The sequence below is a fragment of the Rhamphochromis longiceps genome, linkage group LG9 (assembly GCF_057381845.1).
Source record: "Rhamphochromis longiceps isolate RC_006_pf linkage group LG9, R_longiceps_female_GT1.1, whole genome shotgun sequence".
In the NCBI taxonomy this organism is placed as follows: Eukaryota; Metazoa; Chordata; class Actinopteri; order Cichliformes; family Cichlidae; genus Rhamphochromis; species Rhamphochromis longiceps.
Genome location: NC_140565.1, coordinates 5967171 through 6255528, shown reverse-complemented (window position 1 = coordinate 6255528; position 288358 = coordinate 5967171). Strand labels below are relative to the sequence as shown.

The 288358-nt window shown below is 40.2% G+C and overlaps 8 protein-coding genes across 16 annotated transcripts in view; 3 read left to right on the top strand and 5 right to left on the bottom strand.

Annotated features, from left to right (window-relative positions):
- The window catches only part of c1ql3a (complement component 1, q subcomponent-like 3a), a 21561-nt gene extending 1539 nt beyond the window's left edge, over positions 1-20022 (bottom strand). The window contains exons 1-2 of the mRNA XM_085418074.1: positions 19023-20022; positions 1-1545 (exon numbers count right to left, since the gene is read on the bottom strand). The exon at positions 1-1545 is cut by the window's left edge and continues 1539 nt beyond it. Coding sequence (XP_085274200.1) covers positions 1366-1545; positions 19023-19613 — 771 coding nt within the window. The 5' untranslated portion in view covers positions 19614-20022 and the 3' untranslated portion in view covers positions 1-1365. The remainder of the gene's footprint in view (positions 1546-19022) is intronic.
- Positions 20023-32831: 12809 nt separating this feature from the next.
- On the bottom strand, positions 32832-72330 carry rsu1 (Ras suppressor protein 1). The gene is made up of 9 exons (XM_085418073.1): positions 72199-72330; positions 71934-72048; positions 70555-70605; positions 65471-65591; positions 60261-60379; positions 59358-59440; positions 59115-59229; positions 58392-58524; positions 32832-34169 (listed from the first exon to the last, which is right to left on the bottom strand). The coding sequence occupies exons 2-9, from the start codon at positions 72040-72042 to the stop codon at positions 34067-34069; spliced, it is 834 nt and encodes a 277-aa protein (XP_085274199.1). The 5' UTR covers positions 72043-72048; positions 72199-72330; the 3' UTR covers positions 32832-34066.
- A 923-nt stretch (positions 72331-73253) lies between these two features.
- On the top strand, positions 73254-89649 carry trdmt1 (tRNA aspartic acid methyltransferase 1). Its single transcript, XM_085418072.1, has 11 exons — positions 73254-73373; positions 76316-76425; positions 76505-76581; positions 77814-77885; positions 78781-78846; positions 80306-80375; positions 80478-80561; positions 82107-82423; positions 83522-83579; positions 85735-85864; positions 89294-89649. The coding sequence occupies exons 1-11, from the start codon at positions 73310-73312 to the stop codon at positions 89392-89394; spliced, it is 1149 nt and encodes a 382-aa protein (XP_085274198.1). The 5' UTR covers positions 73254-73309; the 3' UTR covers positions 89395-89649.
- Positions 89650-95271: 5622 nt separating this feature from the next.
- Positions 95272-177377, top strand: cubn (cubilin (intrinsic factor-cobalamin receptor)). Its single transcript, XM_085419442.1, has 65 exons — positions 95272-95373; positions 95588-95626; positions 95729-95830; positions 96350-96453; positions 96974-97100; positions 97322-97490; positions 98782-98913; positions 100673-100768; positions 101023-101147; positions 102993-103185; positions 103596-103714; positions 103922-104156; positions 105017-105198; positions 105504-105666; positions 108695-108885; positions 113325-113481; positions 113803-113978; positions 115201-115366; positions 116034-116259; positions 117871-118001; positions 119513-119702; positions 119811-119971; positions 134812-134993; positions 136059-136215; positions 136784-136974; positions 138735-138894; positions 140116-140297; positions 140889-141057; positions 141353-141534; positions 142567-142720; positions 142935-143051; positions 143167-143280; positions 143800-143928; positions 144070-144202; positions 145551-145756; positions 146182-146363; positions 147556-147748; positions 148798-148995; positions 150124-150270; positions 150958-151148; positions 152507-152675; positions 153719-153893; positions 154227-154405; positions 154833-155042; positions 156721-156861; positions 157957-158141; positions 158401-158572; positions 159961-160164; positions 160967-161116; positions 161253-161374; positions 161930-162155; positions 162548-162735; positions 164543-164699; positions 167454-167603; positions 169040-169225; positions 169672-169801; positions 170169-170386; positions 171750-171949; positions 172207-172369; positions 173225-173433; positions 174190-174334; positions 174522-174703; positions 175113-175278; positions 175561-175796; positions 176958-177377. The coding sequence occupies exons 1-65, from the start codon at positions 95272-95274 to the stop codon at positions 177063-177065; spliced, it is 10644 nt and encodes a 3547-aa protein (XP_085275568.1). The 3' UTR covers positions 177066-177377.
- A 3430-nt stretch (positions 177378-180807) lies between these two features.
- On the top strand, positions 180808-214473 carry lama1 (laminin, alpha 1). 2 transcript variants are annotated; one of them, XM_085418071.1, is made up of 64 exons: positions 180808-181011; positions 183028-183198; positions 183405-183517; positions 184412-184463; positions 184571-184761; positions 184912-185091; positions 185176-185265; positions 185410-185527; positions 185605-185783; positions 185943-186036; positions 186162-186319; positions 186404-186544; positions 186634-186792; positions 186877-186978; positions 187149-187363; positions 187574-187685; positions 188157-188267; positions 188402-188529; positions 188613-188699; positions 188776-188987; positions 190716-190822; positions 190913-191093; positions 191175-191311; positions 191383-191616; positions 191952-192095; positions 192193-192378; positions 192634-192819; positions 192903-193030; positions 194162-194279; positions 197423-197563; positions 197689-197807; positions 198499-198588; positions 198710-198903; positions 198992-199134; positions 199211-199309; positions 199593-199704; positions 199840-199996; positions 200075-200285; positions 200985-201101; positions 201181-201341; positions 201419-201557; positions 201654-201756; positions 201871-201987; positions 202075-202257; positions 205139-205293; positions 205566-205709; positions 205789-205922; positions 206042-206195; positions 206262-206386; positions 206523-206673; positions 206757-206901; positions 206989-207130; positions 207212-207326; positions 209421-209573; positions 209676-209827; positions 209907-210101; positions 210904-211087; positions 211202-211308; positions 211455-211644; positions 211777-211926; positions 212245-212398; positions 213480-213613; positions 213871-214084; positions 214171-214473. In XM_085418071.1, the coding sequence occupies exons 1-64, from the start codon at positions 180957-180959 to the stop codon at positions 214323-214325; spliced, it is 9228 nt and encodes a 3075-aa protein (XP_085274197.1). In that variant the 5' UTR covers positions 180808-180956; the 3' UTR covers positions 214326-214473. The 2 variants fall into 2 exon arrangements, with proteins under 2 accessions (XP_085274197.1, XP_085274196.1); XM_085418070.1 differs by having other exon boundaries at positions 201178-201341.
- Positions 214474-220525: 6052 nt separating this feature from the next.
- Positions 220526-247722, bottom strand: LOC146661589 (band 4.1-like protein 3). Of its 6 annotated transcripts, none has more exons than XM_085418075.1 (23): positions 247617-247722; positions 243877-243967; positions 243625-243798; positions 243357-243461; positions 243243-243285; positions 243093-243168; positions 242880-243001; positions 242692-242788; positions 242521-242608; positions 239101-239145; positions 238206-238358; positions 236396-236493; positions 236019-236194; positions 233802-233906; positions 233573-233700; positions 232142-232189; positions 232022-232051; positions 231724-231900; positions 226261-226356; positions 224287-224364; positions 222659-222757; positions 222253-222333; positions 220526-221222 (listed from the first exon to the last, which is right to left on the bottom strand). In XM_085418075.1, exons 2-23 carry the CDS (start codon positions 243955-243957, stop codon positions 221217-221219), a joined length of 2106 nt encoding a protein of 701 aa, XP_085274201.1. In that variant the 5' UTR covers positions 243958-243967; positions 247617-247722; the 3' UTR covers positions 220526-221216. The 6 variants fall into 6 exon arrangements, with proteins under 6 accessions (XP_085274201.1, XP_085274204.1, XP_085274203.1 ...); XM_085418078.1 differs by lacking the exon at positions 247617-247722 and adding an exon at positions 247463-247605; XM_085418077.1 differs by lacking the exon at positions 247617-247722 and adding an exon at positions 247386-247512.
- A 9450-nt stretch (positions 247723-257172) lies between these two features.
- On the bottom strand, positions 257173-262583 carry LOC146661588 (uncharacterized). 2 transcript variants are annotated; one of them, XM_085417742.1, is made up of 5 exons: positions 262482-262583; positions 261351-261532; positions 261002-261221; positions 260712-260851; positions 257173-259407 (listed from the first exon to the last, which is right to left on the bottom strand). In XM_085417742.1, the coding sequence occupies exons 2-5, from the start codon at positions 261449-261451 to the stop codon at positions 258246-258248; spliced, it is 1623 nt and encodes a 540-aa protein (XP_085273868.1). In that variant the 5' UTR covers positions 261452-261532; positions 262482-262583; the 3' UTR covers positions 257173-258245. The 2 variants fall into 2 exon arrangements, with proteins under 2 accessions (XP_085273868.1, XP_085273867.1); XM_085417741.1 differs by having other exon boundaries at positions 260712-261221.
- A 1971-nt stretch (positions 262584-264554) lies between these two features.
- Positions 264555-286351, bottom strand: l3mbtl4 (L3MBTL histone methyl-lysine binding protein 4). Of its 2 annotated transcripts, XM_085418069.1 has the most exons (19): positions 286261-286323; positions 284219-284306; positions 284044-284097; positions 281805-281890; positions 279069-279173; positions 278860-278995; positions 278692-278783; positions 278453-278595; positions 278235-278311; positions 277335-277420; positions 277134-277244; positions 276375-276489; positions 276154-276253; positions 275104-275232; positions 274787-274864; positions 268303-268385; positions 266911-267071; positions 266696-266758; positions 264555-266607 (listed from the first exon to the last, which is right to left on the bottom strand). In XM_085418069.1, exons 3-19 carry the CDS (start codon positions 284069-284071, stop codon positions 266425-266427), a joined length of 1776 nt encoding a protein of 591 aa, XP_085274195.1. In that variant the 5' UTR covers positions 284072-284097; positions 284219-284306; positions 286261-286323; the 3' UTR covers positions 264555-266424. The 2 variants fall into 2 exon arrangements, with proteins under 2 accessions (XP_085274195.1, XP_085274193.1); XM_085418067.1 differs by lacking the exon at positions 284219-284306 and having other exon boundaries at positions 286261-286351.
- Positions 286352-288358: the final 2007 nt, after the last annotated feature.

Here is a 288358-nt window from a genome sequence, read left to right as displayed (position 1 = left end):
GATAAGATTACGGTTGTCAAGCAATTATTTCTGCTGGTACAAACACAAGTCCATATGTCAGCCAACAACCCATTAAAATATGTTGTAGTCTACATGCTTTTTAAAGTGACTTATACTGTGAAATATGGTGTATCGAGATCATGTATGACATTTTACCATCTGTTATTTGACTAATCAGTACCAGCATCTCTTTGAAAAAGACAAAATGCATAAACATAAAATTGTGAACATTTGTCTGCGCTGTCTCGGTCATCTTCATTTGTAGACTAATCAGTTGTACACTGTTAAAACTGTTCAGAAATTGCAAAACCTTTCAGAGTTTGTGCATAGTCACTGCACCTACACCAGACAAGCAATAGCAGCCATACAAACTGCTGTTAAAATTACAAAAAACAAAAAACAATTTCCACTGGCTTTTAGCTTGTGTATAGACTGTAAGGACAGAACTGATCTATGCTAGATGCAGAGACATCAAACTGACCTCCTCATTAGACTGGAGAGACTGGGACATGACATGAAGTTTTGAGTCAAACGTCTTCCAGTAAATGCAATCCTACATTTATACATCAACATTCCCATCGCCAGGTATATCAGATAGTATATATTTAACTGAGTGTTGCATTATATTGGGTCCAAAAATGGGAAATAACATGACAAACATGAGTTTTAAGGTGACTAGGAGTGAAACACAAACTACTATTCTTCTGTATATGGAGCAAAAACATTTGCATTCATATTTGTTCTGATTGTGCTGTATATACCATTTCATTTTTCCATTAAATTGCTTTAATTTTTTTAGATATAAACAATTAAATGGTTCCAACTTGTAAAACCAAAAACACTAACAATCAAATCAAAATTTTTTGCATCAGCAGACTTAACTGGCCTTAGTTGTTGTTTTCACAAACAACTTTCTTAATGTCATGTTTATATTTGATTTCCTCTTTTCCACATTTACTTTGTTGATTTAAATGTTTGCTGGATTTGTTGACATGCTGCCTGTGATGATGTCAGATTCATGACAGAATTGTCTTCAAACCTCCAACCCCTGAAACGCCCTCCACCCCCGAGCTAACCACCATTACCCCACAAGTTCTACTATTGGAACAAGCATGTCAGTGTTAATTATGACATGATAGTATACAGACAGGAAATGTTTACAAAAAAAGTTAAACAATTAATTTTCCTGTCGAGAGATACTTTCAACAAGTATCATGAGAATAGCAAAACATAGGAAATACATTATGCAGCTTTCTCTTGGTTTCTCCACAAAAGTTTTAAAAAAATGACATTTGAAGAAGATGATTTGTGGAAGCGCTGAGCCAGAAGGCCAATAATTGAAAGCCAAAATGTAGTAATTATAGTTTAATCAGCGTAGATAATGAATCCAGAGAATGTGCTGTACTTGTTGTTGTTGCCTCCGTGAGCTTTTCCTCCATCTAGTTTAATGTAGACCTCATCTCCTGGCTCTAGATGCAGAACAGCACTGTTACTGGCATAGTCGTAGTTCTGGTCTGCATCCTGGGCTATGGCACTGGCACGTACCTACAGAAATACGTGAAATGCAGATACACACACAAACAGACAGAGTTGTGTTTCATCATGAGGACATTAAAAGGACTTACATTATATTTCATAGAGACTTACTGCTATTTGTCTACCCCTGATTTTAATCAAGTCTTATTTCAAAATGTAATGTGTAAATGTAATGATTTGCATTAAGAGGAATTTTAGTTTGGCCCCAAAAGGGATGCAGGTCCCCTGTAATGTGATTGTGTAAAAAGATGTATGTCAACAACATGAGTAATAAGAAAAAGAAAAAATAGAGAAGCATACATATTAAGTGAGCATAAAAGCTCAAAAGAATTAGAGGGGAGCTACTGGCTTTAAAACAATAGAACAGTCAACCCCATGTGTTGTGGTACCTGTGGATAATTTGAGGATAAGCCCTAGCTATTCCAAGAAATCATGTCATTATAAAATAGTGTAATATAGTACATATAGTATGGCATACAGCTGGGCTCATCTATTCAATTCAATTCAATTCAGTTCAATTCAATTTTATTTATATAGTGCCAAATCACAACAACAGCCGCCTCAGTACAGGGCGGAGGTAGAGAACTTGTCCCACTGGTGCTCAGAAAATAACCTGACGCTGAGCATCCATAAAAGAAAAGAACTCATAATGGACTTCAGGAGACACTCCCACTCCCCTCTTATTATATATGGAATCTGTCTACACCTCCAGGTTTCTGCCGATCTTACCTGGACCCACAACACCTCATTAGATATCCACTTTGCTCTAACAGTTAGCAGTTAGACCAGTAAATACAATTATGATCAAAAGTTTAAGACCACTTAAAAAATGGCCAAAAAAACCCCATATTTTGCATGGTTGGATCTTAACAAGCTTCCAAGTAGAGCTTCGACATGGAAGAGGAAGAAATGGGAGTGAGACAAAACATTTTTTGAGCATGCAATTTATTGAAAACAACACTTAAACTGAAACAGGCTCTGCTCATCAAAAAGATCAGTAGAACCTCTCCTATGAATTTTTTCCCCCAATTTTGTGGTATAATCACGACCACTAACCCTAACTGAAAAAAGTGCAGGCCTTACAGTTAGTAACCCTAACTGTAAGGCCTGCACTTTTTAGATCTTGTTTTCAACTGATGGTTTTAAAATCAAAACAGAAATCCAAATCTGACTGATGGCATGTTATAGCTTATACACAATGGAGAAAACCGGGAACAGTAGTTAACTTTCTCGGGAGTGGCAGCCTACCAAGATTACTCCAAGAACATATCAACAACTAATTCAGATCACAAAAGAACCCAGAACAACATCTGAATTGTATGAAGGTATGGTCTACATTAAGGTCAGGACAGGTTCCAAGGGGAAAACCACTGCTGACCGAGAAGTTTTTGGATGGCATTTTGGATAAAATGAGGAATCATCAGGGATGATCTTTTATGAATTTCTGAAATCTGGTGTCTGCATTTTCTGGGAGATTTTGCAGTGGTTTGAGATTAAACTGCACACATGTAGAGCAGAGTCAGAAGAGGAATCTGGGCAGAATCTCATGTTAACTATCAAGGATGATTCGTAATAAATTTTTTATTTTTGATATGGGTGTTATTATACTTCATTAACTTTGTTCAGTTTGAGCGGAATTGTCCGTTTTACCTCAACGAAAAGTGCAGAAGCTTGAGATGAAACTCAGCACACAGTGTATAGGAATGTGAGAATTTCATGTCAACTATCAAGGATGATTTTTTTTAGTCTAGTCTTATTTAACCTCCTGGACCTGGCATCCACATATGTGGACATCACATTTTGGGTTATTTAGACCAAATTACTCAATTTTGCTCTACAAGGACCTGATATCCACTTACGAGGACATTATACTGCCACTGTTCTATTGAAATTTTAAACGAATATCCTCATATGTGGCTCTCATTTTTCTTAGAAAACAAAATTAGGTTAAAAAAAAAAGTCATTCTATGCCCAAATATCACAGAGAAACTAAAAATGCATGCCCTGGAAGAGTTCGGGTCTCAGGAGGTTAATTCACTTTGTTCAGTACAATTAGAATTGAAATAAATTGAAATAATCGTTTATAATATTTTCCAGGAACATTCAACGGATATCAAGTGAAATTCACCACAAACGTAATGCAGATTACATTGAGGATTTGAATTTATTTCTAACGGAAGCTGATCATGAACAAAAAAAAGTTCATTACCAGGAAAATTCAGAAGAAAAATTTAAAAAAGCACATCTTGCTACTGAAATGTAATTTCTCTTAATTTCCTCAAAATAACACGAGCCATGTCTCACCCTCTCCCTCCTCCCCCTATACACACACTTTCCCCTATCTCTCTCTCTCTTTCACCCACACACACCCTGATTTTTGTCTTTAAATACACAACAACAATATATCTAATTTTCTGTCTGTTAAAGAAGTAATCAGCAACAAAAGAGAAGCTTTAGCTTTTAAATGACTGGTGCCCTGAGGCCAAAATGCTGCAAGCCTGACTGCTCATCATTGCAAGTCAAGTTCATGGTCTGGCTGCTGCAATGGGGTCTAATTCACTCAGCTTTAACATCATTTTGGGTTCTTGACTACCTTTGCATGAGCTTGCTGTCTGTACACATGCTTCCAAAGAGTTCGAGTTGTGTTAGCAGTATTATGCAGTTCCTATTGTCCTATACACACTTTGCATTCCACAATACAACCTTTGGAATAAAACTACAATATCCAATCAAAAACTGTTCTGCTATTTTCCTCTTCTTGGCACGTGAACTGACATTAGCTGATTGTAGCCCAACCAGGCAGAAAGAAAAAAACAAGAGTCAGTTTGAGTTCTTTTTTCCCCTTCCTATCCACCATGTGTGCTTGTAACTAAAGAGCCTTTGAAACGCAGGTAATGATATAATTGTACCTTTAATGTAATTACTGGGTTTAGTCCCTGTATAACTGAAAAATGTAGTAACACATTACTTTGGAAGGCCTTAAACCCAACACTGACTGTGGATTAATGAACTCCAGTGGACATTTAAAGACAATACATAGAATTCTTTGTGTGAAATAAATTAAATGGTAAATGGCCTGTATTTGTATAGCACTTTACTTAGTCCCTAAGGACCCCAAAGCGCTTTACACTACATTCAGTCATCCACCCATTCACACACTAAATATTAAATATTAAAATGTAGTCACAATAACAGTGGAAGAAGAATAATTACTCCAAAACAGTATACTGAAAAGTGAAAAGGAAAATATAAATTTACAAAAACAGAGGTGATTGTCATGGAAAATTTATTTTACCTAATGTATATTTTGTACAAATTGTCTTTTGTATGAAGACTCTAAGCTTTGCTCAAGGCCATGACACACTTCGTTACCAAGCTGGTGCCGACATGACAGTGAGCACTTCACTCACTGTCGAATAGCGAATAGACAAAGATTGCATCGACACGACAGAAGCTTTTACAATTTTGCCTTTTTGTCAATGCTGGTACGAACACTGTTCATGCTGTATTGATCCCATTGCAAAGGTTTTAACTTTCTTTCAATAAATCTCAGAAAATCAGTTGGGTTTCAATGCTCAAATTATTTTTCTACAACAGCGATGTGGCTGTGAAGGCAGATGTCGTTAAATATCTCATCATCACATCACATATAATTAATTGGCACATGACTACTGCATTGTTTTTATACCCAGGAAAGGAGAGAGAAGGGGATGAGAGAGCAGTGAAGATTAAAATTGCAGCAGATTGATACCAAAAGAGCAGGAAAGGTGAAGAAAAGATAAACATTCAAAAGACAAGACAGAGATGGCCACATTTAAAAGGTCCCATTATGACACCATAGAAGCAGAAGCTCTGGTAAAGTTGGCAAACAATGCTGAAGAATTTAAATCGCACTGATTGTATTATTTCAGTAGAATTCTGCAAGAGACAGCCTAATACTTACAGTGTTTGATATTTTATTTTAATTTTGCTCAAAAATATCGTGAATAACTTTAGAAGAGGTGCTGTTAATGCTTTCAGGGCTATGCTCAGCCCCAAGTGTTTCAAGTCAAACCTTGAAACACAAGTAATACATGCATGGTGTCAGCCTCTCGGTTCTGAGTTCTTCTTATGCTTTGTGTTGTTTTTGTTATTTGTTTTATTTTGTTAGTCTTTTGTCTCGTGTGAGCTGGGTTTACTTTTTTTTCTTGTCCAATCTTCTGAGAGGAAGAGAAGGAGTAAAAAATCTGATTTCAGCCATAAACTGAACCCCCAGCTCAGAAATTGTAAACTGCCAGTGTTTCTTCAGACTTTAGTCATTCAGCCTAATAAATGATACCCAACGAGAGTCAATAGGGGAACAAGCTGTTTGTTTGGCATTGGCAAAGAAGAACTGGCAAGTTTTCCATGGGTACAACCCACCCATGCTCAACTCAACTCATGCTCAACCCAGAAATGCATTTTAGTTACAGAAAACAAAGGCTTTCCTAGATTTGTTGCCAAGAAGCATTGTTACAATAAAGAAATATTTAATCAAACACCAATTTCCTTACCTTTTGTGCTAAATTTAGTTCATTATTATTATTAGTAGACGTAGCATACATTTTATTTGTTGGAGCTTTAGGTGATGCCGTTATAAGGCATCACCTTATAACAAAAAGCAACACGAACAATATTAAAAGTAGAGATGGACAGATCGGTCCGATACTGACCTAAATTACTGGATCGGATATCGGAGAGAAATAAAAAATGTAATCCGATCCATTAAATATCAAAAAAGCACCTCACAAAACTTGCGACACGGCGTAACTCGGCTCGTCGGAGCAGTGTGCTCACGTGATAGAGCGGCTTTGTGTATTTCAAGGTTCAAGGTTCTTTATTTGTCACATGCATAGTTATACAAGCATAACACACAGTGAAATGTAGCCTGACACGCACCTCGACAAGTGCAAAAATGTGGGGTGGGGGGGGGGGGGGGGTAGAGGAAGAACATTATATATATATATATATATATGTAGTATATTCATTGGGTGAATGTGCAGTAGTAGCAGCAAGCAGGTGAATTCTGTACATTAATATGAATAGACATCTGACTATTTTACAGAATAGACAATATAAACATATTTAAAATTAAAGGAATTTGGAATGTACATTGTGCCTGGGTTTAGAGTGTTTGGAAGAGAGTCCTGTCTCAGTCAATTATAGATGATGTGAGAGGGCGGGTGTGTGTGTTTAGGGCCCGGATGGCTTGGGGATAGAAGTTCCTCTTGAGTTTTTGTAGCCTCTAGCAAACCAGCATTTCATCTCCGAGGAAGTTATCCCAGAGAGAAGTAAAGCAAGTGTGTAAGTTCATCTCTGAATGTTTGTAAAGCATTCCCACATTAAGCTTAACAACCGATATATGGAGCCAGTGCCTCTTCTTGCTGCTACTTCAATCGTGAAACTGATCAATGATCAGCTGATCGGCTTTTCTGTCGCAAATCTGTCTCTCTTGTTTGTTTTTACCCCACTTCGAGCCAGAAAGAGGACACCAGCGGCTGAACAACAGCAGCACTTTTAAGCTTGATAAGCTGTTGTTAGAATTTATTTAATATTACTTTCTACACCAGGATCTTTTTCTACGTAGCTGACGGCTGGTAACTGTGCAGGGGCGGATCTAGCAAAGTTTAGCCAGGGGGGCCGATAGGGCATGAACAGGGAAAAGGGGGCACAAAGACATACTTTTCTTTTTTATTCTCATTTAAAATGTCTAGCTTTTAATAAATAATTATCTGAATCTTACACCCAAAGTTTTAATCTTATGTAAAATATAGGGACATAAAAAAGTGGTATCGTGCAAACTCTAATTAAAAGATGGGGAAAATAAAAATATAAAACATACAGAACATATAAAACAGGGTGATTATTGATGATATGCTAACTGATATTAATTGTGTCAAAGTGCTGTGTCCTTGATTCCAATGTTAGTCAGACATTTTAACAGAAGAACTGTGAAAGAAAAACACATAGGGCAAAGTACCAAATTAAACCAAAAAAAACAATGCAAACTATAAACTCTCTAGGTAACTAGTGGGCACAAAGACCAGAAAGCAGAGTAACACTAGGTAACTGAACATTATGAAGGACAAGGAGAGACTGGGACAACATATACACAGTAGGGTGATTACGGAAAGGGGAAACAAATGGAAAACATGCCAGGAGAAAATCAAGAATAACAAGACAAGGGAAGTTAGACTCAACACAAATAAATTAATGCCAATACTGCAACTAGGACATGCAAACCTGACAGCGTGATAGACACGGAGACAAAACAGAGAGACCAGACAGACAAGGTGAAGGAATTACAAACACAAAGCACTGGGTCCAAAACACAGGATCCTAACAAATTAATTAGTAACCGTATTTTTCGGACTTAAAATCCTTTAATTTTCTCAAAAATCGACAGTGCCCCTTAAAATCCGTATCATGTATAAATTCTGGTTGTGCTTACCAACCTTGAACCGATTTTATGTGGTACACAGCGCTCAAATATCTGTCAAAAAATGTTTTAGTACTACTTTAGTAAGCTATGAAGCCGCAGCACTTGATGGATTGTTGGAGCATTACGGCTACCGTAGTCAGGAGTCTTGTGGAGTAATCTGGGTCCAAACTCCGCTTCAGGTCCCAAAGTCAAACGAACACTGCAGCATCACAGAGAGTTAAAAACTGTCTAAATTCTTTCATCTTTAATAAAATGATCAATGTTGCTGCTTTACCAGGTGTAACAATTACGTTTAACATCCAGGCATCCATGAAATCAGAATTTATTACATTTAATAGAGTTAGAAGTTAGCAGGAAGTTAGCGTGCTAGTTTCCACCTAAACATCATATAGCATGTTCTGACTGAGAAATTTCTGAAAAAATTAAAACGCACAGCTCTGCTATCACTTCCAACATAAATGAAGACAGAAAACTAAACAACAGTGACTTTTGTAGGGTTACTGAAGTTGGGTTAGCTGGTTTATAATAATGTGCTACGTGACTGCTAGCGACACAGCTATGTTAGCATAATATAAACACAGTGAAGCTGGAGGATGAACGCTAACTTTTTTCCACTCGATGAAAGTTAACGTGAGGGTTCCTGATGGTTAGGGACAAATGCAATCGCGTGGCAGGATGCTTTAAAGGGAACAAACTTCAGTCAGGAGAACAACTGAGATAATCCATCCACAATACGAGGTTAGTCATTAATGGGAACATGGGAATAGAGTAGCTCTATTCAACATTACTGAATCAATGGTACAGAAGTGGAGGAAGCAAAAAGAATGAGTTGAGCAAAGTTTGACTTATCTGACTGTTTTGTTTCGCTTAATACACCTTATAATCTGGTGCGCCTTATGTATGAAAACAGATCGGTTTATCGACAATGTACCTTATAATCCGGTTATTATAATCCTTATAATCCGATAAACAATACGGTAACTGTGTAGGTTCTCAGTCAGCCAGGTCATTGTAATCTAAGGAGCTTCGAAAGATTTAAGATTTAAGTTTCTCGAAGACTACCTCTTGTCCGAGAAGCTTTTTCACACCTTGGCTTATCTGATGAGGCACATGATCAACAACCCTCTTAAGGGACAACTCCCACTAGGGCTTAAATATCTGGGAATCCCCGATTTGGTCTTAGAACTGAAGCTTCTGAAATGAGAGGTGAAACGTTTTCAAGAAACTTAAATAAGTCAAGTCGCTTTTCTTTCCAAGCTCCTTGGATTAGTTAACTTTTTGAAAACTGTTCTTTTAAGAGTTTCTGAAATAAATATATGTGTATGTGACTTTGTCACAAAATGTACTTGAAAATGAGGATAGGAAGCCGCAGTCTATGTGGATCTGGATCCTGGATCTAGGAGTTCCAGGCCATCCGCAGACCACCAAGAGTAAGAGAAAGTCTTCTCAGTAAGTAATTGATTAGTAATTATAGCACTTTCTGAAAGACATACTGTTATGAAATGTGTGCCTGTCACCCTCTCCGTCCCTCACTCTCTCACCCTCTCTGTCCCTCACTCTCTCACCCTCTCTGTCCCTCACTCTCTTGCTCTCTTCATCCCTAGCTCTCTAGTCCTCTCTGTTTCTTCCCTCTGTTCCCTGTATTTATTCAGTCTGCCCTTTAGTGTGTTTTTCCTGTTTTAGTCTGGCAGTCTCCTGTCCGGTGTGTTGTCCTGTGGACAAGCAGTTAAGTCAGTGGGTAATAGATGGCATAATAGAACATTTGCCTGTGCCACAGCTCGTGTCTAAGCTCATTTCGATCCTTTAGCCTGCATTTTTTAATCAAAATAAATTTTGTCCATTCATAACTCCATCGTCACTGACTACTCGTGTTCAAATAGGTATCCACAAAGACAGTAGAAGAAGATTTACTGATAGAGAAGCAAAAAACAGAGGAGTAACTCTAGTTAAACTCCTTTTCTCTGTGTCTGTGTGGTTCTTGGTTATCTGGGTCATGGTAGTCCTGAGAACTTGAAAAGAAGGCAGCTGGTTTTCTTTAGGTTTTTTGAACACTTTCTACCTCTCTCACCTCTCCACGAAGCTTCTTTGGTTATAGAAGAACTGGTGGAGAGCGCCAGGTAGTAAACCACTTGTCTGGACTGTCCCATTCGAGGTATTCCTGAGGGTTGTTAACCATTTACTTGGTAACCTACAACTTGACCATGTCCTCACATGAGGCATGTGTGAAAAAAAGATGTCATTCCCATCACCTGAGCCAACAGGTTAATATTCTGTGAGACATTACCCCACCCCACCATTGTTTGAGCTATTGAGGTCACCTGAGGCTACTAGTAAGTGAGAGTTGAGATTCCTGGGAAGGGATCTCGGGATTCAATTGTTGGTGACTGACAGCTGGTGCTGTAAACCATGACCTCACTTCAACCATGGTCATACACAGTGGACATAGATAGCCTCCTTTACTCCTCTCTGGTTTGATCCCTCCAGTCTGCATGCCAAATATCCTTGGGTAAGATGCTAACCCAAGTTCCTCTCCAATGAATCCATCAGAATGTGTGTGAATGTTACACAGAAAGCACTTACATAGAAAGAGCATAGAAAAAAGAAGTGCTTGTGTCAATGGGCAACTAAGGCAAGTTGTATAAAACCGCTTTGAGTCCTCAGTGTAGAAAAGCGCAATATAAGATCCTGTCTTCTTAGTCCAAAATGTGAGCAATGGCACAAAACAGAGAAGGATATGACAGAACAGACGTTCATGGTGTGTGGTGGATGTTGTTATATTGTATGGCTATAGAGTGAAAAGTAAAGTATATAAGGGCGTAGAATAAAGGGTAACACTTTATATAACATAACATTATATAATATTGTCACACTATTAAGCATTAGTAAGATATTAGCAAGTACTCAATCAATTATATATATCATTTCTTCTCCCTAGTACAGTGGGGCAAAAAAGTATTTAGTCAGCCACCGATTGTGCAAGTTCCCCCACTTAAAATGATGACAGAGGTCAGTAATTTGCACCAGAGGTACACTTCAACTGTGAGAGACAGAATGTGAAAAATAAAATCCATGAATTCACATGGTAGGATTTGTAAAGAATTTATTCGTAAATCAGGGTGGAAAATAAGTATTTGGTCACCTCAAACATTGAAAATCTCTGGCTCTCACAGACCTGTAACGTCTTCTGTAAGAAGCTTTTCTGTCCCCCACTCGTTACCTGTATGAATGGCACCTGTTTGAACTCATCATCTGTATAAAAGACACCTGTCCACAGCCTCAAACAGTCAGACTCCAAACTCCGCCATGGCCAAGACCAAAGAGCTTTCGAAGGACACCAGGAAAAGTATTGTAGACCTGCACCAGACTGGGAAGAGTGAATCTACAATAGGCAAGCAGCTTGGCATGAAAAAATCAACTGTGGGAGCAATCATCAGAAAATGGAAGACATACAAGACCACTGATAATCTCCCTCGATCTGGGGCTCCACGCAAGATCTCATCCCGTGGGGTCAAAATGATCATGAGAACGGTGAGCAAAGATCCCAGAACCACACGGGGGGACCTGGTGAATGACCTGCAGAGAGCTGGGACCAAAGTAACAAAGGTCACCATCAGTAACACACTACAACGGCAGGGAATCAAATCCCGCAGTGCCAGACGTGTTCCGCTGCTGAAGCCAGTGCATGTCCAGGCCCGTCTGAAGTTTGCCAGAGAGCACATGGATGATACAGCAGAGGATTGGGAGAATGTCATGTGGTCAGATGAAACCAAAGTAGAACTTTTTGGTATAAACTCAACTCGTCGTGTTTGGAGGAAGAAGAATACTGAGTTGCATCCCAAGAACACCATACCTACTGTGAAGCATGGGGGTGGAAACATCATGCTATAGGGCTGTTTTTCTGCCAAGGGGACAGGACGACTGATCCGTGTTAAGGACAGAATGAATGGGGCCATGTATCGTGAGATTTTGAGTCAAAACCTCCTTCCATCAGTGAGAACTTTGAAGATGAAACGAGGCTGGGTCTTCCAACATGACAATGATCCAAAACACACCGCCCGGGCAACAAAGGAGTGGCTCCGTAAGAAGCATTTGAAAGTCCTGGAGTGGCCTAGCCAGTCTCCAGACCTCAACCCCATAGAAAATCTGTGGCGGGAGTTGAAAGTCCGTGTTGCTCGGCGACAGCCCCAAAACATCACTGCTCTCGAGAAGATCTGCATGGAGGAATGGGCCAAAATACCAGCTACTGTGTGTGCAAACCTGGTAAAGACCTATAGTAAACGTTTGACCTCTGTTATTGCCAACAAAGGTTATGTTACAAAGTATTGAGTTGTATTTTTGTTATTGACCAAATACTTATTTTCCACCCTGATTTACGAATAAATTCTTTAAAAATCCTACCATGTGGATTCATGGATTTTTTTTTCACATTCTGTCTCTCACAGTTGCAGTGTACCTCTGGTGCAAATTACTGACCTCTGTCATCATTTTAGGTGGGGGAACTTGCACAATCGGTGGCTGACTAAATACTTTTTTGCCCCACTGTATGTCATTTATAAAAACAGACATATGTTACTCTTAACCACTGCTATAACTGCTACTACATCACGTCTACATGATCATAGTTAGATTTCATATAACTGTATTTATAAATGGCATACTACAGAGGAGTAATGCTATATAAATGAAGTAAGCACTTGCTAATACCTGAATAATACTTAATAGTAGGGATGGGTATCGTTTAGGTTTTATCCGATACCGGTGCCGGTGCCGGTGCTTAAACGGTGCTCAAACCGGTGCTTAAAGAATGGAGAACACCAACTTTGTCCAAAAACCTCTCATGTTCAGCTGTTTTTTTTGTAAAAATATAACAATGTTAGCCTTTTCTGCAGCTATAGAGCATATATGGTATCACTCTTGGCTGGAAGCAGTGCTTAATCAATGGAAAAAACACAAACTTTGTCCAAAAACCTCTCATGTTTAACTGTTTTCCACTTTTTCTTTGGTCATTTTAGCCTTTTTGGCCAGGGTGAAGGGAGTATCTGCCATCAAACAAGAAGACAGCCGCATGTAGCTACGATGATGTTTGCTAGTTCACCTTACATGCATTAATTTAATAACGTGGTTAGTGTACTCAACGTAAATTACACACGAACAACATTAAGCTACTCACGCAGAGAAGAACGGCTGCTGCTGCATCATCATCCTCATCATTTCTGCTACACTGGCAGGGCTAGGGGCCTCTTCGGGTTTTTGGGGGATGTTGCTAACTCCGGGTCCGATAACAGGCACCACACCCGCAGTAGATGTGCACGGTGTGAGGTCTCGCAGCAAGCTATCAAATACGGTGCATTTCTCGGCTTTAAAAAAAAACGCTATGAGTCGCCAGGTGGTTCATCGGATTTTGAGGTGTTACCTCCTTTGACAGTATCACAGTATCAGCTTAAAGCACTTGTTGCAGGCTGCTGAGTTTGCATATTTTGCTCTGAAGTACAGCCAGACTTTGACCGCTTCGCCTTGGGCATTTTTAATCTGTAGCTCTGCTCTAAAAGAACGTACGTACCTGGCCCGCCTACTATCCTCGGAAACGTAAAATGATTGGCTAGAATCTAAAGTGTATCACAGCTCAGGAAAAAAAAGCACCGAAATAAAGCACCGAAATGTGCGCTGCTTTTCGGTCTGGTTACTACTGTTTATGTCAGAACCGGTGCCATGATACTGGTACCCATCCCTACTTAATAGTGTGCCATTATTATAAAGTGCTGCCAAATAAAGTGATATTTAAATGTGTGACTAGACACTTAAACACTCTTACTGCTTTACAAATATGCTGGGTTACCTGTGCAGTGTACATTGTAATACTAGAAAAAGCAGTAAATAAATGTATATAAGTCTGTATGCACTGCATATACTTTAATTGTTCCAAAATAATATTCCACAACTTTACAGCCCTAATTTTAATATACACAGTTAGTCTAGTCCATGCTGATTCTATTTTGCAGATAGTCCAGCTATTTCCATCCAGAATAGAGCAGGTCACATTTAAATATTTCTCGAGGCTCCACATGCACAATTAGAAGTTCCTTTTGCTGAAAACATGGAGCTCAGCTTTTCAGCTGAATTCACTGGACTCTTACTTTGAATTGCAATCACATTAGAGATAAATTCTACAGTAATGATCAAAAGTGAACATTTTGTCCAAGTATGCCAACAATATTGCTTTAATCATTCCTTAAAGCTTTTTCAGCTGTGGTGGAGGTTCAGCATAACAAATAGTCACAAATGTTTTGTGAATAGTTAATATTAAAACAGTACTTCTGAAGTACGACAGAGGTGTGTTTTCTGCAAATTGTTTGCATCCTCTTTATATGTTGTGGTCACCAATATTAGGCCAGTTTGTTTTTTCTTCTTAGCTCTTACTTTTAGACATATTTTTGGACAAACAAACGTGTCCCACTGGAGTGTGCAGTATGTAACATATGCATGGAGCCACCAGAGAGTGATTAAAAGCTGTGTCCATTTGAATACCCAGAGGAACGCGCCTCTCATTTCAAAATAAAATTCTGATTGCATCTGAGAGAAAATGAGGTAAGTGGATAAATTCCTGATTAAGAAGTATCTGTTGTTGAATACAAAATAATACAAAATAAAGTACAATTTGTAAATTATGGTTCCAATCAAATTAAAATACTACAATTAAATTGTGCTTTAGGCAACTTTGTGAGTGACAACTCATTACAGTATGAATGCAGAGTCCACCAGCTAGTCAAACCTCTGCTTGTTTAGCCTGCAGTTATAGTACAAGATGCAAAATGTTCTTCACTAACTTTGACTAGATTTTTAATTAATTGCATAGAGATTAATGAATGCACCTTAATAACACAGCTATCTCCTGTTAGCATTAACTTACTGACTTCACATCTCTCATTTGAATAAATATGTCACAGTTTCAAAAGACCAGGATGGTGAAGGGCAAAAGGCCACACTAGTGGAGTCGTTGTAGAGTGTACATCGAAATTTTATTGTTTTGCATAACTTTGAAAACCGAGGGAGTGTGGCTAAAGGAGGAATCCATTAAAATGTTAATCTCTATGAGATGGCTGTGGTTAGAGCAGATTTAGATAGTATTAAGATAGTATGAAAGCGCATCACAAAACCCTTCAGTGAAACATATTTTTTATGTACTTGAAAACAGCAAAAAATTTCAACTTCAACGCAGCATGGCGTAGTGCAGTTCCAGCAAGAAGTATTTATTTTTATTTATTTATTTATTTTGTATGCGTTAGTCTAGAAAACTACTAGAAGATGAGATTATTTCCACATGCATATGAACTCAATGCTGACATCCTGTCTTCTATGAGTCAGCGTGGTTTCCTTTAATCATTATTGTTATTGTTATGAATATAAAATGAGTGGATTTAGTTCCTTTGATATTACCTTAACCATACAGGTTTACTGTATTTGTTGGCTGTTCAGCATTACAATAGGTAAAGTATGTTTGTGTTATTTGAGAAGAATAAAAGGTTTTGTATATATATATTGCATAACGTCATCGTTACCGTTACAAGTAGTGTGGGCAGCAAGATGCTACAGTGGTTATTGCTTATCACCTTATGGCAAAACGGTCCTGTATTCTAAGCTGGTGGACAGCTGGCTAGTTTATTCTGCTTGTCACAGGGCCCCAAATTGCTCCCACTGGATTCACTGCTGTCGCATAATAATTAATCCCTTAAATGCATAGAGTACAGAACTGTTTGAAGGTGTGTGTCTGAATATTACTTTTAAAAAAATCCCTTTGAGCGTTCATATAAAGTAAAAAGTTTAGAACATTTAAAATATCTATCTAAACTCAGAAGGCGGTACAGTGGTTAGCACTGCGAAGGTTGTGGGATCGAAATGTTCTTTCTGGGTACTCCACCTTTCTCACACAGTCCAAACACATGGATAGATCTGTAATATAGAATAATTCTGTTCAATTTTATCTGTGTACCAAATCACACAATAGTCACCTCAAGGTGCTTTATATTGGATAAGGTAAAGATCCTACAATAATACATACAGAGAAGAACCCAACAATCATATGACTCCCTTTGAGCAAGCACTTTGGTGACAGTGGGAAGAAAAACTCCCTTTTAACAGGAAGAAACCTCCAGCAAAACCAGGCTCAGGGAGGGGCGGCCATCTGCCACAACCAGTTGGGGGTGATGGGAGACAGGACAGACATGCTGTGGAAGAGAGCCAGAGATTAATAATAACTTATGATTAAATGCAGAGAGGTGTACAAAAACATAGTGAGTGATAAAGTTCAGTGAAGAGGAAACACTCAGTACCTCACGAGAAGCCCCCAGTAGGATAGACTTATTGCAGTGTAACTAAGGGGGGATTCAGGCCCTAACTATATGCTTTAGCAAAAAGGAAAGTTTTAAGCCTAATCTTTAAAATAAAGAAGGTGTCTGAGAGCTGGAAGCTCGATGCCTCCCATCCTACTTTTAAATACCTTATGAACCACAATTAAACCAGCAGTCTGAAAGCGGGTTCTTTTGGGGTGATACGTATGAGGTCTTTATGATAAGATGAGCCTGATTATTATTGTATGGAATACCTAATGTACTATAAAACAGCATGGAATTAAAGAAAAGTACATAAATATTTATAATTGGTTTACGACTATCACTGTAACATCTTGTTTATTTGTGGTTACTGTTAGGTGTCAATTTACATTTTTAAAGCTTGTTTTATTATTCGGTCATATAAAAGTCATATTGAGAAAAGGCAACAACAGAAAATTTAAAAATAATAATTTAATCTTACAGAGTCAACAATGAAATGCACTCACAGTTTAATTCTGCTTCTCATACTGTTGCACCCAGACTGTGGACTATTTCTACGGTGGACTCGGTGGAGACCTTCAAAAAGCAGCTAAAGAAATTTTATTTCAAAAAGCATTTAATTAGACCAGGGTTTTTATGATGTATTTATGACTGTATTGTATTGTGTATTGTGTTTTTTTACCTTTCTTGTGAAGCACTTTGTGACATATGTCTGTGAAAAGTACTATATAAATAAACTGTGCTTACTTACTTTTCTTCTAAATTAACTGACTTAGTGGGATGACACATATGCAGTGAACTTAAATTGTCTCAAAACATAAATGTAAAAGAACAAACTTGAAACTCAGACCAGGATTAGTGCACAGAATGCCACAGAACTTAGGATATGATAAATCTTAACTCTATCTTTTTTTTAATAAGTTGGCTTAAAATATGGAGTGGTTTCATCAGTATTTAGCAAATGATATCTAAGAATTTTTTTCATAGCCTGATAGAGTCTGCATATGGAGGAAGAGGCAAAGACGGATGCATCTTTCTTTGCAGAATCTGAGAAAATCAAGAACCGGAGAGCTTCACCTTTACTTGACAGTCACACTATGCAGTCCACATTTAACACACATATGTAAGATGTAAGGCCACTTTACATTTTGAAGATAAATCATGTTTGAGTTTTTGAACAGTCTCCTCAGAATTTCCTTTTCAATCTAAAATATGTCTCAAAGAGTTGTAGTACCTTCCAAAGACAAAATTACTTGATAAGGCTGATTTAAATTTTTTCACAAGTATATTTGTTTTTGACAACATTTTAGGAATAATCGTAACAATCACTTCAGCAGGTCTTGCTTATTTTCCTCCATGACACTCTGAATATATGGTCAAAAATCCCAATACCAGTAACCCTAATTGAAATATGTATTTCAGCATCTGATTTGTCATGGTGTGCAGTTCTACTGCATTAATCCCAAAGATGTTTGCTGTATTCCTTGTGCTTTGCAGCAGTATTACAGTAGTCGGCTGACAGGCAGAAGAGATGTGCTTGGTGGAGCGGTGCTGCAACACTGGTTTGCCCCACAGATTAGATCTATCGCTGACAGCCTGATCACTACAGAGACGCACAGAGAGCAGGACACCGTGATGGAACAAACACATACCAGATGAAACAGAGGCAGTAAATGGCTTCTGTAGTTCACTCGGTCTGTAATTATTATTATTGTTATCGTCATTATTAGTTTTTTACTTTTATTATTATTGTTGTTGTATCATAAAATACCTTTATGTGATGTACTTTTGGGGTAAATTATTGTCGTATATTTCATTTTTCTTTCTTATTTCCTTTATTCAGGCCGTGGATTTGGAATCCATATTACTTGAGATGTTGGACAGTGAGTGCAAAATCTATTGTTATGTATATTCTTTAGTGATTTATTTTGCTAACATGTAGAGGTTTAAACAAACTACGGTTACATATCTTACTACCTAAACAGCTAAAATTAATCAAATGCACAAATACCATGGCACTCTATTGTTTGGAATAGAACTCACTAGCCAGTTTGAAGATTAGACTTGTCTAAATATCATTATAAAGTACACTGGTAAAGTTGTGTGGGTTTGTTTGTACTCCTAAATATATGTGGCTACTGGATGATAAAAAACACTCTTGTTCTCATTTAATCAGTCAAAAAGCATTTCAAAGAGAAGCTGTACAAAGATCCTGTCGGATTCTTTATTGTTTCTCTAACCATTGCACTTAGTATAAATATTACTTAGTGTCATCTTCTCTTCTGTCCTATTAGGTGGCCAACACTGTATTTTGCCTCTCGTAGAAATGCATTGCTCAGTCTAAGCATCACTGCCTTGCGGTTTCACCAAAAACCACAGACTCCACTTCGTTTAGTTCCACTGTTTCTCTGTTAGATTGGCTGACAGCACGCTTGTTCACCTCTTATTTGCATACTGCAGGTCTATCAATAGGCTTTTACATTAGTTCAGTTGCTGTCGAGAACTTTTAAATGTTTTTATATTAGGATATATATGGCTGCTAACTTGTAGATAGTCCAGAGATGTATCAAATGTACCTAACAAAATGTGACGTGTTAAATTAAAGTCAGATACTGTGGACACGCACGCCTAACAATGGAAACCTCGTGGAACTGCAGAGTTTGCTTTAAATCTTTGCTTCTACGTGCCGTTTGTTTTACCTGATTGTTTTTGCACAGATCAGCCCACATGCTTGTGCCGTCCCCTCCGCGCATCAGGACGTGGTAAGCGAAGAAATAAATCCCAGGGATGGAACACGTGAACTTTCCGGTGGTCGGGTCATAGTGGTTTCCCAGGTTGGTCACCACGTCGTCAAACTTGAGTACTTCGTAACCCTCGTGCTGTTTTTTCAGCCCTGCGTAAAACGCAATCTTGGGTACGGTGCTGTAGGTGGCCGCGCTAATAGCACTGGCAGCACCGCTCGGTCCCGGAGGTCCCGGTAAACCGGGTCTGCCGGGTTCACCTCTTTCACCAGGTGGGCCGGCTGGACCGGGTGGTCCCTGTTCACCTGGCAATCCCTTTGGCCCTACCTTACCCGGACGGCCCGGTTCTCCTTTCGGACCTTGGATAAAAGTGGGTAAAGACTGCATTAAGCTGTTGTCGCGCACGGTATCGGCTGTGGCAGTGCTGGTTGGAGATTTGGTGCCGTATGGGTCACACACCATCCTACAAGTACCGAGCATCTCGTAGTGTGCAGCTGTCCCCGCTGAGCTGACTAGAACAGGGATGAGAATGACCAAAACCAGTACCATAACGACCCCCAGGACCCCCGCCGCCACCAGCCGCTTCCTGCCGACCAGCCGCGTCAGCGCAGGACGATCCTGTTGTCTGCTTTTAGGTGAAATTTTGCTGGCTAGGTAGCAGACCCTTATAAAGAAAAAAAATGTAGCACAGCTACACTTTTTTGCTAATGTTAATTAACTTTTAAAGTACAGCCCCCCTCCCCTCTGTATCCTCACCTCTCCCCTCTCCACACTTTTCCTGCTGATGCACTGATTATTCAAGTCTCTCAGAAAGTTGGTCCGTTTAGAAGTCTGCGATTTCCCAAACCGTTTGATTTAGCATCTCCGACACGCTGTCCAAGAGAGATACGCGGTCTGCTCCTTTTTGATCCACAGACCTCAAACTGAAGGTGAATCAGGATCAGTTAAAGCGTCTGCAGGGTGCTCCAAGAGTCCACGCAGAAGCGCCGGGGAGGGGGGGAGATGTTCTGTTATCCAATAGGAATAGGGAAGGTTGTTTAAAGAAAAGAAATGTCCGTTTTTTTTCTTTCTAGATCAAATGTAATCCAGAGATTTGTCATTTGCCTTCTGTTTAGTCTGCTCTGAAAATTTCATGAATTTTATCAAGTCATTAATCGTCCTCCATAACCCAGAGAATGAAACAGCAGCTGTACAAGCTTGAGAAGAAATAGTCTATATTTGCCATCTTAATAAACATTTAATTTAAGCTGCTGAACACAAAATTCATATAAATTCCTTCATATGGATAACAGAATGTAATAAATCGAAGTTTGGGGAGATCTTAATGTCAGAAACATTTCATCATGATTTAAAATCAAAAGAAGTTATTTTGTAGACTTATTTAACCTACCTTATAGCAGATTTATATCATGTGAATATTTTGTACATTTTCATATTTTTATACGTTTACGTTTATGATATTTAGTAGTCAACTATAATGTAATCATTTAAACATGTAAGCAATTTAAACAAATTAACTTCTTAAGTAAAACTGATAATTGCATTGATACATTTATTATAACAATAATTCAGTAGAATTTTTTTTTCTACACTCATGTTGTCACATACAGAATCAAGTGTATCACATACACTCACAAGCCACGTCTGTTTACCTGCTTGTTAACACAAATAACTAATCAGCCTATCACATGGCAGCAACTCAGTGCATTTAGAGACAACCTGCTGAAGTGCAAACTGAGCATCAAAATGAGGAAGAAAGGGGATTTAAGTGACTTTGAACATGGCATGGTTGTTGGTGCCAGAGGGCTGAGTATTTCACAAATTGTTGATCTACTGGGATTTTCCCGCACAGTCATCTGTAGGGTTTACAGAAAATGGTCTGAAAAAGAGAAAATATCCAGCAGGCTGCAGTCTGAGCGAAAATGCCTTGTTGGTGCAAGAGGTCAGAGGAGAATGGACAGACTGCATCAAGCTGATGGGAAGGCAAAAGTTACTGAAATAATGACTTGTTACAACCAAGGTATGTAGAAAAGCATCTGTGAATGCATAACACATCAAACCTTTAAGCAGATGAGTCATAAAAGTCCACACTAGGTGCCACTTCAGTCATCTAAGAACAGTGAACTTCAATTTGGACAGGCTCAACAAACCACATTAATTAAGCTGGTCCCACATTTAGACGCTAGGGTCAAAATTTGGAGTAAATAAGCACTAGCCTTGGTGAGCATTCCAATCAAAGTCTAAAATGCAAAACATGGTTTGTAGATTATAGCCAACATAGTGGTACAGCACAAGGAGATCCTGGGTTCAAATCATGCTCTCTCCAATTACCTCTGGGTAGATGGCGATTCTAGCTGCGTCAGACTGGCAACCTGTCCAGAGTCAACTCCAGATACTGAACACCTTCATTAAAGAAACTGCGCTTTGTGTTCACCTGTGTTATCGTTGCCGAATATTTGCATTTATTTGATGATTTAAAACATTTAAGGTGTGACAAACATACAAAAAATAAGAAATCAGGATGGGGGCAAATATTTTTTCACACCACTGTATGTTATCTGCTGCAGTGCAATGTTAGATTAAATAAATATGTGCAATGGCATTTAAAAATTAATAGTGAAACTGGACTGATTGTAAAATGATTAAACAATCTAATGATGTTTTCCATGATTTGCACCATTTGTGCCTGTTGCTTTGAGTGTCTGTAGGCCAGCTTGTGAATCCTACAGAACTGCCTTGCCACTCTGCCCTGCCTCCTGTAAATTCTGCTTCCACATAGTTTTAGCCATTTCTCACACCTCTCAATTCTTTTTCACTTCTGGACTGCCTTCCCCAATGATTCTGTTGCTCAATTCCTCCTTCTGAACAGTCTTGCCCACTGAGCTTTTCAACTTCCCCTTGATTACAGAACTGTGCAGCCAAGAGATCTACAGATATTTGCAGCAGCAACTCAGAAGCTTCAGCCTCTTCACACGTTTCTACTATTCACACCCAAATGTACAGGGAGTGCAGAATTATTAGGCAAGTTGTATTTTTGAGGAATAATTTTATTATTGAACAACAACCATGTTCTCAATGAACCCAAAAAACTCATTAATATCAAAGCTGAATGTTTTTGGAAGTAGTTTTTAGTTTGTTTTTAGTTTTAGCTATTTTAGGGGGATATCTGTGTGTGCAGGTGACTATTACTGTGCATAATTATTAGGCAACTTAACAAAAAACAAATATATACCCATTTCAATTATTTATTTTTACCAGTGAAACCAATATAACATCTCCACATTCACAAATATACATTTCTGACATTCAAAAACAAAACAAAAACAAATCAGCGACCAATATAGCCACCTTTCTTTGCAAGGACACTCAAAAGCCTGCCATCCATGGATTCTGTCAGTGTTTTGATCTGTTCACCATCAACATTGCGTGCAGCAGCAACCACAGCCACTGACACTGTTCAGAGAGGTGTACTGTTTTCCCTCCTTGTAAATCTCACATTTGATGATGGACCACAGGTTCTCAATGGGGTTCAGATCAGGTGAACAAGGTGGCCATGTCATTAGTTTTTCTTCTTTTATACCCTTTCTTGCCAGCCACGCTGTGGAGTACTTGGACGCGTGTGATGGAGCATTGTCCTGCATGAAAATCATGTTTTTCTTGAAGGATGCAGACTTCTTCCTGTACCACTGCTTGAAGAAGGTGTCTTCCAGAAACTGGCAGTAGGACTGGGAGTTGAGCTTGACTCCATCCTCAACCCGAAAAGGCCCCACAAGCTCATCTTTGATGATACCAGCCCAAACCAGTACTCCACCTCCACCTTGCTGGCGTCTGAGTCGCCCTGGAGCTAGGCCTGAGCCCAAGGGCAAGCGTCTGGTGGCTAGGCCTTTGTCCATGGGGCCCGGTCGGGCACAGCCCGAAAAGGTGACATGGGCCCATCCTCCTGCAGGAGGAGTTCCTGGCAGACCAATCCTCAGCTACCAAGATTGGCAATCTGGAATGGATAAAAATAATACTATTATGAACAGTGGTTAACACAAGCACTGTCCTTGGTACAGAAGAGTGGTCACTCAGTATGTGTGCCAGCACAGTGGCACAATAATTAAGATACTGGTTTCAAATCCCTGGCTTATTTCCACAGCCCACAAAACTGTCCAGGTAATGTGGTTCAAAGATATGACCACATCAAGACCAAATCTTTGACTAAGCTCTGTTTCAAGTCCAGGATTTCATTCTCCACCTTGAGACAGATTTGGGTATTAAAATTAATTATTGCTTTAATAACTTCAAAATAACCTTAATTTGTTCCAGTGATTGTTTTTTACTGGCCACCATTTTATGAGGAATGTAAAAGTGGTGGCCTCACAGTATTGTGTTCAGCTTCTCTGCAGTCAAGCCAGATAAGTGGCTTCTCACTGCAGAAGGCCATTGGTCTAAGCACAAAAACCAAATTCAAAGCTTTAGTTCATAATTTCAGTTGCTTTAAATATTTTCCCTATAGTGATGTTAAGGCAAACAATAAATCTTCTTGCAAGTCATCTTGATGCACTACACATAGACAAGGAAGCCTAATTTCCGCATCTGTGAACACATAAACATAAATTGTATATCATAAGGATGGACCTAGTAAAAACATTTTCAGCTGCCTTATCAGTTTGCACCTTGCCCAGCTTTAGCAGCTGCAGCTTCCAGGCATATGTCCTTTATTTCTCTCCAATATCTAATGGCATTTCCACCCCTTGGTAATAGTATTAGCTACTAGATATGAAGCCTTCAAGGCAGAAAGTTTAACCGAGTTAAGGGCTTGCATTTGTGGACACCATTCCTTAAGCAAAAAGAAGAGTTATTTCTGGCCAACATATAAACAAGAATCTTGGGATACTGGAGTAAGGGCATAACTTACTGTCCTTTTGTGTGATGGAGATGTGTTGAGAAAGTACCACAGAAAACAATGTGAAGTTTCAAATAGGATAGGCTCAATTTTCAGCTGTTAGCCTCTGTTATAATAGATAGGTGGCAGACTACTACCTACTGGGATTCTGCAATTTCTATTTCTATTCCTGGATAAAGACAAAGGAGAAGTTGGGCGTCAACTGCCAACTTTTTTCTTTTTTGTTAATATGATATTACTTTGATATTGATAAGTTATTACTTTGGTAATTGAGTTCTAATAACTTGTACATTATATAAATATATTTAAATTACCACATTATTAGATCTTATTTCTTAGTTTAGAATACATCTGTTGACAGAAACATACAAAGATGGATTTGCTGGTATGTTTCTGACCATTGTCTTCCTGCATAACTGAAGTGCACTTGAGCTTCAGAGCCAGAACATTCAGGATTTTTTGGTAGAGAGCATAATAATTAACTTAGGGATTAATGAAGTATTCTGATAGTGATTGAAATTGTGATTCATCATTCACTTGCGAATATGGGAAAAACCTTTGTGTTATTTTGGTCACCAGTGGTTTTTGCCTTAGAACTTTTCCATGGATGCCCTTTTTGCCCAGTGTCTTTCTTACTGTTGAATGTTGAACATTGACCTAAACAGAAAAAAAGTGAGGCCAGTAGTTGTGTAAATGTTGTTCTGGGTTCTTTTGTGACGTCCTGAACGAGTTGTTAATGCACTCTGAATAAGATTTGGTACCACTCCTGAAAAGGTTCTCCACAGTTTCAGGTTTCCTCTATTTGTAGATAATAGGTCTCGGCCTGGTTTGCTGAAGTCCCAAAGTTTTAGAGATGGCATCGTAACTTGCTACACTGGTGCTAAATGCCTCCCACAAGGCTGTCAGACCCACAGCCTGTACAGCTGGTGCCAACCTTGGTTTAAATGATGGAAGATCTGGCAGCTATGCATCAGAAGCAGGCAGTGGCGGACTTGAGGCAGCAGGACCTATTGCAGCCTCAGGCTAGCAGCACACTGAAGGCAATATTTAACTGGCTCCTCTTCCCATGGATGCAAGGCTCAAGGTACGTGAGGCCCGTGGAAACAGACGAGAAATTTTTCACTGGAGTTTGCCCTCAAGCAAATGTTGACATTGAGATGATGGCCAAATGGTATTTTGCAATGAGTGGGACAGAATTTTTCAATTGAGTTGTGACACTTCCAATGGGGAAGAAAACACCCAGCTGTTGGTTCCAAAGAGCTGTCAGGAATAATTTTCCAGGCAACTCATTATACCATTGTCTCATTACCTGATGGCTGTGACTGTTACAGGTCATCACTTGAGTTGACAAACTGTTTTCAGACAGTGCTCCTGGGCCCTTGCAGTGATTTCTTTGACAGAGTCATGCCTGTTTTTAAGGGCCTGAAGATGACAGCCATCCAACACCGATTTTCTGCCTTGTCCCTTGAACACAGATTTCAGCAGATTCTCAAAATCTTTTGACGATACAATCTTATGCTGAACGTTCATTTTAAATTGTTCCACAATCTGTAGACAGCTTTTTGCAAATTAACGAATCTCTACTCAAATTTATTTCTAAGAAACACAGTCTCCCTAAGATGCTCTTTTTATACCAGTTATGCCGACCAGTTTTCAGTTAGCCTGATTAGTTGCCAAATGTTCCTCCAGCTGTTTCTTTTAAGTATCACTTACTTTTTCAGGCTTGTTGCCTCTATCCCAACTTTTGGAGAAATGTTGCTGGTATCAAATTCAAAATGAGCTAATATTTTATAAAATGGACATGTCCAAGTTTGTGAATATGATTGTTGAATTGAATTAAGTTGAAGTGTCTTAAGTGTTGCGGCTCAACCAACCAATGGCCGCGGCAGGCTAAACATGAGGACACAGATGACGCGCAACAATAAACGCATAAAATACACTTCTGTATCATTTGCTCCTTTTATTCCACATGCAACTGTCCACTATACAAATCGAGGACATGGGATTAACAAATGCACAGACTGCACAAACAAATAACTGCAACTCAATAATAACTGCACTAACTACTAAATCAAATTACAACTTGGTCTATGGTATCAATTAGTGCACAAATATACAAAACCATCAAGTTACAGTTAAAATACATCAAATCATTCAAGCTGCGCTCAAGCTGCGATCAACAGAAAGTTTTGCCTCCTGCTCACCCTACCTTTCTGCTCATCAACATCAGGTGAAGTGAACAGGTGAGTGCAACCACATTTATTATCTACCACACCCATGAGACACGCCCAACACCCATGCACCAATATAGTGAGTCCATTTAAACCAACCCACTTAGTCAGACGGGAACCACTCATATGGCTCCTACATTAAGAATAAATGACCTAATGATCATTAGTTGAGAGTTCCAAGTCTTCTTTAATATGGCAAATTGCTGACATGTAAACATTGGTATAATGAAAATTTAATTGAAGTCCCAAGTTTCAGCTTTAATTTAAGGGGGGGGGGGTAATAAAAAAATTGAATTAACTTTTCAGGAATCTTTACTGTAACCACTTGGTTACACTGGTCAGTGTATTTTTCCTTTTTAAAAATCCACCAGGTTGTTGATTTGACCATTATAATTTTTCGTTTTTCTTTGATAGGTTTTTTTGCTTTATAATGACATTCGTTTTGGATCTTATATTGAAAGTTCCAGTGAGCAAAGGGACAGTTCTAAGTCTTTTATCTGTTTAATGTGGAATGGCATAGCAAGGTGAAACACCTCACCTGGCCATGATATGTCTTCTTAGTCAATTGTCCAATTATTTTTCACTCCCTATAAACTGGGGACCATATAATTCAGAAAATGTCTGTAATTTCAAAACAATTGCAATCCTTTTGTTAAAGCTCATTAAGTCTGCAATTCAATCACGTCTTGATCAGTGTTCCCTCTTGTGAAGTAGTCAGATTCGAACGTCAAGGAAGGTGGTAGGGAAGCAGACTACGCAAACATTTCAGGTTTCAAGAGGTGAGCAATTTATTTACAGTGAACTTAATTTAATGTGTAACTTAACAAAACTTCCCCCAAATTAACTCAGTTAACAAAACTCAACAGACCATGGCTCTGGTAACACAGCTCACCTCTCCTCTCTCTTGAATCTGGTAGAGACTGGCTTTAAATAGGGCCATCAATTTCCCTTCACTTAGCCCAGCCAGTACCACTCTCTCAAACTGAGGGATCTAAAGCTCTACAAAGATGATTAAAAAGACACAAAATCTCTTCACACTTTTAATATGCACATTTACACAACTAAATAGCAGTATTAATGAAAAGAAAAACATTCAACAAATCCCTTTAAACCTTAACACAAACAAAAGGAAGCGTTTCTATTGACAAAGAAACCCCTCCACTTGGTTTGACCTGATGATGTCATGTGTGACATGATCAGGACTTTAAAATGAGGAAATGCTAGGCAGGCGTTTCCCCACACCTGACCCTCATGAAAAATGAAAAGACAGAACAAAGTAAGTATGAACAAATGACTTAATCTGTAACATAATAAAATATAAAGAAACATCTACCTGAGTATTTGCCTTAATTTGCAGAATGTTTGATTTGCCGGCAACAGAACGCTTACACAAACAAACCCGGGATAGTGAGTGCAGCAATGTTACTTGACAAATAGCAAATCATAGCAAATAAATAGAAACAGAATAATGTGCATAATGTGCAAAAAAAAGGTCAACACATATGGGACAAATGGAGAGTATTGCAACTGCTCATCCCCTTTGTCACACCTCTAATTTTTCATGTGTCTGAGCGAACACACAAACTCCCTGAGCGTCCCTTGGACCACTGTGAGCGACATCAGACGTGTGCACTGTGGTCACGCCAGCATCGAATCATCCAAGTTACATGGTTTATTAAAATAATCAAATTACAGCATTTATGTTAGACTACTTTTAATTAACTGCTTTAGCCCACTTACAATGAAAATTAAAAAAAATCTTGTTCATGACCTGTGTAGTATGTTAACACTACTGGAAGTAAAAAATAACTTGAACTCCAATTTTGAAAACACAAATTTCTTTTCTTTTTTTTTTTGTATAAAGCTCTGACTTGTATTATGAGTCTGTGGTCTGGGAGAGAGTCCTGTAACTCTCTGTTTGCAAAATACAGTATATAATGACCAATGTTGGGCAATTAATTATATAGTTACTTCTTCAAAAAAGAAACCGAGTTTTGCAAACGACAAAGTTTTTTGCAGCTGTTTACCTAAAAATGCATCCAAGCCATTTTTAAAAAATAAACATTTCAAACTATTTACAGAACAATCAGCTGTTCTGCATCAAATCTGATGTCACACAAATTATTTGTGGCACAACTACACAAGATTTGCGCTAAACGTCGCAAATCTCTCACATCTCAAAACACCACCGTCACTCCTAAAACCTCCCCCTTCCTAAACAACTAAATGCCATTTTGCCATATCATTTTTTGATTGGTGACATGTTACATTTTTCGACCAATAGGAAAGGGTGGGGGTTTTTTTGGTTTTGTTTTTGCTCACAGGTGGAGAGTGCTGTCGAGCACTTTCCTTATAAAACACCGTTTTTACTGTTTAAATATAAACAACGTCAGTATTCAGGAAGAAAACCAAACATTGCAGATATTTTTATCATAACTCTGGTTTCACGTGGCCGATCAACACAATTTAAAAACTGGTATAAAGTCCACACTTTTTCCGTCAATTGTTCCGTCTGTCCTGCTCCTGCTATTAATGGTTGTACACGTTGTCATTAACGTGGCTTCACTCCACATCAGTCACGCCGCTTTGCTAGCTAAAACACTGGTGTCGGCACATAAGGACGAATAAGGACGTATATACGAATGTGAATCGCATCACTGGCTGGACTATGGGATACGGTGGCATTGTTCTAATCCCATACGGGAGCAGCCAGTCACTTACTGACTGCAAAACAGAATTGTTGAAGTATTTATTTTAATTTTAATTTAGGTTCGATTTTTTTTTTTTGTGCGCTGCGATGATGTACAGAGGAAGCAATGCAAAAAGTGTGTCACTGTCCAAATATTTATGAACCTAACTGTGTTAGAACATGCTTTGTACCTTTGGTTGTTAAGCTAAAGAAAAACAGCAGCTATATAATCGTGGTTCATCCTGTGGTAAGCTGGGTGCTTACTTCTCAACCCTGTGTCACCATCCTCATTAAAGTGGCACTCTGCAGCCTCCCTTATACAATCAAGTCTGCCCTAACGTGCACGCCACCTATAAATCACCTTGTGAAAATCAATGGGCTTTAGTAAGCCTGGGACTATTGTATCCTTGGAAAAGTGTGAGATGAATTGAGATGAAGTAAGGGCAAAACTGGTACAACATCCACCAAATGAGATGCAGGAGAAATGACTGTAAATAGAGTGGGCTTAAGGATATATGTTTGTAACACATCCTTAGTAACAAATCTTCAGTTTTACAAATTATATATATATATATATATATATATATATATATATATATATATATATATATATATATATATATGACTAGTGATCGATGTAGCGGTTCCGAATGACAGCAATATCAGGAAGAAGGAACACGAGAAGCTGGAGAAATACCAAGGGCTCAGAGAAGAGCTCGAGAGGATGTGGAGGGTGAAGGTAACGGTGGTCCCCGTAGTAATCGGAGCACTAGGTGCGGTGACTCCCAAGCTAGGCGAGTGGCTCCAGCAGATCCCGGGAACAACATCGGAGATCTCTGTCCAGAAGAGCGCAGTCCTGGGAACAGCTAAGATACTGCGCAGGACCCTCAAGCTCCCAGGCCTCTGGTAGAGGACCCGAGCTTGAAGGATAAACCGCCTGCAGGGGCGTGCTGGGTGTTATATATATGTAAATCACATTGCTCATTCCTACTCATACAGCTGGATGTCATACATGTACAGTGTTGTGGTCATTAATCAACAAAAGAAATACATTACTTTCAAAGTAATACTAAATTACTTCGGTCCCCAAACTTCCTGTAGAAAGTAGATCATTAGAGCGGTCCCCAAACTTTTTTGCGCCACGGACCGGTTTATGCCCGACAATATTTTCACGGACCGGCCTTTAAGGTGTCGCGGATAAATAGAACAAAATAAAACTAGTACCGGTACCGAAAAAAAGAAGATTTATTCATAACACACGTGGAAAGGCCCAGGAAAACGTTTTTATCGTTAACTCTGCAGAGTTAATGATAAAAACGATAACAAAATAACGCTAAAAACCGATAAAAACCCTGAAAACCACACATTTCACACCTGAACCTCAACTCTCGCAGCCCGGTACCAAACGACTCACGGACCGGTAACGGTCCGAGGCCCGGGGGTTGGGGACCGCTGCATTAGACCATTCAATACATTACTTTTTCTTTACTTCATAAACTGACCTGAAATGCATTGTCAAATAATTACCAGTTAACAAATTTAAATCATAGGCTACAGTTACACGCACCAGCACAAATCCCTATTCTAGTGAGGACACACATGCAAACTTTCTCTTGTACTGACAAAGTACTTTATGACAATACTTCCCTTCTTAGGTTGAGTCCTTGGGCCCACCTGAGTCATCAGATTTTTGGACAGTCCCCGCGGTTTTTATATAGCACATTTCATTGTACTTCAAAGACAAGATAAAAACAGAAACAACCTGTGTAGGTTTAGAATGAAAACAAAAAAAGGTAAAACACAAATGATCATGAATGCACACTTATTAATTGTAAGGCTGTGAGAACAAAACGGTAATTTTATTATCCCACCCAGGAAGAGCATTTAAAGTTAAAGAGTAGTGAACCAAGGACAGATTCAGGAGGAACCCCTAAATTCTAGCTTCTGTAATTTAAAGCTACCCACTGAAACATAAAAACTTTTACACTGACCTATAAAATTCCACTGGCTTCCATGCTAGGGCCAATTCTATTTACATACATACACACATACATATATACATATATATACATGCTTCCTTAGGCGGTATTATTATAAGCCGTAGTATGCATTTTCATTATTGTGCAGATGATACCCATGAAAATCAGGTGACACGTCAATAATGAATGCCTTAATGCTTGGATTACCTCTAATTTCCATGCTTCTAAAGTTAGATAAAAAAAATTTTGGGTTATTGTAGTTAGAAACATGTTGTCTATTTAGATACTTAGTGTGGATGGCATTACCTTCCCCTCCAGTAACAGTGTGAAGAATCTTGGAGTCCCCATTCTTAATACATAGGGGTTTGCACCTATACCAATTTCCAATTTACCAATTTAAAGCTGTCTAACATGCTTGCAGTTACTGCAACCTCTAAACCCAGACTAGCTCATCAGATTGCTGGACAGAAGAGTGTAACTCTGGAGAACACATCTCCACTGCTTTAACGTTCAGACACAGTGTGCTCTACAGCACTGCATCTGATGCTTTGAATTGCACTCGGTGAAGTAAGGCTTGGATGCAACTACTTCGCCTTGGAAGCTGTTGTTGAGCTTATCTTAAGGCAACATTGCTTCCACTTTGTTTTATTACTAACAGGTGACTGTAGAATCTATAATAGTGAGGAAACTTCACGACTGGACTTCTTGCACAAGTGGCATCCTATCAAAGTACCAAGTTCGAACTCCCTGAGCTCCTCAGAGTGAGCCATTTTTTGACAAATGTTTGTAGCTGTCTTCATGCCTAGGTGACTTCCATGACCAGCTGCAAGATGTCTAAATTTACAAACTTCTGTCTCAGAGTCATGCTAAAAACCTACTTCATGCAGTTATTACCTCTTGGCATGACTAGTGTAATTCATTATTATTGTTATCAGGTTGTTCTAAAAACTCCATGAAAAGCCTTCAGTTGATCCAAAATTCTGCAACAAGAGTAAAGAAATGGCACATTTGTCTCATACTGGCTTCTTTTTATTGGATTTCTGTTCATTCCAGAATCAAATTTAAAATCTCCTCACATACAAAGTCTTCAGTAATTAGGCACCACTTTACCTTAAAGGCCTCAAGTTACCATATCACCTCAATAGAGCATTTCACTCTCAGACTGCAGGATTACTTGAGGTTCCTACAGTATTTAAAAGTAGAATGAGAAGCAGAACCTTCAGCTTTCAAGGCCCTTTTCTGTGGAACCAGGTCGCTGTTTGGATTTGGGAGACAGACACTATTTCTACCTTTAGATTAGGCTGAAAATTTCCTTAAGTTAGGGCTGGATATGATGATGCTGAACCCTTAGGCTGCAATAAGCCTAGGCTGCTGGGGGATTCCCACCCAGCATTTCTTCTTTACTTACCTTTACTTTAGAGGCAGGGTACACCTTGGACAGGTTGCCAGTCTGTCGCAGGGCTAACATATAGAAACAGATAACCATTTGCACTCACATTCACACCTATGGGCAATTTAGAGTTTCCAATTAACCTTTCCCCACTAAACCGCATGTCTTTGGAGTGTGGGAGGAAGCCGGAGTAGCCGGCGAGATTTCAGGTCTCGGCCTGATTTGCTGGAGTCCCAAAGTTTTTAACAGAATTCTTCCTGTTAAAAGGGTGTTTTTACTTCCCACTGTAGCTCCTAGACTGTAGCTCTGTAGCTCTCTATTATAGTAGGGTCTTTACCTTTCAATATAAAGCATTTTGAGGCAACTGCTGTTGTGATTTGGCGCTATATAAATAAATGAAATTAAATGAAAACAATTCAAAAGATCACATTCAGAAGACAGGCAAAAAGATTTTACTTTTGCATCAAAAACACTGATTCTTTTTCAGCTGGTTTCCTTTATCTCAATTGCCGTTGCTGTTTCTAGAAAGAAATACATGCAAAGAAATCTGCACCTCCACTGTATTTTGTAGGAAGTAGAGTACTCAAATCTAAAATGAAAAATACAAAAGTACCCTTTTTTATTTGCAAATGCTGAAATGCAGTGAGTACAATTAATGACCAGCATGTTTTGAACTGGCATAAAAGCTTAACATGGATTACATTCACACATTCAGAAAGATCGTGAAATATTTGGCATTGAAAAACAGAATGTGAGAGAAAACGTGAAACGGAAAGCACAGAGGGATTCAAACATAATATTTCATGTTCATTTGAAATTCTTCTCATTAGTGGAATGAATACAGTTAATGGCAGATTTCACCATAGGTGGACGGACGATAATTCCAAGGCTAAAGCTAGTGTATACCTTAAATCTGTATTCCTTCTAATGGACATCAGGTCCTCAGATTGCAGCCAGATCATAAACATGATCATTCTGATCACTTGATAGATATCCTCAGCCAACATTTCCTTTAACACTAATAATTGTTAATTTCAAGTCTTATAACATGGTGTTAATTTTGTACATTATGGTCCCTAATACTGTAAAAAGCATGATAAATCAGGGGGTGATTTTGGGCTGGCATGCATGATTGCAGTGTCTCTCAGTTTCATAGTTAGATCTCCTTTGCAGGTTGTGTAATTTTTCCAAAGATGAAGATGGCTACAGAAAAAAAATTGATGCTTCATTACAAGGCATTGGTAAACAACAGGCAACATGATAGATATACTGACAATGGCTTAACCGGTTTCCGTAGTTTAGGCACGAATAAAAACAAATGTATCGAAATGTATGACAACATCTAAATAAGCTGTTAATGCATTTTTTTATATGCACCATAATATTACGCTAGATTATAATAATTAAATAGGAAAGTTTGAAAGTAACAGAACATGTGTATCTGAACTCTCCTAACAATGTTTCTGAAATACCTAAAAGCTCTTTTCACACAAAAGTAGAATCATCCTAATTCAGTTTTTTCCTTTGGTATATAGAAAATCCTTTTTTCCTAAAAGATAAAATTATAGTAATTTGTTTTGTACTTAAATCAATTTGCGCTTTTTTGCAATCTTTATCAATTGTAACATGTCAAGTTCCTGTAAGTAACAAATCATAAATACAGAGACTCTGAGAGTTAACAAGCCCAAATGACACATTGTAGGCAGAAACACTCTTCATATATTTAACTGCAATACAGGGTTTTAACAAAAAAGGAGCACAAAAGGCACATGCAGTGAATCTGGCTGCTAAATAAGTGTTGATTTTCCATCCTCTTATTTCTTCTTCACTTGTTTTTGGCAGCCAGTGGTTTGCGGCTGATTTTCTTACTCTTATCGTTGTTCTTTTTGGGTGGTTCTGGGTTGGCCTGCATGTGTCTGCCATAAAGACTGAGGAGAGGAAAAGAGGAAGGAAGACACATTCAATATCAACGTACATGTTTATGATTACATACAAAAAACTGCACAAATGTTTTTCAGAAAAGATCATGTAAAACTCAACCAAAAAATGTGAATTTTACTGGCCCCGGATAGTGCTCTGTTACACATGAGTCAGAATAAATTACAGGTACAAGGAAATTTTTTATGCATCACTAGGACTTGTGAATTAACTTCCATTAAAAAGTAGCCTTGTCTTCCTACAAATACAATTAGAGATAATTTGACTAAGCTGAGCAATAACTCAAAGACATCTGTACTATGAAAGCTCTGTGAAAATGACTTCTCAAAATGCTACATGGTGTAAAACAAGTCTCCAGACACAGGTGGATGTTTACTTATAAAAAAGGGGAAATGATGAAGCAAACTAAAATAGATGTACGGCCGTTACACCCTTTTTAGCAAGGCCAAAAACAAGCTATGAGTGGATCAGTGGAAATATCCAGTGATATGGTGAACTGAATTAATTTTAACTAATTCACATGAGATACGAGTACTCTCTCTGCCAAGAACCCTAATAACCTGTGTGTTTTAAAGTCTTTGCTTACAAACATGAGAGGGGTATGCACAAAAGAAAAGGTATGAAAACTCGTACTGATATACTGCCTTTCTACTGAATTTGAGATTCACCCAATCATACAAACATTCAGGTGGTGCATTTATCTGTACCTTTTAAGCCTTTTTATCTAACATTCAAACATACTCTAGGGTTAGGACCTGCAAAAGACCTGCAACTGACAAATAAAGGCCATCTCATCTCATCTCTCATACTCTGACAGATGGATCAGGGAAACTCAGGGTTCAGTATCTTGCCTAAGGATACTTTGATACATAAAGAGGAGGGGTCAGGGGTCAAACAACAAATTGCCTGAGTGGTAGATCTGAACCACACCCAGCCCGACAATTTAAGTGTAACACGAAAATCAAGAAAATCATCAACAGTGAACACACAGTTGTTGTGTTCAGTATTGATTGTCCATATTATTACAGTATACCTTTTAGTGTAAGTTACACACACCACCACATACATGCTCCTCTCACCCCACTGCCACCTTTGCCGTCCCATGGGTCTCATCTTTGCACAGAAGCAAGAGAGCTCATCGGACTGGAAAAGAGTTCTCTGCTCCTCACTGCAGGATGTTTCCACAGATAAACGTGTTGTTTTTCTCTCTTCTAGGCTTAACATTTTAAATAGTATTCAAAATATAATAATAATGATAGAGGCTGCCATATCGCTGCCAACACCAGTAGGGGGTAGGGTAAAGTGTCTAGCCCAAGGACACAACAACCAGGACAGAGAGCAGGGGAATCGAACCGGCAACCTTCCGGTTACAGATGAGCTTGGCTCTGTGGCAACCATGGTTATATTTTATTGTAAATAACAGTACAAGTAGGAAAAGGAATCCAGGGTTGAAATTCTGCCTTCAACAGCAGAGATAATCATGTGCACACAGGCCAGCAATGGCTATAAAGCTACAGCCAAACAAAAATGTTGTAATTATTCAATTATCTGTGTTTAGACATTGTTTCAGGTAAGAGTATAAACTGTTCATTGCCTCATTCCTTCTGAAATGAGACAAGGAATTCACCCTTTATCCTCTTCTATGATTAGACAATGCTTAGATTAGGGAACCATGTACAATTGAATCGGGTATGGGGCATGGAAATTGGGGTGAAGGGTGTACATAATGAGTATATCCCTTTGTGGAAAAATGAATTATGCAAAGGACTTCTTAAAAATGCGTTAGTATTCCAACTAGTAACTGTCCTATGCTAAATATCAACTATTTCTATTTTCCTTTATCTGGTGTCAGTTGTTTTATTCCAGCTGTAGCTGTTACGATGCCTCAGTAAATTTCTCCCTTTTCCAGCCAACTGGTATCTAATGCTCTTCTACTTGTATCTCCTGACCCAAGGCAACCTTGCACACATGTGCATTTCAACACTGCCAAATAGATGAATAGCTTTAGTTAAGAGGACCTGGAGTGACTTATGGGATGTAATGGAATTTCTAGATGCACCAGGTCAAAGTGCCACCAAAGTCACAGTGTGTCTGTTCTCTCTGCGATTGATATCAAGACAACAGTTTCTTTCCTTAGCTGTTGTTATTTTGGATAAACAATTAAAGCGATGTACAGTGTAGTGCACATAAATCTGGTTTCTTTTAAACTGTTTTGTATCTCTAAATTGAATTAGTACATTTAGTACAAAATATATTTTAACAATAATGTGTTTCCAAAAGTGAACAATTTCTATCATGCATGGATATACCAGAAAAAGCGTAATAAAACAATAATGTGTTACAAATATGGCCAAATGCCATTTTTAGACAGCAGAAACATAAATTGTGTATCTATAAGAGCTTGTCTCACTATCAGATCGCATTTCCCAACAGTTTCTGCAATAGCCATTATTTACACTGTCCTTTGTTGGCATCGACAAAGGGAGATGTCACCGTCATCTGAGGTTTATATAAAAACTTCCAAACTGCTGAGATTTTAATGAGGTCACAGAGGAGCGCAATATCCACACACTTCTTTCGTCTTTAGTAACACACCTTTGAAGTCTGAATAGAATTGAATGAACGGTTGTAGTGATAGGCTACACAGATAGGCTAGACAGATGTCAGACAGACATACAGAGATCCCTTCATTTGTTAGTTTGGTTTGAATGAGATGAGTCTATGCAACTGTCAGGCTTTTCTCTTGAGTGGTCCGTGGACGGGGTGACTGTAGGCATTCAAACTTCATAAACTGGAGGGTCAATGCTGAAGTGTTTGCTTGCATACACTGAGATGCGGTTATGAAAGCAGATGACCTGAACATTTAAAAGGAGCCACCCATGATTTCCTTCTATACGTATAAATGCAAGTCATTTTAAATACAAATCCCTGAATACTAATTAAAAACTCACACCACAAGAAATTACCTAGAATAATCATAGTTAAATAACGGACATTTGTAATCCTCTTTTAGCCAAAGTTCTCTGTGAATGATTTAAGATCAAGCTTAATGGGCTAGGCACCGCTATCCACTGTTTTTGTCCGTTAATCATCCCAGGGACCATGTCAATAGACATTAAGGGCCCACCCATGGTCTTCTGTAATATGGCCTCACCATAAGTCCTGATACAAAACTTGTAAATTAACCACAAAGTTAATGTTTCTAAAATCAGATTACATAGAAATGGAGCATGGGGGAATACCTGCACGCAAGAATGTAACAAGACTGGGACTAGGAAGTCATCAAAGCTAAATTTCACCATTTTTATTTGGTTATTAGATAACATTCAGAATTTCAGCTAAATTAAGGCTGGTATTGTGCCAACAAGCAATTTATTGTGGTCTACCAAGCAATACAGAGTTCTTGTGGCAAGACTTAATTTGAAGAACAGGAATGGTGTGTTTTAGGGTGTTTCCAGGTCATGCTGGGAGCAATTTTCTATCATTGTATTGATATCGCAATATTGCTGTCATCGGTCAGAAGTCTTATAGCCTAAACAGAACTTGGTGCTTCTCACCCGGCATTGATAGCTGAGGTAAACAGTGAGTAAACAGCTTTCTACGGATAGGGGAAAAACTCCAGGAGGATCCAAACAGTAATGGAAACCTGGTGGCTGCAGCCATTGTGGGGCACAGTGGTACAATGTTGATTACACTGTTTTTCCTCTCACTAGGCTGCAATCTACTGATCTAGTGGTGAAGTGATCTAGTGGTGAACCCTTTAAAGTTCAACTTTAAAGGGTTCAACTTTAAATTTGGTCAGGCTGAACTACAGACCTCAGCCATGCTAAATTGTGTAGCTTTTGTTGTAGTGCACCACAGCAAATTTTAAAAATTCAAATCATAAAATTTTAAATTAGGTGTCACGCATACATTTTCTAATTGACACCCATGTGAATGGGTACATAAAGCCCTGAACCCTGGGGTGCAAGGGCCCCATCATTATTATAATTATTATTATTATTATATTTTTTAAGAACAGATTGCTAGAACAGATAGCTGTTATTTATGGCCCTAAAAAGACAATGCACGCAGAAAACTAAAATACATACTTCAAAACATCGCTTTCAAAACAAGACACTGAAGATACTAGAAAAGCTTAAGCATGTCACTGAATTTCTACAGCTAATGCTGCACATGCACACGCACACACATACACACCCTAAGAATGTGCGTACACAAATCCACAATAGTGAAAACTGTCAGTCTATGATTGAAGTGTCTCGTTTTCTTCACCCTGCCTCCATCCCATGTCAAACCTCTCATCTGGGAATTAAATATGCCAACCCCCTCCCATGCTGCCCATCAAAGCAACTGTAGCCCAGGGCAGAGAGACACACAGGCCAGAACAGAGAGGAGTGGGACAGACAGAGATACACCCAGTGGAGGAATAGCAGTAGGCAACTCTTTTTCATTTTAACATCAGTGTTTGCTTTCCATGGGCATTTTGCCTTAACTCACGCAAAACCCATTTACGTTTGGAAACAGTACAACAGCAACTCTCTAGCTAGATGTAGTATTACAAAACCAGCTGGGTTTTAGCCATGTGCAGCAACAGCTCAAAAGGAGTGAGTTGCTCACTAATTGGAAGGTCAGTATATTTACCCTTAAGTATCTCAGACGCACACAGTTGTGAGTGCGAGTATTTTTGATCAATAAAGTGCGGTGTAAGGCTAAAGAGATACCTATTTAACATTTCCCTGCTTTAAAAAGCCTGTCTGTTTGGAGAAACCACATCACCATTTAGGGTCTGCAGGGATACATATCAGACAGAGAGACAAGTTGAGACAAAGTAGGATCCTTGTGCTTTGCAGAGCTTTTGCCCACTAGGGCCATCCCAGAGGAGACAATGGGGCAGGGGCAGGTGCCAGGAACCTCCTGGGAGTGTCTGGAATCAGCCAGGCATAGGGGCAGTTGACAGTTTTTACCATGTAAACAGAGCTCTAGGGATGGTACTGTCTCACTATTGGTCCTCAGTTTTGTCCAGGCTGAATTATGTCAACATCAACAGGATGGATTACTGTTAAACATGGTCCACTCATGTTAACCTCAGGATGAATTCTAATCCCTCTATGATCCTTTAATAATTGTAATCTAGTCTGTAAACACAGCTATATATTGTGTATACTCTCTGGATTATGACCAAATATGAGGCGTGATCTCAAAGTTTCATGACTCTTCATTTATATGGCAAAAAAACAAAAAACAAATATATGTTGTGACCAACAGCTCAAAAGGTCAAGGTCATCAAGTCAAAAGCATGGGGATTAAAGCAATAACGATTTTGTTGCTTTAACAGAATTCATGGAATTGTGGACATAGTTCTACCTTTCAGTGGAAACAAGGTGAACTATGGGATAATACTTAGTGCTGCTGCATCACAGAAAGAAGGTTCCGGATGTAAATCTCTGATCTGTGTTTCCAATGTGTGCCCTGGCTTCCTTCCATAGTTCGATAGCATGCTTTGGTTAACTACTGATTCTAAACTGGTGATAGGTGTTGATGCAGGTTACAGATACTACTTAGGAGCGCAGAATAAAAGTATACCAAAATACCTCGGGTTTACACTGGCAATGTGAAATCAATTGGACATCATTAAAAAAGAAGACGTTTTATAGTAACATCAACAAAATTTCCTTGTTAACCACTCTAATTGCTACTTTGTCTGTCCATCAATCCTCTTAACCACTTGTTCGATGTGGGCGGCTTTAGGCTATCCAAGCTCTTAGTTGGAGAAAGGTATGGTACACTTTGACGTGGTTGTTGACAGAGTTTATCGTTATGGCCAAAAAGGAAAATGAAGTACAAAGGCTACTATTTTAAAATAGTGTAGTAATTCAGGCAATTCTTTAGCTGCCCATCTGCATCTGATGGTACCCCCACCCCCCATCCATCAGGGTCAGGGAGAGACTGGGTAAGAGGCTAGGTGCAAGCCGGACAGGTTGCCGGTCCATCAAATACACTTTCATTTCACTCATCACTGGGACGAATATCTTGGTTGTCTTTTGTAATGTTGTTTTGTAAGGCTCTTTGAGTAATTGATTTGCCCATACCCCCAACATAGGACGACCTCTAACTGGTGTGGAAAGGTGCTGTTAATAGGCCTCCTTTGCTCTTAAGCATTGCAATAATGTTAATAAGTCAGGAGATCAGAAGAACTATTAATATTTCATAACAATTAAGAAAACATGTGAATATTTTTGTCCATCCATCCATCCATTCGCTTCCGCTTATCCTTTTCAGGGTCGCGGGGGGCGCTGGAGCCTATCCCAGCTGTCATAGGGTGAAAGGCGGGGTACACCCTGGACAGGTCGCCAGTCTGTCGCAGGGCTAACACATAGGGACAGACAACCATTCACACTCACTCGCACATTCACACCTAGTTGTGTTATCTCAAATAGATGTCTCTTCTAAACTGATTTTAAGTTTTGTGCTTTTATGTCTTAATGTAAAAAAAGGTGTGTATCTATTTCATAAAATTAAATTGTATAATGTTTTAAAAAGATCTAAATCCTTTACAAAGATGATTACAATTTTGTCAGTATGTGAAAAAAGAAAGTGGAAACAGCTATTGTAATGAACACAATAGAGCTGCTTGAAAGAGCTCAGGACTGTGGTAACTGATTGAATATGCTCCTTTCAACAAAAGTGATTATTCATTAAGTCAATATGTGGACAGCCAATGCAGCACACTTGGTGTTGTCAAAACAAGCAGTATTCGCATAATTATGGGTACCAAGCATTGATGGATGAGAGGCTCATGGATAAAATGGAAGAGGGGGAGCGGGAGTAGAGAGAAATGATCAGTATGTCATAAAGGAAAAATTAAATGAGTGTTAAGACAGAATAATAATGCAGCCTTATTGATGCTAGGATCCAGTTCATTAATGCTTTTTAATTTCAATTTTAAGTCACACCTATGTTAAGTTAAATAGAAGTAGTGTGAGCGGCTGTAGTGACAATACTGCCAATGAGATACCACCTCAAATAAAAATGTGCATTGCTCCAAATATGCTGTCATATTAGAACAAACAGTTAATCTAATTTTCATGGCGCTACTGGCACACCCACCCTGACAGTATTAAATGCAATTAATTAACGCTAATTACTTTAATAATGCTTCCCTCTGATGCATATCTGAAAAGCATTATCCATGCCATTAAATAAAATACAATTTCAAATGCAAATCACTTTACTGTATTGTTTTGAATCATGCAAAAATAATAACAAAAAAAGTCCATCGCATGTCTTGAGGTTGTCAGCATCAAGCATGCTGCTACTGCTGAATATCCTGTAGCAGCCAGAAAATGATCTAAAATCTACATATAAAAACAAAACCAAAAACGACAGAAAACAGCCACAAAGACTGATCTGCGTTTTCTGCAACTGGAATAAAAACTTACTATTAAGGCACACCAATTAGCATGATAATACAAAAATGTGTAGGATTTATTAATGAAGATTTAACCTATAGGAAAAAAAACCTATATAAAGGTAATCTGTGCTTGTTCTAAAATGAAGAGTGTTTAAATGGTCTATAATTTTATTAACAATACTTGACAATCAGAAACCAAATATCTAACTACACCAACCAAAATTAACATGCTAGATAATCTGTTCTGATTATCTTTTTTGATATGCAGTTTGCCTTTGCTAAATATAGCAACACTTTATTTATTTATTTTTACTACATTTTATGCTATGCAGAGTGTAGCACAAACTCAGAACAGCTTTAATTTTTACTGTCACTATCACAGATACTAAATAACATCTCCACCACGTGGAGGTTGCAGAACCTTCTTCAGTTCTACCTCCATATCCATGTGGACCTGCAGGGGTCATGACTTCTCTACATGTCTAAGGATCACACAGACTAGCAGACATCTGAAGTGACAATCACACTGAGGGGAACTGCAGTCCTCACAAAATGGTGAGATCACAGTTAAAATTCTCCACATAGTGTAGCATACATGCTGTGGTGTGTGTATGATACCTGAAACACAGCAGACAACAGCAACTAGTACAAGTCATTTGCTAATTTGCATTTGACAATGCTGCTGTTCATCCTGTGTGGAGTGATGCGATATTTGTTTTATTACAAAAAAATGGTCAAAATTAATTCTGCATTCTGCATGTGTAATTTAATTTTGTGCATTTATTCCCTGTCATCACAGTTCTTTCAGATCGTGTTTTAGTGTGGGATGAAGGCCATGGGCGTAATCTCTTTTATGTTTTGGCCCTTTTATTTTCTCTGTCCTGAACCTGGAAACTCCCAGGAAGCTCAAAGACAACTTTCACATTTTAACGGTTTTTAAAAGTAAATTCTCTCATATGCAGCCCAGCAGTAAATTAAGCATTTATTGCTGCAATCTTGATGGAAACAAGATAGCAGCACATACAGATGTATGCAGCAGCACAGCGTCCCCAACTACTGTGCACCTAACGCTCTGATCACATACAGTCGTCGAACTAATACACATCAGCCTGAACCCTGACTTGGGATTGGACTGACAGTATCCTACCCAACTGGGTGCTTTGTGGGTTATTGTCTGGAACAGCAAGTGATGCAGATGGCAGAGAGAGAGGAAACAAAAACAGGGATGCAGAGCTGGCTATCGCTACCTTGCAGCATAACTATACAATGGTTTAAGTTCACCTGATCCATTCCTAAACCCATGTTGGTGAGGTTTAATACCTAATCTTCAAATCAGACAGAAAGACTGTCTCACAAATTCAAACTGGGACATGCCCCCAAAAAGTTGATTCTGTTCATCTGGACGTAGCATCTTCAGTCAGCTGATTGATTCTCAGCTGACTGCAGGTTTCGCCAACCTTATAGAGAAGACATTTGCACAATGACTGAAATGAACACCACTGTCAATCAATAGCCTGTGATGTGAGTTTCTTCATTAATTATTGAAGAAATGAGTGGCATAACATTTCTCCCACTGAAAATGCTACGTTCAGATGAAGGGAATCAACTTTTTGGGGGGGATTTCCGTACCTGGATGATTGCGCATACATCAAAACAAACTGGGACATGGTTCCACAGGACAGGGGCATGACAGCTGAAGGCTCTGCCTCCCATTCAACTTTTATAAAGAAAACAAATTCACAAGTAAGACTGCAATCTGAGAGCAAAGTGCTCAACTAGTACAGTGGTCCCTCGCTATAACGCGGTTCACCTTTCGCGGCCTCGCTGTTTCGCTGATTTTTTGTGTGCAATTTTACATGTTTTTTGTTTTCTACAGCGCATTGTTTTCTGCGTCCTGATCGGCTGTAGACGATTATCAATCAACCTCGTGCTGCGGTCTTGTACGGTACAGAATGTGTTCAAGCTTGTCAAATTTACATAAATCTTCGATCGCTAGCAGTGTGACTCTGAAGTGCTGTACTGTATGTTTGTAAGTTTTCTCCCCAACAAATACAACAATGTCGATTAAATGTTTTGCACCATCAAAGGCAACTGCGGGTGCCTTTGGTTTCAATCTATAATACTGGACTTATTTTTCTACGAAGGTTTGAACTTTGAAAGCGTTTAAACAAGAGAGAAAAATGTGAAAACATTCATGCCTGTCTGAGAAAAGTGTATAAAGTTTGTAGTTGGCTACTTTACGGATTTCACCTATCGCGGGTTATTTTTAGAACGTAACAACGAGGGACCACTGTAGTTCAATTCCATTAAAAGGAATTTTGTCAGCGATTCTGTTCATAATTTTCATGGAGAGAATTTCTAGGTGTAGCCAAGTGGTGGAAGGCTTCCACTTGGGTGGTCTGAGAATCTCATCTCTGCTTTTCACAGATGATGTGGCTCTGTTGGCTTCATCAGGTGACGGCCTACAGTTCGCACTGGAGGCATTCGCAGCTGAGTGTAAAGTGGTGGGAATGAGAATCAGCACCTCCAAATCTGAGGCCATGGTCCTCAGCCGGAAAAGGGTGGCGTGCCCACTCCAGATCAGGGATGAGTACGGGGGCAGACCCAGCACACACTGGAGAGATTAAATCTCTCCGCTGGCCTACGAACTCCTTGGTGTTCCTCTGGAAAGGCTAGAGGAGATGGCTGGGAAGAGGGGATTTCTTGGCTTCTCTGCTTATGCTGCTGGCCCCGCAACCCGGATCAGGATAAATAAATAATAATAATGTAAATAATGTCTACTTTATTGATCTCTGTGGGGAAATCCCTCTCTGCATTTAACCATTCACTCAGTGAAGCAGTGGGCAGCCACTGGGCGCCTGGGGAGCAGTATGTAGGAACGGTACCTTGCTCAGGGGTACCTGAGGGTAGCCGTTCAGTGGATTCAAACCCCTGACCTTCCGATCATGGGGCCACAGCGCTACCTACTGAGCTATCCCTGCCATAAGCGAAGAAAATGGATGGATTCATTCTTTCAATTTTTTTGCGACACTGTGCAACCTATAATGTCTTGGGGACAGTGTTTGCACAATGGATACACATGTTGTGTCCCATGCCCCTACATTCATTTGCTTGTCGTTTTAGATTGTTACCCCTATATCATTCTTATTACTATGCCATCTGATATTTGCAGAGTTACAAGAACTTCTTCCCGTTGTTTTTTTTTTTTTTAAATATTAAAATCTATGACATGTAAATACAAGCGGCAGACATGTAGTCTCAGCTCCCACCTATTCCTTTCCTATCTCTCTTGCTCTTGTGCTGAGCAGGCTGGAACCAGATATTAAACCAGTTGTAAAGGCACATGACCAATGCAAGCAATCAAGAGCAAAACAGTTCTAGCTAGAGGTCAAGATAAAGATTTCCTATTTATTTTAAGTGTGTGTATTTCTGTGTGTGCGTGCGTGTGTTTTCATGTATAGCTCCAGTGATGAACTGTTAGGGCCAATTAAAATCAGAAGAAAAGAGGCGAATGGATTCAGTTTCCTGATGATGTCTTTATAGAGTTCTGCTATTCCACACGGCTTAATTAATCACAGCAAAGTTCTGTATGTGTGTCTGCGTGTGCAAAGAGAATAAAAGTTGGTATTTGATTTTCTTTTTCGTACGTGTGTGTGTGTTAAAAAGTTAAAAATATCTATGTGAATATATGCGTGTATGATAAATGTGCATGAAGGCCAAAGGCCATTGATCTGATGGAGGCGTTCCTCTTGCAGCCTCCTCATCTTCAACAGAGTTGCCGAGCAATTACGTAGTATCATTTACAGTCAAGTAATGTTTGTAGAAAGGAGGAGCTGCAGTGAAAATAAGAAAAGGGAAATGCAGAGAGGGACTAAAGGCAGAGGAAAGGAGTAGAAAGTTCCTAACTAAGATTCATGAGAAACAACTAAGGTTTTTAGCCAATGGTGGAAAAGTTCTTTGCCTTTATCATTAGTTACATTTCCTGCTGACCCACCAGTCTTCTGACAGATATGTAGTGCATGTGAGTACTACTTTAATAACCATAAATTAAATAAGTAACAAATCTTTTACCTTCGTTACACAATCATAGTGGATATCTTCTGCTACCCTACACTCATCAGTTTTTAACCAGATTGGGCATGGGCCCATTTCTACTAAATTCCTCACATGTACAAAATGTGGAATTTACAAAATTAGGAATGAAATGAAATAGAACTACATAAAAATGTGCATCTATTCATATTTATACATTTTGCAGGTTAATTTGGATATTTGAATACATCTTTTTCTAAAATGAAAAATATATATGAGCTCACCCCTTCACTCTTAGCAGCATTTATTACAAATATGTCGGTTTTCTTTAATCCGACAAACTTAGAAACTTGTTCAGCAACTTCTTTTTCCATGAAAAAGTGTTTGGTGACAGTACTGACTTTACATTCACCTATACTACTTCTGCTACAGACATACTGTGACTACTCTGTAAGTGTTCTGTTCTACAGAAAGCAATGGGTATAACCTTTATTTCTGCTGCTTTTAAATTTCTTTCACTTTGAAGTTTTGAAGCTCTGACTGATTTCAGGACTGGACTTGTTGCAAAGTGGCATCCTATCATTGTACCACATTAGAGTTCAAATATTTGCATCAAAATAAAACTGCTCATCTTTATTCACCCAAATTCAGTGGCTCTCTTAGAAAAAAATTCAAAAATGTACCAAAACTTAACACAAAAATGAAATCAACATTGTACTACTTTACTCTGTGCTACAATTATGTAAAACAATCTTTACATATATATATATTTAAAATGAATCTGTTTAACGTAACAACGAAGGACCAGTGTTTATTCAAAGAGCTCAAGTCCAGAAGTGCAATTTTTGGAACTTTAGGTAAAATTGATTGCACTAGGCAATAACATATCTTTTGTTGAATATGTTTACCATTTTCCTGAAGCCATTCGATACACATCTTCGGCCAGATGGAATATGACTGCATTGGTCATTTCAATATGCCTTTGGGAGCTTGATGGATAAGCAGACATAGGCGGCTGTACAGGGTGACTTTTATGGATCAACCAGTTTCCAGAACAAATATGAGACAAAGGACTGAAAACTGTTTAGACTGTTGTGGTTAAATGCATCTATTGAGGGATGAAATAACAGCGTAAGAGAGCATAGAATGAGGTCTGTTTGGACACGGTAACAACCCTAATGGGAATTTAATTTGTTACTAATGATACTAAAGCTTAGGTCCCAATTTCTGCTAAGCCAGCTACTACATGTGGAGTAGGACAAACGCATCTGACACAGAAGAAGAGAATACATCTAAACAGGTATACATATAGAGTTGTGGTCAAAAGTCATAAAAGAACCAAACTTTGAGTCTTTTCCAATCACTCTATCAGAGAAAAATCAGAGTTGTAGAAATAACGAGACACTCAAGAGAGCCATATTATATTCTTTACAAGTGTATGTAAACTTTTGACCACAACTGTACTTTATTTAAATTAATCTATGTATAGTCTGCATTTTTAAAAATATTTCAGAGATTCAACTTTCAAGAAAACATTATTTTTGAGAATGACAGAAAGAAAGATATCCTGAAAAATATTTAAAATGACTTTTTCCCACCACAGCAATAAGATGATAACAGCCAGATATTCATTCTATTTTCATTAGACAGAAACTGGGGGTGTGGACAGATGTGTGTGTATGTGTGCGTGTGTGCGTGCGTGTGTGTGTATGTGTGAGTGTGTTGACACGATTTGAAGAGGAAGGACATTTAGTCAGGTGTAAATAAAGCTGTGAAGAAATTAACACCTGTCAAAAGAAAGACTGCTGCTAGATGTGAATGTGTGTGTATGTGTGTCCTTCTCTTTCCCTGTTGTGCTGTTTTACAGTAATACATATTTCTTATTTACTTATTTTCACAGTCTATTCATATTGTGTCTTTCACAGTTTGGGACAGCAAACTGAAAACCAGCCGTGAGTGGAGTTAAGCTTGTCCAGATGCTGAGACCAGCGTAAACCTTGTTCATCACATAAGGAGTAACTGAAGACTTAAATGAAAATAAACAGTTATCCATAATGTGGTATTTTTTCAAAGTTTAGTCACTTAGCCTCTGAATGTGGATACTGGATCAGCATGTTATATGAAATGAGCTAAATGTTCAGCATTTTTTATTATATTTTAATCCCCAATAAATCTATTTTCATACATTTTTCTCTGTTTTTGCTATCAGACCAATGGAAGGATTAGTTAACAATCACGCTCATAAAATCCTTATGTTAACACAATGACCTCTGACATAAACACCACTTACCAAAACTAACATAAGTTACGGCTTGAGCAGAATTTATTGTCACTGTACAAAGTATGTGGTATAACTGGTCTGTGGGTCACTCTTGCTTTGCTGTATATCCGCCAGCCAACCACACATAAGATTGAAGTTATAACAAAAGACCATTAAAAACAACAAAAGGTTTCTACTGCAGCAACAGTCTGTGTTTTTTTATACTGTAGTTTTTGATCTTTGAAGTTTTATCTTTTTTTTCCTCACAGTTTTCACATTTCTGGTGAACTCTGTCACCGTAACTCCCTTCCCTATTCCAGCTCACCAGTAAACCAATCAGCATTCGTCAAATGCACACTTTATCTGCTTCCAGCAGCATGTGGTTAGGATGTTGAACGACTCACGACAATAACGACAATACATACTTTGTGTTTTTGCAATAAGGGACTAATTGTATATTGCTTTTATTCATATACAAAAGCAAAGTGGCCTGTGAAAGAAATTCTGTTTCAAATCTTTGAGGTGATAGCTGAACTCAAATGTAAGTAGTTCTTATGAATTTCTGTTTAACTGACGTCAAACTTACAGCAGAATGACTGTCAGTTATTTCACGGTCTTTAGGTAACGAAATCTCTTTGAAGAAAAGCAACTGACTGCAAGTTGTCAAAGAAATGATCCCTGTTAGTCAAGCAACCATTTCAAAGACAAAGATTTATAGCAAAAGGTTGCAAAAATGTTGACTGTACTGTGACATCGAACCACTGTTTTCCTTAATGTGGCTGTAGTGTTAGTGCAATATTTGCTGTATTAAAAGTGATCAAAAAATTATGAAAATGATCCAATAAAATTAAAAATCCTTACATTAATTAAATTTGTCTATTTTCCCCCCTCCTATTAAAGGTCATCATATTATGTATCTAAGAACCATTTTCAGTGAAGATGGCTTTTTTAAAATCACTTTCTGCAAGTCCTATACATGCGCCAGTAGTTGCAACTCTGTGATGCCAACTGGATCTGTTACAGAGTATCAAAAATGTGATTTTTCACTTGGGATAAATCACGAGAGGTGAAACATCTTCACAAACATAAAGCCGTCTAATTGACGTATTTTTTCACCTTGACTTCAATTGAAAGGGACACAACTCAAGCCGAATTGCGTTGGTCTGGATTAATTACAAGGCACAACTTGCACGCCTTATGCAAGGCTCCCAGTTCCTTGCTTAAGCTTTTTTAAAGAAGAAATTTTTTGTTGTGGATAAGCTTTTGGTTTGTCTGCAGGTGTACAGATGGGAGTGATTATGCTTTTATGAATGCTGACTTCAGCAGTGACAGTGATTGATTGCATAGACAGAGTTGGAGTCGACTATATAGTGCAGGTAAATGCTCCATCATCCACCCTGACCGATACAAATAATCATGATGTGCAACTGTTTATCCTAAAATACAACCCGAGCGTTCTTGGCTGGCAGAGCTGAATTATAACGGCACACATTTTAGTTATAGTCCAGGAAAAATTGCAACAATGCAATCCACCACAAATGTTTTATGGTGGATATTTTAAAAAACTGAAATGTATGAATATTTTGTTGCTGTATTGAACCGCAAGCTGTGCTCTGTTATTAATGCTTGAGATGTTTTTAAAAGTTGGCTTGATGGACATATCTTTTTTATAAGGCCCAATTTACACTGCAGACCTTCACAAACAATCAAACAATACCCTATGAGCAGTGTTGGGGAGTAACGGAAAACACGTACCGCCGTTATGTATTTAAAATACAAAATATGAGTAACTGTATTCCGTTACAGTTACCATTTAAAAAGGTGGTATTTAGAATACAGTTACTTTGTTGAAATAAATGGATTACACGGCGGTATTTTTCTGTTTCATATTGTCGCGGGTCAGGACTGTTTGGGTTTTGTTTGACAGCTATGTTCTGTTGTTCCAAGCGGCAGCGTTATGGTTGCCATGCTTACAGGGTGATGCGCGCTCTCTCTGCGACTGTGTGTTTCCTGGGTGAGAGAGCGCCGTTTTGTTGTTGTGCTAAGCTAATAGGCAGAATGCTACAGGCATAGCCCTAAAGAATGTAGCATCATGGGCAGTGTAGTCCGTGCTGCAGGGAGAATGGACCGCCATACCCGTTATGTGTCTGTGAGCGCGAGGAGGGAGAAAAAGGAGAGTGGAAAAGTACGAGTTGTCATCGAGCAGAAACAGGAGCTGGAAGCATGTAAATATAATAATAACCACTGCAGCCAAGAAGAGTGCCTGACGAGCCCAGTTGTAAGTACGCTATTAAGACTCGACTGTACACTGTGTTTTTGTTTTCCTCCGAAACAATAAGTTCCGTTGGAGCAACCTTTCAACGCCTCTCTCTGTCTCTCGCTAGCAAACTTGACCCAGAGAACAAAGTAAAGCTATTTTTCGGCTACGAGCCCGACATGGAACCCAACGTATTAGCCAGAGGACCTTAAGTAATAGTAATAAATCACATTCATGTAGTTGTAAACAGCATGATAATATATTAAGTAATCCAAAGTATTCAGAGTACTTTACTCCCATTGAGTAACGTAACAGAATACGTTACAAAATACATTTTGGGGCATGTATTCTGTAATCTGTAGTGGAATACATTTTAAAAGTAACCTTCCCAACACTGCCTATGAGCAAGTGTTTGGCAATGGTGGGAAGGGAGAACTCCCTTTTAACAGGAAAAAACCTGGAGCAGGTTCATGGAGGGGCAACTGCATACCACAAATATTAAAGTAAATTCAGGTAGTAAGTGAAGAAAAGTCAAAATAGGATAAATATGATCTTTCTAGTGCCTATCATGCTTTTGCAGCGTGTTTTCAGTTCACATAAAAAATTACTATAATCTAGACTAGAAGTACCCCTCTGTGAATCACTACCTTATGGTGGTGGAGGGGTTTGTGTGTCCCAGGGATCCCAGGGGCTATGTTGTCTGGGGGCTTTTGGCTCCTGGTAGGGTCTCCCATGGCAAATATGTCCTGGGTGAGGGACCAGACAAAGAGCGATTCAGAAGACCTTTATGAGGAAAACATTGAGGGAACAGTTTACCCTGCCCAAGATAGGGTTACCAGGGCCCCACCCTGCAGCCAGGCCCGGGGAGGGTGCCTGAGGGCGAGCGCCTGGTGGCTGGGCCTTACTCCATGGGGCCCGGCCGGGCACAGCCCGAAAAGGGGACATGGGCCCATCCTCCCGCAGGCCCACCACCGACAGGAGGTGCCGTAGGGGCCGGGTGCATTGTGTGCCAGGTGGCGGCAGCCAGGAGCAGAGGCCCAGGCGGACTGATCCCTGGCTACCAAGGCTGGCAACACCTCTCTGGTGTGGAAGGAGCCTGAGTTAGTGCGTGAGGTTGAGAGGTACCGGCTAGATATAGTGGGGCTCACCTCTACGCATGGCTTGGTCTCCTGGAGAGGGGCTGGACTCTGTCTCAGTCTGGAGTTGCCCCTGGTGAGAGGCGGCGGGCTGGGGTGGGTATTCTAATATCCCCTCGGCTTGCTGCCTGTATGTTGGGGTTCTTCCCGGTGGATGAGAGGGTTTGTTCCCTGCGCCTTAGGGTCGGGGAACGGGTCCTCACTGTCATGTGTGCTTATGCGCCGAGTGGCGGTTCAGAGTACCCAGCCTTCTTAGAGTTCCTGGGTGGGGTTCTGGAAGGTGCTCCACCTGGAGACTCTGTTGTCCTACTGGGAGACTTCAATGCTCACGTGGGTAACGACAGCGAGACCTGGAGGGGCGTGATTCGGAGGAACGGCCTCCCTGATCTGAACCCAAGCGGTGTTTTGATATTGGACTTCTGTGCAAATCACAGTTTGGCCATAACAAACACCTTTTTCGAACATAAGAGTGTCCATAAGTGCACGTGGCACCAGAACGCTCTAGGCCGCAGGTCGATGATCGATTTTGTAATCGTATCACCACACCTGCGACCATATGTTCTTGACACTCGGGTAAAGAGAGGGGCTGAGCTGTCAACTGATCACCACCTGGTGGTGAGTTGGATCAGGTGGCGGGGGAGGATGCTGGACAGATCCGGTGCACCTAATCGCGTAATGAGGGTGTGCTGGGAACGCCTAGCAGAGGCCCCAGTCCGTGAGATTTTCAACGCACACCTCCGGCAGAGCTTCAACAGCATTCTGAGGAAGACTGGGGACATTGAGTCCGAATGGACTATGTTCAGCATCTCCATTGCCGAAGCTGCTGCATTGAGCTGCGGCTGCAAGGTGGTTGGTACCTGTCGTAGTGGTAACCCCCAAACCAAATGGTGGACACCAGAGGTGAAGGGAGCCACCAGGCTGAAGAAGGAGTCCTATCAGGCTTGGCTAGCCTGTGGGACTTCGGAGGCAGCTGACAGGTAGGAATGCGGAATGCGGCTCGGGCAGTGGCTGAAGCAAAAACTCGGGTGTGGGAGGAGTTCGGAGAGGTTATGGAAAAAGACTTTTGGACTGCCTCGAAGAGATTCTGGCAAACCGTCAGGCGTCTCAGGAGGGGAAAGCGGTGCTCTACCTGCACTGTGTAGCGCTGGCGGAGCGCTGCTGACTTCGACTGAGAAAATTGTTGGGCAGTGGAAGGAATACTTCGACGACCTCCTTAATCCCATTGACATGTCTTCCGAGGAGGAAGCAGAGTCTGGGGGTGAGGGGGATGACCCGCCAATTTCTGGGGACGAGGTCACTGAGGCAGTTAAACAACTCCTTGGTGGCAGAGCCCCTGGTGTGGATGAGGTCTGCCCCGAGTTCCTGAAGGCTCTGGACATTATAGGGCTGTCCTGGCTGACACGCCTCTACAATGTTGCGTGGAGATCAGGGGCAGTACCCCTGGACTGGCAGACCGGGGTGGTGGTCCCCATTTTTAAGAAGGGGGACCGGAGGGTGTGTTCCAACTACAGGGGGATCACACTCCTCAGCCTCCCTGGGAAAGTCTATGCCAGGGTGCTGGAAAGGAGAGTTCGTCCGCTAGTCGAACCTCAGATACAGGAGGAACAATGCAGTTTTCGTCCTGGTCGTGGAACACTGGACCAGCTCTTTATCCTCTCGAGGATACTTGAGGGTGCATGGGAGTTTGCCCAACCAGTCTACATGTGTTTTGTAGACTTGGAGAAGGCATTCAACTGTGTCCCTTGGGGTGTCCTGTGGGAGGTGCTACGGGAGTATGGGGTGTCTGGCCCATTGCTACGAGCCATTTGATCCTTATACAACCGTTGCAAGAGCTTGGTTCGCATTGCCGGCAATAAGTTGGACTCATTCCCGGTGGGTGATGGGCTCCGCCAGGGCTGCCCTTTGTCTCCGGTTCTGTTCATAATTTTTATGGACAGGATTTCTAGGCGCAGCCAAGTGGCGGAGGGCTTTTGCTTTGGTGGCCTCAGAATCTCATCTCTGATTTTTGCGGATGATGTGGTTCTGTTGGCTTCATCGGGTGAGGGCCTCCAGCTCGCACTGGAACGGTTTGCAGCCGAGTGTGAAGCAGCGGGAATGAGGATCAGCAGGAGCAGTTTGCAGATGTAAACTTTCTCGCACTGGATCCCTACCCTCACCTATGGCCATGAGCTGTGGGTAGTGACCAAAAGAACGAGATCGCGGATACAAGCGGCGGAAATGAGCTTCCTCCGAAGGGTAGCTGGCCTCTCCCTTAGAGATAGGGTGAGAAGTTCAACCATCCGGGAGGGGCTCAGAGTAGAGCCCGCTGCTCCTCCACATTGAAAGGAGCCAGCTCAGGTGGTTCGGGCATCTGACAAGGATGCCTCCTGGGCGAGGTGTTCCGGGCATGTCCCACCGGGAGGAGGCCCCGGGGCAGACCCAGGACACGCTGGAGAGATTATAAGATAAGATAAGATAAGATAAGATAACCTTTATTAGTCCCACACGTGGGAAATTTGTTGAATGGTTGCAGAGTCTAATTACTGATACGTTAGTTATAAAAAATTACGAGAAGAAAAGATAAGAAAGAAAGAAACTCAGAATGAGCAGAGCTGCTGTAACAGGCTGCCGCACACGGGGGGCGCCGGAAGTCGCATATATCTCTCAGCTGGCCTGGGAACGCCTTGGTGTTCCCCCAGATAAGCTAAAGGAGGTGGCTGGGGAGAGGGAGGTCTGGGCTTCTCTGCTTAGGCTGCTGCTCACACGACCCGGCCCCGGATAAAGCGAAAGAAGATGGATGGATGGATGGATGGATAGATAGACTAGAAGTAACCACCACACAAACCAGTTCCTCAGCATCACTCCAGAGACAGAATGTGTCAATGGAAAATTGTATGAGCAATACAGATAAAAGAAGGCAGTCCTTCACATTTGTTTAAAGTGTGAAGTGAAGAAAATATCCTTGTCAAAATCACACCAAGAATCCTCAGTGCTACTTTGCATCTTTATCTGATAGAAAGACTGATTTGTGTCATTTGTTTTTATGACAAATACAGTGGTATTCTTCAGGATACTAGAAGACGCACCTATGGTAACGTTTTAAAAATCTTCGATGCCATCTTTCTCAATTTATTGTATTCACAACATTTTCAGAAAACTTGGCCCCTGACCTGGACCTAAATGTCAAAGGATTGGAAAAAGAATTTTTTGTAGATGCACGCATGGTATCTTCTTCTGTAATTAATCGCATTCAAAAGACATTCTAAAAACTTAACCTCAGATTTTGACGTTGAGGCTGAACTCATCTGTACTTTTTAGTAGATGCACCTAGTATGAATTTCAAAATCCAAAGCCGCACAGTACATTACTTTTAATAGCAACAACATATTCTAATCTGTAAAGTTAAAATAGTATTAAATGTGAATAGTGTTGTCAAATGCTGCATTGAAGTCTTGGAGGACAAGCACAGAGATAAGATCACTCTGAAGCCACAAAAATATCATTATTATTACTTTACTAGTGCCATTTTGTGCCTTGATGAACTCCAAATAATTCCTAAAATCCTACAACAGCTTGACAATTTTGTTTTACATCTGATACTACAGTTACTTTTCAGCAATTATAACAGCCTATGTACCTTGTTAATTAAAGATAAACCGATCACATTTAGTTTTTTGTTTCCCAGGAATCCCAGGAGCTATGTTGTCTGGGGGCTTTCGACCACTCGTAGGGTCTCCCATAGCATATTGGTCCTGGGTGAGGGACCAGACAAAGAGCGATACAAAAATTGCTGTGAATGAAAGACCAAGGGAACAGTTCACCTTGCTTGGGATAGTTAACAGGGCCCCGCCTTGAAGCCAGGCCTGGGGAGGGTGCCTGTGTTGGAGCGTCTGGTGGCCGGGCCTTAGTCCAAGGGGCCTGACCGGGCAAAGCCAGAAAAAAGGACATAGGCCCACCACCTGCAGGAGGCACCGCAGGGATCGGGGTGTGTGTGTGCTGGGCAGCAGCCAGGGGAGGAGAACCTGGCGGACTGATCTCTGGCAGACGGAAGAAGCCTGAGCAAGTGTGTGGGGTTGAGGAGTACCAACTAGATGTAGGTATGGGATGTAGCATGGCTTGGGCTGCGGAACCAATCTCCTGGAGAGGGGCTGGAGTCTGTCTTATTCTGGAATTGGTCTTGGTGAGAGGCAGCGGGCTGGGATGGGTATCTTAGTAGATCTTCTGAGTTCTTCCGGTGAACAAGAAGGTTTGTTCCCTGCACCTTCAGGTCGGATGCTTATGCGCTGAATGACAGTTTAGAGTACCTGACCTTCTTGGAGTCCCAAGGTAGGGTGCTATACCTGGGGACCCTGTGGTCTTACACTCATATGGGGAACGACAGTGAGACCTGGAGGGGCATGATTGGGAGGAATGACCTGCCAGGGTGGCTGGCTCCTCCCTTACAGATCAGAGTAGAGTCGTTACTCCTCCATATCGAAATAAGCCAGTTGAGGTGGTTTGGGCATCTAACAAGGATGCCTCCTCGGTGAAGTGCTCCGTGCATGTCCCACTGGGAGGAGGCCCTGGGGTAGACCCAGGACACGCTGGAGGGAGTGGCCGGGCAAAGGGAGGTCTGGGCTCCTCAGCTTAGGCTGCTGCCCCTGTGACTTGGCCCCAGATAAGCAGAAGAAGATGGATGGATGCATAGATTTAAAATCACATCATTAAATAATGGTAAGACTTCTTTGAAGAGTTATGTAGGGATGGGGGTCAAATAGATGTTTGGTTTGGAACTATTAAAGTTAGTTCAGAGAGGGAAAAAGAAAAAGAGGGAAAAAGAAAAAATCTGAAACTACTGCAGTTGCTGTACTCCTGCTACATCGATGAGAATACTGTAATAACTTTTTTTAAAATATACACATTTTCTTTTTAAAGAATTTCATGAAGGCATTAGCCATGTATTCCTTTAGAACTAAATGAATCAAAGAAAGAGACAGAGGGAATGGCACTTCCATGCCTGAGAAACTATTATTATGCTGAACAATTGATCCCCGTACTGCACTGGTGTAACAGAGGCTATAAAGCCAAGTGGAAGGAACTAGAATTTAGAATGTCATCTAATGTCATTTAGAATGTCAACAGGGAAGCTGCTGTTGTGTTATCTGTTGTTATCTGTGTTCTGTTGTTATCTGCTGTGTTGTTTCACCCACTTTGTGATCCTGTCATTGATTTAATAATCAACTAGCTCTAAGACGGATCAACAAGCTCTAACGAAGAAAAGTTCACTTTGTTGATGCTCCCATCCACCACCGTTTGTTTTACACTGCGAAAATCAACAGTAAAGCTAAAGAACCAATGCTACATTAAAAAATGCATAAGAACTGTAAACTCAGCTTGATACGATGTTTAAATTAGACAGCTCGTTGAAGGCTGAAGGCAGCCATCCCACTTTCTGTCGCAGTGATAAATGGTTATAATGCATAATTTCCGTATAATGCAAATAATGGTCAAAAAAGGCTTAAAACCCACGTTTCTGTCTTTAGTTTATAAAAACTGAGGGATAATCATGATCTTGAACAGAAGGACTTTTCAGATGCAACCATGTATGTGGTATCCGAAAAAGATAAAACATATATCAAAATCATCAGTTAAGAAATATAATTACGGGCATTGTAAGGATGCAGCTCTGTGATTAAAGCAGAACTGTTACAGCCAACATTAGACTCAAAATGTTTTGTCATTTTAAATTAGGCTTTTGTTGCACCATAAATAATACCATCAAAAAATCTGTATGAAAAACTGACCCAAGCTAAGAATGATAGTGTCATATTAAAAAACATGGAAAAAAGGAGGAAAAGGACTATCCTCTGAGGACTAGAAGGAATTATGTAACTTTCAACACTGACTCAGTAACAATGAGTCTGTATGGAAGCTTATGTTGTCCCGATAGTGGAGCATTACATATCACGGTGTATTATGGTGAGTGGTCTGATCAGAGAAATGTATTCTACCAAATACAGAGAGATCCCTCAAGAAATTCGCCACAGAAAAAGTGTGTTCTAAGGCCATTTCCACATTAACATGAACACTATATGAGGCATTATATTTTATACTCTAGACTCCCACATTGCTGCCTTTTTAGAGTACCACATAGATCTGAGGCAAACTCAACATACCCATGATGTTTACTTATCTTGTCTAACACATTCCAACACACACCTTTGTTTGACTGCACCAAAAGAATAAAAAGCTGCTCAAAGGCCATAGAACTATGGATTAATTAAATCTAAAAACACAAAACAAAAACAAAAAAACAAACATTCCCTGAGTTCCCATTGATGCTTTTGAGGGAAAGATAACGCTTGATACATTATGTAAAACTATCTGCACACTGGAGCCTACATCTTGTACTGATGGGGAGATCATGGTCCAGTGAAATGATAGGTCAGTATGTTGATCAGATATTACAATGGATACAACATACTATGGCAACGGCAAAGCCTGACTTTACATTTTCAAGCCCTGCATCTTGCGCGTCTTCTTGTTTCATTTTTACTGGAGACCACAATGTTTGTATTTCCACCATCAGCCTTCTCGATTGGTCTTTTGGTAATTAGTTCACTAGTAATGACTTTAAAATGCATATTAAAAATAATTAAAATAATAAAATAATAAAAATCAAGACATTTAAGTGCTGAAGAAAAATATTTTGTGTGTGGGTCAAAAAAAAAGAAAAAAAGAGTTCAAATCAGACAAAGTGTGACATTTGTATGCACTACTCTATATCTTCACGGTGCTATAACAAATCTCACAGAAGTATGCAAACATATAGTGGAATGGAATTTGTTTGAGACATGGTCTTTTTGTCTCTCTCGCCCACAGCCACACAGTGCAGGGATCAGTTCCAGAGCATGCCTCAGAGCAGCAGTTTGAAGCATTCACACAGAGGATTTGCAGCATGTCCTGCTGCTTGGAACAAAGAATTAATAGCAGTCTTCTGCTTTCCAGTGCAGACTCTAACTTTCTTCTCCGCCAAAGTACCCTTTGCGTGTGTGTGTGTGTGTGTATATATATATATATATATTACTGCGACAAAGAATGCAAGCATTGCAGATAAACATATACATTTGTGTGTGTGTAACTTGTAATACTTACTATTTATAGGTCTCGGAACGAACATATTCAAAAACATGGGAGACTCCTAGCTGGAACTGGTCTGCAATGGGAGTAACCCAAGGATTATTCTCTGCTTTAAACACCTGTTTAGGGCCAGTCAGATCCAGATTACCTGTAGACAAGAGGACATACAAACATGCCATTGAAGCATTTTCTCATATGTCTGATGTTTATCTTGTATTCTGCAAACTAATCACATTTACAAAGTTAGATGCAGCTTGCTATACAGCTTCAGAGCCATCAGGTTGAGGGCTTTGATCATGGGAATTGCAGTGCTAATTAGGAAGAGTACAGTACTGCTCTAACAGTTCACCCACCCAGATTTATTCAGTTGGTAGAGAAACTCAGCTCTTGCCTTTATATATGCTTAAGACCCTTTAAAAAGGAAATGTGATGACAAAGAACACAGCTTTTCTCACCAGATTTCTATTTTAAACATAAACACTCAGTTTTAACAGATGAATGTATTTGGATCACAGTGATGATTTAATAATACGTTTTTAGGGCAAAGAGCCAGTCCCCATAATGTAAAGCATTCAGTTTTAGGAAAAAAGACTTTGATTAGGTCTGCGTTAAGTTTGGGTTAGGCTAAGAGATAGGTCCAGGATTTCAGCATCGGTCAGCAGGCAAACTCTCCAGGAAATACACATACAGTAAATCAATATGCTATTCTCTAAAGAGTTGTTTGTATGTGGGCAGTACCAAGTTCCGGGGGCAGAACAGTCAGTCTGTTGCCCTGGATGTGAAGCTCTTTGAGATGAGCTAAATCCCCAATCTCCTTAGGCAGCGAGATCAGATCATTATCTCTAAGACTCAACTAAAGAGAAAAAATACACAAAGCAAAAAGAGGATGCGTTCACTTATTAAACAAGATCACATGCTTACATTGATTTAAAATTCAAATAGGACTTGATTATTCCAAGACTTCTATTCATATTGACTTACTATTTGCAGCTTCGTCAGCTTCCCAATGTCAGCTGGAAGGACCTCAAAGTCATTGTCACTCAAATAAAGAGCTCGCAGAGTTGCTGGAAAACAGAGATCCCTGTTACTTTGTATCCGTGTGCAATGATGGTGGAGAACAACACAACAGCCTAATCAATCAAGAGCAAACTCAGCAACATCATCAACATAAGTTAGCAAGAGACAGGGTGAGTTTCCAAAGTTTCCAAATTAGGCACCTAGTTGTTTATGGAAGGCAAAATATTAAAAAGCTTAACTAAACAAGACCCCGTCCGTCCGTGCAATCTGCGACAGGTTCGCAATTTTGGCCCCATAGGCTGTATTATTGTAGGGTATACCTTAAAATATAAAACGCCTTGAGGCGACTGTTGTTGTGATTTGGCACTACATGAGTAACACTGAATTGAATTGAATATAGCTTCACTGCCACAAGAATGGGATAAACTAAAATAATTCTATAACTCTTTGAGACTTTGGAAATTATTTTGGGCAGACTCTATGATTTTGAACTTTTGTGTGTGTGTATGGACGGATATTAATGGGGACCAAAAATTAGTAGTTTACTATACTTGTGGGGACAAACAGCCCTCGTGGGGACCGAAATCCCAGTCCCCACGAGTTTGAAGAACTGTGGTTTTAGTGTCAGGGTTACAATTAGGTTATGGTTAGGTTTAGGGTAAGGGTCAGGGTTAGGCCTTCATTTTTGATGGTTAGGGTTAGGGTAAGGGGCTAGGGAAAGCATTATGTCAACGAGATGTCCCCACAAGGGTATAAATACACAGTGTGTGTGTGTGTGTGTGTGTGTGTGTGTGTGTGTGTGTGTGTGTGTGTGTGTGTGTGTGTGTGTGTGTGTGTGTGTGTGTGTGTGTCTTCATGCACACTAACTGAGGTAAAAGAAATTCCCTGGAAGACAGTTCTGGTTCAGGTTGTTATAGGTGAGGTCCAACACCTCCAGAGCAGGCAATGACCCAAATCCTCGGGGCAAGGTACTCAGGCGGTTCATCCTGTGCTCCAAAAAACACAAAACCCATATCATGCATTACATAAAAACAATACACCAACTTCAGCTGTTCGCAGTTTCTGTTTCGAATTTAGGCAATGACTAAATTACTTATTGTGCATCATAACACAATAACATCAACAGAATGTTGAAATCTGAAAAATGTCAAATCTGTGTGTGCAAGGGACAAGGCTGAAAATTAATATAGAATCCTCATCTTTGGGAAGGTTGGCGGTTCGATCCCTGGCTCCCCCAGTCTGCATGCCAATTATCCTCGGGCAAGATATTAACCCCATGTTGCTCACACACAGTATCAGGCAAAAGTATACATACCACCTACTAACATTTTGTTAAATGTCTCTTTGAAAGTTGCACCTTGACCAAGAGTCAGATACCCTCTCTATGTCCAAGAAACTTCTTAAAACTTTCCTTTTTGCTTAAGCATATAATTAGAGCTGGATCAGGTGACTGCTACAAAATGTAATAATTGGTTGCGGCATATGGCTGCTCCGCTCTAAGCCATGTTCTGCCAGAATTAAAGATTTTAAGCTTAAGTATTCCATTCATCAAGATCTGATGCATCACAGATCCCCAACCTAAATAGGACACACACTTCACAGCAATCACCATAGCTATTCTACTTTAGAAACGGGTACAGGTAGAAATGGAGGCTGCAATGCTACTGCTTTTGTTGGTTGTTGAAATTCAAACATTGGCCATTTGATTGGGATCAGCATACACTCTGATTTACCATTCTTCTGGATTCTTCACTGTTGGCAAACTGTTAACATGCTGTCTTTGAGTCCACGTTGAATCAGCAGCAGTGGATAGTTTTTTTAACCTGTAGTTTGCATTTTACTGTCATGTTCTTGTGTTTTCATGCAGCAATAATAAAAGCTCTTTCAAATCGTAACTCATCAATATTTATAGACTACTTCAAGATCTCTCTCCTCCCTGCACAAACTGAATCCAGCTGATCGTAGTCTATGTGAACAAAAGGGGCAGTTTTTTTTTCTCTTTACACTATGTGGACACAGTCTAAGGAGCTTGAAAAGAAAGATGACCGGACTTCTTTAAGTTTCTCTCATTTGAAGAGCTTCTTCAGTTCTACAAGAAATTAGCGGATGTTCCCAGATTTAAGCACTATTGGGAGCATCCCCAAGAAGGTCATGGACCCCCTTTTGATCCTCTACCTCATAGGTGTCAAACTCTGGCCCTACCAAATTACTATTAGAGCTGGCCTACTGGTATTATACAGCTAATATATACAGTATATTGTTTAGTACTAAGCTTTGCTTGTTCCATTTTCAGTTTTTCAGCAAAACGTGTTTGAGTCCATAAGAAAAGATTCATTCTTATATCTGGAGGAAGATTTTTTTTTTCAATAAATATTAATGTTAGCCCACGACTTTGTTCCAGTTTTGAATTTTGGCCCACTGTGCATTTGAGTTTGACACCCCTGCTCTACCTAATCACATGAACCCAGGTTTGAAAACAGGTGTGGGTCACAATAGGCCAAGGTTTTGGGTGAACCCATTGTGAAACCCATTGTGATTTCTTTCCTTAGTGACTGTAATATGATTTCTAAATTTACAGATGAGAAATCATCTCAAATGTGGCCATACATCTTGATCTTGCATTTCCACAATTACAGATTCCCATGGTACAAATTTGAATTTTTTGTTTGGGCCTTGTCCTTGATGATTATCATGAACATCGTAACCAAATAAATAGGAACAAAACAAACAAAAGGTGTGAACAGACAGATTAACAGAAAAGGAGGATTTGATAATGGAGGAGACACCAGCTGAGTTTATGCACATATATGCTTTCAGGTAGAAGGAGCTGACAGGTCACAGGGACAACCGTTCTATTTGAGTTCTATGTGTTTGGCAAATGAAATTACGAACCTACGAGGTCCAATCACATCAATGCAAGTCCAGCGACACACATACACATGCGCACACACGTACAGACGCACACTCACAAAACAAAAAAATAAACAGAAAATGAAAAGTGAATGCACAGCCTGAATAGTAGTTTGAGGCTTAGACTATCCAGATCATGTTTGTTTGTGGATCAATACACACCATGGCTCCTCTCCTAATCCTCCTGTCACTGACATCCTGCCTGTGTGAGGCTGCACCCATATCTAAACATACACATACATTCACTTCCAATTTGTGACACAGAAACTGCAGTTTTGATTAGATTAGTTTGTAGTTTTTCTGTAACACTAAAACAATAAATGAAAACTCTTGAGTATTATTTGTGTTGTAAATCACTGGAGATAACCCAGCAAAGAGTCACATAAAGGCTGTGTGTTTGAGCTGAGGTTTAAGCATAAAACACATGCTCTTTTACTCACTTGCTGCTCATCAAATAAACAAACCAATTTAGATAAATTGCTGTAATCAAATCGAAGCTGGAGCAACCTGAGGTTGCACAGACTTAAAAAGGTGGAAAGAGATAAATTTACTGTATACAGTAATGTGTACACACTGGTGTGAGAAAGTATTTCCCCGTTCAAACATGAATAGCCTGTCATACCAAAGCACTGAAATTAGATTCAAGTCCAAAACCTTAATTTAGTTTTGTTGAGCCATTCAGAAATAGACTTGCTTATGTCCTTTACATTATTGTCCTGCTACTTAACCAAAGTGTGCTTGAGCATCAGGGTACAAACTGATGGTTGGACATCCTATTTTCTGGTAGAGACCATAATTCGTGACAAGTTGTCCAGGTCCCAAAGCGGCAAAGCAGCCCTGGACCATCCACTATCACCGACGTGTTTGATTCTTGGTATGACAATGTTTTCGTGAAATGTTGTGTTAGCTTTAGGTTATATTTAGATGATATCGTGATTAAACAGACCTGGCAGTAGTTAGCCCTGGGTGCTGGCAAGTGAAATTGAACATGTAGTTAATCATATTATACTAGTAATATTATACTGCAGTTGTAAATGGAAGTTATCACAGTATAGTGGTGCAATAGATGAGCCTTTCTGCTAGTTGAAGAGTCTTCCACAATATTTTCATTTTTTTATTGTTCATTTATTTATTTTGATTCACTTATTAATATATTGATATTTAGTGTCTCTGGATCGCAATATCGCCATGCAAAATATCACAATACTGCGCCATATCAATTTTTCTCACTTACCTCTATTGCACAAGCAACCTTACCTCAAACGATTCAGTCTGACTTGGACTGAGTACAACTGCTCTCCGCAAAGTTGTCAAAGGTTTGAAAATGATTGCTGTCTAATTTAAAAATACAGATTGCCAACATGTTGTCATCAGTCTGACTGAGTCTTTTTGATTTGAAGCGACTCGCCTCAACTGGCTGCCAGCTAATTGCACTCTGGTGATAATGCTTTAGAATTGGAAGGTTGCAGAGCACAAATGTAAGAGTTTTATTCAAATTTTTGTTAAATGTAAACATCTAGAGATATTTGATTCTTGATGATTTATGACAGTTAATTGCTTTACAATCATAAAAAGATTTCATTTAATAGCCATCTTGACACCATTTAATCGCAGGCTAATGGACTGAAGACATAGTGTACATTTTCATTTTCACTGCTATACTGATGACACCCAGCTCTATCTATCTATGAAGCCAGATAACACACACCAATAGTTAAACTGCAAGAATGTATCAAAGACATAAAGACCTGGATGGCCGCTAACTTTCTGCTCCTTAATTCAGATAAAACTGAAGTTATTGTACTCGGCCCTGAAAATCTTAGAAATATGGTATCTAACCAGATTCTTACTCTGGATGGCATTACCTTGGCCTCCAGTAACACTGTGAGGAACCTTGGAGTGATTTTTGACCAGGATATGTCCTTCAACGCACATATTAAACAAATATGTAAGACTGCGTTCTTCCATTTGCGCAACATCTCTAAAATGAGAGAGCATATTTCTCCTGTTTTGACTTCCCTTCATTGGCTCCCTGTTAAATTCAGAATTGAATTCAAAATCCTGCTCCTCACATACAAGGTCTTAAATAATCAGGCCCCATCTTATCTTAATGACCTTGTAGTACCATATCACCCTATTAGAGCACTTCGCTCTCGCTCTGCAGGCCTACTTGTTGTTCCTAGAGTATTTAAAAGTAGAATGGGAGGGAGAGCCTTCAGTTTTCAGGCCCCTCTTCTGTGGAACCAGCTTCCAGTTTGGATTCGGGAGACAGACACTATCTCTACTTTCAAGATTAGGCTTAAAACTTTCCTTTTTGCTAAAGCATATAGTTAAGGCTGGACCAGGTGACCCTGAATCCTCCCTTAGTTATGCTGCAATAAGCATAGGCTCCTGGAGGACTCCATAATGCATTGAGTTTTTCCTTTTCAGTCACCTTTTTCACACACTATGTGTTAATAGACCTCTCTGCATTGAATCGTACCCGTTATTAATCTCTGTCTCTCTTGCACAGCATGTCTTTTATCCTGTCTTCCTTCTCTCTCCCCAACCGGTCGCAGCAGATGGCCCCGCCCCTCCCTGAGCCTGGTTCTGCCGGAGGTTTCTTCCTGTCAAAAGGGAGTTTTTCTTTCCCACTGTCGCCAAAGTGCTTGCACATAGGGGGTCATGATTGTTGGGTTTTTCTCTGTATGTATTACTGTAGGGTCTACCTTACAATATAAAGCACCTTGAGGCGACTGTTGTTGTGATTTGGTGCTGCATAAATAAAACTGAATTGAATTGAATTGAATTGAAAGCAGTCTGACTCCGTCTTACGGCAACATTTATGGTAAGTTTTAGTAACAGTGTTGGTATGCTTGACAATTTCCCTGTGTAGCAAATAAAATAACATAAAGCAAATAACTTTATTAGATAAAACAGATAATGAAAGATAATTATGAGGGCATAATTCACTGTTGAAAAAAATGTGACAAACTGCAATGTATCGTATTGCAGTACTTAACATATTTCAAAATATTAAAAATCCCAAAACACTGTATCATGAGCAAAGTATTGTGACAATATCATATTGTAGGGTTTCTGGCCATTCCCACCTATATCCAGCATGGACAGCTAGGGAACAATAAAGAGTAGGTGGCGATTGTAAACGAGGTAACAATAGCACATACCCAAGGTTGAGGTGTTTCAGCTTCTGAAGGCTGCTGATCTGAGTAGGAAGCTCTTCAATCTGGTTGTTGAACATGTTTAGAACTTCCAGGTTCTTCAGTTCTGAGATGTTAGCAGGGACAGCTGGAAAACACCAACACAGGGAAAATAAATGATAAGTATATCCAGCATACTGGGAACATTAGCACAAAAACACACTTCTCCTGGATGTCTGAAAATATTGATTGTGTGGTATCACACAGGTACCATCTCTACAGCGAGGATACCATCAGCAACTCGGGCCTTGTTCCGAGACAACTGACTTTTTAACTAACCCTACACACCCACCATTTACCAGGTTGTTTACAACAAAAACATACATACTGTGACAAGAACATCGCCTTCCCAACTCTGATCACCAGTTCATCATCATCAACTTGATTAAACACTGTGTTGACCAACCTTGATATAAGATTGAAGAGTATAAACGAGGCAGTTTTACTCTTCCCTACTATTTACAGTTCTACTGATGATCGGTGGACATTTGAACAGAGACAAGTTATTAGAAAGGATAAACCAACTAGGCCCTGACATGAATGCTGCCAGGAGGATGAGTGTTAAAGTGGTGAGGTCTGGGCATACTGATAGGCTTCGTAGGACTTGCGCGTGAACATGTGTGTGTGTGTGTGTATTTTTAACTTGTTAGTTGAAATGTGCAATATCTACTTTCTACATTTTAAAAATAATTGAAGATAAATCTGTGGAATTCAGATCAAGCCTTCCACAAAAACAACATTAACACAAAGTCTGTGTCTGTAAGGTAAATATTGTTTCAGTCCAATTTAAGATTATATGTGGTCAAAAGAGTTTGAAAGAAATTATATATTGTATTACCACTGTTTGTTAGATTGACCACATATAAGTAGCTTATCTTAATGGCATGCCCGTCTTGGGCTATGGTGGGCTAAAGACTGGGGTGGAATTGTGGGACTGGGTGGGGATGGTAGGTTCTTGGTTCAGCCTTTGCTCCCTGGTCTCTCATTGGGTGGGATTGGACTTCACCTTTCTTGCTTCTTTTAATGCACAGCATTAGCCTAGCACAAGCTCACCTATCAGATTTATAATAAGTGTATTAACTATAGTTGTTAAGAGCAGATTGGGATGATGGTGGGATGCTGCCCCACACAACACAGGACCCGAAGAGTTTCAGGGCGATTCAGAACAGCGTTCGGGACAGATCATCTCCTTGGTAAATTCCACACTTGATGGTGACTCGTGCAATCGGCTTTATGCTGGCATCTGGTGTTTTTTGCCACATCCTCATCGATTTTCTAATGAAAGCTGTTAGGGTCCTGAGTCATAGGCCTTTGTATAGACAATCTAGGTGATGGACAGGTTGGTCAGTGTGGTATTGCAGTCTTGAGTGATTACTCTTGCGCATCACAAGCTCACCCCTCTGGTGAATCTTCCAATTCCCTTCTGGACCCTGCTCATGTGTTGAGTCATGTGCCTGCTCATCTTAGCTGCTGTGACGCCTGAGGTCACTAGTTGGATAGGACCGCACCCTTTTGGGGATCCTTCAGGATCAGGACTGTCAGGCCTTCTGTTAGCCATTGCAGGTGTGTCTCATTCATTAGCATTTCATTCGTTTGTACTGCCAGACGGCCATATCTTCTTTAGCCAGTAGGTGTGAATGATGCCTTTGCTTTATATCATGAAGCGTGCCAGTGCCCTACGCTGAAAAACAGGCCGACACCATTATGTTAGCACCTCCAAACTTCACTGTTGGTATGGTGTTTATGGGGTGATATGCAGTGCCTTTTGACCACGGAACATGGTGTTTATTATGGCATCCAAAAAATTCAATTTTGGTCTTATCTGACCAGACTATATTCTCCTTATCTAAATATTGTTGAGCAAATTTTAAACGCCTTTCAATATGCTTTTCCTTCAACAATGTAGTCTTGCATGGTAAGCATGCATACAGTTTAGATATTCTTCTGTAACCAATGCCATCAGGAAGGTCTTGAGAGAGCTCTCATTGGTTTTACCCATCATGAGATGTTTCTTGTGTGACACCCGTTTACAGGCCATCAGTTTGGACTGAACCAGCTGACATTAATTTGCACTAAGTGGCAGGATTACGTTCTAATTACTGATGGATTTCAGCTGGTGTCGTGACTTTCCATGCCTTTTTGCGCCCCTCTTTCTTCATGTGCGCAATACATTCTCCCTGTGTCATTTCTTGATTTTACACATAATTTATGGACATCTATGATTTGATTTCTATGTATGTGTGGATTAGATGGGTTGTTACCGACATCTAGTAAGGATTTTAATGTCCCTAATGCCCAATTAGAAACATATTTAGTGACGCAATCAATACTTATTTTCCGTGCTGCGTGTATATCTTTTTATTATGTCCTCTACACTTGTCACCTTATTTAGTTTTTTAACTCATAAGCTAGTGTTTTACATGACTTGAGGACATACAAACTGAATAAACACAAGACCAGCGTGAAAGTGTGAGTATATGCTAGTGAAGGAGGACTCGGCAGGCTTGAAAACCACATATTAGTGCTTGTGATAATAATGACAGCAAACAGTAAGGTGTGTGTAAGTGTCAGTGAAGTCTCTTCTCATTCCTCCTGTGGGCCACTATCAATGAAATACCACAACCTCCTAACCATGTGAACAAACCTACAGTATTTATGAGGCTTTCTGTACAATATATGATATTGATTTCCATACAGGCTCTTTGGATGGTTGGAGAGCTACTGTATTATTAGTTTGCATGTTCGTGTATTTGAACAAGAAAACCTTTTCAGCCATGCTTGAAAACACTGATATAAAGAAAAGTTTGGTGCAGCAGGTCTTCAATACCTTCTTTATGCCAGTAGTATTCATCATTAATCATTTAAATGGTCTGAAAAATCACGAGAAAGATCAGGTGTGAGAATGGGATAGAATCAAACGTATAGAACAATATAAACCAGAATCCTGAAAATAAGAAAACATTTCTGTTAGGAGACAATCACCGTTTCCACTCCTTTGGAGTTCTAAGGTAATATGATCCAATATAATACTACAAACAGTATAGACTGTCCAGTTTTTAAGACAAGTGTTAAGACACTTGTCTTAAAAACTTGACAAGTGTCTTAACACTTGTCTTTCCTCTATTATTAGAGGAAAGATGATCCTCTAATAATAGAGGATCATCTTTCCTCTATTATTATAATACAGTCTTTACGTTGCAATAAAAACCACCTTGACATGACTTCTGTTGTGAATGGGTTTATAGTATTACAATTATAACAGTGCATTTATATTATAGTACTGCACTGTACTGTAACTGTTAGAGTAAAAAGTATTTCCGAAGTGCTGTGAAACAGAGCAAAGAAATTTTTCACACAGCTTCACCAAACATCCTAGTTTTATTTTGGATGCTTACACGATTTTACTTGTTTTAAAAAGAAACTAAATTCACCAGCAGCAATGCATTGTCTCCAGATTCAGTTTTGCTGCTGACTGCTTGAGGTGTTCTTCAAAGTGAACAAAAGATGTGCTTCCAGTATCTTTCTCCAGGTCATCTTTAGCATATTTGAGTCTATATCACAAGTTGAGTTCTTATTGGTCCGTAGCCTCCTAGCCCATTGATGTGCAAGGTCTAGTGATTGTCTTCTATGAAACTACAATTCACAACTTAGCCAAGTCATTCATTTGTATCTTTTGGGACTTTTAGACACATCTCTCACTAGTTTTTGAAATGTTTTGCTTACAGCTCAAGCCTTTGCTGAAGTTTTTATAATGTGTATAAATTGGAAGCTAACTCTCAGTTTTACCTTGATTTTACAAGCTTTAAGCTAAGGCATATCACTGCACAGCAGTGGTTTGTGCTATGGCTTAATAAAAAGGTCAGTTTTTTAGACGACTAATAATATTGATCCTGGTCTTATTTTCTCTGAAATAATTCAGTTACACACATCCTACTTCTTCATATAGTTTTACATTTAGTTTATATTTCTAATAATTAGCTTTTATGAAAAATGTAAATTATCCTTTTATTAACATCACATCAATCAGCAAGACACGATAACCAAAACCCAAGATGTAGTTTCATACCAGTATAAAAACAGCTTAGTGAATGTGTGTAGTAAGCCTGTGATGACCTCTGCTGGTGCAAAATACAATCACATGACTTCAATGCCATTAGATATTACAAAGTAGTCCCCTCCAGTTCCCTATTTATGATATAAACGGTGTCTTTGTTTCAGGTGTTAAACATCCTGCAGATCAAGTGTATTTATGTATGTATGGGGATTTTATGCAAACAGCTCTTAGAACAGAGCTAGTTAAACAAGGATGGGAAATGATAAATCAATATGAACACTACAAGTAGTCCAATGGAACTCCTTTATATGTCTACACCATCTGAAACTCCAACCAGGGTTTACCATTCACTCAATATACAGCAAGTATATACACAACATGACCTTGCTTCAAATTCATGCCATGCTTCACTTGCCCAGTGATGCTATCTAACAGGACTGAGAGATGGGCTCCTATCTCTGTCTGTTATACCACGAAGGGTGGACTGGTTCAGGGCACCATCAATTTATTTACAGTTGTGGTCAAAAGTTTGCAAAAACTCATCACTATACTCATGCCCAGTATATGTAATCTTTTGACCGCAACTGTATTTATAAACTACAAGTCTTCAATCTGTTACTGCTTGCCCTGTTGCACAAATGAATAGAATGCCTTTATTGTCATTATACAGATGTACAATGGGATACAAATGAGTTCAAATCCCAGCTTTAGTGATGAAAAGAGAACAGTATGAATGTGAATACACAGACTGGGCCTACCACTGACATAACAGGATATTATGGTTAGTTGATGCTGTCCAGATGTTTGACTTGAATAGGACTTTTTATTGATTCTAATATGCCAATGTTTTCCTTTTAACATAGCCTGCAGGCTAATTATTTTACAATATGCCTTACTCTAGATCTGACAATAGTTAAAATGATGGCAAGCTTCACAGGGTTGTTTGATATTAAACAGCTTAATATCTGAGAGAGCAGAGAAAGAGATAAGAAGTTACCTGTGAGCTTGTTGTGGCTGAGGACCAGCTGAGTGATATTAGACAGGGTGACTGAAACGACAAGGAATATCAAGTCAACAAAGCAAGGTGACAAAGTGATGACAAGGTACAAGTGTGTGTTATGTTGTTGCACTGTTACCACCAACACAGAGTAGAAGTAGTAAATATATAATACATTGTATAACCAAGAGTCAAAGTTGGAACAATCTGGAATGAGGTTGAGCTCATAAGCAGTTAAATCTGACAGGCAGTTAATACAAAATGTTACCGAGTTCATTTTTCATGGGTTGCAATGTCAGGAACCTGCATACAAAAGCTCCTTGATACAAAGTCTTTTCATGGGCCCGCATGTATGTATTCTTGCTCTCACGGTACTTTTGCATCTAGCCACTTGTAGGCAAATGTTTATATTATACATCCATTCATTCTCTTCTGCTTATCCTGTTCGTGTGGAGTGAGGGGTGTGAGGTGTTCTGCAGTCTCTCCCACCTATCATGGGATCACTGACTCTCACGCCTAGGCCCCATTTAGAATCATCATTAACTTAATCCCACTAACTGCATGTCTTTGAACTGTGGGAAGAAGCTGGAGAACCCGGAGAGAACCTATGCAGAACCTATGAAAAGTTATTGTTGAAGCAAAACAGAGTTATGTATAAGAACTCAGTTCAAAAAGTAAGGGAACATTTGTTTGGCCAATTTCTTTGTTGTAACAATTCTTTTTGCCAATAAATGTCAGGATACCATAAGAAAGCCTGTTTATTCCATAACTTCCTTCAGGATTAATAAAGTATTTCTGATTATTTGCCCTTAAATGGTGCCAAATTTAATCAACTAAGTAGAGTATGAGTATGTGGTTTCTGCCCATGAAAAACTTCCAAATCTTCTGCTACTGATACTTCTGCTAATTGGACTGAATGAATTAAGTCTGAAGAAAACTGACATACTGAAAACGTAATGATCTATTCATTTAACAAACGGCCTCAGCAGCATGAGGAAGAACCATACACAGTCCTCCCCGTCCTCCTCGTTCATCTTCAAGAAGCGTTATTACAACAAACACCTGACCAAAAACTATTTCGTTACTACTTATTTTAAGTGAATATATAATTCTGTTTTGGCCAGTAACAACAGCTTTTCACATCACATTATAGTCACTGTACAACGGTACACACGCTTTAAACATGACGCTATTAGAATACCACAGTTGGAAGTGACGGTCGCAGATGGCTTTCAACAATGTATATTAGTCAGGAGTGGGAACACCAAGCAGTCTTCTCTGTGTGTGTAACTTCTGTGTTATTTCTAGGGTACTTTGACTGTTACGTTAGCAGGCTTAAGAAAGTTTCGAGCTTAAATGGAAGACGGTCTTTTTCTTACATAGTCCTGGGATGTCGAGCATGTTCGAAATACCCCTATCGCACATCTCCACCTCCGGAAGGTTCTTATCTCGACACTCCTCCACAATCTTCTTCAAAGACTTGGACATTTTTTCCTGAAAATCCAAAAGATACAGACGTGTTTAGAAACTCGCAATCTGTAGCTACACTGCAACGCTGAAAGGGGAAGCTCCGCCTCTTCACAATTCTTCTATTTAGCAACGCAAAAAACGGAAGACAGTTGTGTTGATACGAGATGGGCTTACCGTTAAGAAAAGACCGACAAAAAAAGTAAAAAAGAAAAGAAGGAATTTTAGATTTTTAAAATCCTGACACAGCCGTCCTTACAAGCGCACGCCCTACCGGAAGTTTATGTGAGCACTACCATTCCATACTAGGATATTTCCTGTTCCTAGACGCGGTCAGCCACACCTCGGCTTCAGTGCAGCGGTGAACAACGTTGTTAGCAACATTGTTCAAAGTTTAAAAATAGTTAAAAAAAATAAATGATACTGGACACTACTACCGTTATAACTACTATTATTATTATTTAATAATAGTTATATACAGGTCTCCCTTGTAAATGAGACATCGAGTCTCTGGGACTACCTGTAGAAATAAAGATAATATAACTACCAGTTTGTGCTAGCAAAAATTTAAAAAAGTAAGCTAAAAATGTATATTTTCTATTTAATTCAATTTTATTTCACAAATGTTATTATTCTCCCATTTTGTTTTATTTTTCCATTTATGTTTCCAGTTTGTTTTCCATTTATTTATTTGAAGACGAAATCGCTAATAGATTTCTTTTTATTAAGATGGGACAAATTAATTTGACATCACTGCTATAAGGCAGAGGAAACAGGCCAAAGGAGGCATGCAAGGGGAGCTATAATCAAGGATTTGTAGATGTATGATTTTTTTTACCTGAAAATACATAAAGCTTGGACAGAAGGATTCTTTTTTTTTCTTCATTTGTCAGCTTTTTGAGAAGGTCAAATATTCTGCCCTCTCCTCTTTCTGTGTGGTTAAAAATATATTATATTGTCACATTGTGCTCTGTTGTGAATTCATACTGGGAAAATAGGAGCAAACACAATCAAACGTTTTGGATATTAACAGAGATTTGCTCTTTCAGAAAACGTCGATTTGGATTTGGTACATGTTGTCATTTCTGATTTATTTTGAGGAATATTTTGTATTTTGCATATGAGAAGCTCGAGGTTAATTAAACTAACGGGCCTGTCGCTACCTGTACCACATTCCACACCAGCAGGTGGCGGTAATGTTCCGTGTTCTTTAGTTGCCTGATAACCTTTATTGAATACGAAGAAGAAATATGCACCGCATCAGCACGCCGATGTAGTTTATTTTGCCATGGACAATCTACGAGTACTCGAGTTGTATAGTGGCATTGGTGGAATGCATTATGCGTTAAAGGGTAAGCGTATTTGTGGTGGATACAAAGATTTGCTTATTTTGATTTTACTGGTCTATCCAACATGAATCCGGAAACACTGTTGGACTGTCATGCCAGCGCCTTTACTGCCATGCAACGCTCAAAAGTCAGGCCCGTGTTTCGGTTGAGTTTACGTATTACTTGAAGACTTGTGCTGGCTGTGGCGTGACAGCCGAAAAAAGTAGTAAGAAAATGATGACTGAGTGAATCGGAATCCTGATAGGATGGGAAAACTGCCTTTACCGTAAAGAAGAGTGTGCAGTGGGAAACATCATGCTGTTACACGTGTAGAAGTCAGCTTTGAAATATATACATTTTTTTTGTCTAGGGCTCATTTCACAAACGACATTCTTCTCACAGGATTAAGTCACTCTTTATTTTTTCAGCTAAAAAGTGCCATCGACATTAAACAAAAGGCGTTTTTACTACAGCTCCGACCAAAAGGGCTGCATGAACTGCAACAAATATAGTAGAACATATATTAACTGTTCTATAAAGAGATTTAAAGTGGCCAAAAGAACTTTCTTGATTATCATGTAGGTACAATAATGCAGAATCTTAAAGATATATACAAAATAGGCAGTTCTTTATTTTATGTATAACCCCTTCATTGATCCTATTGACTAAAGTCTACATACCAAAATAAACAAATACATTGCACATTAAATATGACACATAGACAGAGATCGACAGAGACAAGACACTCTTGTCAGTCCTTAATATCAATTATTAGCCTTTCCAATGAGTTTCTTAATCACTGGACAGATTCTGTCCAGCTGTTGCAAGGTTCTGCTCTCCATAAGATCTGATGCTACCCCAAAACAGTGCCTGTATCAGCTGAAGAAGTTCGTTCATTAAGGCTCACAGAAACTGCAGAGGAAAAGGAGACTGTTGTTTAGTCAGCTTTTAACAGAATTTCTTTTCTGAAGAACGTCAAGTACTGTGCTTTACTATGCCAGTACTGTTTGAGCTTTCTTCAGGAAGCTGATCAGCAATGTGTCAACAAGACAAGGTAACATGACAAATGCAATACATCACTTTTGTGCCAGTCACAAACAATCGATTTGTTAGCAGTTGATATTTGCATTACATGTGCTGAGTTCAAACATCAATTTTTGTATCAAAGTGACCCAACCGTCCTCTCATCACCATGAAGGTCACCACAAGTCAAAGACTCAACAGCAGCTTTCAGTGGAAGAGCCTGGCCACATCCCATTAGGTCAGAAGCGTAGAAAGAGCATACCCTTTTTGGAAATCCACAGGGTTGCGTGTCCACAAGGGTCAAACTGTCAAAGAGTTCTACTGATAAAGATGTTTAGCACAAATGACATGGACTGTAGGACATCCATTATTTGACCTCTCTGTGAGGAAGAAAGGGTGAATATTTCATGTATGAGAAAGGTAGCATTAATCTCAATTTAATTGTTATTTTTCTAGCTTCTTAACAGGCAGGAATATATTTCTTAAATTGGTATTGATTAGTAAAATAATAAGCAACAGGCCCAAAATAAATAAAAACATATTTTGGTGTTTATTTGAACCTTGCAGTTCAAAGTAACAGGCTGCTGCATACTGCTGTCATTTATGGTTGAGCCTATTTTCTCCTTTTCTCCACCAGTTCACAGCAAAGGTGGAGCTGACAGGGACGGGTAAATGAAATGATACTAATCAAGTTAAATGCAACACATTATCTCATTTTAATAGTAACAAAGACTTATTTTACATCAAATTAACGTCCCTCCAACTTCTGCATTATATAAGCATGTTTCTCTGGCCAAACACAGATTGAGAGAAGGTAGGAGTCATCGCCAGAGCATTTTAGTTGTTTTAACTCACGTCGACCACAGTTTGTGGTTAAGTTAAAAACGTACATAAAAAAGTTGTTGGTTTTAGCAGGCGTGAACGGCCTCAAAACTGCTGACTGTTTACTGTGCCATTCTATTTTGGCTCTCTCACTAGCAGAGGGTGCACTGTTGCTGACGTGTGGCGTAGGAAGAACAGAATGACATAGAACTGAATTCTGTAGAAAAGTCTCATGGTCGAAATGTTGTCACCAACACCACATCCAGCTGTTTGACTCAGGGTTGAACTGATAATTGACCCGCAGCCTGTTACAAGTATGGCTCACCACATGGCCTGACCACCACACCATACCAGAGACAGTGGAAGTAAAATTTTCATGGAATTTGGGGAGGAGATGACATTGATGAGAATGTCAGCCATGCAGACAGAGTCACAGTCGTTTCTGATCACACCTCATTTAATGATCAGTCATTTGTTACAAAGGCTTTTGCAATCAAAAGTTTTGCAGTAGAGCACCTCACATTGAACATTGAATATAATGGGTCTCTACACACCTTTGCATGCATTCTTTCTCACACTCACCTGCCTAATATTATGTCACCATTGTGCTCCTGCTATTCCACTCTGTGCCTTTTTAGCACCCTGTGAACACCTAATAATTTAAATAGTCAGATTGCCAGTAGACAGTGGGCCTGATTGTGGGGTGTGATAGGGTCTGCTGAGGACCGGTAATCATGTTTCTGGTTTTCTTGTCACTGGTGGAATAATAAACCACATGGCTGTGTGGCATTAAGTTGAGTTGGTAATCTGGGACGTAAACAGCCATAACCAGGACTACACCATCTGTTGTCACCTGTCATTGCAATCCCTCCTGCTTTCTTTTTTTGCCTGCAGTATCTGTTGACCTGTAGAATGTAAAAAACAAAAAACAAAAAAACAAGCGTCTTCAAGATCCCAACTTTTTCCATCAGTGTGATTTTTTTATTTTATTTTTTTTAATAATCTGGTGAGAAATTAAACTGTGGAATGATAAACTAGAGCCTTAGGTAAACCCGAAAATAAAATGAAATAAGTAATACAATGCAACTCATTATTACTATTATTATTTATCCATTTTGCAGAGAGTGGCATACCTGCCCAAGTTGTAACTGCCATTGACATAAACACCACAGCAAATCAAGTCTACAAGCACAACTTCCCCGACACTCCCCTCTGGAACAAGACTATAGAGGTTAGTGATCATGGAGCGTTGGTCCATTGCTGATCAAACTATCAATCATATTTAAAATCCTTTTCTTTTCTTACTTTAGGGCATAACATTAGATGAATTCAACAAGTTGTCTTTTGATATGATATTGATGAGTCCTCCTTGCCAACCCTTTACCAGGTATGATTTCAGTGTTTTGTATGTACTAAAATCCAAAATTTTGCAATCGTGATGGTGACGTGATGAGAATGATCTCTTATTCAGAGTTAAACTATCGTGCAAAGCCTGCATCGTAAAAAAGGCAATTTTTAAGACTACAGTGGAACCCCGACTTACGAATACCCCATTTAACGAAAAATTCAAGTTACGAAGGCACTTAACGGCAAAATTTCTGCCTGTGTTACGGCAAAATGCCCGTGTAACAAAATCCGCTGGCTCTGATTGGCTGAGCCCACAATGCCTTCAGAATCATGTGACAACCCTCTTGGCTTTCGTACTTGCGCTTCGCTGTTCCACTTGAACGATGTATTGTTGTTGCAGTTAGCAATTAACCTATAGCCTATTGTTCACTCAAAAGGCGCGATGGGTGCTTCGACTTACGAAAATTTTCAACTTACAAAAGACCCTCGGGAACGAATGAATTTCTTAAGTCGGGGTTCCACTGTACTTAATTACGTAGATATAAATAAATCAATAAAAACAACCTTTTCACTAATCGTCAGATACAACAGACCATAATGAGTCTTTGTGAAGATAATATAATAAAATATTTAATATTAATATTTCTGTATGAACGGGTGACAAATTCCCTTATTTTGAGTTTTCATTGCATGTTTGTCACAGTGAAATGTGGCAGATCATCAAACAAACTTATATTTGACAAAGAAAACACAAGTGAACATAATCATCATCAGGCTGTTGTTGTGTATTATCGCTATGTAAATAAAACTGAAGCTGTATTTGGGCTTTGTCTGTAGTGTTCTTAGTGAGTTTTTCCATTTTTCAGAGAGCTGTTGATGACTTCCTATAAAAAGGAATTACACTTCCAGCCTGTAAATGACAAATGCATAGACTTTTTTTTAGTTACTATCACTACATGATGTTCAAAATTAAGACAACGTGCTTAACCCAAAAGTTTAGATTCGGGTCCCCTAACCTAAGTTCATGAGTATAAAATTAAATTTCATTTAGGGGGATAAAGGTTGACTAGTTGTATTTCACACATTTCTCCCTACCAGCAGATGCCCACTGTAAAACCCAGAAACTAGTTTCTCTCTAACAGGACTTTAACTGTCTTAGGTGCAGCGTAACACACTGAAACGGGGACCAGCTTGATATAGTCAGCCTAGAAAAAACACTTTTGTTGAGCAACTTAAAACTTGTTCCACCTTGTTTCGTTTGTTTCTCCGCAGGATAGGCCTTCAAGGGGACGTTACTGACCCCAGAACCAAGAGCTTCCTTTATGTCCTTGATCTTCTGCCAAGGTCTGAAAGATCCAAAATTTCAGTCAACTTCTGGAAACCTAAATGAAATGAAAAACTACACTAATTTTTTATTTTGCTTAACAGTCATAATACACAGCTACTTTGTTTGCTTGTAGTAGCCATTCAGATTATCAGATAGGTAGCTATCAATTTTAAGAAAATCAACCAAATTGATGTCAAACATTTGTGCTACATTTGTGCTGGCTCCTCGGTCTAGGTCGGGTTATGGGGGGCGTGGTTTGTGGCGTGGCTGCAGGGGAGGCTGACACACCTGAGTTCGATCAGCTCATCAAGCCTCCCCTGTATTAAACGTGAGGTGATTGTTGTTGTGTGTGCCTGTGGCTGAAAAGCGTGTGATGAGAGCAGCAACTGGAAATAAAGTGCGTTGGTCCGTCATTGCTGTCACACAATTGTTTCAAGCCTTGAACTCGTGCATGTTTAGGGCTGCTCTTACAGTATCCACTGATATTTTGTGAGTGTATGGCAGTTACGCACTTGTGCATGATGCTGCCGACTACACCTCTTTATTAGCCAGTTTCCCAGACATGAATTAAGCCTAGCTTAACCATTTCAAAAGTACTATAGGCTTCGGTTAATACATGACCATTTACCGGGAGCCAGCTGTTTCACAAAACACACTCAAGTCACTGTCATTGTGCTCTTTCCATCACACTGAACTTGTGCAGCAATGTAATTCTGTGTCCATGTTCATGGCTGACCATTTTGTTGGCTGCACTATTTATATATTTCATCAAATGGCAGTTCCAAACACAGATTAGCAAATGGTCCAAGGTCTCTTGATGCCAGCTGTGGTTGGATATGCAATAAGACTGATTTCTCTCAGCAAACTCTCCCATGCTTTGTTCCTAACGTGTATGTGCCATTGTGTTATTAGGCTGCAGAGGCTACCACGTTTCATCCTGCTGGAGAATGTGAAAGGCTTTGAGACCTCCTCTGCCAGGTAATTACTGGGCACACTAAGCACATGAAGGCCTGAAAGCTCAGCAAGTAACATGGAGAGTAAGCAGGGAGTCTAGAAATCTACCCATGTTTTCTCTATCTGCAAAAAAAAAAATCCAAAAGTAGTCTAGTAATTGTAATTGAGTAAATAGAATAATTGTATAATAATATAGTCATACTTCAGTTGTTGTGGGGGGTTTTTTCACCATATTGATTTCAGCAAACACATTTATATCCAAAATCAAAGTGCAGCATGAAAAGAACATCCACAGACATGCACTCATCTATTTAGACAACATGACGTGTTAAGAAATATTTATTTTCACCCTGTTTTTGATCAGTTTCTGACAAAGCCTGTGCTCTTTGAACTCTAAACATACTTATAGAAATGATCAAAAGAGGCCGGGCGGGATTGAAATGACATCATGTTTATGAGACATCATGATGACTTCTTGATAATCTAAAAGTCATAAAAAATGCCGACACGATTGATTGGTGTCGGTTGAATTTGGAAGTGTGCTTACTTACAAAGAAAGAACAGTCAATAATTTTTATGGTTCAGAGATTTTAATGGTGTAAGAGAGAGAATATTAACCAACAATTAAGAAAAAACATGAAAGTTACAAATTGATTTGCAAGTCGTTGAATGAAATAAATATTTGATCCCCTACAAGCCGGTTAGAATACTGGCTCCCACAAACTGGCTGTGTGCTCAATACACAGCTTAAAATCAATCAATCAATCAATCAATCAATTACAGATACATCTGATTTCAACGTATGTGTAGGTTGTTCTTCCATTCCAGCCACTCCAACACAATGGGCAAAAACAAAAAGCTGGTATATAATGTCAGGAACAAGATTATACATACCTGCACAGGCTGGAATGGTGTCACAAGTTAACAGCAAGAAGCTTGGTGACCAATGTTGGTGCGATTAATCTGAATTGCAAGAAATGCAAAACAATTGTTAAACATCCTCAGTCTGGAGCTCCATGCAAGATGTCAACTCCTGGGCTGCTGAGCATGAGATGTGTGTCGGATCGGTCCGAAACTACTTTAAAAACTTTAAAAATAAAGCTTCATTAAAAGAAAACAACTGTAAAACGACAGAATATTCTTTCTTTGTAAGTGAGCAAATTACAGATTCAGTTTTTTGATAACTTCTATAGAAATTAGAATTGTAATAAAAGTTAACATGATAAAAGGATCCTTATATGAACATCTTCAATAAACAACTTTAATGCAAAATCAATACTGTGAGAAATATTATTAAATGGAATAATGCTGTAAAGAATGTTATTAATGCAATTATAATGATGCAGGTTATATGGCAGCAATAAAAGAATTTCTGTATCTCCACAGTCTCTAATTCTAAAAATTACTTTAATGATTATACAAATGTGAAAACTATACACAATTGAAGACAATAAAGACATAACTATTTTACTCAATTCTGTAGGGCACGTTTGGTGAAAACGCTGACGGAGTGTGGATATACTTTCCAGGAAATCATGATCTCACCCATAAGTGTAAGAAAGACAAACTCTTACTGACTTGATTAGATTACTGAAGTTTGCTGATAATATAAAATGTTTCTTTGTGCCCATTTCACTGTTATATTCATTAATCAGGTTGGGATCCCAAATTCAAGACTTCGTTATTTTCTGATTGCAAAGATTTCCACAGAAGATTTAAACACCCAGGCACCTTCAAAGGTGAGGTATCGTGCAATGTGTAACAAAAAATTGTTATTTTGTATGTTTGTGGGGGGTTTTTTGAATATGAATATGTTCAAACAGCTGTTATGTAACAATTATATTCAGCACAATATTCCTCAATATTAATATTTTTCTCAAAAAGAGCACTTAGTAAAAATTGTTGATGTGCCAATTTACACAAGAGCTGGACTAGAAATCGTTGGCAGCAGATCTTATCGAATGATAATATGGTTATATGGACTTTCCCATATAACCAGAGGAAAAGTCAAACGGAGCTGGCGATGCAAATCAAGCATTTTGTATAAAATCAAAATGGCGTCATTTTTAAAATGCCACCAATTTGCTAGAACATTTAGAACACAGTCATATAATAATCACACAGCCAGATCATGTATGTTTGCTGCTATGGGGCCAGTAGGCATAGCAGTATTGTGTGTCACTTCTCAGACAAAACCTCTACATCAGTACTGATAAAGGAGCAGAAGAAGACAAAACTAGAAGCAAAGAAATTGCTTGTTTTTTTTGTTTTCTTTTCTTCATAGTTTTTTCCATTTTTTAAAAAAAAGCAGAGGGGACGTCAGTTTGGTGTCAGCTTTGTTGTATGGCGTGTTTGCCAGCACCGCACAGCAGATATAATGAGACCCGTAGTCTTCTTTGATGTCCACATGAAGTGTGCTGCCTGGGCCACATGTACAGTTGATGCATTGTTATGTAAATTGTCCCCAGAGGAGTCAGCAGAATCACAAGAACTTAAGAGCTATATGGACATTCGCAGTGACTCAATGACTTGAAGAAAATATTATTGTTAAGTAATCGCTGTGTTCATATATATAACCTCAGTCTTAGACACTGTTTCAAAGAGGCTGAAATGAGACAGATACTTTAAATAGCCAAGAACAACTTCACTTTTCACATGAATTTTCAACGTATTCCTTATTCGCACTGGGTCATTACAGCTGGTAGCTCGGCACATTTGATTTTTTAAACATACAGATTATTTGCCCTTCCTTGCAACCTTTCCTGTCCCCTAGCAGATTTGTTTCTCGTCCTAGAAACATCTTGAGATCTTTCGCTTGTTAACCAAATATGAAAACCCAGATTTAAAGTACATTTTCTGACAAGTTGATGATATCACCAACAAATGTCACAGGCTCATATGATTTGGAAAGCCTTGCATACTCAGCAGGATTCATAATTTTGATTATGTATGCATTGGTTAGCACATCAACAAGGTTTAGAGCTCCAGCTGGGTTCTCCCCAACTGTCTGGAGTTCTCCCTGTGCCTGGGTGGGTTTCTTCCATATACTCCAGCGTTTTCTCTCAGTCCAAACATATGTATGTTACTGGTGATTCTAAATTGGCCATGGATGTGAGGTAGATACAGTTTTTAAACTATGTAGAATAAAGTGTTATATGAACGTATGGTTAGATATGGTTATGAATTGTAATCTCAGGCAGTTTTAAGTGGCCACTAAGGACCCCACAGTGCTCATTTGTATATATTTATGTATGTAAGATTTTATAGAAAGTTTCTCATTTTAGATTTTAGACTTCTTCCCACATCTTGCTGAGAGTGATTCTTCTGAGCATCCTACATTTTTGAGTCCTGCCTGTCAAGGTGCCAGCCAGCCAGAGGAAGGAACTGATGTCCTGTTTAAGCTAGAGACAACAGCAGAAGCCCAGAGGAAGATTCGTCAGAACAGCAATTTGTCTGTTAAGCAGATCAAAGAATTCTTGGAACCACAAATGGAAGTAAACATGGAACCTTATCTCCTTCCTCCTAAAACACTGTTGCGATATGGTCTAGTCTTGGACATTGTTCAGCCCACATGCAGGAGGTCTGTCTGCTTCACTAAAGGGTGGGTTCATTAATTCTCTTCATCTTATCATCATTCCCTTCATTATTTTTAATGAACAATATGAATAGTAGGGGCGATCGTGGCTCAACAGTTGGCAGTTCGTCTTGTAATCGGAAGGTTGTCGGTTCGAGCCCCTGCTCCGTCAGTCTCGGTCGTTGTGCAAGACACTTCACCCGTTGCCTACTGGTGGTGGTCAGAGGGCCCGGTGGTGCCAGTGTCCGGCAGCCTCGCCTCTGTCAGTGCGCCCCAGGGCGGCCGTGGCTACAATGTAGCTGCCATCACCAGTGTGTGAATGTGTGTGTGAATGAGTGGATGACTGAATGTAGTGTAAAGCGCTTTGGGGTCCTTAGGGACTAGTAAAGCGCAATACAAATACAGGCCATTTACCATTTACCATGGTAAACAGGTTTAGCAAAGTGTGAAAAAAATTGATTGTGGAAAAAAATCTTGAGCCACTATTCACTTCTTTTTATTTCTCTAGGAAAATGGGAAAGCTGCAGCAATTTATTCAAACATGTGCGAGCATACATGGAAATACAGCATACAAAAACAGAGTTAGGCAGAAAAACATAGTTAGGACATTGCACACAGAGCGTGTTCGTAAAAAGTAATGTGAAATTCCTAATTTTTCCAAACTTATCACGTAACTCAAGACTAACATTCTGTTGGTAGGAAGAGAAGAGTAGATATGACTTTTGAATCTGCTGTTCACGATGTATCTCCTTTTTTAGGCCCTCTACTTCTTTTTTCTTCCACTTGTCCAATTTCTTTTTAAGAATACACTGAACACAATGCCAAGATATGGCCAGTGTTCAGCTTACCTTTCAAACTTGTACTTTTTTTTTTTTTTTTACAGAATTTGCAGTTTGCAGTATAGACTGCTAATAACGACTCGCCTAAAGATACAAAAGCTGGTTCTTTGTGTGTGTGTGTGTGTGTGTGTGTTACCGAAATAATTTTTTGTGTTTGTGCAATGGTTAATCCACCAGTATGCATAAAATCTTTAAAGTATTTTCGTTGCAGTGTCTATATGGTGTATAAATTAAATTAAAATGAGTAATTTTGTTATTTAACTTTGTTCATGTTGTTTCTCCATAGCTATGGCCGGTATGTGCAGGGAACAGGCTCAGTATTGCAGTGTTGCATGGAAACCAAGGTACGTTTGGGTTTTTGTAAAAGTGAACGATCTCTGTGAATGCTGCCTATTCCAGAGAAATCATAGATTAATGCTGCAGAAAAGCTAAAGAGTAAGCACACAGTTAGTTACTTTAGAGCCAAATGCACTCAGTGGGGCTATTTATTACTAAGCTGATGACTGCTCATTAGAGCTCTGAGACTCTAAACTGGATTCACTTAAACATTAAAACTTTTAGTGCCCCATAGCTTGAGATATGGAAAATGCTTTAGTTTGTTACAAAGAAGTGAAATGAATCTGATTGATTGAACAGGTATTCTTGGTGTTCTAGAAGCTGTAGTTCTCAGCAATAAGAAAAACTTGGTGAAAAGTTTGCTGTTCTAACAATATACTTTTTATTCAGAAATCAACCAAAGGCTTAATCTATATGCAAAGTGGATATGAGCTGAGCAAGTACAGTGTTGGTGTCCTGTTTTAGAATCATATATTAATGCACATAGAGCGATAAAACAGTTGTCAAATTGTTGAAAGAAAACAGATTTGGAATAAAGTTGCACCTAAAAATCGATATTTATTGCTGACTCTCATTTGGGAAACACATAGTCTTTAGACAGAACTTTCCTACTCTTCCTGCAGAGGTCCAAGGAATCTTCCAGGAATAGTGATGCTATTTTCTGGATTTTTGATTGGTCAGTAGGCAGTGATTTTATAGATGTTAATCTCTAGGGTAAATTGCCTTATACCTCGGTATAAATTGAATCACCTTCATAGTAAAGCAAACCCAGGGTAAAACCTAAAGTTACCTGCCTTCAGGCTTCTAACCCTCAGTGTCATCTAGGGATGGGTATCGTTTAGGTTTTATCTGATACCGGTGCCAAACCGGTACTTTTGAAACTGTACCGGTGCTTAAAGAATGAAGAACACAAACTTTGTCCAAAAACCTCTCATGTTTTCCACTTTTTCTTTGGTCATTTTAGCCTTTTTAGCCAGGGTGAAGGGAGTATCTGCCATCAAACAAGAAGACAGCTGCATGTAACTACGACAGTGTTTGCTAGTTCACCTTACATGCATTAATGTAATAACGTGGTTAGCCTACTCAACGTAAATTACACACGAACAACATGAAGCTACTCATGCAGTGAAGAACGGCTGCTGCTGCATCATCATCCTCATCATTTCTGCTACACTGGCAGGGCTAGGGGCCAGGACTCTCCTCTTCGTGTTTTTGGGGGATGTTGCTAACTCCGGGTCCGATAACAGGCACCACACCCGCAGTAGATGCGCTTGGTGTGAGGTCTCGCAGCAAGCTATCAAATACGGCGCATTTTTCGGCTTTTAAAAAAAACGCTATGCGTCGCCAGGTGTTTCATCAGATTTGAGGTGTTACCTCCTTTGACAGTATCACAGTATCAGCTTAAAGCACTTGTTGCAGGCTGCTGAGTTTGCATCTTTTGCTGTGAAGTACAGCCAGACTTTGACCGCTTCGCCTTGGGCATTTTTAATCTGTAGCTCTGCTCTAAAAGAACGGACGTACCTGGACCCGCCTACTATCCTCGGAAACGTAAAATGATTGGCTAGAATTCAAAGTGTATCACATCTCAGGAAAAAAAAGCACCAAAATAAAGCACCGAAATGTGCGCTGCTTTTCGGTCTGGTTACTACCGTTTATGTCAGAACTGGTGCCATCATGGCACTGGATACCGGTACCCATCCCTAGTGTCATCTGATGTTTTTTGTTTTTGTTTTGTTTTTTTTCACATTCCATTAATAACTCTATTTTTAAACTCAAAATTTAAGAGTAAGTCCTTGAGCAATTAAGCCCAGAAGCTTTTTACTATCTTTGAATGAGCAAAATTGAGCAAAACTCATATAAATTTATAAAGCTACATCCTAGATAGGACTCCAAAATGCACAACAGATTCGCTACTGTCATTGGTTTTGTGAATATCATCTTACTTTACAGTTACCAAAAAAATACTCGATGGCAGCCATGCCATGCTGATATTTGCATGATAAATCTGTGTATGCTAAATATAAAACCGGTCTTACCACTGTGGTGATCCTTCCCAGAAAGCTGTATGAATGGATTTAATTATTTTTTAAAAAAGAATTTTTGCATTTCCCGTGTAAGAAAGAAAAGAATCTTATGCTTGCTTTTGCTTTGTGTCCTGTGCAGATTGAAAGTGTCTTTATGGGTCTGGACCAGTGCTCTGAGGAGGAGAAACTTCAGCGGCTGTTAAAACTGAAGCTTCGTTATTTTAGTCCCAGAGAAGTAGCCAACCTCATGGGATTCCCTCAGCATTTAAGTAAGTCATAAGTCATAAATCTGTCCATTGTTGGAACTATGCGTCTTTAAGAATTCTTATGACCATTGTGCGCTATCAAAATCTACTTTCATAGATGGATAGATGTTACTCTTTGTAGGTGATCGTCTACAGTAGTACTTAATTTTTTAAACTATTTATTTAAAGGTCATGAAATGCTTAATATTTTGTTATATTGTCATTGTATAGGGGGGGCGACCGTGGCTCAGGGGGTTGGGAATCGCATCTGTAACCGGAAGGTCGCCGGTTCGATCCCTGGGCTCTCTGTTCTGGTCGTTGTGTCCTTGGGCAAGACACTTTACCCTACTTGCCTACTGGTGTTGGCCAGAGGGGCCGATGGCGCGATATGGCAGCCTCGCTTCTGTCAGTCTGCCCCAGGGCAGCTGTGGCTACAACTGTAGCCTCCACCAGTGTGTGAATGTGAGAGAGAATGAATAGTGGCATTGTAAAGCGCTTTGGGTGCCTTGAAAAGCGCTATATGAATCCAATCCATTATTATTATTATTATTATAGATGATGATCTAGGGGATTGACTGTGGTTTTCCCATTAATACAATAAATCAGTCATTGAGTAAAATAATAGGGGTGCAAAGATACTCGTATCAATAGTGATCCGTTCGATACGGTGCTTTCGGTTCAGTACGCATATGTATCAAACAATACAAAATTTTTAATTTATTTTATCAACTTTTCTTCTGACGATGCTGTCTGTGTTGAGAGCTCAGTGGATCTGCGCTCGACTACTTCGCCTAGGCTGCACTGTTGAGCGCAGATCCACTGAGTGCAGCGCAAGCTAGCGAGACAGAAGCTAAGCTCGTTGCAACATGGCAAATTGAACCTCCCCCACCCTCATTCAGATCTGGCCTTTGGAACTATTTTGGTCTTCATGTGAAGTGTGACCCTGAAGGTAAGCACGTATGTCGGATGTGCCACGCAATGCTCAATTACATGGGTGGGAACTAGTGCGTTAGCGCAGTTAGCTCATTAACGTGTTGGCCGTCCAGCCCCACGCACGGGGCGATCCACGGTAGCTCGTTAACGGAGATTTGCCGTGTTGTTGGGTTAACGTCATTTCAGATTAACGCTGACAGCACTAGTGGGAACACAACGAATATGACTGCACATTTACTCCGACATCATCCTAGTGCAAAGACAAGTGGAAGCAGACAAAAACAACAAGCAGGCATGCTACAAACTTTACCCGAGTCATTTAGACAGCCGTTAGCACATGATTCTCCTTATGGGGACCTGATATGTTTAATATGCTGCTGAGAATATAGCCCAGAAGAAGCGTATAGTATAGCTTTTATTTTGGAAAGAGCCATTTCTCTGTAATAAACTCTCTTTTCCAAAGATGAGTGATTTCTCGATCAGATAGATTTATTATTTTTATTACTTTGTTGTTTCAGCAACATTACATTTAAAAACTGTACGTTTGAGTTAAAATATATATTTATAATTTTAATAAATGACAAATTAAAAAAGCATGAACATTTTTTTTGTATCGAAAAAATATTGAACCGTGACACCAAAGTACCGAACCGAACCATGAATTTTGTGTATCGTTGCACCCCTATAAAATAAGCATTTAATTCTCAAGAATGACATGACTTAGTATTTTGTGGAGAAACCCTTGTTGGCAAGTACAGAGATGAGATGTTTCTTGTAGTTGGAAGAGGGATTTTGATCCAATCATCTTTACAGAAACTCTCTAAATCTTTTAGGTTTCTTGGCTCTAGCTTGGCATCTCAAAGCTTAAGCTCCCTACACAGATTTCCTATAGGCTTGAGGTCTGGAAACTGGCTAGGCCACTCCTTAATGTGGTTCTTCTTTCACCACTTCTTTGTTACCTTGGCAGTATATTTTGGGTGATTGTCGTGCTGGAAGACCCACCCATGACCCATCTTCAGTGTTCTGACTGACAGAAGCTGGTTCTCGACCCCGTCCAGAGCAGCAAAGGCATCCTGTACACTTAGAAAAAAACAGCCCGAAACCATAACGTTCACACGTCTGCGCTTGAGTTTGGTGATGGTGTTCATCATTTCTCTTCCTCCAAACACTCAAGATGATGCCAGAGCCTTTAGGTTTCATCTGACCATAGCAGTTTCTCCCAAGCCTTCTCTGAATAATTTAGATGTTAGCAAGCGGGCTTGTACATTTGCCTTCTTAAGCAGGGGGACCTTGCAGGCGCTGCAAGATTTCGGTCCATTACGGCATAGTGGGTTACCAGTGGTGTTCTTGGGGACTGTGGTTCTAATTGCCTTCAGATCATTAACAAGCTCCTTCTCTGTAGTTCAGCCACATACTTCATGATCATCCTCGTCCCATGGGCCAAAATATTGATTGGAACTCCAGACTGAGAGCAACTGATGGTCTTTTTATGTAACTTTCATTTCCATGTAATTGCAGTAAAATCAATTTTCATCTTCTCAGATGCCATTCAAGCTTTGTGCAGGTCTACAATCTTGTCCCCGGTGTTCTTTGACAACTGTTTGTTCTTGCACATAATGGTGGAGAGATTGAAATGGAAGAAACTGATTCAGTAGACAGGTGTGGTTTATATACATACACATGCTGGTCTGTCTCTCTCGATTAAAATGAAACTACCATTAAAGTTAGAGACTGCTCATTTCTTTGTAAGCAAACAAACTTCAAATACAGCAGGGGATCAGCAGATTTCTCTCACTGTATCTTAATATATTTTTATTCTCCTTCTAATGTAGAATATCAAACAATGTTAAGTCAGAAATATAATTATATACACAATACATGTATTGTGGCTTTATATTTTTGCCACCTATCATGGTACTACTGCTGTTAGGAAGAATACATCGTAGATGGTGTCTTTTGCAGAATTATCATTCGTTTAACAACAGACTCTGTTTTCAAGTGTAAAAGTATAAAACATAATTTACATCTAACATCTTACTTTTCTGTACAAGTTAAGAAGCCTTTTGTTACATCGAATTATTAAACATGTATTAAGCATCATATGCTTAACCTGACATACACTTGTAGGATTAGTTCCACACAACATAATTGAACTATGAAACAATGTTATTGTTTGGGCCCATACATACAGAAATGTGCTGCAATGGTTAGACACAGACTTGTAATTCATATGTTATTTTGCTGAAACATGAAGTGGATTGTATTCGTATTTGCTTGTTGTTTAATTATTTTTTTAAATACAGGTCCGTCGGCACATACACAAAGCGATTCACAAACGATTCTATGCTAGACAGTAACATGTGGTTTCCCATGTCTATTGGCTCTCTGTGTAGACAGATATATATATATTTCACTTTATTGATTTATTTTTTATCTGTTTCTTCTTTTTTTAGCCATGAATAATAACGTGGCCCAGTGTTTATATATTTTCTTTATCACTTTTTTCTGTTTTGTTTGCAGTCTTTCCAGAGAAGATCCCTACCATTCAGCAGTATAGACTACTGGGAAACAGCCTCAATGTTGTTGTGGTGGCAAAACTTCTGCAGCTGTTGGTCTCCTAGCACTTCTGGGGAAGACACCATTGTTGTACATGTTTGGATTATATTACAATGCCCCTGTATAGCTGAATGTATAGTTGAGATTTTGTATGAATGGTCATTCTTTTAATATTTCTAAAACACAAAAACAGTTTTTGTGATCACCATTAGCCAATTTAAAATGAATGCCTCTCACATGTGTGTATATCTTCTGTTTCAGTGTGATTTTTTTTTCTCATCACAATATATTTTCTAATAAAAATAAGTCTAAAAACTGTAGAGCACATTTTGTACAGTATTTACTCTAGAGTTATTCAACTATTCATTTATTTAACAATATTGTTATTTTTGTGAATATTGTTACATTTCTATAGTATATAAATTTATGCATTTGGTTTACTTAGTTTATTATATATACGGTTTAAACTTTAATTACTTTTTGCCTTTCTTTTTCCCCATACAGTATACTTCTGTCATTTCTGTGTATCAGTAAGTAGTATTAGTGAAATTTGGTTGCTCAAAGAAATGTAAACTTGGAATAGTTTTACGTTTATAACCTAAACGTAGTTTACATTTCTCATTGATCTCATTGGCACCCTGCTAGCTGAGCTCCATACACACTGATCCTAGCGCACAGCTTCCTGCCAAACAGGACAGCACGACAAACAGAAGTGTATATACATTTCTGTGCTGATGGGGTGCATTGTCATCTGTTGGTGTTGTTGGCGGTTCTTTGTGCGAGTCCAAAGTCAATTCAATTCACAGCAGACATTTCTATGTTGTCCTTTTTTTGGACTGGTTTTCAGATTTTTGCTTTAGCTGTAAGCCATAATCATCAAACTTGAAACAAAAAAAGGCTTAGATCAGGGGTGTCAAACTCAAATGCACAGTGGGCCAAAATTCAAAACTGGAACAAAGTCGCGGGCTGACGTTAATATTTATTGAAATATATTTATTCCTCCAGATATAAGAATGAATCTTTTCTTATGGACTCAAACACGTTTTGCTGAAAAACTGAATATGGAACAAGCAAAGCTTAGTACTAAACAATATATATATTAGCTGTATAATACCAGTAGGCCAGCTCTAATAATAATTTGGTATGGCTTCGTGGGCCAAATGTAATTAGGCTGCGGGCCAAATTTGCCCCGCGGGCCAGAGTTTGACACCTATGGCTTAGATGATCTGAAGCACCGACATTCTCTTAGGACAGTCAAATCTAAAAATGCACATCAACTAAAACATACAAAAGTAATTCTCCTTCAGTCTCCGACAGCCCTGTCATGAAGCGCCTCCCTTGCCAAATAACATCTGGACGTTACATTACCGCCATCTTGTGGCCGCAGTCGGCGGATTCAATCTCGTTGGAGTCTGTAGCTATCCCTTTAATGCCGTGTGTCCTTAGCAATGATCGGAGTCGAGCAAGCTGACAGGCCAGTAGCTTTTTTTCTAGTGGTTTGCGCAGGTAAACTGAAGGAAGAGCTGAGGCAGTAGCTCTCACTATGTCTGTTCTAATAAATCAGGCAAGTTGAACAGGTGCAATCTCAGCAGCATCTAATATGTTTAACCAGCTTTTCATTAGAGAGTGACGGTTAATTATGTCACTCACCGCTCAAGCCTTTTAATTCAGCGGATTTTGTTGTTACTTATATATTTTATTATTTAAATAAATCCAGGTGTAGGTCTGTGTTTCTGAGCTGATGATTTTTTCTGAGCTGACTTTTTCATAGATGTGGTTCTCTCAGGAAAGCCACTACAAACATTTGCTCTACAGAATATGATGCTGGACAATATAAATTACTTCAAATGAGCAAAATTTTTTAACATATACAGCAGAAATATTAATCACTTTAAAGTTCCTGCGCCCACAACAACAAGAACAACAGAATATTTTTTGGAAATATTAGATGGATGGATAGATAGAGGAAGGAATGAGTGCACAAAGTTGAAGCTGTCCAAATGTTTTAGTCACTCATGTCACACTCATGTGAGTTATCTTTTATGTAACTACCAATATTGGCTCATCATGTTTTGCGTTGTACTACTATTGTTACAGTATTGGAAAGCTATCATGAATCACAGCTAGATGAGCCTTTCAAAATGTAAAGGAGGCTTTTCATATGCAATTAACTGTTTTGAGCAGCCATCTATCACAATTACTCAATGATTTGTTGATTTGCAGGTACCCAGAATGCAGCCTTCGATATTTTGTCCAGTAAGTTACCAGAAATCTCTCCCCCCCCCCCCTTAACAATGTTGGAAAAAATGCACACATTAAAAAAAACCAACTCTTACACCCAATGTACTTCAGATGCCTGTAACTTTGACAATGTTCATATTATAAACATAAAGAAATGCATCTTTATGGCAAAATCAACCAAGGCTCTGAGACTTTCAGGTGGGAACATTTTTTCATAAACATGCAATATGAGTTTTAGAATTCTAAATTAATTTGCCATAATTTAATCATGGTCGAAGCATGGAAGGTTCATTAATAAAGATATAAAAATCTTGTATGAAAACAGTCTTTGTTTAACGTTAACCATGTCTGAGATCTGCAAATTTACGCTATGCACATAATGTCACCTGAAATGGGTTACTTATTTCTTAAAATCATGTGAGTGACATTCTTTTTAACAATAAACCATAGTTAAACCATAATAAACCACAATAAATAAACTATAGTTAACCATTTGGGGCAAATTGAGATGTACTTTATGGCTGTACTGTCAGGTCAAAGTCTTGGCAGTGAGCATTAGAGTGTGGCAGCATGTAAAACCCCAGTAGAGTTGCTGAGGGTGTCCATGCATCACATCCATTTTCCATGGCAGGGACACTGCGGCTATACTACGCACTTGTATTCCTTCTGGTGGGATTGCAAGGAGAGCTGAATGACCCAGCACAACAAGGAAGCCAAAGGAAGATTAGCAATGACCAGTGAGTTGGTGTTTATAAAAAATTTTTTTTTTTTACGCTTTTCTTTGAATATTTCATGTCATTAAGATGCCATGTTATGCATATGATCACATTTGTCTTAAGCTTTGATTCTAAGAGAATAAATGTATTTGTAATAGTATAAGTCGACCCCATTTTTTTAACCATCGCCTTTACTGACCTAAATATGAAATGGAATTTTGGACATTTGAATCTTTAGGCCTTCCATGGTGTCAGATAATGGTCACCTTGTCTTCACAACTGGTGACAATAAAGAAATCCGTTTCCAGACCTCAGCGTCAGGCCGGGTTAAAGTGGGAAATGAAGACCTCACCCAACTTTTGAGTCAAGTAAGCTTTCTTTTACCAGCAGCAAATATTCTTCTTTTGTTATTTTACAAGATCACTGCCTCCGTGCGATGGTCATTTCAATGATAGTAAGTGACTTAAGGCACAACGATTGTGATGGTTATGGTATATAACATCCACATTTTGAAACACCCAGGGACAGCCTCAAAAACAGAAGCAAAGGTCATGTCACATTATTAGTGAATGGCATCCTAACAAAGTGAATAAAAAATAACAAATTACTTAATTAAAATTAATAATGTTTATAATATGTAATTTTTTCCATTCCTAGCAGACACGTATGCTCCCACACAGATAACAGTTCACTGTCTTATCCAGTCACTAATTACTTTGGTTCTTTTGTTTCAATCTAGTAGTTAAAACAAATGTTTGTACTGCCACTCGTACTGGAACAATAAAGCAATTTTTCTGATTTCTCAGCCCAATAAATTCTCTCTGACTTTTGGAAGTATGTAATTATATCTCATCACCTTTTAATGACCAAACACTGCTGCTCATCATATGACACTGTGAATCATTAACAAGTTAGGAAGCCAACAAAGCAAGACCAAAGCTCAGGGCTAGATACATTTGAGTCAGTACGGCATTAAATTTTTCAACATTTTTATGATGAATAGTTTTATGAGTAGGTGCTAAGGCTAATATAGATAAAATGAATGTTTTTTTTGTTTATGTTTGGGGAGGAACATTTTTGAGTTATAGCTCAAAGATTTCTAAATTAAGATGCTGTATTATGACTACTGTAATTAGGGTGCAGATATGTTTGGTTCTTGGGCAGAAGGTGGGCTAGATGTCGTTGTTTATTTTCAATTTATTTCACTTCATCATTTTATATATGACATAAATAAACACAGACAGTCTGACAGACACACAGCTATAATCTCCATGCTTATCCTTATCAGGATTGCAGGAGGAACCCTATCTATACCTGGAAAACTAATACTCAAATACTATGATTTATAATTCTCCCCTTTCAGTTTGTGTGTAAAATGAAGACATGTTTATGTGAGCCTAAAAATATCAAATGGTAATCAAATTTCATACATTTTTGGCAATCATATTAATGTGTTGACACATATTATTATTAGAATAGAATAGAATAGAATAGAATAGAATAGAATAGAATAGAATAATCCTTTAATTGTCCCACAAGGGGAAATTTGGTTGTAACAGCAGCCAAAAAGACACATATACAAACAAACAGTACACAGGACACGGAACAGAAACATACACAATTTTTCTTACATATTTACATTAAGGACAATGGTTACTATAAACAGAGTACTGTACAGTTATTAAATGAAATAAAAATAACTACAGGTAAGAGGCAAACCAGGTTGTAGTGCGAATCGGTTAATTAACTTATTGCAGTTACAGCATTGATGTAAACATCTGTGTTTGTTGGGAGCAGTTGTGATTGTACAGTCTGACAGCCTCAGGGAGGAAGGACCTGCGGAAACGCTCCTTCATGCATCGAGGATGCAGCAGTCTGTCACCGAAGGAGCTCTGCAGTTCAGCAACATTTACATGCATGGGGTGGGAGACTCTGTCCATCAGAGATGTTATTTTGGCCAGAGTCCTTCTGTCTCACACCACCTGTACTGGGTCCAGGGTGCATCCCAGAACAGAGTTGGCCTTCCTGATGAGTTTATCCAACCTCTTCCTCTCAGCTGCCGATAAACTGCTGCTCCAACATACCACCATTACAACTTCTTTCAAAGTAATAAACATGTTCTGATAATTAGATGATGTTGCTTCCTGGAGAGTACTTTCACACATTTGCATGTCAACTGCAGCATGACTGCATGTCAAGCCTTTGTTACTCCTAAGGATTTTATAGTTGATAAAAATAAATATGGAAGTAAAACCTAAAAACAGGTGTAATAACCCTATAATATAGTTAAATTGGTAAAAGCTTTTTCTAAACAACAACAAACAACAACAGACAAATTTGCAAAGTGCTTTACAAGACAAGGTAGAAAACAAGCAGCCCGAAAACATTTGAGAAACGATAAAGGCAAAAGGGGACTAGCAGCATAAATTCAAAAACAGGCAAATTAAATGCATGTATAAAATAATTAAAAGAGCCTTGGCTAAGGACCTGACATTATGACAGGCCACAGAAGATCTGAAATATACTGAAGTATAAGTCCAGAGTAGGCCTTAAAAGGCTAAAAACACAAACACACATGATTATTGTAAACGTTTGCAACAAATGTTCATGCAGTATTTTTTTCATATGACCGTACATTAGGTGGATGGTGAAATCTTTTATTGCATAAATAAAAGCTTTAGCCTTTTTTAAATAATTTTCAGGATAGTGATGATGATGGGAAGTAAATTCTTAAGTTAACTTTTTATTTGAATGGCAGCCAGGTGAATGGAGACCAAAAATATTTAAAAATCTAAAATATATTTAGTTTATTAAGCTAATCTAAAAATGCAAACATATGAATAGTTTCTTTTTTTACCCCATTTACTTTATTCTTATCTGATAAATTTAATCACAAATGCAATATGACTAAAAAGAATCAAATCATGTTTTAGACCCCTCCTTTAAAGCTTTTTAACACTGAACCGTCTGTTATGGACTTTCTAAATGCAGATTAAAACCAACAAAGATGACATTGACGACATTAAATCTCACGGAGGAGCCGTCCCTCCTGATATCACCAACAAGCTAAACCAGCTTGATACCAAGGTAGGACAAAGATAGTTCCTGGTGGTAAATAAAATCATTTTTAATATTGCCATTAACTTATTTACTACTGGTCGTGTTACTTATGCTCACTTCATTCCTTTTATTTTACCCTAACCCATGAATAATTTTGATTCAGTAAAGTGAAGTGCTTATAATGAAAAATGTAGCCATTGTCATCAAACATATTTACACTGCCTCTTTTCTTTCTTGTCAGGTTTCAACACTTGAGAATAAAGTGGTCACACTTGAAGAGGTGAGTCAGAAAAAGTCAAGAACTTCTATTGAAGTTGATGGTCATGGCTTAATCTGTTTACCATACCTAAGATATCATGTCTTCCCTTGTTTCCCCTTGCAGACAGTGCAGAGGGTGTCTTGCAGCAGTAATCCCTGTCAGAATGGAGGAACATGTCTCAACTTATTAAACTCATATCACTGTATATGTCCCGGCAACTGGGGGGTGAGTTCAGTATTGTTCTTCATATTCTTCATAACTTTTACAGGTTGTTATTTATGGATTGTAGACATTTACCAAAGTCGGCGGTTAGGACTGTTGCCTCGCAGCAAAAAAAGTCCCTGGTTCGAGTCCACTGTGTGGATGGACCTTTCTGTGTAAAGTTTGCATGTTCTCCCTGTGTCTGCATGCCTGCACGCTCCAATGACATGCAGTAAGTGGGGTTAGGTTAAGTGATTATTCTAAATTGCTCTTAGGTGTGAATGTGAAGGGTGAATGGCTATCTGTCTGCAACCCTGATATGGATGTGCAGAAGAGAATGGATGGATTAATACGTGGGTGTGATATTACTAAATAAAATAATACCCAGAAACCTCGAACTTTTAATCCCAGTACTGTTTTAGTATAAGACTTTACTGCGTTCCTTTTCGTTGGGTCCTTGTTTTCCTGCATTATATTTTGATAAACCCATGTTTTCTCTTGTCTCTCTCTCTCTCTGTATGTGTTTGTGTGTCTGTGTGTTAGGGTCCTAACTGTGCAACAGATGTAAATGAATGTCAGGTCTATTCAGGAACGTCACAAGGCTGTCAGAATGGGGCAACCTGTGTTAACACTGCTGGATCATTCACGTAAGTCTTATGCCTTGCTCTTTTTACTTACTAATTCTATGAGTGCTTTACATTATGCTGGCTTATGTCACCTCGTGTCTTTTCTTATCTATCTTTTGATCCATAAGACTTTCTCCTCCACATCCTGAAGGATTTCCATTTTTTAAAGAAACCTTGATGCCATTATGATTCAATAAGAAAACAAAGTAATGTGTATTTATCAAGCAGTGTAAAGTATGAATGCCAGATGCACTCATGGTACCCACTTTGTATTAGTATTGTGTATATGTAAGATTAGACAGCAGAGGTCCAGTATAGTGTGTCCTTAGCTTGTAACACACAGCTAGCTTTACAAACAGTGGACAAAGAAAGTTTTTGTAATTCTACCTCTGTACACCTTGACAGTGCATTTTGGGTTGTCATTCTTTTGCACTGTAAGCATTTCTGATCAGTTTTGTGGAATCTGACCATTCAGGTTTTAGCCTGATGCCCAGTCAGGAGAACACATACCCCATATGATCATGCTCCTCTTTGTATGCAGTTGCAGCTGTCCTCCAGAATGGCATGGGACTCTCTGTATGATGCGTTACGATGACTGCAGGAACGCAGGCAGTGACTTGTGTGTACATGGCTTATGCATTGATGCAGATCGAGTCATAGCTGGACAGGTAACTACTCGCTTACCCTAAGATATCTATCTATCTATCTATCTATCTATCTATCTATCTATCTATCTATCTATCTATCTATCTATCTATCTATCTATCTATCTATCTATCTATCTATCTATCTATCTATCTATCTATCTATCTATCTATCTATCTATCTATCTATCAATCAATCAATCTGTTGTTGTTAAGTGTTCTCACTGACTTTTGCTAATTAACAGCCTAAATACCAGTGCATTTGTGAGAGTGGGTGGGAAGCTCCAGCTGGGAACCCAGCGTGTGTGGCTGATGTTGATGAATGTAACCTTCCCAACAAGCCTTGTTCAACCAACCCAGCTGTTCCTTGCTACAACACCCAGGGATCCTTCTATTGTGGAGCCTGTCCCTCTGGTAGTGCTTAATAACATAACAAGCCATAGTATAGCCAGTTCTAAATGAGCATTTGGAGACAGGAGAGACAATTGATGCTAAAACAATTAGTGTAACTCTTTGTTCAGAGCTTTAGCTTTTAATACTATTCTTTGCAGTGATGGCTTTATACCACACAAGTGTTAAGCACTAATTAAGCCATTTGATGTTTTTTTGTTGTTGTTGTCACTTACTATGGTTTATTTACAGTTGACACTTGTCAGGTTATTACAATCCTATATCAGAAATGGATGAATGGATGAAATGAAGACATTTTACTATTTCATGCAAAAATATGTAATTTGATGGCAGCAACACGTATCAAAAAGTTGAAACATTTTTACCACTGTGCAGCATTCCACTGTATTTTAACAACAGTTCATAAACTAATGGAAAATGGGAATAGCAGATACTGGACTGTTCTCTGGTTTGTGATTCTACCTGTCAAGAGGCCTAGATCTTCTTTGTTGGATTTTTTGTTTGTTTTGATGTATTGTTTGATTTAGCACAACAGAACAGTTTTCTACTTTAGCCAAGTCCATTGCAAATGAGCTTTGACTCAGAGAAGACGACTGCATTACAGGATTTCTTTTTTTGCATAACAGAGCTTTAACCTGCATCTATGGATGACAGAGCAAACTGTGTTCACAGACATTTGTTTCTGAAAGTGTTCCCGATCTCATACAGTGATTCCTGTGACAGACTCACGCCTGTTTTTAATGCAGTAAAACGTGATTCCCTGAAGAACCTTTTTAGCTCTGTCCCTTGCACAAAGAGATTTTTCCAGAAATATTTTGATGATAACATGTAATGTAGATGATGAGATGTTCAAAATCTTCACAAATTTCAGTTCAAGAGCAATCTGAAAATTTTGCACAATTCATAGACACCGTTTTGTTTTGTTTTTTGGCAGAGTGGTGTGCCTCTGCCCAGCTTTACTTCTGAGAAACTCTGCCTGTACACAGTCATATGACATCCTAACTTTTATGAGTTATGTGCCATTAAATTCAGACTTAGTTAATATTTTTCATGAAGTAGTAAAATGTCTCAGTTAAACATTTAATATGTTTATTATGTGCTATTATCAGTAAAATGTATTTTTTATGAGATTTTTACGAGTAATTAGAAATGATGTTCCAAGATTTGTTTTAAAACTTGTAAAGTTAAATAGCATTTTGCATCTTGTGCTATCCCAGTTTGCTAATGAGTTGTTGAGATTTGTGCATATAAATAGATTTAAGATTTTTCCTCTCATTTTCTCTGACATGGTTAGGCTGGCAAGGAAATGGTTATAGCTGTCAGGATGTGGATGAATGTTTGACCAATAATGGCGGCTGCTCCACTACTCCAATGGTTCAGTGCTTGAACACCATGGGCTCTTTTCACTGCGGTCCCTGTCCTCCAGGTAACTCAGCAGAGAACAATACTGAATGTCACACATATGTGCAGGAAGATTACCTATAGCTTCTACGGCTTGGCTCCACTTAATCCCTGAAATTGCTGGTGTACTTAACCCAAGTAAAAAGCTGCGCTTTTCAATAAAACATTTTGAATCACCACATAGCCTGACACCACCTGGTCCAAGATACTACATAACATACCATAGCACAAAGTACACAATACTGTAGCTGTGAGAGAAACATTTACAAGATATGTGGTGTAGAAAAAACTAATTTAGTTTCATTTTTAATGCAAAGTGCAATGGAACTCTGGATATTTAAACTAGTGATGTGTCGGTCGCGAACGAAATGGCTCTTAGAGCCGACTCTTGGAAGTAAACGACGCCAGCAGGCTCCTTATTGGCAGCCGTGGGTTGTTTTTTTGCTTTCTCTCTCTCTCTCGCACTTTCTTCCCCGCTTCACTCCGCGTGCGAGCCTTGTGCTTTGCGCTGGGAAGAGGGGGGAGTTAGTTACACTCACAGTAGCACAGGAACAGAGTGGAGGGAAAGAGAGAGAAAGAGAGCCAGGGACAACAAGGTCACATTAGAAAGGTATAGTAATCATCCACAACTATTTTCAGTTGCGAATGATAAAGGATTCAGAAAGTTTATTCATGCAGGTCCATATGACAGAGAATATGCATGTTCTTTTTGTTTTCATATTTTTTCATATTTATATTTAATTGTGTTGTGGTTTGCAGTGTTTTGTGTTGTTTCACTTTAAATTTGTTTAAAAGGAAAAAGCTGAAAATTTAAATAGTTAAAAGTTGAAATGTAAATAGTTGATTTTGTATTATATGATTTAAATGGACTGATTCTTATATAGCGCTTTTCTACTCTCACGGAGTACTCAAAGCGCTCTATTTACTTATTACATTTTATGTGGAGTGAATAAATAAAAGTATATTTATGGTGGCCGCTAGAGACAAAGCACGTACAAACCCCAAAACACGTACAAAACACAACAGAAGTGCTCCAGGATGCTAGGGGCAGTGTTGAGCTTTTGTTACCTAGTGGCTACACAAGCCAGGAAGTACCAACGATTGGACTTGGTGTGTGGTAGTAACAGGTAAATGAACATTTTTTTTAAATTATTTGACTATATATGAGTGCTTGTGTATAAATACACAAACAATACACATATGCTTTCATGCTTTCAATTGTGTAATTTAAGTGATCTAGTAGCTCTGCTTTTGAAGTTCAGTTAACGCTAGAAATGTGTTTTGGAGTTTGTACGTGCTTCGGGGTTTGTACGTGCAGGGATCACTGTATATTTTTATATATAAGCATATATAAATAAAACCACGTCTTTTTACATTAGTAATTCCTTTTGTGCATAATTTTATATTGTTGTTAATAATAAATTAATTAAAGCAACAAAACAACCTGAAGAGCCGGTTGGGAGCCAAAAGAGCCGGCACTTTTTAGCAAGTCGAGCCGAAAGAGCCGGTTCTCTAAAAAGAGCCGGAAATCCCATCACTAATTTAAACTCTAATTCTTTAAAATGTAAATATTATAGCTGTGAAAAATTGTTTATTACTGCATGTTGAGTATCTGGCTGTAAAAACTCTTTGTAACTCTTGTCTGTTAAAAATAGAAATATTTTTGTTACTTAGTCAAATAGCTGGGTGACTGACTGTGGCTCATCAGATGTGAAAGCCACAGTCTGAGGGCACAAAGTGTCATTTGCACTGATAACTCACAGATAACTCCTCTGTTTTTGCAGGCTATGAAGGAGATGGGAAAGCATGCACACAGTCTAACATCTGTGATACTAACAATGGAGGCTGTTACCCATTAGCCACCTGCAGTTCCAGCCCTGGTAAGAAAAGACAAGAAAAAAGAAGCTATTGCTTTGTATGTCAACCAAATAAGAATGAAGCATGAGCAAATAATACCTACTTACTACTGAAAGAATGAAATAAGTACTATTTATTTCTTCTTTCTGTACTTCTTCCTGAAATTTTGCTCAATTAAGAGTTATGTATGCATCTGCTCATCTGATTCCCCAAACATCATCAGTAGTCACCAAGTCTGATCAAACCCCTTTCTATTCAAATCTCTTGCATCCACCAGGATCAAGTCTCCCAGTCTGTACCTGCCCACCAGGCTACATAGGCAATGGATATGGACCAACTGGTTGCACCCAAACCAGCAACATCTGTCAGACAAACAACCCCTGTGTCAATGGACAGTGTGTGGTGAGTGTGTGCATGCGCATGTGTACTGGAGTAAAAATTAGGAAAAGAATTCTGTCTGTAAACAACACTTCTGTGGAGTCTTATATGACTCCCTGTAGCTTCACTCCTCCTGTCATCCCCAAACCCCCCATCTCCATAGAGACTGTTTGCTCCCAGACCCTCAAAAACAAACCAAAAATCAGCAAAAAACAAATTAAGTAGAACATTTCATAATAAAAGAATATTGTAATAATGCCCTTAACTACACCTAACAGTAAATCAACTAAATGTGAACTATTTAACAGTAAGTTTCTCACTTCTAAGTTCCTGTTAGTAAATTGTTTCATAAATGATTAACATAGTCACTCTGCTTTGCCCAGACCTAGTTACAGCAGGATTAATATGTTAGTTCAAATGAATCATCAGGCGATCTCTGGGACTACTGGGGTCTGTTGGCTCCCTGGAGGCTGGAGAACTGCGGTTGCCTTTTTGGAGTATCTGGGTCTCTGCCTCAGTTGGTGGCGGTGGGTGACTGGGGTGTGCCTGGGCTGCTTGTGGTGGTGGGTTCAGTCTCCTGACTGGGGAGCATGACTCTTCTGGGGTCTGGGGGTCTGTGCCCTCTTTGGCTGCCTTGCCATGTAGGGTGGCTGGGGCCCTGAGACCCTGATCTCAGCTTGCACCAGGGTGGCTGGGCTCTAGCGGGGTTCTCTGGGACTCCCACCCCCTTGCCGTGAGTGCCCAATCTATGGCCTCGCTTCTTCTCCTGCCGGGATGGGCATGCTGATATAGCCGAGATGTGTCTTGGAAAAGCAAAATATGTTTGGCACAACATGCATTCATATCATAATTCTGATTGTAGAAGCTGCCAGACAGGACAGGATTTAAATAAATAAATGAATCATGACCTTGAGTCTGAATCCTCAAAGCACATGCAGAGGAGAAGATGCAATCTTTCTCACTGGAAAATTAAAAAAGTGAAATAACTATTCTGGGTGATTTATCATCCATGGAGATGTTGAAAATGACAGTCTCAGCACTGCATTTTATTATACCCAGTTGGCTTCTTTCAAAACATAAATGATCCCATTCATTGTCCTAATCACACTCTGGATATTCACATATGGTATAGAAACTGAAACCCCTCTTTTGTCAGACCAGGTTCTGTTATTGATCAGGATTTATTTTTATAATAATAGACTATACAGCACTGCAGAATAAATTGTCTTTCTGAGAATGTAACTAAGTTTAAGGCAGTGATCTTGTTCAGGACCACATGCCACCACAGTGCAGAGCAGCTGCCTAAACTTTCATCGCACAGAGGTTGATTATTTTCTTAATAGCATTACGTCCTCTCTGGATACTGTGGCTCCTCTGAAAAAGGAGGCAACAAGTGAGAGATGCTCGACTGTCTAGTATTACTCACAAACACGCACCTTAAAACAGACAACCCATAATCTGGAGAGGAGAAGGTGTTGCACTTATTTAGAAAATCTTTGTTTAGCCTGGAAAACAGTTTTAAAAATATAAAAATAATAAATAGTATATAACAATAAATAAATTGAATCGATTTTGGAATAAGGCTGTGACATGACAAAACGTGTGAATGTTTTCCAGGTGCACTGTATTTTTGGTTCCTAGAGTTTTTAAAAGTAGAATGTGAGCCAGAGCCTTCAGATACCAGGCTCCTCTAGCTCTATAGTGAAATAAAATGTACCACGAGCGATTTTTTTTAATTTTTTTTGATGTGTCATATTTATTTGAAATGTGTTTTTATATTTACTGAATGAATCTTTGAATGCCTAATAAATCCTTGATATGAAAACAAAGACAAATCCGTTTGCAAACATAAAACCTGTGCTACCACAGGACATCACCTCAAATCCTGGCTACATCTGCAACTGCAACTCTGGCTGGGAAGGCGTGAACTGTGACCAGAATATCAATGAATGCTCAAGCAATCCCTGTCAGAATGGAGGAACGTGTACCGATGGCATTAATGGTTTCACGTGTACTTGCACCACCCAGTGGACTGGCGAGTTCTGTCAGACTCCTCAGCAAGGTAATGGGAAGGATGGGCTGAGAGGGTGTGGATAAACTGAAAACAGATGAGGAGAGGAGAGTGAATGTGACACGGAGAGGAAAACGCCGGGAGCATAGAAAATAAGCTGCAAAGTGCAGAAATACAATTATTCATCATCTGTCTGTGGCCGAGTGACTCAATAATCACTTTATATTACAGAAATAGAACTAGAGTGGATTATTTTGTTTTTTATTATTACACAGATAAATCGTAGCTTTACGCTTCAAACTACGTTAACATGACTTGTCCTTTAAAATGGTGTGTGGTTAAAGCTTAAGAAACATGATCGCAAACCAGTAAAGATGATTTCAAACTTCAGCAGCATGCAAGCTAGCTTCTCTCCCAAGGACGTTATCAAGGTTAAAAACCAGTGTGAATGTGTGTTGCAGTATGTGGAGGGTACCTGACTGGCCCTGCTGGTTCCTTCAGTTATCCTAACACCCCAGGTCACGATGAATATGATCACGAGGTCAGCTGTGCATGGGTGATCCACACTGATGCAAACAAGGTGTGTTCCTGTTCCTCTCAAATTGAAATTCTAGACAAAAAAAACTTTTTTTGTTTGTTTTGTTCTGTTTTATTTCGTATTTTCATGATTTGGGTTTGTGAGGTGGTAGTAAATATGGTGGTGCAATGAAATGTGTTAAATGCTTACACATCTTTGGCCCTTACTAATGTTTACTAATTAGTCATTTATTTCTGTCTTTTCTTCTAGATCCTGCGCATTACCTTTCCATTCTTTGATCTGGAGAACAGTGCCAACTGCAACTTTGACTTCCTTCAGATTCACGACGGGGAGAGTGCTTCAGCTTACATGATCGGAAAATACTGTGGCCAAAATAGCCCTGCAGAGCTCTTCAGCTCCCATAATTCTCTGTACTTTTGGTTTCGCTCTGACCACTCTGTCAGTGCCGGTGGCTTCACAGTTGCTTGGCAGTCTCAGGACCCAGGTCAGTACAGTTCAAGTGTTTTGGTTTTGAAATTTGAAATATTTTGAAGCTTGAAGCTGGAAAAAAAATTGGCATGAGGTTGCAATTGCAATTAAATGTGCCAACAAATGAAAAAACGAATTTATATATTTAAATAAATAAGTAACGATAACGAGCTCATTTCAGTAATGGCTAAGAACAGTGCAAATTTGTGGGTCATAAATGAGCAAAGTTGTTTGTGAGTGTTTTCGTTACACTTTTAATTAGTAGTTGATAACCAAAAGGCTAAGCATAGCATTTACATTCTGTGCTGTCTTTTAAAATGACATCCATATTGTAACTGAATGCCCATATGATGAAAAATGTATGTATGTGTCATATTTACATTACATCACCCCTCTTCTTGCAGTCCTTATCATTTCAAATAAATGAACGCACACAAAATTAGATTAGCTTTTTTCAGTGTCGTGACTTGTGTGCTGCAGGCCGTAGAAAATCATATTTATGTGATTCCTTTAAATTTTCTCCTAATAATATTTTGTGCTCTATAACTGAAATTCCAGTTGCAAAATTGACGCTATGCCTTTTTAGTAAATCCTGGCTGTAACTTTTTAAGACCCAGTGAGGTGTTTGATATGACACAGAGGGTTAATAGATCTGGTCCGTTACAGTTAGTAATGTCTCATTTATAATTTTGAGAGATCTTGGTTTCTATTACTGAGTTAGGCATGGGAGCTTGTGTTTTGTTTATTTGATCATACTTACATTTTATGACTCATATGCACATTGTGTGCAAATGAACAATGTTTTCCTGTTAAGTTAATAGAAAACAACAGTTGTATGAATAATTTTGATTTATTTAAATCCATTTCTAATCTCAGTGTGTGGAGAGGAACTAACTGCCCCCTATGGCAACATTAATTCACCTGGTTATCCTGGAAACTACCCACCTAGTCGGGACTGCTACTGGACAGTAACAGTGGACCCCGGCCTTCTCATTACCTTTGCATTCGGGACTCTAAGTCTTGAACATCATCCTAACTGCAACTTTGACTTTCTAGAGGTAAGAAATGGCACATTACCCACTTCACTTTGAAAGCACGTTTTTGTGTTGTGTGTCGATGTTTGCGGGGACAGTCCTCTTTTTGACCACTTTATCTCACTCAGACCTGACACATACCTATGTACTCTGTAAAGCGGGGTTAAATGCAGCCATACTGCTGAAATGAAAACAATGAAATTATTCCGTCTTACTCGTGTTTGCTACAGTTTGCTATTTTAGGAGGTAAGTGCATTGGCTGAAACTACTACTATGTTTTTCATCCTTACAGTTTTTCCTCTATTGTTTTGTGTCACCAAATGCTTTAGATTCGGGATGGCCTTCTATCTGAAGATCCAGTTTTAGGAAAGTACTGTAGTACTGCATCTCCACCCCCCATACAGACCACTGGCCCAGCAGCATGGATTCACTTCCACTCTGACTTCTCTGTCTCTGACCGAGGTTTCCACATTACATACACAACATCACCAAGTAAGAAACCAGTCATACTGAGTTTTGCTTGGTTAAGTGTATACAGTCATGGCCAAAATTATCGGCACCACTGGAATTTTTCCAGAAAATGCACCATTTCTTTGTTACAATATTGTTACAAGATTGTTACAATTACAAATGTTAGGTCACGGGTCTTCCAGCAGGACAATGACCCCAAATACACCTCTAAAAGCACCCAGAAATGGTAGAAGACAAAGCGGTGGGGAGTTCTAAAGTGGCCAGTAATGAGTCTGGATCTAAATATGACTGAACACTAATGGAGAGATCTCAAAATTGTTGTTGGGAGAAGGCGCCCTTCAAATCTCAGAAACCTTGAGCAGTTTGCAAAAGAAGAGTGGTCGAAAATTCCAGCTGAGGGGCGTAACCAGCTCGTTGATGGTTATAGAAAGCGATTGATTGCAGTTATCTTTTCCAAAGGGCATGCAATCGAATGTTGATTTGTCAACTTTGGCTTTTTCTTCTTTTTTTTGTGTTGATCCACTACACATAAAGGAAATAATCACGTGTATACCAAAGCATTTGTAATTTTAACAATTCTCTGGGAGAAATGGTACATTTTCTGGAAAAATTCCAGGGGTGCCGGTAATTTTGACCGTGACTGTAAGACAGATATATAGTTGTTTGTATTAAATGCTTTTCATTTAGCTTATGTAAACAGAGAAACAGTAAATTGTAGCCTGATGTTTGTCCCTAAGATCTTGAAGAAACTGTAAATATGCAGTGTTGGGAAGGTTACTTTTAAAATGTATTCCATTACAGAATACAGAATACATGCCCCAAAATGTATTCTGTAACGTATTCCGTTACGTTACTCAATGACAGTAACGTATTCTGAATACTTTGGATTACTTAATATATTATCATGCTGTTTACAACAACGTGAATGTACTATTGCTGTGTGATTTATTACTATTACTGAAGGTCCGCGACTCCGAACTGTAGTAAAGGGACCTCTGACTAATACGGCGGGGTCCCTGTCGGCTCGTAGCCGAAAAATAGCTTTACTTTGTTGTGTGGGTCAACTTTTCTTGCGAGAGACAGAGAGAGGCGTTGAAAGACTGCTCCAACGGAACTTATTGTTTTCGGAGGAAAACACGAACACGGTGTACAGTCGAGTCTTAATAGCTTGGCTGAAGTGGTTATTATTATATTTACATGCTTCCAGCTCCCGTTTTTCCTCGATGACAACTCCTACCTTTCCACTCCCCTTTTTCTCTCTCCCTCCTCGCGCTCACAGACCCATAACGTGCAACACGGACTACACTGCCCATGATGCTACATTCTTTAGAGCTATGCTTGTAGCATTCTGCCTGTTAGCTTAGCACAACAACAACAACAACAACAACGAAAAGGCGCTCTCTCACCCAGGAAACACACAGTCGCAGAGAGAGAGAGCGTCGCCCTGTAACCATGGCAACCGTAACGCTGCCGCCTGGAACAACAGAACGTAGCTGTCAAACAAAACCCAAACAGTCCTGACCCGCGACAAAATGAAACAGGAAAGTACCGCAGTGTAATCCATTTATTTCAACAAAGTAACTGTATTCTGAATACCACCTTTTTAAACGGTAACTGTAACGGAATACAGTTACTCATATTTTGTATTTTAAATACGTAACGGTGGTACATGTATTCCGTTACTCCCCAACACTGTAAATATGTACCTTTTACGTATTGCTTGCAACCATTTTTAGCACTTACGGTAAGGCCAGATTTGTTGACAAATTGTTGTGCAGAAAGACAGCATGTTTTATGTTTTGGGCTTCAGTTACTGCTGCATCACAGAGATTTAAGAGTGCATTCTTGAAGAGTGAGATTTCTTTGCAAGGCCAGATGAAGATGTGATAAAAATGTAACCTAATTCTAGATTTGCTCTGTAATACCAGCTGCAAAATAATTTGGTGTCTGTTTCTTTGCTATATAATGTGACAGTAGTTTCACATGCTGTGCAATGCGCTTCAAAGCGAAATGGCTGAAGAAGGTGAGAACAGAGGAATAGAGGAAAGACAACATTGAACTCTGGACCCTATCCGTGCATGATCAGTGCAATTATTTAGCAGTCCATGTCCGTGAAATTAGCAAATCCCCAGTTTTCTTTTTTTTCCCAAAAATTAACCAGCTGCAACCGTCCTGTTAGTAATTGTATTACTTCTCATACAGTAGTATAGCATAATTAACTGTCGTATGCTCTCCTGCTGTGCAGGAACTCCAGCAACACTTAAGGAAAGATGAACAACTTTAGTAATTGACCAACGCATTTCGGCTTGTGGCCTTCATCAGGGTCATGAAGCCACAAGCCGAAACGCGTTGATCAATTACTAAAGTTGTTCATCTTTCCTTAAGTGTTGCTGGAGTTCCTGCTTTGTGAATTCTTTCATCCTCTCCATGCACCTTGGAAGTTGGTGAAGTTGTGATGTATGCTCTCCTGCTGCCATCTCGTGTCCTTCATGCTGTAGTTCTGATCCATTTTTTTTTTATTATATTTGGTCAAAATTATTTGTTTCATGTTAAGCTAAGTTGTAGCTAAAAGTGGAAAAATAATGGAACTTAAAATGAAATGAAATATTTTAGTGTAGAGGGAACAGTTCTGGACTGAGAAACATCCTTACAGTTGTACTTTTTAGGGGATTTGAGACGCATTACTCCCATGGGTTTTTTGGCCCCCTTAGTTTCATATTGCACTTGCGTACAGTTAAGGATGCCATCTTTTATGTGATCTGGACCTGTTTGAGAAAAAAACAATAAGGGTGATTTTCCTAACACTTTGTTTTGTATATCCTAAAAAAAATATTCAATGTTTTTGCATTTTTGTGTGCCTACAATTTGTACAGAGTTTGGATAAATGCTGTAATTGTCAGTTGTCATTGTTATCATTGTCATATTTATTAACAGTATTATCTGTGCAATGCAATCCTTGGATGCTTGGTTTGATTATTCCTAGCAGTGTCAATATCCTGCTTTGTGAATTGTGTTGTGCTTCTAACTCTTTGTGCGTGTTTTTTCTTAGGCGACCCTGGTTGCGGTGGAACATTCACTGACAGTGAGGGCGTCATTATTTCCCCCAACTGGCCCAACAACTATAACCACAACCGCCAGTGTATCTATTTGATCAGGTTGCCAGAAGGTGGGCAGGTGGCCCTCAACTTCACTCACATGGATCTTGAGAGTCACAGTGGCTGTGCTTTTGACTACGTGGAGGTAAGACCTATTTATGTCTCCCAGACAAATATTTTGTCCCTCCTTTTTTCAGAATTTTATATGTGGAAAGAAATCTCACCATACTTAACAAATGCAGTGATTTTTTTAGACACCATTTTGAGAAAATGATTGATAGCCAAGACCCTTATGAAAAGGACACCGAGGGAACAGTTTACCCTGCCCGGGATAGGGTTACCGGGGCCCCGCCCTGGAGCCAGGCCCGGGGAGGGTGCCCGAGGGCGAGCGTCTGGTGGCCGGGCCTTAGTCCATGGGGTCCGGCCGGGCACAGCCCGAAGAGGAGACATGGGCCCATCCTCCCGCAGGCCCACCACCCGCAGGAGGCGCCATAGGGGTCGGATGCATTGTGTGCCGGGTGGCGGCCAGGAGCGGAGGCCCTGGCGGACTGACCCCCGGCTGCCAAGACTGGCAATAGGGACATGGAATGTCACCTCTCTGGTGGGGAAGGAGCCTGAGTTAGTGCGTGAGGTTGAGAGGTACCGGCTAGATATAGTCGGGCTCACCTCTACACATGGCTTGGGCTCTGGAACCAGTCTCCTGGAGAGGGGCTGGACTCTGTCTCAGTCTGGAGTTGCCCCTGGTGAGAGGCGGCGGGCTGGGGTGGGTATCCTAATATCCCCTCAGCTTGCTGCCGGTACGTTGGGGTTTTTCCCGGTGGACGAGAGGGTTTGTTCCCTGCGCCTTAGGGTCGGGGAACGGGTCCTGACTGTCATCTGCGCTTATGCGCCGAGTGGCAGTTCAGAGTACCCAGCCTTCTTAGAGTCCCTGGGGGGGGGGGTGCTGGAGGGTGCTCCACCTGGAGACTCTGTTGTCCTGCTGGGAGACTTCAATGCTCACGTGGGTAACGACAGCGAGACCTGGAGAGGCGTGATTGGGAGGAACGGCCTCCCTGATCTGAACCCGAGCGGTGCTCTGTTATTGGACTTCTGTGCTAACCACAGTTTGGCCATAACGAACACCCTGTTCGAACATAAGAGTGTCCATAAGTGCACGTGGCACCAGGACGCTCTAGGCCGTAGGTCGATGATCGATTTTGTAATCGTATCAGCAGACCTGCGACCATATGTTCTGGACACTCGGGTAAAGAGAGGGGCTGAGCTGTCAACTGATCACCACCTGGTGGTGAGTTGGATCAGGTGGCGGGGGAGGACGCTGGACAGACCTGGTGCACCTAAACGCGTAGTGAGGGTGTGCTGGGAACGTCTAGCAGAGGCCCCAGTCCGCGAGATCTTCAACGCACACCTCCGGCAGAGCTTCGACAGCATTCCGAGGGAGACTGGGGACATTGAGTCCGAATGGACCATGTTCAGAGTCTCCATTGCCGAAGCTGCTGCATTGAGCTGCGGCCGCAAGGTGGTGGGTGCCTGCCGTGGTGGTAATCCCCGAACCAAATGGTGGACACCAGAGGTGAAGGGAGCCACCAGGCTGAAGAAGGAGTCCTATCGGGCTTGGTTAGTCTGTGGGACTCCGGAGGCAGCCGACAGGTATCGATGAGAGCGGTGCTCTACCTGCACTGTGTATAGTGCTGGCGGAGCGCTGCTGACGTCGACTGAGAAAATTGTCAGGCGGTGGAAGGAATACTTCGAGGACCTCCTTAATCCCACTGACACGTCTTCCGAGGAGGAAGCAGAGTCTGGGGATGAGGGGAATGACCCGCCAATTTCCGGGGGCGAGGTCACTGAGGCAGTTAAACAACTCCTTGGTGGCAGAGCCCCTGGTGTTGATGAGGTCCGCCCCGAGTTCCTGAAGGCTCTGGACATTGTAGGGCTGTCCTGGTTGACACGCCTCTGCAATGTTGCGTGGAGATCAGGGGCAGTACCTGTGGACTGGCAGACCGGGGTGGTGGTCCCCATCTTTAAGAAAGGGGACCGGAGGGTGTGTTCCAACTACAGGGGGATCACACTCCTCAGCCTCCCTGGGAAAGTCTATGCCAGGGTGCTGGAAAGGAGAGTTCGTCCGTTAGTCGAACCTCGGATACAGGAGGAACAATGCGGTTTTCGTCCTGGTCGCGGAACACTGGACCAGCTCTTTATCCTCTCCAGGATACTTGAGGGTGCATGGGAGTTTGCCCAACCAGTCTACATGTGTTTTGTGGACTTGGAGAAGGCATTCGACCGTGTCCCTCGGGGTGTCCTGTGGGAGGTGTTGCGGGAATTTGGGGTGTCTGGCCCATTGCTACGGGCCATTCGATCCCTATACAACCGTTGCAAGAGCTTGGTTCGCATTGCCGGCAATAAGTCGGACTCGTTCCCGGTGGGTGATGGGCTTCGCCAGGGCTGCCCTTTGTCTCCGGTTCTGTTCATAATTTTTATGGACAGGATTTCTAGGCGCAGCCAAGTGGCGGAGGGCTTTCGCTTTGGTGGCCTCAGAATCTCATCTCTGATTTTTGCAGATGATGTGGTTCTGTTGGCTTCATCGGGTGAAGGCCTCCAGCTCGCACTGGAACGGTTCGCAGCCGAGTGTGAAGCAGCAGGAATGAGGATCAGCACCTCCAAATCTGAGGCCATGGTTCTCAGCCGGAAAAGGGTGGAGTGCCCACTCCGGGTCGGGGATGAGTTCCTGCCACAAGTGGAGGAGTTCAAGTATCTCGGGGTCTTGTTCGCGAGTGATGGGAGAAGGGAGCCGGAGATCGACAGACGGATTGGGGCTGCAGCTGCAGTAATGCGGACGCTGCACCGGTCCGTTGTGGTGAAGAGGGAGCTGAGTGTAAAAGCGAAGCTCTCAATTTACCGGTCGATCTACGTCCCTACCCTCACCTATGGCCACGAGCTGTGGGTAGTGACCGAAAGAACGAGATCGCGGATACAAGCGGCAGAAATGAGCTTCCTCCGAAGGGTGGCTGGCCTCTCCCTTAGAGATAGGGTGAGAAGTTCGGCCATCCAGGAGGGGCTCAGAGTAGAGCCGCTGCTGCTCCACATCGAAAGGAGCCAGCTGAGGTGGTTCGGGCATCTGACAAGGATGCCCCCTGGGCGCCTCCTGGGTGAGGTGTTCCAGGCATGTCCCACCGGGAGGAGGCCCCGGGGCAGACCCAGGACACGCTGGAGAGATTATATCTCTCGGCTGGCCTGGGAACGCCTTGGTATTCCCCCGGATAAGCTGGAGGAGGTGGCTGGGGAGAGGGAGGTCTGGGCCTCTTTGCTTAGGCTGCTGCCCCCGCGACCCGGCCCCGGACAAAGCGGATGAAGATGGATGGATGGATGGATGGATTGATAGCCACGATTAGCCTGGGAGCTTACTAATAATCCGACTTTTATTTACAAGTAAATCTGCACATACATGGTCTCTGTACTGGTCCATATGAACTTCAAATTATTTATTTAAATTCAGTTCAATTCAGTTTTATTTATACAGCACCAAATCACAACAACAGTCGCCTCAAGGCGCTTTATATTGTAAGGTACACCCTTCAATAATACATACAGAGAAAAACCCAACAATCAGAGGACCCCCTATGAGAAAGCACTTTGGCGACAGTGGGAAGGAAAAACTCCCCTTTTTTGTGTTGCCTGTCCTGTTTGGATCTTTAACCATCAGAATTGTTGTCTGAAGGCCAAGAAAGATGCCAAGCGGATTTACTTTACCAAGTGAATCATCATGGCCTTGCCATATTGGTCCATTTGATTGACCTTAATTATAATTATATTGTATTTATTTGATTTGATTTTTGGTTGTTACAGACGGGACAGACATTATTGGGGGATAGGACAGGTAGAAAGAATGAAAGAAAGAGAGGGAGAGAAAGAAAAATAGAGGGGAGAAGAGATGGTGAGAAAAGGGGGAGGAAAAAAAAGAAAAACAAACAAAACACCTTGATCACCTGTATGAAGATAAAAAAAAAACCAAAAAACAAAAAACAGGAAAAACTCCCTTTTAACAGGAAGAAACCTCTGGCAGAACCAGGCTCAGGGAGGGGCGGGGCCATCTCCCGCTAACGGTTGGGGTGAAAGAAAGAAGGCAGGATAAGAGACATGCTGTGCAAGAGAGACAGAGATTAATAACAACTATGATTCACTGCAGAGAGGTCTATTAACACATAGTGAGTGATGTGTGTCATGGGAAGCCCCCGGCAGTCTTCACCTATTGCATCATAACCAAGGGGGGATTCAGGGTCACCTGGTCCAGCCCTAACTACATGCTTTAGCAAAAAGGAAAGTTTGAAGCCTAATCTTAAAAGTAGAGATAGTGTCTGTCTCCTGAATCCAAAGTGGAAGCTGGATTCAGCAGTTTGCACTGTGCAATTGCCAGTTACTGCAAAAGCTTGACTGCACTTCTTGCTGAAACATGTAAATGTGAAAAATACACAACAGATAAGAAATCAGGGTGGGGTAAATACTCTCTCACAACACCATTGCTCGACAGAGAGTTGTTATCAGATTAACATTCCAGCTTCTGTCCTCTTGTTCCACCTCCTTTTTTTTCAGGTCCGTGATGGGAGAACAGAGACTGATCCTCTAATAGGGAAGTACTGTGGAAACACCCCGCCAGCTCCTGTTCTCTCATCCTCAAACGTCCTGTGGATTCGCTTCAAGTCTGACAGCTCAGTCAGTCGAGCTGGATTTAGGGCTGTCTATACTGTTGGTGAGATTTGTAGTGTGATATGTTTTATATTTGATGACATTTTATGCTATTTTTGTTTAAGAATATTCACTTACATTTCTCTTAGTTGGCAGTTAGAATTAAAGCTGCAGGGATAATACTAATTTGCTTTCCTTGTTGTCCCATTAGTTAACAGAAAATATTTTACAGTGACATGAAAATCATTTTTTTGAAGTTTTTTTTAAAGCATAGATTTTATGCAGACTTGCTCAATCAAATATTTGTGTGTGTAATTATGTATATTTACGTTCCAACGTTAACTCCACTTGCCACTGACTAAACATTACCTCTCCCTCTCTCCAGCTTGTGGAGGTACTTTATCTGGGAGTGGGCAGTTTCACTCTCCCTACCACCCCAATGCATATCCCCATAATAAGGTCTGTGAATGGGTGATTAACCAGCCAGAGGGTTATGTGGTCACCCTTGACTTCCTGTCATTTGACGTTGAGGGAGGCTCCTGTCGATATGATTATGTTGAGGTAAATTAATTTTATATTAGTTCTCACAGTTAGATATTTTAACAGTACTCTGAGTACGACACACAACAATCTCAAATAAAATAGAATAATAGCCTCATTATTTGTCCTCTTCTTCTTTATCTTCCTATTGTTCTTCTTCTTTTTTATTATTATGGTTATTTATATTATTTCACTGTGATAAAAACATTAAGGAAATGAAAATGTTGCAGACAATAAAAAGTGATAGATGAGTAACATTACTGATATTATTTTACATCAAATAAAACATATCCAGAGGAAACCACAAGAAACATTTTCATTCATTCACAAAACAAAAATATGAACAGATGAACATTTCAATAATTGCAATAATTATGAGGAAATCCTGGTTCAAATTCTGATTTATGGATTTGAAGGTGTGATTAATGTGATTAATGATTAACTGTTAAATACCTGGAATGGAATATAATCTAGGCTTAATAGGGATGACCTCTTAGGCTGTTTCTATGCTCACCGCGTCACTTTTGTTGTGGGTGTTGCATGACGATTTTCACATCAGTTCTTGTGTCATGGTGAGATGACGGTCCACCTGTGTACTGGAGCTTGTCCCTCAGGTTCTTACAATACATCAGGACCTGTTGCCTCCTGAATTCACACCTCACTTGGTTTAGTGTGAGGGACATGTTTAAGCGGGTGGAGGGGCAGCACATTGGGGAAGTTAGTGGAAGGGTGAAGACCTAAGCTGGGAGTGGGCCATTCCTCTGGGGGCCCATGTGGGGTGTCGTTCTCCATTCTCCAGGTGTAGGTGGGTTTTTTTTGTTTAAATGATTTCAGATATGGGTTAAGGATTAGTGAGTGACCACATCTAACTCCATACATCAATACTTTGTGGTCTGCTGAGACTGCCTACTCCATTACACCATCTTACCTTAATTTCCTTTCTCAAGTTTTAAGTTCCAAAACAGCTGTATTTAACTTAAATGTTAAAAATTCACATCTGGTTACAGCTATCACATGTGTAAAGCTCAGTACCATAAATTGCTTTGAATAATTTTATGTTTTGTGGGTGGGTTTTTGTTTTGTTTTGTTTTTTTTGATATATGTGAGTAGTTCTCTCTGGTGGCACTGATGCAGTAATGCTTTTATATTTCACCTATAAATGTAACAGTGCTTGTGCGTTATTCATACTTGAACTCGTGGCAGTGGATCAGTTATATGAGCACATGCTTTGTCCTGTTTCTAGGTCAGGGATGGAGCCACGTCAAGCTCTCCTCTGCTGGGGACATTTTGTGGTGCTGAGATTCCCCCCAGGCTTCAGTCTACTCAGCGATCTATGTACATCAAATTCACCACTGACTCTTCTGTCAGCAACCACGGCTTTGAAGCAGCCTATGACTCTGCCATAGAGGGTGAGAGAAGTATCAATGTTTCTCATTGAGTACTCTTATAAGTGACAAATATAAGTGACAAATATTTTGCAGATCACCAGATATGATGGCAATTTGCTAAGCAGGTTTTCATCTCTTGGCTTTTGTAGGATTAATTTTTTCTCAGTTTTTAAATTGATCTTTCTTAAAATGTATTGTTTGTTTTTTTGCTTAAAAAATGTATATTGTTTGTCTGGATGATATTTCTTTCCTTTTTGAAAAACCCCCCACTCAAAAACCCCACAAGAATTGACTGTGAGTAAACACAGATACTGACAGAAATGTGGAAATTTTGTAATCAAGTTCATTCACTGTAAATAAGATAAGATTTTATTAACTGTAATGTAAGCTCATGAATTTATTATAACCGAGTGTGTATTTGAAACTGCTGTTAACCAATTTAAGATAACTGATAAACTGACTTGTCCAGCATATGTATGTAAATACAGTCTGATATTTAGTAACAGCTAGCAGAAACCTTTAAACCTTTAAAGAAGGCACAGCAGCACACCTGCTCTTTTTAAACCTGCTTTTATTTTTTATTTTTACATGACATTAAGTTCCAATTGTTTCAGACCTGTCTTTAAGCTTTGAAAGCTCAAGCTCAAAAGTCTGTTGATCTCTAATTTGTTTTTTTTTCATATTCCAGGCTGTGGTGACACCTTGACCAGTCCTTCTGGCACCATTACAAGCCCTGGTCATCCCAGCAGCTACCCCCATGGTGCCAATTGCACCTGGTACATCAATGTTAGCCCAGGCAACCTGATTCGGCTGACATTTGAGTCATTCAACTTAGAGTACCATGCTAATTGTAACTTTGATTATCTGGAGGTCTACGACAACGGCACAGTGCAAACCGGAAACAAGATTGGAAGGTACACATGGACACCATGCACACACAACTGCACATATATGCACTCAACAACCACTTTGCATCAACATTTGTACACAAGTGTGCATGTTGATTTTATAATGATAATTATGATGATTGTATGATTCACACAGTTGCATATTTATACAGAAGAGGAATAAAATTATTAAAAATGTTAAAAGGTCATCTTGTCAAGCATATTCAACTAACTTGAGAACTCGCAAAAGTTGGTATTGGTCTTGGAAGTCATCCCAACTAAGCTAAATTGTTAGCTTCACAGTTAATTTAAAGAAGTAAGCCTGATTCATTCTTTGTTTTACATAGAGACAAATAAAAAGTCACAAAAAGGGGTACCATAAGTTGGGATGCTATGTAAAATGTGAATAAAAAGTTTTTTTGGGGGAAAAATCATTTTAGCAACAAAGGTCTGGGAAAGTTGCATGGTGGGACAGTCTCACCAGTATGGGTTGACTGAGTATAATGAAGAAAAAAAATGTATATAAAATACTGAGAGGCTTGTGTCAGTGGGAAAATTACTTCCCAAAACAATCTCAACCTTTTGTGCTTTAGTGTTATTCTAAATGCATGTCAGGCAGGAAAGGACCCAATCGCGGACTCAAACTCAAAGGAACAGCTTTATTGCTGAATAGCAAAACGATACAAAACTATACTGTTAAATGATAAACTGAACACACAGAGAGACACACAGGGAAACATAGCTGACACAAATAAACTAGACACACCGAACACGGGCACATGACTTTCACATTAAAACAGGAAGTGGGAGTGGAGGAGTGGCAGACTAGAGGGAGCGAGGGAACATGAGGGAGAGAGAGAAAGAGGGCAGACGTGATGGGCTGGGGAAACAGATAAACATGACGGAGTGAAACGAGGCACACGTACACGCATAAGCACAAACACAGAGAGGGAGACAGAGGGCAAAGACATGGGGGAAATCCAATAAACAAATCTAAATCGAACCACCAGTAGAATAACTCTAGACTAACACAGAGGACCAAAACACAAATAATAATACAAAATGACAAAAACACAGAAAAAGGTAAACCGCTGGGTCACCAACCCAGGACTGTGACAATTCGACCCTTAAATCATTTTGTTCTCAACAAATTACCCTTTGTAGAAGAGAAGGAGGAGAATTCAAGGAAATCTTTGTATAAAAGGAAAGTAAAACAAGATTTTTGATGAATATATATTTCTTTCTTTTTCAGTAAAGGCCTCATGTTTTCAGTAACACAATGCCACAAAAATCAAAATGAGGATGTCTTCTTCCAGAAGAAGAATAATAATTTGTTATGAACTTTAATTTCAAAGGATGCTTTGTATGATTTGTCACTCCATGCATTGTTATGGATGTGTTGATTATCCAGCTACTATAACAATGCTGTTTTGTTTTGGTATTTTTACTTTACAGCTTTAAAAGAGGCTTGTTACTTTAAAATACTTTTTTTTATCCTGCTCATTCTGATTTGTAGAATGATGCAAACTACATTTAAGTTACAAAGCAATTAGGTTTGTAAAGGTTTGGATTGTTTTGTACATGCTGGTACAAGGTACAAGTATAAATTTGTCTACATGTTGCATTTTGTATGTGCAGGTACTGTGGTCGCTCAGTGCCTCCATCCATCACGAGTACTGACAACCAGCTGACCCTGCTATTTGTGTCTGACTCAAGTTTAAACACAGAAGGATTCTCTGCTAGCTATATCTCCATCAATGCCACCACAGGTACATGGTTATCTTTCCCAAAACAGAGCATAGAATTTTTAACACAGCTTTTCCAGACATCCTAGTTTTTATTGACATATTAAAAGTTTTGCAAACAAATGAAAAAAATTTTTTTCCCCACAATCAAAAACTACCAGGTTCAAAATTATTAGCTTCCTAATGCAAATTGTACCCTTTTTTGTTGGATAAGTGCCTAAAGTCTTTTGACACACATCTCTTGAGCAATCCCAGTCCATTTTTGTTTTTTTCACAAGGCCTCCAGTTTTATAGGCTTCTGCCATTGACCTGGGTCTTCAGTTCATCCCACAGATGTTTTTTTTTTTTTATTCACTTTGGTCTTCTGGAGGTGGTACGTTATGAATACCAATGTATGTTCTGGACCATTGTCATGTATCAAGATAAAGTGATGATGCAGGCTCAGTTTGGACATATCCTTGTTTCTTCTCGATTCCTTCCACCTTGAAGAGATTCCTAGATACACTGATAATACTCCTATCATTGTGTTTTACTGTGGGACGGGGGGTCTTTGGGAAGCACGCCTTTCCCTTCTTCCTTCAAAGAGCTAGTTGTTTGTCATCTAATCTAAGAACACACTTCTAGCATCTTTCTCCAGGTTTCCTGAGCATACTTCAGTCTGGCTTCAAGGTGTCTCTAAAACTGGACTTTTTCTTCATCTGCAACCCTGCAGTCCATTCCTGTGAAGAGTTCTACTCATTTCTTTATTTGAGACTACAATTCCTGACTTGGCCAAACCATTCATTGGTGTTCTGGAGTCTTTGAAATTGATTGCTGTCTATCTCTGCCAAGCTTGTTCTTTAGTTTACAGATGATACTTCCCCCTCCAGTTCTTGACACTTGAAATGCTGTGATAACTTTGTACATCTACTTCCTGCTTTGTGAGGGTTTGTGAAATAACTTCTGTAAGTGTAAAGTCTAAACTGATTTCTTGTGTTTTTTGGCAAAATATGTTTTGAAGTGACAGTTCAGCCCCTCCTCGTGATTTTACAAGCTTTAAGCATTAAAGAGTTGTACCACATCATTGCCCAGAAGTGCTTTATGCTATGGCTCAATAAAAGTCAGTTTTTCAGTGGACTTTGAATCTGGACCCTGGTAATTTATTTTCTAAAATAATTCTGTTATTGTGTGCAGACAGAAAGAATTTATGAAAATGATGTGCTGCATTAAAGAAGAACAGGGAAAAATTTGACAAGAACTTCAAAAACTTGACATAAATTTCATCGGGGGACTAATAACTTTTTTCTCATCTGTATATGGACATGGTGTTTTCAGTCACAGTGTATAAAATCAGACACCCAGTCATGCAGTCTGCCTGCACAAACATCGTTATAGAGAAAACATGTAATTAACTATATCAGTTTTAGAATTTAATCAAGAAAACGACATTTTAGGGATTTTTCCATGCTTCGCTGCTTTTTCTCATGCAAAAAATAATATTATATTCGGATTGTAATTTTTAAAAAATATTATTCCCCCCTTTTCTGTCTCAACAGACTGTGGCCAGACTTTCACCACCCCTACTGGGTCTTTCAGTTCACCCAACTACCCACAATATTACCCCAACAGTAGAGACTGTATCTTCAAGATAATTGTGGATGTTAATATGCAGATTATGCTGAACTTCACTGATTTTGAGTTGGAGGGGCTCCACCCTTCTTGCAGCTTTGATTTTGTGGAGATCAGGTGAGGAAAAAAATTTCTGCCTACTTGGAAGAAAACTGCTGTACAGTTTTATCTGTAATACTTTTTACTCAGACCACTGACATGTTGAACTTCCACTGTCTCAACTAGGGACGGGGGCTTTGAGACATCTCCCTTGATTGGTAAGTTCTGTGCCAATCAGCGGCCTCCAGTTCTGATGTCACACAGCAACCGTTTGTGGGTTCGATTCAAATCTGACACCTCAGTCACTCGTCCCGGTTTCATGGCTCACTGGGACGGAACACAAACTGGTGAGGTTCAATTATATGTGATACCAGTTTTTACTATTTCAGCTTTTCTTTATCAAGTTTAATTTTAAGTAAGTCTTTGACATTATGGGCTATAATTATTTTTTCATAATATACTATAATACTAATAGAATTAAAATGATAATACCACCAAATTCATGCATTTTGCCAGGACATCTGCACTTTTGCGACAAACATCTGTAAGTTACCTATTATTTCAGTGACACGTGTCAAAGGTTAGCAGCCATCTGGAAGTAGAGAAATGGCCAAGGCCAAGTTTCTAAGTGAATTTAAAAATTATAATTACAACTACTGGGTGAGAGCATTTCTAGAATTGCGGGTATTACTGGTCCTATTATTAGGGGTGCAACGATACTCGTATCGATATTGAACCGTTCGATACAGTGCTTTCGGTTCGGTACACATATGTATCGAACAATACAAAATTTGTAATTTATTTTATCAACTTTCCTTCTGACGATGCTGTCTGTGTGGAGCGCTCAGTGAATCTGCGTTCGACTACTCCGCCTAGGCTGCACTGTCGAGCGCAGATCCACTGAGCGCTCAACACAGACAGCATCGTCAGAAGGAAGAGCGCAGGGCAAGCTAGCGAGACAGAAGTTAAGCTCTCCTTGCAACATGGCAAATTGAACCTCCCCCACCCTCATTCAGGGGTCCGTTTTTTCGTACCTCGCTTACTACATCCAAGATCAAATGACACATCCAAGATCAAATCATCGCGCCAACTTTGAGCTCGCTATTCCGGTTCTCCGAACACACCTGTTGTTGACGATTAGTATAGCTGGATGAAGTAATGTGAGATCACTGGGTGGCTTAACAGGGGCGACGCATCGATAGTAGAAACATTGATCGGCAACCCTTTGATTGGTCGGCAAAAATGTCGAAGGAGCGTGCTCAGTATTTTTCGGCAGCAGAGCAAGAACTCTTGATTGAGGGATTTCAGGAGTTTCAGAGTTTAATTAAAACGCAAGGGAACACTGCAAAGGCTGCAAAAGCAAGGAGAGAGGGCTGGCAGAAAGTTGCTGACAAATCAAACTCGTAAGTAATTTAATAATAATAATAATAATGGATTGGATTTATATAGCGCTTTTCAAGGCACCCAAAGCGCTTTACAATGCCACTATTCATTCACTCTCACATTCACACACTGGTGGAAGCAGCTACGGTTGTAGCCACAGCTGCCCTGGGGCAGACTGACAGAAGCCAGGCTGCCATATCGTGCCATCGGCCCCTCTGGCCAACACCAGTAGGCGGTAGGGTAAATTTATTATATTATATTACATCATATCCTCTTTCACATTAGAGCCACAACAGGACCCACTAGAACATGGGAACAAGTAAAAGTGAAATATAAGAATATTCTACAGAATGGTAATATTTATCACTTATATTGCTTTTAGTCTCTTGAAAAGAGACCCTGAAATAATCTGTTTGTTTGTTCATAACAGCAACCAAGAAAAGGGCAGAGAAAAAAAAGACAGGTGGTGGTCCTGCACCCCCTCGTCAACAAGTTGGTTAATAAGTAAATAATACCCTCACGGGAAAATCGATATCTCTCTATGAGCACACTGTCGCGCTGAGCTAAAGGATCCTGTCTATCCCGCAATATACGCTGAATTCTGAAATCTTGCACCTTCCGCAATGGGTGGCTCGCGTATACGGACAGGACATGGCTGCGACAGACTTCCCAAATCCACCTTCGCTTTTATAGCCGTGGTCTCTCATCTTGATTACATGAAGTAATTTACTATTACTACTCTGAAATATGAATTACATCTGAAATAATCAAATACATGAAATAGAATGATTAATAGTACATTTCCCCTTTTTTAGGAAATGACCTGTATGTATCTGTATGGAATCAATAACAGAATCAAGTACTGCATTATCTTTAGTTACATTGATAATATTTATTTATGGAAAAACAGTGGAAAAATATCGCTGTTGCTTTCGTATAAATGAAGCGGACATACCTGAGTTCCCGCGATCTAATCCTGTTTACATAAAGTAAGCCTGCTCTTAAGCAGGTTTACGCTTACGGATCTGTTGCTATGACAGCAAGTCCCGGATGAGCTTCGGAGAACCGAACGATCCAAGATCACGCGAAATCGTCAACAATCAAATCCAGCTAACTTACTTAGCGAGGTACGAAGAACGGACCCCTGATCTGGCGTTTGGAATTATTTTGGTCTTCATGTGACGTATGACCCTGAAGGTAAGCGCGTCATGGACTAAAGTAAAACAGTATGTTGGATGTGCCACGCAATGCTCAATTACATGGGTGGGAACTAGTGTGTTAGTGCAGTTAGCTTGTTAACGTGTTGGCTGTCTAGCCCCACGCACGGGGCGATCAGGGGTAGCTCGTTAACGGAGATTTGCCGTGTTGTGGCGTTAACGTCATTTCAACGAGATTAACGCTGACAGCACTAGTGGGAACACAACGAATATGACTGCACATTTACGCCGACATCATCCTAGTGCAAAGACAAGTGGAAGCAGACAAAAACAACAAGCATGCATGCTACAAACTTTACCCGAGTCATTTAGACAGCCGTTAGCACATGATTCTCCTTATGGGGACCTGATATGTTTAATATTTCGGCGAGCTCAGACAAGGTGGAGACGTAGGTGTCGTTTGGTCTTGCTTCCCGTGAGCTAGCCAGGGAGCACAGCCGTTTATTGACATCTGCAGAAGAACACTGCCGCTAGCTAACTGCTCAGCGCGGCAACCGCACAGCAACAACAACAACAACACACAGGGCGCCCTCTGACCCCGGAAGGACACACCGTTGCAGCGAGAGGGCGTCACCCGTCACTATGGCAACATAAACAAAACATAACTGTACAAACAGAACCCCGAACAGCCCTGACCCGCTACATAGCCCCCACCTAAGGGGTCAGTCGTCCCCACACAAAGTCCTGCAAATGTCCAGGTGCCGAACAGCCCTGACCCGCTACAATATGCTGCTGAGAATACAGCCCAGAAGAAGCGTGTAGTATAGCTTTTATTTTGGAAAGAGCCATTTCTCTGTAATAAACTCTCTTTTCCAAAGATGAGTGATTCCTCAATCAGATACAGGGCTTGCAAAATCGCTAGCCCGACGTCCCGGGGCTATCTCTGCCCTGCCTGTCGGGCTATTGTAGGAAGGAAAAATATATGTCAATGCTTTTGCATTCTTTCGGAAATGTAGCTGGGTAATTATGTCATTGGCATCGATGAGCCGCTGTCAATATGTGACATATTGAAATCGCGTTTGAATTTGCGCTTGTTTTTTTGCTTTCACTTTGCAATCGCGGGAACTGTGTATAGAAAGCGACAGCACTGATCTGTGAGTGATGATAATTTGCGCACCAATTCCTCTGACATCGTCTTATCAATCGTTAGCTTACTATGCAAACATGACAAGTGAAATCTCCCGCAGCAAGCTTAAACATATGAGAGGTTGTTATGTGTGTGTGTGTGTGTGTGTGTAAAAGCAGCAGGATATATATTTCAGTTCTGCTGAGCCAAATAAGACAGGTCAGGGTGAAGAAGTGACAGCCAAAGAAAAACTTACCACAAAACGGAAAAGTTATGACAAATCAGACTATAAGACAAAAAGAAAGTGCAGCTTTATGGTTTCATGGACAAAATAATTTCTGTGGCTGCGAAATGATGAGCTAAATAACCAGGGCTGCACATAAGTGGTCCGCAGGTGCGCATTCGCTGTCAAAAAAAAAACAAAAACGCGCACAAGATATGAAGTTGCAACGCGTGTTTGCATACATAAGATTTTCTGGAGGAGGACAGACATTTGTTTAGAACTCTTAAAGATGTCGAAGAAGCTCCTTTAAGCAATTACTTTGGTGTTCCTCCACCTCCAAAGAAATGTCAGAAGGAGTCCGAACCACAAAAGAAGCACGTATTCTCGGAAAAGTGGTTGCAGGAGGTGAGCTGGCTTCAAACAAATGATGAACGCACAGAGATGTGGTGCAGAATGTGCCGTGAAAATCCCACTCTAGCGGACAAAAACAGTGCTTTTTATATGGACGCAAACGCGCGTTGCAACTTCTTATCTGGTGCGCGTTAGAGCTGGGCGATATGAGATTTTTTCATATCACGATATGTTTTTTTCATTTCAGGCGATAACGATATCTGTCACGATATAAGCCAAATAACTATATTTGTAAGATTTAAATGTGCCGTTGCTCACAAGTAAAATGTGAAATAATCAGCAGCTTGTTTTTATTTAAATATTTATTTCCCATAATAAGTTCAACAGGGTAGATGTACTTAAGGAACATGAGACTTTTTCAGATAGATAAAGGCAAATATTGCAAACTACACAAAAGGCAGCCGCTAAAGCGTTTAAGTTTCAAAATAGAACAAACGAAACAGACTAAATTGTCAATTCCACTTAGAAACAAAATATTAATTCTAAAAATAAATCTTAGTTTGTTTTACAGAAGAACAGACAAAACTGACTAACTTTTGTCAATATCAAATAAACTGAGAACTAAAAGGAAATTCTCAATCTCTCCTTGTTGTATAGCTTAGCTTTTCAAACAGTTTTAACAGTTACTTTAGTCTGACAAAAGCCGAATGACGAATTAGCGCTTCCAGTCAGAGACTGAGGCTACGTCCACACGTACACGGGTATTTTTGAAAACGGAGATTTTTCGTTTTAAAAATAATCCCGTCCACACATAAAGGGAGAAATGAAAGAAAACGCTGCTATGAACATGCCAAAGCAGCAGGTGGCGCTAGATTCCTAACCGTGCAGAAATGTTGGCCAATCAGAAGTCTAGAAGCCTCGGTGGGAAAAAGTAAACAAAGCTGGGGCATAGAAGCAGAACAGAGTCGTATGTGTGGAGGGACAGTAACTGTGTGTATATGTAAGCATTTAAACACTGCAGAGAGTAGAATTAACAGTAACAGTATTGTAGAAATTCATTTCACCGAAACAATAACGTGGCGCACAGTGTGACGCATGCACCAGTTTACTGTATTTCCAGACTTGCTTTCGGCACAATTTACAGTGCACGCTACTCTGTTTTTTGTCAGACTTGAAATAGCCGAAATACCTTCACACTACGGAACTTCTATGGCTCTTCCGTTTGACAATCTCTCCGGCATTGGAACCATCATCTGTTTTCTCTTCGGTCACGCTCGGTTGATTTTTCTAGTCGGCACACTCATTTCCTCCATTACCCGCTGGCTGCTTCCCAAACAAACACACGTGCGGCTTGGCACTTGTGCTGTACGTAACAAGTCACGCGACGTGACGCTGCGGCTGTGATTGGTTCGGCTCTGCGCTACTTAATTTGGATTGGCTGACCTTTTTTTTTTTTTTTTTTTTTTAAGAGGACAAGAACGGCGAGGTCTATCGCGATAGCTTAATTTCTCTATCGAGTAAAAGTTATATCGCGATACATATCGTTATCGTTCTATCGCCCAGCTCTAGTGCGCGTCTTTTATTTTGACAGCGAATGCGCACATGCGGACCACTTATGTGCACCCGTGTAAATAACATAATGTTCTGCCGGGTGTGTTTGTGGTATATTGTAATAAGCAGCAGCTATTACTACCTCCCACCAGTAGGTGGTACTGTGTTATTGTATGTGTTCTGAGCTTATGGAGTAAAAGTCTGGACCTCCACCATAGCCTCGTCTCAGTCCTCTGTGCTTGGTCTAAAGTTATTGTTGACCACAACCCACGCTACACGGGCAGTTGGAGCAACACTGCATAAAGTTACAACATGGTGTCAGAAGTCGGCAAGACCGTGTGAACAGGGACCGCGACGTGAGTAAGCTAGCCGTAGATTAGCTAACAGTAGCCATTGCTAACGGCATGGAGCAATTCAAGCCACCATCACCGCTACTGCTCACAGGCAATTTATCTGAGACCTGGCGCAGATGGGAACAAAGATTCGGACTGTATATGACTGCTACGGGTGCGTTGGAGAAGGATGAAAAGGTTAAAATAGCCATTCTTCTCCACACTATCAGCGAAGAAGCGCTTGAAGTGTACAACACGCTCACAGTGACCCCGACCGGAGACGCACTGACAATGGCGGACATTTTGAAAACGTTTAAGGAATACTGTAGTCCACGAAAGAACGTTGTTTTTGAACGCCACAAGTTCTGGTCATACCCAATGTCGGCGGATATAACAGTGGACAGATATGTCACGGAACTCCATCAGAGAAGTAAAAGTTGTGAATTTGGGATCAATGAGGACGACATGATCAGGGATAAATTGGTGTTCAGCATAAGTGACGCAAGACTAAAAGAGAGATTGCTTCGTGACAACGACCTCACACTGCGCAAGACGATAGAAATATGCAGATCAGCAGAAGTGGCCAAGTCACAGATTCAGGCCATGCAGTCAATAACTGCAGCCCAAGACACGTCAGTGGACGCATTAAGAAAAATGCCAGGATACATTAAATCAGGACACAGTAAAAACAAACTGAGCAACGACAAACAAACAGTTTGTCACAAATGCGGCAACAAACACGCATTCCGACAGTGTCCAGCCTATGGGGCAACATGTCACAAGTGTGGGAAAAATAACCACTTCTCAAAAGTGTGCAGAGCTAGCGCAGAGAAGAGTAGACACTTCAAGAAAACAAAAACTATTAACAACATTGAAACTGATGGCGATTCACTATACATCGGCATGGTATCCAGCGACAAGCACAAGACTGGCAAATGGCATGAAAGTGTGACAATCGGAGACGTACCACTCACCTTCAAGCTAGACACAGGTGCGGACGCAAATGTGCTCCCCAGATCAGTTTATGACGAGTTACCAGATATGCCTCGGTTACAGCCCACAAAGACTGTACTCATAGCTTTTGGTGGAGCCCGCATACGTGCAGATGGTGTGGTGTCTCTTGAGTGTGAAGCACGGAAGCACAAGGCTGTGTTTGACTTTCTTGTATCAAGCCATGCAGATAAACCGATCCTAGGTGGACAAGCTTGTGAAGAGCTCCATCTGGTGCAACGAGTTGAGACCCTTGCCATGACATCCTCTGTACCGAAATCAGCTAAACCACCTTCTACCTCGGAAGAACTTGTGGAGATGTACGCTGATGTGTTCACAGGCTTAGGTGAGTTCCCTGGACTTCACCACATACATATTGACCCAAATGCAACACCTGTGATTCACGCATGCAGGAACGTGCCACTCTCCATAATGGATGCGCTGAAGAAGACGCTACAGGACTTACAAAACAGAGATGTCATAATGCCTGTCAATGAGCCTACAGATTGGGTCAACAGTCTTGTCGCCACACAGAAGAAGAACGGAACACTAAGGGTGTGCTTGGACCCTTGTGATCTGAACCAAGCAGTTAAACGCCAGCACTACTCCATTCCCACACACGAGGACGTTCGCAGCAAGCTAGCAGGAAAATCCATCTTCACCATATTGGATGAAAAAGATGGATACTGGCAGATCAAGCTGGACGAGCCGTCATCAAAGCTCTGTACCTTCAATACACCTTGGGGCCGATATCGCTTCCTCCGACTCCCATTCGGGATCAAATCAGCCAGCGAGGTCTTTCAACAAAAGAATTGTGAGACTTTCGGCAACATTCCTGGTGTATTTATCATTGCAGATGATATGATAATTGCAGCTACATCAGAGCACGAACACGATGAAATCCTGCAGAAGGTCATGGAGAAAGCAAGAGCAGCTAACGTGAAGTTTAACAAGGACAAAATTCAGTTCAAAGTTGACACAGTGAAATACATGGGCCATATCATCACGGCAGCAGGGCAGAAAGCAGATGTTTCAAAGATCAAAGCTATTGTCGACATGCCGACTCCAGAAGACAAACAAAGCCTTCAGCGTCTGCTGGGAATGACGAAGTTTTTGGCACAGTACATCCAAAATGAAGCATCGCTCACAGCACCTTTGAGACAGCTACTCAAGAAGGACACAGTGTGGCAGTGGCAGCCACATCACACAGTAGCGTTACAGACGCTCAAGTCGACGCTCACACAAGCTCCAGTGTTGAGATTTTATGACCACAAGAAACCACTAACACTGCAGGCCGATTCTTCAAAAGATGGGCTGGGCGCATGCCTATTACAAGACGGACAACCTGTGTGTTACGCGTCACGAGCACTCACAGACACAGAAAAAAGGTATGCACAAATAGAAAAAGAGTTGCTAGCCATTGTGTTTGCCGCTAAACGATTCCACCAGTATGTCTATGGAAGACCAGTGACAGTGCAATCTGATCATAAACCCCTGGAGGGTTTATGATCAGGCACCAGCGAGGCTACAAGGAATGCTGCTGCAACTACAGAGATATGATCTCACCGTCACATACACCCCTGGCAGAGACATGTTCATAGCCGATGCACTCTCACGTGCCACAACTACCAGTGACGACGGAAACGTGAGTGAAAACGCAAATGATGAAAGAGTTGTGTATGCTCTGGAGGCCACAGCAGCATTGAGCGAGAAAACATTGTGTGACCTGAAAAAAGCAGTGGCAGCAGACAGCGTACTACAAGCCGTGCGCGAAAGACACATCAACGGATGGCCGCCCAGAAGGAAGAGTTTAGACAAAACACTCCACAGCTACTGGCCTATGAGACACGATATCAGTTTCCACGATGACATTATTATGATCGGGGACAAGATCGTAATACCCCAAAGCTTCAGGCGTGTGATCCTGGAGAAGCTGCACCTTGCCCACCAAGGCGTGCAGCGCACAAAAGCCAAAGCAAGAAGAGTGCTGTACTGGCCTGGCATGTCACGCGACATAGAGACCATGCTTGAAAAGTGTGAACAATGCCAGCAAATGCAGCCAAAGAACCAGGCTGAACCGCTTATTCCACACCAGATTCCAGAGCTGCCATGGATGAAAATCGGAGCAGACATCTTCGAACTGAACGATCATCCATATCTTTTGTTAGTGGATTATTTATCAAAATATCCAGAAGTTCTTAACTTACCTGACAAAACGGCACACTCTGTGATTCAGAAGATGAAATCAGTCTTCGCAAGACACGGAATTCCCAAAGAGATAGTGAGCGATCATGTTCCATTCGCCAGCCACGAGATGAGATCGTTTGCAGCATCCTGGGAGATAAAGCTAACTTTCTCCAGTCCCGGCTTTCCTTCTTCGAATGGCATGGCGGAGCGAGCCATAAAGACTGTCAAACATGCACTTAAGAAAGCCGCACGGACTGGAACAGACCCACATCTAGTGCTGTTGTCTTTGAGGAACACTCCAGTCACAGGACTTAGTGTGTCACCTGCACAAATGTTGATGGGACGGGTTCTCCGCAGCACCCTGCCATGCACCAGTGCTGTGTTGAGGCAGTCAACCCCACAGAACATTCACGACAAAGTGCGCAGGTTGCAATCAAAGCGGAAACGCCACTATGATCAGCACGCAAGACCATTGCCTGTTCTGACCCCAGGCGAGACTGTGCACATGCAAACAAGGCGCGGTTGGGAGCCAGCTGTTGTAACTAATCGGCGAGAGGAACCACGCTCCTACACTGTGCAAACACCAGATGGTAAAGTGCTCAGGAGGAACAGGAGACATCTGAGGAAAATACACCCAAGTCTGTTCAAGGACACACCCATGGACCCAGATGAACTGTCCGTTCACACCCAAGAGCCAGTGGAGCCACCAGCAAATGACACCCCACAAAACTCTAGTCCTGCAAGTATGGACAACACACCCACATGTTACACACGCAGTGGCCGAGCAATAATACGCCCTGCCAGGTATAGAGACTAAGTGATTGGGAAACTTAAAGTCACTCTATCCTGTACCTGCGTTGTTCTGTACAAGCTAGATAACTGTCTTGTTGGAAAAGAGAGAAAATATGTCATGTTTCATATGTTCATTTTGACATGTCTTATCTAATCTGTCATGTGTTCATCTGTTTCAAAACACTACACTGATGTGTATTTGCATTGCTCAAGTGACAAGCAATCTGAGGTGTGCTCTACTTAATGTCTCAAGAATATAATATTGTTAATGTTCCTACGATTTAAAAGGTGCATTTATGTTACAAAATATTGGAGTTAAGAGGTAGTATCTTTATCTCGGAAAAGAGGGATGTGGTATATTGTAATAAGCAGCAGCTATTACTACCTCCCACCAGTAGGTGGTACTGTGTTATTGTATGTGTTCTGAGCTTATGGAGTAAAAGTCCGGACCTCCACCATAGCCTCGTCTCAGTCCTCTGTGCTTGGTCTAAAGTTATTGTTGACCACAACCCACGCTACACGGGCAGTTGGAGCAACACTGCATAAAGTTACAACAGTGTTGTTGGTTTTCTCTCGATTTCTGAGTCGACAAGCGCCTTTGTTACTGGGACCAGTCATTTTAAGAAAGGCCCCCATTAGAACCCATGAGAAATGCAAGAAACGCATTATTGCTCAGTCTGCAATATCTTTCCCAGAACAAACACCAATTGCAAATAACATACTAAAAATAAACCTGAAAATCAGTTTAGAACAGCGTACTATGTTGCAAAGAGTGAACTACCACTGGCAAAATTTAGCAGTCTTTGCAAACTTCAAAAAGCAAATGGCCTCGATCTTGGTTCCACTTGTCTCTTACCCGTGACTTCAGTGGAAATTTCAAATTCAGGATCTGACACAGACTGATTCATGTCCTACACAGTTCTTACAAGTTCATAGAAATTTCTGTTCAATTAGAACCAAGTATTTGAGTTGATGATTGTAATTTTTATACAATGTTGTAATTTGTGTTTCAACAATTTTTTGATTAATGTTTTGTTTCCTTTACAATATTACACTTTAATGTATAATATTGTAAAGGAAACAAAACATCAATCAAAAAAATTGCTCTCCTTTTTATTCGGGCTACTTACATTTATTTTGGGCTACCAAAAACTGAAGAGTCCCTGCCCGAAGGGCTACCAGGGATTTTGAAATTTTGAGAGCCCTGAGATATATTTATTTTTTTAATTACTTTTGTTTCAGCAACATTAAATTTAAAAACTGTACTTTTGAGTTAAAATATATATTTATAATTTTAATAAATGACAAACTAAAAAGGCATGAACATTTTTTTTGTATCGAAAAAATATCGAACGGTGACACCAAAGTATCGAACCGAACCGTGAATTTTGTGCATCGTTGCACCATATATATATATATATAAATATATATATATATATATAAATATATATATATATATATATATATATATATATATATATATATATATATATATATATATATATATATATATACAGTGGGGCAAAAAAGTATTTAGTCAGCCACCGATTGTGCAAGTTCCCCCACCTAAAATGATGACAGAGGTCAGTAATTTGCACCAGAGGTACACTTCAACTGTGAGAGACAGAATGTGAAAAAAAAATCCATGAATCCACATGGTAGGATTTTTAAAGAATTTATTCGTAAATCAGGGTGGAAAATAAGTATTTGGTCAATAACAAAAATACAACTCAATACTTTGTAACATAACCTTTGTTGGCAATAACAGAGGTCAAACGTTTACTATAGGTCTTTACCAGGTTTGCACACACAGTAGCTGGTATTTTGGCCCATTCCTCCATGCAGATCTTCTCGAGAGCAGTGATGTTTTGGGGCTGTCGCCGAGCAACACGGACTTTCAACTCCTGCCACAGATTTTCTATGGGGTTGAGGTCTGGAGACTGGCTAGGCCACTCCAGGACTTTCAAATGCTTCTTACGGAGCCACTCCTTTGTTGCCCGGGCGGTGTGTTTTGGATCATTGTCATGTTGGAAGACCCAGCCTCGTTTCATCTTCAAAGTTCTCACTGATGGAAGGAGGTTTTGGCTCAAAATCTCACGATACATGGCCCCATTCATTCTGTCCTTAACACGGATCAGTCGTCCTGTCCCCTTGGCAGAAAAACAGCCCCATAGCATGATGTTTCCACCCCCATGCTTCACAGTAGGTATGGTGTTCTTGGGATGCAACTCAGTATTCTTCTTCCTCCAAACACGACGAGTTGAGTTTATACCAAAAAGTTCTAGTTTGGTTTCATCTGACCACATGACATTCTCCCAATCCTCTGCTGTATCATCCATGTGCTCTCTGGCAAACTTCAGACGGGCCTGGACATGCACTGGCTTCAGCAGCGGAACACGTCTGGCACTGCGGGATTTGATTCCCTGCCGTTGTAGTGTGTTACTGATGGTGACCTTTGTTACTTTGGTCCCAGCTCTCTGCAGGTCATTCACCAGGTCCCCCCGTGTGGTTCTGGGATCTTTGCTCACCGTTCTCATGATCATTTTGACCCCACGGGATGAGATCTTGCGTGGAGCCCCAGATCGAGGGAGATTATCAGTGGTCTTGTATGTCTTCCATTTTCTGATGATTGCTCCCACAGTTGATTTTTTCACGCCAAGCTGCTTGCCTATTGTAGATTCACTCTTCCCAGTTTGGTGCAGGTCTACAATACTTTTCCTGGTGTCCTTCGAAAGCTCTTTGGTCTTGGCCATGGCGGAGTTTGGAGTCTGACTGTTTGAGGCTGTGGACAGGTGTCTTTTATACAGATGATGAGTTCAAACAGGTGCCATTCATACAGGTAACAAGTGGGGGACAGAAAAGCTTCTTACAGAAGACGTTACAGGTCTGTGAGAGCCAGAGATTTTCCTTTTTTGAGGTGACCAAATACTTATTTTCCACCCTGATTTACGAATAAATTCTTTACAAATCCTACCATGTGGATTCATGGATTTTTTTTTTCACATTCTGTCTCTCACAGTTGAAGTGTACCTCTGGTGCAAATTACTGACCTCTGTCATCATTTTAAGTGGGGGAACTTGCACAATCGGTGGCTGACTAAATACTTTTTTGCCCCACTGTGTATATATATATATATATATATATATATATATATATATATATATATATATATATATACACACTCAACAAAAATATAAACGCAACACCTTTGTTACTGCTCCCATTCCCCATGGGATGGACGTAGAGACCTAAAATTCATTCCAGATACACAATATAACCATCCCTCCCAAACAGTGGTCACAAATCAGTCCAAATGTGTGGTAGTGGGCACATCTGCTATATTGAGATAATCCATCCCACCTCACAGGTGTGCCACATCAGGATGCTGATCTGACATCATGAGTAGTGCACAGGTGTACCTCAGACTGCCCACAACAAAAGGCCACCCTGGAATGTGCAGTTTTTTGCGCTATTGGGGGTCTGGGGACCCAGAACCGGTCAGTATCTGGTGTGACCACCATTTGCCTCATGCAGTGCAACACATCGTCGCATGGAGTCTATCAGATTGTCAATTGTGGCCTGTGGAATGTTGGTCCACTCCACTTCAATGGCTGTGCGAGGTTGTTGGATATTCGTGGGAACTGGTACACGCTGTCGTATACGCCGGTCAAGCACATCCCGAACATGCTCAATGGGTGACATGTCCGGTGAGTATGCTGGCCATGCAAGAACTGGGACATTCTCAGCTGCCATCTGCCCTGAACAATGTGAACCATGATTCATCCGTGAAGCGCACACCTCTCCAACGTGCCAGACGTCATCGAATGTGAGCATTTGCCCACACAAGTCTGTTACGGCGACGAGCTGGAGTCAGGTCAAGACCCTGATGAGGACGACGGGCATGCAGTTGAGCGTCCCTGAGACGGTTTCTGACAGTTTGTGCAGAAATTGTTTGGTTGTGCAAACCAATTATTCCAGCAGCTGTCTGGGTGGCTGGTCTCAGACGATCTTGGAGATGAACCTGCTGGATGTGGAGGTCCTGGGCTGGTGTGGTTACACGAGGTCTGCGGTTGTGAGGCCGGTTGGATGTGCTGCCATATTCTCTGAAACGCCTGTGGAGACGGCTTATGGTTGAGAAATGAACATTCAATGCACGGGCGACAGATCTGGTTGACATTCCTGCTGTCAGCACGCCAATTGCACGCTCCCTCATTGCTTGTGGCATCTGTGGCATTTTGCTGTGAGACAAAACTGCACATTCCAGGGTGGCCTTTTGTTGTGGGCAGTCTGAGGTACACCTGTGCACTACTCATGATGTCAGATCAGCATCCTGATGTGGCACACCTGTGAGGTGGGATGGATTATCTCAATATGGCAGATGTGCCCACTACCACACATTTGGACTGATTTGTGACCACTGTTTGGGAGGGATGGTTATATTGTGTATCTGGAATGAATTTTAGGTCTCTACGTCCATCCCATGGGGAATGGGAGCAGTAACAAAGGTGTTGCGTTTATATTTTTGTTGAGTGTATGTATATGTATATATATATATATATATATATATATATATATATATATATATATATATATATATATATATATATATATATACACATATATGTGTGTGTCATTGTTGGAATGCTACTACACAAGTAACCCTGGCTGAAGGGGTTACATGAATAGGATGAGGGACCTATGGATTCTTCGATACCCAACATCCACAATGTCTCAAACTATATATAGGTTATATAGTTTTTTGTAAAGAGGACCTGAAACACTGAAAGGACCCTCTCCACAGTCCACCTGCTGATTGAAGCTTATGAGGGAATTGTCTAGCTATACTTCCATCTTCTTATCTAAGGCGTAAGCCAGCTGACCAGTTGGTATGTTTCACAAGACTTTATTTCATACCTTTAATAATAACAAGAAATGTTTACCCTTTACTGTACAACAATTACAGCATGTAGAAAACAGTACTTTTTCATTTCAAGTTTGATTGTAACAGTAAAATGTAAAAAAATAAATAAATAAAAATATGCTTTCTGTCTTTTTTCCCCTCATCTACATGTTTTATTTTATCCTTTGTTCCAAGGCTGTGGAGGGACGTTGACAACTGCATCTGGAGCATTCTCCTCTCCTAACTACCCGCTACCCTACCACCCAAATGCTGAGTGCTACTGGAACATTAGGACCAACCAGGGCAACAAACTCCTGCTCTCTTTCTCTGATTTCCATCTGGAATCTAATGCTAACTGTTATTATGATTATGTGGCTGTGAGTATTCTACCTCTAAGTCATATGGTTGCATTGTTATGCAAGACTAAAGTATGAAAGTAATTGAACGTTTCATTTTGGGGCATATTCAAACATTTTCTAATGGATGTACATAACTGTAGATAAACATGGATACGCAGCAGGCTTACTCAGCTTGGTGTTTGAAAACAACAACAAAATCATTACAAAGCTAGACTGAAGTAGGTTTTTTTCAGTTTAGGGTATAAAACAACTTGCTTGGAGGTGTCAGTGGGATCTAAAGGACTCGGAGAAAGCCAACACTCAGCCCAGAGGCTTTATCAGATTATGAAAAAAGATTGGAGAAAAAAGGAGAGAAAAAGGAGTCAAGGTTTAGTTCATTCTTGGTGTTTTTATTCTAATGAGTACTAGAAGCCAGTATAACTCTGCTAAGAGGGGACTGATGTGCTCTCTGTCATTGGTTTTCATTAATAACCTTGAAACAGAATTCAGGATAACCTGCAGCCTATTTGTAGTTTTATGGGGAAGCCCAACAAAGGGAGCACTGTAGTGACCCACTTTACCAGAGATAAATACATTAGTTTTTCAGCATAATGACAAGTCAGGAAGGGTCAAATTTTGGTGATATTCCCAAGTCTGAAGAAAGCTATCCTGGTAATGAAGTTTTAAAGCACATTTCAGAATCTAAAATAACTGCAAGAAGGAAGTCAACAGAATTTTCAAATCGATACCATAGGTGTAGCAACTTAAAATCTTGGATGAGTTTGAATCTCAATGAGATCAAGGTCAAAGGTTAGAGGTCAAGTTTTCTGGAAATTGATTTGGAAAGTGATACCATGAGTGTATCTACTAGGAGGCAGAGGGGTAGCACTGGTGGCTGCCAGTATTTTAGGTTGGTGTAATTATGACAAAGTAGTGCATATTTTGTTAGATTTTGTTTGCTTTTTTTTCATACACATATGTAAACAAGTTGTTACTCCCTGTGTTGAAAATAACACTTTCAAAAATTTCAATTATTGAAATTGTTTTTCTTTAGTTCATTTTACTTCTAAATTTCATTTTGTTTCTGTTATCTGTATCTGTTAGGTACATGATGGCAACAGCAGCAGTGCTCCACAACTGGCCAAGCTGTGTGGCAGTGACCTGCCGAGTACCATCAACTCTTCCAGCAATGAGCTCTACGTCAAACTCCGCACAGACAGCAGCGTCAACGCAGGAGGCTTCCTTGCCTCCTACACTTCTCGTAAGAAAACATATTTTGTTTCTTTACATTATCTATGTTTGTGAATTTAAATAATTACGAAGATTTGGAGCAATTCTGATAATTTATGAGATATTACCAGAGATGGCCAAAATTGTATTTAAATTAGTGCTTTTAGCGTTAATCTCGTTAAAATGATGTTAACGCCATAACCACATTAACACGGCATCAGCTTGTTTACGCGTTAGTGCCATGTAGCCCCGCGCACAGGGCGATCCACGCTAACTCGCTAACGGAGATTTACTGCGTTAATGCGGTTATGGCTTTAAGGTCATTTTATTTAGATTAACACTGACAGCACTAATTTAAATAATAGAAGTGTTGGATAAAAACATCAGGCCACAAGGTCAGATAAAATTAGTCATCATCAGTGATAACTAAAATACTTGAGTTTGCTATATATGCTATTACATAACTTTCTTGTTCTTGTAAAGATGGCTAACAAATGATAATGATGATCCTGCACATATTCTTTTTAATAATTTCCATTTATCGGAGTAGGAATACCATATGTGATCTTCTTATTGTGTTCAATATTTCTTTATTTCAGAATGCAATAGTATTTTGATCTCTGGCAAACACAGAGGAGTGATCGAGTCACTGAACTTTCCCAACAACTATCCGGACAACAGCCAGTGTAGCTGGACAATCCAAGCCAGCGGTGGAAATACCGTCAACTACACCTTTACAGCCTTCCAGCTAGAGGCCACCTCTGCTGCTTGTACATTCGATTACATTAAGGTAACACATCCACATCTCTCAACATTATAAAAGAAAATAAATAAAAGAAAGAATGACTCGAAACTCTCACCAGGCATGTTTGTAAATAAACAAAATTTGATTTTGTGCATCTTTTCAAACCAATTTGTTTACAAAAATTTAAATACTTGTATATACAACTGACCCCTTTGGTTTTTTATTATGTGACATTAACTAAAGATAACAGTTACTAAAATTTGCAACTATCCCAATAAAATAAACATCTATAAATTGGCTGCTGAAATAAGTTTCAACATTTTGTGAGTTAATGATTTGCTTTAAATGACTGCTACTTTAACATTATCTGTTTTTCCCTCCTTCAATGATAAAACGTCCTCATTATGCAACTTCTGGCAGACCCACAAAAAGTTATAAGAACTTAAGCTGCATGGTTCATGAGTTTAAGGAGAGCAGCAGGATAACAACCAGAAAACGAAATTTGCCTGTTTTTAAATGTTACCTGTCAGAGATGCTAAAGGAAATCTGAGCTGTAATGACTTCAATGGCAGATGCTATTTCGCACATGTAAAAACATGTCACAGTGTGACTGAGGAAATCTGTGATGTTAAGGAGAAAATTCTCTCTACACCTCTTTATCTGCTAACTCCTTAAATCGTTGTCACCTGGGAAGTGCCCATTGAACACTGAGTCGTCTGAGCAAAACTCAAAATAATGAACGAGCTAGTGGAGGAAATGTCAGCGGGAAACATCATTGAATTATTCTCACCTGCTTGGACATCACCTGCGACCCTCATCTCAAAAGTAGGAAGCCCTGTTTCTGTGTTAATTACATAAAGCAGTGTGTGGTCATGTAGACAGATGCTCACCCTTTGACCACCATTTAGGAAATGCTAGACTCCCTGGCTGCCTTGAGTCTTCTCCACTATTGACATGGACAATAGATACTGGCAGTGCCAGATGGAGAATAGATGAGATAAGACTGTTTTTAACCTTTCCTGCAGGATTATATCAAATCAAGGTCATAGCCTTCAGTCTATGCACCAGCAACCTTCCAGTAACTAATGGAAATAACCTATTATCTGGATGACATAATCATCTATTCATCATCATGGGAACAGTACCATGAGGGCATCCCCACACTATTCCAAAAGCTCCAGGAGGCCAAGCTGACTGTCAATATGAAAAACTCCAACCTTTTCAGAACATATTTCAGATTCCTTGGTCACATCGTGTCATTTCCAATTAACATCAAAGGAGATCAAAGGTTTCCTTGCATGGCTGGCTCATACTACCAGATTGTTCCCAATTTTTCACAACTGTCTGAACCACTGAATGAATTGCAACGCAAAGGATGTATGTCAGACTTCTTTTCAAGACCTGTCTGGTCTCCCCATTCATCCGGGGTCATCACCGATGCCAGTGATGTAGGCCTGGGAGCATGAGTTTGGAAAAGAGGAAGTACTGGGGAATTGCAGTGATATTGTGAATAGAGTAGGCAGAACTTAAGAATTCTGCCACTGAGAAGTGTTTGGCTCTGGTATGGCCTAGAAAGGCGGCGATGCCAAGTGGAAGGGGAATGCTTTACTGTGGTCACAGACCACTGCGCTATACACTAGAATGGCCAAACAATTTTTAAACATAATTAATTATGTATGCTGTGCAATCATTCCACACTGGAAAAAGAACAGTTCAAAGAAATCGTAGCAAGCCCCAAATTAGCATGGCATTCCTGCCCATTTTCAGTGCATACTTTCTGCTTTCTCTGTATATCCTTGCCCTAGCTCTATGATGGACCTAACCAAGAAGCGCCTCTGATTGGCACATTCTGTGGATACACTCCTCCCCCGGCCGGCAGCACTACAAGCTCAGCCCTCAACATTGTGTTCAGAACTGATTCAACTGTTTCGACATCAGGCTTCCAGATGATGTGGTACCAAAATGGTAAGAGGGAAATATATTTGATTGTTATAGACCAGATCAAGAGAACCATTACAAACATACTGTGTACTATAGTATTTAAAATAGTTTTTAAAACATTTATATAAATAAATGAAATTGAATTTTTGTATTTTTAAATACGTGCTACTAACTTAGCACAGAGATCTAATCTCTCTAGCGTGTTCTGGATCTGCTCTGGGGTCTCCTCCTAGGTCAACACACCTCACCTTGAAGCCATCAAGAAGGCATTCTGGTGTGTTGGCCAAACCACCACATGTGGAGGAGTTTTCACTCTTCACTGAGTCCTTCCCGATCAAACTTATCACCTTATCAATAAGGAAGATCTCTGACATCCTGATTTCATCTATCAGTTTTCACAATTTTATTTTTTCCTTCACTATCGAGAGATCATGGCCGCAAGTGAGAGCAGGAATGTCAACCAGTAAATCAACCACTCTGCACACTCTCCAGCACAACTGACCATTGTAACTAAACGCTGACTAATAATAGAAGTACTGCATCTCATATACCGAGGTGCATCCACACACTGAGGCTACGTCCACACTAGCCCAGATAGATTTGAAAACGGCGTCTGAAAACGCTTCGCGTCCACACTATCTTTTTCAGTTGTTTTCACAGAGATGTGCGTCCACATTGAAACAGCCGAAAACACTTACTGCGCATGCATGAAACGCAAGACGATTCGACCTGCCTCATTTCTGTCTGCCGCTTATTTACTTTCCGGCTCTTTGAATCGTCGCGGCAAAATGTCGAGGAAAAGCATCGAGTTTTTTAAATGGACTAACAATGAGTTAGAGTTGTTGCTGTGAGTAACACAAAAGTACAAAGTTGCAAAAGCGAGTGAGAATTAAAGAATTTGAGGACTACATCTCCTTTGTCTCTTCAGATTGTCACACATATAGAGAGAAGGTGTGACTTTTGCAGGTAGTGGAGGTAGTTTTTTCTTTGACGGTATACTATAAAGGCAGTTTTAAGTTTATACTACACTTGTCAGCTGGCTGTTGGTTTTTATCTCTGGTTTTGATAAGAGTTAATGCGTGCTTTATTGCATCTTTTCTCATGCTTTCTCTTCACCTTCCTTTCTTCTGCTGACAAAAGTGCTGTGAAAATCTCTTTATTAAAAGTGTTGTTTAGTCTAAATAATTACTGAAACAAAATAATACTAATTTGATGCATGATTTAGTGATTTCTTTGTCCCTGCAGGTTGTGGTGGGGATCTCTCTGGTCCCAGTGGCTCCTTCAGCAGCCCAGGCTACCCTAACAGATATCCAGATAACAGAGAATGTATATGGTATATCACCACATCAGCTGGCAGCAGTATAACTATCACCATCCATGAATTTGATGTTGAGTACCACCAAGACTGCAACTATGATGTGCTGGAGGTAAGACACAGACGTTGGCTTAGTAGTAGTCAGTTCATAAACATACCAAAAGCTGAATTCATGACAAAACTCATATAATTTTAATTCAGTTCAGTTGAATTAAGCACTGAATGACAAAAACCCCCACAAAAACAGTGGCCAACAGCACTGTACACAACAGTAGACTGGTGCGTAATAAGCAAGCGAATAATGCAGAAAACAGAGATTTGAGACGGGAAACTGTTCTCTCAGTTCACTGGGAGAGAGAGAGAGCTGTGCAGGAAGTGCGATTTTATCATAGTGGAAGCAAAACAGCCAAAGTCAGAGGAAATTCATGACGATGTTGTTCAACCGTGAAGCGTAGTTTTGATCTTCTTTTGCTGCTGGTTCAGTGAATTTTGGTCAGAGAGTGATTAATATTTGAGATTTGATGATTGATGATGATTATTGGGGGGGGGTCATAAGCCCCCTAACCCCCCTGGAAATTACGCCCCTGACTGAAACTATTGTGATTGGTTGGGGTTCATGGCAGAAGGCAATAAATTGACCTGGTTGTTGACTTGATTTCTTTTTCATTTGATTATTTATTGAATTGATGTCATTTCTCCTCAGGTTTATGGAGGGCCAGACTTGTCAGCCCCACAGCTGGCTAAGCTATGCAGCACTACATCCACCCCAATGCATGTCTCCAGCACTGGCAACCTTCTCACTGTGCGCTTCAAATCTGATGCCTATGTCAGTGGTCGAGGATTCAATGCAAGCTGGACTGAAGTCCAGGGAGGTGGGTAGGCATCATTAAATACAGCTTTTACAGCTCTGCATGCTTCTTCTGGATGCAGCATCAGAGCTTTGGGTTTTGCAGTTTGATTATAGACTTTGTAGCTGGGTGCAATATTTTACAGAAATGTAGCTGTTGTAGTCTCAACTGGATTGAAGTTGTTACTACTGAAATAGTTTTTGACTGCTGACAATTCACCACCTGTTATCTTTCTTCCATTTTAAATTACAAAGCCTTAAGAGTTTATGTATATATACAGTACTCTGTAGGTTTTAATAAACTCTCTTTCTTCTTGCAGGCTGTGGAGGCCCAGTCACAGCACCTTCAGGGGAAATCCATTCTCCTTTGTATCCCGACAGCTATCCAAACAATGTGGATTGTTCCTGGGTCATCAGCGTGGATCCCAACCACCGTGTCTTTCTGAACTTTACAGACCTGGACATTGAATATCACAGCAGCTGTAACTTTGACTATGTGGCTGTAAGTGACTGAATAGCAACTGGTTGGTGCAATATTAAAGCAGCTGTCTTTGGTTGTTGCTGTGTGCTGTATCTAAGGCTGACAAGGCAAAGACAGGCAAAAGCACTATCACTGCTTGAAAAGCCAGCAAACTAAGAAAGTCCACAGTGAACTTTTCATTCTTGTGCCTGATTTATTAATCTATACACTTCCATTCGGTGTGACTCAAGACAATTAGGCTCTTTCTGAATTTTTTTAATGTAACTTTTATTTTTTATTTTATTTGATGCAAACCATCATAGAATAACAAATTATAAAATCACATGTAACATGCATACATGTAAGACCAAAAAAAACAAGTCCGAGTCAACAAGTAAAGTAATACAAAGTCCAGCTTATCAATAGCAAATTGCACTCCTTAGTTAGCTCTGAGGGAGGGAGACAAGAGATATGTATAAAAAAAATCCCCACTCCCCTGTGGGGTGGTCTTTCTATCTCTTAAGATTAAATTCCACTTCCACCAGCAGTTTTTTCTACACTGTTTCTAAGTGCTTCCTATCTAACATTTATGCACATTCATACTCTGATGGATGCATCAGAGAGCAGCATGGGGTTAGTATCTTGCCCAAGGATATTTAGTATGTAGACTGGGGCTGAAAAACCAAGCGTCCAGTTAGTAGGTGACCCGCTCTACCACCTGAGCTACAGCCACCTTCACCCCATATATATCTGTATACTCAGTATATTTTTGCAGGACTTCTACAGGACTTCTCAGAGTATGCAAGCAAATACAGTTAAAAATGAAGTTTTTGTATCAATTAATCATAAACCCATCAATATTCTTTTTTTGTAATGAGATATGTGCATTTTGCATCATGGCGTAGTTTGACTAAGCTGTCACGTAAGAACTAATGTGCACCCCAGTCAATATGAAGGTGTTTTCTGTGCTCAAAATTTATGAAAATAGATGCATGAAAAGTGATTTGTTTGTTCATTTATTATGTGCCAACACAACCACAGTTTTACTGAAAACATATGCTTGTCCATTGGTAGATCCATGATGGTCCAACCTCATCTTCTCCTCTGCTTGGTCGTGTGTGTGGTTCCAGTGTTCCTCCCTTCACTTCCACCCAGAACACAATTTATGTTCGCTTTAGGTCAGACTCCAGTGGCAACCACCGTGGGTTCAGCGCTCGCTTCTCTGAGGGTCAGTCTTCTTTAACCTCTTTGCACTTGAACACTGATATAATTTGTCTGCTGTAGTGGGATTGTCCACTCATGCCTCTGTCCCTGCTACATCAGAGAAGACTGCTTCAGTTTTCAGTTCAGTTTTCCTCCTTTTTAGCTGCAAACAGCTTGATCTCCATGTTCTGGTTGCCAAAGCCAGAGTGCAGGTGACAATGTACTTTTGTTTTCAACAGCTTGTGGTGCAACGATTGTAACAGATGATAATGGTGGGGCCATTGCATCACCAAGGTATCCAGCACAATACCCACCTAATCAGAACTGTAGTTGGATCATTAGAGCACAGGAACCATGTGAGTTGCTTTAGTTAAAGAGGACTAGAAAATGTCATTCTTTTATATATTTCATATAGAAAAACTTGAGATGCAAACTGTTCCAATAACCACTGACTTGTCTTTTTGTGCCCAGTAAACCACGTGACCCTTTCATTCACTGACTTTGACTTAGAGATGATCTTTGCCAATTGTTCTCACGATTTCTTGGAGATCTTGGACGGAGACAATTACGATTCACCTACTATAGGTAAATATTCACTATATGTGTCTTTGCTTGTCTGTTTTTGGTAAGAGTTAGGTTTAGAAGGGTGGTGCTTGCCTAAGCTAACCTTTCTAATCATAAGAGAAGAGATGTGCTGAATCCTGAAAACAATATCCTATTGAGTATCAGACCACAGCGCCTTTTTATCAGCCCAGTTTCCACATAAGGTTGGTGTCGTTCTGTGACAATGCCTTTTTCACCTGGTTTGGATATTCTTGTAATGTAATATGTTGCATTTAATTTCACTGGCTCAAATACAATCTTTATTTCATTTCAACAATGAATGGCATTCTACCAGGAGCAGTGCAAATTAGCAGTAGAAAAATGAGCAGACCCAATAAGGGAGCGAATAGTCTACCAACCAAAATAAGCACAGGTTTTATGGATGTGTTCTCTCTGGAAAAATTATGACAATTCAGATCAATGATAGCCAAGTGAAAAAGAATTAACATTTTTGAAATTAACTTTATGTTAAAATTACAACTTAATGTTGTCTTTTGTTAGGGCGCTACTGTGGATCTGAAATACCTCACCCAGTGACATCCTTCAGCAACTCTTTGGTAGTCAAATTCATCTCTGACCAGTCCTACTCCAGAAAGGGTTTCAGAGCTGCCTACTCGGGCTCCACTTCTAGTAAGTCATACTGGGTCACACTGCTTATATCCACACACAATAAGAAATGATCAAAACCAATTAAAAATCACGTTACTATCATGCATACACACTCTTACGGACAAGATATCCAGGTTTTTTCTTTTTATTTCCTTTACTCAGGTTGTGGAGGAGATCTTGTGATGGAGACTGGTGCATTTAACAGTCCTAACTATCCAGATGCTTATCCACCTAATGTGGAATGTGTGTGGACCATCCGCAGTTCACCAGGAAACCGCATCCAGCTCTCGTTTATGTTAGTCAATTTAAGCATGATTTTTTGACTTTGGAAGAATCTATCAGAGTTAGCTTGTAAATAAGTTCCTATCAGCAGTATTCCATAGACAGGCATTACTAGTTGACTGGCTATCCGTGGGAGTGGCTTTAGGGGGTCATCTACTAATCAGAGGGTTGGTGGTTCAATCTCTGGCTTCTCTAGTCTGCATGAGTAAGGAGGAATACCAAGTTGCTCTCTGATGTGTTAATGAGTATAAATGTGTGTGAATGTAAGACAGGAAGCACTTATGCCTGATTTATACTTCTGGCTTACAGACTTATGGTTATGTTGTAAGTTACAACATAGTTTTTCAGCTGAATCATAATAGAGTCATTAGGTATAGAAAAAGGTGCTTGTATGAATGGATGAATGTTGTATAAGATCTTCCAGTAGAGTAGAAAAGCAATGTATAAGACCTTATCATATACCATGAAAGGTTTGACTATAACGTTTTAGATAGTAGTTAGAACATATTTATTTAAGAACCACCTGGAGCACAAATTAGTGTCTCAAAAATTAACACACCCAACCATTTATGTCCTAACAAAAATAATAAGAATAACTAAAGGCTTTACAAGTGTGTCTCTCTGAAAACACTGTGGCACTTGCCTGTTAGAAAAAGCTTAACTGTGTGAGGTCCTGAGGATTGAGACTCAGGTGGAGAGCTGATTAAGTAATACAATCTGTTACAAACTATTACAAAATACCTTTATTAATATAAATAGCTCTAATGTATAAATATCCTGATATATTACACAAAAATATAAAAGAAATCTGAAATTGAGGTGCCCTTCTTATCATACTGACAGTTATGTTCTCTGAGAGGATGTGCAGATAAGGGTGTACAACAAAATGCAGTGTATCCTTTAAGATAGGGAAATTGTAAAGAGCCATTCTCTGTGTGGATTTTCTGTGGTGCATTTGGGTAATCTCGGTTTCTCACTCTGATGGGCCAGCACATTATGGAGTGGGTGGGAGGTATTGTCCAGCAATGTCCTTATATTAGACAACATCTGGCTATCTGTAACCACCTTCAGAGAATGCATCTCCATTTCCACAATGCTGGCCTTAAGGATGGTGATGTTATATGTGTGATTCAGCAGAATAATTTAAACTTCCCACTGTGCTAAAATAGCCTTAGAAACAAATGACAACTGATACACTCTGCTACTTAAACAAATAGCACTACACCTCTTCTTAGGTGTCTGTTACATGAACTAAAGTTAGATAATTCACTCTTGTACCACTGTTAATTTATGACTTTTCTATACACACAGGAACCTATATTAGTAAATATGACAAACAATCGCATTGTGTTTTGTTTTAGTACATTTCAGCTCCAAGGAGACTCTGATTGTCAAAATGACTACCTGGAAATCAGAGAAGGCAACGCCACTGGGCCTCTAGTCGATCGCTTCTGTGGAAACTCGCTTCCTTCCAACTACACCTCTGTCATTGCTCATATCATGTGGGTCAAGTTCGTCTCAGACGCTTCAGTTAGTGGAGCAGGATTCAGAGCCACCTTCTCACACTGTGAGTGTCTGTGTATGAGAGAATTAACCAGCCATCTTCTATATCATCATTTTTCTCAGGTTCTCAGATTTTTCTCCTGAGGTCAGTACTAGGGATGGATAAGGGTATTACTGGTCTGTGATCCTAAATATGTCACCAAAAGAATAAAACCAGCATATTATTTTTAATAAGATATTTGAGATTATGCTTTTTATACCTCGAGTTTTAGTGAAGAGACTGTGTAGAGATGGAACGTTATATATACAGTTTCAACCTTCTTTACATGTGGGTTGTAGTCATAACCTCATTGTAGGTAAGGTGTGTTGTGAATCAAAGAAAGTCAGTGTCAGTTCAGCCAGCTGTTTACTCTGAGTTATGTTCTGTGTAACCAATAAAAAAAGGATATAATGAGAAATGTTTCTTTTTTCTGTGTCACTGCTCCACAGTGTATGGTGTTGATGTGACTGGGGAATCTGGTCAGATAGCATCCCCACTGTATCCCAGGACATACCCCAATAACGCTGACTACCACTGGACTGTAACTGTAGATGGAGACAGCTACATCCAAATCCGCTTCTTGGACATGGACATCGAGGATCTTTATGACTGCTACTATGACCACCTGAAAGTAAGATTGTGAATGCTCAGAGACTGCAATCTACAAACAATATCAGTCACATCTTTATAATATTGTACATACTTTTATTAACTTATGGCTCAATAACAACTCAGAATTTGTGGGAGAGTTGTGTGTGTGTGTGTGTGTGTGTGTGTGTGTGTGTGTGTGTGTGTGTGTGTGTGTGTGTGTGTGTGTGTGTGTGAGATCTATACCTCACATATTGTTATAGTGCAGCAGCTGAAGTTGTGTCGGCACCACTAACAATAGTCATGTGTTAAAGCACACCTGATGAGATAATGGACAACCATGTGTGTTCTATCGAAGGTCTGTGCCCATGTTCATGGTTCTGAAATTATAACACTTTATTTAATTTAATATTTATTTATTTAATGTTTTTAAACTTTATTAAAGTAAATGCTTTAATCAGAGTAAAAACCACACAAACTAAGTTTTCAGGATAGATCCACTGACTTCCCTTCTTTGAACCCCGTTGTGCAGGATGTAAAATTCCTGCAGCAGAAGAACCTGACACCAAAACTCGCATTGAGTTGCAAACAATTTTGCTTTTAGAATTAGGTTGCTGCGTAATTTATACATTTTTATCAAATCTGCATCTGACATTCCAAATGAACTGACACGAGTGGATTAATCAGTTTGCGCTTAATTTAAGTATTCTCCTCCTTACACTAGTTAGTATTTTGTCAGGATGGAGATGTTTAGTAAATAGTACAAAAAAACCCAACCAAAGATAATATAGATATTTTCTTTTGCATGTCCTGTTGCAATCTCCTAACCCCAATTTTGAAAGACAAAATCTAATTCTGTGTGATCTACAGATCAATGAATGGAATGGTTTTTATATTTGCTGTGACACTCAGTAGTGTGCAACATCTACAAAAGAGACAGACCAAAGCTATTGTAAACTATTGTGGACTAGGATAGTTGCCCAAAAGGCTGTCTGTTTACGGCTTTGCCTAATGCCTTCTGAGACACGGAGGGTCCAGAGAGTGTTTTTATTTACCGCGGCTGCAGCACACAAGCCGCCAGCTGCACATGCAACACACCACAATACCAAACAATCCCGCTTCCCCGTGTTTTTAACATGGCGAGCGTGATTGTGGATGCCGTGCAGGTGAGTCCCCACGGCACCACCGACCACGCCTCACCACAGCTTCTATTCTCAATCCTTGTGTCTCTGCAGATATTTGATGGTCCCAGTATTCATTACTACCCTATTGGGACATTCTGTGGTTTGAATCTGCCCCCTCCTGTAAGAAGTTTGGGAAGCACTGTCACTGTGCAGTTCAAGTCAGATGCAGTGTTGGGAGGAAAAGGTTTCCTTTTGGAATGGACTGCTATTCAGAACTCTGGACCACCACCCACTATCACACCAGGTGAGAAGCAGTAGTTTCTCAGCAGCCCTGTTACATAAACCCATGCATGACCCATATGCAGACTTATAGCTGGAAGGAAACAAAAACCTAACCTTTACTGTGGCTGATGTAGAATATCTGAGAATACTGCAGGGAAACACACAAGACAAACAAATTAAATAGAGAGAATGCCAATGGCATTATTTATTTATTTATTTATTTGTGCTTAATTATTTGCGCTTATTTATTGAACTGAAAGGCAATGTAGTGACTTGACTGTGAAGGTTCTCAGTCATCCAGGTCATCCTAGTCTAAGGAGCTTGGAAAGAAAAGCATCTGGATTTAAGTTGTTTGAAGATCCGAGAAGCTTCTTCTAGGGTCATATGGTGGAGAGTGCCAGATTTAAGCCCTGTGGGAGTGTCCCCTCAAGAGGGACAATGGACCCCCTAATGATCCTCTACCTAATCACACCAGCCAAGGTGTGAAGATGGGTGTAGGGCACAATCAGCCAAGGTTTCAGGTGAGCTCATTGTGAAACCTCACCCCACCCTATCATGTGATTTCCTGAGGTGAAATGGCCCAGGGTGTGAGTGGGCATTAAGGCGTCTGGAAGGGATCTCAAAACTAGATTATAGATCCCTTCCCAGATGCTTTAATGTTATTTTCGACAAGTTTGCTTTTTTCCTGTGGGACACTCCCACAGAGCTTAAATCTAGGACTCTCCACCATTTGACCCTAGAACTGAAGAAGCTTCTCAGATGAGAGGTGAAACATCTTCAAGCAACTTAAAGAAGTCCAGATGCTTTTCTTTCCAAATGTAGTGACTTCAGTATTGGGTAAGATGTTCACATTTCTGTGTACATGTAAGAACCCGGACTGCTGCTATCAGACTCTTAGTCAGTTGAGGAAATTTATTTTCTTTAGTGATAGAAGGCAGTCCTGGTGACCATATTAATATGATTTTCAAAACTGAAGTCACTGTCCAAAATCATACGCAGGTCTCTGACTTACTGTGTTTCCGAAATGTTAAATACAACCTTCATCTTGTTGTTTTTCTGTATGTGTGCCAGGTGCATGCGGTGGAATGCTAATGACAGGAGAGACTCCTGGCTTCCTCTATTCTCCTGGCTGGCCAGAAAACTACCCTCCTAATCAGGAGTGTACCTGGTTGATACGTTCTCCAGACTCAACTGTAGAGCTTACTATCTTGTCTTTAGACATAGAGGACAGCCATACCTGCTACTTTGATAGCGTTGTTGTCAGAGATGGTAAGTAATTAAAGCCAACATTAAGGAATAATAGTGCTGATGGATTTTTAAGGTCATTCAATTTCAACTGATGAAATGACCATTTGTATTTTCCCTGCTTTTAAAGATATTAAAAACAGTTTTCTTTGAAATTCAATGTGACATTCCCCCACCCCAAACATGACATAATCTAACACCATCAAGTTGACTCTTATAGAAAGATTTGGTGTCTGATAGTAACATATCCAGAACTTGTGATGGCACCTGCCTTTCTTTCCCAAAATGAATTGTTGAAAAATTCATGTTCTTGTTTAGAGGCAGACCACAGCCTCAGACTTAATATTCTAGTAAGAGCAAAACTGACATGTTTTGTTTTGAGCTTAAATTCCACAACGTGTCTTATGCTTTAGGCTAAATTATGTGTAAATGACTTAAAGTGTTTAAAAACAAAAAATATTAGAGCACAAAAATGCATTTATGAAAATTTCAGCAAGTGATGCTTTACTGTTGTTATGTTATATTATGATATATATTATTCATTTTGTTTCATTTGTGGCAAATGACAGCATCTAATAACATACTGTGCAGCATTGTTATAGATCTCTTGATAATTCTCCCATCATTATTTACGTGTGGATTCTATATATCAAAACAACAGCTTTCTAATTGAGAAGTCTTTGCCTTGAGGAATGATCATTGTGAAATGTATGATGTCGTTGCAACATCCAACTTAAGATGCTTGTTTCATGAAGTGCTAGAGCTTCTCTGGACATGTCATTGATTGCTGAAGTGAAGATGGCTCGTGGATTACCTTGATTGTGCAATTTAGTGCAACTATAAACATGATTGGCACAGAAATATTTTTATTTTCTGCGTGATGTCATACATGCCTGTATGTACTGTCCAAATCTTGTGATTTGAAATCTGCATTTCACTTAAAAAACATAAATTATTTGCATGGCAGTGCTTTCTTTTATATAAAGTAGTAAAAATTATTTTCTGCAGATGCTTATTTAAACCAGATAACATGAAAGACCCTAAAGTCAGTGCCCTGGACTTGTAGAGAGCATTTATATGTCCACCTGACTGTTGTTGGTTTGTTTGGCCTTCTGGACAGTTTAGAATGTCCTTTGTTTTGGTTACTCCCAGGCGCAACCAGTCAGTCCCCTGTGCTGGCCAACGTATGTGGTCGGGATCATCCAGGATCTCTTCACTCAACAGGAGACTCCATGTACATCCATTTCTCCTCAGACGGCAGCATCAGTGGCCAAGGCTTTAATGCCTCCTACTCAAAAGGTGATACATTAGCAGTTAATTACTAAACTACACGACATATAACCATAAGATCAAAACAAAACACCAAGATGCTGAAATACTACATGCTTCAGTCTTAAAAAGACATAAAAGCAAATTGGGTGGTAGTCCTTTTTGTCCACAGTTCTCAGCTATGACAGAAGAAAGAGGTCATTTACTTTCAACATAAAGTAAGTTGTAACAAGCTTTCAGTGTGCGAACCTACCATAACTGCTTGAAGCATTCTCTCCTGTATGTCCATGTGAACCCATTAAAACAGATGGGCTCCCATTTGTTTTTGGTCACACTTTTAGGTCAAACTACTGTAACTGTAACCTTCGAGTCTTTTCTATACATGTTTTTGATGGACCCCCAAAGTTCATATAAGACATGAAAATGAGAAATAAATCCACACTTGTTGAATATAAGACAGTCCAAGAAGTCAAATTATAATTATACTATATAATAATTATTGCTAACTCCCTTAACTTGAGAATTGTTTTTGGTAATCCAGATTTAACATCCATGTAATGTTCGGTGATACGTTGTGGTGTTGTGGGCAGAAACACTTCCTTTCAGGTCATTTTTCATGATCAATATATTAACTGCCAGACTCCACAACTGCCACTACTCTACAACAATAATTATACTAGTAAGACGAATTATATGTGATACTTTTTCTTTTCATAGGTTGCAGTGGACTCCTGCATGTTGACAGAGGTGTAATGAGCACTCCCAATTACCCACAGAATTACTGGCCAGGTTTGGATTGCAGCTGGCACGTGATGGTGACACCTGGCTTTAGAATTTCTGCCACCTTCCAAACCCCCTTTCAGATCCAAGGCTTTGGAACTGGATGCAGTACAGGGGATTACCTGGAGGTAAACATACGGATAGCAAAAGCTACAAAAATAAAAATGTGAAAAAAAAAATCCACATTGCTACAAGTGAGAAAATAGATTTTTGACCCTGTGGATGCACATAGACTGAAGTGATTACTGGCAATTAACAGCTGTTTTAAGCTGTTAAAGAATGAACATTTACTGGTGCTAGAAATCAATGACTGTGTTGTCCAGCTCGATCCAGTTTGATCCAGTCTCAGTCCAGTCTGGACAGTATGCAGGGAATAGTTTGATCAAATGTGCTGTCCACTTAAGTCCCACCATGATGATGTAAAGTGAAACAAGCAACAGGCTTAGCTATATTTGACAAGTTTGCTTTTTTCTTTTTGCAGAAAACAATGGTAAATGGCCTGTATTTATATAGCACTTTACTTAATCCCTAAGGACCCCAAAGCGCTTTACACATCCAGTCATCCACCCATTCACACACATTCACACACTGGTGATGGCAGCTACATTGTAGCCACAGCCACCCTGGGACGCACTGACAGAGGCGAGGCTGCCGGACACTGGCGCCACCGGGCCCTCTGACCACCACCAGTAGGCAACGGGTGAAGTGTCTTGCCCAAGGACACAACGACCGAGACTGTCCAAGCCGGGGCTCGAACCGGCAACCTTCCGATTACAAGGCGAACTCGCAACTCTTGAGTCACGATCGCCCCAACAAACAATTCTAACAATGCAATGTGAAAAAATGTGAAACAAAAGCATGCAAGAAACAAATGTAAATTGAAGTAAATTATTAAAGTGAGCATCTCAACACGTCACATAAAACCCCAAGAAAGTTGAAGGAAAATTTTATTTGTTGGAAAATTTTCCCACTTAGTTCATATTTGATGAAGCATGTTTTTGAACATCAGACAAGTAAGCATATGTAACGTCACATTATCAAAGTTACCTGATAGGGCAAAACGTCATATGTCATCAGATGGTGGCTATGTTCCAAGGTATTGATGTTACTACTTGTCTAATGTACTAACAGATAAATCATGTTAAGAGGAAATTTATATCCTTCCAAACTATTCTCAGTTTGGATTGCTGTGCACTGTCGAATTGGACCACCTGGATATGACAGTAACTTTTTTATTAATGCGTTTGATTAATAAAAAAGTTTGCAGAAGAAACTGTGATACATTGTGGTGTTTTTTAAAAACTGTGGTTATGTTTAAGTTTATTTTATAAACCTTACAGTGACAACAACAACAGTAGATGGGAGTACTAAGGTTCCTGAAAGTTTTTTTCTGGTTTCAGAGCCCTGGTTGGACTTCCTGAAGTCACTGATCTTTTGATAAATTATTTCTATCGTTATTCACAGTTATCTTTCCCTTTCTCCACAGCTCAGGAATGGTCCAGATGGCTCTTCTCCATTACTTGGAGGACGACTGTGTGGTTCAAGCCCCCCATCTGTTCTCCAGACAACTGACAACCACCTCTTTATTCACTTTGTGTCCGATGCCAGTAATGAGGCCTCCGGCTTTAAGCTGGTATTCGAAGCCCACAGTCAAGGTAGAATCTTCACTTCATCACTATCACAGGAAATGTTTCAGTGCACAAAAGCAATCATTTCTAAACGTTTAGTCACGGTTGACAAGTTTTGAAATTGAAGGAAACATGGACTTGATGCCAACAGAACTCTAATTTAGGAACAATGTTTTCAGTTTTATGCTTACGAGAGGCAAAGGGAACTAAGTTGGCTTAAAGGGGGCGGGTGTAAAGTATCTTGTTCAGAAAGAAGATTAATTGAGGAGCTGCATTAATGCCCAGCATAAGACAAAGGTTATTTTGTAACTTTAAGTCATGCAAAGCTGCTGTAGTAAAGCCCAGGAGAAACTTTGGAGTTGGATATAAAATAATAGGTCCCTCTTTTTCAATTTTCAGCCTGTTTCCAAAAATGTTTGCTGTGTAAAATATTAATAAAACAAAATGTCATGGTTTAAAAGTCCATATTTAATTAAAAGAAGAATAAATTAAATGTTGAAAACATTGTTTTTTGGGTGAATTAAAAAAAAAAACGTATACTTTTCTTTCTTTGGTTACATACTGGTCATAATGTCATAAAGCTGTCTGTACTGTATGCAGGCCAGCTTAGCAAATGGACCCTTGTGCTATAGAGCTCTGCTGTTAGAATACAAATAGAATGAGGCTTATCATTGTCTTAGTATATTGCTCCAAAGTTTGCATATATTGTTTGGCATTATATCCATAATTATACCCATAATTTCCTAAATCTGTTTTTGATTTTGATTTGTCAAACCACGGGACATTTTGGCCCTTTACCTCAGACTATCTTGAATAACCTAAACAGAAAAGATGTGTTTCTGGATCTTTGTATATTTTGCATGGTAGAGTTTGCTTTTGCTGACTGTGTCCAAGCTGTGTCCATTGCAAATCTTTAACTTATTTTTGTTTGTTTTGCACAAATTTTCCTGGTATCCAAACTTTTTCTGAAGTAGGTTTAAAAAACCCCACAGAATATTATCTTTTCGAATTTACGTAGATGTTGGAAAACCTGTCACGTCTCTTATCTTGATCCTTCTATTTCTCCACAGGTTGTGGAGGTTTCATCGAGGTGAATGATAATGATCCTCCAGGGTACATTACTTCACCGAACTATCCACAGAATTACCCCCAGAACATTGACTGTATCTGGGTAATTACTGTGCCCAATGGGGAAGCTGTCCAGATTGACTTTGAGGATCAGTTCTACATTGAACCCACATCCAGGTACACCTTTACTTTCTCTTCTCTTGTTGTATTTATAGCTTCTTATTACCACATAAATATAGTAATTTTTGTCATTTTATTGAGTTTCATCCCAAGATTATTGGTAAATACATTTTAGCCTATCTATGTTTTTACAAAAGAAACTAAACTAAAGAACAAACAAACATTACAATCTTACTAAATTGGTTGGTGGTGTTATTAGTGTTTGAAGAACACAATATGTAAACTCTATCTAGAAACTCTTTCACTTTAGAAGAGTTGAAAACACTTTCACGTTTATTCGTGCCCCAAGTTTCAGGGCTTACAACATGTTTTTGTCCATTTATTCAACAGCTGTATGTACGACTACTTGGAGCTGCGTGATGGCTCAACATCCAACAATAACATCATTTCCCGTCTTTGTGGCAACACCCGACCATCTACTCAACATTCGACAGGTTCCTCCATGTGGCTTAGGTTTCGTACTGACGCCAGCGTCACGCACCAAGGATTCAAAGCAAAATACTCCATAGGTAAAGAATATCATGGTCATGCAGTCTGAAACTCATGACTGTGTCTGTTCTTCCCTCATTAATGTCTAGATTGGAAGTTGTAAACCAGTTAGCTGATGGTCTCATCATAAGACTGGCGTGGCAATTTTTTGATCAACTAGCAATAAAATTGTCTTTATCTAGGTCTGGTTGTAAGGTGCCTTGAGAGGCGGCATTCTTGTGGCATACAGACCGAAAGTTATGGGAAATTGTGCCAGTATCAAAGCATTACTGGACTAGCTGTTTGTTTATGTCTTAAAATACTGTATGCCATTTGAAATTCACATTAAAACATTGATTAAAGAGATGTAACCTTTGAGATTTTGACTATGTAGCAGAGTGGTGATAGAAAACCACAATGACCTATTTCAAAGCTCTGTTCTGATTCTGTAACTCAAATTCCTCACAGCAACATGTGGAGGCACCTACATAGGTCAGAGGGGTGTGATCTACAGCCCAGGCTTCCCAGGCTCCAACTATCCTGATAGCTCCAGTTGTGAGTGGTACCTGGAGGGACCCACAGGACACTACCTCACTCTTAGCTATGGGAATTTCAGCTTGCAGAATACTGATGGATGCTCTGCTGACTATGTGGAGATCAGAGAGTACAACGCCTCAGGTAAAAACATAAGTAATAAAAAAAACCCAACAAGATACATTCTCTACACCATCACAATGTCTATTGTGTTGAAATCTTTTCTGTCCGCAACTTTCTAAAACTGGACTTCCTTCTCAGTTCTTTTTCTTAAGTAAATGTATTTATCTGATTTGACTTTATAACCCAAATTATGAAAACGTTGGGATGCTGTGTAAAAAACCAAACAAACCCCTAAAAACATGTCAAATGTTTGAACTAAGGTGTTTGTTCCAGTAAATATATATTATTTTACGAAAAGTACTAGCACAGTACTTCAATGGCAGTTTTTCATTTGAGAAACAAATAACTTCTGTTGTAAAAGCTCAGGGCCGTTGCAAACACTAAAAGTATTTTGTTATCTGCTGACTTTGAGAAAGTGGTTCTTGCATTTACTTCATACAGGCTTGATTAATAGTCTTTATTTTGGAATCAGTCAGGCTCTGCTCTTTCATCTTCAGCTTGTTCAGAAGGCCGAGGCCTGACTTTTGACAGGCCCCCATCTTGGCTCGTTTACACTGGGTTCCTGTACGTTATAGAATTGATTTTAAGACTTTAGAGCTTGTTTTTAAGTCTCTAAATGATTATCTCTTTCATACCACTCTGATCTTTTAACTAAAAATACTCCAAATAGAACTCTTAGGTCAGCTGATAAGTTGCTTCTGACTGAAACACAGAGTAGACTGGGCCTTTGCCATTGCTGCACCTAAACTTATATACAGTCTGCCTCTTCAAATTAGGACCTACGCAATTAGACTGACGCAACGCAACAAAATTTTGACCCCCCCCCCTAGCTTTAAATTGTGACAGAGTTTTGTTTTGTTCTTTTTATGTGTGTTTGTTTTACTTTGAGCCTGCTTCTGCTGTTAAAAGGGAGTTTTTCCTTCCCACTGTCGCCAAAGTGCTTGCTCACAGTTTTCTCTGCCAATGCTGACTTAAAATGGACTGAGGAACAGTGTAAAACTGTTCTAGGATTATGCAAATTAAAGTTTGATGGGTTTTTGGGAAACATGGACTACGGATCCTCTGGACAAAAAGAAGGGCCACCTGGCTTGTTATCAGTGCTCAGTTCAAACTTCACATTTCTGATAGTAAAGGGATACAGTAGTACCTATGGAATTGGCAGATTGTACATCTGGAAATGTGCCATCTATGCTAAAAGGTATATAATAGGAAAAAGTAGAATGGTATAGGCTCCCATCCAAATGATGCTTTTTTTCAGTGAAGGCCTTGCAGATTTCGGTAAGACAATGCTAACGTGCATAATGCATACTAAATCTGTTACAACTGCTTTGCAGTGTAAGACAGTAAAATGTTATAGCGGTCCTCTTCCAAAAGTACAGCCACCTTTTAAAGGGAGAGGGGATCCTACATAATGGTAAACATGGCCCCATCTCAATTCGTTTGAGAAGTTTTGCTCTCAGTTTAAAATTAGCTAATGTTTTTCTTAAATGGTAGATTTTTGTGAGTTAAAATGTTTGATGTGTTTTAAATGTTCTATTGTGATTGTTCATAAGATTTGCAAATAATTGCATTCTGTCCCAATAGTCCCAACAGTTTTGAACTTAGGAAAGTAAATTACACCCAACACATGTGTCTGTGTTTCATGTTGAGACAGTGGGGTGATCAAGATATTCCTGCATCCTTTCTAATGTTTGTTTAGGCCGCCTACTGGGCCGACATTGTGGCAATAACCTTCCTGCTCCCATGGAGACGTCTGACAGTTTTGCTTATGTCCGGTTTGTCAGTGACACCAGTGGAAATGCAGCTGGCTTCCGTCTGTTCTTTGAAGCAAGTGTTGAAGGTGGGTACATTTTGAAAAGTACAAGGAATAGTTGCTGGATGATCATTATGGTACGTCATATTTACACATGAAGTAAATCTTTGAGTAATATCACCACGATAGTCATAATTATCATAGAGACCTGTTTTTGTGGGTAACTGTTGTTTCATTAGGTTCAGTTTTTTTCCTTTTCATTTTGAATGACTGCATGGATGAGAACCAAATCGTACAATAAAAAATTGACATATGTATGTTAAAGCATTTGATAGAAAACGTTGTCAACATTATTAGAACTTGCTCTCATACTTTCATATTTGTGTATTTGACAGCTCTTCAGTCAGCAAAAGGTCATAAATAAGCCAGATATAGTCCTGCATATTAACAAACCATTACACTGTATGTTACAATATTATGGAGAAAACACAAAACATAAAGTTAATAAGCTGTTTATATTCTAATTTTTTTAATGACCTGTAAAAGAAGAATCAATACAAATGTTTTTATCACACAGAGATGCTAAAGTCCAAGCTTTAGATCCTGTTCATCAATATGTAAGATCTGACAGTTCTTTTCTTACATTTCTGTTTCTGTTCTCAAGTAATAAAGTTCAGTGTATTATATAATAATATACTGATGATAATAATCACTGCAATGTTTAATTTATCTTATTTGTAAAGTGTCAGTCATTTAAGAAAACAGCATTTTTTCATAATAAACCAAATAACAAAGGGATTCACATGAAGATGGAGATAAAACACGTTGACCTACAAACAGTGACATAAAGGGAACCTGGAAATTGCGACTTCGAACAAATGCAAAAAGAAAAACTGGATAACAGGAGAAACAGGCTGGTTGATTATCTGCCTCATTACAGTGCCTTTTGATTTTGTTTCCAAGCAACAAAAGGAGACAAAAAAAATTAAGCCACTCTTCATTCTAGCGACCTCAAACTGAAAGCCAGTCTAACTCAGTGGCAATGATGGGTTGTGGAGATATCTGATGAACAGACAGATCGGGTTAAATGCTTAATTTAGTTTTTGGTTTACAGAAATACATGAAATTAATTTACAACATTATTTGTTATGCTGAATCTCTCTCTTTTTTCTTTTCCCACAGAATGTGGAGGTGAACTGAATGCTCCCTCAGGAACTATCTCCTCTCCCAATTACCCCAACTTATATCCCCACAGCCGAGTGTGTCGCTGGGAGCTGGTAGTGTCACCAGGCCGCAAGGTTACCCTCACCATCAGTGACCTGAGACTGGAAGGTTCTGATACATACTGCGTATTTGACTATGTTGATGTGAGTCCCTTTCTGCCAGTAGTCGTCATCCCTTTCACTTGACTCGAACCACAAATCAAATTAATTCCCCTTTCATGCTGTGGAATCTCTGATAGCATCTAGAACCCTTGAAAAATGAAATTAAAAAAATCAAAATTTCCACAAATGTTTATCTGTGTAATTTTTTTTGTGAAATTGAAAATACTGAAATATAGTTTATTACCTTTTTGATGAGCATGCAAGAAAAATTGCATATCAAGCATAACTCTATGTCCTCCAGGTAATGAACGGATTGGCAGTCGATGCCCCTCACCTACAACGGTTCTGTGGTACAGTACCGGCTGGAACTCAGGTGCGGTCCTCTGGCAACACCATGGCTGTTGAGTTCCGCACTGATGCGTCGGTGTCCAGTGGTGGATTCTTGGCTACGTATTCCTCTGATGAACCTGCAGGTTAGATTCTCCTGCGTGCAAAACTAAAATATTATCTACAGAAAAATATAATTCACATTGCTTTAACCATAATAGCCATGTATCCATGGCAGTTTCTTAAACACGTTAATGCAGGAAACCACACGTATACATGATTTAGTATTATTAATGCAGGGATGTAAGATATCAAAAACATCATTCTGTTATCAAAAACTATTCTGCTGCAGTTTCATGTTGTATTGTCTAAATCAGAGGTCTTGGTGTAGCAATTTTTAGATCCCCCAGTGGCTTGTGCTCTGACCAGTATAAAGTGGTCGGTAGAGAATATGATGACAGGTGTTAACACGTCTTCTTTCAAATGGTCCAATTTAATTTCTATTGGAAGATGGTGCCAAAAATGACTTTCTATTAGCTGATAATGCTACCTGGCAGAGGGTTGTTTTAAAACATTCCTTTACCAAAAGAAGCAATGACTCACTATGAAAAGACATCGCTACACAAAAACTGTATTTTATTTTTATTTTTTTTAGCAAATTCTACATAATTTCTCAAAACAAGAATTAATTAGTCTGCAGAAAAATCTTCCCTGTCAGTGTTATGTGGATTAAAATATTTGAAACATTTCATACTCTGTTATATCATTACTATGGATACATGTTTGCAATGGCTCTCCTGTGAAGATATTTCTGAAGAAAACTGGATTCCATCTTCTTATCTACATCACACATGTTGGGCAAGGTGGTTAGTAACAGAAAACTCTGTTACGATGATAACTGAAGCAGATCTTTTTGTTAATGCTAGCTAGCTCTGTTTCCACACAAAGCACAGTTTGTATCTGATCTCAGGACAGGCTGTTTTGATCCAGCAGGTAAATCCAGGGAGCATGTGCACGTGCGGTGGATCTGAGCAGAGAGAATAAGAGGCCCAACTGAAAAATGCAAGAACCATAATCTACTATTAGGAAGCCTGAGCGACTGTAGATCTTAGCTAGTCAAATGACTTGCAATCAGAGTGAGGAAGGATGTGTTATGTATGTCAGCTGGTGAGTAATGAGCTGCAAGTGGATAGGCCGGGAAAGATAAAAGGAACGAGCAGGTAACCACACCTCTTTAACCACAAAAAAGACTTTTGGAACCCAAAGAAAGCTGAAAGTCATACAAGATTATTCCTTATTGGAGGATGATGTTTTTGTAATTGCTGAAGAGTCCAATTACTCTGTCCAATTGCCTGTCCTGTCTGTACCTTAGTATTAATTACTAATAATTATTAATTGGTATCATTTCCAATCAGTAACAGGTCAGTCGATATAGTCTCAACCACCTACACTTCATTGTGTTTTAATGAAGTGCTGTTCCGTATTGTGTTCTAACATTTACTCTAATCTGCTATTTTAATCTGTATTTTGCTAGAATGTGGCGGTATCCTGAATAACCCTGATGGTGGCAACTTCACTTCTCCTGGCTACCTGGTGTCCAACTACAGCAACAACATCAACTGTGAGTGGCTGATTCAGAACCCACAGCACATCAACTCCTCTATTGTGGTGTTGATAGAAGACTTGCACCTGGAGGACCATCAAACCTGTGAAGCAGACTATCTCCAGTTCCGCTTAGGTAAGTCCTAAGTAGGATACCAGACCAATATGACGTATAAATTATGTGTGCAATGAAGTCTATAGCTGCATTTTTATTTTAATTACATAAGCTTGGAGGCTTGAGCTTATTACAAGCTACCATAGGGCGTGAAGCAGGGTACACCTCGGACAGGTCACCTGTCTGACATAGGGCTAGCACATAGAGACAGACAATTATTCACACTTAACCCCATTAATTGCATGTCTTCAAACTGTGGGAGGAAGCCAGAGTACACGGAGAAAACCCACGCAAATGTAGGGAGAACATGCAAGCTCCACACAGAAAGGCCCCGGTCAGACGGTGGAGTAGAACTCGCTACTTTCTACCTGCGAGGTGCTAACAGTGCTAACCACCACACCACTGTGCTGCCGTTATTAAAAGAGTCAATTTGGCAAATTGCTATAAGAAATGATCCAAGCCTTAGCAGACAGCTAGTTGGTTGTAACACAAATAGAATTTAGTAAGAGAGCATTTTTATTTATGTATTTTTTAATTAACCATTACTGCCATTTGAAATAGATTAGGCCAGGCAAAATTGCCGGCACCACCTCAAAAGTAAAGTTTTTGTTTCTTTTGTGAATAAATTATGCAGCTGTGAGTTTCCAGGTTTCGTTATGATTTCAAAATAAATCTTTGCATTATGATATTATTATTATTATTGTAGCAGATAAAAAAAACAAACTAAAAACTCAATGTATCTGTGTTGTGTGTTCAAGAGTGGAAGAAAAAGTATATGAAATCTAGTCTAGTCCTTTCTAATCTAATGTCTCACCTTTTGCAGGTGACTCAAGTGGAGAGCTGCTGGGCAAGTTTTGTGGCCAGACAGCTCTTGTACTTCCTATTGTGGTCTTTACCCCAGAACTCTGGGTCCATTTCCAGACAGACAACTCCAACGGAGACTTGGGTTTCAAGGCTAAGTACTTGTTTTCCGGTACGACTCACACTAATACCTTAGTTATCCTATGCCACTATTTCTTTGAATTTGAGACTAGTATTTAGCTAATGTAGCAATCAAGTAGCAGATGAAGATTGTCCTTTGATGCATCATTCTCTCTTTTTTCTCTTAGAATGTGGAGGCTGGCAGACAGGTGACGGTGGGGTGTTAGCCAGTCCTGGTTACCCTAACCTCTATCCAAGCCCCAGTCGCTGTGCTTGGCTGCTTGAGGCTCCAGAGGGCCACACTATTACAGTAAGTGTGCACAGTGGCTTGCTACATTAAAACAACTATGTGGACTACAGTGTACAATTGAATGCCCCCTATAAGCGAGCACTTTAGCGACAGTGGAAAGACTCCCTTTTAACAGGAAGAAACCTCCAGCAGAACCAGGCTCAGGGAGGGGCGTAAGACAGGAGAAAAACATGCAGTGAAAGAGAGCCAGAGATTGATTAATAATCATATTAAATGCAGAGAGGTGTACAAACACATGCTGAGTGAGAAGGGGTGAGAGAAAGAGAAGCGCTCAGTGCATCATGGGAAGTCCCAGCAACCTAAGTCTTTTGTAGCAAAACTAAGGGAGGATTCAGTCTCAACTGATCCAGCCCTAACTATATGCTTTATCAACAAGCAAAGTTTTAAGTGTAATCTTAAAAGCAGAGAGGGTGTCTGTCTCCCAAATCTACCGGGGTGATACAGTACTATGAGGTATTTAAGTTAAGACTGTACAAGACGTTAATTTATTGTCCAAGATGAAGTGCTCTTATACTTTTCAAATTTCTTGATATCCATTTCTCTTCCATGCTGCAGCTAACCTTCACCTACTTTAACTTGGAGTCCCACAACACATGTGGCTGGGATTCTCTCACCATCTTCAATGGAGGATCCCCAGGTTCTCCCATTATTGGTCAGTACTGTGGTACCACCTCCCCAGGAACCATCCAGTCAGGATCCAACAAACTGGCTATAGTTTTCCTGGCTGATCATAGTGTGTCCAAAGGAGGATTTTTGGCCTCCTGGTCTTCTGATTCTTCAGGTGGGTCTACACTGCCTAATTAAACATTTTATTCATTTTCTTTTTTGCAGTTGCCTATTCCATGTTTACTCCAATTGTATTATCAGGATCTCACATCTGAGTTAAATTCAGTGAAGCTAAACTAAGACATAGTTGAATATGTAGGATTAAATACAATATGATACAGTATGATGCTGTCACTTTGAACACTGAGTTAGATTATTTTTTTATATCCAACATGTCAGAAGGTCATAACTGTTCAGTATTGGTTTTCAGCCTTGTGTACAAATATTTTCCTGAGTATTCAGTGTATGGTTATTCATACGCGGAAGAGCTATGGGACGACCTCTGAGTTATTTAATGTCTTACATACACTTTGTGCTCATGTACTCACATATTTTTTTTACTGCCAGGATGTGGAGGGGTGATCCATGCTGATGCAGGAACAATCAAGTCTCCAAACTATCCCCAGAACTTCCCAGCCAATGTGGAGTGTACCTGGAAAATAATTGCCCATGACGGAAATCACCTTGAGATGAGCTTCAGCAGTGATTTTGAAATTCCAGACAGCGGCGGGACCTGTGAGAGCAGCTATATCAAGGTATAAGCACTTGCACCTTGCAGTAGATTTTTTCCCCCTTTTTTCATTTCAAATATAGCTTTAATTTAGGGCAGGGATAATCAAATTGCTATTGAATCTTCTTCTTCATATTCATATCAAAAATATTCCTCTTCGTATTTTTGTTTTGGCAGATTTTTATTCCTTTTAGGTTGAATTCCAGAATTCAACCGAAAAGGGATTTGTGTCTTTCATGTATTAGGCGAATATGTAAACTGTGGTGCCACTGAGTAATGTGTCCTTCATATAGGTAATAATATTAATAAAAAATATTGTTATTATATGCATTATTATTATTACTTCCATGTCAGACACAAGTCCCTTATGGGTTGTGTCAAGAAGGGCTGCAGCGCTACAGTAAGAGTTTGGAAGGGGGCAGGTTGTGTTTTTGTTTGGTTATTTGTTTGTTTTAGTTTTAGTTTTTTTGTTTAAATTATTATTATTACTGAACTGTTCCTTTAGTTTTGTCTCTTATTCTACTATCATCAGTGCAAAAATAATAAGAAAACCTCAATAAAAGAAAACTATACAATAAATAATAAAATCTTAATATCCAGAAGACATAATCTGTTTTGTCTCCGTTTATTCTATTACACTTTGTATCTGGAAATATGCAATACTTTAGCTTGTTTTCATTTGGCCTGTAAAATGCCCTGTATTTATATAGCGCTTTTCTAGTCCCTAAGGACCCCAAAGCGCTTTACACAACCAGTCCTCCACCCATTCACACACACATTCACACACTGGTGATGGCAGCTACATTGTAGCCACAGCCACCCTGGGGCGCACTGACAGAGGCGAGGCTGCCGGACACTGGCGCCACCGGGCCCTCTGACCACCACCAGTTGCATGCAGAGAAAGCTCTCTGAGCCCCACCAGCAGCGGTCGTTTATTGCAGGGAAAAGAAGACGAATAGAAGCAGCGCAACTAGAAATTTGTGATTTCTTGTTTTCATTTTTATCCCTTCATCCTTTTCCACTTATCAGGGTCACAGGGAGACTGGTGGCTATCCCAGCTACCATAGGGTGGGAGGCAGGGAACACCCTGAGAGTGTCAGTCTGATGCAGGGCTAACACAAAAAGAATGACAGCATTCATACTCATATTCACACCGATGGGCAATTTAGAATCACCAATTAACCTAACCCCACTAACTGAATGTCTTTGGCCTGAAAGAGGAATCCAGACTGCCTGGAGAGGTCCCACACAGACATGGGGGTAACATGCAAACTCCACACAGAAAGGCCCTGCCCAGGTGGTGGAGGCAAACTCAGATCCATCTTACTTTGAGCTAACAGAGCTAACTACGATGCCTATTCATTTTCATTTATTTTTGGCTTATGTGTCATATTTCAAATCATTAGACAACATTACTATGAATTAGTTGAATTACAAAAAGAAGGTTAAAATCATCAAATCTCTGTCTAAGACTGAGTATACTAGTGGCCAAAGGATAAATCACTGAATGCATTATTCTTGTTTAACCGGTTGCCAAGAAAATGCATGGAATACAGTCATTTAATGAAAATAGGCTATATCTGCAGTTATGTGTAGACCCAACATTATTTTGTAAGTCAAATTAGTAGTATGTTTTAAAAAACAAAACAAAACATTTTTTAGCTTCTTTCTCCTCCTTTTTTAATCAAGTATATTTGCTTTCTGACCTTTGACTGCAGAAATTAGAACATTAGCTTGGATTTTTTTCCCAATAACCTTTTTGTTTTCAAATAAAATTGGCTGCAGAATGGTATCATAACAGGACCTGATTAAAACTGTGCATGTTTCTGCAGGTGTGGTCAGGTCACAGTCAAATTAGTGAGGCTCTGCTGTCTACAGGCTGTGGCTCTGTGGCTCCAGGGTCCATAGTTGCTCCAAATAACATCATCACGAGCCGATTCCAGTCCACTGGAGCCCCTGGCAAAGGTTTCTCAGCCTCCTTCAACACCAGTAAGAACCAGACAGCCAGTACAATTTCATGTTAAAGCTTTGCTGTAATGGCTATTATATCACACACTTTGGTGAATTTTCCTCTTCTAAATAAGTTTAGAATTAATCTTTTCTAATATGAAGGTAGAGAAATGTTACTATTGCTATGTAAATGCCATTTTATCTCTGGGAAGACCCAGTAATTCCATGTTTGCCCATTTGGAAGCCGTTGCAGATTCTCAGTTAAGCCTTTAGAACAGTGACCCAAATGTGAGCTGGTGGACCACAAAGGTGCTGCAGGTGGGCTACAGTAATAACAGAAATTCAGTTTGAAGTTATTCAGAAAAATGTACAGTCACATATTTATTTAGACTTATTTATTTATATAAAAAGTGAATTAAAACAGGTGATAGGAGGTGGTTACTTTGTGATATTACTTATTACTTTGACTGTTCTTGTATTGAAATGTGTGTCCTAGTGCAGCTGGGACACACATTGGCCTTAACACTTTGCATATGAAGGGGTAGCATTAGACATTTTCAAAGAAGTACTTCACTTTCGCTTGTATTCTGATTAGAGTATAAGTCACATGGCATTTTCTGCTTTGTTTTGTTTTTTCTAAGCAGCCATTCCCACTCTTGACTTTGGGGATGACTGCTCAAGAAGCTTTACACACATCTATTGTTTTATGTTTGTTATTATGTTTTGCACTCTATGCACATACTTTGTGGGATTTAGTTGGTCAGAAGAAGTCAGAGACTTGTCCTGAAGCCACAGTCTCAGAGTACTTTCCAAAGTAAAAGTATTTTGCTCTATTGGGTTGCATTCATTCTCCCTGTAATTTCTTCAAGGTCTGTTCCTCTGACAAGTAGCTGCCATTCATTGTTGTCTTACAAGAAAGTGGTAGGAGTTGCATGGACATTTGAGAAACTTGATTCTCATACTCAGATTCTACAGTTTTGCAGACTGTAAACAGTTTTTGTATTTAACTCAGTGTTACAGCATTCACAGCTTCTTGAACATAAGACAACGAGGAACAATTGTGTCATGTTATAGCCTTATTCAAAAATTAATTTTTTCACTTCAAAATTGTCCATCTAATAACAAAAAAACAACAACAACAAAACAAAAATATAACATGTACATGTTCACAGCCTTTGCAAAATACTTTGCTAAAGCTCCTTTTCCTTTATTTACCGCTTCAAGTTCTTTTTGAGTGTGATGCTTACCACACCATTCACCAACGATGTCTTTGTACTTTGTTTCATTCATCTTTCTCTCTTGTTTCTTGCTTCTGAAAAACATCCCATGGTATGACTCTGCCACCACCATTCGGGGATGGTTTTGGCCAGATGATGCGGCGTTCTTGGTTACCTTCAGACATGATGTTTGACATTCAGGCCAAACACTTGAGTCTTTGTTTCATTGCCCCAGGGAGCTTCTCATGGTCTGAGAGTCCTTCATGTGCCTTTTACTGAGAAGTGGTTTCCACCTTGCCACTCTACCATAAAGGCCTGATTGGAGGAGTGCAAATTGTTGTCTTTTTGGAAGGTTCTAATAATAGATAAAAAACTTAACTGGAGAGCTCACGTAAGATATATTCATTCCAAAGTATCACGAAGCATTGCAGTACTAAACAAGGCAAAACAGGTATTCGACAGAACATCACTTCATATTCTCTACTGTTCACTGGTTTCACCATACTTAAGCTATTGTGCAGAGGTCTGGGGCAATAACTATAAAACCACATTACATTCACTTTTTACTCTTCAAAAGAAAGCAATTCGAATCATCCACAATGCAGGTTATAGGGAACATACAAACTCACTATTTTTGCAGTCTGAAATATTGAAAATTGACGATATAGTGAAATTCCAAACAGCACAAATTCTATTCAAAGCAAAAAATAAAGAACTGCCAGGTAATATTCAGAGTATGTTTTTTTTGAAAGAAGGAAGTTATAATTTAAGGGGTTTTTGTAACTTCAAAACAATGAAGATACGTACTACAAGAAAAGGCTTTTGTGTTTCTGTTCAAGGAGTGAAAATATGGAACAAACTGAATATGGAATTAAAGCAATGTCCAAACATAAAACTGTTCAAAAAGAGTTATAAAAATATGATCTTCTCGATCTATAAAGAAAAGGAAAATATTTAAATTAAGTGAATGTCTCTATTTAAAAACAAACAAACAAAAAATTCATGATGTGATATTATAGTATATAGTATATCAGAAATCTGTTCACTATTTTTATTACAAATTATATCAGTAAGGAAGCTGACTAAATATTCACTGATAATTTATGGGACAGGGGTGGGATTAAATAAGTGTATACTTCTTCCCACTCCCTTTCAACATGTAAATTAATCAGAATGTTTTTTTGTATGTAATTTGTATAGTATTTTTTTTCTCTCTTATTTCTTTTCTAAATGTACTTGTATATTGTTCACATGTTGAAATAAATTACCAATCAATTCTTCTCTCTCCACAAGAAAAGCAGGAGCTCAGAGACACTTACAGTTACTATCGGGTACTTGGTCATCTTTTACCCCAATCTCTCAGACTGGTTGGTCTGCTTTAGCCAGGGTTGTAGTCCTTTAAAAACGTCTTCTGGAGGCCACTCTTTTCCCCCCAATATGTCATATTAGGGATAAAAAGCTATTTTTTCCATTTTTAAAAGTTACTTTTTTAACTTGTTGGTCGGCAGATCTTTTTTGCAGTGACATGGTCATTCTATCAGCATGCAAAGAAAGTCTGTTGTGCTCTTTTCATTAGGATGCGGTGCAAACTTTACAGCTGACAGCGGCCGTGTGGTTTCACCAAATTATCCAGCAGACTACCCATCCAGAGCCAACTGCAACTACACCATAGATGCTGGAGAAAAGACTGTGGTCATCCTCACCTTTCAGACATTTCAAGTTGAAGGTAAGTGTTACAATTAGGGATATCTACCGCCGGTATCCGGTGCCATTATGGCAAACTCAGCAGCCTGCAACAAGTGCTTTAAGGTGATACTGTGCAAAGGAGGTAACACCTCGAATCTGATGAAACACCTGGCGACGCATAGCGGGGTTTTTTTGAAGCCGACTACCTACTACAGGTGTGGTGCCTGTTATCGACCCGGAGTTATCAACATCCCCCAAGAACACGAAGAGGAGAGTCCTGGCCCCTAGCCCTGCCAGTGTAGCAGAAATGATGAGGATGATGATGCAGCAGCAGCCGTTCTTCTCTGCGTGAGTAGCTTCATGTTGTTCGTGTGTAATTCACGTTGAGTAGGCTAACCACGTTATTACATTAATGCATGTAAGGTGAACTAGCAAACACCGTTGTAGTTACATGCGGCTGTCTTCTTGTTTGATGGCAGATGCTCCCTTCACCCTGGACAAAAAGGCTAAAATGACCAAAGAAAAATTGGAAAACAGTTAAACATGAGAGGTTTTTGGACAAAGTTTGTGTTTTTTCCATTGTTTAAGCACTGCTTCCAGCCAAGAGTAGGGATGGGTATCGTTTAGGTTTTATCCGATACCAGTGCCAAACCAGTACTTTTGAAATGGTGCCGGTGCTTAAAAGGTGCTCGAACCAGTGCTTAAAGAATGGAGAACACAAACTTTGTCCAAAAACCTCTCATGTTCAGCTGTTTTGTTGTGAGGTTTTTTTGTTTTGTTTTTGTTATTGATTTAATACCGTGGTTAGCCTACTTAACGTAAATTACACACGAACAACATTAAGCTACTCACGCAGAGAAGAACGGCTGCTGCTGCATCATCATCCGTCATCATTTCTGCTACACTGGCAGGGCTAGGGGCCAGGACTCTCCTCTTCGGGTTCTTGGGGGATGTTGATAACGCCGGGTCCGATAACAGGCACCACACCCGCAGTAGATGTGGTCTTGCAGCAAGCTATCAAATACGGTGCATTTCTCGGCTTTTAAAAAAACGCTATGCATCGCCAGGTGTTTCATCAGATTCGAGGTGTTACCTCCTTTGCACAGTATCACCTTAAAGCACTTGTTGCAGGATGCAACAGCATCTTTTGCTGTGAAGTACAGCCAGCCTTTTGACCGCTTCGCCTTGGGCATTTTTAATCTGTAGCTCTGCTCTAAAAGAACGTACGTACCTGGACCTGCCTACTATCCTCGGAAACATAAAATGGCTAGAATCCAAAGTGTATCACAGCTCAGGAGGAAAAAAGCACCGAAATAAAGCACCGAAATGTGCGCTGCTTTTCGGTCTGGTTACTACTGTTTATGTCAGAACCGATACCAATACCCATCCCTAGTTACAGTTAACACATTTGCATCCAAAATATCTAATAAGATTCAGTAGTTTGTTGAATAATTCCCCCCTCTCTCTGTTGTCTAGCACATTCTACCTGTCTGTACGATGGCCTGAAGATCTACAGTCTTGCTACCAGTGGCATTCCTATTGCTACTTTGTGTGGTACCACCATCCCAGGGAGCTTCTCCACCTTTGGCCCCATGTTGCTCCATTTCTACTCTGACTCTGTGATTACAGACACTGGCTTCATGGCAGAATACACAGCTATTCGTAAGCAATTCAAAGTCAAATTATTGTTATACCCTAATGAGCCATCACCATTTGTTTTAATCAAAATCAAAGAATGGAAAGGCAAAGAACATTTTATAAATTGGAATAAAGTCCAGTATTTTTAATTAAAATTATTATAATTATGTAATGAACCACTTTTCCATTAAGTTACTATGTCAAACTTTTTCAATCCCTTCTACTTTTCTTTTTTGGCATTTATCTTCTTTACTCTAAGGAGGATAATTTGTAAAATACATATTAATCAATGTCAATATAATGTTTTAAGGGAAAAAACTAAATGACAGATTTTATTTTGGTTTGTTTCTTTTTTGTATTTTCATTATATTTGGCATTAGGTATATTTATTATAAAGGGTGTGGTGTGAGGAGTAGATGCATACATCTAAAGTTGTGATTGTGTGTCTTTGTGTTTGTGTGCATGTACAGCATGTGGTGGTTTCTTTAACAGCACCGCGGGTACAGTGAGCAGTCCGGGGCTGTCCATGACCAACTATCACCACAACATCAACTGTACCTACCACATATGGGTCCAAGCAAACAGAGTAGTAGATCTTAAGTAAGACTACACTGACTTCACTGGCTGCTCTAACCTGACTGCAGTACTTCACAAATGACCTGATATTGTTCACAAATCATTTTATTGTTTTATAAACAGAACCAAATCTTGAAAAACTTGAATGCAGTGTTGTTTTTCAGTTAGCTTTGACTTTTAAAAAAGATTACTTAAAAAATTACATGACATCAGTGCAATGTCTTAAAACTAGAACAACTCTAAACATTTTTCCCACATATTTCTGTGGAACCTCCTTCACACAACAATGGGAACAAGCAAAGCCTTGGATACATAGGACTGGTTTCATCTGATAACCGGACAAACTGGTGCTCTTGTACTCTGGGCTTTAAGAAATGTTTCTTTTCCACAGGTTTAACACCTTTCATCTGGAGGCATCTTCTTCCTGTCAGTTTGACTCTGTGGCAGTTTATGACGGACCAGACACTCTGTCACCCTTGCTGGGGAAATTCTGTGGCACAGTGCTCCCACCCAATCTCCGTTCCTCCACAAATCAGCTATTCATTGTCTTCAGCACAGATAACACAGTGAATGGGATTGGTTGGAGAGCTACTTACAGTGAAACGCTCGGTAGGTGGTAATGACTGTGTATTTTTTATTTTATTTTAAGAACAAGTGAACACCACTTATTCATAAAACTACACTTGCACCACACAACTGATGATCTCCTGGGACATTCAGTCTCTAGAGCTTATTCAGAAAAAAAATTGTTCAGCTGAGTGTGTGGATAGAAAGACTCATTTAAAAAGTGAAGTAAAGGAAAAATGGCTGGAGCTGATAGGAACCCCAACTTTGGGTACAAGACTGCACTTCAAGATGGTAAAAGGACTGGTACTTACTATATAGTACCCTTGTACTCGGGTTGAGCAATCAAAGTGCTTCCTGCTACAAGTCTCATTCACTCAGTCACACACAGATTCATACAACACTGTATGCTAAGCTTTCCCTAACATTCACATACATATTCACGATGGATGCATCAGGGCCACGTGAGGGTTCAGTCTCTTGCCCAACAGAAGACATTAACCCTAGTCTGGAGAAGCTAGGGATTCATCCACCAAGCATCTGATTGTAGTGGGCGACTGTGACCACAGTAACCCACTACATTAGGTCACACCTGTCAAATAAAAACAAATCTGAGGCTGCAGTGGATTTTCCACAGCTGAAAGCAGGGAAAAGGGAAGCCTAGTCTCAGTTTTCCTAAGGCTTTAGATCATGGAGCCAAAATGTGACATCAGTTGTATCCATCCATGGACCAAACCCACCTTGGGTCAAAGAATGGTGACAGTCAAATACAATGTAAAGGGGAAGAGGATTTGCTCACTAAGAGCCAGACTTTCACCCACCACACAACATACCCAGAAACCCACAGATCATCAGCTCAGCTGTTCACCCTGATTGAAATGTGAGGTAACACCTAAATAGCAGTCCAGGCTAGTTTCCAAAGATCCCCTTGAAGTACGTGATCACTGAGTAAATTTGAATGAAAACTGGCTGATAATGTCTCTTCATTCTCATACACTGACAATTTTTGTAAACAACCTTCTCTTAAAGACTGAATATTTGACTTCCGTGCAACTGAGTGAAAAGGGACAGTGAATGTTTAGATTTTATGTGCTTGTAAACTTGAGCATTTTCTTGATTTGCATTGTGTGTTGTTGGTGTTTTTTGTGCTTTCTGGGCATGTGTCCATTCTTTGTAGGAATTGATTTAAGGTACAATTACTGTATGCAGTTTGCTGGTGATGACTAAAACAACAACATTAGTCTGTCTCGAATTCTGACTGGGTACCCAGCAGCAACTGTTACAAGTACTATCTAGGCAGTATTATCTATTTTTACATTACTAGTTTGAACTTTCCAGACATTGGACAAGTTCTATTGTTGCTGTTTTATCCAGAATAAACAAGTGGACATGCTTAAATTACTTGCAGGTCCAGCACAGGGATGTGGTGGATACCTTTCCATGCCCATGGGCATGTTTGGTTCACCAGATCCAAATCTAGATGGTGTCTATGAACCACGGATGAACTGCCTATGGACCATTGAGATGCCTGTCAACAAGGCAGTCAATCTGACCTTTGACTCCTTTGAACTTGAGACTTCCACTACCTGCCGCTATGACTATGTCAGAGTAAGTATACGGAGGGCAGATATTTAATTCATTGAAAATTTTCAAGTTCAAATTTCAACAGTAATATTTTTATACTAAAACCCAGTTTACACTGGCACAGTGTGTTAGTACATCTGGCCACAAGTGGATCAATTGACTCCACTTGTGGCCAGATACACTGACCACAATGAATGAATGTTACTATGACCAAATGAACTTGCTACTATCTGGTATTTCCGCCAAGCTTGTATTAATATTTGTATCTGTATCTCTCTCAGGTTTATGATGGTGACAACATGAACTTCCCTTTGGTTGGGACATTTTGTGGAACTTCTGTCCCTGCTTCCTTCATATCAAGTGGAAACTTTTTGACTGTTCACTTTGTCACTGATGGCTCGGTGCAGAGGCGAGGCTTCAATGCTACCTACAGAGAAGTACCATGTAAGAAACATTTTGATACTGCATTGCATTCAAAGTCATATTTTCACATGAAGAGACATGAGACAATATTTTACGTACAAAATCCATCTGCCCTCTTTTTTATTTTATCCATCACAATCTTCAATGGATGCGGCTCTCAGGTCCTTACATACATGCAGCTATACATGGATTCGAGGTTACAAAAATGTGATTTGTTACATTTTGTTATGCCACCGACACAGCTGGGTTGAAGACATGAGCGTACGATCGTGTTGGTTTTTAGATTTTCATAAAATATCTGGCAAGCAATGTCAGCTAGACCTTCAGGCCAAAAGACTTCAGCCCAGTTGAACTCACATCGCTGGTCATGAAATGTTTTGATCATTATGTGAAAAAATACATATTTTTTCATCATCTTCAAGTGAAAAACTAATTCTTGGGCAGCAAAACACAACAAATAATATGTTTTTAGTTTTTTGTAACTTTTACTTTTCAAGATGGATTCTAAAATGCTACACATTGTACATTTATTGAAAATGTGTTGGCTTCTGTATTATTTGTTGCTTTGGAAAGACTTCTGTGGCACAGAACACAGCAATTAGAAAGGCAGTAACAATAGCCAGGAAGTTGTTGGGATTTGCATTAGCACTGTGTGTGGAGCAAGGCAATTAACATTGTGAGTGATGTGAGGCATCCACTTGCCTCTTCCTTTAGACTACTACCATCTGCACGGTGCTATTGTCGCTCTTTGTTCACAAAAAAAACCAAACCCCAGACTATATGGTATGTTTTAGAGAACGGCTCTTCTACTGTTACAGAATAAGTCTGGCTATTTTTGGAGGGTTTTTGTTTCTAATTGTGTCTGTCTTTCCTCAGTAATTTGTGGAGGGACACTGAATGCCACCTCTGTTGTCCAGACCGTGACGTCACCCTTTTTCCCTAATGAATATCCTCCTTACACCTCCTGTCGGTGGATCCTGGATGCTCCAGCCCTAGAAACCATCAAAATGTCCATCCAGACCTTCGTCCTCCAGCCTGACCAGAGCTGCTCTGCAAACTATCTAGAGTTGAAAGACTGGCCTATGGTGAGTACAGACAGACCTAGACCAACACGTGCTGTGTCGTTAATACTAAGGTGGTGACTGGACCTCCTAAGCAACTATCACTCTTATCATTTTGTAGAACTTCAAGATGAAGTTACTCCAATTGTTTTTCCCTTTTTAAAATTTGAAATTATTAAATGTCACTTGCATTAGATGAACTCTTGTAAAATTGAATATGCAGTGAAAAGGAGGTGCACTAATAAGAAGGTGGCTCTGACAGCACACATTATCAAAACTATTTCTATTGGTATGCTATGCTATTGCTATGTCTATCATGTAGGACTTGTTGGTGCCACCTGAACAGAATCACAGACCAGGCACTGAGTAGTCAGGAAGCCAGTCTGAGAAAAGAGGAATTGTGACCACATTTTATCATCATAGTTTTTGTCTACCAAAAGTCAAACGCAGAGAGGCATCGATCGTGTGGAAATTAATAATTGAAATACTATTTATAAAATTGTTTGTACATCCCTAAACCTCAGTGCAAGTACAGATTGGGATACAGTGTAACAACCCAAAATGACTCAATAGTAACACATTCATAAAACTCTCCCTTTTAAGCTTTTGATGTATTTTGGGAAATGTGTGAACTTTTTGTCATGACATTTATATATTAACCAAAACTAAAAGGTTTCATCAGAGTGTCTTTGATCATGTTCAGTATGAAACCGCCTTACGGTACCAATACGTAGACGTATGGCGTTAGTATCATTCTAATAAGATTCTTGTGTTTTTCAGGGAGACTATGGGCAGTCTCATAAGCTCTGTCCATCAGATGGCCATCTACCAGACTTTTACAGTTATGGCAGAACAATGCATGTGCAGTTCAAATCCGACACCTTTGTGACAGGAAATGGCCTCAGCTTCACTTTTCAAATTGCCAGTAAGGAAGGAGAAATAGACCCAAAATACCCTATTGAAATCATGCCTTTTTATTATTAATAAAATTCAAATGACTTTAAAAAGTGTGCTTGCTTGTCTGCATCATCCATACTTATTGAAGTGGTGAATATTGTAAATTGTATCTGGTTTCTGATAAGTGCTCTAACTATAGTTTCTGTGTTTTTCAGGCTGTAGCCGAACATATGAGCAGGAATATGGCTACCTGAAGAGTCCAGGCTGGCCTGACATATATCCCAACAACATGGATTGCACCATCATCCTAAAGGCACCACAGAACAACTACATCTCTTTCTTTTTTAACAATTTTGATGTGGAAAGCCATAGCAACTGTCAGTTTGACTATTTGGAGGTAAACCAAGCAATGTTAATGCAGAGACACAGACGCTGTGTGTGTGTGTGTGTGTGTGTGTGTGTGTGTGTGTGTGTGTGTGTGTGTGTGTGTGTGTGTGTGTGTGTGTATGCTTGCATGTGCCATTTAGAATAGAATAGAACAGAATAGAATAGAAAAGAATGCCTTTATTGTCACTATCAGATGTACAATGAGATACAGAGCATCTCCTACTCAGTGCAAGAGGAGAAGGAGAAGAAAGGGGGTGTGAGGTGCACAGTTTCTATTCTATTCTATTCTATTCTATTCTAACATGCTGTTCATTCCTTCATATATTATAGAAGTGTCAGATTCAGTGTAAATGGCGGTTGGATACCGTATTCTGTGTGTGATATGTTTTATCCTCGTTTCCATGATTTTCACCTCTCAGATCCGTAACGGCAGTACAGCAGACTCACCACTGATTGGCAAGTTCTGTGGAAGCACTCTGCCAAGCCCTGTCTTCCCACAATCCAACCAACTCTACCTACGCTTCAAAAGTGACTTTTCGCATTCTCGTGATGGCTTTGATGCCACATGGACATCCTCCCCTCAAGGTCTGAACTGAACTGAATAAAATATCATTTTTAACCAGTTCCTATAAAATATCAAGTCGTTTTTTTTTCTTGTTGGCATGACCAACTAAACAGGATTTTTTACTATTACTTTTACTCTTTTATACATTTGACATCCCTCCTTTAAGCTTTTAAGTCAACATGTATTTAGAATTTTAAATCCTGCTCTATTTAGGAACTATAAGATATTTTTAGTAGTAGCAGTTTTTGTAATGAAGGAATGCAGATTGTTCACTCTGTTCATCCTGTCTTTTTTTTAACTAGGTTGTGGTGGCACTCTATTTGGAGACCAAGGCTCATTCGCAAGTCCAAACTACCCTGGAACCTATCCCAATAACACCCATTGTGAATGGAGCATCATGGCACCAAGAGGCCGTGTTGTGACCATTACCTTTAACCAGATCAGTATTGATGATCCTGGAGATTGTCAGAACAACTTCTTGAAGTTGTACGATGGCCCAGATACCTCTTCACAGTTTGTTGGACCTTACTGTGGTGTGGTATGTTAAAGAGCATTATTGTAATCTTGACATAATACGGTTTTTATACATTTTACTGCATTGCATATGTCAGAAAGATTTTACGGACTTAGCGTTCCAGATTAGGTACGAGTGATCAAAAGCTCAGTAGAAAGAGACAAGTCAAACCCGTCCTATTCAAACCTCTGACATCTAGTGTCCGGTGTTGTCTTTGTTATGGACCTGTGTGGTATAATAATGCTATTATTTAAAGAGCATTATAAGGGCTTCACAAAATAGGTTAGGTGAGTCTGGTCAGGGTATTAACAATGTAGAAATAAACTATTAAGCATATATTTTTCAATGGTAATGTAGTTTTACTACATCTGTAACAGAAAAAGCTATAAATTGATTACTTGGGGTAAAGAAGTCCTCATAACTGAACACTCCACTTACTGGGTCCATCATGTGGTTGTATCATTCTGTCATGAAATGCAGAGAGATAGGACCCAGACTGAGACTTGTAGTTGACACAAGACAAGTCTTTATTATGGCTAATATCGTCCAGATCACAAACTTATCAAAATTCCAAAAAACAGCAAGCACCAGGATAACAGTGTCAAACAAATAAGATACATATTTTCAAAACACTGTGTCTCTGCGACTTTCAAACCCCAAAACATGTTGCACCAAAGTAACACGTTTTGAAAGTCCATCTTTCACCAACTGAAAAAAAATGCTGTGATTGCAGCCGTTCCCTCTTTAACTCTGACAGTTTGAATATTAACAATCACAAAACTGAGCTAATGTCTCATATTTAGGTGGTTTTGCTAGTTACAGTCATTGTGCAGGTGTACTGTTTATAAAATTACAATAACAAAAAGTTCAGATTGAGTGTGCAGTATAAGGTAACTAGTGTACTTATTTACCTATTCACTTTGCAATAGATTATGGTGTCATGCAAAAATAATATATAATTTGAATTTTTTCTTCAGTATTTAGAGTTGTATTGTGTTCATTTCCATATAGATATAATGTTTTCTTTGAATTCTTTGTCAGAATAAAGCACAGACATTGTACTTTGGTAACTATGATTGGTAATGTGGTTTTTTTTTCCTGTTTCTTAGCTATTTAGAGTGAGTCACTGTTGATAGTTTCAGTATAAAAATGTAAGTTTCTCCTATTTCTGTGTTGTTTGTTCAGGAAACCAACATTGCTCCATTCACAGCCACTGCCCACCAAGTCTATGTTGTTTTCCAAGGCCAGTACTCCACCCTACCTTCAGGATTCAGACTCACCTGGACCAGCTGAGAGGATGCTCTCTTTCTTCATCTCTGTCTCTCTCCCTCACACACACACCATTACTAAAGCTATGTCATAATGCCGTGTTATAATAAATATATAATTCAAGAAATGCAACAGTGTGCTCAGTCATTTTTATATCAGGTGCTGCTTGTAAAGCAGAATGCTGCTGCATCAACCTCACTCACCTGCTGATGAGTTAGATGTCACAAACCACACTTATTTTTTGACATGGTGACAAATAAAGGTGTCAATCAAATCAACATGCTTTAAACATTAATAATGACAGCTTTGCGTATTATATTTGTTTTATTGGTTCTCATATTTTAGCAGTGATAAAGATGTTTGTCTAGATGTTTATTGGAAAACTTAAGACAGGCCTGTGCATGTGCCCCTTTGAGAAGAGGGATCTTGCAAGCACGTCAACATTTCAGTCCATAATGGCACAGTTTTGGGCTGATCTCATGATCATCATTACCCTGTGAGGCAAGGTCTTGCACAGATCTCCAGACAAATTGTCATGGTTTGCTGTGTGGCCGGCAGGATGTAGGACCCAAAAGCAAGACTCGTGGAAGGCAGCTTTATTTTGACTGTAAATGGTTCTTCCTACAGAAAACAAAACCTGAAAGCGAGGAGCTAGTAATTCGAACTAAACTACTAAATACTGAGGGCTAAAATACACAGCATAACAAGAGGATGGGGAAACACAGCTGGGACTAAAACTCAAAACACTGAACACAGGACAGGGACTATCAAAGTAAAACAGGAAACACATGGCAGGCACAGAGGAACGGAGCACAGGGACAGGAGTGACATGAGACATAACTGACTGGGGAACAAGAAAATAAACATGAAGGCAGAACTAAACCTACACTAAACATGAGGGGCACAGGAACACGACCCAAGAACTAGAATTCAAGGAATACTAGAAAACTTAGGGAGCTAAAAGTAACAGTGATGAACCATGATGAAATCAACACTTGGTCACCAACGCAGGGCCGTGACACAAATGGTCATTCTACATTTCTTTTATTTCTGAATAATCGTACCAACAGTGGTCATTTTCTCACCAAGCTTCTTGTTGAATGTCTGGTAGCTTTTACAGCTTTGTGCAGGTCCCCAGTCTTGTCGCTCATGACCAGAAGAGGTTGGAATGGAACAAATTGTTTCTATGGATAGATGCTTTCTACACATAACGAGTTGAGATCAGGAGTGTCTGCAACTGATTGATTGACTGATTGATTATAATGTAAGTGCCTGATGGGCACACAACCAATCTGTTGGAGCCAGAATTCTGGCTGGACTGCAGGGGATCGAATAGTTATACTTAATGACACGCAAATTGATTTATAACTTTTATGTAATGTGTGTCGTCTCTCTCCATTAAAATGAAACTACCACAAAACTAGAGGCTTTTGTTTTGTTTTTGTAAGTGACCAAACTTAAAAATTCAGCATGGGATCAAATAATTAGCAAACTGTATGTTTAGCAAGATGAAGTAGTTTGTTGCTAGTTTTAGTAAAGGAACAATGGTACTATTACTAGGCCCTTTTTTTCTTAGGTCAGGAAGGCGCACAGAAGGGTAAAGTTGTTCATGCAACGAGCATACAAGATGCAGCACAAAAACCGTGAAACTGTCAGTTTGCTTTAAAGTGGTCAATTTTGTTTTGTTAGGCAGTGGAAGAACTGGATTTGTTTTTTCTTTTTTAGTTACAAGGTTAAAATATGTCAAGAAGGCAGGTTAACATTAATCCTATAATACATAGTTTTAACGGCATCCACTTCACTGTTATATAAAAACTAATGTAAATCAATGCATAGCTTTACTACTAGCTCTGTCTTTTTATTCACAAATTTTAATTGCCTTCTAGCACTTTCCAAAGTCTACACGAATCACGTTATAATCTGCCCCATGCTGAGCCACGACTGATGCAACACTCACTACCTAAGGGCAGTGTCATGACTCAGACGAGAGCAGACATCCAGACATCTGAGCTATCACAGACTCATCATTTTAGAGTTAATCATATGTTACACAGCTCTGTTAAAGCTCATTCAAAGATTGATAAACAGGAAAACACCTCAAAAATCATACTACTGTGAAAAACCTTTTTACATATATTTACATCATATACTAAAGATAAAGTGAAATGTTTCACTTTGAAATTGTTTTTAATGAATTAATTTACATTTTAATGATAATGGGTTATAGTTCGTGAAAATCAGAACTGCTGCATCTCAAGTTATTTCCCAAACTTCATAGACTTGGGGTTATGGTTGGGCCTCTTGTCGGCAGTCCCATTTCAGTGGTCCTAACACATTCATCAGCAGAGTCAAAGGCCAGCAAAATTTTATACAAATAAACCATAAAAAAAACTAAGCTTGACAGGTTGTGAACTGTTGTGAAAGATAAATATCTACTATTATTATATATTACCTAAGTATTATCGGCAGGCACCAAAAAAGTAATAACCAGATGATGGTTGTGTGTGAAACAGAAATTGTAGAGGAAATATAAATAGTAAAAACACAAATGGTATAAATGGGAAATATATGTGTGTTTTGCTCACCTGTAACATTCTCAGAATTACAGAAGTGAAAAGCAATTAAACTGGTGAAACAAAAGCCTGAATGATATAGTTGTACCCCCTGATAGATGGTACAGTCTGCCTGTCTAGCAATGAAGACAATGCTTTAGAGCTTCTGCAACGAAGGGGGGCAGTTAAAGGAACAGGCTGCTGTTTTAATGCAATTTAACCTTTTCCTCCTTTCAGTTTAAACTAGGAAACGTAAAACTCATTCTTCTCCTCTGCTCTTTACACTGTAATAATTCTTCTCATGTTTTACTTTTAATCCAGAGCTCTTGGACCTACAGATTCAGTGGCAGTCACTGATAGGTGCAAATGACCTGAGGGCTGAAGCAGCTTTTTGTCTTATCTTGGTAACTTCAGGGTTATTAGGGTATAATTTATGCTGCAAACCTTATCTGCTTCAGAGCGGGTTAGACTAAAGATCAGCAGGTTTGAAATCACTGTCTACTGACCAATCAGTTCCCTAGAATATAGCGGCAGCATTCCTTGGACCTCTGTGTCCAGAGGGCCTAAAGTTTTCCATCATCGTTGCATTTCCCGGATGATCAGTGACAGATAGGAATTCTTAGAAACAACTTTATCATCAAACTTTTTATTTTATTGTTGTATCAACTTTAATATGCTTCAAACTATTAAACACCACCAAGGCTGCACCTGAGAAAAAAAATTGTCTTTTAATTTATTGAAACATTCTCATTTATAGTCTGTCAGATTCTCTGTGTCTTAATGGTAGGGCTATGACTTTGTTAAGTGTGTTAACTTACATAGTTGGCCAATGTGCTATTATTGTAGCTGCCCTTTTACAGTCTCATGACCTAAGTGCACATTGATACTAAACTGCATGATTTTCATCTCACATCAGTGATTTTTTGAAGAAGCTTTGTTGCTTTGATTCTGTTTAATTTATGGAACGGAAATGAAATCCTGCAGGACCCAGTAAACAACAACATCTTGTAAACAACTGCCAAAATTAAATACAAAATAAATGAAGCAAAGAGTGTTTACAGTTTCTCCTTTATTGTTTACATTAATGCTTAAAAAAGTGTACAAAAAAAAGGCCCTTACCACCCTCCCCCAAAGATCAAATGGTACATCCCCCCCACCCCATACAAGCCCTTTTGGGCTGAATGAATGAGAAAGGGGTTAGGGGGAGGGGTAGTGTGAGTTGGAGTCACTGTGGTGTTCAGGCACTCTGCAGCAAGCATTCCTATGAGCCACATTGATTCTACCAGTTAATTCTAGTTCTGCTGCATGGAGCAAACACTCGCGAAATAACAGCGACACTCAGATTTGACTCAAGGGTGTGAGGATGAAAGTGCTGCTGCTTTTGTTGTTGATGGGGCAAGCCACCGCTCAGCACAGAGGTGAGACACCTTTTTAAAAAGTTTGCTGAGTTCTAACAGCTGCTTTGAATTCTTATTCTCAAGTAACTTCACAGATTCAAAAAATCTCAGAGAGGAACACTGAAAAAGTTTTTATTTTCAGGGTTACACATCTGTTTAAGCACTGTTGAACCCATCGCAGCTCTGCAGCCTGATCAGTGGGATTAGAGCTGGCTCTAATGTCGATGATTTAAGCAGAATGTACTTTTATTCTTGTTTCCCAAAGTAGTTTGACTGTAGTATTCTGCTATAGTTTAAAGTATGTTTCCCTTTCAGCTGTGTGTGTGTTACTGTTATAACAAATCACATGTGCATCTTTGAGTCCTTGAGTCTTCATCGCTGTGGGTATTTTGAATAGTGTAATGTAGTGAACATGCTACTGTTATCTTTGTTTTGTCTTCGGTCAGGGTCAGTTTGTTCTGATTTAAGGAACATTTATGCACCCTGACCTCTTTCTGTAAAAGTTTCAGTCAGCAGACTCGAGACAAACAACTTTGGGATTAAGCTCCACTTTTCCATCAGAGGTCAAATATCTGGAAATCTGATCTGGATTAAAGCTTGAGCACCTGTGATGTTATCTTTATCATCATATTCATCACCCCGAATCTGTTCAGGCATGCACTTTTACTTCTCTTCTCACTGGCTCATGAATGAATCAGTGGAACAGTGTGTGTGTGTGTGTGTGTGTGTGTGTGTGTGTGTGTGTGTGTGTGTGTGTGTGTGTGTCTGACAAAAGACAAGGAGAGGGAGAGAGATCAAGAATTAGTGTTTACAGTCACACTCTTCTCTCCTTCCTCGCTCCCCAGAGATCACCACCCCCAAACACACACAACACATATAGACAAATCTCTACAACCTAAATACCTCTCTGTGTCTGTGTGTGTGTGTGTGTGTGTGTGTGTGTGTGTGTGTGTGTGTGTGTGTGTGTGTGTGTGTATGTGTGTGTGTGTGTGTGTGTGTGTGTGTTGGGGGAAGGGTGACAGGTCATCCTGAACCTAAAATGGCTGACTTAACACATCCCAACACACAAACAGTCAGATGTAATGTTTTGTATGTAAAATATATAAACTAAGTACAGAGCAACATTTCACTGCAAGGTACCAGCAGCACCAGCATTATAGCATAATAATAGTGACAAAGCATCACACACAGTGGACTCGTATAGATCGCATATTTTATTAACCCCTCCACTGTTGTTCGATTCTCTCTCGCCTTAAATAATTTGCTCCAATCAGACTTTGGTTCCACGTATTTGAACCCTGAGGATATAACATCTGTATTCCTCGCTACCTATGTGAACATTCTCAATTAAAAAAATGCTTATATATATATATGTATATATATATGTATATATATATATATATATGTGTGTGTGTGTATATACTAAAAGATATTGAAGAATGAGTCACTCAGAAAAGAAACAGATCAACCTTTGACCTCTGACCCAGATTGATTTTCAAAAAACAAACACATGTTGGTTCATGTGTTTGTTTTGTTCAATACTAAAAACCTATGCACACTGTTTCAGAGTCCCATGGTTCTTAAATTCAGATTTTTAACCAACACAGTGAGAATCTCAGTGGGAAACTGCAGCTGAGTCAATAGACTGTGTGTGTCTGTGTGATTGGTGAGGTGGTAGGCTGTGGGGGTAGATGGGTTTCAGTAGTGTCTGAGAGACTTTACTTGTTTATGGCTCTAATATATTTAGGCTTTGAGGCCTGGAGATGTAATCACTGAGTATCCATTGAGACTGCTCACCTAAAGATGCAAATATTCTGCTCTTATGTGAGGAGGTTTCAAAATAAAGGTTATAGAGTAAACATTCAGAATTGTCTTTTTATTACAAAAACAAGTCAGATCTCACAAGAGTAACACCGAGGTTTTAGACAGTGACTCATCTGAGAGCATACCTGTAAAAAGACCTGAACTAATCTATTCATTCACTCATCAGATCACTAATGTCTCCCCTTATATCATTCTAATGTAACTGTACTACAGGTCTGTTTCCTGCCATATTGAATCTGGCCAGTAATGCAGTAATCAGCAGTAATGCAACATGTGGAGACCCAGAACCTGAAGTCTACTGCAAGCTGGTGGAGCACGTTCCAGGACGGAGGATAAAGAACCCACACTGTCTCAAATGTGATGCCAACTCCGTTCTGTCCAGAGGTACGAGACAAGACTCCAGATTCTTCTTTACATCAAAGATCCAGTTTGCTTTAATCCAGAACCAGAATCACACAGATCACTTCAAATTATCCAAATGAATTCACATTTTACCTTCAAATTAAACATTTTGCAGCATCAGTAAAGTACCATTTGCACTTAGCTATGAAATTCCAGTGCACTACTACAGTAGTCATCTCTGTGTGCAGAACGTCATCCAATCACAAATGCTATTGATGGAACCAATCGGTGGTGGCAAAGTCCAAGTATCAAGAATGGACAACAGTTTCACTGGATTACCATCACACTGGATTTGAAACAGGTAACACAAACACAAGTAAGACCCACACAGACTAAAACATAAAGAATGATCACAGATAAAAATGCAACCATTAGAGGAAAAATTTCAAGTACAGCAACTCTAATATCTACTGATATTTACTTAGACTCCTTCTGTCCAATCAATCTTTCCGAGTTAACTTCAATAATGTATTCTTCTAAACAATCAGTGTGCCGTTGAGACCCCATTAATTAATACCTCAGTTTTAAATATGATTAATATTATTATTAACGAGCTCCATACAAAGGGGTTTAAGGTGTCAGTAATTAAAGCATTACTTAAAAAGCTATCGCTTAATTCACCAACTATAGACGAATTTATGACCTTTCTTTACTCAAACAGTTGACTCGTCATCATCAGTGTAAGCCATGCACACTTGACATGTTCCTTCAGGATTTTCTGGTAGAAAGCAAAATGTGTTCTTCCATCAATTAGGGCGAGTCGTACAGGTGTTGGAGGGAGGGAGCTTTGGATAGCTTTATATGGCTTTAACAGCTGCATTTTGTATTTACTTTATGGCATCATCTTCTCTTTCCCTTTACTCCTAACTGGTTGTGGCTGGTGGCTGCCCCTCCCTGAGCCTGGTTCTTCCTGTGAACAGGGAGTTTTTCCTTCCTACTGTCACCAAGTGCATGCTTATAGGGGTTTTTCTTTCTTTCTAATATTCACCTTGTAAAATAAAGCACCTAAAGGCAACTGTTGATGTCAAATGGTGCTTTATGAATAAAATGTGAAAAATGAAAGTTTTGTTTTTCTTTTCATGACCAGAGGGGACAATAAAAGCACAGAGGAACACATTAACCAGATGAACAGTGCCAGTATCCTCTGTTCTTTACTCAAAGTCTTTGAGTAACTTTGAACTTTTGTGCTGTCCAGGTTTTTCAGATCGCGTACATCATTATCAAGGCTGCTAATTCTCCTCGAGCAGGTGAGACTGGCCCATGTACTGCCTGTTTATCTGCCTTTGACACAATCACAGAGTAAATATTTAAGACATCGTTCCATGTTTGCTATTCTGATCTGTCTGTTTCTCAGGTAATTGGATCCTTGAGCGGTCTCTGGATGGAGTTTCCTTTGAGCCCTGGCAATTTTATGCCATCAGTGACTCTGAGTGTTTATATCGCTACAACATCACACCACGAGTGGGACCACCAACCTATAAGAGTGATACAGAGGTCATCTGTACATCTTATTATTCCAGATTAAACCCACTAGAGCATGGAGAGGTGAGGCTTGCACTTGCTATGCTCATGTTATCTGTCTCAAATCAAATCACTTTTTTATTGTCACATCACATGTGCAGGTCTCCCTTTCTGTTTAGCGTCTGTCCATCTTTGACCTTTCTTCTTTTCCTTGTGCCTCTTTCTGTCTCTCAGATCCATACCTCCCTAATTAATGGCCGACCTGGAGCCGATGATTTAACCTCAGATCTGCTGAATTTTACGTCGGCGCGTTACATCAGACTGAGACTTCAGCGAATCCGAACACTGAATGCCGACCTGATGACCCTGAGTGCTCGCGATCCTCGAGATATTGACCCTATTGTCACTCGGAGGGTGAGATAAGCTGCAAAAAGTTGATCTTTGACCAATAAACTGACTTGTACTTTCTGATACCTTTTGTGTTACCGTGTTTCTCAGTATTATTATTCCATCAAAGACATCTCTGTGGGTGGGATGTGTATCTGCTATGGACATGCTCAGAGCTGCCCACTTGACCCTGTTAGCAAGGTAACGGCAAACGCCCGAGCATCTGTATATTGGAACATATGTAAAGTGTTTCACCAGGTGAAATATATATATGTGTGTGTGTGTGTGTGTGTGTGTGTGTGTGTGTGTGTGTGTGTGTGTGTGTGTGTGTGTGTGTGAGTACAGAAGCTTCATTGTGTATGTGAGCACAATACTTGTGGAGAAAGCTGTAACGAATGCTGCCCAGGTTACCATCAGCAGCCATGGCAACCAGGGACCATCTCCGATGGAAACACGTGTGAAAGTAAGAAACACCCTTAAACACACTGAGTACCATTTCTTTGTGTGCTATTTGTTAACCTGTCTCTGTTTGTCTCTCAGAATGTAACTGTCACAATAAAGCAGACGACTGTTACTACAATCAAACCATCTCTGAACTCTCTTTGAGTTTAAACACTCACGGTGTTCGTCAGGGAGGTGGAGTTTGTTTTAACTGTCAGCAAAACACAGCTGGCATCAACTGTGAGACCTGCAAAGATGGATACTTCAGACCTGCTGAGGTACTGACACAATATTACAAACTGGCTAAGGTTATTGACATAATGCAGCAATTTATACCACAGAGTTGCTAAAGTATTGACACAAGTAAAACTATATCTGGAGATCCTGACTCAGAATGTCTCTCTGCATGATCTGTATGTGTGTGTGTGTGTGTGTAGGTTTCTCCATATTCTGACTTTCCATGTGTTGAATGTAAATGTGATCTGAGAGGCTCAAAGTCTTCAGTCTGCGCCAGAGACAACACACAGCCAGGTTAGTATATTTTTATTATTAGTAGTAGCGGTAGTATTGTTGTTCTGCAGCAGTTTTTTGCAGTATAACTATATTTCTTGGATGTGTGCGTGTGTGTGTGTGTGTGTGTGTGTGTGTACGTTTAGGTTTGCTTGCAGGTCAGTGCATGTGTAAGGAGGGGTTTGCAGGTCAACAGTGTGACCGTTGTGCGTTTGGATACAGAGATTTTCCTCAGTGTTTTCGCTGTGAGTGTAGCCTGTCAGGCAGCATCAACACTGACCCATGCAGCCCCTGCATCTGCAAGGTAAACACCACCTGCTCTTCAATATCTGACCTGCTTTCTGGTGTTTCACCTGGTCCCTAACCTTACCTGTTCTCTCATCCTCAGGAGAATGTGATGGGAGCTCACTGTGATCTGTGCAAGCCAGGTTTTTTTAACCTCCAGGAGAGCAATCCTCTCGGATGTACCAGCTGCTTCTGCTTTGGTGTGTCTGATGTCTGCGAGAGCTCTGGCTTGTCCATAGGGCAGGTAAAAAATACCTGTGTTCAGGTAACAGCACCATATTGCATGCCTACATCATGAAGAACCTCTAATTATGTTGGGGTTGTTTTTTTCAGGTGGTTACTGCAGAAGCTTTGCTCTTCCCCTCTGAAACAATCACCACCACCCCTGTACTTCACAGCAATGAGATACCCATTCATAGCAACATTTCCTCTGGTGCCACCCACCAACAAATGCTGTGGTGGGCGGCACCCCAAAGTTTCCTTGGTAACAAGGTAAGCTACCATTTCCATATTTGCTCATTATGCCAAACACATGCCAGTCTCTCCATCTACTTTCTGACTTCTCTCTGTCTGTAGCTGTTGTCTTATGGAGGTTTCCTGAACTACTTTGTGGTTTATGATGCTCCACTTGACTTTGAAAACCCCACCCTGTCCGCCCACTGTGACATCATTATCAAGGTGAGAACAAACATGTGATTAGATCACTATTTTGATTTCTCTAGATTGGTATGTTGTGTTGTTATCAGACACCATCTACATTTTCACAGTGCATGTTTTATATTGAAAATGTAGCAGTGGTCTCTTGAAGGGCTTCAACATCCAGACTGAAGAAACTCTCTCATTCTCAGGGTAATGGTTTGGCTCTTCGTCTTTCACGTCTTCTCCCACTATCCCTCTCTACACTGGCTGAGCAATTGGTTAACGTGCCAATGGTCTGGCAGCAATTTGCGTATGACCAAACAGGCAGGCATGTTACCCGAGATGACCTGCTATTGGTTCTTGCCGATGTGACGTCACTGGTTGTCAGAGTTTACCTGAATACCTCCGCCACCGGAACGATACGGTGAGGAAAAGTAAATGATAACATATGGTCAAATCACTTATCTAAGGCTGAGTTGGAGATTAAAAAGACTCAGATAGCAAGGCTGAGATTCACTTAACCTGAAGCTTGAGTCATACCGAGTCATCTCCCCAGCACAATTCTGCAGGAGGAGCCCAACATCAGTATGAACACTGCTGAAGATGGAATATTGACTGTCTCTGTCTATCACAGCCTCAGCTCCGTCTCTCTGGACATCGGTGACGCTAGCTCGCATTCTGAGGTTCAAGCACTTGCTGTGGAGAGATGTGAATGCCCGTGGGGTTACAGTGGCACTTCCTGTGAGGTAATTTATTTAAGACTGAAACTATTTTTCATAATTTTGGATGCTATTGAAATGCAGACTTTCAACATTCAAGGGACAGAATTAAAAAAAATAAAAATAGTATCTTACCACAGAGGAGTTTGCACTATTTTAGACTCAGCCGCTTAAATGAAATTCTCACTTCAAGGACAGGTGAGGGCTATGTTTTTATTGTTTGCTAATCAGTTAAGCCCAGAATAAGTTTGAAGTGCAGCAGCTGGGTAGTGTAGTGGTAAGACTACAGTTCCCACCGGCATCCAATAAGGGTCGTGGCTAGACCCCCCATGCTAAAACCAAGCCCTGGAATGGCGCGGCTACGTCTGCAGCCAATGCGCAGCTGGGACACAAGCATTTCATTACATGTTGTACTGTGTATGTGACAAAGTGAAATTGGAGTGCATCCTTAGTAATATCAGTTCAATACCTAATTGTTTGTGCATTTTTGTGTTTTAGTCGTGCCTACCAGGTTTCTACAGAGTGGGTGGAATCTTGTTTGGAGGAAACTGTATGCAGTGTGAATGCAATGATCATGCCGCTGAGTGTGACATCAATGGAGTTTGTGTGGTGAGTCACGTCACAATCAGAACAATCAGAAACAGTTTTCTCACCTGCTGTTCTGACACATGGTTCATTCCCTGTCCACTGTGTGGTCATCTCTCTCTGACCTTTTACTGATTCGTCCGTCTAACTTTTCTCAGGGCTGTACCCACAACACCACGGGCCCTCATTGTGATCAGTGTCTTCTGGGTTTCTATGGTGATGCCACAGAGGGAACAACAGATGACTGCCAGTTGTGTCCATGCCCTCTAACGAAACCATCCAACAGGTTTGTCTTTGTCATTGGACCTCATTCAAACCAATTAAAGTTTATTAGTACAGGCAGTATGTAAGAACACCTCTGTGCCCTAGGTTCAGTCCCACTTGTGTGTTGGATGCATCTGGACAGGTACTGTGTGACCAGTGTCAGGATGGGTACACTGGAACCAACTGTGAGAAGTAAGTATGATTGAGAAGCCGATCAACCCAATGATAAACTGATAACCCAGCATAACACATGGGTTTGTGTCTTCAGGTGTGCTAGTGGTTTCTATGGGAACCCACAGGTAGTGGGTGGGACCTGCGTTCGCTGTGAGTGTAACGGTAATGTGGACATCAGTGAGGCAGGACACTGCGATACTGTCAGCGGGGAATGCTTGCGTTGCCTCGGAAACACAGCAGGGAGACACTGCGAGTTGTGTCGGCCTGGGTACTATGGAGATGCTGTGCACACCAAAGACTGTCGGGGTGCGTTACACATATCTGCTTTGACATCAGTAATCATACACACTTAATGACTAAATGGGCCATTTTACCATTTTAGATACATGATTGATTTCAATTTGTTAATGTGAGTTTTTCTCACACTGAAAGGTTAGTGATCGACTTCCACTGTGACCATTCACATGGTCTGTGTGAATAGTACCCACGCAGCTATGTCTTAAACACATAGAAGTCTGGATGAGATCGAGTTTTCCACTTCTAAATTCATGAAAAAATTAATCACGCTGTCTAATGGTATACTTATTAGAGACAGCATTACCGTGGCCTCCAGTAACACTTGGGAAATTTTGGAATCATTATTGACCAGGATATGGATGTGTGTAAATAAATATAATGTTCTCTTATGCTTTCGTTCATCTTCAGTTGATCCACCACATCACATTGAGTGTTAACAGAAACTAGAAAAGAGATCATGTTTCTCCCAAATCACCTTCTAGTTACCTGCTTCTTGTTAAATCCAGAATTGAATTTAAAATCATTTTCTCACATATGCAGTCCTGATAATCAGGCCACGTTGTTTCTTAAAGACTTCATAGTACCACATTTTCCAATATCCCTGCAATAAAAGCAGCATTTTATTTTTCTTCTCAGCCCTCAACCAGTCATGGTAGATCACTCCCCGTCCCTGAGCCTGGCTCTGCCTGAGGTTTCATTCTGCTGAAAGAAGGCTCTTAAGCCTTGATTAGACTCTGTCATGGACATGGACACAGTCTGTTGAGTCATTCCTGTTATACAGGCCAACGCACAGTTGTGCATTGTAATTTAAAGTCTCCATGGATTAGTCCACAGTCAAGAAAAACTGGCTGTCACACAGACCTCTGCATGGATGCTCGCACTCACCATACAGTAATGAAATTTATGTCCCTCAGACCCTAGCAGACTAGCAGGCAAGGAAAAAGCAAGACCTTTCAACCATCACAGCAAAACACTAAATATGTTAACCACAACATACATGAATAGTTTAAATAAGCATCATGGGTCATAGTGAAAAATAGGCTCTCAGTCTGGAAAGTGAAGTCAGTGTGGAAAAAACTAACACCCAGGCGCACTCAGAATTGCTTACACAGAGAAACACTCACTGCCTTTGTTTGAAATGTTGATCTTTTACAAATCCAGATTAGAGTCGACCTATGGACTCTTTGTTCTGCTATCACATGACTGTCTGTGACTATGTGTGAGTGTGTATCAGTACTTGTGATTGCATATACTACTATCTAGTGGTGACATAATCAAACTGCACTCTGTTGATAATTTATAGCAGTACATTTTTCCTTATTTTCCAGACTTTGAAAAGAGTTGAGATTCACAGTCATTCTCGTCTGCACAACTGTTTTAAATCAAACTTGAATTTCCAGATACAAAAATGTAGCAAAATTCAGTTTTATTTAATTAGCATTTCTCAAGGAATTGCAGCACCGTTACCTTTGTGGTAGAGAGGAAGAACTCCCCTATAAGGAGAACCATACACAGGGCTGCTGCAAATAGTTGAGAGTGAGGGGAAAGAAGATGGAAGAGAAAGCACAGAGAGGAGAAAAGAATCAAAAGCACAAAAGCTCTTAGAAGCTGTACTGTTTGTCAGTAAACAGCAAACAACTTTAAGAAACTGTTGTAGAGGTGGTGTCACTTGACCTGGGCTGTTAACGGGTAGGAAGTTTCACGTAATTTTTGACAGCAAGTGGGGCTTTCTTTCAGAATGTGGCTGTGATGTCAACGGGGCCCTTTCCAGTCAATGTAATGTCACAACAGGCCAGTGTATCTGCAGAGAGAATGTGACGGGACGCACCTGTGACCACTGCAAGGTGAGAGACACACATGCATGTGTGGCATACACTGTTTTTGTTTTGTGTTTGTTATTTTCATTTATACTTTGTGTAAAACTTGTTTTTCAGTCAGGATTCTATGGGCTGCAAAGTGGCCATGGCTGTATGCCATGTGGCTGCAACAAATCAGGATCTCTGTTTGAATCATGTGATAAGGAGGGGCAGTGCCAGTGTGTAGAGGGTGTGACTGGACACAAATGTGACCGCTGCAGTAGGGGTTACTATGGTTTCCATGACAAAGGCTGCATAGGTAATAAACTGTAAGCTACAAGTCTTCATGCTGATTTGTTGACATTTCTGTCTCTAATTGATTGTTACTTTCTCCTCCCAGCATGCTCCTGTGATCACACTGGTGGGAACTGTAACCCTGAGAATGGAGAGTGCATCTGCCCCGCCCACACAGAGGGAGAGACCTGCAATAAGTGTGTAAAAAATTACTGGGGCCATAACCCCACCACAGGCTGCAAGGTAAAACAAACACACACACACACACACACACACACCTTGTGAGACAGGTTAACTGTGTAGTGTCTGTTTAGCCTTGCAGCTGCAGTGAAGCAGGAAGCTCTTCCCCTCATTGTGACCTGACCAATGGACAATGTCTGTGCAAAGAGGGGTTCTTTGGCAAGTCATGTGATCAGTGTGCACCTGGTTACTATGGGTACCCAGCATGCTCAGCCTGTGGCTGTGACATGGCAGGCACAGAGGAGACCTTTTGCAACGCTACCTTGGGGGTGTGTTCCTGCCAAAACACTGGAAATTGTGTGTGCAAGGTAATGTGTGAGTTGTTTGTTTGTTTGTATATAAGTTCTGGTTTAGAGATCTCATCAAATCAGTGATGGTCCTGCTTAAGATAATAAAAAGACCCTCATGAAATTCCATATTCCAAAATCATATACATGCAAAACAGTCTCAAAAACTGAACATGTGGGCAGATTTTCCTTCATCAGTAGCATCAAGTGCTGCACTGCTTCCTGCACTGCTTGAAATGTTTGATTGCTCTGGGAAAGTTAAACTTTGCTGTTAATCTCAAATTCTTTTTATGTTGCTCACATGTTTCTGTAGGGTATAATATGAGTTTGTCCTCTATGTGTGTGTATTTTTTCAGCCTGGGGTCTCAGGCCGGCGATGTGAAGAGTGTGTTTCTGGTTGGTTCGGACTGTCAGCTGAAAATCTAGATGGTTGTTTGCAGTGTTTCTGTTCAGGACTGAGCCAAGACTGCGAGGAACAGGGAGGACTGACCAGAGTACCAGTGAGTACATCTTTTGCATAATCATTGTAGTTTACGCATCATGACATACACAGTTAAGGCTCCAAAGAGTTCTCCCTCATGCTGTCCCTTCTCACAGGTGTACCTGGCTTACTCCTCCACTCTTCCATTCCTGTCATTGGTCAGTCAGTCAAACCTGCAGGGTACTGTATCTGGAGTGTACCGTCAGGGCAGTGAAATGCTGCTCGACACCCGTCAGCTCAACACCAGCGGGCTGACAGGCCCGCTCTACTGGAGGCTCCCCGCTCAGTTTGAAGGAAACCAGGTACTATTATCCAAATTGATGCCTGATACTGTCTCGTTGCTTCCACTGTACCTTCAGCCCAATCGGCTAACAGACAGCTGCTGTTGCCCACACTGTTTAAATATGTGCTTTGGTTGTTTAAATAGTCACAGAATGATTTAGTCTTGCAACCTTTAAATGTGTTGGTTTAGACTTTACAATTTTCACTTCATTATAGTAGTAGCGTAAACTGCTGTGTGTGCTTAGTGGTGTACTTATGTTGTTTTCACTTTCCAGCTACTATCATATGGCGGACTGCTTTCTTACACTGTCACCTTTCACGCTGAGGATGGCTCAGGACTTTCTAATCAGGAGCCTCAGGTGCTAATGAGGGGCGGGACTCTGAGGAAGCTTGCCATATACACTGACATGGTTGCTCCAAGCAATGGTGTCACGACTCAGCATGACATCAGGCTGACAGAGGTACAGCAACATGTTAAAATAAAGACAGATGTTTAGAAAGAAAACCTGCTCACTGTGTGTGTGTGTGTGTGTTTGTTTTACAGCACAAGTGGAAGTATTTTAACTCCGTATCACAGAGGTCGGTGAGTCACGCTGACTTCATGTCCGTCCTCAGTAATATTGAGTACATCATCATCAAAGCGTCTTATGGTACCAGACTGCAGCAGAGCAGGTATTTGTAAACACTGTACTACACATTGTATTAAAATAACTGATTATGGTTAAAAATAAACTGTGGGCGAAATAAAATGCAGTAGTCATGTATAAGCACATGGAGAGTAAAAGGTGGGAATGTTTAGAATTCGGGCTGATCAAGCCCCAAGCTCCTAACCTTAAAAGTAGATACTGTGTCTTTCCCAGTGGTGGGATAACATTTTGATCTGTAGCTAAATCAAGGAGCAGGTGGAGGTATGCGCTTAGAAAAAGGAATTAAAGTGAGTAGAAACGAGACAGAATACTTACATGTGAATGATAGGGATGCAGAGGTAAAGGTGACGATGCAAGGATTAGAGATAGTGAAGGTGGTTATGTTTAAATACCTGGAGTCACTGACAAAGCAACATACAAAGAGGCGCTGAAGAGGTGAAGAAAAGAGTGCAAGTGTTAGAGGTGATCTGTGACAGAGGGACAGCAGCAAGTGGGAAAGGGTAGTGAGACCTGCTATGATATATGATTTGGAGACGGTGGTGCTGACAAAACGACAGCCAAAGCTGGAGGTGGAGGTGGCAGAGTTAAAGATTTTCATTATAAGTGGTCAGAGAGGACAGGACTATATCTGACAGACAGCTCAGGATGAGAGAAAGTAAGAAAGGCAAGGCTGAGATGGCTTGGACATATGACATATTCATCAAAGGATGTTGAAGCTGCCAGGCAGAAGAAAACGAGGAAGATCTCAGAGGATGGATGTGGAGAAGGAGACCAAGAATAGGGTTGGTGTGACAGGAACGATGCAGGTGAGATGGAGGCAGATGATCCGCTGTAGTGACTGGAGTAATCTCCCGGTCGATAGCCATACATCGGAATCAATTCAATCGTTCAAATCGCTAAATGTAGTCTTAATTATATTTGTATTATTTGTTCCTTGTTTCGCCCGCATTGCAGTTTTATTGTGAAGCACTTTGATCTACGCTTATCTTTTAAATGTGCTATAGAAATAAACTTTGACTTCTTTTAGAAGCAGCAGAAAGACCAAGAAGAATCCAAACTGGGGGCTTCTTCCACAGGAAATTTATTTTTTACATGTCTGTGACCACAAGTCATGGTAGCTGTGAGATCACCAGTTTTCTTGTGCTGTTTTTTTAAGGATCTCTAATATTACCATGGAAATGGCAGTGGAGGTGGAGAAGTCAGAAGTCGGAAATGTAGCCAGACTGATTGAGTCGTGTGTCTGCCCACCTGGGTACACTGGACTGTCATGTCAGGTAATCACCATGTGGTGGTACAACTGTATACCTGGTGGGGCACTATCTAAAGCACCCTTTCTTCCTTTCCGTGGTTGTGGCTACCGAGGCTAACTAGGTCTGCACCTGGACCTAATCAAGTGAATTAAGCTAGCTAATCAAGTTTAACTAAAAACTGAAACCCTTTTCTATCCAGTTTGTGGAAAGAGTAACTTACCCCCAGTGTCATGGCTGTGTGCAGGCAGGCAGGGAGAAAGGACCCAAAATGCAGGACTCTGAGGCAGATGTAAACTCAAAACACTCAGCTTTATTGTGGGCAGAAAAGGGAACATAAACTTAACTAAACTGGGAATACAGAACTAAACTAGGCAGGCTAGCAGATGGACCACGCGGTGAGGGTGAGTAGACATTAACAACACGACACTGACGCAAAGACACACTGGGCTTAAATACACTGAGAGAGTCATCAAGGAATTAGAGACAGAAGGGGAACACAGCTGGGAGAAATAAGACCTAACGAGACAGGGAGAGCAAAGCTGGAACACTGACATCAGACAGGAACAAGAACCTTCAAAGTAAAACAGGAAACAAAACACACTTTACTAAGACACGGACTAGACAGAGACAGACTTGACACTGACCAAAACCTACTAAATAATAATCATAATCAAAACAGTATCACTGATCAATCAGAACATAAATCATAATCTAGAAAAACACCAAAGCATGAGAAACAGAAAGCTGGGTCAACATGACCCAGAACCGTGACACCCAGTTCCAAAAAAGTTTGGTTGTTGTGTGAAATATAAATAAAAACAGAATCAATTTTATTAACAGTAGAAACATATCTAATGTCTAAAACAAAACACTTTATTTCATGAAAAATCTTAGCTTATTTTGAACGGCAATATGCCCCAAAAACAGTTGGATTGAGGTAAAATGAGGTTGGAAAAGTAAATAACACTGAAACGAAACAGCTGGAGGTTTGCAACTATTAGGTTTAGTGGCAGCAACTCAGCACCATGACTGGGTATAAAAAGATTGTCTTAGAGAGGCATTTTCCTACAAGTTCAAATGGGCAGAGGTTGAGCAAAAAATTACATCTACTAATTGTTAGACTTGTAGTCAAGACCGCCTAAACCAAGACCCAGACAATACCAAGACCAAGACAGACCGAGTCAAGACCAAGACAAAGTCGAGACGAGACCAAGACAAAGACAAAAAAGTCTTTAAACTGCAGCCAGATGCTGCTTCGCTTACGGGTGTCAGGCATATTTATGTGTTTTTGCGACGCACTCGCACAGCCCTCCTCACCGCTGTCTACTGTCTCACTCACTCACTGAGAGGACAGACGCACGCTCCACTTGACTCTCACCCTCTCTGTTTTTCACATAATGATATTATCCTATATCCTCGCATGTGATACATGTGATACAATATGGAGAATTGGAGCATAGCTGAGCCACTGTGTGAGAGCTGAGCAGCAAAAGGAAATTAAGTGAGGAGCCGGCTCTCGCTCAATGGGAGTCGACTCTTCTGATTCACTACAAAGCACTCTCTAAGCACGGCTCTTAGAGCTGATGCTTTTGCGCATGACACATTATCAAACGTTACATTGTGTGTCATGGATACTGTTGACTCCAAATCTCCCGACCACTATGTCGATCTGAGACAGCAAGACCAAGACAAGACAGAGGGATTCGAGACCAAGACAAGACCAAGACCACGTAAAAGTGGTCTCGATACATCCAGCTCTACTAATTGTTGAGTAATTTCAAAATAATGACCGTCAGCCTTGAAAATCTCGTCAGTATATAATATCATCAAAGGACTCCAAGAATCATGCATGTGCGAGGATAAGACTGAAAATTCATTGGGCCCTGCATGTTTTCTATGACATGCATTACAAATAAGCATGTCATAGAAAACACTGTATATGCTCGCTCCGCAATCCTGAAATTCATGTTTGAGCTGTGTCATACAAAGAAAAGGCCATACATACTCATTATAAAAGAATATCTGCCATCATCTCTGGGCCAAATTCAAAATGCAGTGAGACAAAGTGGAAACTGTTCTAATAGTGCCTATGGAATTGGTAGCTTACACAGGACAGGCAACATCACTGCTAAAAGGTGTAGTAAGGTTTTACAGCAACATATACGTCATATACAGATTACATTGTTTACATGAAAAGCCTTGATTATATTTAAGCAAGCCAATGCGAAACTGCACACTGCCTGTATTATAACAGCAATGCTTCACAGTAGACAAGTCTGGGTGCTGAACAGGCCTGCCTGCAGTCCAGACTTTTCAACAACTGAAAACAAAAATCTGGCAACGAAGGCCCAAGACTGTTGAAGTAGTATCTTCTATGAGACAAGAATGGGACAGCAGCCCTCCCAAAAGTCCAGAACTGGCATTCTCCCAGATGTTCATGGCTGAACATGGTAAACATAGGAATATTTAAAGTTTTTTGAAATATTTTCCCAGTTTAATCATTTGATATGCTTTCTATGTTCTGTGTTTGGGTGTATGCGATTTGCAAATCATTGCACATTAAAAAATATATATTTTACACAGTATACATGTTTTTCTGGAACTGTTTGTATTTTTATATTTGAATTTGTATTTGTATTGTTAATGGTTTTGGACGGTTCTATTAACAGCAGGAAGGTTCTGGGGTCAAACATATTTGGGAGCTTCCTGTGTGGATTTCTGCTGGTCCGGGTTTCTCCAGAAGTTCCAGTGTCCTTGCATAGGCTGTAGACATTTCTGTTAATTAAAATTAGATCATGTCATAAGTATGGATGTGAGGTAGCTAAAGCAGAAGTTAAAAATAAAACAGATATAAAATAAAGACTGTTTGTACTGTAAAGATCTTTCCAGTCCAAGGAAGGACTCACATAGAATGGGACAGGCAAGTGAGTAGAAGTAGAAGAGGTTGGAGATGGACATGAACAGACAGAATGTGCTGGAGGCAGAGAGAAATCCCTGCATGCAGTTCTGCAAGGGAGACGAAATGCCCACAGCTGAATTTGGCAGGCAGGAAACGTGCACCTCTCTCCTACACTAAGCAGAGTGAGGCCCAGTTCACTTAACTACGTCTACCATCATCAAAGACATTTCCTGACACATCTCTGCCTCTCTCATGTATCCTTCTGCAGGATTGTGACGTAGGATATTTCCGTCAACCTCAGTCTGAGTTGTCACCGCAGAGCAAGAAGTCGATGTTTGTTCGCCCCTGTGTTCGGTGTCGCTGCAACAACCACAGCGAAAAGTGCGACGCTGAGACGGGACAGTGTCAGGTAACGTGCTAACACTGATTCATACGAGCATTTTAGAGGAGATTGCAAACTAAAGACAGAACCATAGTCAGCGCAGAATATCAAGAGACTGCAGAATTTAGTAGAGTCTGTATTTTTTCACACAGGACTGTAAGCATCACACCAGCGGACAGAGCTGTGAGAAATGTGCCTCAGGTTATTATGGAAGTGTCAAAGGATCCATCGGCGACTGCTCACCATGTGCATGCCCCCTGCTGAACAACAGGTGCACACCTTCATCGAGCATCTTGCGCCTCATTTCTTAATGATTCTTAAATTGTGTAAAATTGTTTTAAAATGTCACAGTTTTAAAATTTATGCTGGAATTAGATATGTTAGCATGGCTATTATATAAAATAAACTTAATTAGGCCTATGATGCTTATTATATAACAGGCTATTAAGATACATGAGCTAAGTTAAGCATGTGTCTTTTAGGCCCAGCTCCTAAACAGCAAAAAGTGGAAACCTTATATCAAAGTAGTCTAAGGAGCTTGCAAAGAAAGGCGTCTGGACTTCTTTAAGTTGCTTGAAGACATTTCACCTCTCATCCGAGAAGCTTCTTCAGTTCTAAGGTCAAATGGTGGAGAGTCCCAGATTTAAACCTAGTGGGAGTTTCTCCACCATTTGACCTTAGAACTGAAGAAGCTTCTCGGATGAGAGGTGAAATGTCTTCAAGCAACTTAAAGAAGTCCAGACGCTTTTCTTTGCAAGCTCCTTTGACTACAATGACCTGGATGACTGAGAACCTTCACAGACTTATATCAAAGTAACTTTAAAAAACTTGTTTCAACTGACAAACAGTCCAAAATACAAACATACTTGCTATATTTAATGTTAATTAATGCCTGGATATAATACAGAATTTTGGTATTGATCAACTTTGGCATGTTGTTATTTTTGTATGTGTGTGTGCAGCTTTAGTCCCACCTGCATTTTGGAAGGAGCAGCAGGTGATTTCCGCTGCACCGCCTGCCAGCCTGGCTATGAAGGGAGATACTGTGAGAGGTGAGATCATTACGTCACATCTGTCTTTAGACCCTTTGTTATATACTGAAGTCGTCATCTAATTAATGCAACTTTTATTGTGAAAATTTGCTTGCTGTGTTTTCACACTGCCATCCTCCAGGTGTTCAGTTGGTTACTATGGTAACCCATCAGTACCAGGCGGTGTGTGTTCACAGTGTAGCTGCAGTGCATGGGGCTCCCTCCACTTGCTGTGTGACGTGCTGACTGGAGAGTGTGAATGTAAGGATGGGGTCAAAGGTCAGTCATGTAACGAGTGTGAAAAGAGGAGCATCTTCCAGGAAGGCGAGTGCGTGTGTGAGTAAATACACACACACACACCACACACACACAGACACACACTAACATGAGACACGCGACTAACATGTTCTTTTTTTATTTCCAGCATGTGATGACAAATGTACTGGTATCTTGTTGGATGACCTGGATGAGTTGCACAATCACTTCCTGTTTTTCAACCTGAGTACCATTGCAATGTCATCATACCGGCAGTTGTGGCTGCTGGAGAATCAGACCAGAGAAATGCAGGTACAAAAATGTGATTAAGTTGTTGCTCATGTCGAGATGTACGACATACTGAAATGATGACGACATGTCTCCCCAGGTGGTGTCTTCACAGAACAACTCTGTTATAGTGTCCACATCTAGAGTGGAAGAAGGTCTAAATTATTTGACCTCTGAGCTCGGCTCTCTACTGCAGCAGGTAGGCACACCCGCCTGTCTGCTAAAGGTTCATTACACCACCTTCTGTGTGTCACTCAGAGTGTTTTCACCCCTTTAGTTTTTACTGTAATACATTGCACATTGCAAACAATGTGAGAATGGTACTGGGTCCTGGAACAGTGGATAACATTTGCAGTAATTCTAGAGTTAGCTGCTAGCTAGCTCTGAACACTTTTGTACTCTCCACATCTGATAACTGACTGGTCTTTTAAAACTTCTTTCCCATCCCATCGGAAAATTTTTCCCAATTCCTGATTGGCTAGGTCAACAGTCTGTCTAACGATGTCCAGATAGTGGACGTGTCCACAAACAACAGCTTTTCCCGAGGCGCGCTCCTATTGGAGGGCATCACCAGACTTCAAAACAACATTCAAGGTAAATAACAACAGAATATCAGAATGATGAATAATGAATGCTTAATGACACATTAATTAATGAAACAACGAAGACACCATTACCAACAGCAAACAAGTTGTTTTTAATCAAACGTGAAAACTGTAATTGATTCAGTGCTTCAGAGGGAAGCAGCACACCTGAATCAGACTGCAGAGGAAGGACTGGGTTCAGCCAATCAGACGCATCTGCTGGAGGACGTAGAGTCCATATTAAACAGCATCAAAGATGTAAACCTAACAGCTGCAGAGCTTGTAGCCAATCAGGAGCTCAGGTCTGTTTGAGCAACACAGCAATATAGTTGATACACAAACACACAAGGACAGCGTTAACATGCTCTCTCTCTCTCCAGCCTTTCGGAGTCTCTCTTTCAATCGGTGCAGATCGACTTCCTGTCCAGCAGGGTGGCCACTAGCGACAAGCTTGGCCGTCTCTCTACTTCACTTACTGCTGACATTAAAACACTGCAACATGCAAACACAACGCTGAATGATGCAGTGCAGCACAACATAGAAACAAACGTTCTGCTGGACACTGCACACACATTGCTGCAGCTATATCAGGTAAGTCCACATATACAGACCACAGGCTGAAGCGGAATTACTGGATTGCTCTAAAAAAATATTCCTGAAGTCAAACTGGAAGTGCAGAGTATAGTTGCACATGGTTGAGGATCATAGTCTAGTCCAGGGGTGGGCAATTCCAGGCCTCGAGGGCCGGTGTCCTGGGGGTTTTAGATCTCACCTTGGGTCAACACACCTGAATCACATGATTAGTTTGTTACCAGGCCTCTGGAGAACTTCAGGACATGTTGAGGAGCTAATTTAGCCATTTAAATCAGCTGTGTTGGTTCAAGGACACATCTAAAACCTGCAGGGACACCGGCCCACGAGGCCTGGAGTTGCCCACCCCTGGTCTAGTCTCTCCCCGGCACAGTTTGGATCACCTGAAGGCCTTTCAGGAAACCTTTAGAATAGCCTGATAATATAACCTCGACATAAAATAAAAGAAGTAAATGCATTAACTAGTTTTTGAGCATCACTAATCTCCTGTTGGCTAGGGCCAATCTGCGTGGAGTTTGTTGTGTTTGTTATGTTCAAAATAGCCTTGTAGTCAAAAGCATTGAGAGGTCAGTAAGACTAGAGCAGAGCTCACGTTTTTTTTTGCTGTTTCTCTGCTTTATAAAACACGCGTGACATTGTCTTAGCATTCTTCTGAAATTCAAAGGCGTCTTGTTGCTATTCTTTCTCTCTTTCTGTCAGTCTGGCCATCAGAACCTAAGTGTGGCGTGTCTGTCTTTGGACTCACAAATGGAGGACAGCCAGCTGCTGCTTGAAAATGCTGTCAGTTTGACGGAGGAGTTAAGAAACCACACCAGAGTAAGAGAAACTATAGTAGTCAATAATAAAGCTTTCCAGCAGACGCTTGCTATAATAATTATGTCACACTGATCAGCAGGTTGAGATGTTGGCTGCTGAGCTGGATCAGGGGCGCCCCCTCCTGAGGAAACAGGTGAATGGTTTGGTAATGGGGCTGAAGAAAAACGATGCTCTGGAGAATGTTTACCGTGCAGAGAAACATGCCCACTTGCTGCAGAGCTATGCTCTCTCCTTGCACAGGTATTTTGTGTTCCTCTTCCTCTGTTTGTGTGCTCCTGCTGTTTTTTCCCACTGAAATAAAAACTCTTCTCTCTCAGTTCTCTGTCATCAGTGCGTAACGTGTCTCAGAATGGTAGTCAGCTGGCTCAGTTTGACAGTGACATCACAGAACGAGTGGACTCTGCCCATCGGATGGCTTCAGTTGCCCTAGTGTCTGCCTCCTTAGCCCTAAACACGGTAAGTCTGTATTTGGCCTGAGACAGCAGTGCAATAAGGTAAATGAGAGGCTGTTGGTATGCAAATGTATAACACCTATATGTATTTGTATTTCAGAGTGTTCAATCGGAGCAGCCACTGTCAAAAGAAGGCAAAGCAAAGCTGGAAGTTTCCTCTGATATTTTGGAAGAAAGCCGAAGAATCAGCAGTGCGGCTGAAGGTGTGATAATGTTTCTGTTTATGAAACAATGATTTGGACTATCATTGCACATCAGCCATGTGTGGACTGAATTACTACTTTTAGATGAAACTTTTTCCTCTTTGTTTTATTTAGACCTGCAGCTGAATGTTTCCATGGTAACTATCAGACTTGGACTTGTCAGAGACAGTGTTCATAACTCCAGCTTGCTTCTCCGTCAGCCCGTCAAAGCGTTACAGAGCCTTTCAAATGGTAAAAGGACTGATATGCGTAATGTACTAATGCACTGACGTATTGAAACAGTGATACTAATACAATACTGATACTCGTGTTTATCAGGTTCTTCTGAGGCATTGCAGCAGACCCAGATTCAGGCTGCAGCAGCGCACTCCAAGTTGCAGGAGGCGATGCAGCGGCTGCAGAAACTCAGAGCACAGCTGAAGGATTCTTCTTCTTTGGTGGAAAACGCTAACAATACATTGAGGGAGACTAGTCAGCTGATGACTCTTACACACACTGCAGGTTTGTCATTAAGATTTTACGCAAATGATTTGGTTTCATAAAAATCCAAATCTTTAGGCAAGGCAAGTTTATTTGTATAGCACAATTCAACAACAAGGTGATTCAAAGTGCTTTACAGAGACATTAAAAAACAAAAACAATAAAAAGCATGATTTAAAATTGATTAAAAAGACAGTAGATAAAATCAGTAGTTAAATGTAAGTTTTGAAATTTAAGCTTAAAAGTGTGGATTTGGTGCTTTATTCAAATGCAGCTGAGAACAGGTGAGTCTTCAACCTGGATTTAAATAAACTGAGTGTTTCAGCTGATCTGAGGCTTTCTGGGAGTTTGTTCCAGATATATGGAGCATAAAAGCTGAATGCAGCTTCTCCGTGTCTGGTTCTGACTCTGGGAACTGATAAAAGACCGGATCCAGATGACCTGAGGGATCTGGAAGGTTCATACTGGGTCAGGAGGTCACTGATGTATTTTGGTCCTAAACCATTCAGAGCTTTATAGACCAGCATCAGAACTTTAAAGTCTATCCTCTGATGGACAGGCAGCCAGTGTAAAGACCTCAGAGCTGGACTGATGTGGTCCACTTTTTTGGTCTTAGTGAGGACTCGAGCAGCAGAGTTCTGAATGAGCTTTTTTAGGTAGACCTGTAAAGATGCTGTTACAGTAGTCAAGCCTACTAAAGATGAATGCATGGACTAGTTTTTCCAGGTCCTGTTGAGACATCAGATCTTTTATCCTTGAAATATTCTTGAGGTGATAGTAAGCTGACTTTGTTATTGTCTTAATGTGTTTTTCTAAGTTTAGGTCTGCATCCATCACTACACCCAAATTTCTCGCCTGGTCTGTGATTTTTAGGTGTACAGATTGAAGTTCTCTGGTGACCTGTAATCGTTTTTCTTTGGCACCAAAGACTATTACTTTAGTTTTGTTTTTGTTTAGCTTGTTTTTGTTTTGTTTTAGAAAATTGTGGCACAACCAGTCATTAATTTCCTCAATGCATTTACCAAGAGCCTGTACAGGGCCTCGGTCTCCTGGTGACATTGTGATATATATTTGTGTGTCATCTGCATAGCTGTGATAGTTTATTTTGTTGTTCTTTATAATCTGTGCCAGTGGGAGCATGTAAATGTTAAACAGAAGGGGTCCCAAAATGGAACCTTGGGGAACTCCACATGTGATGCTTGTCTGCTCAGATGTGAAGTTACCTATTGATACAAAGTATTTCCTGTTTTCTAAGTATGTTTTGAACCAGTTTAGTACAGTTCCTGAGAGACCTGTCCAGTTCTCCAGTCGTTTGAGTAATATGTTGTGGTCAACTGTATCAAATGCTGCACTGAGATCCAGTAAAACTAAGACTGACATTTTTCCACTGTCTGTATTCAGACATATGTCATTGAACACTTTGGTCAGAGCGGTTTCAGTGCTGTGGTTCTGTCTAAAACCTGACTGGAAGGCATCGTAGCAGTTATTCTGTTTTAAGAAGTAACTGAGCTGTTGAGAAACTGCTTTTTCAATGATCTTACTTAAAAATGGGACATTTGAGATCGGCCTGTAGTTGTTCATTTGTGTCTTGTCAAGATTGTCCTTTTTCAGTATAGGTTTTATTACAGCAGTTTTTAGTGGTTCTGGAAACACACCTGACATTAAAGAAAAGTTGACGATCTGTAACAGGTCTGACTCTAAAGTCTTTGAGACCTTTTTGAAAAAACTTGTTGGCAGGACATCTAAACAGCAGGAGGAGTTCAGTTGACCTAAGATGTCCTCCAGGTCTTTGCTGTTAATAGGATACAATAGGGTTAATAGGGTAGGGAAACTGTTTCATGGTGTTTAAACAGTTTTTCGGTGGACACAGTACATATTCTGGATCTGCTGTTGATGTACCAATTGCTTGTCTTTTGGATTTTTTCTGTGAAGAATTTGGCAAAGTCATTGCAGGCCATGGTCGAATGAAGTTCAGCTGCCACTGGCACAGGAGGGTTTGTTAGCCTGTCAACTGTAGAAAATAAGACCCGAGCATTATGGCTGTTTTTAGTGATGATGTCAGAGAAGTAGGACCTTCTTGCACTCCTCAGTTGTAAATTATAATTGTGAAGTTTCTCTTTATAGATGTCATAATGAACCTGGAGGTTTGTTTTTCTCCATCTGCGCTCAGCTTTCCTACACTCTCTTTTTTCATTTTCACCAGTGTGGAGTTTCTCCATGGAGACTTTTTCCTTCCAGAGATAACCTTCACCTTAATGGGAGCAATAGTGTCCATTACATTTAACATTTTAGCATTGAAGCTATTGACGAGCTCATTGACTGACCCTCTGGACAGATCAGGTGTTAATGGGAAGACCTGGTTAAAGATCTCAATACTGTTTTCAGTTATACACCGTTTTGTTATCACTGCTGTTGACGTATTTGTGTGGGCTGAAATTTTACTTTCAAAGAAAACACAGTAATGATCAGACAGGCCCACATCAGACACAGTAACCTTTGAAATGCTCAGGCCTTTGGAGATCAGTAGGTCGAGAGTGTGTCCTCTATTATGTGTGGCCTCTGTTACATGCTGCGTCAGCCCAAGGTTGCCCAGAGTGTCACTCAGGTCTTTAGTCCCTTTGTCCTGAGGGTTGTCCACATGGATGTTAAAATCCCCAACAATAATTACACAGTCGAAATCAACACAGATCACAGACAGCAGTTCACTGAGATCATTAAAAAAGTCTTTGCAGTATTTGGGAGGCCTGTAAACATTAAGAAACACAACTTTGGATGGGGCCTTCAGCTGTAAAAGGCACATATTCAAAAGACTGAAAACTTCCAGGAGATAGCTGCTTACATTGAAATGATTCATTAAATAAGACAGCTTTAGCCTAACTCTTCCTGTTTCCTGTGTGCTCAGCCAATGAGATGCAGCATAAGATGGAGGAGGCAGAATATCGTACACAGCATCTGATGGACAGAATAAAACCAATGAGAATGTTAGGAGAAACATTGAGCAGAAACTTGTCTGACATCCGGGAGCTGATCTATCAGGCCCGCAGACAGGCAGCATCGGTAAGTAAACACTCACACAATGGCTTCTATCACTGTCCCAAAATGATTATAGATGTCTACAAAACTCCTCAAACAGGAAAGAAATGAACAGCAAACAGTTTACCGTAGATAAGGCAGCCTCAACCAGAGAATTAGGACATCTGTGACCAGGATGGATAATCCTGTGACTATGATTATCCACAACAACAGTTATTTCAAGGCACTTTACATTGTAAGGTAAAGACCTCACAATTTCTCTTGATAATGATGGTGTTGTGGTGTAACATCGTCAGATTAAGGTGGCACTGCAAGCGGACAGAGGCTGTGTTCGTTCCTACAGACCATCGATTCAGTCCAGTAACTTCAACACTCTGAATCTGATCGTCAAGACGACCACTCCAAATAACCTGCTCTTTTACCTGGGCAGCAACACTACGGTAAAGACAATAACTTGCTGTTAATGAGTAGTAACAGAAACTGTTTCGTTCTGCATCCTAACTGAAGCTGTTGTTTCAGATGGACTTCTTGGCTGCTGAGATGCATAATGGACAGGTTTCTCTACTGTGGGATGTGGGCTCGGGCAGCACCCGGCTTGAGTTTCCTGGACTGGATATCACCAACAATAGATGGACAAAGATCAATGCTACACGGTAACAAAACCCCCACAAAACTAAACTAAACGATTTAAACTAATCACACGATTGAAGACGCAGGTGGATATAGGTTTACAGCTGTGTTTGTGTATGCCACAATGTCATGATCCCGGCAGATTTGGATCACATGTTGCACTGTCAGTCCATCAGCTGGATTCTGAGTCAGCTCTGCTGCCAGCAGTAACAACAACATCACCAGGAACCTTCCAAGTTTTAGACATCGACGAAAACAGCTTTGTTTACATCGCAGGGCTGGGAGCTCATACACAGGTACACATCAGGTATGCACGTCTGTGTGCAGGTGAAGAAGGGCTAACTCGGTGTGTTTGATTTCAGCGGCCTGCGGCACTGCGATCGACCACCTTCCAGGGCTGCCTGGGTGAAGTTTCACTGAATGAGCAGAACATTGGACTCTGGAACTATGACCATACAGAGGGAGAGTGTGGCGGCTGCTTCAGCAGGTACTCACACAAGTTTTAACATATTTACGTGTACACAGCACTTACATGGATGCAACACAAACACGTTACACACACAGTTTGCTAAATCTGCACATTCCTTATGCAAATTCTGACTTGTATTTTGTGTCACTCACAGTCCCCAAGCAGAGGAAACTTCCTTTCACTTTGATGGATCTGGCTATTCAGTGGTCCAGAAGTCTCTGCGGTCTACTTCCACGTTAATCGTTTTGCAGTTTAAAACTCTGTCTCCAGTCGGATTGTTGCTGTACTTGGCCTCCAACAACACTGTACGACACACACATTTACAGTCTTTGCTGGGCTTCTTATTTTTAAGGAAACATACACATACCTCACTTTCTGTCATCGACAGAGAGACTTCCTGTCCATGGAGTTGGTGGAGGGGCGTATTCGTTTGACCTTTGACCTTGGCTCTGGTGCTCTGATGCTGACCTCCAACAGGAAGTACAACACTGGAGTGTGGTACAAAATCACACTGCAGAGGAACAAACGCAAAGGTACTACTATTACTCCTAGTAATACTCGTGCTGCTGCTTCCGTGTCCACACTGCTAAATGTTATTTCACATTTTTCTGTGTGGCCAGGTTACTTGTCCATAATGGCAGCTGACCAGTCATCGGAGAAGGAAGTGTTGGAAGCGGACTCTCCTGGAAAGGCCTCTGATCTGAACCGCTCTGATCTTGACCCTATCTTCATTGGTGGATTTCCTGCTTCCAGACCAATCAGGTGAGTTTTTGAAGACAAAGGTGATTATAATATAGCCAGAACCGTGTTATCACCTGTGAATGCCATCTCTCTGGTTGCTAGGCGACAAGTAGCATCCCGGTCTTACGTGGGGTGTATAAAAAATGTGGAGATTGCTCGGTCCAACTTTGACCTGCTAAGGGATGCACATGGTGTCAGGAAAGGCTGCATACTCAAGGTAAGCTCAGACTATACAAGCCCCAGTTATCCCACTTCTACTTGTTGGAAGAGTTTTTCTTGCTCACTAACAGGACATCATCTGATTGTTGGGGTTTTCTCAGGATTATTGCAGGGTCTTTATATTAGAATATAAAGCACCAGTTGTGATTTCTGCACTAAATAATTGAAACTGAATTACAAATTTGGACAGACAAGACCAAAGTGGAGATGTCTGCCAATAATTCACAGTACGATGTTTGGTAAAGACCAACACAGAAAATCAGGACACACAACTCATAGCAACTGTCAAGCATGGTAGCATAGGAGTGATTAGTTTGTTTTTGCAGTAAGAGGACCTGGGCACCTTCCAGTCATCAAGTCTACCATGAACTCCTCTGTATTCTTGAGTCAAATATGAGGCCGTTTCCACAACAGTTAAGCTTGGTCCGAACTGGGTCATACAACAGGACAATGATTCCCAAGCATGCCAGGAAATCTGTTCAGTTGAATTGATTTAGATTCAGTTTTCTGTATATAGCACCAATTCACAACAATACTGGACTCACAGTGCTATTGCAGGGTCTTTATCTCACATTTTTGAAAGAATCCCCAAGAATCAGACAAGCCCCTATATAGTCAGAAAAAATATAGTAATCCGCTGAATACAGCAGCATAACTAAGTGACCAGTGAAACTCCAGAACCTGATTGAAACACTATGGCAGAACCTTAAACAAACCCACAAACCTCCACGAACTGAAGGAATAATAGGGCAAAATTAATCCACAATCACGCAAGAGACTGAAAAAGAAAATTATTATTTTTTTATTTATTAGTTGTTGTTGCTAAAATTGTTTCTACATTCTATTGAATCACAAGGTTTAATTAATTTTCCTCAAGGCTGCACATAATACTACATTGACTATATCTGTCACCCTGCCTGACTCCATCTCTATTCATCTCAAGTCTCTTTTGAGATCCAAGCTAATAATATACTAATATACACGTTTTAATAAATGCATGTACTGATACATATAATAATGCACAATAATCCACTGAACTAAAGTCCTTGGATGACAAGTAATTTTCAGCTTGTAAATTTAGACAAAACTGATGTTAATTTTTCTGAAGTATGAAATAAAATAACTGTCCAACAGTTGTTTCATTGACTTCCAGTACTACTGTGAAGAACCTTGGAGTTGTTTTTGTCCTTCAATACACATATAAAACAAATATGTAGAACTTTCTATCACCACCAGCAGGTCATGGCAGATGGCTGCCCCTCCTCGAGCCTGGTTCTGCAGGAGGTTTGTTCCTGACTGTTTCCTTCCCACTATCCTCTGCCTTTGTTACTTTGAGGTTGGACAAAGCAGTGAGAGAAAGCTCATATTTATTTTAGCTTCTCTTCATTGGCTCCTTGTAATTGAATTTTAAATTTTCTTCTCACATATGAAGTCTTGATCAGACCTCATCATATCTTAAAGTCTTAGTATCATATTATCCAGATAGAGTACTTTAGTACTTGGCTCTCGGTATGCAGGGAAGCAGAGCCTTCAGCTGTCAAAGCTGTAGAACAAAATCCAAGTTTAGATTCAGGACACAGACACCCTCCATAGGATTAGACTTTGGATTCTCCTTTTTGAAATAACTATTAGTTAACACTGGAACAGGTATCCTTGAACCATTCAGGCTCAAACTACTGATGATGCACTGGGCATTTGTTTCTACTCTCCTCGTTTCACTCCTGAACCATACAACTACTGCGACATTAAATTTGTATTTCTCCCCTCCATGGTTGGTGTTTTGCCCTTGTGTCTCCCCTAAATCCCTCAACCAGTTGTTGTAAAATGCTCCAACTATCCTGAGCCTGGTTCTCTCAGGTCACTTCCTGTTAAAAGCGAGTTATTGCTGCCCTTTAACTCTTGCCAAGTACTGCTCGTAGGGTATTGTCTAATTTTTCGGGTTTTCTCTCTAATATTGTACTATAAATATCTTAGATTTTAAAGTGCTTTGAGGTCACTTTTGTTAATTTGTAATGAACACTGATCACACTCGTAGGATAACAGCTTGATTGATTTACAGGTTAGTTGTTTGACTGATTAATGTATTGACCAGGCGGTGCGAAGTGTGTCCCTATTGGCTGGAGGCTATGTTCAGATCACTCCACCATCGTTTGGTCAAGAAGCAGAGTTGCTCTTCTCCTTCTCCTCCAACAACCAATCAGGGGTCCTGCTGGCTGCTTTCAGTAATGATCGCTCACACAAACAGGTGAGACTGATTTAGGTCACATGTATACCAAGTCTATTTGAACTAACAAAGCTATGTGGGTGACACTGCAACCTGAATTTTTCTATGTGTCTGTATGTGCAGTACTTCCTATCTGTTCACCTAGTCTCGGGAGCATTGGAGGTGGAGCTTGGAGAGGTGGGCGGAGCCACACGTAAGGTAACTGTGATAAAGCCTGATGGAGGATCCTTCAGTGACAGAATGAAACATTCTGTGATCATTACCATCAACAAAAAGTAAGTATTAGCATAACATGCTAACTTTTATGCTTCTTCTCACATCTCACCTGTCTGGCCTTTCTTAACTGTCTTTCAGGTCGCTCTCAGTGCAGATTGATGAGGAACATAAGAAGCTTGTGTCCCTGTTGCCGGGTGTATTTTCTCGGCTGTCTCCAGCCTCTCTATTTATTGGTGGGCTGCCTTCAGCTGATGACGCCCGTCTACCAATCAGATTGCAGAAAATATCTAGGTTGTTCAAAGGCTGCATCCAACACCTGGCAGTTGGCAGAGCGTAAGTGTTTTACACATCCAAGTTGTGTCCCAATTCAACGACTGCATATTTCCAATGCCTGCCAAAAGCTTCTTTGAATGCACCCATCTGAAGGCTCCTGAAAATGCAGTTTACAGATGTGTCTCTGTTTTCTGACACCACTGCTTTTTCAATCAAAGAAATCAAAGCGTTCATTTCCAAACTATTCAAAGGCTGATTTAGATCCCAAACCTTTTAAAGCCAGTTGGGTAGTTGAAATGTCAGGCAGTTTCCCCTGACTATTAGATCTACAATTTGCGACCTTCAGAAGAGGTTGTTTTGCCAAGAATGTCCCTCAAAAAGCCTGGAGAGCTTTTCTTGAACACTACTTAAAGAACTTACAGGAAATCATACCAAAGAGAGTTTAGGATGTGCTAAAGAATAAAGCTGGTCATACTAAATACTGACTTTAAAATTCTTTTTTGACCCTTTATACTGTATTTCCATAATTGTTTGCAAGTTTCAGTAATTTTTCATACCAAATATAAAGAAATGGGGATTGGCTCAAGACTTTTGCATAGTATTGTACATCAGACACCAGCAGCAGAAGCAAATTTCCTTAAGTCAAAAAAGAATAAATGGGATTTATGGCTCTAATGGTAAAATTATTTTAGGGCGGTTCCTGATTGTTATCTGCTGCTGTCAGTGTTACCTAGGAGTCAGGTGCGGTGCTTTGCATTACAAGGACTAAGGTCTCCTTGGACTAGACCATCTCATGTAAGAGCCTTCATAGACTCCAAAGGAGTTCGGACAACAACAGTTTTGATTTTGTGGCTCTGTGCAGGCTTGTTGACCTTTCAGGAGCTCTGAGATATGAGGGGGTGAAGTTTGACAAATGCGTCTTGGAGGAGAAGCTTGGGGATGTGCTCCTTCCTGATGACCAGGATGTAAACGTAACTCCAGACCCTACTCATTTACCTCTACCTCAGCCCACACAGTTTGGTGCCCTGTCACCTGAAGGTCTAACGGTAATTACTATATTCATTATCACCTATTCTCAGTGCATTCATTTTAATTGATTAATTTAATCAATATGTCCGTTTTTATTGATTATTGGTTTTTGATTTATGTGTGTGATGCAGTGTGCATCAGATGGGGAGTTAACCTTTGTGCCGTCATCAGTTCAGTTTGGCTTGTCCAGAAACAGTCACATGACCTTCATTATCAACCCAAGCACAGTCAGAAAGAGGTGAGTTTCCATAGCAACAGAGGCAACTCTCGGGTCACACAGGGGACAGGTCACTTCATCTTTGTATAACACTCCATCTCCGACACTGCTGTGGTGTGTTTGTGTCTCACTCTTGTCTTCACTACTGTGTCTGTTCCCTTCCTCAGTGTGTCGGTGAGGTTGTTAGTTCGAAGCTGGGCCCTGGACGGGTTGATCCTCCTTCTCTCCGACTCCAAGCAGATGGACTTTGTTGTCCTCAGCCTAAAGGGGGGCAGGCTGATGATGTCAGCTGATTTGGGGAAAGGCCCGGCCTCGATCACCTCATCTGTAGCTGTTAACAATGGAGAGTGGCACACTGTGAGTTAATTGGACACGAGGCACTGTAGACGCATCAATGTCAAACTCTGTAAATTTCAACCTGTGTTTGAGGTTTTGGTGTTAAGACAAAAATAGCTTTGTTTGAATGCTGTGGTGTTCACCGTGTCTCAGGTGGTTGCAGAGGTGGGCCGGCGGTTGATGTCAGTGTCTGTCAACAGTTTGAAAACTGAATCCATCTCAGTCAAAGGAAATCAGCTGGATGTGGCCAACAAAGTTTTCCTAGGAGGAACACCTCACACTATGACCAGCAGGAGAATCGGAGTATGATTGTTTTTCATTTTTTCACCGTTAAACACAAAAGACACAAACATTATTACCCCAAATACATCAAATCATTTTATTTGATGTTTTAAAAAAGCATTTTATGTACCTAGAAGAGAAACTCTTGAGTTATTGAACATCTTTTGCACGAGTGTCCTGATTTCACAGGAAGAAATTTTTGCGCTAAGAATTAATATGTAGACAAATTTTCTTTGCGCACATTTTTGAAACTCACAGGTATTCTGACTCTATTGGAAATCTCTCCCCCTTTCTGCTCCCATGTGTCTCCCCCTGTCTTTCTTCCTGTTTGGTTCTCAGGATACCAGCAGTTTTCCAGGCTGTGTTCGGTCCATCAGTCTGAATGGTGTCATGTTGGATGTGTCTAAGCCGGCGTCACAACATGGTGTCACATCCTGTTTCACCAGAGACCAGATAGGAAGTTACTTTAATGGAAGCGGATACGCTGAAATGAGTAAGTCAAACTTGTAGACAAAATCATCTGCGCTGAAGATGAGATGCAGACTGATCGGTCTGATTAGTATAGAAGGACTTTTGACAGCCTATAGTCTGTACAGCTTTTGCCTATAGTTCATATGAGAAGTTACTTTTGGCTGCTTCCTTATTGGGCCACAATTTTGAGAGCCTGTTTTTAGGTAGTTGGAGCAAGAGTTATAATGTTTGGATGATGGGTGTACCGAGATATGAACAAATGAAAGCACATTTTCATAAACTGTATAGGTGGAGTGCACAGACCGTTGCTAATTGTTGTCAAGTTACAGCAATCCACCAACTGCAAAAACACAGAGGTCCACTTGAGAACTAGCATCCATTTTTGTTGACTTCTGTCTACGGATGGCAATTGATAAGAATTTAGCGACACCGATTCCACTGCAAATATCACTTATCGATTCGATTTCTTATCCGTTTTAATTGGGTTCTCATTAGCTTCATCATTGCTAAGAAGCATATCAAAAGCATTGTTATGGGTTACATTACTTTTGTGTTTTTCTGTAAAATGACCTGAAACGCATTGTTTATATTGGTAAATAACCAATATAAACCTGAGGCCAACACAAATCCCTATTCTAATTAGGACACACATGACTAATTTTCTGGGTATGAACTCAAACTCGACAGTAGAAAGTAAAGACAAAAACCAGAACACAGAGACTTTAAAGCAGTCAGCACATTGATTGTACTTCAGAAACCTGAACAGGTAGAAACGGGCTGCCGCCTGACTGCTCATCACTGCTTTTTGTTACCTGTTGAAGTTCAGGGTGTGGCTGCTGGGGTGGGTTTTGCACAGATGACATGCTAGCACTGAGGTTGTGTTAGCAGCATAATGCAGTTTGCACTTTAACGTCATGCTCTACACTATTCTCCTCCTCCGGCAATGAACACTATTTTTGTGTGCAGAGGCAAAACTGAAAAAAAAGTGGCATTGTCCAAAAACGTGTGGAACTAGCTGCACGTCACATACTAGACAGGTGTTGGATAGCTGTCTCTAACCGTGATTAAGCTATGATCTGATTACATGCTGTTTCCATCTGCAGTCCATGATGGCTATAAGGTTGGCTCTGACATGACAGTCTCTCTGGAGTTTCAAACAAGTCAATCAGAAGGAGTGCTCCTGGGAATCAGCAGTGCAAAAGTCGATGCTGTGGGACTGGAGATGATCAATGGACAGGTGAGCAGAGATATTCCATTCTATGCATTATGTAAACAGTAATAGGCCTACACCCCAGGGATTTAATGATCTAACTGAGCAAGTTGCCACGTTTTCACGGTATCTTTCTAATAGCTGCAGTAACATCAGAGCTTCTGTTATTCTTGGTTTTTGACTAAAGTAATAGATGTATAGAAAAGGATTGTGCAAACTAAGTTTTAAATATGCAAATGAAGTTTTATTTGCGTAAATAAAGGTGTATCTGTTTTTCTCCTCAGGTGGTTTTCAACGTGAATAATGGGGCAGGTCGAGTGTCAGTGCGTTCTGGTGGCCAGATGCTATGTGATGGGCAGTGGCACCGCCTGCTGGCCCAAAAAACCAAACATGCCCTCAGCCTAACTGTAGATGAGCGAACTTACACCACTGCAAACCCTTACCCACAATCCACCTCTGCTGAAACTAATAACCCTGTCTTCCTGGGAGGATATCCAGGTAAGACCCTTTGAACATAAACAGAATTTAAAAAAAAGATGAACACACCTAAAAATAATTCTAACCTGTCCATCTCTCTGCTGTAGCTGGTGTCAAACAGAACTGCCTGTCATTGAGCTCCAGCTTCAGAGGTTGTCTAAGGAACCTGCAGCTCTTGAAGTCCCACCTGACCAAGACCCTTGATCTGAGTTCTGCTCACTTCCTGTTGGGAGTAACCCCTAACTCATGCCCCGCTTCCTAGCAGTGGCCAGAAAGCATGCCGGATTATGTCACAGAGCAGTATCATTGATTGATGGGCTGTGTAGTGTGAATGTCTCTGCTGATTATTCCTGTGGATTTTGAGTCTCTGTAGTCCAAACTTGAATGATTAAAGTTCATCTTAAAACTAACATATTCATACTTTTTATTTTCTAAGCAGAGAAACTTCAGTAACTTCTGCCTGTAAACATGAACAGTAATTAAACCACAGAAGAAACACATTCCTGGTGATCAGTTTGAGTTTTTGAGTAAAGGCACATTTTGTATTTAAGCTCATCATTAAAAAGGAGGAGTCATCTGTCTGTAATCTAAGTAGCATTTTATGTTTAGACATCTGCTGAGGCCATCCTTTTCCATCTACCCATTTTTGTAAATACTTATCTAATTCACTTAGGTGGAGGGTCCAATCTATCCCAGAGGTAACAGAGTGATCGGTGGGGGTACGACCCAGGGCAGGTTGATGGGAGAGTAATTTGAGAGTAATTCTAGTTTATTCTATTAAAGTGGCGTCAAACGAATTTCATATCTCAGCTATTAATGTCCCATCAGTATGTTGGAGCTGATTCTTCAGCCCTGCTGAGAATCCAGTTGAAAGCACTTTACTTTGATGGGCACAACCACGCGGTCAATCGCATGCAAAGACAGACTGCGATCGTACCATTATCAAATCAAATCACTTTTATTGTCACATCACATGTGCAGGTACATTGGTACAGCACATGTGAGTGAAATTCTTGTGTGCGAGCTTCACAAGCAACAGAGTTGTGCAAAATACAATAATGTAAACAAGCAAAATACAAGAATGGCTACATCTGAAACTAATAAATATATGTACAATATATAATAGTATATGCATTCCTGGATGTGTATACTAAATATTTTCTATGTGTGTGTGTGTGTGTGTGTGTGTGTGTGTGTGTGTGTGTGTGTGTGTGTGTGTGTGTGTGTGTGTACACATATTTTACAAATTAAATAGAGTAAACAATAAATAAAATATATAAAAATATACAGAGTTGAGACATGTGCAAAACAGTGGCATTTATATACAGTGTGGAGTGCATAATGTTGAAGTTCCAGTAGTGAAGCTGAGGTGTCTATGAAGTGTTCAGCAGTCTGATGGCCTGATGGAAGAAGCTGTCTCTCAGTCTGCTGGTACGGGACCGGATGCTGCAGAACCTCCTTCCTGATGGAAGCAGTCTGAACAGTTGATGGCTGGGGTGACTGGAGTCCTTGATGATCCTCCCCGCTTTCCTCAGGCAGCGCTTCCTGTAGATGTCTTGGAGGGAGGGAAGCTCACCTCCAATTATCCGTTCAGAGCACCGCACTACTCGCTGGAGAGCTTTGCAGTTGTAGGCGGTGCTGTTGCCATACCAGGTGGTGATGCATCCAGTGAGGATGCTCTCAATGGCACAGTGATAGAAGGTCCTGAGGATGCGGGGGCTCATGCCGAATCTTTTCAGTCTCCTGAGAAAGAAGAGGCGCTGCTGCGCCTTCTTCACTGTTTTGTTTGTGTGTACTGACCACGTAAGATCCTCAGCCAGGTGTACGCCAAGGAACCGGAAGCTGCTCACTCTCTCCACAGCAGCGCCGTTGATGGTGATGGGGGTGTGTACTTCTCTGCACCTCCGGAAGTCCACTATCAACTCCTTTGTCTTTGCGATGTTGAGGGTGAGATGGTTGTCTTGACACCAGTGGGTCAGGGCGCTGACCTCCTCCCTGTAAGCCCTCTCATCACCATTGGTGATAAGACATGATGTGAAAGAAAGGGCGGCAGATGTTTTAAAATAGCAAGTGTAGTGGTACAGGCCAGGTACACAGACAGACGGGGGAGCCTGTCGGGAAAAAGTGAAGAAGCGGACAAAAACGTAAAATAGCAGCTTCTGGCTGCATTTCAGTGATATCGAGGACTGCAAAGCAGAGTGCAGAATTGATAAAACTAGGAGCAGGCTAAAGTGATACCTGTTTTTATTTTCAGCCATTATCCATTGCCGAGGACAACACGTTTCAAGACTTATGACGACTTTGAAACCACGTATCGCTCTTACTCTCAACAAGCAGCGGGTGCTGCTGTGGGCACCTCGCCAAAGCGCTCACAGGCGGCAGATAGTCCCCCCAGGTCAGGGGTCTGCAACCTTTAACACCCAAACAGCCACTTGGACCCGGTTTCCACGCAAAAGAAAACACTGGGAGCCGCAAATACTTTTTGAAATCTAAAATGAAGATACCACTGTATATATTGTTTTTTTTTTTTTTTTACCTTTATGCTTTGTGTGAACAACTAAGTAAGTAAAGTTTATTTATTAAGCGCTTTTCACAGACAGGCAGTCACAAAGCGCTGTACACAAATATTAAAATAAACAATACGATCAATAGACATTATACACAATGTAAAAGATCAAATGTAAATAATGTAAAGAATATAAAATACGTAGATCAACAAAAGGCTTGTTTGAACAGAAAAGTTTTTAACTGCTTTTTAAAAGAATCCACAGAACAACTTAGGTGTGTTGCTTATGAAATCCATGAAGTGCTACAGAGGAAATTACATTTTATTCATGTAATTAACACATTTTGAACTCTTAAAGAAATATAACAAAAGGAAAGACACCCAGCTGAACTAAAATGATCCATGTAGCAAACAAAAACTGTTGTGAGCCGCCACCCTTATATCGTCTTTGGGCTTTTGGAGCCTTGACCTGACTTTTAAAAAATAATTGGAAAAAAAGCACGACGATGCTAAAAAAAATAGATATTTGCAAAATTCTGCCTAAATATGTATTTTACCTGGTTAATGTGTGTGGCGGGGCGTGGTCTGCAGCGCCGCTGCAGGGGAGGCGGACGCACCTGAGCGGGAACCGCAATCACGCCTCGCTGCCTTAAAGTCTGTGCCCTCTCTGCTGTTGAAAAGCTACAGCTGGCTGTATGCTACAGCAACCGTGTGTGAAAAGGGGTCAATAAAGAGATGCTGAAAAGCATGCTCATGAAATCATCGATATGTTTACAGTAAGACTTATGGTCCCGAACCTCTGTTCACAGCGTCTGCAAATCGGGGCTTTCATCTTTACGCAGGACATCTGTGAGGCGTGAGCGGTGTTTGTTTTTAACATAGTTCACAGTGGAGAATGGCTGCTGACATAATGAGGATCCGGCCTACCTGGGGTTGAAAGTCTCGATAAATGCACGGCGTTTCGGCGGGTACACCGGCTTCCGCGAGTGTGACGCTTATTTTGAGCGATGAAAAAATAATAAGATATAATTTTATTTTTATATTTCAAAATCACAATAATCTTCCAATTTAGAACTACAAGTTAAAAAAAAGAACTAAACACAAATAAAATACACTTCAGCTAAATACTTCTAATTTATTTTCCCAAACCACCCGGAGCCGCAAAATAAAGACTAAAGAGCCGCATGCGGCTCCGGAGCCGCGGGTTGCCGACCCCTGCCCCAGGTGCTGTCAGAGCAGGAGGAGATGTTCACACCTACGCGTCCAAACTGGCAAATGAATCGCGCATGAGCGAAGCCGCTGCTCCCGCCCTGACTGTAACGCAGTCAGTTCTTTTACTGTTACTTTTTGTGGCTCACATAGTTTAAAACTACTTAAAACACACACACACACACACACACGTATCTATTTCGGGTCACTTTTGCCGGTCCCAAGCCCGGACAAAGGAAGACGGTTGGAAGTGTGACATAAAAAAAAACAATAATTGCTAAAATAAATTTAATGTGTAGTTCTAAATATATTCTAAATGCATTTAGAGTGGATTTTTTTTAACTCACTTCATGTCTCCTTCACGATGTTATTTCTGTATCCAACAGTAGGTTACAATTACATAAGCATAACCAATTAGGCAACTTAGGGATGACGTCATCTTGCGATTTCTAGCAACTTTTAGGACAGCCAATAGGGATTTTTCTTACTGAGGAGTTGGCAACACTGCAGTTGTTTGTGACACAACCCCCCTGCTGACAGCAAACAGCTACAACATGTAAACAATATTCTGCAAAGTGTAGGCTCTGCACAGGACTAATGCAAGACTGCATATCAGGGGGAGTGATCTGTATATAACACGAAACAAAGAGAGCAATGATCAGTGGGGATCTCTCAGTATGGTATTTCTGTAATGCCAGATTCACATGGGTGAATCTCACATGTCCTGGTTCTGCCCTGACCCGGTTAGCAATGAATTTGTCAAACTTCTCCATTGCTGCACCAATCAGTCTATCAGTCTTCCTCCTTACTCATGAACAGGACCCAAAGATACTTTAATTCCTCCACTTGGCAACAAGTCATCCCTGACCTGTTGTGGGTACTTCAAACGTCTGTGGGTCAACTTTGGAGATGTTAATGCTGCCGTCCATTTACCTCTGAAGTTGGATGTCAGAGCCAAGAGTGACACGACTCCTGAGTCGACAGCGCTTGGAAGCTGCTCCAGTAGTAAAAGTGAGGAAAGATAGAATTTGTTTTGCTCTTGGTAAGCAATCTTGCATAACACCTGTTGTTGGTTTATTTTTATTTGTAGAGTCAGTTCTCTGTGCAAGACAACAGTGGTAGTACAGAGTAAAAGTTTAAGTTTTACTCCTGTTTATGTGCACTGCTACCATCCTGAAGCAAGATTCCAGTTGGAAAATCTGACTAAGAAAATGAAAAATACTGCAGGTTTTTTTTCATCACTGCAGCCAGGCAGACAAAGTTGTTGAGCCAAGCATTCCTTTAACATTAATAATCATGAATTTCTTCATAAATAAAAGTTTACCCATTAGAGTAAACTGTATAACATCCCAAAGACATGTCATTATACAGCTACTTTAAATCCTATTGATATTTATTTAAACTGTTCTCTCCAGTTGATCTTTCTGAGTAATTTCAGTTACTGCTTCATTCAAGCCATTCAAGCTGTTCAAGTTCTATTAGACCAAAATGTCCAACAATTAATTAATGCTTTAATATTAAATATGATCAAAAACCTATGTATGCCTTTAGGGTGGCTTTAATTGAAAACATTCCTGAAAAAGCCATCACCTGTCTTAGGCCAATCTCCAACCTTCCTTTTATCTCAGACATTCTTCACAGAGTAGTTGTAAAACACTGATCGGATGGAAAGGAACGTTTTTTCTTTTGAAGAGTTTCAATCTGAATTCCAAATTCATCACAGTACAAAAACAGCACTTGTGAAGGTTACAAAAGATGCTCTGTTAGCCTCTGTTTCTTCACTTCTTTACATTTCTCACTCTCTGTGTCATCCTTATACACCTCTCTGCATTTAATCATTAGTTATTTGTAATCTCTGGTTCTCTTCCACAGCGTGTCTTTGGCCTGTGTTCCTCCCCTCATCCCCACCCAGTCGCAGCAGATGGCCACCCCTCCTTGACCCTGGTTCTGCCAGATGTTTCATGTTGTTAAATGGGGGGTTTTCCCTCCCACTGTTGCCAATGCAATTGCTCATAGGGGGTCACAGCTGGTTGTTAGGATTTCTCTGTTTTCTAATATTGTAGGGTCTTTACCTCCCTGTGGAAGACAAGGTCATTGAGGCAACTGATTTAGTGCTATATATAAAAAAAAAAAGGAAAAAAGTGAATGGCTTGTTTTGGCAACATAGTGTATGTCATAAAAGAGAAACCCGTGTCTCCATTGTGGTCCCTCATTTGCGTCTTTATTTCTGGTTGACAGGGTCCAGATGCCAGACGTCAATACACAGCTGAAGCTCGGTGAAATTTCCCTGCTTTGCAATAGTGTTGTCTAATTTAAAGAAAATGACTACACGGATCCATGTTATGGTTTTGCTGTTATGGTTATACCTGATGTTTTTAGATTCACATTATGTTTCAATAATGTATTTCACAGTATTTCAATATTTAATATTGAGCTCATTTTCAACGTTTTACAGTATAAGCTATAACAAGCTATAACGAGTTTCACAGCATGAGCAGTGCCATTGGCCGACCTTAGCTTTCACAACTTTTAAACGATGCAATAGGAAACCTTTCTTTGGTTCACCATTTCTGATCTATGGAGACTGCATCATTTGTATACAGTATCATTTGAAGGATTTAGCCGCTGAATTGGGACACGTCTGTCTCTTATACGTTGGTAAACTTTCACAAAGAGGTGATGGTCAGTTTGATACCAGGGAAGCAGAAGTCTCTAATGCAACAGAGAAAGTAGTCGGTAATCAGGGGCTGTGATCAGTTTGTAATTTAATAAATAAATGGATACAGAAATCAAAAACACACACACATGAATGATTCATCGTCATTTTCGTGGAAGGTTTAGCGAATGGCACATTACTATTGCATTATGGGTAAATTCAAAGCAGAGTTTTAGCTGTTTTTTCTTGTTAGACAGGAAACTGTTTTGATCAGCTGGTGATAGTACGCATCAAGTTTCTCAACAGGTAAAGCTCGAAGCACTATCTTTCAGATGTCAGGCTAAATGTTTTGAAAAGCTGCTGTCTCCCAACAATAGAGGAGCAAGCACACCTGAGTCAGCTAGCCAATCAGATGCCCACCTTAGAGTGTTGGGGAATGAGATGTGGGGGAAGGCTTATATAAGTAAATGCTTCAGAAGCTGATTCATAGTGAAGGTCCAGTGTAGGTTGTCTGTTGCTATGGAAACACGTCTTTCTCTCCCATCTCTGCGCTGCATGTGAAACTTTCAGTTAAATCTACTCATCTAGTCACACTATCGAACTAATGCTAACTCAGCCATTGGTTCCACCCCCTGTGAGATAGGCAGGCGATGCTGTATATATGTGTGTCCATGCATGAATGTGTGTCCAAATCCTCAGTTCATCCATGCTCGGTGGATGCTGCAGCCAACAGTTTTGTTTCTGGCAATGCACTCTATACTAAACCCCTTGGGCGTCCAGATTCAGTCCTGAAAATGAGACAGAAGGAGCAGTGAGACACACTGTAGTTCAAAGATTCCATGGCATTATTCTCAGAACAGACCCTGAGACTGATATTTACAGTGTGGAGACATTTTTATTCTTAGATTATCACTCTGATCATGTCTATGCTAAGCTAGTTAAGAAAAGAGCAGACTGATGTTAAGTGCATGCTAGCATAGCTTAGTATGTTAGGAAAGTGTAGCTCTGTAGCATTGTGCTGTGTGATCAAACTGCATATTTCAGAGTGGCCTTTTATTGTGGGCAGTCTAAGGAAGCGGTCTCCAACCTTTTTTGCGCCACGGACCGGTTTATGCCCGACAATATTTTCATGGACCGGCCTTTAAGGTGTCGTGGATAAATACAACAAAATAAAACTAGTACCGGTACCAGAAAAAAGAAAATTTATTCATAACACACGTGAAAAGACCAAGGAAAACCGAGTTAACGATAAAAACGATAACAAAATCACACTGAAAACCGATAAAAACCTTGAAAACTATACATTTCACACCTGAGCCTCAACTCTCGCGGCCCGGTACCAAACGACTCACGGACCGGTACCAGTCCGAGGCCCGGGGGTTGGGGACCGCTGGTCTAAGGCACACGATATTCATGCTGTCTAATCAGCACCTTGACATGCCACACCTGTGAGGTGGGATGGATTATCTCGGCAAACGAGAAGTTCTCACTAACACAGATTTAGACAGATTTGTGAACAATATTTGATAGTAATGGGTCCTTTGTGTATGTAGAAAATGTTTCAGATCTTTAAGTTTAGCTCGTGAAAAATCGGAGCAAAAACAAAAGTGTTGCGTTTATATTTTTGTTCAGTGTAAGACATGCATGTTAGGTGATTCCAAATTGGTTGCAAATGTTGTGGTTAATTGCTTAAAGTGCATAAAATAAAATGCTCTGTGTATGAGTGAATGAAGCTTGCCGTTTTTTTTAACTTTTTAACAACCCTTCTGTCCTCATCCCTTGAACACACCATTACAGAAACAACAACATTCAAGCTACCTGGTTGTGGTCAACTTCTGTATCTCCAGAAATCACAATCCTCTTTTCTATTCTGGTTTCAGAAATCCCCCCTTTTGCCATCTGAAGAAGAAAAGGGAGAAACATCCGAATTCAGTCAAGCGTCTTTATCTTTCATATATGTCTTCTATGCCTTTTCTCAGCTTTTTAATGCTGTTTGTAAACCCTTAATAGTTTCAACAAACCTTTTCAGCCATGACAATATTACCATGGTTTGCAGTGGGATTTCTTAGGTTATGGTTTTACCATGGTGACACGTGTGGGGCTCATGTAGTAGCAGTAGTGCTCCCATAGTTATCATGTCATTTTGTTGATGGGTGTGTGGTGGTATTGCCATGGCAGTAATGTAAATCTTGCGTATTATGGTGGTACCTTGGTCCTGTGTTACCTTGGTGATGTGAGTGGTGGTAGTGGTGTTGGAGGTCTCGGTAGTGTAGCTGTGTGAGCTCAGCAGCAGACCAGCAGGAGTATCAGATTCTACTTGGCTCTGAAACAAGTATGAACATCAGCCAATGAGGAAGAGTAATAACCAAATACCAGCACATTTTTGTACTGATGAAAAATAAATGTTGAGGATAAAACACAGGATGTCAGTCTGGGGAAAAATATTTATGTATCCATCTATTTCTGGTACTACTCATATTAACTACAAATCTTTTGATTGATTAAACTACGCAGTAAACTTTTACATCACTTCAAAGTAATCCTCTGAATTCTTTTCACCTAATTAAATAGTACAAACTGACCTCTTAAACTAAACACTTAGTCTTCCTCATTCCCAGAGTTTATCTTCCTAATCAATGTTGCCTCTTAAAAGAGGCAAAATTGAACCCTTTACAGCCAGCACCAGCACTGGTTAAGACATCCTGAGGTCTCAAACTGAGTGTTCTTGCCTTTATCATCTTAATATTCTGAAACAGGTAATGCTGAGCTAAAAGGGGGTCTAGTTCTTAGCCAATGGTCATACTCTAGTTTACAAATTAATGAATTTTGTCTTCACAAACTAGCCACTGAGCCCATAAAGTCACCAGGAATAAATAAAATTACTAACATTAAGAAGCAAGAGAGCCGAGGGAGGTTTTCCCACAAACCTCTTTAAAACCACTCATAAACCTTTTGCAGTCGAATGAGATGTTGCTTGGTCTCCATATTGACTTCCCTTTCAAGACTCAGAAGCTATGCCCATCTGATATACAATCTATGTTTTAAGCAAAATTAGGAAAACGGGAAAGTCGGCCTAGAGTTTGAAAATATATCAAACTCTCGTCTGACTGACATAATATTTCGATGTATTCATGTGAACAGAGGGTAGATTAGATTTTAAGGAAGAAATGGGCCAAAGGTCACTGGGTCAGGTGGGGTAGGTGCAGTTTCAGGGTGGTGAAATGGGGCAAGGGTAACTAGTATAGGAGTCGCAGATGCCATTTGGGCAAGTGTCTCAGGTGTTACCTCCTGTAGTGGTTCGAACTCATCGTCATCCCTGTGGGCAGATGGTTGCATCTGATGGGCCAAGTGCCTGGATGTGGGATGGAGTAAAGAGGGCGGAGGGGAGTTTTCTTCAAACTGCCACCCTCCTTCATCTTCCTGTGAGTCGTCTGAGTCTTCGTTGTCAGTGTAATGCAGAGTCCCAGGTGTTTGAGAGTCCAGGACAGAGCTAGCTTGCTCCTGTTCACAAAAGCTAACTGCTATCTTGTTGTTAATGTTATCCTGATTAGTGTCATTAGCGTTGGGGGCCTGAGTCTCTCTGACTGCAGCTTCGATGGCCTCCTCCACTGCTGCCTGTACCAGCACACTGACGGCATCCTCACTAATCTCACTAGCATTGTCATCGCTAGCCTGGCTGCTGGGCTCGTAGCTAATATCATCATCATCATCATCATCATCATCATTTGTTGGACTATTAGCCCGACCATCATTAAAACTGTCACAGGCCCATTGCTGTGTGCTATCGTCAACACCTGCTGGGTTGGCTGGTAGATTACTAAAGGGCATGCCCACATGACTTTCTTTTGCTACCTTTTGCTGGTCCACCATTGCCTCGTCCTCGTCATGTGGCTCTGTCACCAGCATTATTGTCTCCACCTTCTCTGAAGTCTGAAAAACGAAGTGAAATCACAGAACATTAGGTGATTATTTTAACAAGTGATGTCTCCTTGATGAGAGTGCTGCACATGTGTGTCATTCTGCTGCAAACCGATTTGAAGGACTGATGTAAATGGCAGTTCTTTGTGAATTGAATTGAACTGACCTTCTCGAAATACAGAGGTTAAGCAATATTTGGTGATTATTCATAGAGTAGGAAATGGAAATGACCCCACCAGAGTCCAAATGCTGGTGGTGCTAGAGATGGCATGACATGGACATAACAGGTTAGCTATGGCATAATATATGAAAAGAGTATCGACATAACTAACTGAAAGGAGTATGGTGTAGAAAGGACGGAAAGCTGTTGAAGGCCAGGAAATAGAACAGAAAGCCTACGATGAAGGTTTGGTAAACAACTGCCTGCCAGTTACCCCAGTACCCCTCAAAACATGTCCACAGCACTATATGTGTGTAGAATTTCACCAGCTATAAAACAGCAAGGACCAGAACTTTAAATCTGTGCATAAACCTTTTTCAAATGAAACTGTGACCAGCAGATTGGGTACTGAGGAGCCTCGACTGAGTAAGTGACACACATGACTTTACTTGCTTACATTTAAATTATGTGCCTCTGATATTAGTTTTGAACAACCACGCGCCACTGCCAGCTAATTTTATCAGTGAGATGGACTGTACACTAAAGTGTGATGCAGTAAAAATCTGAATATGGGCAAGCTGGAAAAGATGACCTGTTAAACAGGGTTGTTGTTTGCAGTGTGGAAACACAAGTTTGTGAAAGTGAGATCAGAGAATGAGGCGATGTAGCATTTTGAAATTTACAACATAGGTCCATCTTCTAAAAGTCTCAGATGAATTTGAATTTTAGTGACCTCGACCTCATGGTGAAGGTTCTTTCAGGTACATGCACTAGAAATCTTGGACCAGTTCAAATCCTGGTGACCTTGTCACCTCAATTTACGTATTTCTTTCCCAGAGCTGTGAGACCATTTTATGGTCTTTAACAGCACAATTACAATTCTTACATAAAAATAAGTCATGCATGGTCTAATAACAACAAACCTTTGTCATAGTCCACGTATCAAAAGAGCTACAAACAGGTGATCTTTTAATTCATTTGCTGGAACGTGAACACTGAGATGAAAAATGTATTCTTGAATTCTTTATAATTAGACTCTTAATCAGTGCTAGTTATGTGTTAAGCTCGAACTAGTTAAACTGTGCACTTCAGGATCTGAGGATTTTAAATTAATTTATTTTACTTATAATATTTTTGTGAATATGTAGCCTTGAAAATGAAAGGACAGCTTAGAATAACCAGAAACCACTGAGGTGAGTATGATGGGTGAAGCAGCTGCTACAGGGTCATGGAGCAGATCGGTATCAGGGTTGTTCTTTATGATCTTGCTAGAGGATGCAGGGGAGTGTGGATGTCTTGCAGGGATGTCATAACAGCCTGGAGGACATGAATCAGATCAGTACTTTTGGTGAAGGGACAAGGAGAACCCATGCTCTGCTTATGTCCTTAGTGTTAGAACTCGGACCAATAATTGTGGCAATGGAGGGTTCTTGAGAAGCTGAGATGATTTGTTGCTCAGAATGCACAAACCTGGAGACTGAGACTAGCTTTTGAAACTGTAAAGCATTGAGATGGGATGCTGGATTTCTTTTACTGGCTGAGAGAAGCTGCAGTGAGGAGAACTGATTGTAGGTTTGACAAGATGCAGTGCTGGTTCTCATACATAAGAACACTGAGATTAAATCCACAGAGAAAAGAGACTTATTAACTCACAGAAGGCAGGCAATAAAATACCTGAAAGAGGAGTTAAAGAGAGCCAGACAAAAATACAACTGGACAACAAGGAAGACAGCTAGTGAAAAAGGCACCTTGAGCAGGTCGTGTTCTCTGAAGGTTTGTTGCTCTCTGGCTGATTTCAGCAGAGCTGTCAGCTCAGGAGACATATCATCAAATGTAGGTTTAGGCTGCACATATCAAACACACAAAAAACAACAGTTACAGTGAAAACAAAGAAGAAACTTGTAATTAAAAGTCTCAAAATAAAACTCCAGCCATGCAGGGGACACTGTGGAGCCATGGTGGGCTTATTTAAAATAGCCTTGAATTATGTTGATATTTTCCTATCTAAAGCCTCCTTGTCTTCCTGCCTCAGTTTCCAAAATGCATCCGGAGGAGAGGACCTTGATGGAGGAGCTTTGGGTAAGAATGTACAAGTATGTCTTTGTTAATTATAATACCACTGTTAGTGGTATTATAAAAAGGTGGAAGCAGCTGGCAATGACAGCAACTCTGTTTTAAAGCAAAATCAGAGATTCTCATAGTGCACAGAGGTCTCCAACTCTCTGCAGAGACAACTAGTACAGACTTCCAAACTTTATGTGGCCTTCAGATTAGCTCAAGAACAGTTCATAGAGAGCTTAATGGACTCTCTAGAGTACCAGATGGAGTGGTGTAAAGTGCATGGTCTCTGGAGTTACAAATCACACTTCTCCATCTGACAGTTTCAACTGATGAGTCTGAGTTTGGCGTTTGGCAGATGCGTTTATGGTGTGGGGTTGTTTTTCAGGTGTTGGGCTCGACCCCTCTTCTTAAGTAACTCTTCAGACATTTTGGACAATTTCATGTTCCCACCTTTATGGGAACAGTTTTTGGATGGCTTGTTCCAGCATGATTGTGTGATTGGCCACACAATGATCACCCTAAATGTGATCATTGTGTGGCCATAGCTCTCCATTTTGTGGTTGGTCAGTAGTATGCTTGATTTACTGAACTTTTTGGATTAAAGTAACTTGTTGTGGTATAGGGCCGCTTGTATGTGACTGTTTGTGTGGTGGAGACACGCCCACACAGGCACCTTCAGGAGGAGGCCCTGCTAGGGCCGTAACAACCAGTAAACAATGCAAGGTTCACAGAGCCATGGATGAGTGATTTTGGTGTGGAGGGACTTGAACGGCCTGCACAAAGTCCTGAGCTCAACACGACAGAACAACATGAATTAAAGTGGAGACTACAAGACAGTCTTTCTCATCCAGCATCAGTGTCTGACCTCACAAATGCACTTTTGGAATAATGGTGAGAAATTCCCATAAACACATTCCTAAATCTTTTGGAAATCCCTTTTAGAAGCCAGGCTGACACAATGTCAGAACTCTGCTGAGCCAAGTATTCCTTTAGCCTTAACTCATGTAAAACAGCTAACTCATATGCAGAGGAATTTTATTTGAAGAGTTACAGTTTCAGAGCTCATCACAGCACAGAAACAGCTTTAGTGAAGGTTAAAATGATCTTTTTGTGGCCTCTGACAGTGGACTCATCTCTGTGCTTGTCCTGCTAGACCTCAGTGCAGCATTTGATACTGCAGACCATAATATATCATTACAGCGATTAGAGCATACTGTAGTCAATATCTCTGAAATTAGAAACATCCTGTGTCAGAGTGATGTTAGGCAGTCTTTTAGGCTAGACTACTGTAATTGATTATTAACAGGATTTCTTAAAACATCCTTTAAAAGTCTTCAGTTGATTCAAAAAGCTTCAGCAAGAAAACTGACAGACTGGCTTACTTGTGGTTGCTATATTAAGGCTTATAGAAAATATTAAATTTCCTTTAAAAGAACATGAAACAGAGTTTGTCCTGAAGATCTATATTTCTTAATGATGCTCATTTGGTAAATAGACTGGTTCTTATATAGTGCTTTTCTACTCTTCTGAGCACTCAAAGCGCTTTACACAAGCACATTTTTTCTAGGTGCTTTCTAAGTAACATTCACACACACTCATACTCTGATGGATGCATCGGAGAGCAATTTGGGGTTAGTATTTTCCCCAAGGATTTTGGCATGCACACTAGGGGAAGCCAGGAATCGAACCACCAACCTTCCGATCAGTAGATTACCTGCTCTACCACCTGAGCTACAGCCACCCCTTTGGGAAAGTTCACAATATAGTAAACTGTAATGTCAACTAGACACTGGGGTGGTGTAGCTCAGATGTAGAGCAAGCCATCTATTAATTGAAAAGCTGGTGGCAAATATCCTTGGGTAAGTTATTAACACCAAGTTGCTCTTATTCATCCATTAAAGTGTGAATTGGTAAATGTAAATGTTAGAACTTATACATAAAAACAAATGCTGTTGTGAATGGGTGAATGAGGGATGTTGTACAAAGTGCTTTGAGTGCTCAGGTAGAGTAGAAAAGAGCTGCATAACAACCAGTCCAATCATTATTTACATTAATAAACAATGAAACAAAAACAAGACAATCCCCACCTAACTAGTTCTTTCTCTTCCAGTCTTCATCATCTCCCCTCAGTTCTAAGCACTCCTCATGAGGCTTCTTAAACAACAACGTTACAGGATTAACAATTAGTTTTGACTTTTAAATAAAAGGATTACGGGTAACTTCAGAATCCCTAAGTTTGCTTAAGAATAAGTCCAATTTGCTCTAAGAGAAAAGTGTCTTTGGCTCAGGGTTGGATACTTTTTTTGTTCCAACTGAATTAATTGATCAGTAGTGGTTCTCTTATCAAAGTGTGCCATGGCAACACCAGTGGAACTGAGCCACTTTGGTGACAAGGTTAAACTTGCATTTACCTTGCTAAACTTCTAATCCTGCTTTGTGGTACAGGCCTCATGAAGTACTGAGACAACTTATTATGAAATCTCTCATTGTGGTGGATTTGTGACTTGCTGTCTCTTTGCTTACACCTCGCATGGACAGGAATGTTAATAAAAAGGCAGCAGCTTCCAACAAAGTAAAAAAGCATTACAAAGTCAAAGTAACCAACCAAAACAGAAGTGAAAAATAGCAGTAAAATGGAGTTAAGCCACACCCCCAAGCTCACGAAGGATAAATAAACAACAACAAACAGAAGAAAACAACTTGAAAGATCAGCTTCCTGTTTTCCATTTTGATCAAAGGAGAAGACACAAAATGGTTTCTGGGAGGAGGTGAAGCAAGAAGCTGGGCAGAGTTTAAACTGAACACTGCAGCTCACAGGTGCCGCTTCCTGGAGAAGAAGGAAACCCAATCAAAAACAGAGAAGGACCAGCACCACTAGATTGGATAAGCTCTGTTGTGATTGATTGCTACATACTCACTGACCATCTATGGCAGACAATGAAATAGGATGAAAGCACTATAAAAACAGTAATATCAACAAGTCACACTTTTCCATTTAAGTTTTATAATTTAGAAGATTTGTCAGCATCAGGACACCGTCGCACATTTCTTTTAGATGGGTAGATGAACCTGCTGGAATCATGTAATCTTTAAATAAGAAAAACTTTTGGTTTTTTAAAACTACCTGTCAGCAACAAGACCGTCTAAGACACACATTACGTGGAAATCAGCTAATGCCACAAAAGATGCAAAACAACCAGTCACAACAGAGCAGAACATCCATTATGATCTAATCCAGCATCAATTGTGATTAAAATCCTGTAATCAATTTTTTCTGATGGAAAATCAACTTTTCTGCAGCATCTCCTTTTCAGACCACCAGGAGACCTAGTTCACCAGGTGGAGATCCTGGTCTCCTGATACTCTGGTCCCTCAGATATCTACAGTCTTTTGGAGCTCAAGACATTCAGTTTGAACTAGCTCAGACGAGCCAGTGTTAAGCCACGCTTCCTGTGTCAGTGCTGCAGAGGTTAACATTTTGCTGCCAGGTTGTTGTTTTCATGCTTGTTTTCATGCTGACCACCAACCAACCAATCAGCATACCACTGCTGCCATGAAAGGTGATTTCCTGCCAGAGATGGGGCTTAGCTTGTCCAGTGAGGATGTAGGGGTGGCAGGGAAGGACTTCACAGAGACTCTGGCCCCACAGAAGTCGAGACCTTCAGCCACACTAATCGTTTGTCTGTTGTCAACAGCTGGCAGGTCCGAAGGTGAAGTCGGAGTCTTTACCTCAGGGATGGCAATCAGCGGTCCCTCTGTGATGTCATCGTCAGCAGTGAGCTGTGAAATGTGTTGAACTTGTTGGCAGGGTTTGACACTTGCTGTTGTCATGGTAGCATCAGAGCTGTCATCCATGATCGTCATGGTAAAAACCCTGCCAGAGACTGTGCAGTAAGTCTGCCCCACTGTGTAGCTCTTCTTTTTGAATGGCCGAGGAGGAGCTTGGTTTGTCATGAACCCGCCCTCCTGGAGCGCACAGGTAAGCAATATTAAATAAGCACAGACTCAGCAAGAAATCATGTGACATACGAGACCAGTTTCCTGAGCGCAAAAGAAAGATATAGCCATCATGACAGCAATAATCCAGTCATTTTGGACTTTAAAGCATAACACCTGATTTGGTTGCTGCCATATTTCTTTGTTTTTCCTTTGTTTGATTGTTGCTAGAAGTTACTATGTTTTGTTGAGAGGATGTAGTGGTTAGATGTAGTGTTATAAACAAATAATATAAACAATACAAGCTTCATACATACTGTAAATGGCATGAGTGCTACTGGCTAACTAGTGCTAAATTACAGACTAATAAAACAGTAGAATTTCATTCTCTGAAACTATAGTGAAACTGGTTGGGCTGTAACACAATACACAAATCCAGTGGGAAGGCCCAGTTTCATGACTCAAAGTAGCAGCGGTGAAGCCAGACAGATGCAGATCAGCTCTGTCTGCCTGTGTGAATGTTGACGGGCAAGATACTGAACGCCATCTTTCTCACCAAGGCTTATTCAAAGTTTATTTGATATTACATTGAGGTTTTATTCAAGTTCCACCAGTTTCAGCTTAAATTCTACTGTTGTTGAGCTGAAGAGCAACTAAACTTCTAGGAAGTTTCTACTGATCGTAAGGGTCATAAATTAATCAGCTTTGAGATACAGATCAATATTTCCCGTTTATAACTGTCAACAGGAGGTAACAACAAGCACATAGACATGTGACCTGTAGATCTATTTTCACCTCCTGCTATTGGGGGTTTTCCTCGGGGCTGGTTAACTTGGGCCCATGAAGAATTTTCAAAACTATTGAGACAGTCTAAATGTCTGCAACCCCGACATCTGAAAGATAAGATTGGGATTCGTTTTCTTATCAACATGCTAACAGCAAATTGGGATAATGGCACCGGCTCCTGTAGTGCAACACTTTTATGCAAGTGAGCACAGCTTTACACACACATTACCAAAAAAAAGGTACCTGAAAAAAAAAAACAGTTTAACTTCAAAGATGTGTATTGTAAATATTCAACCCACAAACTGTGGCAATGTACTACATCACAATTAATGGAAAAAATTCCAAGTCACAGCACTGAAACAACATTTACCAACTGCAGGTGTCTGTGAACCCAATGCCACAAGATAACCCATCCATGACTGTCTCACCTCATCGGGCTCCAGAGGTTCAATCATTGGGGAGTCATCGACCCTTCGGAGAGGTGACGAGGCCAGACGCTTCTCCCACTCTGTCATTCCTCCTCCTTCTCCTTCTCCTCCCTCTAAAAAGGAGCGTCTGAGGGCGCTGATGGTGCTCTGAGGTTTCTGCATCTCCTCAGGACTACCCTAAAGACAGGGCAGAGAGGGGGGGGGGGGGGGGGGGGGGGGGTGTAAGATGAGACAGAAGACATCAGTGAGGACAGAAGAGGGATCAACACATATGAAGAAAAAATAGTTCAGGTGTTACCTGAGTTTTCAAATCTTCATCTTGGTCAGACTGTCAGATAGATAGGTAGGCAGAGAGACAGGTTATGTTAACAAGTCTTTCCACAATGGAATTATTAACCATACGATCACAGATGTGTACCTCAGTAGCTGTCAGGTCTTCGTCCACAGCAGTATCAGTTAGCTCAGTCTGAACAAGAAAAAGTAAGTAAGCAAAAAAACCCAAAAACGTTTAAGTTGAATTATCAGTGCAAATATAACCTCCAGATCAAAACCAGTTAGTTCGCCTTCTGCTGTGAAATGAAGTGTGGTAGGATCTGAAATAGTTTCAAAGAGCAACTTGCAGGTTTGGGACCTCAGAGGGAAAATTAAGCAATGAGGCAAAAATGCACATATTGAAATAATCCCTTTAAAGTTGTTTTTGTAGCAGAGTTTCTGTCCACCTCTAAAATCAGCTTGACTGCAACAGGAGAGAGAGTAGCTGATGAGGTCGATATCAGCAATAGGAAATGGGTTTTTGTTAAACTGTGTCTCTCACCCACCCATGACACTAGTGAAAGAACTACACCAGCTATTAGTATCATACAGTTCTGGCTTCTAAATTCTAATCAAGGCTTCTTACATCCAGGAACTTAAATTAACCGCGCATGTATTTCTTTCATGACTGAAAGAAAGTCCTTTCTTCCCCTGCACAAACCACCAAATAACTCTCTTGCAAACCATGTAAAATGCATGTGTTCACTTCCAAACTGATTCCTAACAAATATTATATGCAAATAAAGAGAATCTTTTGCCTGCAAGCTGCTCTTTAACCGAGGATTCAAATGGTAAAAACATCTACTTTTGTAAAAACTAAATATAAAGTTGAGCACATAGAGAACTTCAGTAGGAATGTCAGATTATTATTACGTTTGTATTATATGTATTTTTCTGATTTTACCAGCTGCTGGGAGTAACACAAACTTGATTTAATGAGAAGGATGGCACCTGTATGGGGTTAACACACCATTTTAAATGTTTGTGGGCCTTCATGGTTTCATGGTTCTGGATGATTTTGACCCAGCATTTTTAGTTTCTTGGATTTTGCTACTATTCTGTATCCTATGTTTCAGTTTAATTCTGGTTAAGAGTTTAGTGTAGGTTTTGTTCAGTGTCTGTGCCTGTTGTGTTTCCTGTTTTACTTTGAAAGTCCGTGTCTCATGTCAGTGTGTCTAGTTTTGCTTCCCTTGCCTCGTTAAGTTTGATTTCTCCCAGCTGTATTTAAGCCCTGTGTTTTCCTTGCCCTGTGTTGCATTGCACTCACATTATTGTTTCGTGTTTCTGTTTGTTTCCCAGTTTCTAAGTTCCTGTCCCCAGTTTAGTGTTTGAAGGTTTTGGTTTATTTTGTAAAGATTATTTCCCATGAAGAATTTGTTTTCCCAGGATTAAAGCTGTGTTTAAGGTGGATCGGGGTGTAGGTGGGTCCTACACCCTACCTGCCACACAGCACAACATCAAACATGGGGCCCAAAATCTAGTTTTTCACACAGCAATAGAAAACTGGTCAGATTGGGTTGACAGGTGAGACAATTACTTTGGTGTCTATTTTCTGAGGAGTGAGAGTACTCTGCTGTGAAATCTCTGTTTCTTTGTTTTCCTCTTCCTCTTCCTCCTCCTCTTGCTCCATTTCATTCACATTCTCCACTTCCTGCACCTCCTCAACTAGGGTGACATAGGAAAAAAAGAGAAGTTTGTGCAAGGTCTTAGATAATTTGACAGATTAAGTATCTGGTTCAAGATCAACCACAGACATTGTTTCTTACCTTGAACTTCACTGCTCTCTTCCATTCTCGTCTCAGGTGTTACTGTTGTGATGAGGTCACTGATGGCGATGGCTTTAGATGCTCCATACAGCCCAGAACCCATATCTATATACACACACAGAAGTGCACCAGCCCTAATGTCATCACAATAACATCAACAGGTACAACAGTAAAGACAGCAACCACTATGATGCTCATTCAAGCTGTGTTTGTTCTCATCAGCAGCAAAGCATCACGACTTCTCTGTCAGAGTAATGGCACACTCAGCCAATTAACAGCTCAGGGTGCATGCACAGTAGCCTGGGCCAATCAGCATTCAGAACCACCACCAAGCCATGACCGCATATTATTTTGAATATCATGGCTCATTGAGCTCTGTTAGCTGTGTGGTTAATGGGGCTAATAACTAGTGTCAACATAACCGTGCACTGAGACTGATAAATTCTGTCAGATAATTATCTGGACATCAAAATATTGGCAACAGGTTTATTTGAGCGATGTGGTTGTTTAACCTTACATGTGACAAACATGTAATAGTTTTGCATTCTGCTGAAAACAGGATGCAAGTCTGAGGGCATGTGAGCAGAATGAACAGAAATGTACAGCTGTTATCAGGTGTATCGGAGTGAAGCAGAGTAACCAAGTACACGGCATTCCTGAACAAGCTGAATAAAGCGATCGGAGCCCAGTCACAGAGCAGTACCACAGCAGCCAGTAGCAGTGCAACTGCAGTATTGAGCACTACCTGTGTGAGTGCCACCATTGACTTTTGGGGAAGCTGTGATGGCTTGAGAGACAATCGGAGAGGAGGTAGGTCCAGTCTGTGAAGCTGAGAACCAATCACAAACCGGTCAAATACTGAGGAAGAATGAACTAATCAGTCAGTGCTGAACCTAAACATAAGGCTAATGGGTTAGTGAGGTATGCTAAACCTAGAGTCAGAGTTCTTAGCATCAGGATGGTTGCTTGTTTTCAACCTGGCTAGAACTGTAGAGTAACCTATGCTGAACAAGTTTATCTTTATGCAGGTTTATAATGGCTCTTTTTTTGTTGTTGTTGGGAGTATATAGGAAACAAAAACAGGATATAAATACAATAATATACCCCCATTTAAACCAAAAAAAAGCAAAAAAGATTTTCTCCTGGACTGTACATACAAATTACACTTAAAATTATGCAGTAGGCATAGAGCCAGTACCTAACAGTCTTCTTCATATAATTCATTTCAGTCTGATTGAAAGAGCGCCAATTCACAGCAGCTGTTGACTCAATGTCCCACAATACTGGAGAGAAAACTCCAAAGAACAGACAATCCTATGTGAGCAAGTACTTGGTGACAGTGTGGAGGACGAAGTCCCTTTTAACTGTCCGAACCAGGAAGGGCAGCCATTTGTCACAAACAGTTGTGAGGTAAGGGGAAAGTTAAGAGGGGGGAAAAGTATAGGTAGTAAGCATAAAACAGAGTTTATGGTAGAGAGAAGACAAACTCACAATACAATGCAACAATGAAACCCATTATTCCAAATGACTTGTGCTGGTCATGAGCAGTTTGCTACTGGATTGAGCAAAGGATGTGTTCACATGGTGAAATTTGACTGTGGCTCACTGCATTTGTGCGACAATTGGAAAGAAAGAATGACATGGAGCATACACACATAGAAAACATAGACACAAACCTTGGTTCAGTTACTTAACCAGCTGTCAGCACAGTGCATACTACTCCACACAGAACTTTGATAATACTGCTCAAGTCATTTTGACTTTGCTGAGCTAGCTAACACAAAAACATATCCATATGTTTTTGTTATGTGGCTTCACAAAAATCCAGTAACCAAGATTACAATTAATACTTATAAAACAGCGAGTACCATATTCATATAAATGGACAATGTTGGTACAACATTAAAAAATATGGACTGACCTAGTTGGCCTTGGAAAGAAAAACAAACTCATAGTTCAAATTCCCCATTCCTCCTTTGTAGTACAGGTCTAGTACTCGGAATATTCCAGTAAATACAAGGAAAAATTTGACTTCCAAACTTGGTACAGTTGGATGCACTATTGCCACTAGTATTACTACTTGGACCAGTATGATACAGCTAGAGCTATAGTGACCAGTTCTCTCATTGCAAACTGTTTACAATGCGCAATACTAATAACCCATATTAACCCTGTTAGCACGCTGGGAAACATAACTGATGCAGAATTCACGAGTACCTCCATCTAAACTGCGGCTCAACATGCTCCTCTTGCTGATACATCGTGGGAAATGCGGTGCTGGTCTGGATATCTGAGCACTGGCTCTGCGACTCTGAATCTGAGTCCGACCGCTGTAACGAAACTTTGAACCCAGAGTCAGGAACTTCTTAGGAGTTTCTTCTGGTGATAATAGCCTGAGAGAGGAGAGACACACAGGGAAGAGAATAAGATGGAGATGAGCAAGGGGAGATGAGATGAGGAGAATTTGAAAAACAAGCACACAGACAGGGTGGAGGGCAGACCAGAGAGAAGTAAGGAGACAAAAGATGGCTGTCACAAAACTGATCGCATGATTTCTGAAACAAACCACACGTTGTGACATGATCTTGACTGACCTGAAAAAGGAGTGATGTTCCACACACACCTTCCAGAGTCTCTTAGCAGCTCTATGGTTGAACAGCTTAAAACCAATGGTGGACTCAAACTGCTCGAACTGAAGACGGGGAGAGACAGATTATTTATCAACATCTTAGCTTTAAAATAAACCCATCAGTAGGTGTCACTCTCGCACATCCTATACCAATATCACTAAACTAAATTCAGACACATTTTGAATGTGATGTCTGAATAAGGTGGGGTGTTTCTGGTTTACAAGCCTCTACAACATTCTTGCAGGTCTGGAGCAGTAACTCTGGACGGGGAGACTGGAGGCGGGGTTCCTCTTTTCAGGAAAGAGGCCCAGAGAATGTGTTCCAAATTTCAGGGGATCATACGTCTTAGTCTCCCTGGAATAATCTGTGCCAGGGTCTCAGGGAGGAGTGTCCGCCCATCAGTTGTAGTGATTAAGAGCAATGGGTGTGGACCAGCTCTTGACCTTACTCAAGTGTGCACGGGAGTTCAGCAGTGGCTGATGGACAGACAGAAGGATCTGCAGTAATGTGAACACTCTAATCTGCTGTTGTGGTGTGTGACCTGGCGTCCACATATGTGGACATCACATTTTGGGTTATTTAGACCAAAATACTCAATTTTGCTCTGCAAGGGCCTGATATCCTTTTACGAGGACATTATACTGCTACTGTTCTATCAAAATTTTAAACGAATATCCTCATATGTGGCTCTTATTTTTCTTAAAAACAAAAATAAGGTAAAAAAAAAAAAAAAAGCTGGTAATTCTTTGTTTTTGCATTCATCGGGCCTCAATATGCCCAAATATCAAAGAGAAATTAAAAATGCATGCTGTGGAAAAGTTCAGGTCTTAGGAGGTTAAATCAAAACTTTTGATTTACTGGTTGATCTACGTTCCAGTGTTCACCTATGGTGACAAACCAATAAGCTGATACAAGCAATGTAAACAAGTTTTCTTTGAAGTGTGTCTGTGCTTAGCAATAGGATGAGCAGCTCAGCCACACTTGTTTATTTGTAACCAGGTTAAAAGTGACTCCCACATTGCGCACTGTGCAAACAGTTTCACTCAGGATTTAGAGTCCACTGTAATACAGACACAGCACTAGAGAAGTTTATGAATGACCTAATTCTTTTTAAGCAGGAATACGCAGCATGTTTATTTTGCCACTCCCTGAATTTTTTCAATCTTTGAAAATTATGTTTTTTGCTCATTAATAATAATAATAAGTTTTATTTGAAAGCGCCTTTCAAAACACTCAAATTATTATGTTTATGTTTTTTGCTAATTATGAGACATAACCAAATGCTATCAACTCAAGACCATTTATTTTAGAAAACTGTTGTAAAATAATGAGGAAACAGTCTACACCTGGATATGAAATGGCTTCTCATTCAGTGGTCAAACTATGCTTGAGCATTTTAATAATAATAATGGATACTTTATTGATCCCCATGGGGAAATTACTTGTTTTTCTCTGCATTTGACCCATTCACTCAGTGAAGCAGTGGGCAGCCCACTAAGCAGGCGCCCGGGGAGCAGTGTGTCGGGTACCTCAGGGTAGCCGTTAAGTGGATTCGAACCGCCGACCTTCCGATCATGGGGCGACCACTTTACCTACTGAGCTATCCCTGCCCCTTTGCAGGGACTAAGTAACATTACAGAAACATTACGCTGCTGAAGTATAGCATAAGGGTCAGTGTAACATAGATATATCAACATAGATGTATCATAATACTCTGTTTAACAGTGAGTGAAATAAAGCCACCTTGTGGCCAGTCATCAATGTGTGTTCTTACCTCTCCTGGTCGGATCTTGATGTAGAAGTTGTTTCTTTTGTACGAAATCTTCAGGATCTTTGGCCACGAGAACCTGTTGATCCTCAGTCTATCTCTGTAGACCAGCAGACCACTATTGCACACACCCAGCATAATGGCCACACCCTCTGAGTCCTGCACAAATACACAAAAACACCCAAGCTAACACAGAACTCTCCAGTCATGTTTATCATTGTAGATGGCTCCTAAAACCAAGAAAGGGTTTTAAAATATTTTCGGGCACTTAAATTGGGATTGAAATAACACTTTTGGGAGAAATGAATCGTGCTTATTTGGAAAGCTATTTGAAGCAGTAGCTAAACATCTTTCTAAGTCAATTCCAGCAGTCTGTATTACATGAAGATGCAGCATCACCAGTTTGATTAAAAAAAAAAAAAAAACAAAGCTTAGAAAATTTGCTTATTTGGTTTTTTCAATGTTTTTAGAGGTTCTTATGAAGCCGCTGTTATTTTCCTTTTCGGTGCAGGTCTGAATCTGAGTTGAGCTGTTGAAATCTGCGGTTCTCAGTTTCTGTTGAAACTATATCGCTCAAAACTTCTTTAGACTGCAGTTCTATCTGGACACATGAGAGATTTAAACTGTGATTACAGCTCTGAGAGAATCAGAATATCAAGTGTTACATTAGACAAGCAGCCTCAGTTTTCTCAGTTGCATCTTTTAATCAGCACTACTTGATGCTTAAAATGGGAGCATGGGGGTGGATTTAAGGCTTACTGTGAAGTCAGGAGCTGTTTATGAATAACTAACTCTACACAAAAACAGTAACATCCAGATGGAAATGTTTGGATTAACACACACATACACATTTAAAATACAACCACATATAAACACGCCTACACACAGGAAAGAGTCTTACCTCTGACTTAGCTGAAGACAGGCAAACAAAGCCGCTTCCTATCATCTACTCCATTCAGACAGACAGACAGATGACAAACAAATAAAAAAACAAACAAACCAAAAAACCGAGCAACAACAGAACAGCTGGTCTAAAGTTATACCAGTTTTATACCATTACAACACCATTGTACATAAAAACATTAAAGGGTAATGCTACCGTCCCTGCAAGCGCTAACCATCAGTGTTTAGCTTACTGTCATTCAGTGCAAGCAAGTTTCTTCATCTTTGTGGTGCTCTTTGTTTAAATGAAGCTGCTCACTGATCACATGTACATGCGCCACTTATAGCATGTTTCCATCAAACAGGATATCTTAGACAGGTGCACCTATCTCCTACGGAGCATAATAACACCACGGCAGCAAAGATTTAAGTAATGACTTCAATGATATTTAACAACTGGAAAAATACAACAGCGCGGGAGTGACGACTTTGTCTCTTACAGCCCGCAAAATTCTGATTTTGTGAAGCACGTCATTTCATTTTACACGTTATAAATTAACAAAAGAGAATTCACAGACGTTGCAGCCTTGCTGGAGAAAAAAGTGGTTCTCTCTGTTTGTCAAATGGTTAATAACTGAATACAGCAAAAAGGTAAAATGAATTATCAGCATGTGCATGGACTTCTGTGCAAATTCACATCCAGTCTGCAACACGATTTTATTAACAACCAGTCACACAATTTCTTACTTAACTTACCAAACAACGTACTAAGCCTAAAGGCCCTTCCACAATTCAATTCAATTCAATTCAATTTTATTTATATAGCGCCAAATCACAACAAGAGTCGCCTCAAGTAGAGTTACTGGGAGAGTTTTCTTAAGTTTTTTTTAGAAATGTATAGACTAAAACTCTCTGAGAAGATTCTTTGAATGTTTGTGTACACAGATACATTTGAGCCATAGACCTTGGCCAGTATGTCCAGTCATTTTGCAGTTTTTTGCCTCATCTTCATATTTGAATCCACTAATTCTCCACCCTCAGCTTCAGAAGTGTGCTCTTGTTCAGATGCTCTGCCTTTACTTCTATGCAATATTAGGCAGTGTCAGTGTTTAGCAGTCATTGGCTACTAAATTTTTATTTATTTTCCTATAAGTGTTTGCAACATATGAGATCCTTGCTATCGTTCTCCATTATATCAAAGAAACATGTAAAAAATAAAATAAAATAATGTAAATGGTAAAGTGGTAAAGTCAAGGGGAAAAAAGGCCTGTTGTTCTTGCATCAAGATTGGCTGGACACCCATTGAGTGGAATAGGTCCCAGCCCCTCTGCAATCCTGAAATAGATAAGCAACTATGAAAATGGATTGATGTATGAATGACTCAGGAGAACTAAGTAAGTCGAGATGGATTCAATCATCCAAGATAAGTGCACATGCTCGTGTCTTATAATAAATCCTGGAAACCATGATCAACAATTCTGTGATTGCAGGATTTGAGCTTTGCCTCAGCAAAGCACAAACTCCGTGGGAAATAGGATGAATCATGGTAAAGGTGGCATAAAAAAACAAAGGCAAAAACGAGAAAATTGGGGTGACAAAAAGTAACAATAAGATGAAAACATAGTCATTATATAATTGGAATTAATTACATTTAATGGCATTTTCCTCTATAGCACAACAAGTATAAACTGCTGAAAGAAAGGGAATGTCATAAGTTTTTTTTTTTTTCTGGTAACATGGTGAGGATATTACAGCTCAAGCACCTGGTTTTTTTTTTGTTTTCATATGAAGTTGGCTTGTGTTTTTCCTTTACACATACAAAGTGATGAAAAATCTGCACAGGCCGACAGTTGTTCTGCCTGGAGCAAGGCCTGTTGTCCCAAAGGAGCTATGGAGGAGACAAAAGCTGGAGCTAAATGGAGAGCTAAGAGGAGCATATGTCATCATGGGGATTGTACACTCACATTTCCTGCACTGTGGTGTGACCTTTTTTTTTTTTAACAGAGAGTTAATCTGAAGAAATGTGGAGGGATGGCACTAGCAGATAAACGTGGTATAATTCCAGACAAGTGCGGCAAAGTGATTACTCTGTGGCCTGAATATTGAACTGCTAGCTGTGGGAATTTTCTCCTGTCATTGCTCTGGCTGTTTGAATTCAGTTTGAATCAATATACTGGTTAGATTCCTCCATCAACTGGACATAGAGGTCATCTCCAAAATCCTCCAAAACTGTAGCTGCACTAAATGGTAACACACACGCACACACACGGCAAAATGACACAAAATGCAGAGAATGACATCCATTCTTCAAAAATGTCATTCTGTGATGTGTGTTTCATACACAGTGAATCAGTGGAAAACAGCCTTGATGGAAAAACCATTACTGTCAACAAATATGCACACACATGCATACAAACACACTCACATGTAATTGACTCTTGACAGGAACTGGGCCATCCATATTGATCAGATTGTTGGGTCCAGAAACCAAAACACACTGTGTGCTTTCATATGTTCATTCAAGGACGAACACAGTCTGAGCACATTTAATAATCGTGGGGTCAGGATAAAGAAGACGAACAGCGCTTTAATCTAGTCGAATCTGACAACTGACATCAGTTAAAATTAACGGTCGAAGCCTCTGGATCCTAGCTTGGCTACCAGTAGTTAAATCTGTCATTTTCTTTCACATATACATGTTTTGTTCAGTGAAATCAATAAGTGCTTTGCACCTGACCTGGGAATCAGCTGATTTTACACTGCTTAAAACATTAAATAACCACTTTGAAAACATATCAAATCTCAATATAAAAAATAAAGCATGCTGGTTGTCAGTTACTGATAAGGCCTGGGTAATGTGTTGGGAATGAAAGGATCAGCCTGCAGAGGCCTGAATTCAAAGACACCAGGAAAATCAAATTCTGTCACATAAGCTCAGGACGAACCAGCTCTCATCTGTGAAAAGCTAATACCAGCGGTGGCCCTGCCAGTTCTGGTATTCTGTGGGAAATGCCAGTCTCCATGGTACCGGGCAGTGAGGACTAGAGGACGTCGGGCCGCCCTCGTGACAGCCTCACCCTTTAAGAAAATGCTTTCTAAAGACCTGAACTAATCATGAATTGCTGTATCACTACAACATCTATTAAGAATATAATGTTGACACCTGTGTATTTATGAACTGCTGGAGTCGTTCCATTTCATTTGTAAATGCTTCATAATGCATAGCTAGTCCTTGTCACACTAAATAACTGGTAGCTGCCTGAATTATCTATGACTTGCAATATTGCTAAGTATTTAAAATGCCTCAATTTTATCTGTGTGCAGGTGGAAACATGCAGGTTTGGTATAGATTACCGATCACTATTGTGATGATTTAGGGTAGAAACTAAGTTGTTGCTATTTTTTAAATAACAGGGCTTACTGTCAACAGTGTCTTTACCTTTGCATGATGGAGGTCGACTCCATACATGGAAAGTTTCTTTACATTTTCCAGGAAATGCATCTCTGCTTCAGCTGGAGTCATTCCTCTAAAAACACAGTCATACACTTAAAAAATTTTGCTGCTCTGAATATTGACACCGTTTAGAAAAAAATATGTGCGGTGAACAACCTGTAGGTTTTGTGCAGCTCTGTGATCTTCTCTTCCATTTCTTTAGTTTGATTCGGAGCAAAGCACAATTCACTGATGTAGTCTGCACCACAGTCATCTGAAATATGTAAACAGACGCACGAGCGGTCAGAGTGAGAGAGAAATGTGGACAGAGAGGTCACAGTAGTATAATAGGGCAGAGTGAGTACCGGGATCATAGTCTCCAAGCTCTGATTGGACTGTGTAGGAGCCGAGGATGGTGTGAGTTGCAAACGAACAAGGAAGACGACCAGAAACTATATCCTGTCTGAGCTGGAGACACAGGAAGTACCTGAAGGCAGAAAAAATTATCAGCGTCATCATACATGGAAACAAGTGAGACATGCAGTATAAAGCTTTGATTGACAGGTGTGTGAGCCTACCTGGTGATGTCCTCAGACAGCTGTGCAGGATCAGGAGGGTAAAACTTCACATTAAAAGAGAAGTTCCAGGGAACACCTGTGAGACACACAGCGATGAGTTGTATAACACACAGGGTTAACCTGCCCAACTTGCTGTGGGACCATACTGACCTCTGACCTGCTTCTTCATCTCCTTTCCTGGATCCAACCAGTTCTGCAATGAAAAGGTCAGAGGTTAGAAAGACAGGTGGAAGACAGTAAACAGATGGACGGGTGGACAGGTACCTTGTTATTGTCAGCATCTCTGAAGGACAAAGCGAAGTAGTCTCTCTCTAGCAGGTTTATGTGTTCACAAACCTTCTCAAACAGCTGCAGACCTCGAGCTCGTTTCTAAGCACAGACAGAAATAGGTCAGTGATTTTACTGTTTGTCATTTTGGGCTCTCTCCCTCCTGATTGTTATTTCTGTTGTGATTTATATCTTTTATCGGTACTCCATCTGTCTTCACTCTTTCCTCATCTCCATGCCCCTTTACACGAACAAGCCATCTCACCTCCACGGTGCAGGTGAACATGGAGCCATCTAGCAGGGTCACTCTGGCCTGCATTGTTCTAAAGCTCAGTGGGTTTCTAGCGGGAGAGCGAGCAATCCAGCTGCTTGACGACAGGTTACTGGCTGAGTCCTCTGCCAAGGAGCCCTGAGCTTGGGACACCCCACCCTTCTCACCCTAAGGAAGCAGGAAGTGATGTCACAGCAGTATTGATCTCATGATGTTTACTGATCCTTCTATCCTTTGTGTTTTTACCTGTTTCGGTGTGGAGTGGTTGGCAGCTTCAGGGAAAGACTCCGCCTCTGTGGGCTGGGCTTCACCTAGCTCTGTCGTCATGGTGAGTCACCTGCCATATATTAATAACATGGTTACCATAGAGTTTTGTGGTGTTAAAGCACGAGAAAACACTGTCTGAATGTCACATAAACGCTGGGTTCAGATATAGTAGTAATAAACATTATAATGTGGTTGAAAGGAGTAGAAAAGGACCAAATAACTGCTGGCTCAATTTTTTTTTTAAAAAGGTAAATGATAAGCTGTGTATGTGACACACTGCATTTAGCAGTATTTTCACACTTTAACAATAAAGCATCAAAACGTCACAAGTTCAAATATTGGTGATGTAGGATAACCAGTCAGTGTTTTCACCAAAGATATTTTATTTACAGTCACAAGAGAAACAAGTAAACCTGATTCAAACACAAAGTTTGAATTTGATTGAATAATACCCGATTATTCTGTCTCATCAAACTGAACAGCCTGACCCCCATCCAGCTGTCAGGTGATGGTTTGCCATGGCAACATGAGGGAGCGGAGGGAGGGATTAAGGCTAAAATACAAGCTGATGTAATGTGGTTTGGAGTCTGACAGACAATGGCGATGATGTTGTTGTTTTTTTTTATTCATTGCTTTTATCACATCCATAGAGTCCATAAAATTACTGTGTTAACTGGCTTGCACAGAGTGCATGAAACTGTGTCCTAAATCAATATTCAAACTTAATAATAACTTGAACCAAACTAAACCAGAATTAGTTCAGACTGGATTGAGGTTATTACTGAACTGTTCAGGGTCAAGTTGTTCTTCAGTACGATAACAGAAATTACACACATCATGTTTCCTGTAGGTACTCTGTATTCTGCACTGGGAGCAGGCACCGCTCAAGCTCCTGCCCTTTTGGCCTCTTATTTCATAAGCGCCTTTTTTGTGACACAGAATTTTTTTTAGTTTCTATTTCAATGTTTTGATATTAAATTTGGCTCATGGAATCAGTTTCTAAACAAAATGTCTGTTTTTGCATCTTGTGAAGTCCTTGTGGATCCTCTTCACTATATCACACAAATGTAGAAAATAATATTTGAATGTAATTACATGAAAAACTAACTTTGTCCCATGGTCAAAACATTTGGCCCCCGATGATGTGCAAATACTTGGACGTTAGAAATGTTGTGATCAGTGGCAGGTGCAAGAATACATCAAAGTCCATCAGAAATGAACGGCAGCATGTATTAAAACGTGAGTATTAATTAAATACAATGATAAACATTTCTGAAGCTAGACAGAAATGCATCAGTTTGTGCAATGATGCACCAACTACTTTGGATCATTTGTGAATATTACCACACATGCATAAGGACAGTCTGAACATTGAGTGAGTATATAAAGCTAGCTCCAAGTACTCGTCATTTAATATGTTCACATATTCGCTTTCTGCTGTTTATCTGGGAAGCAGCTCCCAAATGACCAAGCTCCTCACGTTACCTCTAATCCTGAGCCCAGGCACTCTTTCAGCCCTTCTCATTATTTCGATTACTACACAGAGCTTGTTGAGAGTAAGAATGTAAATCAATGGGTAAATTGACAGTCTCACTTTTGTACCTAGCTTGCTCTTCACCACAACAAACAGATACAGAGTCTGCACCACTGCGTGTTAGTCTTCTGTCATCTGCCACTCAAATCTCCCCACACTCGTAGCCAAACTTCTCTACCCTTTTCCAACTGAGAAACCTTGCCAAAGACTTCTCCCTAATAATCACCCAAGTCACTTCTAATTTAGATGCAAATGACCCAAGTGCAAGCTGGAGGTTATTGCTTGATGAAGCCAACAAAACCACATCACTGGCAAAAAACAGAGATGAGATCCTGAGGCCACTAAACCAGACCTTTGAAAAACTCAGGACGAAATCTCATCCAACCACAGGCACTGCCACTAAGGAGTTGTTTAACTACCTCAGGGATCTTTGGGAGGCTGTGGATTAGATGATAGTGAGTCATCTACTAGTTGGAAGGTCAGTAAATTGATTTGAGTTGACTCAATTCGAGTTGTGCTAAATGACAAAGACTCATTCGGTCTAATGAAAACATGTTGGAAATCTGTCTGCATTTACAAATTACATAGCAGTTGTTTCCAAACCTTCAACAGTCTCTCTGAGAGTGAGTGCAGTCTGTCAGTCAGGCTGCAGCTGAGAGGTTGCCTCCTATCGCCTTACAATCAGAGGTGCTTGTTAGTTTTGCATTAGTTATGCAAAACATTGCCCACAACAATGACATAAGCCCAAACATGTCTGAGACCAAGAGCAGCAGGTCTCAAGGTAAAAAGGTCATGTTAGTAATGTTTTTCATACAAAGCTTTTCTGCACTTTTCTCTATACTTCATCTACATAAGAGAGCACCTTAAGGTTCAGTATCGTGCCCAAGGGTACTTTGGCATGGAGACTGAAGCAACCAGCGATCAGGGTCAGTACATGACAGCCACCCACCAAAAAAAAGGGGTTGGTCTAAAAATACTATGCAAGAACAAGGTAACATGGTGGGAAAGGTGGTTTTTAAGTAACCGTTTAAAAAGAAAATAAACTTAGATGCAACATCTCAGGTAGAAAATATTCTTCAGTTTCTGAAGAGTTAAGTTACTTTATGTATTGTTAATGTGTTAAAATAGTTATGGTACACTTTTACTTAAATTTTCCAGCACCTGGGATATTTTAGTGCTTACATTTGACCTGCGCTTTATTGCACCTGCATCCTGACAAATTTACTCATCGAGTTAGGTAGTCTGTCATCAGTGAACTTATTGGAAAAGACAGAAAATGCCCTTCTTTTTGTTTGCACTGATCCTGCTGCCTGCACTCACTGATAAGACATGTTTCAGTTTTTCTTTTTCTATATTATCAAAAATATCATTACATCAAATTTACCTGAATATCATGATAAAACTTTACAGCCATAACTAAGTAACATTAGTTAATAAATAAAATAGTTTCTGAAGCTAATGAGCAAGGCTCATTCCCCATGACACATTAGAAAAACTAAACAGTCTCGAGTATAATGATTTACTTTATAATGCATACCTGCACACCTTATCTAAATTGCAGAGTTGGGGGTGTAGCAGCTATTGTATGGTGACAGCTGTCTTTAATATTGACGTTGGTCCCTGACACAAAGAGAAGAGAATTTTTTTTAAAAAGCACTTCAGTCCAACACAGTCATTAACCATGACCTCGCAAATAAATACATCATTTAGTTTACTGGGTTCATTAGAGGTCACATTTATAGCAGAGCTGTTGCACTAAATTCGAATAGTTTACACAGACCGGTGTACCTAATAAAGTGACAGATTTTCACAATATCAGCTGATTCATCGAATCTGCTGCCAGCATCCACAGACCCACAGACACAGAGCCTAAACCGGGTTTGGTTAATATATCACATTCATTCTGGATCAATTACTGGTGTAATTTCATATAAAAAGATTTTTTATATCCTACGGCGGTTTTTCCGGTGGACGAGACTGTCCCGGCGTGTTTGAGTCTTTGTGGTCCTGCAGCAGGAAACAAACACACACCCTGAGCTGCAGTGTGATGAAGTACTAATGATGCTCCTTCGCGCCGTCTCTCTTATCATCGATAACAAACTGCTCATGGCTTCAGTCACTGATCACTGAACAGTAATCGCTATTCTTTCTCCCGCTCTTAAGTAAATCATCCCGTCATCTTTACCTGTCCTGAGCAGGACGCTTGCCCTCTTCCTCCCGGTAACGGACAGCTTTTTTTCCTGATCACGTCATCTCTCACTACGACACACCGTGTCGCCGTGGCGAACCGCTGACGTCAGGACGCAAGGTGCTTTCAGATGTAATTTGTTTTTTAAATAAAGATGAAAACAGTGTTACGCTGAAGAGTACGGACCCCCAAGAGTGCCAAAATAAAATAACTAAATACACCATTAGCCCTTTATTTTCCAAGATTCATACAATCCTAATATCATCCATTTTAACCATTTTAATTTTCTATATAACCCGAAATGGTAAATAAAAGGTTAAGAAATTGGTTAAACGTGTTGTTAATTAATTAAAATTGAAAATGAATAACTAATTGATTAAAAGCATCATTTTTATTTTAAAAAGATGTAAAATTATTTCGCCTTTTAATTCTTATATATGGTCCCCGTGCTGCAGCGCTTCTTGGATTTATTTTTATCTGACAACCTCACCCATCGCTCTGCAGTTGCTCTTCCTTGGGTGTTTCTCAATACCAGCTACAAAGAGTTTGTACTCGCTACTTCCTGCTTGGAAAGTGCACTCAGGAGTGCAGACATCTGATTATAGGGGGACTGTGAGACAGTAGTATACTAGAGGACATCAGCTCAGCTTTACTATGTGCTTTACTAGTTATTTAAAGTTTTCCAAAGCCCCACAAAGCCAAGCTGGCAGCACCCACCAGCCCCCAGTCATTCCCCGGTTGCACCGCTGCCAACACCCAGCACCACATCCGCCCCACCTAGAACCAAGAGACACAACAGATGCAAATATGGAGCCCCCGCATAGCTGCCACAGCACCTACCCAACCACAGCAAGCTAACCCTCATGGAGACACCAGGAGGCACACCAGGCCAGCCCCCACCCCCAACACCCACAGAGGTCCAACCCCCAGAAGGACTGGGAAGCGAACAGCAAGAGTAAAAGAGTTAGAGACGCAGGGGGCCGACGGCACAGTTCCACCTGATTGTGTGGAGGGATTGGTGAGTTGCATTATCATGGCAGTTGGGGTAGAGGAGAGCAGGCAGTCAATACACATTATTTCCAGTCAGACAGTCAGATGGTAGGGTCTGTGCTGCAGTGACAGTTCAAATAATTTCATGATGGACTGAAGCACAGGAAGCATGAAACAATTCAAATAGCGTAACAATCAAATATGCCTTAAAATAAGTTGATCGTTGAATAAGTTAATGCTAAACTTAAAAATTGTGTTTTTAATAAAATGTTATTTATTTATTTCTACTGTAATTGCAATTAACACAACAACACATTTAATTAACTATTTGATTATGCTTTTGTATGTTGCATTTAAACAGGAGGAGTTATATAAAATTTATAATTAATAACCTATGTGATGAATGATTTAACAACGCCATGTGTTCTGTGCATAGACTGTAAATAAAAGACTCTGGAAAATTCAGTCCCTGAAACCTGCATTCTTTCCCGTCTCATCGCAAAATGCATGGTTGTATAGAACTTGATGAGAAAACAATGCAAATGCTGGTCTATTTATTACTATTGATTTTTAAAATAAACATTTTATTTATACAAAGCTTGGCTCTGCAAGATGTTTGCATGAATTCAAATGTGCATGTACTACTCTATATCTGTCCAAATCTTAATTCAATAAAATCGGAATATGTAAAATAATCTATAAATTAAAACGAGATAATAGGTTAGAATAGTTTTTAAAAAATAAATAATACTCATGCGTGTAACAGCCAGGTCTGTCTGCACAGCTGCCATGGTGTGTGTGTGTGTGTGTTTACTTACCAATACAGTTAAAACAGGAGGTGATCCATCCAGAAAAAAGAAAAGGAAAAAAAAATTATATTATTGAGTATTTATCAGTGAAACATCATATCATAGTTACGTGCAAACTTTAAAGTAAATTCAGAAAAAAACAAATGTAATGTGTCGCAAAACCATTCCTCTGAAACCACACTGCTGAATTCCAAGACAGAATAAAAACGCATAAATAATACGCTGCTTCAGTTCAGCACCATCCTGAAATGTGTTCCCATAACAATATGTAAATGAGACAATTTGATATATGGTAAAAAAAAAAATCACTAGTTACTCAGTTATGCATCAAAGAGGTGTGTAAAAACCTTGTCATGACACGATTTAACATAATTGTCCAAAACACAGTGAGAAAGTTATGAATATAATCAACTAGGGTAGACTAATATATTCATGTATTTACATAGTCACCTACCCATTATAATGGCAATCAGTCATTCGTCCCACCAGAACACACAAATCTCATTTCATATTATGAGTACAGCTACAAAGATGAACTGTACAGATCTAAATGTCATGAACGTCTGTTGAGTCAATGCACTGATTCAACAGCAGAATGTTTCCTGGTTGAGCTGCTGTTGGGGACAGGAGAATTACTATCAATATGAAATTCTCCTACATATGTCAATGCAAACATTTTTCAGTCTCATTACATTTTTCATTCTTCGTACAAGAGAATGGTTTACTCAACCTTCCCTCGTACTGCTCTATCTTACCTGTGCTTACAGTCTCTCTTCTGAATCATGCTCAACTCTTGCTGAACATTTCAATGTTTCTGTCATTCCTTGAAAGTCTCCTAAACGATTCTGCTCATACTAATCCAGTTTGTTTAGCTCCTCAATGACACTGGATACTTCGTTTAGCCAAACTGGATTCCGTCTTCCTAGGTGACCATCTGCTTTTTGGTTTGATTCCTGGCTGCTCTAGTCTACATGGCAAATATCCTTGGGCAAGATACTAACCCCAAGTTGCTCACTGACACATCCATCAGAGTGTGAATGTTAGATAGAGAGCACTTAAGCATGAAAAAAGGTGCTGGTGTGAACGTGTGAATGGGGCATGTTGCATAAAGCACTTTGAGTGCTCAGGAAGAGTAGAAAAGCACTATATAAGAGCCAATCCGTTTACACCTTGGACTAACACAGCAGATGGTTAGAAAGAACATAAGTGGTGCCTTTCAACAACCACTGTCTGCCATCTACAATGCAGTCTTGAGATCTCTTACCAGACACCTCAACTCCCCTTTGGACTTTGTCAGGTGAAATTCAGTAGGTGACAAGTGACGGGTTGGGTAAGGTCTCATAGCAGTTTCACCCAAAACCTCAGGTTGTAATGGCCCACAACCTTTTTTAAATACCTGGAACTTTCTGCCTTTTGGATGAGAGAAACAAGTTATAAAAACCTTAAAGAAGTCCAGCTGTCTTTGTCCAGCTCTTAAGACTATCACCCTCCCTTAGTTATGCTGCAATAGGTGTGGGTTCCTGGGGGATTCCCATGATGCATTGAGTGTTTCTTCTTCAATCACCTGTCTCACTCACTATGTGTTAATAGACCTCTCTGCATTGAATCATGCCTGTTATGATTGTGATTTGGCCCTGTATAAATAAAATTGAATTGAACTGAATTGAATCATGATCTGGATGACTGAGAACTTCAACAGAAATATGTGAATTCATAAACTGTTTTGGAAAAAAGATTGGAAGTACAGCAGGTGAAAATTTCAAATAGGAGAGTCTGTAATTGACGTATTCATTTACTCCTAGCAAATTTTTGTCCTAGAAACACCAAACAGGATTTTTATTATCAGAAGTTTTGAGGGTTCTGCTCATTGTGTTAGCTGTTCCTAGACAGAGACCATGGATGTTGAGCCACTCTCCTAGTTTTGTATCAACGAGGAGATTTCCATGGAGTTACTAACCCAAAACCTGGCATATCTCTGCATGGTGTGTCCTTAAAGCTTTGAGGAAACTAAAAATGGAAAATGATTCCCTTGGGAAAAGGCTGAAGTTTGCCAAATTTCACTAGAACTGGATTGAAAATCATAACTGTGCTCATTGCTGTTGTAAGAGTATGTGACCTGTTGAAATTGTGTCTACTGTAACCCAAAGTTGAGGCTCTGTCATGGTTTGAAGATGCACTTAACTCTCTGAGGTCTAAGCCATCGTTGGTAGTAACCGTTACGCTACAGAACCCCCTCCTACCAGCACATCACCCCTGTTCTTCAGGAACTTCACTGGCTCCCTGTGAAATTCCGGATAATTTTCAAACTTCTTCTGCTCACCTTCAAGGCCCTTCATAACCTCGCTCCTTCTTACCTTTCTGACCTGTTAACCACCACTTGTTCTGCCCGTTCACTTCGTTCTTCTTCTTCTGTCCAGCTTACTGTACCTTCCTTCCGCCTCACCACCATGGGAAGCAGAGCTTTCAGCTGCTCTGCTCCCAGGTTGTGGAATTCTCTGCACCCTGAAATAAGAAATATTGGTTCTCTCCCCCAGTTTAAATCCCAACTCAAAACTCATCTGTTCAAATCTGCATATTCACTGTGAATACACTGTTTGTTCATTTTATCTTGTGCTTTATTTTATTGTTCTTATTCTGCCATTGTTTTACTAAAGTGTTTTATCCTATTGTAAAGTGTCCTTGGGTGACTTGAAAGGCGCTCATAAATAAAATTTATTATTATTATTATTATTACACTAACCCTGTATCTTGGAGAAAAGCACCTGCTCACCTGACTACCACAGGACTCAGAGCCTCTAGTTGGTCTGCCCTGAGACTTTGGAAAGCACTTCCACCACATCTCCGAACTACAAACTCTCTCTACCTTTAATTCATGTCTTAAAACCCATCTATTCAGAATTGCCTTCCCTTCATCATGACTTTGGTCTATTTTTTACCATGATTAGCTTTTGTAGTTGGTTTTTATTTTGTTGTACTAATGTGAGGTGACCTTGAGCCTCTTTAAAAGTGCCTATGAATAAAATTTATTATTATTATTATTAATAATAATAATAATAATAAAAGCAAAACAGACATTTTTTTCTGTGATTGTCAAGACTTAGGAGAACAATGAAAAAAACATCTACAATTCTGACTGTCTGTGGTTAACGTAAGGTAGGTAAGTCAGTGCTTAAAGAAATAAATATGGCTAAACATTATCACCAAAATGTCAGCTTAAGGCTGACACACACACACACACACACACACACACACACACACACACACACACACACACACACACACACACACACCTTTAAAATGTCCTATTTTTGTCTTTTTTGTTACACTGCATTTAAAAAACAGGAGGCATTATAGAGCAAATTATAGAGCAAGCTGTGGAATATTTAATCATTTTGCTGAACGCATACTCTTGATATCACAGATGATAGTGGCAAAGAAAAACAGATCACTCATGAAACAGATGACTTCTATGCTTTTGTGGGTTGTATCATACAGTAAATAAGAACAACATGTGTTTTACCTGTGCAGGTAAGTCCTGTTAATGAAGCTGGTGAAGATAAAATTCCTTTAAATGGTTTTTGTAGATTGTTTTCTTCTTTCTCTTGCTCTTTAGAACTGTCTGTTGTTTGGATGGATTATTGGTTTTTACTCTGATACATCAGGCCACGCCCACACAGATTAACCCCCCCTCCCCCTCCTTACAGCTGTCAACCTCAGAATGGGGGGAAAGGCTTACAGCTGTTTTGGATTTACCCATCGTGATGGGCTCCTGTGAGATTGGGGATTTGTTGTGTGTGTGGAATGCATCCTGGGAATAGTAGTTTCCCAGGATAACTGACTTTTTAAAATCACAGAAAAGGTTATTTTCGAACACTGCACAAGAGCTTTTGTCTGTCAAGGGTTATGAAAAGTGTAACAGCATGTACTGTGCAAGCAAACAGAAAGCAAACCAAAGCCAGCAGAAATGCCCCTCAGAGTAGTTTCTTTTATTATGAAGGTGTACTACAAAGCAGGATATTCAGGTAACTTCAGGTTAACTCTGGGTTTTCTGTACTACAAATGTTGATTCATTTCTTGCCTTATCACCATGGTAACTTGTACTACAAACCTAACCTGCTCTGGGAGAGGTCAGGTAAAAGCACACTTATACAGTACTTTTAAATTAATGCTTATCTTCAGACACACACACACACACACACACACGGTTCACTGTTTTTTCTGGAGGTAACTACTAATGGCTACCTAGAACTCAGTCTGTATGGTACACTTTTAACTTCCTTTCTAAAATAAGCCTTTATGCTGACAGTACAGTTACCAATCAGGTGCTGCCGATACCAGCCTTTTCCTTGCCTGGCAGGAGGAAAACAGGAAGACCACGGTTAAACTTTACGGATGTAGTGAAGCAGCACATGCAGAAGGTTAATGTGATGGAAGAAGGTGCAAGTGATAAGGTGAAATAGAGGCAGTTAGACAGAGGCAACTGAAAGTGAACATTTCAAAGCTCTTTTCTGCACTTATTAACAACAGAGGGCAGAAGCGAGGGGGGAGACAGGACAAAAGACCTCCTGTTGAAGAGAGCCAGAGATTAATAACTGGTAATGATTTAATGCAGACAGTAGATTATTAGTAGTAAATTCATACATATTCATAAATTCAGCTGAAGTATATTATTAAAGCTGCAAGCAGCAGTGACAGTGAGAGTCCTTGCACACTCGCACATGTTCAAGCAAGCTGTGGCATGCTGTAAGTGAGGAATGCCATGTGCTCAAGCGGATGTTTTCAGCCCAGGATGCTAATTGGGTGTTCTGTAAATCAGCTGCATAACAACTCCTATCCCCATTAGGTGGCAATGAAGAATACTGGGTACCTATATGTCACGGTGTTAAATATTATTAATGGGCCCACCAAGGAAAATATGATTTTCATAGAATAATAATTGTCACCTACTGCATATTCCCTGTTACCACTAGGTGGCGCCGTAAGTGTTGGGTTTATATGGCTCCAAGAGACTTGTTTGCATGTCTCATAACATTACATGACACCGCACAATATGAGACACACAGATGAAGCATAGTGTCAGAGCTGCTTCTGTAGAACATTTATAGATGGTGCTACAGAGCCAGTTTGCAACACTAATAAATAAGTCCCGTAAAAATTTAAAGCCTATTCACCTTGAAGGTGTGTGCCAAGTCTCATGGTTTTTAAAGCTTTCCAAGCCCCTGAAAAGTACGTTTCTGTTTCACAGTGTGCTGTTGGGTGAAAACTCATAATTTTCACAGCATCAGCAAGGTCTGAGGTGTATTCAGACTGCTTTTGAGGTGGATGCAGTTAACATGGGTGAAGAACTCTAAAACATTTTGGAAAACATAATTTAATCGTACAAACTGTTTCCCAAATTGTCTTTTCCATTGCTGCTGTTCAGCAATCCAGTCGTCCAACTTCAAGGACAAACCTGTTTGACGCGTAGGGGTGGCTGTAGCGCTGGAGGTAGAGCAGGTCACCTACTGATCAGAAGGTTGGTGGTTTGATCCCTGGTTTCTCCAGTCTGCATATCAAGTATCTTTGACATGCAGACATCCAAGTTGGTCTCCAATGCATCCATTGGAGCGTGAATGTAGTTAACGAAAGCTCTAAGTATAGAGCAAGTGCTTGTCAGAATGAGTGTGTTTGGGTGAATGTGGCATGTTGTATAGAGTGCTTTGAGTACTCTGGGAGAGTAGATCAGTCCATTTACACTTGAAATGTTAATTTGGACCCAGATTTTAAATCAGATCAACTGTGTAATCTTGTTGTTTTTCATCTGTTTATCAGAGTCTGAGTTGTTGCTGTTGTCAGTTTGAATATTGAAATCACCTGAAATAATACCATCAAATTTTATTGCAATTTTGGAAAGAAATTCAACCATTTCCTCCAGGGAAGAAATGTCTCAGCTCCTGGGAATGATATATACAGCAGGAGAATTCATTGCCAACCTTGGTGATGAATTGTTGTTTTTTTTAAGGCTTAAGACATAAGGGCCTGAATGACGTTGAATTTTAAATCCTTCTTCTCACATACAAAGGTCTCAGTGATTATTCCAATGAAGATATAATAGAAGCATTTTATCCCAATAGAGCATTCTCAAAATGCAGTAATTGTGATACCTAGAGTTTCTAAAAGTAGACTGGAGGAAGATCTTCACTTATCTTGTGATAACCATTTGGGCGCTCGTGGCTCAAGAGTTGGGAGTTTTCCTTGTAATTGGAAGGTTGCCGGTTCAAGCCCCGGCTTGGACAGTCTCGGTTGTTGTGTCCTTAGGCAAGACACTTCACCCGTTGCCTACTGGTGGTGGTCAGATGGCCCGGTGGCGCCAGTGTCCGGCAGCCTCCCGTCTGTCAGTGCGCCCCAGGGTGGCTGTGGCTACAATGTAGCTGCCATCACCAGTGTGTGAATGTGTGCGTGGATGACTGGATATGTAAAGCGCTTTGGGGTCCTTAGGGACTAGTAAAGCGCTATATAAATACAGGCCATTTATCAGGCCCCTCTCTTGTGGAACCAGTTCCCAGTTCTAGGCTGGGAGACTGACACTCTTGATTTTCATGCTTAAGTTTCCTTGTGATAAAGCTTATTGTTAGGGCTGATCCGTGAATGATCCATTTTTTAAGCTTGTTAAGCTATTATATGCTCAGGTTTCTCAGCCTTATTTCATGCAATGAGCAAACATTTTAACTTCACTTCTTTTTTTTCTCTACATTTGAATTTGCGTACCATTCATTTTCTTCATCAGTGTTCCATAGTTTGCATTTTGTCCTTGTTTTCTCTTTGCTCTTCTTTTTTTCACTCCTGTGTATGCCCAGGACAGAAAAAATATTCAGCTTATTTTACATTATTTTACCCAGTATCATGGCAAAACATTGACATGCCGCTCCATTGGGTCCGTTTATATACATGCAGAAGTTGCAGTAAATTGCATTACCAGCAGAGGGGGATATTTTATTTCATGAACATGAAAATAATCAGGAAAGTGTTTAAACAGACATTATTAGCAGATTTACATGTAAATACATATTAGCCACTTAGCTTAACTGTTTCTGGCGATTAAGGACACTTTCTTGCTCACTAGCAACTTCTCGCTTTTAAATATATTATCTCCCCTTGCTGGTACTACAACTTCTACATGCATATCCATTTCACACTTTGCCTCTCCAAACCATGAAAGGAACAAGTTGGACTGACGTGTGTAATCTATGCTTTGCTGTGATATTGGGTTTTGTAGCCCACATTGAGCTATACATGTTAGCTCAATGTTAGCCTTAAGCATTGAGGCTTATCTTCTGCCAGATAGATGTTTATCTATTGCTCACCATTAGCCGTCTATTCCACTTCACATTGTGGAGAAATTGGCTGCAGTTGAGGTGGATGTGCAGAAGGGAGACCTTGCATCTAGTCCTCTGTAAATAGAAATTAACTATACTAGAGCTAAATGGCTAAAAAATATGCTTCATATCCAGAACAATATCTTAGTTTTTACAGTTATTTGTCCTTAACAACAAAAATATCCAAACAGAGAAATGAAACAACTTTAGTTGTTTTATTTTGAACTGGCAAACACCAACATGTTGACAGACCAGAGCTGGAAAATCTGGGGCTCGTTGTCTTTGGTTCTACCTGCTGAACAACACGTGACTGGTAATCCCAAGTTTAAAAGAATTAGCAATAAATACATTTAGAATAAGACAAAGATGAAAAAAGGTTTAACATAATGTGCTTTATTTTCAGTGATATTGTGCTTAGATTAAACTTAGGTTAAGCAGGTTAGATTTTCAGTGGAAGACTCCATGAAGCTACAACTTTGTAGTTTAGGATCAGTCAAATCTAAGAAGTCGTGCTTCGTCTCGGCAAGTCAACAACAACTGGGAAAAGTGAGTACATTTCTTTTTAGGTTAACATGTACACTTGATAGAAAGTAATGAACCCAGCTTACAAGTATTCCAGGGTACAAATGATAAACTAATAGAAATAATTAAAGACATTGGGCATCCTCCCAACAATTTAAATTAAGGTTTTGTAGTGAGATTGCTTAATGCTGACTTATCCTGATTCATTTTGATATGCAGTCAAAACTAACTCACAGCAAAGGTCGTAGAAACAAAATGGGAAATCCTCACTACAGTGAGTAACTTATATGAACAACAGGTATGTGTTACCTGTACATTTAATTTTTTACTTCAAGCAATTTTCCATAATACTGACAAAAACTGAAACTATTTTACAGAAGTGCACTGCATTCACAAAAATAAAAATAATACAGGTCTTCTGGAAATAACATCGAACCTCATACACAAAACACTTACATTCAGCTTGACTTCAGATTCCTCAGGATATCATTACCTGGGCATCCATAATAATAACCAGCATGAAAAGGCTGAGGCACAAAACACTTTGGTGGATACAGTGCTCTTCTGCAGTTATGTGGTCATGTACTAATGCAGAAGACTAAAGTGATGGATGAGTCTGCACTTTTTCATTTGGAACCCAGAATACCGTACATTGAAAGTCATTCCACACATTTTCCAGATGATGGCTAATATCCCCTTATTTGAGAGCTACCACATTAACACAGAAACATTTTGTTGCACATTCTCTGCCGGCAAAAGGTTCCATACAAACTTTTCCAGTGAGAGTTTAGAGAGCTGATCAACACAGCTAAACAGCAGGTTCTTGAATATTGTGCTGTTGCTTCTCTGGAAGACTCCTTATTGCTAATTCAGAAACCAACAGAGCCACATTCGCACACCATTTCGACGTCTTCACACAGTCAGTGTTTACACAGTCTTTGAATGTGGCCCTAATGTTTCTCGGTCATATACTGAGTTGTGCTGTCAGTCTCTGAGTCAAGTCCTGATTGGTCTTTCTTCTGCGTCAGACCAGAATATTTCTGTGAGATCATCCTCAACTTCTCCTTGTTAGAGTACTTTCTTTGTGATTTCACTTCCTCTGACATTTGATGCCTACCCTGTGATATCACTTTGTGTGATGATGGGGAACATGAATCGTTGTCTCTGTGTTTTAATTTGCTATAACCTGTGATGTTGATGCTGGTCGACAGGCTGTGCCTCCTGCAGGGCGGCAGTGGTGTGGATGAAAATGAGGAGAGGGACAGGTGGGAGGGGGTGAGGGAGGAAGAGGAGAGGAGGAGCAGGGCCTGGGAGCCTCCCGGTGCTTCCTTGTAGAGGCCGGAGGAGCTGCAAGAAGCTGTTAATGAATCCTGAAGGGGTCTATTTAGGGGGGGACTAGAGTAGCGCTGAGGAGGTGGGGGGCATCCATAACCCTCCTCCCCTGGTTTGTCGTCTCCTATGTCCCTCCTCTGCTGTTCCTCTTCTCCTTTGTCCCCTCTCCAGCCCTGGTTGGTCCTGGCTCGAGCCGAGTGCCTTCTCTGCAGCGCAGGGGGTTTTGGGCGGCGCAGAGGTAAGGTGAAAGAGCTTAGCATATTCTTTGTGGTCCAGCAGGTGGAGGGGTGGGTGGGGCTAAAACTTTGGGGGAGGGAAAGTCTCTGCGAGGAAGAGGGAGGAGGAGCATCTGTTTGTTCCTGGTATATACTGAAGACTGCGTGTCCTCCTCCATCATTGCCCCAACCTTCCCCTGCTCCTTTACTGCTGCCAGGTTGCATGGTTAACAGCCCACCTCCCACCCCACTGTCTCCCACACCTTCTCCTCCCCCCTTTCTGTTTATCAGGGAGTCAGGGTATGCCCTGGGTTTGGCTTCCAGGCTCTTTGATTGGATATAGTTAACAATGCTGTTGGGGGGATTGGCTGAGCAGCAGGAGGAAGTGTTGGGTTTCCGGAGGCTGTGGAGGTCAATAACAGTGGAATAAATGTCCCTCAGGTTTATGACTTTTGTCTTCTTGTCACGGTTTTCATGCAGAACAGCATTGGCACAGATGAAGAGGAAAATGCCAATCCCCATGATGAGTGGGCCAAAGACCTTCAGTCTATCAGAGTACAAATACCTGAAGAGACAATCAGAAAACAGACCAATCCTTAGGAGAGCTACTTAAAAACACCCTGAAGTACTTTTAGGACCATGCTGAGTTTTAGAAATTCCAAATAGACTGCCAAAGCTCACTAGTATCAACTTTAATCTCCACCAGCACAGTCAAGAAGCATTCATACAAGAAGAAATTAGCTATTGATCTAACAAAATGAAATGTTTATGATGAATGAAATAGCCATTGGTGGCATGTGTGCAGTACTGATTACAGTATTGAGCAGGGATGAAAAACCTATCGAGGATGTTAAAGAAATGCATGAACATAACAGCAGACTATACACTATGTGGACATCTGCAGAAAACCCATTCCTTGAAGCTTATAGCACAGTTTTTGTGCTGAGGCAACCTTTATATTGGGGTATATTGGGGCGATCGTGGCTCAAGAGTTGGGAGTTCGCCTTGTAATCGGAAGGTTGCTGGTTCGAGCCCCGGCTTGGACAGTCTCGGTCGTTGTGTCCTTGGGCAAGACACTTCACCCGTTGCCTACTGGTGGTGGTCAGAGGGCCCGGTGGCGCCAGAGTCCGGCAGCCTCGCCTCTGTCAGTGCATCCCAGGGTGGCTTTGGCTACAGTGTAGCTGCCATCACCTGTGTGTGAATGACTGAATGTGTAAAGTGCTTTGGGGTCCTTAGGGACTAGTAAAGCGCTATACAAATACAGGCCATTTACCATTTATGAACTATGCCCCACAGCACTTGGCACTTGCATTACGTAACTTCATGTGGACTGCCGCTGGGTGCTTGTGGTTCCTGAGCACTTCCACTTTGCAATAATGCCATTGATTGTGGAATATGTTGGAGGAAGGTATTGAAGGAATTTCCCCAACTGGCCTGTTGGAAATGTTTCATCTTCTTACAATACTATGCTTGAATCCAGTGAATTTCAGAAACAATGTCCCCTTTTTTCACAAAGAAGATTGCTGGGTGCTTGATTTTCAATACTTGTGGCATTGGGACTGACAACACCTGAATTTAAAGGTTTGGGGCCACATCTTCTCCATATGCAACCACAATCTGCAAAGCAGTCGTGAGGCAGTGAATTGTTCCATATTTACACAGGGCTTTAGAGTAGGAACTAAACTTCTTTCAAAGCAATTTCAATTTCCTACTAATTTCTAACTGATTGCAGTGACATGGTATGAATGTTACCCTGCTATCTCATCCACAATATGAAGAGATATTTCCCCTGCAAGTCCAGAACTTCCCAAAGGGCCTTTACAGCTGTTCTGGCAGCCTCGGCTAAAGCAGACAGGCTAGTTTGTTTACCTGTCCAGAAAGTCCTGTAGAAAACCTTGTGAAAGATGTCTGGTCGTCCCATTTATGGTTTCTGTCTGGTTAAAACCATCATCGCTTCCTCCATTATCCTGCACGTCATCTGATTGCAGTACACCTTCTCTCATTTCTCGCTGGAAACAGTCAGACAGATGTTCAACTTGACTTAAGATAAGAAACACTTCATGACAAAATGTGAAAAATGACTGCATTACAACAGTCAAAATATGAAAACCACCTTTGCCCAGTAAAATACACACAGTGTCAGTGGTGTAGTGTCTCACTTGGGCATCAGCAGGTGCAGTTGTTGGGGTGTCTGAGGAGACAGAAGCCATGGCGGTGCCCTCCTGTGGCTGAGAGCTGAAGAACAATCCATCACGAGGCCAATAGCCCAGAGCTACCATGACCACACCCACAACCAGAACCAGAATGCCAAGTGCAGCCACGAGACCCGAGACTGAACACAACTTCAGCTTCCCCTTTACCACCACTACCTCACTCCTCCTAGGGTTTGGGAGGCGGGGACATTGGTTAATTGCGTCATCGTATCACTAACCCCCAGGTGTGTCGAAAAACACACGCAGCCAGGTTACATCACCTCTGAATGCGTGTCTGTTTGTGAGTGTGCATTACCTCTTCTTCTTCTTCTTCTTCTGTGCGTGTGGTTTATGTGGTCTGGATAGCGAGTCCTGTCGGCGTGCGTTGATTCTCAGCAATCCACCTGTTGCGATCATCACCACCCACCAATCAGATGGTGGCCCAGCAGGTTAAGCCCCGCTGACCTCTATCTCAGCTGGACTGTGTCACACCAAGTTCTTGTCAGAGAGACACAGAGTGTCAGATAAAGAGATGTGTTATGATATCACACGCTGCCTGTGTTGTTTGGAGGGACAGACATAAACTAGTTTGATATCAGTTCTGTTCATCTGTGCACAATCGATACTGAAACTCAGCAAACAGTACAAAGTTTGGTATTCTTAAGTGAGTTTTCACCACTAATATTCTCATAGTGACAGACACGTGATGGATATTAAACCCATTTGCCTGTTCAATTTTTTATTTAAGAGTGCAGGAACTACACCTCCCAGCATGCACTACTGCTCCATAGCAGAACCTTTACACCGTGTGATTGACTCTCCTAATTCTGACTCCTACACCCAGCCATACTAATACTGAAGGCAAATACTGGCTGGTACATGTTACTGTCTAATAATGACTGATACAGATCAGTATGAATGATACCTACTGATGAGTGCTATCAAATCAGTACTGTTCAACACCAATCAGTAACAAATCAAAACAATTTGTTCTTAATAAATGAATCTATTGTTGAAGGTAAAAATCATGAACACTGTTCTTTGTAATCACTACTACTGTGACATATGATCACTACTGCAGCAAATCAGTCACCACTTCAAAAATACAAATCAATAATCAATCAGCAAATATAACACTGATACATATGATTTAATATTCTGACTGATCTGATCACACTGCTCAAGCCTTAATGAATCACTGCTTGTTACTAATCAATAACAAAACACACATATACACAAAAGGAGAACTCACACACAGCATAGCCCTACAGTATTGATCACTGGTGTTGAATATCAATTGAGCACTACCTGTCAGTACTGATCAGGGTTGGTTAGTTCACATAAATCAGTCATGAGAGCAAAACCGACACAGATAAGTACTGATCAGAAACACTGTGCAAACACTTAGATACACGTAAAATAAAGCGTAAGGTGTGTTTGTTCTCACAGACACCGCTGCTGTCGGTTCTGTTCTCCTGCGCTTCGTGCTGCTGCAGTCTCTAAATCTCTCCTTGTCTCATCGCCTCCTGCTATCGTCTCTCCGGCTCTTTTCTCTCTCTCCCTCTGCTCCGCCCTCTCTCTGTTTCTGCAGTGATGCTAAGAGTCGTTGAATCTCCTCCCCCAAAGAACGAAAGGCACAGTGAGAGTGAGCGATAGAGCACCAGAGGAACGAGTTCCAGTGTGTCTCTCGCTCACTCTCTCTCCTGCTGCTGTAATTCAGTCCATAAGTCTTTCATGGCATGAAACCTGATTAAATATCATTACAGCCAATTATAATTGTATAATTTTATACAGTTATTACAATAACAACATATGTTGCTGTGTCTGGATGAATGCATGTGTTTATGTACTTTAAACAAAGATTTTAGCAAATTCTATCAAATCAGTACTTAAATTATTTGTTACAATAAATGATCCTTATGTGCTGATAATATTACACTACTAGAGTCTCATTGCTTCAGCACAAACCATGGTTTGTTTTCTGTTGGGTATTTTTTCAGTTTATGGTCATTGGTTCTTGATTAGAATCTGTCTCTGCTTCAGATGTTCTCTGTCAAGAGGAAATAACTTTCTTAAATTATACTACTTTTTAAAAAAGTAAAGGAACACTTTTTTCATCAGTTTTAGCACCTTTGGTGTTTGGCATCAACAGGTGCACTAGAGGGGCAACAAGTTTTCACTAGTTTTGCATTTGGCTAAGGCCAGTGTCACTACTGGTAACATGAGGCGATATGTGGACCCTACAAAGAACAACGAGGTGGAAGTTCATCCAACTCCTCCAGGGTGGCACATCAATACGTGCCATTGCCAGAAGACTTGCTGTGTCTCCTAGCACGCCTGACGCCTTAACGCCCACTCACATCCTGGGCCATTTGACCTCAGTAAATCACATGATAGGGTGGGGCTAGGTTTCACCCGAAGCCTTGGCTGATTGTGACCTACACCCGTTTTCACACTCTCTCTCGTGTGATTAGGTAGAGGATCACTAAGGGGTCCATGACCCTCTTGGGGACACTACCATATTGCTCTTAAAACTGAAGAAGCTTCTCGGATTAGAGGTGAAACGTCTTCAAGGAAACTCAAAGAAGTCCAGATGCTTTTCTTTTCCAGATCCTTAGACTATGATGACCTGGATGACTGAGAACCTCCACAGACGCTTGTATGAGTATTTACTGATCTACTGAGAGTTTCCTAAACAACCATCTACAAGGTTGGCAGAGAATGGTCCAAAAAATAGAAAATTTCGATGTAGCATGCTTTGATGGGACTGTCGATGTGATTTGGCACTATGTAAATAAAATGGGTTATAATGCCCGTGAGATTTGCCACACTGCTTTTCCCCACTTTTGATGAGAAGGTCAGAAATTGGTTAAAAGTAAATCAGAGCTGCAGTCATATAATTAATGATACAATAAACCCACAGTTATTCATATTTTATCATTTTTTTGATGGATCTTGATCTTATTAACCTCTTCTTTCTTACACTATACATTGTATTTTTCTTTAGTTATGCGTATTTATGATAGTGTGTGCAGAGAGGCACACATCACACACACTGTCTATAACACATAAAAACATTGGCTGGTCTGAAGAGTCTTGATTCCTGCTGCGATATTGGTCGGGTCAGAATTTGGCATAAATATGAAAGCATGAACCACACACTTCGGGCACACTGGGCACAGTTTAAACATCACAGCTTACTTGGGTACCGTTGCTGACCATGCCCATCCCTCCAGCTGTCAGAAGATAATGCATCATATCACAAACCTCAAATCAATTCATGATCTCCATAGTAACCAGATCTCAATCCAATAAAGCACCTTTGATATTTGGTATAATGGGAAAATTGTATCACACATGATCCTGAAGAAAGCCTAGTGTTTTCCTGTTCTTGCTGGATACAGGATTTAAGGAGCTCTACTCCTACAAAGTCAATCAGTGAAAGATGACGAAAATGCAACTTGCTGAAATATATATATATGGGTTCTTCCTTGTGCAAATGAGAGATCACAGCACACAGACCAGATCAGAAGCTTTATTGGTCTCAACAAATACTGACAAACAGCAAAGAGAAGTTAGACAAAGGCCCTAATATCAGCCCACTGTTGGAAACATGAAAATACCCGCCTGGACCTGTTACAGTGAAAACCTGAGGAAAGCTGTTGTGTAAACTAGAATTTGCAAACTCAAAGTGTGCAACAGACCACTGCAGGCCAGGATATGCTGATCTGAGTTAAGGTCTACAGCTCAGCTCCTGCTGCGCCATCACAGAGGAGAAGAGGTCAGAGAGAAGCGAGACGAACTGAAGTACAAATCTATAGATCTATGGTTACTCTAAAATAAAACTCTATACAAACACGGTAGATAACAAAACAGACTGTAACACGAGAGAATAAAATTATAAATATAGACTTTGCAATTATTCCAAAGTTAAAAAATTTCTTCTGAAAATTCAGAGTTATTGAACAGTTATTTTATTGATTGTTTAAGAGACGCAGCCAATTACACATTTCCACAACCTGACAGATCCCAGCAGAGGTGGCAGGATGATGTTAAAAGTTAACAGGATTAGTAATGTAATGAGGAGAGAGCACATAGTACTGTGATCATGGTAGAAATCTGACTGATGAGGCCTGAATGAAGACAATGGTTTTGTTCATCTCAGCATGGTGTTGCATCTCATCAAGACACTGTGAAGTCAAGAAGAAGTCTAATAAAGTTCACCCCAAAATTAAATGGACATGGACCTTTGGTCTCTAGGGCTACGTGTGCACGCAGATGCAACTTACCCAGTTTTGGAGACCTATGCAAACATCTCCATGAATAATATCTGTTTATGTAATTTTGGGACTTTTGATGATGTATTTGATGTATTTTGTGTAATACTATTTTAGAATGTTCATTTTTCTCTTTTTTGAAATTCTAATGCCATTCTGTAATTAGGAGAGTTTTCTCATAACACTGTAATGATGTTTAAGATTTTCTAGGAATTACAGGTTTTGATTTTTACACACTCAACACAATGATGAGACTCGTGTTAATTATGGAAACCTTTTCAGTAAACCGGACTTTTGTCACTGTGAGACCGAAATGCAGTTGTGAATATTTCAAATAAATGTCTGAATTTTTCTTTTCTTCATGTGAGGAATAATTTCTGTCATGTTTTTAACTCTCTTTCGTGGAACCACTGCTTTACTAAAATCAATGCAACACTTTTTGTTCACAGAACCCTTTTCTTACAATAAAAATCTGTTGATAACTTACGTTTGCATTAGAGGACAAATAAAAGGACTTGACTCTGAGTAGCGCAGTCTGTTTAATGTTCTGATGGGGCCTTTTTTAATTTGACATGCGTGTTTTGATTTTTTTCCCTGATATCTTAACATTACAAGTAAATATGATCAAATAAAGCAACTTGGATCAGATAACGGTGAAACTATTTCCCAGGACTGATTTACAGATAAAATAACAAAACTGAGAAATCTATCTCAAGATGTTTTGATGCAGATTTTTTTTGAACATCTCAGACAATCGACTGAGCACAGCCATGTTTCCTGGCAGAACTGCCACTGCTGATCATACAAGTTGTAAGTCCCACTTAAAGCTTTGCCTCCAGTTTTTAGTTCACCTGAATAAAGCTGTGCCCCATCCAAAGGGCAGTTTCCCTAAGTGACGGTTGGTTGTTTTCACATGAAGTGATAATGATGACAGTAACTGAATGTCGAAATGACGTCACAGGACCTGCCAACAGAAAGGTCACTGTAACGTCAAACAAATTCAGGTGACAACAGGATGGAAAACATGGCTCGTCCAGATCAGAGAATAAGGGGTAGATGCCATGGTAATGGGGTCTATCAGGTTTGGATTTGGTCAGTTACGAGCTGCAAATGTCAAGTATTGGTATGCTCAACATGTGATTGGCTCCTATCCTTAGCATGTGATCGGCTTCTGTCCTCAGCGTGTTTGAACATCAGGATGGAATTGTAGATCTTGAGGGCAGGGCCGAGTTTGATTGACATAATCCGGATGATGTCCCGCTGGGTGAGCAGGAGGAAGGCCCGTCCATCAATTTGCTAGAACAGAAGCAGGAACAGATCAGATCATTGCCACTGTCACGTCATTAGCTCTACACCACCAGATCATCTCGTCCGGTCATCTCACCTCGTCTCTGAACTGTTTGGCCTGTTCCTCACAGCCGGGGAGAGACTCTATGAAATCTGACACCTTAGAGGGAAAGAGCGAAAAAAATCCATTTGTCATACATACAGTCAGTAAAATGTGTGCAACGCAATGTACGTTAATACAAATAAATTGAATGAGCACTCTTATTTACTATTAGTGAACTACATAGCTGCAGCATCTCTTTGCTCTCTGACCTGTTGGACGCTCCAGTGTTGGACAGTCTCAGCGTGGACTCCTGCAACACCTGGCAACAATTTGCGGTGTTGCTCCCAGCATAGTGACAGGTCGCGGCTGGGCTGTGCTGACATGGCTGAGAGGAAGACAGACTGGTGGAGGGCGGCCTGCAGACTGGATTCTAGAGGTCAGAAACACCAGTCAATGACAACCACACGGCAAAACCTCAACAACAAAAATGACAACACCTTAGTACCAAACAGCAGTGGCTTCATAAACAAACACAACCAGTAACAGTGAGAACAATTTTAAACTCCCCAAATATAGAAATTTCTATTCAGTGGTGAAAGCAACCAACAGGGGAGTGAACAGCAACATTGATTTACAATATGAAATGTTAATGTGGTGAGACGTCATCCACAAACACTGTTTTTCACAGTAAAACACTGCGAGACCAGCAGAAACCCCGCAGAGACCTGCCACATACCAAATATGAACTTATTTAATATGTGAAGAGTCAGCAGGTCTCACCACTAAACACTAAGATGGGCATCACGTGATCCTGATCAATCAGCCGATTGGTAATTGGAAAGACTCGGATGTCCTTTACAGGATTAAGCACACAGAGAACAACTAAAACAGCAGCTACCATGGTGAAATGTTTCCATAGAAACAGCCACCTTATCTGCCTGCTGTTTCCATGGAAACAGTGAAGAGAGCAATGTTGTTTCCAGAGTGTGGATGAGTTTATATGTCAGTGACCGCTTCCACCATCACAAACAGCAGCGTTGTAGTTTCACCTTTTTTATGCCACAAAACAGCTGGAACACATCCTGTGATGCTGCAGCTGCAGATATGTCACACCTCACTTTTATTTCTGAAACATATGTATCTGCTTTCTGTCTTATATGTAAGCTCCCATTCAAAAAGAGGGGCTGATGCATCTGAAGCTGTGTGCTAACGGACCCTGACCTGAAGAAGTTCAACACATAAAAATCAGGTATTATCAATGACAGATTGCATTTTATACAGGCTTAGGCTGATTTTAATCTAATTTCAGGTTTATTTTAAGCTTGATTATAATAATAATAATAATAATATATAGTATGAGGCTAATTTTAGGGGTAGACCAACTGTGGGTGTAGGGAGAAATTGATAGGTTACACTGCAGAACATGTTAGAGTACTGCTACACTTTAAACTGCTTATGTCTGTAGTATGTTTCTGCATACAGCAGTTCAAACATGAATATCTGTGTTTGTATTCAGTAGTTTAGCTGCTGTTGTCTCTCTGAAACCTGACGTCAGCGGTTTGGTGAATTCTGCAGTATAATGCAGAACAGTGAACAGTGAAGGAGCAACTCTCCACTTTAAACAGCCCACCACCACCCTCCCCTCTCTCCCAACTTAGTACCTGGGCTGAGGACTCTGAGATGAGGCTCCTCCTCTTCCTGTTTCACACGAAGGAATGTGGTTGGCTGGGGCATTCGGGTGGTTCTAGCCATAAAGGAGAATACAAGACAACCATTATGAGTGGAAAAAAAACAAAGGAAATAAAACAGCATTCTACTGTGAGTCCACTGTATTTTCACTCTACTGTGAGTCTATATTAAACTTAACTATTCAGAATCACTTGTGTATTTGAACAGGTTTTACTCACTGTGGGATCTCACCCTGTTCTCAAGACAGAACTTATTAAGCCAATTATTCTAAGTCATCTAAAGTGATGGAAACCTTCAATTCAATTCAGTCTTATTTATACAGCGCCAAATCACAACAAGAGTCACCTCAAGGTGTTTTATACTCTAAGGTAGACCCTACAATAATACATACAGAGAAAAACCCAACAATCATATGAGCCAATATGAGCAAGCACTTTGGTGACAGTGGGAAGGAAAAACTCCCTTTTGACAGAAAGAAACCTCCAGCAGAACCAGGCTCTGGGAGGGGCGGCCATAAGCCGCGACCTGTTGGGGTGAGGGGAGGATGACAGGACAAAAGCCATGCTGTGGAAGCTTGAAACTTGAATTACAAGTATGATTCAATGCAGAGAGCTCTATTAACACATAGTAAGTGAGAAAGGTCACTGAAGAAGAAACACCCAGTGCATCATGGGAATCACCCTACACCTATTGCAGCATAACTAAGGGAGGATACAGGGTCACCTGGTCCAGCCCTAACTATATGCTTTACCAAAAAGGAAAGTTTTAAGTCTAATCTTAAAAGTAGAGATAGTGTCTGTCTCCTGAATCCAAACTGGAAGCTGGTTCCACAGAAGAGGAGCCTGAAAACTGAAGGCTCTGCCTCCCATTCTACTTTTAATTACTCTAGGAACAACAAGTAAGCCTGCAGTCTGTAAGCTAAGAGCTCTAATGGGGTGATGTGGTACTATAAGGTCATTAAGATAAGATGGGGCCTGATTATTTAAGACCTTGTATGTGAGGAGCAGGATTTTGAAGTCAGTTCTGAATTTAACAGGGAGCCAATGAAGGGAAGCCAATACAGGAGAAATCTGCTCTCTCTTTCTAGTCCCCTCCAGCACTCTTGCTGCAGCATTTTGGATTAGCTGAAGGCTTTTCAGGGAGTTTTAAAGCATCCTGATAATAACGAATAACAGTAGTCCAGCCTTACTGTTTGAATGTGGTCAAGTGTGTTTTTAGGTTATATAATCTATCTTATATAACATCTACTCAACTATCACCCACACACACTACAAAATATGAACTTTATTCTGAAAATGAGAAAGTTCCTGAAGAAATTTTATTATGCCAGTGCATCATCAGTAGCCAAAAGGAGCTGAGGATTCCTTTCTGGAGGTTGGAAGAAGTATTGGCAGCATAATGTGGGTACTTTGAAACAACCCAAATAAAGCCAGCTAAAAAGAGGTGACTCAGGCTTGAAATGTCAAAATTATTTTAAAAGGCCAAAGTATTTACAGCCATCCTGTTTACACAGCAATAACCATAAATCAAGTCAATGAGGCAGCCATAGGGCAATAATTTGTAGAGAAAAAAAATCATGAACTTTCATGAACACTGATAATTAACTGTAATATTGTTGAGCTTTTATTTTGAAAGTCAAGTATTACTTGTTGAAATAATTATATGTATGCTGTAATTATATGTATGCTAAAATAATTAGAAAGCTGAATTTGTGTTTCAGTGTGAAAGAGGCAACTATAAAAGTTATTTTATTATTGAATTTTACTTTGAAAGGTCAACACATTTAAACACTTCCTGTTTGTAAAGTAGTACTCATAAAAGAAGCAGAATGGCGTCTTTAGAATGGTGGCAGTTATTAATGTGCAGAGGTAGCACCGCAGAGAGAACACCATGTGACAATTTATTTGCAATGCCAGATGTAGATGTGATAAAAACACACAGCGTACGAAGCCACCTAATCCTAAATTTGCTCAGTGAATTCAGAGATGACCTGGAATTTCCAGCTAAAAGGAGACATGGAATTCCAGCATAAACAAAGCTTCTTCAAACGTTTCCATTTTTGGTGTTTTTTACTGTAGCCTTTGTGGCCAAAATGTTACTGTTAAAGGGGTTGATGTGAAGTACTTAAAGAAGGGACAAACCAGGGTGGAGACAGGAACCTATCCTGCAAGTAATCAGGCCTTGGTGGACATCAGGCATGGGATGTGTGAACAGCAGCACATTTTTCCTTTTGATGTTTGGAATTGATTCGACAGATTGAAGGTGCCGTTTGGTTTTGTTAATAAATTCTATAACGTATAGCAAAAATTGTCATAATTTCAGGACCATGGGCAGTGCACACCATTTTCAAAGTCAAAGTCAATTTTATTTATATAGCACATTTAAAATAACTGTTGACCAAAGTGCTGTACATTTCAAATAATCAAAAGAGATAAAAGCATAGGAAGACATGACAACATTTTAAAAAGAAGATTTGAGTAAGAAATAAGACAAATAAAAGTAGTAAAAAGTCATTCTGATTTAAACGCGAAGGAATAAAAGTGGGTTTTCAGACAGGATTTGAAAGTGTCTAATGTTGGGGAGGTCCTGATGTGAAGGGGCAGTCACAGCAAAGGCTCGATCTCCTCTGGGCTTTAATCTGGAGCATTTGGAGCATTTGATCTGCAGACCTCAATGATCTTGCAGGACTGTACCAGTTCAAAAGATCAGAAAGGTATGAGGGTGCTAACCTTTGCAATACCTTAAAAACAAATAATAAATCTTAAAATCAATTCGAAAACTAACTGGCAGCCAGTGTAAGGATCCTAGTATGGGGGATGTGTGGTCTCACTTGCGTGTGCCAGTTAGTAACCCTGAAGCCTGAAGCCTTTTGGACCAGCTGAAGTTAGCTAACTGATGACAGACTAACACCTGAGTAAAGACTATTACAAAAGTTGAATAGCTCTCTCAAAGTCTCTGGAACAGAGGAATGGCTTCACTTTTGTTAGTAGCCGGAGATGAAAGAAACTGGTTTTGATTACAGTCTTGATCTGTTTATCAACCATTGATAAACAGTTAGAGTTCTTAATGATATTCTTGTAATTACTGATACTGGACGCTCTATGGTCCCTGTTTTATTGGACCTCTCTTGATATGGTGGACCATAACATCTTATTATTAAGACTTGAGCACACTATGATACCCACAGAGGCACTGCCCTTGACTGGTTTAAATCATACCTCGCTGACAGGTCCTTTTTGGTTAACTTGGGCACCTTCCTCTGCACTGGCCTGTTGCAGTGTGCCTCAAGGATCAGTTTTAGGCCCTATTCTTTTTCATTGTATTTGCTCCCTTTAGGCGCAATCTTTGAAAATACAATATTAGAGCAGGGCGATATGGCCAAAAATATTTGAAAATTTGTGATAACGATATAACTGACGATATAATTGATGCGAGACAAAATACAACTCCACAACTTTACTAGCGCAAAAACCCCCATCCATTTATTTTAACTTAAACAAGCAGCTGTTTTTTATATGTATTAAAGCTATCTAAAAATTTAACAGTGCAAATGCAAATTCCTTGCTGAAAGTTTAACCAAAAGGCATTTCCAGTAGAAATGGGCTGACATATCCTCAGCATAACCATGTATAATATCCACTGAAGATAAAAAGAGGTGCTTTGCAACATTAAACTGCTTTGTGCCAAATAAAAAAGTCAAATATGTATTTTTCGGGCCATAAGGTGCACGGGATTATAAGACACATTAAGCAAAACAGTCAGATAAATCAAACTTTATTCAACTCATTCTTCCCATGTTGTTGCAGTATATTAATGACTAACCTTGTATTGTGGATGGATTATCTCAGTTGTTCTCCTGACTGAAGTTTGGTCCGTTTACAGCATCCTGCCATGCGATTGCATTTGTCCCTAACCATCAGGAACCCTCACGTTAACTTTTATCGAGGGGAAAAGTGTTAGCTTAAATCCTCCAGCTTCACTGTTTATGTTATGCCAACATAGCTGTGTCACTAGCGATCACGTAGCACATCATTATATACCAGCTAGCCCAACATCAGTAATCCTACAAACGTCACTGCTGTTTAGTTTTCTGTCTTCATTTATGTTGGAAGTGATAGCAGAGCTGTACGTTTGAATGCTTTCAGAAATCTCTCAGTCAGAACATGCTACATCATGCTTAGGTAGCTAGCGAAACTAGCGAGCTAACATCCGCTAGCTTCCTGCTAACTTCTAACTCCGTTAAATGTAATAAATTCTGTTTTCATGGATGCCTGGATGTTATACTTCATAGTTACACCTGGTAAAGCAGCAATGCTGATCATTTTATTAAAGATGTTCCACATGAGGACCTGGAGAAGCTTATTCACGCTTTTGTGACCTCCAGGTTGGATTATTGCAATTCCCTGTACTTCAGTCTTCCCTCCTCCTTAGACTGCAAACAGTCCAAAATGCGGCGGCCCGCCTCCTGACTGGTACCAGGAAATTCTGCTCTATTACTCCTGTTCTAGCTGGCTTGCACTGGCTGCCCATTAAGTACCGTATTCAATTTAAAATATTACTGCTCATGTCCAAAACCATTAATAAATTAGTGCCGAGTTATCTTAGTGAACTTCTTAAGCCACATAATCCTGCTAGAACACTTAGATCTGCTACTCAACTACTTCTGACACAACCTAGATCTCGGCTGAAGTCTTGGGGTGACCGTGCGTTTGCTGTGGCTGCACCGGTACCGTGGAATAACCTCCCCCTCGCTATCCGCGCCTCTGATTCTATTGCACTGTTTAAATCACGACTAAAGACCCACTTATTCAATCTTGCCTTTCCTTCTAGTTAACATTTCACTTATGATTTCACATTATGTACTTTTATGCTTATTTTAATTCTTTGTTTGATATGTATCTGCTGCTTCTCCTATGTATCTGTGACAGTGATCTGCTTGCATACCTAGTACTTGCTTTGGTCCTACTTCTATTTACCTTTCTTTTATTCTCTATGTTTACTTGTTAAGCACCTTGGTATACCCTTGGTTTATAATTCGTGTCAAAAATCACTCCTAGGTTCCTTGCAAAAGGTTTTCTTTTTTTCTATAAATTTCTAAAGGGCCAAAGTCGTAGTGGTCACAGGGACCAAACGCAATGACCTCTGTTTTTTGTTCATTTAAATTAAGAGAGTTTAAAGCCATCCATGCCTTAACTTCTTTCAAACAATCTAATAAAACCTTTAGAGGACACACAGATTTAGATTTCAGTGGCAGGTAAATCTGTGAGTCGTCTGCATAACAATGACATGATTTTTTTTTTTTTAAATTGAGCCCATTGGGAGCATATAAATCGAAAAAAGGACTGGGCCAAGAATGGACCCCTGCGGAACCCCACAAGAAAGTGAGGTTTCTACACTCATGAGCTGCACTACATTTTTTATTTGCGGGCCTACACAAATTCAGCCGCATGCATTATGACAATATATAATATATAGATCACAAATGTACACACGCACAACTCCCTCGTGAAATCTCTCAAATTCACTTTTTTCACTAGATTACAAGGTTCTTGTGAGATTGGGCATGTCCAACTCAAACTTTTGTAAATCACCCATAAAACTACTCACACCAGTGCTATTTGGGGAATGTACTCACATGCTATTTCGCCTCATTTAGGTAATCTGGCTCTTTGTATCAATCATAAGACTGGGATTATTCTTTCTATGTCTGCAACCCTGCTAGGGTCCACTCAGGTTAGAGTGACAAAAATTTCATTATCACATAGTGAGCATCAGAGTCCGTGCGGATGTCTGTGTGCCTCCCTGATTTTGTGAGTGCACAGACTCATCTGCGGAAAATTTTAAAAGCCAGATAAAGAGACAGCTGGAAATAGGGGCTGAATAGTCTAATAAACCTGATTTATAATTGTGTGGCTCGATGCGATTCCATTAGCACAGTTAATGATGAGAATAAGAAATCTGAAAAATAATATATAGTGTGTCTCAGTGCGATTCATAGTTTTCAGTCACGTGACCAACTTGCTACTCTGGTGGGCAAAACATTATTCCATCATGATAGCCAATCGCGGACCATACTGCAGGACAGATGTGCGAGGAAAAACAAAGATGTGAAGAGAAACTGTGTCAAAACTATAATAACTATAATAAATCTGACGAATAATAAACAGTGCGCCTCAATGCTACTGCACTGGCAAATTCAATAGTTATAAACCTGACAAATAGTTGTGTGCATCAGTTATATCACACACACAATTATTGGCACACTCAATAATAATAATAATAATAATAACAAATCTGATGAGCCTTGCCACACTCAGAAGGTGACAGAGTGCGACAGGCAGTAGGAGATAGAGATATGTCTGAGTAATGTCCCTGATTATGGGCTAATTTTAGGGCCACTTCTCTTACAAACACTTAACAGGCAAACAGAATCTTGCCTCATCTGCTCACTCTCACCTGTCTGTCAGCCTTCTTCTCTTGCCAAGAGGAACCAGCAGCTCCTCGTCTCTGGGTTCTGCCTTCTGAAAGCTCGTGCTGTTTAACACAGAGAGAAACAGATACCATGTAAACATCACTTGTTTTTCAGAATTATTTGCAGGACAAAATAATGACCGGCTGTTATTCTTCTGGAATAATAGAAATAACAGAGATCCTCTTACTGTAGACGTCATTTCCCATTCTATGTTTGTTTACATGCTTGGAGAAGCTCTATTCTCAGATTTAACAGTACAAGATCCACAACAAAAGCATTTTCTCCACCAGTCTACAGTTACCTGTCTGACTGGTTGTCATGCTGGCGCACGGTGACAGGTATGAGGGTTATGACTCGTTCTCCGCCCAGCCTATCAGGAAGCACCATCTCCTTACGCATGTTAATGTCAGAATATGGACAGCCAAAGGCACTAGGTGACAGAGTTAGACAAACATTTAACAAAAGAGAAACACAAACACCGAGAAATTACAACCAAGCAAACACGAATCACCAACAACAGAAACAACGCAGCAAAACAAGTCAGCAAGCACAAGCATTACAGAAATATGACTCCTCTGTATTTAGTCATAGGCAGGTACGCAGTATTTTGAACAAGCTGGAGGCGTGACAAAACTGGCTAAGTCCAACAAAAAGTGTGTGACAGTAATCCAACTGACACGTGTATTACTGTCACAGTAGCTGCTGGGTCTAAAACCCAACATTTCAGTCTTCTTCTCATTCAAATGTAAACAGTTCAAGGCTATCTGAGCTTTAATTTTCAGCAAGACATTCAATAAGTGGTGTAATTGAGATCCTTCTCCTTAAAGGTGTGCTTTCTAAAAATGGATCCCAAAGGAAGGAAATAAAGTGAGAAAAGCAGTGGGTCTAAAATTTATCAATGAAAAAAGTACAGAAATGTATTGCACATATCAGACGAGGCTTCCAAACATAAAGACTGTGAGGCATCAGGAACAGAGTCAATGGTCTTACGTGGGTTATGACAGTCAGATGCAATAATTCTCGATAAAGTCTTTAAGCAGTGCAGTGTTACAGATGGTCTTTTAAGATTTGAACTGACACCTGGAACTTGTCCTTCTTTGACCTGTGTTCAGCTCTGCGACACTCCCGTCTGATTGTACGAGTTCTATCGTTATCTATCAAATTTTGGGTCAGGGATCTGTGGGGCGGGTGAGAAAGGTACTTGTGATTTCTTTGTGTAACAGGTATCTGTGGTTTGTGAGACCGGTTTCTGTCACACTTAAAAGGGTAAATGTTCCTGCGATGGTTGTATGAGGTATTGTATATGTATATGTAAGGGAATTAACTGTAGTGTTTTGTATGAGACAGGTACCTGTGGTGTCCAGTGTATTTGGCTCCTTTGATGTGTCCGACTCCTCTGCAGCCTGCAGTAGGACATACTCCCTGAGAGGGGGAGGGCAGGTGGGACAAACCTGTCTCACACACATGATAACAATGAGTGAATCTGTCCTGCTATAACTTTCCTTCTGAACTGTAACACTGTCTGACCTGTCTGTCTGACTAGTCTGTCTCTCTCTGACCTGTATGTCTGACCTGGGGGGGGTTCCAGTGGATGTCCAGTGCGCTGACACCAGCCAACAGGATGCAGGTCGCAGAGGTCGCTGTCACACCACACATCGAACTGTGTCGACCACCCATCGTAATGAATCTGTAGACACACACCTTGTTAAATACTTCCTGGCATCAAACGTGCACACTTGACTATTGAGGTATCTCATGTCACGTCATGGGCGTGAGAGGTGCTTGGATGTGTGCTAGGGAAAAATGTGTACTCCCTGACTGACTGCCAGTGGTTCTGGGAGGTTGCTGGCTACTTCTGGGTGAAATTGGGTACAAAGAAAGTGCTGCAGCAAAAACCTAATAGCGATTGCTCTTGGTGTTAGCAAATTGCCAGTTTGCCTGCATCTTGATGCATAAACTTTTCTGGACGGTCATCTGTAGTTTTTCATGCAAATATTAACTGCTAGCCAAGCAATAGTACCACTTGAAAAAATGCAACACAAACTGAAAATGGAGAAGATAAAATCTGTGTTTTAACAGGGGGTTATATGACTGGTTTATAAGCCTGGTTCGCTTGAATTTAGCAACTGTTTTCACAGTAATTCAACCTCCAGCAACCACTTACAACAAGTCAAGGAATACTTATTTTTCTCATGACTGGTTGTTGTCAGACATTCTGGTCTGGTCTCTGTGACTGGAGCCTTATTCACTAGGTCCTATATTCTGTCACATGTCCAAAATGGTAGATGAGTTAACGATTATCACTACATCACACACACAGATACACATTACCTTCACCCTGTAGTCCTCTGTGTCTGTTACTGTGGCAACGCGTATTAGCATAGGGTTTCTCCTGTCAACTGCCTCAAGCTTATGGTTCACCTGGAAACCATGTGGCGCTCTCTGTTGGACAAAAGTACAGGGAAAGCTCTAAGTTACCAGAAACAGCTTCCTGATTGGCTTCATGTTTGCATGAGCCTCCTCAATCCTCACCAGAGTAAAGGCTGAAATAGGAGCAGCAGTAGAACCGGTCTCCTGAAGGTATTCCTCCCAAACAAAGTTTTCAGGGTTGGGGTGACCTGCAAAATAAAGTACTACAGAGTTTTACAGAGGAATACTATATGGAAAATTATTATGTGTTTAAATTACTGTATAGGGTGTGTCGTCAATTAGCAGCTGGTTCATTTGTGCTTTGTCCTTCTCCCATATGCTCTTCCAGTATTGCTCAGTCTCCAACCTTGGTGATGCTGTTCTCATGTTGTTCCCCTGCCACTGAGAGTACACCTTGGATGGTTCTGCCTCCGATAGTTGGTCAACCTCACTCCGTGCTACCTTGATCTTGGCCCCTAGTCTCCTTCTCCACCGAGGGTACTGCTTTTTTTGGCTATTCAAATGGTAACTTAGCATCTCACTGATCACTGTTACCAGAGTGCAGATCAGCTGGTTGGTCTCAGTAATGGTCGCGGTAGGTATTGTCCGTAGTGCTGCATTCACATCACCTAGTAGATCTTCAGAGGGTTCCGAGGGTACTTCACATAATCTTGGTAACAGGCTACGGAGTGTCCAGGTTTCAAGCTTCATCGTGATCCTATCTTTCAGGTCAGTTCCTCCTGAACGCACCGCTTCCTTCCTCCATTACACTTGGGGCTTAGTACCCAATCTCAGGTACCCGACCTGGCGTCCAGGCTCCCCCTTGCCGTAGCATTTGTGTTGCACCTCATCAATCCCTAGCTGTCAGAGCTGTTCCTTCTTTCGAATTTTGGAACACTGAGCTACTAGTTGTTTCGCCATCAGTCTGGATGCTGGGTATCGATGTGTGAGTGTGTTTGTTATTTGCCTGTCATTCTATGGTAATGTAAGTTTGTAAGCATAGAGTTCAGAAGGACTGCATACCCTGTGGCGCAGTAAGAGGTCGTCCCTGTTCTTCACACCAGCCCACCGGATGGATGTATGGACTGCTACTGTCACACCTGGTGGATCAGTACAACCATCAATCCATATACCCGGTTTAAAACACGTTAAATAATAAATATCAAGTGACATGAAACAGCTCCAACACTACAACCTAAAAATACTGAAAACAGAAAAAGTCTGTCGTCCTTCTGTCTCACCAGTAATCATATGTGTCATCCCAGTTGTCAAAGTGAACAAGGAAGCAGTCATCGATGACATCAGCAACAGAGGCGACACAGACAAGTCCAGGATTCTTTCTGTCGACTGCCTCCAATTTCATCCCCACCCTGAACCCACATCCCTAAAAGACAGGCAGGGGATAGACAGATACGTGGGTCAGACTGACAAGAGTGCAACAGGTGAACAGAAAGGTTCGACAGACAGACTGTATACTGACTCCAGTGCAACACGTGAACAGGGCTGCTGGTGCAGACTGAGAGTCTGTGGACTGAAGGTACTGCTGCCAGTCAAACTCTGTCTCACTGTGACCTGCAGACAAACAGACAGGTGTGGTAACCCATGCCATGTAGTTACCTCTGAAGGGACTGGTCCACTTGTTTTTTACCTTTAGGTGGATGAAGCTTGTGGTTGTGCTCTTTACACCAGCCTGCCGGTCTAATATTGGGTGAATCTGCATTTACCCAGAAGTCATAACACTCTGAGTACCCATCAATATGAAGGCGTAGCCGACAGCCAATCGCCTGATAGAGACAGGAGGCCAATGAGACTAGATCCAAGCAGGAATGCGTATGTGGATGTGAGTGACAATTTTACCTCTGCAATGGTCACCACACAAAACATGGAGGGGTGCATTGGGTCAATGCCTTCCAACTTCATCCCAACTTTAAAACCAGTTTTTCTACTAGGAAAGGTCTGGGACTGAGTCAGGTAAAAGAGACAGAAACAGGTCAGAGAGAGTCAGGCAGAGATCAGACACATGTTTTCTTTTTTTTACTTTTAAATACTTTAAAGATAGTAAAAGTATTTGCACAACAATTCAGACAGCATAACAAACTTGCTAACCATTATTTAAAGATAAAAATTGTTCTTTAACATTTTGTGTTTGAGTTCCAGCAGTTACAGTGATGCAGATTGCAGTGCAAAATCACACTGGGTTTTCAGCAGGAAATACATCTTTTTTATTTTCACTATTTTTGGAACCCTATCTATACCTGAAAGACTAATACCCAAATCTATTATTTATCATTCTAATTTGAACAAATCAAACACCTTGGAACTGTTAAGTCTATAAAAAGGCTAAAAGGTTGAGTGTGTTTTTGTAGCTAGAGGGTGGTGGGGCATTCGGTGGATCTTTGAGCCAAAGACAAAAAAGGTTGTCACTTAAAGTATTGGCTGGGGATTGGCAGCACAGTGGTGCAGTGGCTAACAGTGTTGCCTCACAGCAAGAAGGTCTTCAGTTCACCTCCATCACCTGGGCTGGGCCACGTGCAACCAATTTGGTCGCACATGCGACCTAATCTGTCAATCGTGCAACAAAAGAAAATCCTAGGTCACACTAGTGCGACCAGCCATTCGAAAAAAAAATGTGTGTCTCTGTGTGGTCAACAACAGACACACATTATGCTGATATCGTGGTCTAAACCAATCAGAGATAGTCAAGGGCAGGACTCTGATTGGCCGTGGTCCAGATATTCCTGTAGGCCTACACGTGTGTGCGTTTGAAAGAGTAGGCAGATAGAGAGAGTTGAGCAGCCTAGGCCCAATAGAAGTGGATGTAGCTGTGGGTAATAAGAAAAGATGAAAAGAACAATTGATAACGTTTTCGTTAAGTTAAACCCTGATCCGTTCGAAATTCATAGCCAGTGCTCTGACACGGAGCCATCAACCTCTCAGGTTATGTCGAGCACTGGTCCGGAGACAGCATCAGATAACGAGCCACATACCATCGACTCCGAAGAGAGCCAGTTTCCCTGGCTGAGATACAGTAAAGCTGACAACATGATGCACTGTATTTACTGTGGTGATTGTGGAAAGACCATGGCCAGCAATACTGCATTTGTGACTGGTGCTAATACGTTTCAAATTGAAATGCTGAAAAAGCACGGTGTATCCAGACAACACATTATACGCCGCGATAAATGCACTGCAGGCAGCAGCAAACAGGTCGTCAGAGGAGACCGAGATAATGATTACGTTTAACATTGCCTACGATACTCCCAAAGAAGAAGTTCCGTTCACTAAGTTCAAGTCTGAAATACGTTCAAGCCCTTTTTCTTCACAAGAAAAAGGGCTTGAACATAAACCCCACGTACAGAAATGATGTGGTGTATGCCCAGTTTATAGATAAGATATCGAGCTGTTCAGATATTCAGAGGTTAGGTTTGAAGACTGAGACACTTTGAGGCACTTCTAATTTAGATTTTCTTTTTATTTAACATATTTTGAGATGTTATAAGTTTAAATTTCAGCTCAGTGAAGCACTTTAAGCACAAGCACTTTTTCAGTAACGTGTTTCTCTTGTAGAACTGTGCTCCAAATAAAGAACTTTGTGCTGACAAGATTGTTAGTAAATCCTTTACACATCAATATCGTCTGTATGGACAGCAATGTTCAAAAAAAAGTGAACATGTAAAACTGCGGTGTTAAGCAATGCAGTTGAAAAATTTGGGTGCTCCTAAGAAAAAACGTTAGGCGCACCAGTGCAACAGTGTGTTGCACACTGTGTTTTCCCTGGCTTCCTCCCACAGCCTCTCTCTCTGTGTTAGCCCTGCGACAGACCTGGGTGTACCCTGCTTCTTGCCCTATGTTAGCTGGGATAGGTTCCAGGCTCTCCCTGATGAGGAAAAGAAGAAGAAAAAGGACGGATGGATTTTCTGGTGATTGTGTTTTTTATTTTGAATTTTCAGTTGCGTTCAGGTATTCTAGCAATTATCAGCTGGTCTCTCATGCTGTGTATTAGGAATTACAACACGGTTAACTTAATTTGCAAGTTTTCTTATTGACAGTTTCAGTTTGTTCAGTTAAAGGTTCAACAGTTGACTACAGTAATACTTGGATTTTCTACGATTTGAATTTGGATCTGTGGAAATTCTAGATTATTGCAGAATTCTTTGCATTTTTCATGTATTAGTATTAATAAATCCAGTTTTCTGTCAATGCTTGTTGAGAGACTGACTTCTGTTTCAGCAGTCTGTAGGTTCTTGGTGTATGTTTACAGCTCCAGCTTCAATTGTTTTAGATGTTTTGGCTCTGTAATGTTATTTTATCTGTTTTAGTAGCAGCCAATAAAATCCTCTCGGTCTGTTAAATTCCCCACTGTGCTATTTAATTTGTCACTGTTCTCTAATTGTTTTTACGTGTAGTATTGCCTGAGTTAATGGAATGAAGTTGACGCTGTTGTTGCTGCTGTCCCAAAAACAGCACATTCTCCCTCTTTCTCCCTCCTCTTTGCTCTGGCTTCCTCTCACAGTCTAAAGACATGTACATTAGCTTTATTAGTGATTCTAAATTGGCAATGGACAGGAGGCAGAGAGTGAGGTAGATAGTTACCTCGGTAAAGACTGTGAGCGGAGCAGCTTCAGCCTTCTGCTCAGTTAGGTACTGCTGCCAGGACCAGGACCGCCTCTTCACATTCACTGAGGATCACAGATAATCACATCACTGCTCCAATTACTCTGTTTCATTTCTGCTTCAGTAACAGCTGTGACATACCTGCTGAAGTCACTGAAGGCCAAAAGCAGGCAACCTCGCAAAAATAAATGTGTATATATATATATATATATATATATATATATATATATACATATACATATATATATATATATATACACACACACATACCTAAACCTAATAACTGGTTGGGCAACCCTTAGCAGCAAGTATGAACCACCTTTTTAAAGTCACGCCACAGCATCTCAATTGGATTTAGGTCAGGATAGGCCACTCGTTTTGTTTTTCTTAAGCTATTCAGAGGTGGACTTGCTGGTACGTTTTGGTTAATTTGTGCTGCAGTACCCAACAGCGTCTAAGCTTCAGGTCATGAACAGATGTCCCAACATTCTCCTTTATGTTGTTTTGATAGACAGCAGAAGTCACTGTTTCATTTACCACAGCGAGTCTTTCAGGTCCTGAGGCCGGAATCATTTTTCCACACAGGGCCATGTAAGTTTGGAATTTTTTCCCCTTGAAAATGAACACTTTCATTAAAGAAACTGCATTTTGTGTTTACTTTTGTTATTTTTGTCTAAAAGTACATCTGTTTGATGATCTGAAACATTTAAGTGTGACAAACATACAAAAATCCCGAAGGGGGCAAACACTTTTTCATACCACCATGTATATTTATATATATGTATATAGAGAAATAACACCTACATTTAGATACTGCATTTTATGTTTCCTTGTGTTATTTTTGTCTAATATTTAAATCTATTTGATGAGCATTTAAGTGTGACAAACACTTTTTCACACCACTGCATACACGTGTGTCTGTGTGTGTATATATATACATATATATATACACACGCAGACACACACACGACCAATACAAGGTTGTGTGGCTCTGTAAACATGACAATGTTTAACATCCTATATATGGCAATGAGGTATTTTCTTTAAGGGCAACACACACTGACAGTGACTCTTCTAATGTTTAATGTTAAGTTGAATGCTTTCTCAATAGCTCAATAACATATTAATGAAAATGCCAAGACTTTCATTAATAAGTTATTAGTGCAAAAGTCAAACGTTATTATAAAGATAAACTGTAATCCATTTTTATAAGAACTGTTAATTACTTATTAATTAAAAGCTAAACTTTTAACAGTCTAAGAAGCTATGGCACCCTGCATATGCTCATCAATACAGTTTTTGTTTACTACTAGCACCTTTTGAGCAGTTTTTGTCAGGGCTACATCGATACAAATACATGGATACAAACTCTAGTGAATATTAATTTAAATATGGGCGACATACATTAAATGTACATATGGACATATATAAATACATAAGCTACACATATATTCATCATCTTACTATAATACGATATACCACAATCGTGTACCAAGCTGTTATATATCACAAATGCCTGCACAAATATGTAAAACAGTTTGCAGACATTCACAAATTGTTACACCTTGCAGACTGAAAGGGATCTGGGTCCTAGCAGGTGAACTGTCAGTTTAAACAATAGGAAAAGATTATGTACATCAAAACAAATGAAAGTGGACACAAACAACAGTGAATATCTGGAACAGAATTGTAAAAAACCCTGAAAGAAATGTTCTCATTGGTTAGGAATAAGTAGGTCTGATGATGATTAAGTTTCAGGATAAGAAGTGATCTTGCTACACAGCAAAGAGTCTGAAAGCTTTTCTTTAGATAAGACTCACATCTGTGACATCAACTGGAAAGTGAAAAAAGATCCATGAAAACAAAGCTGATCTGCTAACAACTCGTTAATAAAGTTGGAACCATCTTGATGAACAATAATAATAATAATAATATTCTACACAATCTGAAAATGTGACATTCAAGAAAGTAATCTAACTTGTTTGAGTTATGTTTCATGAACCCAGAACGTTCAACTATTAACATCTGTGCTTTTTTATCTACTGCACAGTAAAAAAAAAAGGCTGAATTGGGATCCTTCAAATGTAGTAAGTCCACAGGTTTTGCAGGAGTTGTAAAATAAACCTTTAGCATCTGACTAAAATGCAATCTTAACGCTAACAACGGTGGATTTTACAGAAAGAGTTTACCCAGGTGAGTCAGGAGCTGAGTGTGTTACCTTGAGCGCTGCTGATTTTGCTCTTCATCTCTTGTCTTCTTCTTTGGTTCCTATCTGCTCAAACAGAAAAACAAACACAGAAGTAAAGTTTGAACTGATGTTGTTCAGTTAAAGTTCTAGCAGTTTATTATCTGAACCAGTCAGGTAATCAATGAATAAATCATTCAGTACATACTTAATAATCCAAGTGGGTGCAGCAAAAATCACACCAAGAACACAACACATAATCCTCAACGAGATGAAAAGGAGTGACAGCAACACATCTGCAAAAATTACTATTCGTTAATGATCTATTAAGGTAAGGACAACTGCTCTCCAAAATAAACAATAAAATATGATGTCTCCAGTTTGTGAAGACCACCTAAATGTTTCACAGTACCACTTTACTCTGTTACCCAGTGTTTCTGCTTCAGGCTCAGTCACATAAAAAAGAGCTATGTCATAAGTCATGGGTCACCTATTCTAATCAGAGACGTTATCAAACGATGATAAAATTGTTATTAAATATCTATAAAGAACATAAAAATCTAACTAAAAATGTGATGCAAGTGCAAAAAGGACGAGATTAAAGCTGCAGAAAACATTGTTGAAACAGTGTCAATAGGGAGCAAACAGCAGTCAAAATCTAAATAACAACTTTGGAATGTTCTTCAAGAAGCCTAAAATACTATTCCTAAAGACTTACTAAAGAAAGCTGCCTAAGACAGTTCAAGCTGTGTTGAAACATAAAGATGAAAAGCTCATAGAAAAGTATAAACTCTGTGTTTGCCTTATACACTGTATTTCCATTTATGTTTGCACATCTGAATAAATTGCTGCACCTTTTCCCCCATTTCCCCAGCAAAATATAAAGTAAATAGGTGTGGTTCACGACTTTTGCACAGTACTGTATGAAGTAAAACAAAATATATCTTGCATCCAAAAAAACTAAAATCATTAATATTTATAAATGTTAATCCATTTGCACTGTCAAGTGCAAGTGGATTAAATGTATGAACTTTTTCATAGTCACGTTAGAATTTCAGTTTCAGCAAATAAAAAGTGAAAGATTTAAGATTAGAATAGTCTTTTAAAGGAGCACAGAGACAAACATGTGATCTAAACTCCAAACTCACACAACAGCTATAACATCAACTACAACAACCTCAACATCAACACCAGCATTTTGACTCTGAATCAACTAAATCACCAATGAGCTAATTGTCAATGATTTTTGACAAAAACATTGTGACTACACTTGTCATCATCTTTATCATGGCAGGAAGCAACGCCATTAAAACACACAGGAAGTCAACACACATTCACCTTCAAAATAAAATCCTACATGTATTTCGGGGCAACTGCATCACCTCTGACAAAATGAAACCCATCAGATTCTCAAAAACATTTGTGGCTGTCAGAAATATAAATGTAACAGATAATATATTGAAGATATTAATTAATCTTATATAATAACTATAAGATATTAATTATTTTTCATCTAAGGGAGTATTTTCATTTATACATCAGTTTGAAATGGTTAAAGTACTGAAACACTGAGTGAGTAAATATAACTGAGTGAGCATACTCAGTTATATTTATTCTTAATATACAGAGTAAAACAATCTCTCTGTAGCTGCTGTACCTTTGATTAAATTGTTATATGTGACTCAGTTAGCTTATAACACATTCTGTTTAAAATGTACAAAGTAAAGTTAAAGTTATGAAAGCACCCGAGGTGTACTTCTCCTGTTCTATAAATCTACACAGATCTCGTTTGGTTTACTGATAATTATTGTTTGGATCTCAAAATGTAGCTCAAAAAACTTTAGGAGTTTATTTTGATAGAATATTTTTGTTTTCAATTCAATTTATTTTTAAGAAAAGCATGATTTAAAAAATAAAGTCTAATTACGTCCCCCTGTCGGGTTTTTCCAACTCTCTATTGCGGTTTCTGGACTTTTATTGCAAAAAAAGACGACTGTAAAGATTTTGTTCTGCAGCAAAAGCTCTTATTATGAAGGCGCGATCGGAAGCGCGCCAAATGAGTGTGTCCCGACAGCTTCTTTCAGAAACAAACAGCGGAATGAGGCGGCGGTCCGCGTCTCTCCCCGTCGCCCTGAGCGCCCCAGTGAACGGCAGCAACAGTGACAAATAGGCAGCTAAAGTAGCTACAGGGCCAGACAGAGAGGGACGAGGCGAACCGACCCAAGTACCGGAGCGCAGTATGAGACTTACCAACCGCGATGAGCCGTCTCAATCTGCTGACACACGAAACAACACGGAAACGCCGAGAAACGGAGCCTCTGCGCATGCTCGTGTAGGAGTGAGAGAGCGAGCGAAAGAGAGAGAGAGGTCAATATTCAGTAACTGATCCCGTTTGTGGCACAAACACTCCCACCCATTGTACTGCTCAGTAGTCAGAACACCTATTACAAATATTTAAAGAAATAAAAACTTTGATGTAATTTGCAGGACTTTATTATTTGGAGTCTTTCCTTTCCTTACTTAGTTCTTTACGTTTAGTAAAAATAACAAATACATTTTTAAAAAGCGTGCTTCCCCAGTGGGAAATTACTCCAGTACAGGCAAAAGCTCTGCATTCCGAACTTCAGCAAATGTACATTTCATTCAAAACTGATTTTTGTTTTTCCTTTTGTTTGATGGCTTACCACAAACCAATGGACCAAAAGAATGACACTATTTTGACATAGGTTTGATCTTAAGGATCTACTAGTTTGTGTTTGTGCATGACATTGCAGCACAAACATGTATTTGCAAGATAGACTGGAATAAATGATGACGCATCAAACATTACATAGGCTGCAGTGAATTTCTGTTGATGCAGGCTATTGAGCCCATTACTGTGGTTACTCTGCCCCATCAGCTGAATTCTACCGATACACTTCTGCAGCTTAAATTAAGTCCAGACTTATAGTTTAAAGTTCCAAACCTGCTCTGACATTAACATCAGCACAGGTTTAGTTTTCCATGGCGGACAAACTGGCCCAATACTTTTGTCTGCTTAGAGAACTACCAAGGGGTCTTTTTGACCCCTGTGGCATTTTAACTACATGTATTGTCTGGGCTGGCATCACCGGAAGAACTCTCAAATGGTTTGCATCACACTTATCTGATGGATATTTCGCAATTCATATCTCCTTATGTGTGCCACAAGTACATGGAGTCCTCCAGGGCTCAATCCTTGGACTAATTCTGTTTTCATTTTACATGTTACCACTGGGTCATCTACTTCACAGCTTCAAAGTTACCTTCTTCCATTGCTATGCGGATGATACACAGCTGTAACTTGTCTTTCTATTACAGCCTGTCTTACCACTCCTTACACAATCCTTCTGTTCAGCCCTTACAGCTTCTGTAAAGAGGTCAGTCATTACATCAGCTGGCATTGTCACATGCTCTGCTAAGAACCATGGTATTAGTTTATTAATAACATATAAAGCTCAACCTGGTCTGGCTCTGTGCAGCCTGTAGAACAGAGCTATTGTCTGATTATTTGATCAGGGTCTCTTAACTGTTCCAAGCTTTTATTTTAAATACAGAGGCGACCTGGCTTTTTGAGATTAAAGTGTTAAACTTTGGAACAGCCTTCCTCCGTCTATTAGGTTGACTGAATGAGTTTATTTTAACCCACAGCTGAAAAAAAATTTGTAGGTTAACTTTTCCTTAATCTTTTTCCCATTATAAGACCACATGTCTCTGAATGTTAAAATACAGTACATTTATCTTTAATGTGCAGTTTTATTAAAAATGTGAAGCATTTAGTACTTTTTGTTTTAAAAGAGGTGAGTACTTACATTTTGGTATTGAGGCTGCTATAACACGAGCCAAAGCAAGCTAGATTGATAAGGGATTGATAGATAAATATTTTGTTAGATAGAAGATAAATAGTTTTTGCAGGGCTGAATGGGTCACGGGTGGATCGTTGAGCTGGGGCAGAGCACGGGAGTGTTTGACCAAATGGACGGAAAACCAGCTGGGTTGCTGACGTTGTAGAGCGCTGTGGGAACTGTAGCTGAACTGAGCAGAGAGCTCAATCTGTGGAGTACTAATAGACAGAAAACCCCCAACAATCAGATGATCACTCCCAAGAGCGGGCGCTTGGTGGTGGTGGGAAAAAAAGTACGCTTTGTTTAGTTTTTACTTGTAATTAGAAAACACACCTGGGGCCTCCCTCCCTGTTCTGCTGGGGTGGGCACATTGAGATGTGTAGTCTCGGGTCGTCAGTACTTTTGGGGGCTGCAGATGACGGGGATCTCCTTGATTCTCTGTCTGCCTCTGGCTCTTGGGGGGCTGCTTTGTGACCAAGACACAT

Bases quoted from the DNA above. Each gene is read 5' to 3' on its own strand.
- rsu1 (XM_085418073.1), bottom strand. From the start codon at position 72,042: ATGTCCAAGTCTTTGAAGAAGATTGTGGAGGAGTGTCGAGATAAGAAC. The intron at 70,606-71,933 runs GTAAGAAAAAGA...TTGTCGTTTCAG, and splicing joins GCTCGACATCCCAGGACTAT to TCACCCTGTCTAATATCACT. The intron at 59,230-59,357 runs GTAAGTCAATAT...TTTTCTCTTTAG, and splicing joins AGCTGACGAAGCTGCAAATA to TTGAGTCTTAGAGATAATGA.
- trdmt1 (XM_085418072.1), top strand. From the start codon at position 73,310: ATGGACAATCTACGAGTACTCGAGTTGTATAGTGGCATTGGTGGAATG. The intron at 78,847-80,305 runs GTAATTACTGGG...TCAATTCTGTAG, and splicing joins TTTGAGACCTCCTCTGCCAG to GGCACGTTTGGTGAAAACGC. The intron at 80,376-80,477 runs GTAAGAAAGACA...TTCATTAATCAG, and splicing joins TCATGATCTCACCCATAAGT to GTTGGGATCCCAAATTCAAG.
- cubn (XM_085419442.1), top strand. From the start codon at position 95,272: ATGCAGATTAAAACCAACAAAGATGACATTGACGACATTAAATCTCAC. The intron at 143,929-144,069 runs GTAAGTCATACT...TCCTTTACTCAG, and splicing joins CTACTCGGGCTCCACTTCTA to GTTGTGGAGGAGATCTTGTG. The intron at 154,406-154,832 runs GTAAAGAATATC...AATTCCTCACAG, and splicing joins CAAAGCAAAATACTCCATAG to CAACATGTGGAGGCACCTAC.
- lama1 (XM_085418070.1), top strand. From the start codon at position 180,957: ATGAAAGTGCTGCTGCTTTTGTTGTTGATGGGGCAAGCCACCGCTCAG. The intron at 181,012-183,027 runs GTGAGACACCTT...ACTGTACTACAG, and splicing joins AGCCACCGCTCAGCACAGAG to GTCTGTTTCCTGCCATATTG. The intron at 211,088-211,201 runs GTAATTACTATA...TGTGTGATGCAG, and splicing joins TGTCACCTGAAGGTCTAACG to TGTGCATCAGATGGGGAGTT.
- LOC146661589 (XM_085418075.1), bottom strand. From the start codon at position 243,957: ATGACGACAGAGCTAGGTGAAGCCCAGCCCACAGAGGCGGAGTCTTTC. The intron at 238,359-239,100 runs GTAAGACTCTTT...GTATTTGTGCAG, and splicing joins TGTCTTCAGCTAAGTCAGAG to GACTCAGAGGGTGTGGCCAT. The intron at 224,365-226,260 runs GTGCCTTTTTCA...TTCGTTTTTCAG, and splicing joins GAGAACACGACCTGCTCAAG to ACTTCAGAGAAGGTGGAGAC.
- LOC146661588 (XM_085417741.1), bottom strand. From the start codon at position 261,451: ATGATCGCAACAGGTGGATTGCTGAGAATCAACGCACGCCGACAGGAC. The intron at 261,222-261,350 runs GTAATGCACACT...CCCAAACCCTAG, and splicing joins AAGAAGAAGAAGAAGAAGAG to GAGGAGTGAGGTAGTGGTGG. The intron at 259,408-260,711 runs GTAAACAAACTA...TTGTCTCTTCAG, and splicing joins CTACAGGACTTTCTGGACAG to GTATTTGTACTCTGATAGAC.
- l3mbtl4 (XM_085418067.1), bottom strand. From the start codon at position 286,336: ATGCGCAGAGGCTCCGTTTCTCGGCGTTTCCGTGTTGTTTCGTGTGTC. The intron at 279,174-281,804 runs GTAACTATCTAC...TACCTGACTCAG, and splicing joins CGCTCACAGTCTTTACCGAG to TCCCAGACCTTTCCTAGTAG. The intron at 276,254-276,374 runs GTCAGACATACA...TGTGTGAGACAG, and splicing joins TCCACTGGAACCCCCCCCAG to GTTTGTCCCACCTGCCCTCC.